General features: G+C 37.4%; 6 protein-coding genes and 1 long non-coding RNA gene across 13 annotated transcripts; 3 read left to right on the forward strand and 4 right to left on the reverse strand.

The window, feature by feature from the left end:
• Positions 1–45,004: 45,004 nt before the first annotated feature.
• LOC121304340 (methyl-CpG-binding domain protein 2-like) lies at positions 45,005–96,509 on the reverse strand. 2 transcript variants are annotated; one of them, XM_041235432.1, is made up of 8 exons: positions 96,420–96,509; positions 95,297–95,459; positions 77,463–77,622; positions 71,521–71,658; positions 59,165–59,255; positions 58,120–58,297; positions 50,987–51,128; positions 45,005–45,205 (listed from the first exon to the last, which is right to left on the reverse strand). In XM_041235432.1, the coding sequence occupies exons 2-7, from the start codon at positions 95,410–95,412 to the stop codon at positions 50,999–51,001; spliced, it is 813 nt and encodes a 270-aa protein (XP_041091366.1). In that variant the 5' UTR covers positions 95,413–95,459; positions 96,420–96,509; the 3' UTR covers positions 45,005–45,205; positions 50,987–50,998. The 2 variants fall into 2 exon arrangements, with proteins under 2 accessions (XP_041091366.1, XP_041091356.1); XM_041235422.1 differs by lacking the exon at positions 96,420–96,509 and adding an exon at positions 95,554–95,660.
• A 6,438-nt stretch (positions 96,510–102,947) lies between these two features.
• LOC121304351 (stAR-related lipid transfer protein 6-like) lies at positions 102,948–109,112 on the reverse strand. 4 transcript variants are annotated; one of them, XM_041235461.1, is made up of 7 exons: positions 109,012–109,112; positions 107,711–107,800; positions 107,414–107,460; positions 106,142–106,268; positions 105,293–105,410; positions 104,854–104,947; positions 102,948–104,425 (listed from the first exon to the last, which is right to left on the reverse strand). In XM_041235461.1, the coding sequence occupies exons 2-7, from the start codon at positions 107,798–107,800 to the stop codon at positions 104,281–104,283; spliced, it is 621 nt and encodes a 206-aa protein (XP_041091395.1). In that variant the 5' UTR covers positions 109,012–109,112; the 3' UTR covers positions 102,948–104,280. The 4 variants fall into 4 exon arrangements, with proteins under 4 accessions (XP_041091395.1, XP_041091378.1, XP_041091386.1 ...); XM_041235444.1 differs by having other exon boundaries at positions 107,414–107,463; XM_041235452.1 differs by lacking the exon at positions 109,012–109,112 and having other exon boundaries at positions 107,414–107,463; positions 107,711–108,952.
• c2h18orf54 (chromosome 2 C18orf54 homolog) lies at positions 107,706–118,594 on the forward strand. 2 transcript variants are annotated; one of them, XM_041235403.1, is made up of 9 exons: positions 107,706–107,791; positions 108,959–109,058; positions 110,374–110,683; positions 111,162–112,019; positions 112,413–112,563; positions 112,979–113,087; positions 114,816–114,965; positions 115,411–115,472; positions 117,833–118,594. In XM_041235403.1, exons 3-9 carry the CDS (start codon positions 110,416–110,418, stop codon positions 117,942–117,944), a joined length of 1,710 nt encoding a protein of 569 aa, XP_041091337.1. In that variant the 5' UTR covers positions 107,706–107,791; positions 108,959–109,058; positions 110,374–110,415; the 3' UTR covers positions 117,945–118,594. The 2 variants fall into 2 exon arrangements, with proteins under 2 accessions (XP_041091337.1, XP_041091345.1); XM_041235411.1 differs by lacking the exons at positions 107,706–107,791; positions 108,959–109,058 and adding an exon at positions 109,284–109,599.
• Positions 118,595–136,719: 18,125 nt separating this feature from the next.
• On the forward strand, positions 136,720–140,075 carry LOC121304390. The gene is made up of 3 exons (XR_005947946.1): positions 136,720–137,316; positions 137,998–138,111; positions 138,406–140,075. It is a non-coding gene; the product is annotated as an uncharacterized LOC121304390 (long non-coding RNA).
• A 90-nt stretch (positions 140,076–140,165) lies between these two features.
• LOC121304375 (WD repeat-containing protein 91-like) lies at positions 140,166–158,875 on the reverse strand. 2 transcript variants are annotated; one of them, XM_041235480.1, is made up of 16 exons: positions 158,739–158,875; positions 157,627–157,770; positions 156,703–156,882; positions 152,661–152,868; positions 152,166–152,248; positions 151,775–151,884; positions 146,248–146,425; positions 145,640–145,798; positions 145,127–145,299; positions 143,893–144,043; positions 143,693–143,787; positions 143,343–143,502; positions 142,420–142,528; positions 141,294–141,406; positions 140,985–141,182; positions 140,166–140,689 (listed from the first exon to the last, which is right to left on the reverse strand). In XM_041235480.1, the coding sequence occupies exons 1-16, from the start codon at positions 158,820–158,822 to the stop codon at positions 140,522–140,524; spliced, it is 2,313 nt and encodes a 770-aa protein (XP_041091414.1). In that variant the 5' UTR covers positions 158,823–158,875; the 3' UTR covers positions 140,166–140,521. The 2 variants fall into 2 exon arrangements, with proteins under 2 accessions (XP_041091414.1, XP_041091420.1); XM_041235486.1 differs by lacking the exon at positions 158,739–158,875 and adding an exon at positions 158,195–158,212.
• A 13,692-nt stretch (positions 158,876–172,567) lies between these two features.
• rab27b (RAB27B, member RAS oncogene family) lies at positions 172,568–239,414 on the forward strand. The gene is made up of 6 exons (XM_041235507.1): positions 172,568–172,657; positions 223,089–223,260; positions 229,786–229,871; positions 232,272–232,375; positions 233,148–233,271; positions 236,220–239,414. Exons 2-6 carry the CDS (start codon positions 223,108–223,110, stop codon positions 236,404–236,406), a joined length of 654 nt encoding a protein of 217 aa, XP_041091441.1. The 5' UTR covers positions 172,568–172,657; positions 223,089–223,107; the 3' UTR covers positions 236,407–239,414.
• Positions 239,415–243,282: 3,868 nt separating this feature from the next.
• LOC121304399 (coiled-coil domain-containing protein 68-like) lies at positions 243,283–261,245 on the reverse strand. The gene is made up of 11 exons (XM_041235520.1): positions 260,794–261,245; positions 259,469–259,600; positions 258,910–258,993; positions 256,384–256,533; positions 255,907–256,032; positions 255,294–255,410; positions 252,924–253,009; positions 249,639–249,744; positions 249,229–249,312; positions 244,395–244,471; positions 243,283–244,020 (listed from the first exon to the last, which is right to left on the reverse strand). Exons 1-11 carry the CDS (start codon positions 260,794–260,796, stop codon positions 243,921–243,923), a joined length of 1,065 nt encoding a protein of 354 aa, XP_041091454.1. The 5' UTR covers positions 260,797–261,245; the 3' UTR covers positions 243,283–243,920.
• Between the last annotated feature and the right edge of the window lie 4,252 nt (positions 261,246–265,497).

Genomic DNA, 265,497 nt, shown 5'->3' on the forward strand with positions numbered 1-265,497 from the left:
ACACATTTTAGTGGAGCCTTGTTCATAAAAGGAAACATGTAACATGAACATGAACCTTAATGTGGTACCAAGATATACAGGGTTTTAGTTTTATACGTCTCATAAACCATACAAGCAGTGGTTATAATGTATAGGTCGTTTGTGTAATGACTCAAACATCCGGCGCTGGAGCAATGAACCAACCAACACTCACACACACACACACACACACACACACACAATGACAAGTTTAATATTTTTAATAATTAGACGCCAATGCTGTAGATGGTAGATTAAGAAAAACTATGTGAATAGAGAAGGTTATATTCAGCGAATCGAAAATGCTTTTGAGCAGTTGAATGGAAGCCTTGACCTCTGCGTTTTCATAATGGATTCTTTAACTAAAATAAATTAAAATAAAAAGAATACTGGTAGTTGTATTTAGCCTTTACAGGGGTAATTTAACAGAGATTTGATTATTTGAGACTGCATATTGTGGCCTTTTACAGAATACCAGTGTGGTCTTAATATTAAATGTGACTTCACAATGCTGTAGCAAAATCAATTGTGAAGTGACCTGTTACTGAGGTGTTCTTAAAGTAAGGTTGTTCTGTTCTGCTAATACCTTTCCTATGAAGGGTTGTGCTTTTTTCTACAGTGCTTAATCATACATAATGTTTTCATTTATGTTTTTCTGTGCTTTACCATGTTTTCACTTTAACTATGCTTTACTGAATGCACCGATCGTAGTAATCAGTAATCAGTAATATTATTAACAAACCTGTAGCTCGGATGTCCCTGGACTCAGGAAGCTTCCTATGGGAGAGGTGAAGCAGCAAGCAGTGCAAGAGCAGAAGAGAATCGACAGCAGGGTACTACTCTGGGCAAGATTGGTCTTCTTCCAAGGTTGCTGTGGCTGCTTACTGTGTATGTAAGTTCCCTTTCAACAGTAGACAGACTGGAAGCAGTGATTAGTTCACACATTAGAAAATGGCTGAGTTCCATGATGCCTTAGCAGGGTGGCACTCTACAGTAAAGGGAAACTGCAGCTGCCAATCTCACCAAGAAATCAAGTGCTCTAAGGTTCGACTGGAAATGATACTGATTGAATCGAGTAATGAGTGTATAGGGGATAGCACCTGTAGTGATATCTGGTAGAAAGCTGTCAGCAAAGGACGTGGTGACTGCCCTTCGTATCGGTGACATAATGGGGCGAGTACAGCAGGGAAGAGGAGGTCTTGGTCTCAGGCCTCAAGATGGCACAAAGCAGCTCCTGCTAAATGGAGAAAGTTGGTAGTTGCTGAAGTGTAAAAGCAGGAGAGGATGAGGTGTGTCAAGGCAGTATCCCAGGCTAAGCAGGAAGAATGGAAGAGATGGGAGAATGTGGAACAGCACAAGATTGGATGGCGGGACCAGAGGAGGATCAGCTAGCTAATCAGGTCCTTATATAATGTTCTTCCCTCACTCTGCATGTCCTCTGTGTTCATCACCCGCTTCCCTGAAGCACATTCTTACAGGAAACTTAAGCAGGGGTAGCTTCATGGCATCATGAGCAGGTGCTGTGATACTTGGCATTAGCACTGTAAGAACGGAGCAATAAGATCACCAGCTCGCTGCAAATATCAGCAATAGCTGCACAGAAAGAACAACACTCCTTTGTCCAGGACAGCAACCAACAGGATAGGTTATTAGAACTAAGATTTGCTTGGGACAATTGGAGGCGGCTAGAAATTGGAGAATGCAGACAGATGTTTATTTTCCCAGGCGTGATTGCTACAACTACCCTTTGACCTGACATTGTCTTAGCACACCTTGTTCACCTGGTGGAGCTAACAGTGCCATAGGAGAATTCTGTAAATGAGGCATACGAGAGGACTGCTGAATTAGCCGCTGAGGTAGAACAACAGCAGTGGAGAGTCCAGATTTATCCAGTAGATTTGGTGGTTTGTCAGAAATTCATTGCACACTCCATTACCCAGCTTCTCAGAGATCTTGAATTCAGTGAATTCAATGTGGCTTATAGAGAAGGCTCTATCCGAGGAGGCAGAGAGAAGTTGCAACTTGCTCTGTTTGAAGAGAAAAGAGGTCGATTGGAGATTTCAAAAGAGAAGCAATGGTAGAAGTTAACATCAGTGAAAAGGAATGGATGGCTAAGGTAAGTAAACTGGGCTGGGTTGGGCGAGGGATATAGGGGAGCGGTGCTGGGATGCTAGCATCACTGTTGAGCCTTCCCGAGGTGTTGTGGACGGATCACCGGAGATGGGAGGTGCCCACCTGATGACCCTGCAAAGTGCTACACCCAGCCCATTCGAGGCACTAGGGAGGCTGCAAATAGCCTGATCCTTGGAGACATCATTACACTTCAGCCATCAACACCAGGCCAATAAGAAATCCACATTACCTGGTGGAGAAAAATCGCTAAAGTCTAATTTATTACAGCGATGCTATGTCTTGGCTGGTCACCACCGCTACTTCCTAATTTTAGTCCAATATTAGCATGAAGTAAATAACAGCTATTCTCATGTATTAAAAATCAAATTACCATTACCTGGCTGAGTTTCTGCATTCATGGTCATGTACTTTTTATCTTGCAAATTGCCAATGCATTCTTATCACAATACGACAAATTGCTTTTGCTCTGCACTTGATATTAGTGGTGTGCAGCTACCCAGGTAAAAAAAACATCTATTCTACAGTGCTTTCAGACACCCTCTTGAGCTACATTAAGCATGAGTAACATCCACTTATGGAGGACTGACTCCCTTATTTGTATGTTAATAAAGAAACTATCTGAATTACTAAAATAGGCATGCTATGTTGGGTTGTGATCCTTGAATATTAAAGGTCAGTTTATTAGAATATAGATTCATTTTGAAGATCAATAGTACCACTACTCTTTCACCTATCTTCCAACTCATTGCACATTGTTGAATTCAGATGGAAGAAACAGTGCTGATTCGTCTTTTAAGTTCAATGACACTATATCTCTATGTTCTACATTTTAATTTTTAATTATCTATGGTATGTGTATGTTTAAACATACACATTAAAAACTATTGTTTTTAAAGGCTTAAATAGTAAGTAAGATAATAGATGACAATGCATGTTGTAAAAAACACATGAAAGGTTAGACCAAACCAGCAGGTGGCACTGTGAACCTCAGGCTCTGCTTGAAACAACAAAAGAGCTTGACTTCCTGTTGTGGAGTGGTGGCCACAGAAATCTGGCAGTGTCCCGACAGAAACATTTCGTGGTACCTTTGTAAGGATGCAGAAATCAGAAAGGTAAGCTTTAAAAAAAATACTATATTTTGTATAGCTACTAAATTTGAATAGATATGCGTAAACATACCAATGTATTTCTAAACATGCACTGTACACATACTATATGTCTTGTAAGGCTTACAATATCTAATAAAAATTAGTAGGGCTTCTTTTTCATTTTTAATGGATAAAATCCAATAAAACACCATCGACACAAAAAATGAAATCGGTGGATAGTCAAAAAATACCAGAAAAACTGTGGAAATGGTTAACAATTCACACTGACTTTACTCTTTACCAATTAAAAAATAAAGCCTACTACAAAAATAATAATACATACATTTCCCAGTGCTGCTGGGCAATGTCCTGCTTTCCTGACATGTATGTATCATTGATTCATTCTGAATACTTTAAACCCACCCCAACTCTTGAGTGACAGCACATTCCCAATTCTATTGGAGACTCCACTTGCAAGATTTAAAACTGTATTACAATTAAGATACTGAGGATTTAAAACAGAATTGTGGCAAAATGTACAAAAATGCCTACACACAAAAACCCCAAAAGAATGTGCCACTGACCATAGGGATTTCGTGGTGGAAGACAGCAAAGGAAAGAAGGAAAAAAAAACTCACAAGCATTTTGGAAAGTATCGAAAACACTCATTTCATACAGTATATCAAAAATGAAAGCCCCCCCCCAAAAAAAAAACGATTTACAGAAAACCCGAAAATAGCTAAAAATAAGCACAGAAAAATACAATTAATAAAAACCGAAAAAACAGAAGCCCTATAAATGAGTTGTCCATCTCATCTTTGTAGGTAGCAAATAGGATGGCTGATATAAAACCCTCTAGGTCAATTGCAACGAACTGAATGCAGCATACTAGCCCCACGGTTAGTATGGAGCTATGTACTGAACTAGTACGCAAGTTAATACCAATTGCAACAAACTTGGCAGCTCAAGATAGTCCCCAGCTGCTTACTAAAAATGATCTGCAACCAACCCAAAATTACTGTGCTGTCCTCTGGAGAAATACAAGACTAAGTTAGTCTAACCCTTTCTATAGACTAACAATTTATAGTACCATATTAAGTGGAACAAATGTGAAAAAACCCAAAATGTATTGACAACTTTTATAACTGAACAATTCATAATCACAAATTCATACCGTGTACCTATATTTTACATATGAAAGACCTATTTACTTGCATATTATTTTTTTTTATATAAGGTATATCATTGCTGGCATTGCAATATACTCTTATAGCGTTGGAATGAGTTTCGTGACATTATAACAATATGGAAAACGATACTCCTACTCCTAAATTACTTCCACAGCGGAAAAATGATCTAGTGGCAAAATATTACAATTACGGTTCAAATTATTTATTACAAATATCGTGGAATAATTGAGAATATACTTAAAGCTGTACAGTAATTATGTATTGGAATGGAATTGCAATATTTAATATATGTGTAATATATTTTTAAGTGTTATATTTTTAATATATATATACTTGTGTCAAAGTATGCTTTTAGTAGCCAAAGCTACATATTAGTAGGCTGTAGCATGCATGGTGTAGGGGTCAGGACTGGTAGGTGAGAATATCGATACACTCGTAACGAAGGGGTAGTGGCTCTACAGAGGATCAGCGCTGTATGAGCTGTGCTGGAGGTGCCAGTTTCAATCTCTGCCTGTGCAATTTTTTTGAATAAATAAATATTGAATTCAATGTTTAGACTACATACAACACCAAACAATTTTGTCTGTGTTGCGGGGGGCGAGGTCTCATTTTGATAAAAAAAAATTAAAAATTAAAAAAAAAAAAAAAAACTGCAAGGGTCATTTCAGCCTATGTATTTGTAATAATTAAGACGTTTTGGTAATTTGTAATAAATAAGATATTTAGGTTTCGTTACAAAAAACCACACTTTTAAAATATCATTTGTAACAGTAGCTCAGATTTTGAGGTCCGGTCCTCTTCAGTTCCTGTTTGGAAGCACACCAAAAAAAAACATAATCCTTACTACCGTACTAGAGCTGGGGATCAGCTAGTCCCCAACTTTGTTCCACTTCTTTTTTCGTTGCAATTGGTATTAAGTTATTACGCAGCTGGGGATGATCCCGAGATAGTACCATACTAGCTGGTACGCAACTTAGTACGCAGCTCCATACTAACTCTGCAAGTTCGTTGCAATTGTTTTATGAACGTAAACAACAAACTGCCTGTATTACTCCAGATAGTAGTGATGAAGTGAGGAAAATAGCTCTGATGATGAAACACAGGTGCATAGAAACAGTGAACAGTCAGTTTCTTCTAACAATTTATTATTATTATTATTATTGGTGCTAATACTTTATTATTTGTTAGTATTTATTTCTTCTTCTTCTTCTTCTTCTTCTTCTTCTTCTTTCTTCTTCTTCTTCTTCTTCTTCTTCTTCTTCTTATTAGTGATTATTTACTACTATGACTACGACTACTACCAATAATAATAATAATAATAATAAATAATAATATAAATAATAATAATAATAATAATAAGTGGTAGTAGTACTTTTTATTATATGTGTATTTTGTCCAGCCTTAAAAGTAACGTCCACTTTATTTATTGAATTAGATTCTAGTATATGTGATGACAGTGAGAATGAAGACATCAGCCCTTCCTCACAGGTACATGACCCAGCAGACATAGCATGCACTCAGCCTCCTCGAAATGACAATGAACAACCTTTCACATCCACAGGTCTTACAGCAAGACAAAAAAATCAGCTGTAAATGATGTTGATTTGAAACGTGAGAAATGGCAAGTGAACAGGTCTGCTGAGGACTTTGAGGAAGCATATCCAGACACACGCCATAAATGTACAATGTATGTTTAAAAATACATGTTCATATTTTGATAATAAAAAAAAAAAACATTTACAAAATATGTGTCCAAATTCATGTTTGTGAGACCTAAATCAATAAACGTTAATGTAAAAAATGTTCTGTTGTATTTTTACATTAACACTTTTAATTATAATACATGATGCTATTGCAATTGGATTGGAATCAAGTTATTACTTTAATGTTGGAACCTTGCAATGTATGCATACATAAACATAACAGTAGAACAGTTATGAAACAAACTGTAAGCAGAGTTTTGTTTGCTTGGTATACCATAATATATTTTATAGTGAATAGCAAACAGGAAATTGTCACTGGGTGTCACGGCTGGTGAATATGATGGACAAGGAAACACTTTGAACGATTAATTGCTGTAGTGTCCCCCGATGGCACTTTGAAAGAGGTAATGGAGAACAGCAGTTACCAAAAAAATTCAATACAGCAGCAATGTAAAATGATAAGACAGATATAATGGTAAATTACTGTATCAGGACTAATATGCAGTATTTGTTTAAAATCCATTCATTTACCAGTGATGCTGATGCTGTGGCCTGTGCTGTGGCTCTGCACTGGATGTGTTAGAAGAAAACAAAGTTGCAAGTGCATCATGACATTTATATATGGAACAATAATACCCCCACTCCCCCTTCCATCAAGCAGATTGAAAATTAATGCTGTCTGTATGGATTTAAGAAGACAAAAAGAGTTTGACCATTTGGGAATTCTTACCAGAAAGGCTCAGCTGTTGTTCATTTTCCCCCCTTTTTTGGCCTAAGGGAATTCGGTTGGAAATGTCAGACACAAAGTACGAGAGAGAGAGAGAGAGAGAGAGAGAGAGAGAGAGAGAGAGAGAGAGAGAGAGAGAGAGAGAGAGAGAGAGAGAATAAATACTACACTGTCATGCAAAATAATAAAAGAACCAGCATGACAAAAAGGAATAGGAGCTTATCATACTGACATCTTACTTGAAGGAAAGAAATACATTTTCACTTTCTATACACAACCTGTTTCCCCTGTTTTTCTAATGTTTTTGCTATCCCTGTGTTTATCATTAAAAAGAACCTTATAGATGTTATGGCTGGGTGCTGGGCACAAGCTAGCAACCTGTGTAGTTCACAGCATTATTGATAAGTGATGCTGAAAATAGGGGGTTATTTGTTTTTTAATATTTGATCACAACAATCAATATCAGAAAAGGAAGCCACAATTCAAACATGGTTTATTCAGTTACCATGTTTTTGTAAATACAACCAGTCTTATGAATTTATGGAAACAGAATAGGATAGTTTTATCTCTGGAGTTCATTGTACCAGGCATGGTTGATTATAGTCCTGAGATGTGTGGAACAGTTTGATATTTGGAAATATAATTTAAAAAAAAAAGAATAGGTTGTCCAGCACATCAACACAGAGAATCCAATCGTTTTTTGATATGATTTATAATTCTCGCTATTTTGTGTGTGTGTGTGTGTGTGGCGTGGCGGGCCACCCACCGGTGGCCGGGTGGGGTGGGGGGGGTGGGGTGACCTGGAGAAGTTATAAGAGGTAGAGGCTTTAGGACCCTGGGGATTCGGAGAGGACACTCCATCTTGATAAAACTGAAGTTACCAGGAGGCCATCTTGTTAAAGGTCTCCTATGTGGGTTAATTTATTAGTTAATTAAAGATAATGAGAAAATGCTAATCAGCTGTGACTGATTGAGTTGATTAATAAAAAAAAGACCACATTTTGAGTGTTCTGGTGGTTGGGGGTTGGAGAGAGTTTGTGTGCGGACTGGGAACAAGGTATGGTGTTAAAGTTACACTTGTGCATAAGTGGTTGTGACTGGTAAGCGGCTTAGCCATCCAGTCTGGTAGTGAGGGATTGTGGCTAGTTTATTTAGCATTTCAGACTGGAGTTAGGTTTTGTTTATTTTGTTTGTGTGAAATTAAATAAATATACAGGCACTCTCCTGTTTAAAACCTACCATTGCTTTGGGAGTGCTGTGCTTTTACAAAAAAGACAAGTGAAGACGGTCCTGCATGTGGCAAACATCCCGCTTTGTCACTATATATATATATATATATATATATATATATATATATATATATATATATATATATATATATATATATATACACACACACACACACACTCCAGATATTTGCATTCACGTGGAATGCTTTAAACAATTCAATCCAAATCTTATATTCCTGGTTATCAATAGATGTGGCCTCTGAACAGGTTGGATGATGAAACCTTGCTCCCACTCTCCCACCTACTCCTTGCCCCAATAAAAGATGTAAGCGCAGTTTTTAAGCCCCAAGAATCTATAAAAAACACAAAATATAAAATAATTTTACTGAAGATGTGCAGATGTGCTGATACTCATATTTTCGGAGTAATTACCTTTAAGAAGTATTTGTCGGCAGGTATTAAATCAATTAAAGCACACCTATTTATGCATGTGTTGATCTGAAAACATGAAAAGCTACCATGTCCTCACCTTTAAAATTAAGTAGCAACTAATGGAAATGAACTTCCACAGTGAGTGTTTTAAAAGCCTTGGAAACTCACTAATAACGCAAATATTGCAAAAATAGTAAATGCAACTGGTTTGTTATGTAACTCAAGCTAATGCTGTGGAAACCGGGATGTGTATTTTTTTTTTTGTAATGTTTCGTCAGAGATGGCATCTTGCCCAGGACTACAATCCCACAATTCACTGCAGAGACAATGCATTTCTAAAGAAACTAAGTTAAAATGAAAAACAGAATTTCATATCAAAAGGATAAAATAAAGGTACGACAAATAATTTGATCATAACAATATTAAATAACTGTCAAATATTATGGATTGATTCTCAATAATTGTGTAAACAAAGGGAACCGAGAGGCTGCATTGTTTTGTGTGGAGTAATCAACACATTTTATTCTATTTAATTAACAAGAACAACTTCAAAATTCTTAAAGGTAATTAATTACACAGAAAATATGAGTTTCAGTACATCCCTAATCTTTATAGGTTTTCATTTTTACTCCATTGTTTTTGCTGATCCTACTGATCGCTAGAATTATTAAAGGTTAAACATCACTTCCATCAGTTTGGTGTCACAGAAATTCTTTAAAATTCCAGTACGAAGTAGCCCAGTCACATTTAATTCCAAAACATTGTTACAATTTATTTTATTTATTTATTTATTTATTTTTTATAGCTCAGTAGACCGGAAGCCTTAAAATGAAACAGCCTTCAAAAACGGTTTCTTCTGGAATTTTTCTGATGCATAAAATTGAAAAACCCTACTTGGCCCAAAAACAGATCAGTGCAACATGTTAAGTGGCTGGAAAATAATTTTCCTACCAAGTACGGCCTCCTGCTGGCCCTAACACAAGCTGTGTTATGGTAACCTAACACACCCGGTGGGAAGGCTGTAATGCACTGAAAAAAAGTAGAAATAGAGCATTTATTTTCTGCTATATGGGCCTGTCGGTAAGAGAAACTTTTTTTTTTTTTTTATGTAATATTTACACTTTATTTGAAGGTTACTTTTTCAGTTTATTACCTGTCAATGAACCAGTATCATAATTAAACCTTCATAGTGTTAGAAAATAAGAACATAAGAAAATGTACGAATGAGAAGCGGCGAGCTCATTGATCTCAGAACTTTGTTAAGTTGGGTCTTAAAATGATTTGTGTTTCTGCCTCAATAACATGACTACTGTAAGGTAGCCCATTCCGTACCCTCGACCCTCTATGTGAAGAAGTGCTGTGTGCTCTGGTCCTGGTTTCTGTACTGCACTTAAAGTAATGGTTTGGGTTAAATATATATCCAGTTCTTTCAGCCTTTCTTTGTAGCTCAGTCTATTATATCCTGGGGTTAGTCTAGTTGCTTTTCTTGGGAGTCTCTCCAGAGCCACAGTGTCTCTTCATGCTGTGATGACCAGCATTGGGCACAATATTCCTAGTGCCGTCTCACCATGCCGTGTAACACTTTACTTTTGTAAGCACTGAATTTCATTTGCCATGACTCATTATACATAATGTAGCCTTTTTTTGTGCTGTATTTTCTTATTTTTCCATATTGAAGACCCACCTCCTGTAGGGCTGCTTTCCTTTTTACAAATAACATTAAGCAATTAAGCAAAGCATCTAATATTTAGTGAAATGACAGATATTGTCTTCTGTCTACAGCATACAGTATGTTGTAGGCTATGACTATAATACCTATACAGAAATGACCAGATATGCTATACAAGATCGATAATAATAAATAATAATAATGATAATAATAATAATGTTCCAAATTATTTTATAAAATATAATCATTTAAAAAAGTACCAGTGCATTCATTATTAAAACTTAGAAAACGATTGAGTGCGAACAGCCAATCAACTTCCAGATCTAGCGGGCTTCTATTTTACATGGAACGTTGAAGTGCTTAATTGTGAATTAATTTTTAAATTAATCCACGCATAAATACCAGCTTTTTCCCTTAACTTTCTAATCTACAACTAATCTTATAATATAAAATGCTACATAAACATTGATTCTTTCTGACACTGGTCTAGAGACAAGGAAAATCATGTCTGTGACAGGACATCGTAATGAAGGCTCTGTTCGCAGCTACTGGACAGCAAATCAACAGGGAAGACACGATTGGTCCACAATTCTGTCATACACTGAATCCAGACAAAGCCCTGCCTCAAAACCAGCAAGTCAAACTGCCAGCCCTGTTTCAGTTCTTTCTGCACCATCCAATCCACTCCCTTCCTGCTTGAATGATGCCCCGCCTCCAACAACCCTACAGTTAATTTATCTGGCAATGTCATAATAATAATAAAAACAGTTTTCTCTACGTGTCTGTCATTTTTCTATTGTAATTATGTTAGGGACTATTTTCCTCAGCAGAAGGTTACCCGCCAAGATATCAAAAGTTCAAGGTAAATATAGGTTACAAAGCTTTTTTTTTTTTTTTAAGAGAAGATAAATAAATTGTTTTCTAATAGCAATAGAGCCTTTTCTATTAACTCCAGTCGCGGTCGTCTACCATACGGTAGAGCCCGCATTGACAGGCTCTCACTTAAGTGTAACATATTTATATCAGGTTATTTATTAAAAAAAAAATGTTGAGAGGTTTCTATGTTCTAACAAAGACTTTCAGCTTCCCTCTCATCCTGTAGTAGCTAGCTTCAGGAATGGTGAAATTAAACAAATGCCTTTAAGAAGTGCAGCTTTTGATTTATCCATTGAATAGGAAACAATGGTGGACAATCCAACTGATTTACATTTTTTATAGATTGCTCCACATTGTTCATCACCCTGAACTAGGAGTTAAATGGACTCTTCTGCTCCTCCTTTCGGATTGAAATCTAGACCTCGGCAACAGGTTCACTTAGTTAATTAGATTTACAGGAGCAGTCAGTGGAGCAAACACATTGAAAACCAGCATTTTAACGTACTAAATTATTATGTTTGCCCCTGCGAAGTCTGATGCATACATTATTAATTTAAAATTGTACTACTTCCTCACTCGTCTGTAAGTATCAGCTCTATGGCTTTAGGTTATAGTTTTTCAGCTGGGACTACACCATTTCTAGTGAATGATTAAGTCTGTACTTATGGCCTATGTCCTTTGATTTGATTTAAGGTGTCCTCTGAATCTGTCTTCCTCTAAATAAATCTTATTTATTGGTTCAATTTTTGTTTTACTATAAAAACTCTGTTATGGGACTATTATATAGCAGGAGTTCAAATAAAAATAATGGAGCATATGCAGATGGTCAAAATTGATTTGGTTTGCATTGAGATTAATATAATAATAACCAGATAGAATACCCACATCAAACAATAAAGAAAGACCTGCAGGAGCAATAGGGATTGGGAAGCAGTATTTGTTTCTGAAAAAATAAAATAAAGAAGTGATCATTTGGCAGTATTGTATATAATCATAACAGTGTGTTGACAAAAGGTAGAACCAGTAATACAAAGTTAACACTAACAGTACTTGAATAATGTATGTATTTATTTGCACTGGTGTTGCCAAGGCTTACATGAACTTTTTCACTCAACAAGGTTAACTTTTTTTCTGATGGTGATTTACTTTCAAACAGCATTCTGTTTTGGGCATTTCTGAACTCCTTGTGCAGGTGAAATAGCCATTCACTGAGCTGTGGTTACCAGGTGATCATGGAATGCACTGAGTGTCAGCTTACCATAGGGTGCTTGTGGCATGAGTATTTATTTTTTTATTTATTTTTTTTCCAACAAATTGCGTGTCGACATTTGCACTCACAATCTATGTTATGCTGTGAGCATTTTATTTTTTTATTTCATAACATCACATTTGTTATTTCATTTAAATGTACATGTTGTCTATAAGGTTAGCTACTGTAATTATTTACTTGGATTAAGCAAGACACCAGTTAATTATTTTTTGCACAACTTACAGCACACAATTTCCAGAAAAGTTTGGATTAGCCAGGGAATACTTCTTTAGTTTGTCAATTTTTTTATTTTTATTTTTTATTTTAAGGCAGAAGTAGTTGCTGTCTCAAAACACATTCCAGAAAATGTACTCAAAATGTACCATATACAGTATGTAAAAACAATTGCTGCATATTGTATTGTACACCAACTTTAAATGATGTGCATTATAAATAGGCTCTACTTTATGTGTTGATATTGTATTATATGTTGTTTTTAGACTTTTTGAGCCACTTGAATTTGCCCTGGGAACTCACAGGTTTTCATGTTGTCTTTGCATTCTAGTCAATAAAATCCTATTTCTACAACATATGGGGCATTTGACTTGACCTCCTGAACTCAGCTGTTGGCACAGACTGCCTAAAAGGGTAGATTAGTAATTTGCTTTGATGGTTGATCTCGCTACTCATGTTGCTGGAATGGAGCTACTGCACCTGTCTGTCAGATTTATTTATTTTTTCATGCAAATTTAGAGGGTTATCTGTCTGTCTATCAATTTGCCTACCAATTTAGCGGTCAATTCTTTACTTTATTGTAATATTTGATATGACTAGATATGTCAAAAATAAATCTTTATACTGTGCTTCAACTGGTGAGATTTTGAACATATTTCTAACTAAGAGGGTTGACAGTTTCTTTCAATGCAGTTGTAAAGTTGAGTAAATTGTGATAACAAAAAATAAAATAAATAAAAAAGAATGGGATCTGCACACTAATCATAAGTGTATGTATGCAGGTAATCCAGACATCATCTGTGCCATTGTCTTTCATAAACAACAATGTAAAAAGCTACATTGCTGCCAAATGTTTTTGTTAAATACGTTAGTAAAAATAATAAGAGGATAGAAAACAGGTCCTTTTCCATATTTGAAGTAAACAATCTTTGCGCTCTAAATTGGTTTACATCAGAGCTGGCTGAATAGAACTAGTAGTTTTTTTTTCCTACCACCCTGGACAAAAACTCATGCCAGTTAAGAGCACTGGCAGCCTTTTATTTAAGAGCAAGGGCAGCCTTTCAGTTAAGAGCACGGGCAGCCTTTCAGTTAAGAGCACAGGCAGCCTTTCAGTTAAGAGCACAGGCAGCCTTTCAGTTAAGAACATGGGCAGCCTTTCAGTTAAGAGCACAGGCAGCCTTTCAGTTAAGAACATGGGCAGCCTTTCAGTTAAGAGCACCGGCAGCCTTTCAGTTAAGAGCACAGGCAGTCTTTCAGTTAAGAGCACCGGCAGCCTTTCAGTTAAGAACACGGACAGCCTATGTGGTTCTACTGCGTGTAGACATATTTTATTTACAAAAAATACAAAAATACAACGTCTAGGCCTTCCACTTTTCTTTTGCATGAGTAAAACCTCTTAGTGAATGGGCAAGTACAGGCAGGCAGGAGCGTTCTGTGTGACTAGACAAGTTTGTTCTTTCAAAAGGGACATGGCTACAGAGACATCTCCTCAATCACAGAATTCCTTAGGACTGATGACTTCATGTTGACCCAGTAGAAAACTCATCACAGACTCATCACTCATTATATCTCTACAGTCCTACATTTCAATGCTAAAAAATCTTCACATAACCAAAAGAAAAAAATAACTGCAGGAATTCTTTCCAGTATGCATTAGATGTAGGATTGCATGACATATTGATGCACGTGTTTGTCATGAGTAGTTACTGTAGTGTCAGCAAGTGGGAGACAATTGATTCGCACACTGTAGGTCTGCAGCTCCTATTCATTGCTGTTGAGTAAAGCCAGAGTAATCCAGGGCATTGCATTGTGACTTGTATACCTGACTGATAAACCCTTCTCTTAGACATACAGTGATTAATATTGTGTGACATATTGGTTTTTTTTATTTTAACAAGTGTAGAGTATATAGGTAATGAATTGGATCCAGGGTCTCAGAATAAATCAGTGGTAAAGTACTCATTCTGGATGAACTTGTGTCCAATGCATTAATATGAATGACCAATATTACCATGGCCCAGACCCAATGTTGGTTTAGCTTTGGTATGGTTGGCTAACCATCAAGGTTGGGGAGCTGATGTTTTGGCAACATTCTGTCAACCAACCAATATTGTGTTGGCTGCTGATTTCCAAAGTGGGGCCAATCAAACTACTGACCTAAAGTCAACATTGGCACAAATAAAATTGCTATCTGGGGTGTCAATTAAAGTTGCCACGTGGTTGTTTTTTAATCAGCCTATTTTTTTATTATTTGATATGCTGTTTTTTAATATACCATGGGGGTGTTGGTACAGGGTGACCTTTTTTTTTTTTGCATCTCAGAGGTGGCAACTCTAGGGTCAATGCAACATGCCATATATACTCCTGCCAGAAGCATAAAGTAGAAGCCCTTGGGCGAACAGTAAAGAAACGCCTCCATGAATAAAATTAAGTCACTTGTAAGCTTTGATGTTAATTTATTTAAATCTTAATTTTTTATGCATTTACACATGATCACTACTATGAGGGCCATTTAATAATGCATGTTGCGTTATGAATACAATTTTTTTAGTATTTTGTTATAATTATTCAAAAAGCGGTTGCAGTTGAGATTCAGCATATTAAAACACAATGGGTACATTTGCAAAGCCTTTGCACTAGTGCAAGTAGGAAAAACAAAACTAAATGTTGTGTAGATCAAAACAGCAGCAAGAAGCAATGTAATCACATAAATCTATGGGTTTTTTTTTTTTTTGTTTGTTTGTTTTTTATAGAGGGTTATTTAATGCAAACTTTGCACTGAAGCAAAAGCATACAGTTCATCTGGCCATTTTAACAAAGGCCAGACAAGCACTGACAAAACGATAAAACATTAAAATTATACTACTTAGTATATATAACAAAGTGTCTATATGTTTGTCATTTGTCCAGCAGTCTTTGATATAAGTATATGTGTGTGATCTCAGTTTATTTCTATTGTTCAATTTCAAAATACAAGGATAAAGGTTTAATACAAAAAAAAAAAAAATCTTATTTTAAAACATTTTGATTACAGTATATGCTTTTATTACTTCTACGCAGAGCACCACAGGACACAGTTAGCTTTCTAATATTTGGTATATATATTCTGTTGAGTATGCTTTATCCTAGCGACATGGATTTACTCGTTTCATGAAATGTATGACTATATATTAAAATGTATCTTTGCTGGACCATCTTTATTTTAAGGACAAGACTTATTTTCTGTTGATCAAAAATCCATTCCTTTATGGGACTGTGTTAGGTGGAGCTCTTGTAATGACAGAAAATGGAAGAAAGTAGATGTTTGCCCAAACTTGATTACGGCTCTTGAATCAGGTTCAAAGGCTGAACCCCCAGGGAAACGTTATATTAGCAATTCTGTCACACTGTGGGTAGCTATCCTGCAGGGTTCTGCCGCTTCCACAACTGCAAACAACTCAGTAGTGCATAAATTGTTTAGCTCTGCTGTGAAAAAATCTTTATTGTAGGGAGAGTGACGGATATAACAAACAGGTTTGAATCATGTAAAACAATATCCTGTAAACTGCCATTGTGCAGACATAGTATATTTTTCTACTAATGTAGTGCCTTTGTACATTTAATACAATTTCCAGTTTGAACAATTTCAATGGTTTTATTGAAAAAAGTTTGAGTGGTAAAAACATGTCAGAGTGCAGCATCTATGACTCTCATATTGTAATGTAAAAACATGTTTAAAAAGTTACTGCATTCACCCTGGTGTCTCTTTGTTAATATAAAGTTCACCAAATTCTAACACTCAAAATAATCAGTTGTCTGAAATAGCATTTTCTCACACATAACAATAACACATTACAGTATCACTTATGTTTTAAAATGGTATGAGTTTACAGATAATTGCTCATCTTTTACCAGGAGTGTACTCATATTCTAATTATAGAACAGTTTAATTAACCCTTCTCCAAGTAATTTATGTTAACTGATAATTTTATGATTCACACTAATATCACTAGCAATACTTTTTGTTTTCTTAAGGATAACTGATTTAATTAACCAGAAAATAATTATTCTGAACCTTTACTTTGTCTTAATACCCCTTACAAAAAAGTCCTATGGAAATCCTGTAGACTTTGTGTAGGAATCCGTAGAGCATGTATGCATTCTGTAGGTGTCCTGTAGGTTTATTAATATCCCAGAGGTGCCCTTTCTGGCCAAGAAGCTTCCCCTGCTGTGGACGAAGTCAGCAGAGGCTTGGCTTCAAAGGTTGGGAAGTGAGCTTCACTTTACCCCCAAAAGAGGAATCCTGGCACCCTACAACTGTGCCACTAATGCAAAATAATGAAAACTGAAATAATGTAAATACATTTTTTTTTTTTTGATAGGGCAATTAAAGACCAATCTCACTGTTCAGTAAAGAGGAAAATAACCCTTTATTTTGGGAGGAAACCTTTGGTGGTGCCAACGGAGAGATGGCCCCCACTACAGGCATACTAACAAACTAAATTGGGCATAAGATATATCTTGATCAAAGATATATCAGGGAGGAGAACAAACACAGATTCTTATGGAAGAAATACATATTATGCTTAAATCAAGAAATCTTCAAATAAGATATTTTAAGACCGTGAAATGCTGTGAATGAGCTGACTGGAATACTGAAGAGTTGATTGCCTCCAGTCACAAAAATCCCAAATATGTACCACTCAAAACCTGGTCTGAGAAGCCCTGCTGATCCACCTCCCATTCTCTTCATGAAAGACCAGGCTAACCAGCTGGGCTCCAGCAATCTGAAGAATCATACCTGGAACTTGTTGGTCTATGATTCACTCACACCATGCTTTTACTGAGTCAGCCAGTTTGTTGAGACTTGACATGGACAAAAATAGAATTTAATCATTTCTATTAATACACTTTATATATTCCCTGGTACCCATGTTATTGTTAGTTTACAGTAAATACAGTTCACATAACGCTATCAAAGCAGTTTATTAATAATCTTTATTGCATTTGAGGAACATATACATATCAATTGTTTAGTTTTTTACAGAAATTGTATAATAATAATAATAATAATAATAATAATAAATAATAATAATAATTTAATATTATAATAAGATTTCGCTAAGTCACGGTTTTCCAAAGTGTTCACAAAAATTTTTACAAAAAAAAATACTAAATACTGTACTGAAAAAAAAAGAGTATACAAAATATAACTGTCTAGTTGCGCACGCTTGATGTGGTCTGTTACATAAGGGGTAAGCAACTGGGCAAAGTAGGCAGGACTAAGAAAATGAAGAGACCAGTAAATTAGCAAAAGCAGCAATTTATACATTATTTAATGTACATGTTTGTTAGATCAAAAACCAGGGTTGAGATGGTAGATTTTAACTAAACAATAGTTCCTTTAACCAGAAATAACAGGTGACAAAGATGTGCAGTGGGAAGAATGCCTTTTAATCATGGTAAAGAGCAGAACAATAAAAACATCCCTGTATTCTGAAGCTTTCCAATATCTTCTTTCACTGACTGAACGAGGGACATGAGTAAGATTTATTGGTGGCTTTATGGAGAATAACTGTTTATCTAACTGACTGCCAGTGTACCATGGAAACTGATGATAGTATCAAACCAAAGCCCAAGCAATTGCCTAGGCAACCATAATAAAACACAGTGTATATAATCTACTGCAAAACCATTTACAAAATTGGACTACAATAACATGGTCAGTAAAGATGGATCTTTTACCCCATTAGTATGTGTACCACATTGTGGCTATGAAGATTGCTGTGTATCTCTATACAGTTCGTCATGTGTACAGTTAGGTGGAACGATTTTACTGTATGGATATACCCTGGAAAAGATCCCTTTGGCAATGACCTCCCCTTGATTGTAGCACCAGCAACACCCATATTCTCCATTTAATTGTTTGATGTTTTTGTACAAGGCATCTTGCCACTATCACAAACACACAATGCTGAAGTCATGACATACATGTGTTTCATCATTCAAGCAAAACTGAATAGCAACAGTTTCCATTGTCTTACATTCATTCACAAAGGGCTCAAGAAAAGTTGCTAGGCCCAAACCACAAACCAGCTAAAAGCACTTGATGCTTTCTTTCCTTTGTTGGTAACTCATAAATTATAGCCTGAACAGGCCAGATGATGAACTTGGATGATTTAACAATGGGTACACCATCACTGTTGAATGTCAGTGATATATTTAAAGACTCTGGGTCATTTAATTCAGCAATTGATTTACAATATTCTCCATCAATCTTCTTCAATATTTTCATTATTTTCTTGCTTCCTCCTCCATTTATAGTTCAACATTTCAAAAAAATCAATATCTTTAAATTTTATTTTCAGTTTTCAATTGACAGATGAAAAAAGGCCCGTTCTTAATTAGTAAATCTTTGTCTTCATTTACAGTATTGAAATATTCACAAGGAGGTAAATCTTTTTTTTTTTTTCCCCCAAAATAGAATTTACAGTGTGAACAGTATAATGAATTTACTGTTTCGATCTGCAAAGTTGCATGCCTTTTCAAATAAGCATGTAGTGCATGGTACACTGTTGTAACTTAAGGGACTATGAAGATTAATTAATATTAACAAATCATCCAGTGCTGTATCAGTTATTTTATGTCTAGTTACATAAGCCAGAACAGTAGAATACTTTAGGTCTTCGTTATCCTACTTCCTGGATATATTGGTTCATCCCCTTATTCAAAGTCATTATTTTCTGCCTATAATGAAAGCTACAAATTTTTGATACAGTACACACACACACACACACACACAAGGATGTGTGGCTTTTAGACTGGCTGGTGCTTAGAACGACTGGAATTCTAAGACACTGATTACCAATTTATACTAGCCTGTCGGCCTGGAGCCATATACTTAACACTAAATTTGCGTCAACCTCACAATTCAACACTCCCCAACCCAACACCAGTATGGATAATTAACTTTTTTTTTTTACTTTAAGTGCAGGCTGCTTACCTAAGCAAGCAATGATTCTAACAAGTAAACTACAATCCACTTATCTATTTCAATGGCGATTCAAACAGCAACGTGAATTCCAGCCAGGGGAAGAAGCAGATACCACTCGTGTCTGCAGATTCATTCAAGGCTTGTGAATCTATGCATTTAACCACCTGAATATACTTGTATAACAGGTAAACAAGCTAGATGAAGCTTATATAGACAAACATCACAATTATTATACCATATTCTTACTTGATCATTCCAGTCCATATCAGTATTGTCTATAGATTCGTCTTCAGTAAAATTGCTGGCTGTTTCATCCATGTCAGCGTCTTCAGTGGAATTGATTGGGCCATCATCAAATGTCTATTAAAAATAATTTAAAACTTATTGAACACTAGCATTGTGGGTTGCTGATAGTGACAATTATCTAAAAGTTATTGTAAAAAAAAAAAAAGAAAAAATCGGATATAGAACAAAAGTATTTATCAATGTTGAAAGAGCATTCATAAAAACATACAAGGGTTTATTTCAAATTTAATCTGCTGGAGAATACTGGTCATATGTCAACTTTTCTAGAAGAAAAACTTTAATATAAACAGTTTCATAAAGCAGACTGACTTCACAACAAATACAATTATGCATTCAATGTTTATAACACTACAGGGTTGGGGTTCAATGTTTATAACACTAGAGGGTTGGGGTTCTTCCGATATGGAAACACATTTTATAAACCGTATATTTCAAAAACATACAGTTAACTTACTGATTTGTTGTTCATAAGCATACTATTCAAGATAAAGGAAAAGGAGGAAGTCAGTCTAAGTATGTAATTTCAGGAATAAATCACGTACTGTACAAATGGGATAATCACTCTCTTCATAATGTATTCTTCCTGAAACACAAGTATTTCCTAAAGAAATTAATAAAAATAAATCAGTACTTGTTCAAATGTTCCCTCTATGCACTGTGAGCAGGGAGAAGGTTACATTCCTCCCTGCTTTAGAAAAAAAATGTGGGTGGGTGGTCTTTTAAGGGTGGAGGAAGATGGCCATTAAATGGCTGGTGTCTTTAAAAGACATGGGGGAGGATGTGTGAACAGGGAGGGTTAAATTCTTCTCAGCTTTAGAAAAACATGTGCAAATGCACATTTGCTGTTTTGGTTAATTATTGTTAATTATCACCTGCACCTTACATAAACATATTTTCCTAATTACTCAATGGTTACGATACCTACTATATTACTTATGTTAACACAGGTATAGTATTTACATTTAAGTTACTTCTCTATTGTGAACTTTACAGCTCCACATGGCCATCTATAAGTTAAGGCTAATCCAAGGTGAGTGTACCCCAACATCTAGCACTGTGTGATAGAGGCACTACCGCACTCTACGGACAAGTCTGCAACTACGACAGTATTGCTACTATACAGTCTTTTGTAACTGTTCACTGTCGTTCTAGATTCTGACACCTGCAGCCTACTTTCTACCCTGCTCCCTGCTCTTGCCTACTTGAAATGTGAATAAGTTAAAGGTTTAAAAAAGTCATAGTACAGAAAAGAATGGTCTTTGATTTTCTGTAAGAAGGTTTTGTTTCACAGTAACAAACTAGAAGAAATTAGCTTATTTAAAATATACTTAGAAATTGCATAATCTCTACTGTCAGAAATGAGGCATATTTTGGAATACATTGCAACTCCTGAGGTTGAATACAACTAATGATTAAACGCAATTTCCAAAATTAGTGCATTAGAATAATTAATGCTAATTAGTACTAATCAGCTGAAAGACACAAAGCTAATTAGGGCATCATGTCTCAAATAAGAATTTAATTGAACAAAAAAAAATATGAAAGTGTTACTGCACAGGCTGTAGGGTTAACATCCATACATCTTACCTACCACTGCTGTGTTGTAGACATTTGTAGTTTGCACCCAATAAGAAAAATGTATTGGTTCCTGACTTGACTGAATCCTTCCAACATTTGCTTGAAGGGTGTGTTGTTTTATTCACCTATTATCGGACAGGATGGGACTAATTGCCAATAATTGGTATTGTCATCAGTGAATAAACCGGCAGCTCGCTGGCATGTATACAAATGTGCATGGACAGGTTTGTGAATATGTATCAAAGATAACCATCGATAGTAGAGCCCTGAAACCCGACCCAAACCTGACCATAAGTGTCGGGTTTGGGTCGGGTGTAGTTTTATTACAAACATGTTCGGGTCGGGTTATGTAGTGTTACCAATTGTCGTCAGATTTTACACAAAAAAGTGCCTTAGCTGCAAGTGCACAGCACTCTAGCTTCAGGACACTGAGAAAGTAGCAGTGCTTACAAAGGTACTATGAAATGTATCCTGTCAGGATAACCGAGGAAGTCAGCACCCTACGGTCACTTTTTTTTTTTTTTTTAGTAGAAAATGCTTATTCACTGCCAAACATGAACTATATTAGATGTGTAATGACTGCAGTATAGGATACTGACCTAAAGGTTAGAGTTTTGGTGTAAGGAGAGGATTATTCATTGTTTTATTAACAATAATATGATAGCCAATCATAGCGCGTGTCCTGACAGGAAAATTTCGTGATACCTTTGTAAGGACAGCAAGAAAGTACACTGCTGCAGAGGTGTCAATCACCAGCTTTAAATATATCAGTTTGTATGGCACTGAAATCCTACTGGTTAAGAGAAGCAATGTGCTACCTAGCAATAGCCAATCAGTTGCATTTTAAGACATGCAGTGCCCATCTACTGATCTCCACAGGAGAGAGTGATGAGAAAAGGACAGCAATTTGGACTGCATGTTGTTGACAGCAACGAGCACAAAAAGAATAAAAGTCGGGTGGATAATTAAACGTATCCTAACCTAATATACAGCTACTGAGCCAGAGATTGAACCACAAGCATGGGGTTCTAGTCAGCAGCACTCCTTCCATTCCTCATAAAGTATGCATTTGTACAAACCAGTTGTGTGTATTCTCAAAAGACCAACAGAGGATGTAGTATATCTAAAAGTGCAAATGCAAGGCATGTTTTACTGTTTCGAAGTAGTATGTCCATTAAAGATTAGAATGTGGGTGTTTATGACAGGATTTTGTCTGATTTTGTAGGCATAGTATATTTTTCTAATATTTAAGTACCTTTGATATATACATGTCATACATTTTCCAATTTGAACTATTTTAATGATGTCATTGATAAAAGTTGACAGGTAAAAATGTCAGGGCACAGCAAGGCATGGTTTACTGTTTTGAATTGATCTGTTATTAAATATTAAAATGTTCTGCTGGCTGGAAGTTTGTGACAACATTTTGATTATAATGCAGTTAGAGCTAAGCAGTCAACTCCTGAGTCATTAGAAATTATTGTTTTTTTCAGCTACACTGTTTCACCATGCAAGCTGTGCAAGTTTATAAATGTGTGTCTTTTTTTCTACTTATAGGCAGGGGTTCACATAAGTGGTACTCAGTTACGCATGCGCACCAGTAAAAAAAAAACAGACTTCAAACCTCCACATAAATCCAACTGCAACCATCACAGACCAAGTTTTTTTTTTCTTCCCTCTTGCATTAAATGTTATAAGGACTAAATAATGTCAGCATGGTAAACAAGTAAATAATTATTTTTTTCTTTACTACTTTAAACAGTGTTCTAAGTTTAAGCACTGTAGAAATACATTACTAAAACTGCATTTGATTTTGCTACACTCCCTGAATCTCAGGAATATATTTTATTTGACAACAGTAGAACATTGGTCACTTTGATAATTTTGAGTTGAAAACAAAAATAAATTAAAAAGAATAATCATAAAGCTTTAATCATACTTTGAGTTTCTTAATATGTATAAGAAAGTCGCTGTGTGATTAAATATTCTGCTTTTCTTCTAATCTCCACTCGTTCCCAGCACATGCCATCATTGTTTGAAAGCAATGCCAATGAATTCACCTGGCAAATTCAGTGCAAAACTAGGCACTAAAGTCTCAAATCGAAAATTGCCTACTGTCAAAAGGCAGATATATCATTGATATGACAGAATAACTTCATACCAGTCTTCATTTACCAAAATGAAAATAATTTATTATCGATGTGGGAAAAGCACATTAACAATATGCAGTATCAATATAGAAATATGTCTGTGTAAATTTCATGTTTTTATTCCATTATGAACCGACACAAAATACATAATACATGTTTTTTGTGTAAGAGAAAAAAATATTATCTGAAATCAAGTGAACTCAAGCACAATCTCGTAAATGCATAATTGTATTACAGACTTAATAAAAAAAAAAAAAATTAAAGTGAAACAATGTTTCTGTTTTGCAAAATAAATAAAAATACTACATTTATTATTTAAGAACACAGTATCTATACAGTTTGGCAGATTTTACCCGTATTTAAGTCAAAGCAGATACTATAGTCAAAGGTGAAAGCATCTTTAATTTCTTACTGACGGCGTGTTATTTTCAGGTATGCGTTAAAAAGTGGTATTTGGCACACTGCACTTGCTCACACTGCCTAAACAACTTCTGATAAGAAAGCAGGAGCGCACCCATTCAAATTTGGTATGTTATGCTGTTTTTGGTCTTTCACATCTTTGTTTTTTATTGAATTTAACCTATTTTCCAGTCTTTTACATTGTTTTTAATGTAATTTATCATATTCTACCACCATCAAGAAAATAGTATACAAATATTTATCATATGCAACGCATGGAATCGTGTGCATTTTTTTTTTACTTGTGCAACTTTGCGGTGGATTTCGTGATTTTTTTTCTTTAGAGAAATGGACTGTCTGTTTCCAGTTTGTTTGTCAAAAAAAAGTATAATTAATGGTAAACGTACCTCTCTTTGACAATAGGAAAACACCCATCAGATCACAAAATCTCTACCAAAATCTGAGAGTGCACTACTTGCTGGCATTACATGTTTACCACATTCTGATGATGTACCACTTTCTAACATTACACCGATTCTATAGTTCAGCTTTTATCAAAGTGAAAAAAAACTTGAAATTAAAGCTTATCTATGAAAGTCAGGTACATTCAAATAGTATTCCAATTCCAATTCCAAAAGAAAAGACGACTGTGAGAGTCAAGTTGAAAAAGGCATGCAAATAGAATTATCTAGATGGAAAAAATAAATCTAAATCATTTATTTTTGTATTTTTATTTCTTATTATTTCTGCATTTTTCCTGCTGGATATCAGACAACATCCATTAGTTAAACTGTTCCCCCACTACTACCACTAGTTTAATGAAAGTTAAGTTTGTTTCAAGGTCTCGGACCAGATGGGTTCGGACTCAAGGCTTGAGGACTCGACTACAAGTCTGGCTTCAAAGTTAAAATAAATGATGGCTTCTGTGCTCAAAAAAGTCGACCAGTTGGATTAGCCCAACTGCGCTGCTTTTAGCTCCTTGGAGAGAGGCCGCAAAGGACACTTCAGCATCACTCACTGTACATCATAGAAAAGCACGTCTCCAGTCTACAGCATGTTGATCTGTGGCAGATTATCAGCTTGCTGAAAGAAGAGAGATTATGTAAGAAGCTCTAAACTAAATATATGGCTGCCTCACAAAGAAACCAACTAGCTGTACTTCATATTTAAATAGACAGCAAAAAACTGAGACAGTCCCACACTGTCAAAATGGCATATAGAAAACTAGGGAATTATGAATGACAAATACAGTACAATATATTACATTAAAACTGTCATGTATCATTAGGCATTCAAAATCAATTTTAGTAATGGTAAGGTATGTATCCAATATAGAATGTGCACATAGGCCATGACTTCATGGTAAACTGTGTTAGAATGGAATAGAAAGCTGTACAGTACAGACTTCTTTCTTTTGTCAGAGCAATCCTGAATATATGAATTGCAGACTGGTATTGATTTCCTTTTCCCCCCAGTAAATGGTTTTGCAGGTGCTGCATCATTTCTGTCAGTATGGAACAGAACAATGGTACTATGATAAAGCATTGGATGTGGATGTAATGCTTAATTATTTATAAAAAGCCAGAATAATGAATTGCACTTTAAAATTAAGTAGTTTTAATTGCCTACACAGCATATTATGTTGCTGTATTCAAATGTCCAAGAAACAAATAATCCATTAGGCTTTGCCGTATCGTACGGTTTATACATAGCCTTCAATATAGTTGACGAGTGAAGTTTCTCACCTACTACTTACTAAACATAAGCACTTACGATAAAAGTGACAATATATTTTATACATGTAGTTTCCTAACCTTAGTATTCATGTGCATATGTGAAAATCTCATCCATAACTTTAAAACGCTCACTCAGAAGGTAAAGCTTTTAACAAAGGTACTAGCTGAAATGTTTGCTTATATGTGTTAACATAGCATGTCCAGACATGCTATCATTTAACACAGTAACTAGTACATACAATAGACACTAATGACCCATTTGTCAATTTATTAAACCAACTACTGTTAATGCATCCTTTCTACAGGTTTTCATGATACTTCAACATTGCCTATAGTGCTTTTAAAAACAAAGCTGATGTGATGGATTGTGCTTTTAAAAAAAACTACTGAAGGGGATGAAAAACAGATTAAATGCACTCTCACTGTATATGTCCATTAGGAGTGCAGTATCTCTAAATTACGCTGAATGTAGTTTATTTTTTCCAATAGATTCCATAAAAAAATAATAAAGATAAACATAGAAGTTCTGCTTGGATAATTCAGCTATCAGTACGTGCTGACAAACAATCAACAGACATTTCAATCTGTAGTTTTACATTATAAATGTAATTCGCAAACTACTGAACTTGCACTTTTGATGGGTGCAAAACTGAAAAAAAGAATATGAGAATACAATATCCAAGCCTAGCAAAGTAAACTCAATACTTGAGTTTCATATATAATGCCTTGCAAAAGCATTCAGACCCTCTCACAGTTTTCACATTTTGTTGCTTTAAAGCTTGCAGTCGTGACAGTTTGAAGTAGGAATTAATATGTGTTATATACACAACCTACTCCACACAATCAAAGCAAAAACAAAAATAGATAATTAATATGAAATAAAAATGGCAAAGTCATGATTGAATAGTATTCAAACCCTTTGCTGTGGCAAATCTAAATTAATTCAGGTGCACAAAATGACCTTAATGAGCCACATATTTAGTTGAATGGCCTCTGCCTGTGTGCAATATTAGTGGTTCTCATGATTTCAGATTAAAAACACCCGTCTGTGAGGTTCCTTGGTCAGGTAGTGAATTTTAAGCCTCATTTAAAGACTCAACCATGAAGACCAAGGAGCTTTCAAAGCAAGTCAGGGATAAAGTCATTGAAAAGCACAGATCGGGAGAAGGGTACAAAAAAAAAAGATTGAAGTCTCTGAATATCCCTGTGAGCTCAGACTACTCAATCATCAAGAAATGGAAGGTGCATTGTACCACCCAGACACTGCCTAGATCAGGCCGTCCCTCCAAACTTAGCAGCCGGGCAAGGAGGAAACTGGTGAGGGATGCCACTGTGAGGCCAATGACAAGAGCTACAGAGTTCAATGGCTGAGATGGGAGAAAATGTGAAAAATAAGCCATCTCAAAGCCTGCATCGAGTTTGCAACAAAGCTCCTGAGTGATCCTGCAAAAATGTGGCAAAAGGTATTGTGGTCAGAGGAGACCAAATTGGAACTTTTTGGTCTAAATGCCAAGCTTTACTTTTGGCACAGACCCAACACAGCACATCTCCCAGTCAACACCATCCCTACAGTCAAGCATGGTGGTGGCAGCATAATGCTATGGGGATGCTTCTCCTGAGCAGGGACTGGAAAGCTTGTTAGGATTTAAGGAAAAATGGATGGAGCAAAGTATAGGCAAATACTAGAGGAAAACCTGTTTTAGTCTGCTAAAGACTTAAAACTGGGGTGAAAATTCACCTTTCAGCAGGACAATGATCCAAAGAACAAGACCAAAGCTTCACTGGAGTGGCTTAAGAATAAGAAATTGAATGTCCTTGAGTGGCCCAGTCAAAGTCCTGACTTGAATTATATTGAGAATCTGTGGAAAGACTTGAAAACTGCTGTCCATAAGCGATCCCCAAGCAACTTGAGAGAGCTTGAGCAAATCTGCCAAGAAGAATGGGCACACATTGCACCAAGCTTGTGTGCAAAGTTGGTAGAGACTTACTCAAAAAGACTTGCGGCTGTAATTGCTGCCAAAGGTGCTTCCACCAAATATTGAGTTGATGGGTCTGAATACTTATGCAATCAACATATTTCAGTTTTTACGCTTTAGTTTTTGCTGACATTTACTGTAACTCATGTTACTCTTAGAAGTCTTCAGTTTGAGCATTCAGGTTTTGAATAAAATATGAAGTTTAAAAAAATGTGTCTTGCATCATTTTGTAATTTCACAAAATGGGACACCATAGGAAGAGTCTGAATACTTTTGCAAGGCACTGTATCCATACCGCATTTATTTAACCAGGAAATATACCCATTGAGACGGTCACCAAATTTTTCTACAGGCAATAATTTAGAAATTAGAAATACAACCAACACAATAAAACGTGTGGTTCAAGCTTGATCAGAAGCATAAAGAGATCAGAAAACAGAATTAATACGATATGTATTTTTAGATGTGATTATGAACTGAAATTAGGGGTGCACCGATAATCGGTAGCCTATCAGCATCGCACCGATATAAAGACGAAAAATCACAATCGGCTATCGGCAGTTTTTGTTATTTTAGCCGATAACATACATCAATATTCATGCTTAAATTTCTTCCAGCACAGAATTCAGGCACACTTACTAATGACACAAGAACACTGCGAGGCTCATTTTCCCAGTGCTTTGTAGCATGAGATCATCCTGCAGTAAATATGTCTCAAAAGAGCGGTGTTTGGGTGTTTTTTTTTATATCTGAAGACAACAATAGGATAGCTAAGTTGTGTGCAGCAGAACAGACTTGATGCTACATTAAATCCAACGTTGAACTGTGAACAGAATATTATTCTGATGATTTAAAAAAAAGTGTCTGAATCCTAAATAACATTGATGGTTTAAGTTATTATTATTATCCATCCATCCCATCCATCCATTATCAATAACCGCTTAATCCTTTACAGAGTCATGGTGAGCTGGAGCCTAACCCAGCAGACACAGGGCGCAAGGCAGGGCTACACTGTGGATGGGACGCCAGTCCATCACAGGGCATCACACAAGGGCAATTTAGAGTGACCAATCAACCTGGCCAGCATGTCTTTGGACTGTGGGAGGAAACCGGAGTACACATAGAAAACCCACGTGAACAGAACATAGAACACAGAACACAGAACACAGAACACAGAACACAGAATTATCTTTTGTAATTTTGGTTTATCTTTAATCTACATAGTTTGGCATTTTGAAGCAGGAATTGATCACTGTGCTGTTTTTGGTTAAGTAACAAATTCCAGTTTGACTGAATTTTTTAACCGGATATTTTGATGAGATCTTTTTGTTTTTGATTAAGTGAGCAGTTTAAGTTGTGCTGCATTTTTAAGCAGTGTTTGCTTAAAATAAAAATGTAATTAATGTTGTTGTAGATGACATTGCGTAGGCTACTTTTTTGTTCTACTACAGTATAGGTTGAAATTATAATATACAATGCTGTGACTATAAAAGTGGCTATAAAAGTTGCAGTACACTTTTTTATTAGTACAAATGCAACATGTTATTTTTGTGTGACTATGTTATAAAACAAATGTATAAATTGCTGTCAAGCTCATAATATAATACTATGGGTTTTTTTTGTATTCATTTTATGAAGTAAATGCAACAAGTAAACAATGCCTTTTCATTTTTGTCATAAATACCTCAAGTAAACGATATCTGTTCATTTAACATTTATTATTAGAAAATAGTTTAAATATAGGCCCTATACCTTGTTCTAGTAGTTTACAACAGCTTAGCTGCACTATCTATTATTATCAGTATCCTATTAGTGTCGGACGATATTGGTACATAATCATCGGCTATATCGGCCACTCCTAACTGAAATAAATTTGTTTTTTTTAAATTACAATTATAAATATGTAGCTAAGCACTTCTAAAAAATGAACTGATGATTGTGAAGAGAACATAACAGAACTATTAAGTCAACCCCTTACGTCAGTACTTGGTCTGTAAATACAAATACAGATCTTATTTTTGTCTGTAACAAATACTTACATTTATGAATTGATTAATTTGAATAACAAAACTACTATCTTAAATATGAGTACAAATATATATTTTTTCTTAAAATACTAACTTTCATAATTTTGATTATCACCCAGTTATGTTATATAACATTATAAAGACAAGCCCTCATTAGGTCATACAAATCAAATTTTGTTTACAAAATAATTATGAATTATGAAATTCAATGTTCAATTTTTATACTTATGACTCAGTTACATGATATTAACATTCAAATATTAACAATATTTTTGTTTATGATATTTTCATAATATCAATATCATAACTCTTATTCATATCCCTGCAAGCCCCCATTGTGTCTGGCATATTTACGCTGTATATCTAGGGTTTTTTTCATAACTGTGTCCTCGCCAACTACCATTAAAGAAAATACCCATTATAGCTCATAATATAATTAACCATAATAAACATAATAACCTCAATAAGAATTAAAAAAAAAAACTCATTAAGAACTAGTGATTTATCCATAGGTTCATGATGAAAAGTTTAACAATTAATATTATGTATGTTTAAATATTTCAAATCAATCATAAATGTGTATTTCTTCAAAGACACTGACAAAACCTGGAACGGATTCAAAACTTTTGGCTAACAATTGGGATTTTTGCTACGCAAGTGGAATTCTTCATTGACTGAGTTTAAACCTGAATTGTTGCAACCAGACCTTTTCAACCTCCTGTATTTCATCAATGGTAAATATACTTTTCATTCTGGAAAAAAAGTTGCCTAGGTTAGTTAAATGTAGAGATCTGTTTTGTGTAATACAATAATAAAATGTACATTGTCTGTGGTTTGTTTTGTTTGAAAGTGGACACTTTTGCAAGTATAAAATTTAAAGTTTTAATTATTAAAAATGTTGCCAGAACTGCAAGTTATTATTGGTATAGGAAGTTTCCAGTGGTTAATTAATATTGATCTATGGTAATGCATGCTTAAATAATAACTTGTGAGGATACTGGGCTGTGTATAACCCTCTAGACATATAGAACGTATTTATGCATGACAATACACATTTTCCTGTCACATTTAAAAAGAAAGGGCAATCCTGCAATTTTAAGTACTGTGAACATATTATCTAGAGAAGTTAAGTATGCTGATGATCTATATTCACAGACATTTGTAGTCTGAATGCTACATTGCATAATATAGTTTTCTTTTCCTGCTAGGGCCAGTCAATGGTATTCTTTTGATAATGAATACAATGGTGAGTGTCTTTTTTGAGAGATCAGATATTAATCTTGAGGTTTTGTGATGCAGTGTACTTACAATACATGGGATAATATTCACAAATGATTTATTAATCATTTTTAAGCCTCACGTTCATAATGCCAGATGAATGTTACTGTGATGTATGACACAGTTTTTCCCTTCCACAATGCAGTACATGACAATAACCGTGTTTTAAATGAAGCACAGAGATTATTTGGTTGACAGTAGTTCTGGTTTAAAAAATGAAACCCAGGGATATTGAGACCAGGATGAGGAGGCTTGTTTTTCAGCATCAAATAATGGCAACAGTAGAGCTAAAATACATTATAATAGAAGCAATCCTCACACACATACAGTATGTGTAACTGCAGTGCATTTCGTGTGGAAGACTCAGAGGTGTTTTGGTATTATTTTACCAACACTATTCGCAGCTCTTGCTTACATCTCCGTTCTCGACCTGTGACCTGCTATCTCTCTCTAGTTTTCTGCTACTTCCTGTGACGTACCCTGCTGCTCCTTAAAGAAACCCTATGCTACAGTATAGTTTTGTACAATTATAACAGCACTGTGTCAAAGTCTTAGATATAGCTCCAGCTGATTCAGAATGTTTGCAGAATGCTGTCCGCCACGTTACAGATGCCTCCACCTAGTTATGCCCGGCTCTAGGAAATAATAATAATAGTCAGAAGAATATCCCACGCAGGACAAAGATAATGAGTTAACCAAACAGAATTCTATTGGGTGACATAAGGCACTCAGATACAGATTAAACTAATCCATCCATCCATCCACCCATTATCATTCCGCTTCTCCTGGTGAGGGTCGCGGTACATCGTATAATTGTAACACAATATTACTTGCAATCCGGTACAAACAAATGGAATACCTTCACAGACTTATATATTTTACAGGTCTGTCCAGAATATCAATAGTAATAATAATAACAGGCAACAATAATGATCTTATAGATATACAAATATATACTTGAACTATAAATGTATTACATCTATAAACCACCTTACTGATGTAATCAGAAACAGGCGTGCACTGAGGGTAACATACGACAAGTTATTGTTGCAGGCCTGGATTGTGGCTGGCATGCGGTGTGCCTGGAAAATGCCCCTTCAGCTTATTTGTCCCTTTGAAAGCCTTATTATAAATACGGTAACAATCCTATCTAGGCTAACTAAAACGGTAATGAATATTTCCAAGAGTATAAACACAGTACTGACACCTTTGTGGTATATCCATGCCTCCCTCTGCTGAATGGCGTCTTCCTCAGTGATCTGGGCACTCCCTCTGCTGAATGGTGTCTCCCTCAATGATATGGGCACTCCCTCTGCTGAATGGTGTCTCCCTCAGTGATCTGGGCACTCCCTCTGCTGAATGGCGTCTCCCTCAGTGATCTGGGCACTCCCTCTGCTGAATGGCGTCTCCCTCAGTGATCTGGGCACTCCCTCTGCTGAATGGCGTCTCCCTCAGTGATCTGGGCACTCCCTCTGCTGAATGGCGTCTTCCTCAGTGATCTGGGCACTCCCTCTGCTGAATGGCGTCTCCCTCAGTGATCTGGGAACTCCCTCTGCTGAATGGCGTCTCCCTCAGTTACTCGGCACCAAACAGGATTTCAAGCAGCTATGTTCAGTGAGTATTACAGTCGTAGCTGCCTTTCATGTCAGTCTCTGATCAATCTTCACACACAGCAATGTACTTTGTAAAAACTGAGATATTTACTAATATATACAGCTGACGTGTATAAAATGGAATAGTAATGCACTTCTTAGCATACAAACTGTACTCTCTTTTGTTTCAAATATATCTGTACTCAGAGTAGATGCCTCATGCACGTTAACTAGATAACCCTGTCGCTAGTATTTATTAACCGGGAGACTAATACTTGCTTTTCTTATTTTTAATTCTAGCCGAATCCAAAATGTATCTGTCTCTGCTCACAGCTCAGTCTCATTCCACCACAGCACCTCTTTCTCCACGTGCAGCCAGCCCTACATTCTGTCTCCTTTGTCTTTTTATTGGTCCTCCAGCTGTCTGTTTTTTTTTCTGAGGTGATTGATCTGACGTGCCGGTATAAAATCCTAAATGTGTGCAGGTATATTTACAGGGTACATACATATATATATATATATATATATATATATATATATATATATATATATATATATATATATACAGTGCACTCCATTTATAAGAATCACTGCCGTCCCGGATGATTTGATTCTTAAAAGTGGACATACGATTACTGTGGTGAAGTGTTGGATAATCATTGTTAGTTTGAGAATGAAAGTTTTGTTCCCTGTAATGTAATGGGTTGACCACCAGATGTCATGAGTTCCCACATGTATGTAAAGGGACCACACAAAGTATTGTTTAGTTCATTTTGTTTGTTTGTGTTATTAGCGGTTAACCGAAGGTCGAGTAATTTATAAACAGTCACAGAAACCCAAGATGGAATTGTTTTCCTGTAACTCACTGAAGAGGCCCATCTATTATTTTTTATAATACATGGATATCCTTGTGATTCTAATATTAAAGAAGACAAGGTTCAACAGTACAGTTCAGTTTTTTTTAAAGGTAGTGTTTCAGTGCTGTACAAGCGTTCTATGTTGTTATCCATTTCTCCAGTTTCTCTGAGATATGAATGTACCAGCTTTATATCTTTCTCATTTTGTTGATCATTAATGAACATTTCTGTACTGTGGGTGTTGTTGAGGGATTGAAAACGAGACTTTTTGTATTTGAATTTAAAGTGATGGTCTCCAGGAGTTAAATGGGTCAAAGTTCAAGTATATTTTTCTCTAGAGGAATTATCACTTTTTGACATCACTACTGTGGTATTATGCCTTTTGTTTTAGAATGGCTCAGGATGCAAATATAGCCTTCATCCATGTGTGTGTAGACACACACACACACACACACACACACACACAGTAGCTTGCAAAAGTATTGACCCCCTTGGACTTTTCCACATTTTAATGTGTTTGAACATGGAACCAAAAGGATTTTTGCCACCAATCAACACAAAAAAGTCCATAATGTTAAAGTGAAAAATAAAATCTACAAATTGTTCTAAATTAATTACAAATAGAAAACAGAAAATAATTGATTGCATATGTATTCACCCCCTTGAGCCAATATTTGGTAGAGTCACCTTTGGCAGAAATTACAGCCATGAGTATTTTGATAAGTCTCTACCAGCTTTGCACATCTGGACACTGCAATTTTTGCCCATTCTTCTTTGCAAAATTGCTCAAGCTCCGTCAAGTTGGATGGGGATCTTTGGTGAACAGCAATTTTCAACTCTTTCCACATATTCTCAATTAGGTTGAGGTCCGGGCTTTGACTGGGCCATTCCAGGACATTGACCTTTTTACTCAGTTTTTGAGGATGGCCTGTTCTAGACAGATTCACAGTTGTGCCATATTCTCTCCATTTCTTAATAATGGACTTTACTGTGCTCCGGGGGATATTCAATGTCTTGGAAATGTTCTTATATCCTACCCCTGATTGGTGCTTTTGAAGAACCTTATTCCGGATTTGCTTTGAATGTTCCTTCGTCTTCATGATGTAGTTTGTGTTAGGAAATGTACTAACCAACTGTGGGATCTCCTAGAGACAGGTGTATTTAACCTGAAATCATGTGAAACACCTTAATTGCACACAGGTGGACTCCATTCAACTAATTGTGTGACTTCTAAAGACAACTGGTTGCACCAGAGCTTATTTTTTTACGGTGTGGCCCACCAAGTGATCAGTCTTAAATGGCCCTTACTGCCAGATTTTTCCGTTCAAACAAATTTTCATAACCAAGTAATTCAGCAAGATGTATTTACTTTGCGTTAGTGAATCAGCGAATCAAACAAATCAAATCAGTAAAAAGAATTGAACTGCACATCATTACTTTTCACGCCAGAAAAAGAGGTTTAAATAGTATGTTTCTTCACGTGTTGCTTACGTTGTTGTCTTACTCTCCCTCTCTCGTTTCTTCTGTTTGTCTGTTCTCTTTATTTCTCCCCTCGTAAAGTACATAAGACTCGGAGGCAGGTTGTTGGGTCAAAGGCACAATTATATTCTCCTCGGTTTTTAGAACACTACAGCGTCAACAGAGCCAATACTGTAGGCTAAACAAAGGACGTGCTAACACTCACAACATTAACATTTATATAAAATGGCGACTCTTACAACCCTGGAAGAGACGTACCCAACAATAATTACTGACAAAACTCACTAGTGGGCAGTTATACAACAAGTTATAACGAACTACTGAGCTTACAATAGTGCACCTATCATGGTTTAAAGACTGGTTTCCATACACACTAAGAAATAATCACTTGATGCGTGCACTAAAAATTAAAGCCCTTTAGTAAATATCATGTGACTACAGCTTATCTCATTATTCTGAGCTGGATATTCATTTAAATACATCAGCATGCATTACAATAAAAATCACATATTCATTCTGATTATCATAGTGTGAAGCACAAAATTTAGTGCGTGCCATAATATTCCAAGTGTCGCACGTGATAATGGTTGAAATTGAAATATTAAATACGGAACTCATGAACGTGCACACTAATTGCAATTATCGTGCACCATAAAGTTTAACACCCTTTTTGTAAATGAGGCTCCCAGTGTATATTATTATTTCATACACTGTATGACAGAAAGATATTAATAGCATTTGTTAATTATTAATAGTCTGGGACTATTATTGTTTGTTTAGTGTAAATACTAAGCATAGCATTAGTTTGGATTTAAGTTATTTGCATTGTTTACATTTATAATTAAGATTTGAATTAGCATATTTAATCAGCTTTGTGTTTTTCTTCAAAGCAGGCAATATTGCCTCCAGTTCTATTCATCACAAGCTGGGCTTAGTTCACTGCATTTCAGTCTAAAAACAGGAATTTCACAATTAAGCCTAATATTTATTAAAGCAGAAAAAATAGCATTGCCACATTCAAAATTGATCACTTATTATACTACAAATGTTCCTAAATATTAAAAATCTTACCTGAATATCAGTAAATGGTAAATTGCAGAATATTTAGTTTTTATGTCCACTGTTTAAAGACATTCTATTTTCACCATCAATGAATTTTATATATATATATATATATATATATATATATATATATATATATATATATATATATATATATATATATATATATATAGACGCACACAGTACCAGTCAAAAGTTTGAGTACACTTGCTGGAAACTAGGTTTTTTTTTCATAATTGACAATGTTTTACGTCGTATACATTTCTGTAAATACTTGAAAATGAAAACATATGTTACAATATACAAAACATAAGAGTATCAAAGCAATGCTCAAAAAAAAACAAACACGAGGCACTCGGTTAACAAGTTTCAGCAGGAAACCACCCAACATGTCTTCCCAGCACTTCTGCAGCAATTCCCAGAGATGTAGGGCACTTGTGGGTAGCTTTGCTTTGACTCTTCTGTGCAGTTCATCCCATACAACTTCTATGGTATTGAGGTCTAGAGACTTGGCAGGCCAGGTCATTAGATTGAGTTTTACTTCACGTTCCTTCTTCGCCAGATAGTTCTTGCACAACTTTGAGGTGTGTTTCAGGTCATTATCTTGCTGAAGAATGAAGGACTGCCAACTAGCCATAATCCTGATGGAATGGCATGCCACTGAAGTATTCTATGATAGCCATGCAGGTTGAGCTTGCCATGGACTTGGTAAAGATCACCAACTCTGTCACCAGCAAAGCAACCCTAGATCATGACACCGCCTCCTCCATGCTTGACAGTGGGAACCACACATGCAGAACGCATGCGCTCACCCTCTCTGTGTCTTACAAATACTCGGTGGTTAGACCCAAATATTTCAAATTTTGACTCGTCGGTCCATAAGACCGACTTCCACTCCTCAAATGTCCAGTTTCTGTGTTTTTTGGCCCAGGCAAGTCTCTTCCTCTTATTCTGCACTCTTAACAATGGTTGCTTTGCAGCAATTCTTCCAGTTAGGCCAGCTTCACGCAATCTCCTCTGAACCATTAATGTCTGTACTTCTAGTAGCATTTAGCTGAGCTTGTATTTCAGGGGCAGTTAATCGCTGGTTTCGCAGACTTGGGACTCGAATGAACTTGTTCTCCAATTCTGAGGTCACCCTTGGCCTGCCTGACCTTGTTCGGCATTCATGAGTGCCAGTTTCTTCAAATCGTTTGATGGTCTTGGCCACAGAAGTTACAGTCACTTGCAAAGTTCTTGCGATTTGTCTTAAAGATTGACCTTCATTTCTTAAAGTAATTACAAACTGTCTTTTTTCCTTGTTTAACTGAGCATATTTTGTCATTTTCTGCTCCCTTACATTCAGGAATGACAAATTTGTGCCTATGCTACCTATATTTATAGTAATCATGGACCCTCACCTGTTAACAATAATTGGTGACAAAAGGTTAATTAGGCAACATGCTAGTTAACTCAGAGAACATCTAACAAAGACACTTTTATACTTAGGCCAGTGTTCTAACATTGTGTTATACACATTTCATACTTTTAACTGACTTGGGCTTCAGACTAAAATCCCCTCACTTTGGGTGACCATTTCATTGAAATTGACAAGATTTACATTTCCTTTTAAAAATTCAATTTTTGAATGCAATTCACTTATGATTATCAGCTTATATAAGTACACATATCATATAATGAAATATTAAGTGTTTATAGACAGGTTTATACAGTTAAAACCATAGATAATCATGAAAAACCTGGTTTCAAGCAGGTGTACTCAAACTTTTGACTGGTACTAAATATATAACAGAAAGACAAAAATGTCTCCTTGTACTGGGCAGTGCAATCTTTACCAGAAATATTTCCCATATTTGATGTCATTTGCATTGAAATCATTTTAAAGAAACTGTGTGCTCAATCATGTACCAGACACAAACTAAACCGGCTGCCAAATTCCTAAATGTAGTTATGAAGAAGGCAAATGTTTACTGTATTTATTTTTAAGGCTAAAAAAATAAAACAAAATTGTATTTGCACAATTCTTTCAGAAATAAATATTTTCACTGAGAACTACATATTACACGGCAACAGTTAAAGTTCATGGAAATCGTGAAATCTGTGATAACCATGAAAATAATACAATTTTTTTTTTTTTTTTACATTATCTAATGTAAAAATTTTTGTCTAATTTCATTTCTCCCACCCCATCCCTTTTCTCCACATTGCAGCAGGTTTAATCTCCGTGGGGGTTATTCATTGTGAGCTCCTGACTGCCTTTTTTAGGCAAGAGCTGGCTGTGTTCAAGCCTCTGACACGAGAGACCAACAGACCAGCTTATTGCGGTACTTACATTTTACTATTGTAGCAAAGAAAATCAATAAAGTCATCCTCTCCCTGATTTAGTTTCCTGACTGAAATAATAAATTGAAGAATAGTGGCAGTTTATGCATACACAGACAGAGCATGTTCAGAACTCCAGCTGCACTCGTTTGAAATCCGTCCTTGCTTTATTTGCCCCATTAATACCTACAACACTTATTATGAAATGACAGGCAGAACGAGTTGTCTAGAGAGCTACAACTCACACACACAAGCTACTCAGCCTAGCACAGAGGTGTGCAAGGCTACCAACAAAGCCTCCAAAAGTCTCTTCCCATGAAATATCACATCTTCAGTACACGTAGATTCAAACCCCTTGGCTCACCAGCACAGCTGTCTCTCACCAAGAGAAGCAGCTACAGTATGTAAATTGGTGCACTCATGTGTTACAAAGCCCCAGTAAGTCATTCTTTTGTAATAATTAGTCATCCAGTCATATCTGAGAAGAAAGGAAATCCAGGGTGTATTGGTTCAGTGTCAGCTCCTGCTGTATCTCGTCTTCAGTTTCCACAAGCCTTTACTTTTGTTCAAGGGTGTGGAGGGGTGCCCCTGCCCATATGTGTATTTTGTGTGTTATGTTGCGTGTGATGTGTTAATGTTGGTGTATATGTATTGATGCACAGGATATAACAGGGCTGTGTAGCACGTGTGATTTTAAATATATAGTTGTATGTAGTTGTATTAACTAACTTGCTTGATTTTTTTGAGGATGCAACATCGATAATGGATAATTGCAAAGCATATGACATGGTTTATTTAGATTTCCAGAAAGCTTTTGACAAAGTCCCGCACAAAAGATTAATTCTCAAACTGAACACAGTTGGGATTCAAGGAAACACATGTACATGGATTAGGGAGTGGTTAACATGTAGACAACAGAAAGTACTGATTAGAGGAAAAACCTCAGAATGGAGTGTGGTAACCAGCAGTGTACCACAGGGATCAGTATTAGGTCCTCTGCTATTCCTAATCTACATTAATGATTTAGATTCTGGTATAGTAAGCAAACTTGTTAAATTTGCAGACGACACAAAAGTAGGAGGAGTGGCAAACACTGTTGCAGCAGCAAAGGTCATTCAAAATGATCTAGACAAGATTCAGAACTGGGCAGACACATGGCAAATGACATTTAATAGAGAAAAGTGTAAGGTACTGCACGCAGGAAATAAAAATGTACATTATAAATATCATATGGGAGATACTGAAATTGGAGAAGGAATCTATGAAAAAGACCTAGGAGTTTTTGTTGACTCAGAAATGTCTTCATCTAGACAATGTGGGGAAGCTATAAAAAAGGCTAACAAGATGCTCGGATACATTGTGAAAAGTGTTGAATTTAAATCAAGGGAAGTAATGTTAAAACTGTACAATGCACTAGTAAGACCTCATCTTGAATATTGTGTTCAGTTCTGGTCACCTCGCTATAAAAAAGATATTGCTGCTCTAGAAAGAGTGCAAAGAAGAGCGACCAGAATTATTCCGGGCTTAAAAGGCATGTCATATGCAGACAGGCTAAAAAAATTGAATCTGTTCAGTCTTGAACAAAGAAGACTACGTGGCGACCTAATTCAAGCATTCAAAATTCTAAAAGGTATTGACAGTATCGACCCAAGGGACTTTTTCAGCCTGAAAAAAGAAACAAGGACCAGGGGTCACAAATGGAGTTTAGAAAAAGGGGCATTCAGAACAGAAAATAGGAGACACTTTTTTACACAGAGAATTGTGAGGGTCTGGAATCAACTCCCCAGTAATGTTGTTGAAGCTGACACCCTGGGATCCTTCAAGAAGCTGCTTGATGAGATTTTGGGATCAATAAGCTACTAACAACCAAACGAGCAAGATGGGCCGAATGGCCTCCTCTCGTTTGTAAACTTTCTTATGATCTTATGATCTTATGAACAAGGATTGCACAATCACGTCACGTGCAGATAAAACGTGTATTACTATGTGAGCACAGGAAGTGTACAGATTAGTTCACGTGCTGTGATTCAAGTGAATAATTGATTAGAAATTGAATCCCGGCACAATTGTATACATAGACGCACAAAGCACTCACTCAGAGTTGTGTGTTTGGGAGTGGAGAATGGGTGAGAGAAGGAGAAAATAATTAAAAAACAAAAATAAAGCAAAACAAATGCTACTCACGCGGGAGGACTCATATGGTACTTTTGCAGTTTTGGGGTTCGTCTACCCTTTGTTTGTCTGTCTATTTGTTTTGGCCACCGCGCTGTTTGTTTTGTTCAGTATTTCGTGTTTTGTTCAACCTTTTTATTTTCTGTTTTGCAATAAACCAGTGCAACAACACAATTCACAGTTCACTGTTTCTGTTCCGGGTCTGACGTCACCACCAGCCAGCCTGACCACAAAGAGTTTTTATAGTATTCCTTTTATAAATGGCTTTTATATGCATAATTGAGGTTGTATCTTTATAAATGCATCTTTATTTGATGTTTTATTTTGTCCTTGAATTGAATGAAAACCAGCAGACACAGTAGTTTTGGGAATCACTGCATGTGACAAAGAGCGAGTGAGTCCGAGTCAACAATTTCCTTCCCAACCTGTGAGGGCACGGTATAACAGGAACAGTGTGCCCCGGACTGGATGGTTTGACAGTTCATCCCAGGGTCAGTCGGAAGTCGGCCATCCAAAAAGGGGGCAAAGTCACAATACTAGAAGTCAGCACCTTACTGTGGTAGGCGATGTGTCAGTCATGGATTGGAGGATACGTGATTGCACTCGCTACCAAAGGGGCGTGTGACTGAGGGTATATCAGGGGATGTGGCTGAGTGAGCTGTTCCTTTGTTGTGGTTATGGACAGACCTGTAAGTAACCTTGAGTGTTTCATGTTTTGTTGTTCTAACTTTCATTCTTTGTCATTCTTAGATGGCAAACACTAGCCAGGAGCTGTTGCTAAAGGCCAGCACCGAACACACTGCACTAATACATATACAAAGACTAACTTACTGTGTTGAAGTGAGGAGGTCCCCATTTAGGATTCCGGTATATTTCGTTTTGCGTCCCATTATTGCCTGCATATCTATCAAACTAAAGACTACTTCAGGTTGTTTTTTTGTTTTTTTTTCAGCCCACCCCAGTGTCATAGCATACTGTAGTAATTAATCTCAGCCAGCATGCGGGAAGTTATTTATTTTCATTTTTTCCTAAGATAAAACTTTCATCATGGTACTCTGACTAAGGTTTGATATTTTATGTAGCTATACCAATGTTAATCACAATAATAACATTAGGCAGTCGTTGTACACAAGAAAACACTTTAATTTGCATTAGTAGAAGCAAGCATAACTTGTACAGCAGTTTTATGTTTACAATAATTTGAATTAAACCTTACGTCATAAAAAACAAACTTGCGACATCATGTTGCTGGTTTGTTTATAGCCAGAGTTGTGGTATTTAATGATGCATTGACTTTCCTTGCGTATTACACAGGTCCACACAATTCATGATTGGTCAGTAGCACTGTCTTTGTACACTGTCTGCCTTCTGAAAGACAATTTCTCATGTACTAAGAGTGGGGAATGAGTTGACATTATTTAAAATATACTGCCAAAACCAAGGTTTATCAGTTTAAAAAAAAAATACAAACCAAGATTTTCTAAATAGGTCTTCTGGAGTCTTTTTTCAGTTCTTATTGGTTAAAACTAACCGATTGAAAGCCCTAGGTATAACGAATTCTTTAAAATCTCCCCTCCATCATTTTATTCATTCCTGTACAATTCTTTTACATAAAAAAATACCAAACTAATTCTGGCTTTAAAATTCCCAAACCACCCTTTTCCGTTGGCACAATATGCTCATTTTATATAGTCTTTAAAAAAAAAAAAAAAAAACTTCCCCAAAATTCATAAACTTCATAAATTCATCATTTCAGTTACTTGCAGAACTCAGCCTGGGTCTCATATGAAAAACTAGTCCCAATCCAATCATTAAAATATATTCCAAAATCGTCGCAAATGTCTATTAGTAAAAAAGCAATGGCTGACTTTCCAAATTCCTTTACCATGTTTGTGCTTGTTACTTAAGATTTTACAGCTGATCCCACAATGATCAGCAAAGAGAACATCACCTTAAAATCCACAGAATTATTGATATAAAAACAATCCATCCTATTAAAATAACCACCTCTCTCAAGAGAGAGACCAGGTGTTGATGCATTTAAAACCCTAAAACAACCTTTTAAAATTAGCTTTCCCTTTAAAAGTTTTTTTTTTTTTTTTCCTTTTACTGGTATGCTGTTTGGAGGAGCCCCCTTTGGAAGAAGCTCTTTTAAAAACACTGGGGGCCTGGGGGCAAAGTCTCTGTTGAATTGAGCTTCTTTGGTTTCAGTCTCTTTGGACTCAGCTGTGCCAGAATAGGAGGATATGCGACTAGTCATTCTTTTGACTTGGGGGGGGGGGGGGGGGGGGGGGGTTGGGGCAGCAGCTTCAGTCTACTTTGAACTTCAGATGAAAGAAACCTCATCTGAGGATGCAATCTTCCACCACCACCACCACATCACTCCAATTCCAAATATCCTGGGAGATATCTAGCTCTGTATTGTCAGATTTGGTGAAATTGACCAAATGATTAAAACTATTACTCACAGGAGACCCCACAGCATCCAAGGTTTCTTTTAGAATACCCATTAGTTTCTCACCAGAAGCAGATGTGAAAGGTTTAGACTGGCCCACTTGTTTTGCCATCGCCTTTGTCCTTTATTTCTTTCACTCATTTTGCGCACCTCTCCCATTGTACCATGCCATCTTTGTGTTTTGCAATAGCTGCTATTTTTTGGATGTGCCAGGCTTATCTAGCACATTGGTCTCAGCATCAGGTGTACCCTGGATCAAAATTCATTGTCAAAGCACTGACACAAACAGCTGGCACTGGGAGCTCAGTGGTCTGGATTCACAGTCTATTGACAAGTGACCAGTCTCACTACAGTTGTTTCATTTTAAAACTTCAGTCAGAAGGCCAAGTGTCGCAAAGAGCCACACTTGCAGCATTGCTTTGGTTATCCTGGATAAAAACAGGGACCCAGGTCAGGGGCCAATAACAAAGGCATTTGGGATGTGCTTAAAATTGTTCTTTTTCTGTTCTGTCTTCTGCTGCTTGAGTCTCTTCATTATCAGCCAGCTGACCATAACCCTTCTATATCTAGAAATGGGCTTTTCTAAAACTTCACTGTATCTTAGCTAAAATACAAAATAATTAACACCAACAGGTTCATTAAATATATTGGGATGCCTGAACAGATAAATCACCTCTCTTCAAAAGTAGGCAAAGGGGACCAATGTAGTAATTAACCACCCCTCGAAGAAAATAACACACTGTAACAGCTGGCTCACCACACAGGCTCGCTAGGGTTCTTTTCCCTTCCAAATCACGACCGACACACAGGATTCGAAAGAAACAGCGCTGACATACACTTTTAATTACAAAAATAAACAAAAACAAAACAAACACCTAGCTCCTTCGGAGCACTGACTAAACAGTCGTTGCAGGTCCCCGACAAGCTCACAGGCCGGCTGTTTACCTGCATCATACAAAAAATAACCACACAAACTTACAATAATTATACGACTGCTCGGAAACAGAGCACACCTTCTGCTTCCTTCTACTCAGCAGCCTCATGCAGACTGACTGCACCTATTAAATACCCTGCACCCCGGTTCTAATTTGCAATGACTCCCTGGTGCAGAGGAAAATTAACAATTAACACAATCAAATTAAAGATAAACATGTATACACACGTTTTTGGCAGGGAGGATATTAACCCCCTCCCTGCCGTGTTAAACATCCTCCCTCTTAAGTGCGTAGCACTGAGCGGCCATTCCAAGCCCCCCCCAAAACACAACCACCCCCCTGAAGTCCATACAGTCCCATCTTCTTCCCATCCTTCGGGTGGGCTTGAGGATGGGTTGGTCCCACCTGCGCTTCAGGGCAGGGACAGCTGCTCAGAAACAGAGCGCACCTTCTGCTTCCTTCTACTCAACAGCCTCGTGCAGACTGACGGCACCTCTTAAATACCCTGCACCCAGTTCTAATTAGCAATGACTCACTGGTGCAGGAGAAAATTAACAATTAACACAATCATATAATTAAAGAAAAATGTGCATATGCACATGTTTTTGGCAGGGAGGATATTAACCCCTTCCCTGCCATGTTACAATACATACACACTCTGCTCTCTGCAGACTGGCATGATATTCATTGTGATTGATTTCTAAAGTGGTCAACATTACACAAACCCGCTGATCTTATTCTACGAACCACAAGACATACATTTGTGAATATAATCATTTATTTACTTTACAGTGATGAAAGAATGTACAGGTATTCCTTTTTTATTTATAAAATCTTTTTAAATAAGTCATTTCCATTCTTTGTTTTTTTTTTAGAAATTATATAAATTCGAATACAAACCCTGACAACATAGCCCTTCCAGCCCAACTCCCCCCCCCCAATAAAACAAATAAAAAAATTAGAAATACAAATCCAGCCTGTTATAAATACAAATGTTTAAGTGTTAATAACAAATAATATTATTAGTTAATACAAATATATGTTTACAAATCACATATTATATATTAATATATATATATATATATATATATATATATATATTATATAGTAATATATATATATATATATATATATATACTTTTTTGTCTTGAGTCAAAATAAACATTGCTCTGAAATATATACATCAAAAATATGATGGTCAAAAAAGGCCTTGGTTCGAGCTATTTGTTATAAAGCTATTAAAATGTGCGTGGGTCCTTTTTGTTTCTTTAAGCATACACTGACGACGATCCAGACATGATGTCTTCAGTTTTAATTTGGGAACTTGCTTCTGATGCAAAAATAAAATATCTTTGGAATCCTGTGAAATCAAAGAACAGATGACAATTAACAGATGCCAAATATTGTACTGCACACATCAATTCCACATTGTTACATCTGAGCACTGAACTGAATTTGTATTTCTTGTCTCTAAAGCTTTAATTCCAGCCTCAATCCTTTCCTTTATAGGAAAAAAAAAAAAAACAACTTATCCAGCTTATCTCCAAAGTTAATTGAAAGTGTAGGCCACAGGCAATTTTGCTTTAAATATGTAGGTCTTCAAAAAAAAGCTTTAAAAAAAAGTGAAATCATTGCTGCTGGACCTTCATCATGAGATATCTGTGAAGAGAATATTTCCAAATAACTGTTTTCAAATAATTATTGACCCCCTTATTGACACCACTAAATACAATGGAGGCAGTCCATGTTGGACTGATGTTGTGGTTTATATTTGGAGTATCCAGATAGTTTCAGATCTGTTTTTTTTTTTTTTTTTTTTTTTTTACTGTATATGTACAAACAAATACTTCTGTATAATGCATAGTTTAAAGTGTTACATACATGTCTTGGAAAAGATCAATAAAAGCTTTGTAGGTAGCTTAATAAAGAAATCTGTCCCTCAGGGCAAGTCATTTGGCCTCCTAACTGCACCTGTAACCTCAAAACAAGCAGACCACCACTGGCATCATCAAAAAAGCATGAAAATATAAAACATATATTTTAAGTATACTGTAGTTTTTGGAGCATAACACGCACCTATTTGCATATTATTGAGGATGATTAAGAGGGAGGACATATTATTTACAATTGATTTCCCCCATAGATAATAGCATTAACACTAGGAAGATGTGGTTTACAGTACAGGGTTATTTTACATAAAACAATATATGCAATATGCCTAAAATATGTTTCACGGTATAAAATTTATATACATTGGTAAGTTAACTAAGTAAAATGCAGAATGTAGCAAAATGATGCAAGACGTATAAAATATATTTGATGGTCAATAAGTAGCAGTGAATTGTCATACTGACCATTTCTAGAATTAACGCTGTTAAAAACAACAAAACAAAAATGAAAAGCACATTGCTGTGCTGATGTTTACACGTAGATAACCCTGCTGCCTAGGCGATCAGTCAAGGAAATGTCATTAGACCAGTTAACCTGTTCTTAGTGTTCTGCGGTTTATCGATACCTACGGTATATCAGGATACAAAAATCCTACGATACCTAAATATCAAGTAAAAGAAAAAGTATTGCGGTTTTTCGAGGGTATGTTTTTTTTTCTTCTTTTTTTAGCTTTTAAAACCAATCTCTGTGTTTTAAAAACAATATGAACTAAGCTTACTCATTTCCACTTAAGGGAAGTGACCAATTAACTACCCTGCGCGTTCTGAGAAAATTAAAATTACTGCAGCTATCATGGCGAGCGCAGGAGAAAGAAGCTTGGTGTGGAACTACTTTGGATTTCAGCCAGATGACAACAGCAATCTGGTTGAAAGTGGATATCCAAAATGTCGAAAGTGTTTCAAAGATGTGAAAAACAAGGGAGGAAACACCACCAATTTATTGAAACATTTTTCAGATTGCCACCTGATCTTCTGCCAAAGTTTTTTTCTTTGCGTATGTTAGTAGCATTTTTAGTACTATCACAGCAGTTCTTATCCAGAAAGTTTTTTTTTTTGTCTTTTTTTATCCGCTGAACTATGTTATTAAATTATTTTGAAGTGGTGACTTTCAAAATATCTAACACTATAAAAATGTAAAATGAAATCACAGCATTTCAAATTAAGGAATACAACGTTTGTGTGTATTCCCTAATGCAATACATTACTGTGTTCATTTAAAAAAAAAAAAAAATTGTGTACATGAATCAATCAGGCTATTGTAGTTAAGCATTTATACTCCGTTTACTTGTTTTACTTTCTAAAAGATGTGAACAGTATAGCTTAATGGATGTATTATGCTGTATGTGACTAAGAACATAAGAAATGCTACAAACAAGAGGAGGTCCATTTGGCCCATGTTGCTCGTTTGGTTGTTTATTGATCCAAGCAAGAGCCTCATCAAGCCAGTTCATGAAGTACCCATGTGAATCAGCTTCCACAGCAGTGTTTCATTTTTTCATTCCTTGCTCACATTTTCAGGGCACTTCTAAGACAGCCCTGTATGTAAGTCATCTGGCCTAGTTGTAAAAAGTCTGCTTCAAGAAAAGTATTTGTGTTATTTTGTTATAAGAACTATGAGATTCCTTGTAACTGGAGTATTTGAAGCTGTCCAAAATGCCAGCTCTTTTTATATGTAAGAAATAAAGGAAGCTGTGCATTCTATACCAAGTGTTGCACTTACCAGTTTTATTTGAATTTTATATTCATAAATTTGAACAGTGGAACTGGTAATATTTAAACAGCAAGCGTTTCACCATGCTGTAGCATTGTTAACTGTGTTCTAGCCTCTTACGCACTTTGCACTTGCAAAAAAAGGAATTTGGGAGCCATTTAACATGTAATGGACATAAGATCCAAAGTATCGTGATAGTATCGAATACCATGATACTGTGTGGTATCGTATCGAGGCTCTCTAAATGAACACTACATTCTAACTTAATGGATTAGTTAGAAACTTGCTAGGACTTTCTCCCATATTAAAATCTGAATGCAACGCTGAACCTGGACCGTAATCATCTCCAATCTTTTTGTATTGTTACACTGTGCTATTGTATAGACTATAATAATGATGACAAGGAAATGTTCAGTTTTCATGCATATGCTTGGATTGTAATGACGGGCACACACGAGAAAGAGGCGTATAGTGGGAAACTATGGTCTCCAATTGAAGAACTATAGTTGCCAACAAGGGACTACAATGCCTGAAGCCACAGGTCCGCAGTCCATATTTGTTTTATGAATCAGTCAAGAAAGGCATGTTTTTGAAGTCCATAGCGCATAGTTGTGAAACTTTTTAAAATGTATTTACTTAGATCAGAGTTGGATTTTTTTGAATTATAAGAAGTCAGAAAACACTTAAAGCAAAGTTTCTATGACTATTTTAATGTTTTCAGCATCCTTGTTTTGTAGTATATTTTGTAATTAATTTTCTGTTGCCGGCCATTTTGCTTTGTTCTGTGAAGAGAGGAAGGGCGTTCAGCGTGATGATGTGACTTGAGGGAGTTTGTAAAAAAAAAAAAAAAAAAGCAATAGATGGATCTATTTTTACCCAGTCACATGCCAGAATTTCTAAGGACTGATTAATTACATATGGCAGAGTTGTACAAAATGTGTATGTTAACCCCAGGCTGAACAGGATGTGTTTGGTATAATTTTGGTCAACCACTAGAGGGAGTGTGTGGGAAATTAAAATAGGCTTCAGGTGAGGAAATTAAGCTCAAATCAATAGGTTCTTAAAGCCAGAAAAGGCTTTTTTTTTTTTTTTTTTTAATGTAAAACAATGCAGGGAAATAATTACTTTTGTAAAGCTTCAATTATTTATTTTACCAGTCTGAGAACAGCTATGCGATATGAAAAAATACTTTTTTAAAAAAATATGTTTATTCTAAATGTTAAATTCAACAAACTTTTGTTTTCAATTCTGCAACATAGTACCATAGAAATGTATTAGCTCTTAAAATATACTGATGGTATTTTACTTGGTTTCAAATGATAAGAAACTGGACAATATACACAATTTCTTTTTTTTTTTGTTAAGTTAAACCAGAAGTGGCATGTAATGTTATTTACTTAAACCTGTGCAAGGAGAGATGACAAAGGGAGGGAGACACTGGATTAAAATAATATCTAGCCTTACTGTTAATTTCAAATAGGATCTTACATAAGCTAAATACTTTGTACATTTTTCACTGAATAAAAAAATAAATAAATACAGTGCTCCATAATGTATTACAAGCTTTGAACTTGATCTGCCGTTTCTTGCATTAAGGTAGAGTTAGTAGCCTACTGTACTGTATGCTGCAGTGTAAAAAAACAATACCAGGTCACTAAGGCAGTGTGCATTATCCACAGAAGTGTGTAATACATAAACTCATCACAAGCGTGACAAAAACGTGTGTGGAATGCATAGAGTACTCGACACCAGTACATGTCTAGAACTGAAATCTACAGTAATATAAATGCAGCCATTAAACCATCATTTGCAAGCATTTTTTTTTTTTTTTTTAAAGCAAGTATCTTTAAAAATTGTTGTTTTCCAGAATTCCCTTAATTCAAACTGGAAAATAAATTCAAAATGAAACACACATATTACTGACAAAGTAGGTAGTTAAAGCATCCAAGACATTTATTTAAAAAGCTTAAAAAAGGCAGAATTGAAAAAGAAAATTGGATGAAAAATTTAGCAGTTCGCAACAAGCATACGTATGCCTGACGTCTGTTACGTATGTCTTAGAACAGATGGACAGGCTACACATTAACTTGTGGAAAGAAGTGTACTGACGAAATTAATTGTAATTTGATATGCAGTTCTTTGTATACATGCAAAAAAAATAAACCTACTATAACCCAGCAATCACATTTGCACCTTCAAGCAATAGTAACGATTTTGAATTAGTACTTAGGAAACAGAAATAAATGTGCTAAGAATTAATGAATTAAGGAATACATAAAAAAAAAAAAAAAGAAAAACCTTCATTAATCTTTATTAAAATCTAAATAATTGATCCTGAGCTTGTGCGTTTTGGGAAATGAAACAAGAAAAGAAAAAGTAGCATATATTTTTTTTTTTTTTTTTTTTAATTTCTGGCAGCAAATAAATGAGACATGAAGAAATCTGCTTTTAGAGATAGCGGAATCTGTGCCTTTGGGTAAAAGCAGTACCTATTCAAAGGCCTAAATCTGTCTCATTCTGCAGTCTAAACAGATCCTGTTTAAAAGGACATTTCTGCTGTTATTGCCTTGGTTAGCTTGACATGGGATTAAAATTACCTTGAGATATTGTATAGTTATTACAATAACTATAGATCAGTTCTAGTACCTGGTTTTTAAAATGGCTATTTACAACCAATGGATTTTAGCCATTCTATATTTCTTGGTTTCCAGAACATTACGCACAGGAAAGACACACAGAAAACTGGTCAGGAAGTCAGATGTTAGCCATTCTTCAGAACATTGGTTCTTTCTTGCCTTCCACGAATTCAAGCAATTATGCTGCCATGACTCAAACTTTCTTCCTCTTGCCTGGAGCCCTGTTCCTTGTGTGGGGAGCTTGCTTAGTGTGGTAAGCGCATATGGGAAGCATGCCCTTTGAAAGTCACGAGGTTGCTTTTGTGATTCTCACTTCCACCCTGTGATTAGTCAGTTTGTTTATTTTGGGCTGTGCCCGAGTCCACGTGGGGCGTTTCTCATTGGTTGTTCTCGTTCCTAGACAGCCCCTTGTTCTCAATTGGTCTGCGGTTTCGCTCAGTCGGCTGGATTTATGAGATGGACTGTTTTCTGTCTGAGGTGTCAAAGCACCCAAAACTGTCTGGCTTGCCTTGTGCAAGATACTACTGTCAACAAATGACTCATTCAGCGATGGGGGAAGATAAAATTTGTCCAGTAGTCAGTTTATGACTCTCTTTAAAAGCATTCTTTGTCAGCGGGGAAGTTTGTGACCAGTAACCAAGCAGACACAGAGAATGGCTTAGGACCCCCCTCTATATATTTCAATTCTGTTAATTTCATACACATAATGATATTATGACCCACTCTGATGCTACACTGCTAAGGTTTCACTTAACCACCTGTATATCCTGTCTAGGGAATATTCTTCAAGTAATTGTAAAGCTCTCTGTTATATTGCACAGCCATCTTGTATGTTACCACCTTACCTAATTCTATTCCTATGCTTTAACTTCTGTGCCCATCTCCACATCTGTCTCCCTCGTTGATTCCGCGGCCCGCGCCAACACATCTGCCATCAGTGCCTCCTCCAGCTTATTCCGCACATGGTGTACTCGTTCCTCCTGTTTCCTGAAACGCAGCGCAGGCAAATATTACATTCAAACGGTGATTAAAATGCATTATTTCTAACTGTTTAGAGGAATAGTTTTATTTCAAATGCTCACATTCCCCTGCTTTATGGGGGGCTGAGGACAATCTGGTAGGTTATAAAATACGTATGTTGGGGGATTGTGATTGTGCAATAAGACCAGACATGCACTTTGATTAGAATATACAAAAAGCTTTTGTCTATGCTATTTCTAACTCTAGGGTTCAATGGGCTTTACAACAAAAGATAGAAAAAAAGAAATAAATAAACTACTGAAAGAAATGTAACAATTAAGAGAGTTGTAGGAAAATTATTATGATGTGCACTTTACAATGAAGCTTTTGGAGTTGTTGGAGGCTTGACAATTATCCACAAAAGGGCCAGGGTTCAGATAACTATTAGAAGTTTGTCTTGCTGATAGGAGAATTCTCGGATCCAAAAACAGTTATTTTCTTTGTTATTTTTTATAAATAATTATTATTTAATTTATAAATTGTTATGCTTATTTTTTCATTTAAATTATGTTTCTGCTATGCAAATGTTAGATAGGATGTTCATAAATAAAACTTTTGAGTTGCATCTGATAGTTTGCGTTTCATTTTCATATCGAAACTGTTTAAAATGTACCTGTCAAAATGACTACTGCTGGCGGTTCTAGGTAGTAGCATAAACCTGGCAACTCTAGTGTTAATCTGTCAAACAGATTTGAAATGCTACTCATATTTCCAGAACATTGCTGCTTAATCCCACACAGTGTACCATGCCTCAAAATTGTAAATTCTACAAAAAATGACCAGCTATTAACATCTTAATTTCAGAAGTCCTACCTTTAAAAGTGCTTAAAACATCAAGTAACTTTTATCAATCATTTTATTAGATTTCCTTTTTATCCACACACAAATGTATGCCGTTGCACGTACACCTAATTAATGTGGACTAGACTATATATGCACTCAAATGCAATCAATCCACACATTTAATAAAACGTGAACTACTAAAAATGTAATTTAACCTTTATGATAAGTTTGTGTGCCTTGATTTATAATTTCATGAAATACAAAACTAGGAAATACATCTGAAAATTCCCTGTTTAAATTGTATCTGAAACACTGGTCGAATCATATTTCAGTTAGGAACATGCAGTAACTAACAAATCGCTTTGGCATTGAGCCCACATTTTACAGCAGCTGTACTGTCTTTTACTGTAAACATCCTTAAGCAACAGGATGTCAACACAATAATGAAATCATGCTGCAAAACTAGATGTAATTAATTAAGGCTTTAGCACTTTTATTAGTGGTTCATGAGTTTACCATGATTAGGCTCCAAGTGCCCTCTGGTGCTGAATACTTTTTTTTTTCTTATTGTATAATCACTACAGTACACACAAAGGAAGTTGTCAGGCACCTTCTTTGGCGATTTAAGATAAGTTTAGTATTTTATCATTATTTGGAAACAAAGTTGGCAGGCTATAATTTTTTTTTCAATTCCAACCCATTGTTTGTTTGCTTCTTGAATTCACATTAAATCAAATGTAATATTTGTATAATTTCCTGTTTTATTCAGTTTTACTGATCTTGAATGCACAGCATGTTTTTTTGCTTTTCTGTTTTGTTTCTTCTCAAGGCTTAAATAGGAGTGCCCGAGCCCAGGCATCAGTAGCACAAACCACAATAAATATCATTGCTGGCTTCATCAATCCAGCACACATAAACCATACAATGATTCACAAAGTCTTGAAGCTTCCCATAGGATACAAGTTTTACATATATGGCACAGAAAAACACTGAACTTCTGCAAGTGTTAATATTTTACAAAAAATAATTATGTTCTGAGCTTTGCATTCTGGTGTACAATTCAGTTTGTCATGATAAGACTACTAAAAAACGATAACATTAGATTCATATACAGCAGGGCTTGCAAAAATCGCTAGCCCAACGTTCCGTGACATCCAAAAAAATCTGTCAGACAACGTGTTTTTTTTGGCTGCTTGCCCGACGGGCAATCAGATCTTTTTTTAAACTCTATAACAAGACAACATTCTGTGCTTTAATCAAACAGTGGTTTCTCAATCGAGATTCCGCTCACAGATCATCCCGGTAAAACACGTTTAGAGGGATCAATGTTTTTCATTGGTAATGCTTCAGTGATTTCCGGAGTGACGTACATGTACATATGTAGTGACATCTAGTGACCAAATCCCGTGAGGATTGCCCTGTGTAACACCCCCGACAACTCAAGCAATCCTATCTAGTCAGCGTGCTGGTGGTATATGTCACATGACTGTATGCTCCAGTAAAACGAAGGCTAAAATGGACACTACGACAGCCAAAGTGTATCACTTTTTATTGAATGCTATGATTTTTTAAACAAAGTTACAGACTGGAATTACAAGCTACTGTACTCTGCTCACCAAGATTCATATTTTGTTATCTTGTTATTACCTTTATTAAATCGTTAACTTTATTTCCCAAACCAGGAAAAAAAAAATCAAATACGATAGTTATTATCACTGACTCAGATTTAGCACGTAGCATGTTGACATCGCTCTTTTTATTTATTTAATATGATTAATAAAATGTACTGGTAATTTTATTTTAAATGTATGGTGCTTGCTTGTAACTTACAGTACCGAGTGCAGCAACAGTCTCGGGTCAAAACCGTCAGCCGAGTGTAGATCTACTATTTACATCCTCGCTATAGGCCTTCATTATAAGATTAAGTACTGAAAAAAAAAAAAAAAAAAAAAAATCAAACTGCTGCTGATGTTGGCTCGTACAGCTCTTTTTTTTAAAATAAGGACCAAGACTTCAATAAACATTTACAACTGAAACTTTGTTGATACGCTTTTTTTTTTTTTTTTTGGGGGGGGGGGGGGGGGGGGGGGTTTGTACTGTGTTCTTCAATGAATAAAATCTAGCCAGAATATTGAATAAAGCATGCCACAAATAGGTACTGTACTTGTAATTCTACTTTTATTCACAATCTTATTGCTATTATTATAACTTATTATTATTATGGTAATAGTGACAAATACTGTGGTAATAAAGAAAAATCAAAGAATAAAACAGTACTAATATTATTAATAGTTTAGCTAATGTCTTTATCCAAGGTGACTTCCTTAACTCACTCCAGCAGCTTACATTGTTTGTTTTGGACTGTCCTTTTACTACAGCGAGCAAAAGGCTTTGGACCCAAACAGGGTTGTTATAGCGATGGTGTACTGTATTTAGTATTTGACCTATATGCTTAATAGATCACACTTGCACATTTTAATATATAATGCTTGCACATTTGTCATTTCATTTTTTTTATTTTTCACCTCCCATAGTGTTAAATATTTAACAGAGGGTATAAAGAAGTTTGGATCAGAATCCAATATCATCCCTTACAAAAAAGTAATATACTTGTGCCAAAATTGCCTGGTTTTAGTATACTGTTGGTACCATTATACTATTCTATATATTCTACTTGCAATATACAACTTTGTATGTTCTTTTTGTAAATAATGCAACGTAGTTCTCATATATTGCACATCTTACTTTTCTTTTGCATACCTGCATTGTTTCTTGCACTTCCAGATTGTGACGATTACTTTTAGAAAAGCAGGAGCAACTTCTGCTCTGGATCAAAAAGTTATAACGTTCTGCGGCTGCCCGCCAATGTGGATAACGACTGAAAAACTAGTAGAAACTAACTAAAAGAGTCTGGGAAAAACAAATGTAAGTCTGGAAAAACTATGGAATTTTGATGTTGAAAAGTGTATGAACCCTGAGATACTGTACCTATATTGAGTTATCACAAATCACATTCCATAGGTCAATTATGGGCAACTTGACTTTTTTTGGACAACCAAATGTCTACAATGGACTGCCTGAAGGACAAGTACCATTACCAAAATTCTGCAAGCCCTGTACAGTACGGCACAAGGTCTTGCAGTTGTAAGATTTGCACAAGCAAATTGTAGCATTTGTGGGTGTGAAATTGTTAGTTTTAAAATGATTTTAGGTTTGTTTATCAACCTTTAATTTAAACCGGAAATAAAGCTGGTTGCAGCTCTCAGCGAAAAACACATTGCTGCTGAGCCATCAGAAATTTAACACAGCTCTATGTATTTACTGTGCTTTCATTCATTTTTTTAAACATAATTCCACACAAGACAAACTTCATGACACCAACAGCATTCAATCATTGTCACGCCTTACTCTTTCACTAAAGCTGAAAACAGGGCCCACAGCGACTACTAGTATTTTTTAAAGGCCTAGTTAAGACCCAATTCTGCAATCTGACTTATTTTTTATATGTGTTTATATATATATATATATATATATATATATATATATATATATATATATATATATATATATACGTCTGTGTAGGTGTTAGACACGGTTTATATCTTTTCAAGTGTTAAACAACAAAATTCAAATTCACCTTTTGTTGCCTTATAGCCCGGAATTAAAATGTATTACAACAGTTTGTTTTTTCATTTATTTATTTACTTACCCCACAACTTCCAAGTAAAAAAAATATTCTAGAAATGGGTAGAAAATTAATTAAAAATAAAAACTGAAATAGCTTGGTTGTCCACCCCCCTTGTAACAGCAATCCCAAATTAGCTCAGGTGTAACCAGTCACCTTCAAAAATCACACACCAAGTTAAGTGGCCTACACCTCTGTTCAATTGTAGAGATTCACATGATTTCAGGATAAATTCAGCAGTTCCTGTAGGTTCCCTCTGCTGGGTAGTGCATTTCAAAGCAAAGTCTCAACCATGCACACCAAGGAGGTTTCAAAAGAACTCTGGGACAAAAAATTGTTGAAAGGAACAGATAAGGGGATGCGTATAAAAAAAAAAAAATCAAACGCCTTAAATATCCCTTGGAGCACAGTCAAGACAATTAAGAAGTGGAAGGTGCATCGCACCACCAAGACCCTGCTTAGATCAGGCCGTCCCTTCAAACTGGATTACCGAGCAAGGAGGAGACTGATCAGAGAGGCTACTAAGAGGCCAATGGCAACTTTGCAACAGCTACAGGCTTTTATAGCCAAGACTGGTCAAAGTGTGCATGTGACAACAATATCCCAAGCACTCCACAAATCTGGTCTGTACAGTAGGGTGGCAAGAAGGAAGCCATTACTCAAGAAAGCCCACCTTTAATCCCATTAGAAGTATGCAAAATATTCTGTAGCCATGGGGCAAAAAGTTGTGGTCTGACAAAACTAAATTTGAACTTTCTGGCCTAAATGCAAAGCGTTACGCTTGGTGCAAACCCAAAACAGCGCATCACCCAAAGAACACCATCCTTACTGTGAAGCATGGTGGTGACAGCATCATGGTATGGGGATGTTTCTTATCGGCAGGGACCAGGGCACTTGTAGGAGCAGAAGGGAAAATGAATGGAGCAAAGTACAGAAAAGTCCTTGAGGAAAACATGCTGCCCTCTGCAAGAAAGCTGAAACTGGTATAGAAGTTCACCTTTCACCATGACAATGACCCAAAGCACACAGCCAAAGCTACACTGGAGTGGCCAAGGAACAAAAAGGTAAATGTCCTTGAGTAGCCCAGTCAGAGCCCCAACCTAAATCCAAATCGAAAATTTGTGGCATGAGTTAAAGATTGCTGTCCATCAACCCTCCCAAGGTACTTTACAAAACTGTTCATGCTGTGTCAAGAAGAATGATCAAATATTAAATCTAGGTGTGCAAATTTGATAGAGACCTATCCTAACAGAAACACAGCTGTAATTGCTGCCAAAAGGTGCTTCCACCAAGTATTAACTCAGGGGGTGGAGACTTATCCAATTATGATCTTTCAGTTTTGTATTTTTATTATATAATTTTTTTCTCAATAATTTTTTTCCCCTTAACAGTGTGGAGTATGGTGTATAGTTAAAAGTGGAAAAAAAATCCTGATTTAAAAATGCATGAAACTTTGACACAGGCACTGATATAACAAAATGTGAAAAAAAGTTCAAAGGGGTGTAGACTTTCTATAGGCACTGTATATAGTGGTTTGCAGAAGTATTCCCCCCCTACCAATGTCACACTTTGCTGAATTAAGTATGTAATATACAAGAATTAAAGATAATGGTGGACAGAAATAAAATAACTAACTATGAAGTGGTCTAAAATAGTAAATGCAGTATTGTTCAATATAATTTGCATACAAATTGCCAATATATTTACTGTGGTTTCTTTCACCCATACTTGTTTCACACAAAGTAAGAATTTAAAATCTATATATGAACAGTGTATAAGAGCAGAGCCTACAAGATGCCCATACATTTTTTATCATTTTCCTCGATACAGTTGACCGCTGCGTATTTCAAAGTTGAATACTTCAAGAAATGGCAAGATGACAGATTTACACAGGTTCCAGTCTCCTCCATTGAGGCCAAAACTATTTTAGTCAGGTCAAGGATGTATGCCACTGACCTTTTTAAATTTTCACTCAAAAACAATGAGATGTTGTATGTTCCTGGTTGTGTGGCAGGTCTGTATAGAGCAAAAACACTGCTTTAAATCTACATGCAGTCTATGTTTTATTATGTATTTATTTTTATTGAGGGGGCTTGTCAGATTGAGGCATTTCTGTATCTATAAAGTAGTTTGGAAACTGTCTGGCTTCATGTACCATATAATGATCTCTCTTTTCGAAGCCCTGCATAAAGCTCCATATTTGAGACAGATACACTGGTGTTTTAAAAGAAACTATTAATAAATTAGCAAAAAGTATAATGTGCACCCTGTGTACTGTATAACGTGTATGACTGAGCAGCCTTGGGGTCCATCTCTTGCACTGTACAATGTGCACCTGTTGTTTAACTACTCTATCAAAAACAAAAGTGTAGTGTATAGAATACCAGTATACTGTGAAACTATGTAGACCATACAACCTGTAAATACCACACAACTTTTAAAATACAGTACACAATTCAAATGTTTAGTTGTCTTAACAGAGAGTCTTACCGAATGTCCTCATCTGTGACCATAAAGGCTTTGCAGAGGGGCTGGGTCACATTCAGCCATACAGCTGGGTTCTTTTCCACTGCTGCAGACAGCTGTCCCGTGATTGGTGCTGAACTTGTGTGCAAAGCGCTTGCAATAGCAGATAAAAGGGTCTCGTCTGTGTTACCTGGACCAACACCTGAAAACACAAAAACCAAATCTAAGACTAGCATAATTCACAACACCACCAACTGAATAACATGACCAAAATACACCTGTTTACCCTACACAACTATTTAGGCCATAAACTGCACAAATACCATATGTTAGCACAGACCTTGTTGATAGGGTTTCAATTGATGATTATTAAACACAATCCTGTAATTAGATTCTAGTATTTTTAGGTGCATAAAAACAACAGCAACATTATGATCTGAGGTAGAAAAGACTGTTTGACTCTATTTATTTTGGTTATATAATTTTAGGTGGTATTTGTTACAGTCACTTGGGGACTAAACAAAAATCGCATTAGGTCAAACTGAAATTTGCCACATACTGTAGAGCTGCCACATATCCCACAGGAAGCCCCATTTTCCATTATTCATCATTAGGTATGAAAGCGCCCTCAATGGACCACTGTGGAAGTTATGACAAGCACCTCATCTTGGGAAACATAAGTCTTGGTGAGGACTTCTGCAAGGCTTTCAGGTGCACCTTGATTGCTTATGAGCAATGGGTGCATTTTATAACCTTCAATGAACATGCACACATTTGTCTGAGATGAATTAAAATTAATACAACTACAACATATGCAGGGGTTGTGGGTTAAATGGATTTACACCAGCTAAGAAGAATTTAACTTGGACTACATCAGTATAGAAACAAAATAAATTCCCATAAATTGGTTTTAGATGTCTATAACAGACATCTCACTGCTAATGGTAAAGCTCAATGATAAGTAATACTCCAATGAAAAAATGCAGTCTGTCAATCTTCCCCATATTATAGTATAAACTATAAAAAGATCAAGTGTGATGTTTACTCTACTTCAGAGAAACAAGCCCACCTTGTAAACCTTTTGGAAGTTCCATGGTTCTTATTATCTGTTCAGTTACATCAGACGCAGTCAAACCTTGTAGTCTCTTCTCCCAGAAAAGCTGCAGTTAAAAGGAAACAAAAAAAAACCCATCAGGTTTCATAGTAACACAGCTGTACTTTACAGCATACATATATTACTGTGTGAAGGTAGCCAGTGATCACTTCGACAGACTCCTGGGGCAAAACCAATGTTTTGGCTGGGGGTCTGCGGGCCATCTAGATCCCCCGAAGCTTTGGGGTTGTACATGCTCTCAGATGCAATCCGAGCCATTCTGGACCACTTTCAGAAGAACATTTGAACTTGACTGTAGAAAAATAAATTAAAACTCGCCATTTTACCAGATGGATCTACCTAATAAAATCACATGAGGCTAGGTAACAAACAGTTTCTGAAATTTTACTCAAAGCTTTTACATGTATGCCCAATTCACATAAAACATACATTTTATAAAACCTCAGCTACAAAAACCACATACAATCTCTGTGCCCCGGTTTGCCACATCAGGTGTTAAACTGAAGAAATTAACAACAACATCAAGGAGGGATTGACTAGAGAAAGAAACTATTAATATTGCTTATGCCCAGGTAACATTATTTATACATGTAGGCTCTAAAGAAAATGTAACACATTTGAAAACTAGGATTTAGGATCATGTGCAGGGCTGTGTTGTGCGTTTTAAGTTTTCAACATGACTGAATTTACACAGCTTATCCTTTGCTTTAGCAGGGTAAATATAGCATTATTTTAATTAACAGTATTCAGTACTGTGGTTCTCACAGAACTTAAAACACCAAAAAGAAGTGTGGCAGCACACTGCACTCGTTTTAGAATGGTAACAGAATGCATAGATGCTCTTTAAAATGTTACATTGTTTAAACATGCATTTATTTGGAAATAAATGATTAGGTAAAGTTAGAAAATTTATAGATTTGTCTAATACATTTTAACCGTATGCAAATGTTGCTATTAGTACACCAAAACAAAAAAAAATAAAGTTATTTTCATGCATGAAAAGGGTCAAAACATACCTGCACACAGCTACTGGAGAGAAGAGATTGAGCAATCTTTTGGTCATTGCGAGCCAACCAGATTATTTTAGTTTATTTGTGATTATCTGTGTAAACATGTTATTTCACTATTTCATATTTCTACTTTTGACATTCACAGGAATGTGATGCTTATTTAACAATTCATGTTCACTGGTTTATATGTTATACATTTTTTGGTGGAAAGTAGGTGAAATATCAAACTTACTCAAGGTTGTAAGTATGTATCAAATCTGGTGAGATATCTGGATGGACGCTCTAAAAGCTGTTAAACTGCATTCTTACCCCTAGCTATTTTTGTAAAGCCCATGCAATAGTTTTTATTTATTTTTTCTTCAATGATTGGAAATAACAGTAGTCTAAAGTCCCTAGCTGCTACTTAAAACTATTTAAAAAATTTCAAAAAAAAAGATGTTGTACCGCTAATGTAACCATGAAACATTTACATAATGGATATCGGAAGCTGGCAACAGAACAATTAGGTTCATTGCCACAAAGATGGCTGCAGTGGGTGACATCAGACCAGAAACAGGAACCGACTCAGAACACAGGTTTTGGAATTGTGAAGGCGATGATGTGCAGTTTAATAATTAAACAGACTTAAAATAAAAGGTTTGTAACAAAAACAGCACACGGCACGTGAGGCCAAAATAAATAGACAAACTAAACGTGTAGACACTAACAAAACAACGGTGGACGAACGTTTCACAAAACAAGTACGGTGCTGGTGTTTCCAGCACTCGTAGCAATTGATATCTATAATTACGCTTCTCCTCTCTCTCTCTCCCCCCCCCCCCCCCCCCCCGTTCTCCACTCCTGAACACACAACCGAGTGAGTTTTTCCAAAAGTCGAAATACCCAGTTCCAATGACAGAGACCCGGTTCAGACCAGATTTCAAGAATCTCCTCAAAATGCACATCACTAGTTGTAACTGTGCAGTGCGGACTACAGGTCAAACCAATGTTCATGAGTGTTTTATTATGTTTTTTTCTTTTTTTTTATTAAAATGTCCGACTTCTGAATGACTCAGTTTTTTTGTATTCCATTTAAAACCATTTAAAAGGCGAAATTATAACAAAACATTGAATACTAGGCTGTAAACATGGAGCAAAAAAAGTACAGCAGCAAAATAGTCTGCCTTCCCTGTGCATTATGGGTTAGCCGTCTGTGGACTCCATCAAGTTACACTTCTTACGTCCCCCCCCCATTTTGAGATGTTATAGTAATAAAATAATGACTTGGATCGCATTACTGAGGAGTTTGGTGATAAAATGAGTGATCAGGAGAGGATTTATCAGTATGCATGTCTATAAAGAAGTGTGAAAAATACAGCGAACAATGGGTGGGGTTTGGCTGGAGATGCAATACTGATGTCCTTTTGCCATGCAGTGCCTTTTAAGTTTGTTTAACTCTGAAAAAAAAAAAGTAAAACAGCGTGTGTAAAATAAACAGTGCATGGGAAAATTAATTGGACTTAACAAGCGCTGAATACATTGACTGCAAAGGGTTAAGATATATCGAGATTATTTGCCTGGTTCTTTTGTGAACAAATGTACTGTTTTTGTTATTTTCTTGTGGAACCTTCTCTATGTCAGTTTGATTCCTCTGACATTTACCTGTACAGCATGACCTAAAAGCTTTTGAAACAAACAGTCAGCCAGGAGGCATATACCATTTGTTCCTTTAAAAGGGATTCCATAGCCATTAGCTGTGAAGTTATTCCAACTCTGCAGGTACCCTTATTCAACTGACTGTGAACATATTTTAGTAAAGAGTTGAGGCCTTAATTCATATTTCTCCTTCAGTGAGTTCTTGTTCTCCTGATCAATTGTGCCTTTTACTGACCCTCCAGGAAGCCTTATGTCTGACTTGTGGGGTACTGTATACAGTAGGTTAAAACATTAGTTATCAAAACTGACCCATGTATGAAATCTGAGAATTGGATTACAGCACAAGAGATGTGTGGGTCAATAAGGCCAGCCAATCGCATAGCTCTACCATGAATTACTAGGTTTAAATTATACAAGCAGGACAATATTCCACCAAAATGATTTTTTCAACAATAAAAAGGGAGAGAGCAATAACCCATTACTGATAGCCTGAAATCAAATCACATTTCTTCAATAGATGAACAGTGTTCTTAATGTTATGTAAATATACTGGTTTCTGTATAAAACTTACAAGTACTGTATGACTTCCAAATTGTTATGCTAAACTGACTTTTCTCTTCATTTGCACCCTGCCACTAAACTAATGACTTGTGTGTAAGATGCAGAAGCTAAGTAAGGCTTAGAAGAAAACTGCATGCCATTGAACAGAACACTTAACAAAAGGGCATATGAGGCATCAAAGATACTGAAAAAGGCTTCATATCCACAGTGTGCTAAACAAATCCTTTTTTTTTTTTTTTTTTTTTTAAATTAGTACTATAGAAAGGTCAAAGACATGCTGTATTCCTACTAAAATCTCACATTTGGAAGTGAAAGTAAACCATGCTCCCAAAGCATTATCAACATGTCTACATTGTTCCTCCAAGTTTTAAAAACAATAAAACCTAGTTTATTGTAGATGGATCAGTCTCCAACATTTGGTCCCAATAGTCACATTTGTTCAAGTTTATCTTTATTATGAAAAGTTATTTTATTAAGGTTTTTTTTTTTTTTTTTTTTTTTTTTTTTTTTTTTTTTTTAAACTATTTGGTCAGTTTTACACACACTAAAACATAAGTGCATTATTTTTACTTTAAGTATATCTAAGAATCTTGACAAAAACAGTGCATGTCATGAAAAAAACCTTGGTATTTGTGACATTTTACATGCAGTTATGTACCTTGAATTAAGAAACTCCTTTGTTATATACGCTTTCAATGTGTTATTTTACTGAAAATTAATACAATATGCTGTTGGTGTTAGGTTTTCTTTTTGCATGTTGGAGTTACTGAATCAAAATGCAAGTTTCACACATTGCATATAGTGTCAATAATTCTACTGCAAATAAAATAAATAAATAAAACCCCAAAACACACACCTACGTTTCAGTTCTTATTAGAGGATATTTATATCCAATATGAACTGCTCCCCGTTTGAGGTAATGTCAGGATATGACATGCCCGTAGAGCAGTGTGCGTTAAATTTCCATACTTTTCATCAATACCGTAATCCAGTGTTTTACAACAATTGCCAACATTTTATTTTACTTTTTTTATTGAGTCTTTATAACATTGGCTCAAAGTGGGAATATGCTGAACTCATATAGTTAATGTTTGAAATGCTGGGTCCACAAAAACAAAGATGGAGGGGAAAAAAGAACAATTACATTTGAAACGGAATAACAGTACTTTAAGTGTATTGTATTCATTAAAATTCAGTGTTATAAAAATGGCTTTTGGATTACGAAAGAACAATTACCTTTGACACCAAACCGGAACTGGAGTCTTTTGTAACGTCATGACAGGGTTTTCAGCTGAGAAAATTAAACATTTATATTATTAAACTCCATTGTTTATTTCACAATTTTCTTTGGTTTCTACTGTTAATAATACAGGCTTATTTTGTTGAGAAGCAGTTTCAGCTACTTGCTTTCTTCATACAGTATACATCTTGTTTCTTTCCATTCATATTCAAACAGCCTAAACCTTAAATTCCTGTGTGTTGTATACATCCAACATTACAACTATTATCACCTGTTTTTAAATATCTTAAAATATCTGAGACTGAAGCTAAATCAATCAATCAAGAATTATTAATTGACAGTTGTGGGTGTAACCAAGACACAAAAGCAGAGGATGTCTCTGTTGCACTGGGAGGTAACATTTTATTAAACTTTATTACTATTAAAAACATTGACATGGATAAAACGACAGCTGCTAAATAAATAAATATGCAGTCTATTTTTTAAAGTTACCTATTTTAGTAATCAACAAGAGTAATGATATGCAACTAAATTGAGGAATACTAACTTATTTATGAATAAGTCTCAAAAAATAATACAAGACAAAAGGATAACATCTGAGAGAAAATATTTTAACTATTGTTGATTATATATGGCTGTTCACTGCATTCTTCCCAAGTTCAGCCACTGTGCACTCCACTTCTTTAGAATGCAGATTTTGCTTACAATTCAGTTTGTTGACAGCTCCCAAAAGCAATTTTAGCATTAGGGTTAGTGGAGTGGTCCCAAAGTTTTGCATTCTACTGTGTATAAAATGTGTGATTTAAAGCAATATACAGTAGGTATAGTAAAGATGAGTGAAATAAAACATTTTGCAATAATTTTTTCTTTACAGGTTCTACTGAAAATTAAAATGAGAATACAAGCTTGCAAAATAAGACTCCCAGTGCACAGCAGTTTAATCCATTCATGTTTTACTATCAGTTTAATAAGACAAACCTAAGCTTGTAGTAATACCTGGAAACAGCTATGCAATAGGAGTCTTACCTCCATCCCTGCGACACGTAGGACTTTGGAAGCTATTTCATTAGCTAGAAGGATTTTGTCAAACAGTTCTTTTAACAAATGTTTGAAATGTAAATGTTTTTAAATTACTTTAAAAATGGTTTTCTGCTTTGTTGCATTAAAAAAAAAAAAAAAAAAAAAAAAAAAAAAAAGACAGGTTGGGAATTTCTGGTTCCGTTTGCCAACTGCAAATCTATAAAATTAAAGCTTATTCCTGGTTAATATGTACTATGTCCTGAAAGTACCCCTTTCAAGGTAAATATTAAGAGAATAATCTTTTGTGATGTCTTAGATCCAAATAAGAGTCAGTTCCAATTGCATTTCTGTGTAACACAAATGCCAAACTAGGTAAATAGACTGTTCCATGCATTACATGTTTGAGGATGTTAAACATAATTGACATTATATTTTGATAAACGTACATAAGCAATCCATAAGTCTTCAAAAAAGACATAATTAAGTGTAATAAAAAACACCCATGCTTTTTGGTGGCAATGTTTCATACAAATAGTGGATGGTTCCTGAATAAAACTTTTTATCTTAAGACTTGCTTGTTATTTAAACTCATACCTCATACATTCGATAAAAGACAAATGCAGTAATCTTTAAAATTTGATCTTGTGTTCCCACTGTTGATACCAAGTATTGGAGACTGACCTGACAGTTTAAATCACTCACATTTTTGTTAGCTCATTATTTATTGTACAACTATTCTTAAATAAGACATTGACACTAATGGGATCTTGGCAGGACTCATATAGGAGTTTAAGAATGCAGTGTTTAGAAACGAAAACAGACTTCAAATACGGTAAGTAAATCTTTTCAGAACATCCCAACATTAATTCAAATAATAATATCACAACATTGATTCAAATCCACATTTTCATTGTATTGAATTACAAGCACCATCTGACTAAACTGGTTTTCAGTTTTAAAAACCCTGGATGCTTTAACCTAGACAAACCACTTCCTTATTTCAGATACTCTATGGGCCCAGCTTGTATAGCTAATATATGGTGGCTTGTTCGTTTGTACAGCATAATGGAATTGGGAGGGAGAGTTATCACCATTTCTAGAATCTAGAATATTTGCTTAGCTTAAGATACTCACAGCCTGAGATTTCCTACTCTGTTTAGTGCAGGATCATTCGGCTTAGACAACCTCTGGGAATGTAATGTTTCTGAATTATAACAAGTCATCCTTTCGCTACATTTAACAGATTTCTCCTGGCATGCCTTTTTTTTATTTTTTAAACACATTCTATGTTGTGCATATTTACACTGTATATCTAGGGTTTATGTCACAACTGTGTCCTCGCCAATTACCATTAAAGAAAATACCCATTATAGCTCATAATGTAATTACTAACCATAATAAACACAATACCTCAATAAGAACTAGCGATTCTGGCTTAACTATCCCTAGATTCATGATGGTTAGAGATTAACAATTAATATTATGTATGTTTAAGTATTTCAAATCAATCATACATGTGTATTTGTTATAAGACAAAAAGAAACCTAACAATCCAAATTATTATTACATTTATTCATATTCTCAAAGGAAGAAGAATAAAGGATAGGCATCGTAGTTACATATGTATAAAGAAGAAACAAAATAAAACATTCAAAGAAAAGTAATGCATTATTAAATGTTCATAATTAATCCTTGATGTGCTGTCTGGTCATAGAGTTCTGCATTAGTGAAGCAGTCTTAACAGTTCATCATGCACTGTTTGGTTGAGTCACGCATTACATATACATGTGCCAGCTGCCACGTGGCTAAGTACACATGTACAATGTTCAGCATCTAGTTGAACAGACGCACATTATGTATTGTGACGATACCAATATCATGGCTTCAGTTCAGTTACTTGTAAACACACAATATAAGTTTGATACCTATTCTGTTGGTGCGATGTTTAAAACAAAGTCTTCTTAACACGGTCATCCTCTCTATAGAAGTTAGTTGCGCACCAGCACAGTATCCCTTAAGTCTGTAGGCAAAAGCTTTCGTCGTTCCGGAGAAAGCACATCTTCTCCGGGACAGCTTTGAAGATTACATCATTGTGTCTTCGTTGAAGAACTTCAGCGTTTGAGTTGAGAGCGATGAGATGTTTTGAAAAATATACTGGGCATACATACTGTACTGGTTCTGTATTAAATCAAAACATTTCATGGAGGACTGCTAAATAAAAATAAAATGGTGATCAACAATATCTCATTTCCAAGCTTTGTTTTAAAAGGTTTTTAAATGTTCAAGACTTTAATAATAACATCTTTTTTACAAAAAAAGGCTTGACAGTATTGTGAATCCACATACAAAACTTACATAAATTCTAGCCACAGAAAACTGAACACTGTTGCCTAGTTAAATGTTAAGCAATCCACTACATCTTATGAAATCACTTTTCACCATCAGAAGACTGATACCCAACAAGCTGCAGGCCAAAGCAAGATACAGAAATAAATGCAAACATACTGCAATTACCTTTACATCCCATTATCTGTACTAAGTACCTGTATCCCTAAAGGACTCGCATTAAACTCCATAAAAAAGATTAGCACTCAAATGCAGCAAGCAGCGAATAGATTATTAAAAACTGCTCACTGTTAAGTTTAAAATCGAAAGGTGTAGAGTAATTGACCCTCTGTTACATTTTGTGTTTTGAAAAAGGACACTATTAGGAAATGTATCACAGTAATATTATTTCACTGTTTCATGTGTGTGTGCATGGGAACCTCTGCTGGAAAAATACTGTAACTGCATGAGACCCTACAAAATATTGATCACTGAAACTTTACTGAAGAAAAATAAAAAAATCAACCTTTCAGCCAAAAGTCTAAACCAAGTTAAAGTTTTTTTTTTTTTTACCACAAGAAGAGCGCTATAAAAGTAACTATATTGATAACTCCAAATTCCCTGTGATGCAATTATGTGACTGTTTACATTACAATGGCGAACAATGGTGGAAGTACCAATCTACAGTGTATTGACATTTTATACACACATGCTCTCTGCAAACTACTCTGCTCCAAAAGTGACCTATTTATATTGTGAAGCAGAAAAACAACTAAATGCTAATGAATAAGCAATTCATCAGAATGCTTCTTCCATCTGAGTTTTACTGTACTTAAAGAAACTTCTCTCTAGCTCTTCAAAAGATCCAAGGGGCACAAATGTATGTATGCAAACAAATTTTTTAGCAGCGCTGAAAGTGAAAGATAAGTGAACAATGTACAGCTAATTGCAGTCATGCACGTCATGGCTGTCCATCTCAGTGAATGCAATAATTCCAGGACATCACTAACAGAAAACACAGTAGCATTTGTGTGCATCATCTGCAGGCATACAGCCCTTTCTTGTAAGTACTAATCAAACTTTAGTTCAAGTGCAGCATTGAACAGGATTTATTTTAAAATGTCCTGTTTAATCAAATTATGAAGTGTAGTATTTATTTAGAAGATGGCCTTATAGTGACCTGATCTTCAGCACGAGACACCTGCTAGTAATCTGTGGCAAACCAGTTTCTAGTCAGATAAAGCCCTGTAGTGTACAAATGATTCAGAATAGGTTACAACATGTTGTATTGACCTCAGTTTCAGTGTGGAGCAAAGAATGACACTTTTTTTTTTTTAAATTTATAGCTGGTCATGGGTACTGTAAAAACAGAAAAAAGCAAAACAAAATATATTAAAAAAAAAAAAAAAAACACAAGTAAAAGTGAAAAAATCTGTTAAATAAAATCATCAACCACAGCAAGAGATGGGACTACTGGGGATGTTATGGTAATGAGAGGTCAGATTAGAGATTTGATTTATTTCAGCATTGCACACGTCAACGAGCCCAGACCAAAAATAAAACGACTGATTTCAGGGTCACAGAATGTCCAAAAATCTTTGGGTCACAGACTCCAACCGTCAGGAAATTTGGAGGGGGTGCAGGGATTTATAAAAATGTTACATACTGTAATTAGAGTGGATAAGAATGGAACTGTCACGGCTATTTAATCCAACCCAATAATTATACAGTAAAACGCTTAGGAGCAACACTATCCCTACATTGAATTATCCACTCGGTAACAGCAACACAGCCGCCACATAAGAGCAGCATTTGTGACATCACATCGTCTGCTTTCTTGCATCTTTGTGTGGCAAAAACAGACAAAATGCCAAGAAAAAGTACTGATTATCCGAGACTGTCAAACTCCAAGTCGCAGTCAACTGAATACGAAGACGGCCAATGAAATAGCTGCCGTAAGCACGGGCATGAAGGAAAGGCCCATAATGTACATGATGCGTGCGTATAAAGTATTACAGTTAAGTGAGAGCACAAAAATGTAAGAGCAAGAGGTTGTGTTTATTGTCATAGTCGATTTCTGACTGTTCTTAAAACACTAAAATAAAACTTGACAGTTTTATAACGTTAAATGAATTAATACCACTTTGACACAATATTGTAGTACAGTCTACAAATGCAGAACAGAGCACATGTTTAAAATGTACAGTACGTATAGTACTGTAATACTGTAGCAATAACAAACATAAATCGCATTGCTACAATTATGCACGGTCTCAGTCTGGATGTTATTTTACAAATACACTAGAAAATAAGAATATGGCGTGTACTGTAGCTGTATTATCTATCAGAAAATGCAGGCTGCCTTTGGTCAGACGACACACCTCGTAACTGCAACAGCCGATAAGCTGAAACTGTACTTTTATAATTAACAAAGTTATAAGCTCAGCTTAATATTTCTATTTCACTTTGAATCTGATGAGAGAATCGATTCGCGGCGCAGAAAATAACTAACAAAAAACTCTGCAGTTAAAGTTGATACGTTTGAAACGTATCACTTTAAAACAAACAATTATCTTAAAACATCACTGACTGTGCCCCATTAGGACTTGCCATACAATTAGTACAGTTTGTTTTGTTTTAACATATACAGTACACATTACTCTGATTGCTAACAACCTTTCATTATAAGTTTGAAATGGAGCAGAGGGTTACAAAACGGAAGTCTAAAGATACATCATTATGCAGCAAATCGATAAACTAGCTGATTAACATTGTGGGAATTCTACATTTTAAATATTGTATTTATCATTAAGCACTTAAACGTTATTAATCAAACTGATTTATAGAATACAGTCAAGTTTAACACATTTAGTTAAATTTATACACCCACCAACCTGATAAGTTTTATGATTCTGGTGCAATGTCCCTTGATGCGTTGAAAACATACATGTGACTCGTAAAATGGAAAAATTATGTTTAACCTTTGTAGGATTAAACAGCTAAATTTAATTTTTTTGCAGTAATCACACTTTACCCTCTGATGAATTGGATGTGGCATTTTTATTATAAAAATGTATTTTACCAAAATAAACAGTTAAAACAAAGATACTCACAAATCTGCTGTAACTTCCGACACGGTACTATTAAATTGAGTTCACATGTGTCCAAGTACACAAAAAACACACACTGTTAATTCCCAAAACAAACAAAAAAAACACCTTCATATCTCTACAGAAACAAGCAAAAGGTTCAGTGCTTTACGTTATATTTATTTAAATACACCACTAAACTCATTTTAAAATTATTTCCTGTGGCTGTCTCACATCTCCATGGCAGAATCGAGCAAAGTTAAGCAAAGGAAACTTTTTCTTGACAGCTGTGTATTTTAGCATGTGCAGTTTTAAAGACACAACTTGAGTTGGGGGTGCAGCGGCAACGGCTGCTGATGTTGACATGAGAACATTCCTGTCAGTTCCAAAAATACAGCTAGAAGAGAATATTCAGTTCCCAACCAAATCCTTCGGCCCACATTGTGCGTGTGAGCACAACTACAGTATTCCTTCGAATTTAACATTTTTTGCTTCTCAAAAATAGCCTGTGTCTTAAATTTGAGTACAATAGTGATGCGTATTAAAAAACGGCAAACGTGACTGACTGCTGAGAAAAGACGAACCAAAACGTTACTGCCCGATCTTGAATCATCCATGACATCAGGCAGCCATTTTCAAAGAAGCTTCATTAGCTTCCTGAGGAATTCAAAGAGAAGCTTTTACAATGTGTTTCTGATAAACAGTACCAGCTTGGGCAGATCGGAAATGCGGATCAGAACTCTGTATTTTTCGACATGCCAAGCAATACCACAGTTGATAAACTGGGAGAAAAACAGGTGGGAGTAAATCACGACTGGAATTGAGAAGCAGCACATAACTGTGTGATATCAGACGGCTGCAAACTGCCTCCATACGTGTAACTGAGAATGTATTTTTGCAATTACATATTTGAGGTTTTTTATTTGGCCTGCGTCTTAAATTCATGGGAATATGGTATTCTGCAGCTCTGCCTGACTTCATTCTAAATCACAGTCTAGATTTAAAATAATTAAAGCCTGCAACACTTACGTGATTACAAGAAGTCACAATTATTTGCCACCTATGCTGTAAAAACGTACAGCATTATTCCCATAATTATAGTAGTAATTGATTTGTTCACTTCCTTGGGAGGCGCCACTGTAAGAGCTAGAACAGGTTGAGGATCAAAACCTCCTCCTCAACACGATGCTAGCTTCCAGATCTTTGGTTAACCTTTGTTTTTGACATAAAACATGCTTCTTATGTGGAAGTATGCACATTGGTGGATCTGTGTGTGACTGGTGAGGTGACCCTCAAGTTTCATCCATTTCTGTTCTGAAAATGGTGAAATGATGAAATTTGCAAAGGACAATGTGGGTATAAGGATACAAATTCATTTCAGGTCAGCCTTAGTTTCTTGGGGTCTGGTTCATCAGTTCATTGCACTCTTACCTGTCGTGGCTGCTCGATTGCTCGCTGAGGATCCGACTTTACTTTGTTACTAGGGTGGTTGGTGACTTTGGTAACTGGCTGCTTGAAAATGGAGGCAGTTTGCCTGATCGGCAGTGCAGTGTTCAGGTCGGGCTTGCCCTGGAAAGGAGGAAATTCTGTTTAATATTTTACAAAGGTTTAATCCAGTTCACTCTTATAAAAGCAGATAACCTGTCTTTCACTACAAATCATACTGGAGGCTATCTTCAGAGTCTTTTACTACAAAATATAAAAAGGCACCATTTTTTCTGAAAGAAGAAATACATCTGTTAATCTTGCCCAATTGGCGGCATGAATTATAATTTCAAATCGCTTTGAAAACTACAGACTTAACATTTCTATTAAGCCAAGCACAGCATTACTGTAAATGCTGCACCAAGGGATGCCACTTGCAAATTTAGCAAGATTCAATTGCTGTGCTTCCTAACCACACTTCTCATAGCCCTGCTCAGTGATAAAAAATCTCTCATTATTGCTGAAGTTCCTGATTGGGGTCAGATGTCAGGGCACTGATTATATCAAGTCAGTCAGATTAAATTTCTTACAAAGAAAGACCTGAACTTTCTTTGACCCTTTCACGATTGTGCTAATTCTATAGAAAGACAACTTTCAGAGCAAGACTCTGAATTCCTGATTAGTGTTCAAAACTTGCACTAACAGTTTATCTTTAATAACATCATGTAAAAAACATATTACTGCCACCTTTATAAATACAAAATGAATCACGATGAGCAGACCACCATGAACTACATCCACAGTATATACAATTCATGTACAATAATATGATTCTGGAATGAATAAGAATGTCCATTCCAAGTTGCACTGCAATGGGCTGTACCATGCCCTATGTATAACTACAAGTGCTACATGCATATGAACGTACAAAGAAAAGTGCGTTTAATGGGGGCAGCTAAGTGTTCTTATTTACCACAATAGGAGTCTGTCAGCTGGGTATCTTGTTCTGAAATGCTCCTTTCAATAGCAGCTCTGTTAAAACAAACCCCAATAGCCCTAGCTTTATGCAATACTTTAACTGCTCGTCAAAAATATACAAATATACTAAATTCTAATTGACTACAGTAAAACTGTTGCCTCTGGAATTGTTATATCCGCAATATAATACAGTGCAATGTTTCATTTGACTTGATTGATTGCTTGGTTGCCAAGGAACACTTAAAATCTACCTGTAAATGATTCTGTTAGCAGGCGAGACTGCCAGAAGGTAAAAGTGATTTAAAACCAGCTTTTTCTTAAAGAGAATACCACTCTTAATCCACACCCCTTAATGTGAAGACAACAGTTTCTGATTAGCAAACCAATATGATATGCATCAGCACACAGAGAAAACACACTTAACCCTTTGCAGTCCTGTCAGGCCAGGTCCAACATTACAATTTTCCCTTTCCAGTCCAATGTCGGACCGTGCCCACTATCGAAAAGACATCAAGCACAGGCCTGTAGTCTTTTTTTCTCTGGAAAAAGACGAGAAAACCTTTCAATGGCAGAGTGAGACCGATAGGAGTAAAGAGAAGCAAAAAATAAATAAATAAATGGGGCAGATCTGAGCAATACACATAGCCCCTGCAACAGAGATAACAAAGACATAAACCAAGGAGGAAGCTGCTTCTGCATCCAGCGCTCAAGAATATCACTGACATTTGCAGAGCGTTTTGAGATGTCATAGTAATAAAATAACTTGGATCACATTATTGAGGAGTTTGGTGATAACGAGAGTGATCAGGAGAGGATTCATCAATATGCACGACTATGAAGAGGTATGTGAAATACAGCAAACAAGGGGTGGGGCTGGAGATGAAATATGCAGTGCCTTTTAAACCTGTTTTACTGTGGTGGTGGTGGGGGGGGGGGGGGCCAACCCGTAGATTACAAATTGTCAACAGTGATGTCCCTTGTTTTCTTGTAGGAAGACAATAAACGTAGGAAGTTGTCTTCTGCACCACAATCGCTCAAGAATATCACTTGACATTGTTTTGCAGAGCGTTTTGGAGAGTTGTCATAGTAATAAAATAACTTGGATCACCATTTTTGAGGAGTTCCGGTGATGTCCTGATTCATCAATATGTCCAACGAACTATGACAAAGAGGTATGTGATACAGCAAACAAGGGTTGGAGATGCAGTTAACCTAAGTTGGACCCCCCTAACAGACTAGCTTATTAACCACGTCACATGTTGACAAAAAAATGGACATTTTAACGTGATATGCATGGTGGGGGGGTTAAGGTCTAATACAATTGACATTTACCAATACAGTTGTGGGGCGGGGGGGGGGGGGGGCAACCCGTAGATTACAAATAAAGCAATACAGGCTGCTCTTATCATTATCATTGTTTATTATTTACTACTGTTTCTCATCAGGCAATTGGATTTCAAAATAAACCACCGTTGCACCTGGATTATCGTTGTCTGTCTGATTATTGATGCAGTGTGCAGGTGCACTATTAACCACTTTGCCAATTCCACTGTTAACTGTAAATGGTACTGCAATGTACAGGATTTACTGCCTCTTACAAGTTTTAGTATACTGGTAGGACAAGATATAGAGATAACCATAAGCAAAGGGATATCTGTTAAAACAATAGGTAGTAAGTTGTTGAAACAATAAAATAAAAAGTTTATTAAAAACAGTTTTGTTTTTTTTTTTTTTTTTACACACATACAATCAAGCAGATGGGGAATACGATTAGAACTAGAACTTGAAAACTTTAAAAAATCTGATTACGGCTGCTGTAATAGACTTGCAGTAGCACATGATGGCATCTGGCTTTAAAATTCTAACGTAGTTCTTTGCCTCTTTTAATCGTGTTACTTTAAGTGTAATGTGGTTTGATAAGTGGTTGATCTTGGGTCATAGAGAGCCCCTTGGCAGTATCTCACAGCTTGATTTGTAAGGTATTAGACTTAATTATTTTATTAGGTCTTAAAAAGCATAGTCAAGAACGACAAGACATCCTTTCGAACTTTAATCCTGATTTCCACTGTGTCAGGCCAGAGGGGGTCCCACTGTGCCGAACAGTGTTGGTGTTAAAATTGCAAAGTAAAAACTTGTGGCCTGACAGAAGCAGTCGTGCACTCTAGCATGAAAGCCCCCCCCCACCCCCACTCACTTTCTGAATCCTGAAGCCCCCCCCCCCCCCCCCCCCCCCCCCCCCCCCCCCCCCCCCCCCCCCCGATAAAATGTATCAAACTTTCTGTTGCTTAAAAAATATTACCAATAATACACAATTGTCTGCCCTTAAGTTTTTGTTTTGTTTCACTAAAGGTAGTTACAAATTTACTGACAACCCTATTGCATCACAATAATTTGATCATAACCTAACCCTTTGTGGTCCAGTTATTCAGCACCTGTCAGGCACGTGAGATCTCATTTATTTTCACACAAGCTGTTTATTTTACACACACTGTTTAAAAGTACTTTTATTCACAGTAACAGGTTTAAAAAGGCATTGCATATCAAAAGGACACTCAGTACTACATCTCCAGCCCTGACCCACTCCTTGTTCGCTGATACTGATAAATCATCTCCAGATCACTCGATTTATCACCAAACTCCTCAATAATGCTACCCAAGTCATTATTTTATTACTATAACATCTCAAAAAGTTTTGCTCATGTCCACTATATAACCGCAAGGGGTTAAACGCAATTAGTGTTGTAAATCGAACCTGGACATTGACATTGTCATATTCCTGTTGTCACTAGCAGTTTTTTTTTAGAAAAACACATTTATTGCCATGCATTTTGTCTCACTTGACCAGGGTCAAAGCATGTCTACTCACATCCTGATGTTGGTCGCTACAACCCGGGTACGGCCCAGGTATGTAGTCTCACACTACGCAGGACTGTGACCCGAGTAGCCATATACTGGGTCAGGACCTTGGGAGTGCCAGTGTGAAAAGGGGCCTTACTCTAAGTAGCATTAAATGGCAACTCTTCAACCTCTTTTACAGCAACTATTCGACTGTCAAACTAGTACCGGAAACCAACTCGTGCTCATGAACGCGGTAAGAAAATAAAGTCATGCAGGGAGGACTATGAGCAAGCACATCTACTGCGGTGTAGACTGCAAAATAATGAGTCATAAGCATGAACCCACTGGCCATCTCCAGTCAAATTAGCACAGTAATCTGTTCTCTGCTGGGGTACAATACCAAAATGAGCATATCTAAACCTGCAAGCAAACAAAAAAAAAAACAGATGATTATCTACTGCCATCATGGACTACAATTTTGAAGAATCTCACTACAATTTAATTGTAGCAGGAGAGTTCTTGAATATAACTGACTTTGTTAGTTATCGTACATGCCCAGTTGAGCTCCTACTTAAATTTATAATCAGTTATGGACTGTATCACCCCTGCCAACACTAAACATCACGGTTTTTAACTGTTTAGGTTTCCAAGTGCCTAATTTTGTCTTTGCACACAACATATTAATTTACTGATTGGTTTGCAGCTTTAAAAGGCATTTGATCTCTGCTGCGTAAACATCTCCCTTAACTTATTCCGACATCTTTCAGAATTTCAGGAATTTAAGATACCGATACATTGCTGGAGACAGGGCTTGGCTGTCTGTCAGAGGATGGTTAAATAGCATGAAGCCTTGGCTCAAGAACATCACAGTATTAAAATAGATTCACTTTTTAGGACTAAGTAATACCGTGTAATATAGCAAACCACACAATTTGTCAAACTGCAAGGTATTTCACAATTCTTAAGGTAGCGCAAAGAACAAATCAACAAGCTCTTTGATGATGCAAATGAACACCTGTCTCTATAGCGGGGTACACTTTACATTTCAACAACTTCCGATAATATTACATTTGTAGGGCCTACAAAAGGAAGTAGACAGCAAATAAAACCACTTTCCATTATCGAGAAAATAGTAAGATGTCAGGAAGCTACCACAATCTGTTTACATAAAACCCTTTAATTCCATCTCATCATTCCACAAGCCACAAGGTGGAAGACGAATAGTAAACTGGAGTATTAGAAGTGTCTCCTTGACCTCTCATCTGACAGAAGAGCCTTGTGCTACAGCAGTCACCCCACTGTCTGACAGAATCAAGGGTACAGCTTCAAACCCACAGCTATTACTACTCCAAGGAGTGTAGCCGCCTCTCTTCAGGAAATAAGCAGACTAATTTGAAACCTACAGTAAGACACACCGCACCTAATAACAAACAAGCAACTTGCTGAAGACCTCTACTTCTTCTCATATGCTTTGTTAGTGAATTATGATAGATACATTGTTAGCCAATACTAGAATGTTTGGTTTTCTTTTTAAATAAAAAGGTGTTAACTTAACATGGTAGTAAATGCTTTTTGAAAGTAGCCCTCTTTGTATTTGCTAACAGACATGAACAATAAGCTAAAATAAAAAACACCCTATAAGCTTTAATTACTTCCTCCAGTTGTATGGATACAACATTAATATCACAGTATCTTCTCCAGTATACACTATAAGCCTTTCCAGGTACATGCAGTTTATGAATCTTTTTGTGCATAAATATCAATTCATTAGGTAAGGGGGTTTATCAATTGATACACCGCCAGGATAAATCACTGGCCTGTTTTTAGGGGCAATCCTGAAATGCACTCCAGGGTGATTTACCAGGGATGTAAATTGCTCAAATAAAACTCAGCTGTGTGGCTTACCCTGGAGAGATATAGGTTGTTCAGATAGAGCCTTTAGTTTAAATAAGAGTTCTAATAATTTAAAAACAAGAAAATAAGCTTACATAAATATATTTGATATAACAGATATGCACTCCAGTAGATGCAAATGGTTCCAAGAAGGAAGCGATAACCTAACAAGGGCATTAGCATGGGAACAGGGCAGTGGAATGCGTTCACTCCACTTGTTACTTGCACGCATACTATACCTTGGACTGACTAAGATGCTCGTTCCTTAGTCTCTGTTTGTTCTTCTGCAATTTACTCGGCATCATCTTTCCAGTGCGGAAATCAAAACAGCCAAGGTCAACAGTGTTCCCCAGGTATCGAGACAGCTGGGGCTTGCTCCTGAATTTCTTACCACTGGGACTGAAATAAAAACACAAAAGTTTGGTTAGCACCCAAAGAACTGGCCAGGGGCGGCTTTAACAGTAGAAAAACAGGATTTTCAAACTACCTAGAACCGCCACGCGGGTCACTTTGACTCATACATTTTTAAACTGCTTCGTTATGAAAATGAAAGACATACTATCGGATACAACTGAAAAGCTGTATTCATGAACATCATATCTAACATTTGCATCGCAGAAACACCGTATTTGAATGGAAAAATTAAACAAAATGCTTTATTTTTACAATGAGCGCATATATAGTACAACTACAAACAGTGAAAAAATATAATAAAATACACCACATTTCAAAAGAAACAGGTATGTACATATACCTGTGTACAGGTGTAAATGGGTATATGTACACACAAAACTATAAAACCAAAATCACTGTTTCTAATGCTACATAAAAATAAAATCTAACACTAGGAACGTATGCATCTGCCAGCTGACTGTGCCTGCATCCAAGAGCTGTGTTGTAAACAGACACAGTTCCATTGAACACTATTGTGTAAACATGTGTAAACTGGTACATACAAACCTACAAAACTGAAATATTTTTATTTTTCTTCTAAAAATAATATAAAATATGTTTCATATTAGGCACATAAGTTGTTATCCTACCTGTCATTTCAGTTTGCTGTATGCATCTTAGTGCAGCTTGCCATATTCCAATCAAAATGCTTACTTTCAAGATTAAATATTTCCTTCTGATATATTCCCAGTTGCATTTGTGGAACAAAATGAAGGACTGTTGTCTCCCAGGTACATTGCAAAATAAGCAACAAGGCTTTCATTGAGTTACCAAATCCACTATCATAGCAATCTCTGTCTCAGTCAGTCTACAAACAAAGGCGGGGGCGTGTGCTAGGAGGAGGAGGCGTGTCTTGTTTGTTGCATTTACAAAAATAGAATATCTTACGTTATATTAAAAGAAAAGACATGCATTGTAATGCATGGGTCACATTGACCCACGTGGCAATTCTAGGTAAAACTGGTTATAACTTTATAATTTTTGCGATTCTGGCTGGATATTCAATTCCTATATTTAGGAAAGGTAAAAAAAAAAAAAAAAATGGACACACATATGACTTACAACGGAAGAATAATTTACATTTTAAATGCAAATGGGTCACAATGACCCGCATGCTGGTTGTAGTGCTAAGATTGCTCTGTACTCTCTGTAGTTGGTCAGTATTGTAAAGCCTAGCCAGTGGCACAGACTCAGTCCTATTGAGACTCTCCAGAAGACACACACACAGACAGAAACTAGAAAATAGATTTCCTTTAACCCGAATGGTCAGTATGAGGTCCCTAATCTCTGGTAAAGGACCTTGATTTATCATTTAAATAATGTTTAATCTCTGTTCCAAACCAATCCGCCAGAAAATATATAAATACCGTATTCATGTATGTATTTTATCTTTTCCCGTTTGAAAGAAAATCTGTTCTAGTACACACCCTCTATCAATGTAGACGAAGGGCTCTATGTACTACTAATAGTGCAAATTCGTAGCCTTCTAGGTAGAATTGTTGTGTGCGATGTAAACAGCTCTTTTTCGTGAACTACTGTTATATCAACGAAAGTTTACGAACAGTATAAAAATTACTGAAAATCAAGATTTAGAACTTCCTTCTGGCAAAGATAAATGAGTTGTATAGTGAACAGGTGAAAGTAGTACACAAATACAATCGGATCGAGCTATGGCTTCTGCAGATTCCCACCTTGATGCAACTATGGAACCGGCCAAAAAGCAAAGGTAAACAAACTTACCACAAAGACGACATTAGGCCTACCTGTTAGTGAAATGGAAATAAATCAGGAAATACTATTTAACAGCTCGCAGGGCCAAAAAAACTAAGAAACGAAACACTGAAAGAAGTAACTAGCAATTAATTCACAGAGAGCAGTGCCGGCACTAGGATTTACTGTGAAGTAAACCCACCCCCCACCCCCAAAAAAAGAAAAGAAACAAAAACGTGGAGTGCTGCTGCGGCACAACCTGAAGAAAACCTTTCTAAAATAAATACATCAGCAGCAAAATCTGAATCTTCAACAAAACATATTCTAACAAGACAGTAATCAATCATGTATACCCGGTGGGTAGCGCGAAGGATGAAATAGAAATGGTGGAAATGACAAATGACTGCTTCCTAACACAATTTGTGAAGGCACCCACTAGAGGGGAGGCATGCCTTGATTTAGTCTTTTCAAATAACGAAGATAGAATAACTAAAACAGAGGTCAGAGAACCACTGGCAAACTCAGACCACAACATGGTCTCATTTGAAGTGTTTTTTAAATCCTCAAAAGTAAAGACTAAAGCTAAGGTTTACAATTTTAGAAAAGCAAACTATGAAGGTATGAAACAGAGACTAACAGAAGTAGATTGGAGTAAAATAGAGAAAACACCCACAGAAGAAGGATGGTTGTTCTTGAAAAAATGTAGTACTAGAGGCACAAAACAATTATATCCCTAAAGTAGACAAATCTAAATGTAAAACTAAATTGCCAAAATGGTTTAATAGATCAATTAAAAAAAATATTCAGCGAAAAAAGGCACTTTACAGAGCATTAAAAAAGGACCAAAAAGAAAGTACACAGAAAGAGTACACAGAACTGCAAATGCAAGTCAAAAAGGAAGTTAGAAAGGCCAAGAGAGAAATAGAAATGAACATTGCTAAGGGAGCTAAAACCAATTCCAAAATGTTTTTCCAATATTACAACAGCAAGAGAACATTCAAAGAGGAGATTAAATGTTTAAGAGATACAAATGGCAAAATCGTAGAGGAAGAAAAAAAAAATAGCAAATATATTAAATGATTACTTTTCACAAGTTTTTACAAAGGAAGATACTGACAACATGCCCCACATGTCATCCAGTTCCTATCCAGTTTTAAATAACTTTAGCATAACTGAGGCAGAAGTGTTAAAGGGACTAGGAGCTCTTAAAATAAACAAATCCCCTGGGCCGGATGAGATCCTCCCAGTAGTACTCAAAGAAATGAAAGAAGTAATTTACAAACCGCTAACCAAGATCATGCAGCAGTCTCTTGACACAGGGGTGGTACCGACAGACTGGAAAATTGCAAACGTAATACCGATCCACAAAAAGGGAAACAAAACTGAACCAGGTAACTACAGACCAGTAAGCCTGACTTCTATTATATGCAAACTTATGGAAACTATAATAAGATCCAAAATGGAAAATTACCTATATGGTAACAGAGTACTGGGAGACAGTCAACATGGTTTTAGGAAAGGGAGATCGTGTCTAACTAACTTGCTTGATTTTTTTGAGGATGCAACATCGATAATGGATAATTGCAAAGCATATGACATGGTTTATTTAGATTTCCAGAAAGCTTTTGACAAAGTCCCGCACAAAAGATTAATTCTCAAACTGAACGCAGTTGGGATTCAAGGAAACGCATGTACATGGATTAGGGAGTGGTTAACATGTAGAAAACAGAAAGTACTGATTAGAGGAAAAACCTCAGAATGGAGTGTGGTAACCAGCGGTGTACCACAGGGATCAGTATTAGGTCCTCTGCTATTCCTAATCTACATTAATGATTTAGATTCTGGTATAGTAAGCAAACTTGTTAAATTTGCAGACGACACAAAAGTAGGAGGAGTGGCAAACACTGTTGCAGCAGCAAAGGTCATTCAAAATGATCTAGACAAGATTCAGAACTGGGCAGACACATGGCAAATGACATTTAATAGAGAAAAGTGTAAGGTACTGCACGCAGGAAATAAAAATGTACATTATAAATATCATATGGGAGATACTGAAATTGGAGAAGGAATCTATGAATAAGACCTAGGAGTTTTTGTTGACTCAGAAATGTCTTCATCTAGGCAATGTGGGGAAGCTATAAAAAAGGCTAACAAGATGCTCGGATACATTGTGAAAAGTGTTGAATTTAAATCAAGGGAAGTAATGTTAAAACTGTACAATGCACTTGTAAGACCTCATCTTGAATATTGTGTTCAGTTCTGGTCACCTCGCTATAAAAAAGATATTGCTGCTCTAGAAAGAGTGCAAAGAAGAGCGACCAGAATTATTCCGGGCTTAAAAGGCATGTCATATGCAGACAGGCTAAAAGAATTGAATCTGTTCAGTCTTGAACAAAGAAGACTACGTGGCGACCTAATTCAAGCATTCAAAATTCTAAAAGGTATTGACAGTGTGGACCCAAGGGACTTTTTCAGCCTGAAAAAAGAAACAAGGACCAGGGGTCACAAATGGAGTTTAGAAAAAGGGGCATTCAGAACAGAAAATAGGAGACACTTTTTTACACAGAGAATTGTGAGGGTCTGGAATCAACTCCCCAGTAATGTTGTTGAAGCTGACACCCTGGGATCCTTCAAGAAGCTGCTTGATGAGATTTTGGGATCAATAAGCTACTAACAACCAAACGAGCAAGATGGGCCGAATGGCCTCCTCTCGTTTGTAAACTTTCTTATGTTCTTATGTTCTTAAGTAAAAATGTTTAGTCAAAATCTATGCTATAATACGGTATAACAAAAACAAGATGCACTGTACCTGTACTTGCCAAGTCCAGAATATAATAATTAAAAAAACAACATGATTGCGGAATCAAGCCGATATCAGTAGGAGACCACTAACAGCATAACACAAAACAACGGCTTAACATTGCCCAAGTCTTTTGCAGTCAAAATCTAAATTAAAGTTAATGCAGCACAGTAAAACTAAAAGATGCAATGCTTGTTTGTTTTTTGCGACATTCTGTGTTCTGGGGTCTTGCATTTCAGCTGATGAGCATTTAACTCGCTTTTTTTTTTTTTTTTTTTTTTTTTTTTTTTTTTTACAATACGAAATACTTGTGTTGCAGGCATACATTGCACGGTGGTCTCGTTTAACATTATTCAAAATACTTTTTTTCGTTTTTTTCTTCTTTTAAGATGCCATTTTCATTGCTCATGTACTCCCTTAGCCCACCTCCCTGTCAGATATCACTGTGGTGACAATTCTAGTGGCTGATCCCTTTTAACTGCCTCTTCTCAAAAACACTGTAGCAAGTTTTGCGCATTTGTCCACTTTTTTTTTTTTTTTTTTTTTTTTAAATGAACAAGTATTCGAAACTTGATAAAATTTTTCAAGTAGTAATTTTATTTAGAATATTGTACTATTTGGACTCACCCCTAACTTATTTATCTATCTATCTTAAATCTCACATCATACTGAGTTCTTTTTCATTTCTTAAAAGGCGGTAAATAAGTGCAATGTATTTTTGTCATTACTAACGAATTCGAACATCTGATTTTTGTATCCGAATACATGTCAAAAAATATTTGTTTGAATATTCGGATAATTGTACCAGCTACTATTTCGGTACCACTAGCTTCCAACTCTAGCATCAACCGTGAATCAAACTTAGAAGCCAGCTTTCTCATTTTGACTTGCCTTGCCTTAATAAAAGCTCAGTTCACATCTATTGGACAGCAGATACTAAACAAAAAAAGACAACTGGTCCAAATGTGTTTTATGATCCACCAAAGAGCCTATCGATACTTGAAGCGATGAAAGCAACCCGTCCTGAACCCGCAACTGCCGAATCAGCCAATCACTGGAGCTCAGCATCTTTTAACAACAACAAACCGAGGCAAGGTTATTACGTTTTTTTGTTTCCTCTTTAATTGTGTACGTCATCCTTTATGAACATTTACAGGACTATTTTACTAACACTTCTCATTGTATGTGTGTGTGTGTGTGTGTGTTTTAAAATATTTTAAGGTGCTCGATTTTAAAGTAACTAAAAGCTTGTAAATGTTTAAACAGGAAGTTTCACATACGAGCAGCTAGTCGAATCTACAGCAGTGAGAGGCATGCTCAAAATAACAGGCACAAAAAGTCGTAACAGTAAAAAATGAGAATACATCTCGAGGAAGTGCAAAACTTCAATGTTATAATGAGAGTCGTACGTGCCTATGAAAGTATTTTGAAACGAACAGTCATAACTAAACTAGTGCATTAGGGATGAAACTAAGTTACCGGAGTGCAAATGACCTTAGTACATCACGGGTAGGTCTAGGAAGTCACAAAAACCTACGAAAAGGCAACATATGAAAGAAAAATCAATAGAGCCCGAAGTCTGATTCCTCACTGTCCTATATGTTCAATTTATTATAGCAAAAAAGAAACGAAAAACAGAATGTTTGCCGTCAGCAGCAATAATCATAATTGAATAACAAGTTGTAGAAAATCAGACAACTGGATGCAAACTGCTTACTTTCAACTTTATTTCAGCATATCATAATAACACAGGTGCATGGTTCCCTCTTCTCAAACAAAGCCAGAAGGCGCTGAATAAACTTTATGAAGAAGTTCCTGAACACACAGCACAATCAGTATTAACACATGTAGGCTACTGGGTATTTTAATTATTAAAAAACTTGAATGTGCCGAAGTCCGAATTGAAAAAGAAAGTTACAGGTACTTTCATTCCTTTACATTTAAAAGGTAGATAAAAAAAAAAAAAAAAAACAGTTCACAAACCATGTTTACTTTTGTGTACTAGGTACCTGAACTGAAGAACAGCTAGCTCCATGTGAGTACAATATTTTTTTTATTTAGTATTATGTTGTTATTTGGGATATTGGAAATACCAACAACATCACATTGTCCACCACTGGGATACAGAATACACATATGGAATTCTGAACAAACCACTACACTCATGCAATATTGAGGGAACTTATTCAATTTCTTTCTTTTAAAAGGAATGATATTTACTATTTCAAGACTATCTTAAAATTATGGATTTCTGCAAAACATTTCAAGCTTTCTTGCTGACTGCTTGCAAAGTATAAACAATTGTGCTTGAAAGATGTTAGCAGCTGCTGATAGAATTAAATGGCTCAGAAGTTTAATGGCTTTTTTTGCTATCTATTAAGCTGTACTATAGTAATAGTGCCAAATGTAAGGGTCTACTGGTTGCTTGTCAGTTATTGGCAGAATTAATGGTAGTTCTGACGCAAGGCTTAACTAGCGCAGGGCGAGTGGGGCAGACATCCCGGGCGCAAATCTGTAAGATTACTGAAATGCATTGCCACTCGAGTAATAATTTTATTTAGCAGTTCAATGTTTTCTCTTGTCAGCGCCCCCTAGCACAGTCTGAAGATAGCATGTGCCTCTGCACTACAAAAGGGAATGGATCACTACCTTAGCAACGGTCTTAACAACCACTAACCTGATTCTACAAAAAACATGCAATGCGAGAAACTTAATACAGAGCAAAAACTAAAAATAAATAAATTACCAAAAAGCCTCCAAAGAAGCCATCTGGAGACAAATTCAGAATGGAAAAAAAAGAGAGAGGAAGAGAAGAGAAAGCACTCTAGCTTTCTCAACAGTGGCAAAATTTGCTGACAAAAGTCGCTGACTCAGGTGGAAGTTTGACAAGAATGTCTCTCTAAAGTCCCTTTCACACTGACACTCCTACTCGGGTCGCAATCCTGCATACCTGGGTCGTACTTGGGTTAACCCCGGTAGCAGCAACCCACCTGTGGGCTGACGCAATTTGACCCGGGTTAAGCACGGCCAAATGCATGACAGTCGTTCGTAGGCACACCAGGACACACCAGGATTGCAGCAGGGACGAGGAAACTTTCGCTCCAATCAACATTTGGGCCGACGGTTCAATCCAGAGAAGCTTGGATGGAAGCGTTCGTAATAAGCTGCTTCCGGGGCACTGATACACTGATTGTTTATTAAAAGCAGTGACCTGACCCGGGTAGAGCATGCCAGTGTGAAAGGGGCTTAACTTTACACACTTCAACACTTTAATCAGCTCAATAAACTTTGACGCTGTAATAGACAAGTTTGCAAGTGTTAAGGCTAGGAGAGTTCCTATGTAAATGATTACTACAGTAGGAGTTAAGGACAGGTCTGTAAAAACATTGAGTCAAGCAGACTAAATGTTTTCCACGTCACAAGATCTGTTTTCTTCAGCTCTGAAATGCGTGGTGTTCTCGGAATCCGACATGAGTCATACACTACTAATTTTACTTTTGTATTTGCCTTATATTGGATAACTACAGGTCCCAGAGGAAATTGTGGGGGACCCAGAAAAGTAAAAATGTAAATGTTATGGTACAGAAGTCTTTTTTTTTTCCTTACTTTATTAAAGTTTTGAAGCGCCACAAACATAAGAATGCATTTCAATTGTTTTAATTAAATCTCCTTTAGTAATTTATACCTTAGTGTTCAAAATATGCAAACGTGCCTTTATTTCATCAGAAACAATAGTGTATTCTTATTTTAGAAAAGCTATATAAAAGGTGCAGTGGGGCTGACAGCGTCAGATAGAAAGACGAGCATCACAGGGATGCAGACACCTGCAAGCCCGAGTCCTGACAAATCACACGTGTGTTAAGGACACTAGTATTTTCTCCCCCTCAGTGTTTGACGACATCACTTAAATTGGGGGGGGAATTCCCAAAAACCATGTCACATTTACCTTTGAATAAATCACCTAATTTGTCATTGTCCTTGCGGTATATTCATTTTCAAAGATGAACTAAACAAATCAGTTAGTGAAGCCTGATCATATATCAAAAGTGAATTTACCCATTGTTTTCACATTTAAATTAGGAATAGTGTTATGCACGAAGGAGATTACATGTTAATTTTCCAGATCAACAGATTTTCACCTATGAAAAGACAGTTTTGGTTGCAGTACATATTGTGCTACTACATGAATTGCTTTCACTGGTAGCCAGTTAAGCTGCCAAACTCAGTGATGCTCATGATGGAAGAGCCTAGACTGTCAGCTGGAGGATCCCAAATAAATATTTGTCCTTAAATCACTGCCAAATAAAAAGTGCCTGGAGACCAAACCGGGTTCTACAACAGCATTTTTCATACCCAAGACCAAATGCTAGTTTAAGAATTATTAGGTGTATGGATTGTGCATTTTTTGACATTGCAGGTTTGGATAATTTTCTCTGCAGATCTTCTCATTTCAGTTTTATTCTTAATAGCCTGCTGTACTTGAATTAATTCTGAGGTTTCACCAACAAGGATTTCCACTGTGCTTCCAGTGTTAACAATCAGTGCGTTTACATGAACAAAAGAGTGCTGGTATTTTTAAGAATACATAGTTTACAATACATCGAATACAATCTCATGTAACCATGCTAACTGTCAAATAGTTTTATACTATGCCACCTTGCCATCTGATTTATGCTTTATAGAAAATAGCCTGCTAAAATAAAATGTTCTAACAACAAGTGACATTTTATTTACAGTATGTCCTGCCAATGGAAACAAACAAGATTAAGAATTTAAATTGTTTTCAACTCTGTCCAAGCAGTGATTAAAGCGGGTCATTCTTGTTCTCTGCAGGGTTTTCAATTAGTTTTAAAGGTATGTGGCACTTACAAGATAGTAGGAGGCACCCATCTCACTGAGGTGGATAGCACTGAGGGGAGCAGCAGAGTGTGGGAAGGGGGTGTCTCCAGAACATTTAAATGGGGCATTCTGGTGCATTTTTGCTTGGTTTAAGCATGTGCTAAACTAGCAGTGGTCTGCTTGCAGTGTCTGACAAAGTACTCCATTAGAGCAACACAGACACTATTTACTGCTCATAGCAAGGCAGAAGAAAATGTGACTTTTGGAGCGAGGCCCCCACAATACGACTGGCTGAAAAAAAGAACTGGTATTCGTTTTTAAATCAAAACACTAACAGTTTTACACTACACAAAGAAGAGAAATAAAAAAAATAAATATATAATAAAAAAAAAAAAAAAAAAAAAAAAAAAAAAAAAAAAAAAAATCGCTGAAACAGTGCGGTTCAGATCCTGTCTCTGACTCATCATCCAAAGGGAGGCCAAGCATCTGTGCAGCAACACTAACATCTACTTGGGTTTCAGTGAGAGTCCGAGTGCTCCGAGTACACTGCTCAAGTTGAACTAGCTTTTTCCACTGATGCGGCTACAGAACTGTTATACAAAACTGTTACACTAAAAAAAACAGAGAAAACAGATTTTTTTGGTGCCAAATGCAATCTAGGTGAAATGCATTATCAAAAGAATTATATTTTGCGAGATTTATATAATATTTTTAGAAATTATTACACTATTAATAAGACAGGTTTCATTGTCTTTTACAATTTGTAGTGATATAGCTACTATCCATGTAAGATGTATGTAACAGATAGATAAATGTTAAACATATTGCAACACCAAAACATATTGTAAAAATCAATGCTACACATTTGAATACTATTTAATTCACCCACACAAATACATTGTTTGAGAAGAAATTCTATTGAAATTTAAGGATCAATGATAATTAAAAAAAACAGTAAGACTTGTGATCCTTATCAGCATATTCATTTGCGCGATTCAGTGTTTCAAACAGATTTTGCATTTACTGTAGCTCCCGTTAAAAACATCCGTTCAAAGTACAGCGAGATGGCAACATTTGTCTCCTTTCTGGGGACCTTTGATGTCACTCACCAGGCACTGTACTAACCCAGAACAATAACTTCTGACAAGATGTAATATCAATCTGTATCACAACGTCTGAGAGCTCTACAAAGCAGAGTGCCGAGGTACTTTCTGAGCTGTTGTTTGATGTTCTACAGCTAGTATTTAAGAGGGAGTCCCTTTGTACTGTAGGTGCACCTTCTCAATAATAAATGATGTCCATCCAGTGACAATGCAAGTTAATGTAATAAACACTATCACCTATTCAAATTGATGACAACTTAGCTAACTCCTAAATCATCAAAATTCAGCCTGCATTCAACCATGCTGTAAAAGTGTAAGGATGCTAACAAAAAAGCCCCTTCACTACTGCAGTGGCACTACTTCAACCATGATTTTTGTTCAGATTACTCACTGCTCAGTACACTGGTACTGTAGACAGCAGGCTAGATTTCAAACTGGGTGGTGACTTTCTTCTTCCTAGGGCACAAAGATATGGAAATTCAGGAGTATAGCTTTTGATATTGATATTTTAGTAGGGATTGCTGCGATTGTGTCTGCAGGGAACAGCACTGTGCCACAAAAGCCGAGAACCTCATTTACAGCCAAACTGTGATTACTAGCAATTACTTTTTATTGGCATGGTGTAGACAAAGCAGCCTTAGTCTATTGTATTAACAAGAACTGCTACTACAAGAATCAGAACTGTCACTAATGTAACAGGAAAACTGAATTCACATGGTTTGCATTTCAGAGTTTAAAACCGTTAGCACTGATCACTACAAAAAAGGGAGAGTGGGTAGTCCAATTCATCCAGCATATGCCTGCTCAGGTCCACCACATCTTATACAATGACAAGCCAACTGACACATTCTGTCGTGTAGGGTAGGGTTGGAAATTACCACCTGCACACTCTGCTGGCCAGTACTGCACAGTAGCTGGAAAAGTTAATTTGCAAGCACTATAGTGTGATCAACAAGTTACAGGAAGAAATGCAAGTTCCGTTTCTCACTTGAGACATTTCAACTGCCTACAACAAAAAACAAAATTGCATGCCTTACCCTTGTCTGGCGACTGATCCTGTTATTACTGGTTTATTTATTTATGTAGGCTCATGGTTATTTCTCATTGTTAAGACGTGAACAATAGTGACGACTAGTTTCTGAACAAATTAGTGCTGTGTTCGAAGGGCTGAAGGTTCATTCACGAGCCAGGAATTCAAAGGCAGTTTTAACCCTTCGAAGGTTTGCCCAGTTCATTCACGAACTGTGCTTTTTTTTTTTCTCTCCTCTTTTGACAATGATAAAACTGAATCTTTTGATTTGTATAATGAATATTACATACACAAACATTGTTGTATTAAAATCCACTACCAAATTGTTATATGTAGCAACTCTATATGGCGCCATTGCCGTGTATGGAGTAGGGTATAGTATCTAAAGCACTAGGGGTACCTATAGCGGTTGTAGTTCTTCAGTAAAATATGTACTGAATTCTTTCGAAAACTGAGCACCGCCTGCCCCTCCCCCTCCAGCTTGTGTTATCCAGAGGCAATTTTTTTTTCCCCCATTCACCATCGACAGCAAAGCGTTGTATACGAACATACGCTGTATTGAAAGAAATGTCTCAAAACCCCTTTGCTGTTTGGGATTGTTTTGTAAATGCCCAGACAACCAAAAAAAAGTTGAATGCAAACAACCGTTAATGTATCATGGAGGCACAACCAATTTCAAAATAGCTTGGAATACACCATATGTCACAATCCTGTGAAATCCAGTCCAATCACTTCAAGTCAAGCAGATTTTATTTCTGCTCAATTCTACTGAATTCGTGCCCTATCTGAATTCTGACATTTGCTGCAGGGACACCATAAGGAAGGAAATACAGTTCCATTACAGATTTTATCACAAACAGTAGTCTCTACATATAGGAACACATCGTAAGAGGGCACTTCGCCTATGGGAACACCATTATTGGCACCCCATTACAATTTTCCCCCACTGTAAATGCTCAGGCTAAAAGGAACAAGAACTTTGCTTAAAAGAACAGCTTCTTGGCACCATTAGTGATTCGTTCACAGCGGATACAGTACTGTTTTGTAACCTGATAACTCATCATCACCAAACAAATTAAAATTGTTTCAGTCCGTTCAAAAGCGACTTATCATCATGGGAGTGTCTTGAGACACACTGACTGGTTTATTAAAATCTTTCCAGAACCGCCATCATATCATGGACTCGTTTTGCATTCTGAGTTCCACGAGTGCACCTCATCGCTAAAAAATGGCATGTAAACAAACGGTGAAATGCACTTCTGTTTCTCTTGCTACAAAAAGTTGGAAATTGTATGAGCTCCTGAAAACAAACCTGAAAATCAGACCCAAGCAGCCGAGCAATTTGGTGTTTCCCGTTCTGGCGAGTTGCTTTGCCATTCTGTTAAATAACGTGCATGTCTTGTACATTGCTGCTGCATTTACGGGTGCTGTGTTAATTTAATTTGATAGTTTATTAACGTTAGTTTGTCTGTTACTTTATTATTATAGTTTAACAACATACACTCTTGCCTGTTGCTTTTCTTTTACTTATTCAGTTCATTTCATATGTTGCACGTGCCTCATGACTCTGTCTTAAGCCGGGCTTACACTGCACGATTTTTGCAATCGGGAGACGCAGCGGCACTCAAACTTACCGATTGAGCTACCATTTCTCACTGTAGATCGGGTATTGCAAGCTACACACACTACACGAGATATCTTGTCGCGGACTGCGCCTATTTTCATTGCAGAATCGTAGACATCATTCGGGAGAATCGTGGACTCAAGCGAACAGGCGATCGCGGTTGTCTGTGCATTGTTTTGAACAGAAAAAAAGAAGAAAACGCAGGATCCATTTGGACGCATAATCGGCTTAATAGACAGGGCCAGTATGGACTGATGATGCAACTCGAGTTGAGGTGCATCCAAAATAATAAAATCTAATCTATTAAAAAAGCGCAACACTCACTTGTAGTACAAAATATTTATTAGATTAAAAGATCGGCGTGGGAAATTGGCCATCAAGCGATCTTTGTCAGAATACCAAATTCTAATGAATAATTTGAAGGCTTTTAAACGAATAAATATTTTGTACTACAAGCGAGTGTTGCGCTTTTGAACAGACTAGAATACAACTTTAGTAGTAGGCCACTACAAGTTTGTTATAGGTTTAAATATGCAACAATGTAATCTAAATTCTATTTCTCACACACACAGATGCAACCCCTGCCCCCTCGTAATAAATTAGCAATACAAGCATACAGTAGGGGTTTGAAAGGGATATCGAATATGTGTGACTGTAGCAATTGATTGCCAAGAGAGCACACAATATCTCTTTCGGCGTTAACAAGCTAAAACAGTTATTTACATACCAGGTACCTGAGGTTCCAAAACAATATCCCTCCACCTTTGTTCCTTCAACGAGCGGTCATGATAGGAAATGTTACTAATGTCAAAGAGACACAGGTGTTCCTGTCATATATCCACCATCCTTTCCTCAATTTCAAGGCTACAACCTTTCTCTTCGTCTCTATTGTTGTTAGCTTGTCCTATTGGCTGCTGGCAGCATTCGTCTAGAAATCGGCCCGTAGCCCCTTACACACTTTACGAATTGCTTTGTTGGGGACTAAAGTTTTCTGATATGTTAGAAATTTGTCGGGATGTCGCAAGAGCGTCGGGAGACTGCAGAAGCCATTAACGGGGCATCGTAGATCCTCTCACACTTACCGACCAGATTTTAAGAAATTAGTCTCCGACTCCTCAGCAGTCAGCAAAAATCATGCAGTGTAAGCACGGCATTAGAGAACACGTCAGCTATAAAAACACTTTGCTTGCTTCCCGAGGGGTGTTCTCTTAGCCAGAGAATACTATAGTCACAGTGTACAGGTATCAAGCGCAGTGTGATTAAATAAGATCACAATAAAAACACAGAACAGCTACAATTTGCTAGGCAAAATGAGTCATATTTCTTTTTTACTTTGTCCTTTTCCAGTGGTAAAAGCTGCATATTTTAAATGGTGTCCTCTTTGACCAAGCTGAACATTAATTTTTAAATTGAGTCTATTCGTATTTGTTTCAATAAACAATTATAAAAAAATTTTAAAAAAAAATTAAAATCATGCTTTAGGCCATTTTTTTACATAAATTATTATTACTATTAATGGACCCAACTCATTTTCAGTCAAATATTCTAGACAAGTCATACAAATAAGGACATTTCATATGGAACTGAAATTTAGTGTGTCCTGCGTTTATAGTAAGACAGCAGATTGCTGCTATGCGGGTGTGAACTCTCTACAGCAAGGATGAAAAGGAGTGGGTCTGACGAAACTTGTGGGTTTGGCAGGGGGAGGGGAGGGTGTAGTTAGCATCAGCGTGGGAACAATTAACCCTGCACCAAGCAGCCACAGTGAAATCCACTTCCTCCAAGCACCAGTGCAATACGTTATAGTGCATTACACTATGTAACACAATTTTTGTTCCTGGGTAGTAAGTGTTATTTCCTAATTGCTTCTGCCTCAAAAGTATAGAACATGGCTATTATTCCCCACAAACTTTGCTTTTGTGACCAGGACAGTGATACTTCAAAATATCACTATTTCCAATGGGAAAACGGGCAAATGCGCGTCTTTCCGTTCACAAAGTCAGAAAAAGACAACATATGAATCCAAATTAACATGTATTTATACTAAAGTAATACAAAAATGACTACAAAAGATTTAGAAGTGAGTAGTTTTTTGAGATTTACGATTATACTGTATTTACAGTATAATCGTAAATCTTGAAAAACTACTCACTTCTAAATATTATTTGTTTGTCACAGGATGAAACGTCTGCTGTTTTGAGTTGGCTCAAGCAGTCAGACTGAATAAGCACCCTAAAAACAAACTTTACCATGCTGTATTAAACTGCATTTCTTCTACTGCATGCAAAATCTTTAATTTACAAGAAACAACTCAAGTTGCAGCATATGATCACAACAGCAACTCTGAGTATGCTGGGTTTAAATTGAGGTATGGAGCCTTCCCCCTCCCCTTTCTGGGGCATCTGGGTTTTGCAGGAGACGTGGACAGCAGAGCTTCATTTGAATAGAGCCGTTAGAAAATCAACATTCCAATGGCCAGTGTGGGTGTCAATTTGGTTCTCTGAATTATCTTCGAGCAATTGCATGGGGGCGGATAATGCGAGTCAGAACTTGAATCATAACTTCGAAATCCCAGCACCCGTTTAGATAAGTTCTGATTCGACAAAGCAATAATAATCAAAATGGAAGCCCTGACCATTTCTACAAATTAACCTAGTTCTCACAGTGAAGAACAGCCCCTTGGGGAACCTGTTTACAGGAAAGTGTTGCTTTAGATTGACATACATGTTACAGACGGGTAATCCAGTTCTTTGCTTGATTTCTGGGGGGAGCGTCCTGGGCTTAAAATATACAAATGGACCTTCAGTCCTCTTTGTGGATCAAGTCTTCAGTTGGGTGGACTCTATAAAACCAGGTTCTCTCAAAGATAAGAAATCAGACTTACGCAATATCCCCATGAAACCAGTTATCTGTGAGACAGTATCACAGAGGTTCTTTTTTTTAACACATTTTATTTGTATTCAAATTTTGATTAATGCAGCACTTGTGAAATGTGTAGTAAACATGGAACAAGGACCTACAACCGCCCTTACTTTACATACACACCGCCTAGTAGAGTCAAACTATATGTGCTTGAAAATTATCCTGATTTCCTTTTGTCTAACTATCTATAGGGTTAGTTCTATACCTGTCGAACAGTGTGGCACCAAAATAAATGCTTTGTTGATTCGTAACTGTAAATCACTGAAAGAGTGGCGCATGTAAGATTAAAAAGAGACTTCTGTGACAAATGTAATGACTACTGTAGGAGTCTACAATTGGGAAAGATTTTAGTATTTGTACTGTAGTTGAACATAGCCCTGCTCTGAAAGGGCCATCACTTCAGGGTCAAAGGGGCAAATCAGTCTCAATACCTCTTGCTGCCATTAAAAGTGACACAAAAGAGGAGCATAATCCACTTAAAACATGAGAGATCATTTTACATAGGCTACTCCACGGATAACAAATGTAAGTAATAGACAGAGTAATAAAACTGAATAACTACAGAGACAAATCCACCAAGCCACGGTCCTGCCATTTACTTACCTCTTCCGTTCTATTCAAAGATATATTTTTTTTTAATTAACTATTTGTTGCTATCCTAAAATCTGCTACTGCATGGTTTGTTAAAATGCCATCAGATCCATCAGCTGTGGCAACAAAATTGTAAACTTTGCCACTTTAGATTTCTAAAAGCTCAAAAAGCTTATCACATTCTAATCAAATTGCAAAATAAGTAATGCTTTCTGAACTCTATGTGACTTAACTACAGCTACTGTAGTTGAACAAATGTGAAAGAGACCTTACTGATTTAAATGTTAAACAAAACTCTCCAGTCACACTGATATGCCCAAGCCAGCACTTTCACACACTGTCAAATATAGTAATGAGAGCTAAAACACGGAGGTCAAGCTGTAGTGCATCTACAGACAGAACAAGGCATGAGATTTAAAAACAAAACATGTAGACACAACAAATAATCTGTTTTCTTGCAGGCGCATTACATGCATAAGGATAACAACCAGTCACTTTAGGGATTCGCACATTAACTAAGGACAGTTCTTCAGTATGTTTTTTTTTTTTTTTTTTAATGATCCAGGTACAATAGGGTGACTTGCATGTGAACTGAACATAGAGGGTTAAACCAACACCTCTGATTAAGAGGTTTGGTGTGCAGCCAGACGTGTTGCAGCCACTGATACTAAGCCAACTGATTACATGCCTACATGAAAGGCCAAGAGACAGACTAACAGACAGACAGACAGACAGACAGACTGCACTAACTTATACAGCTTAATGACCATTAGAGAGAATATCGTTCAAAACACTGTACTGTGTAGCATCGAGTGTTACTAACACGTATAATTATCTAAGAATTAGTTATAGATAACACATAATATACACTGTACTGCAACGTGTTTGCGACACTGACTGACACTGGAGAACTAATGATTAACATAACTTTACTTGAACCGCGGAGTCAACGGGATGCCTAAAGTTGACACGCACTACATGCCACTTTTTGGCAGATTTACCTGTAATAGTAGACATCGCTCTTGCCAGCACTGAGCCCCGACTTCCGGATCACTTCTTCTTTTTTCCAGCCCGTGGGCAGAGCCGGGCAGTCCATCCTCTTCCTCTCCATGATCATTTAACACACTTTATAGGGTACTGCTCAAGCTGAAAGAATATTTAAATCTATAGAAAAAAAGAAAATAAACAAATAACAGATATCCAACTTCTGAAATGTTGACCCTCGCCAGTGAGGCCGGAGTTTGTATGTCTCGTTTACCCTGGGTCTGAACTCAGTAGTACACAGTTCAGCAATACCTCCAACACCGTGCAGCTGCTGTGGCAGAGACAGCGGCGTGACGCTCCGAAATTTCTGCACTTCCCAGTGACACACCGCGCCTGGCAACCACAGAGACCAAGGGAAACTCTCCACCCCGCCTAACAACAACTAGTTCCAAAGGAGGGCTTCAACCCACACTCCTGTTTTAATTATTTGAACCTGACATGACTCTTATTATTTAAATGCGAATTACCTTGCTCCCACAGGATGTTTTAATTGTCAAGAAGTTAAAAAAAAACGAAAGTTTCTAACGCTGGTTCTTTTTTTAATGTATCCTTGCGCATAGTCTATATTGAAGGCCGACTGTTTCAGATCACCGAGTTCACTAGTTAATATTAGAATGTGTGTCTGGACTCCTATATATTTGGTATGTTCAATTACCAAGCAAGTACTAGAAAACTATACTGAACTGAGTACACAATTTCCACCTTGTGCGGTTGCTTAAAGCTTGCCCCAAAGATAAAATATGCGTGCGCCATTAATAAATATGTCAAATTAGTGCAGAAACTAATACATCGTGATGAAGAATATATATGACTGTGAACAGATAACAATTAAATAGTATGTCAATTCAGAAAATATATTACTTCAATTTATATGTGTGTAGTAATTTGTTTCAAGTGTTAGCGTGTGTTTTAATAACTTTTTTAAATTGTTCAAACTTGCCTATTAGTTGTCCTCTATTACAAGTGTCGACGTTTGCAGCTTAGTTATTAATAAATTAATTCTGTAACAGACAAGGCCATCAACCATTTAGCCTTCCAGACCAGACATTATATTCCAAACTCAAAATAAATAGTACCTACCTGTGCTAACTATTCGCAGTCCAGTGCCACAAATGTCCATACAGTACAGCGTGTGACTATTTCTCGTTCTAGATTGTACATTTGTAAATTAAACAATGGTTTGTTTATGATTCTAATGAAATGCACTATTTGTTTAGACGATGTCTTTAGGGTCACGGAAGATACGCAGTTAAATAAAAAATCAAGTGTTTGCCCTTTAAGAACAGAACCTTTGGACGGGGCTAATTTGTGGTCGTCCACCGGTATATGCTCGCCTGATGGTTTGTTGTGTTTTTTTGAGAGGCATGCTTGTTTTTGGAATCCGACTGTCTGGGTGTGCGTTGTCAAATGTGTGGACTGTGCAGCGCCTGTCCAGCCATGGACTACAGCAATGATGATGAGACTCAGTTATGGATGAAGATGAGGATGATACTGTATGGAGATATAGTAGCTTTGATGTAGTAGAGGATATTAGGCCTGGTAAAGTTTTTTTTTCTTTCATCTACATGCAGCAGCGAGGTCACATCAGGTTCTGGTAGGTAAATTTAGGATTTGGACATTCTGTTTTGCAATTTCAAGTGGCCTTCCCTCATGTTACTGCGCTTGAGGAGTGCTGTGTCTTTAAAGCGAGCGTGGGTATTTTAGGATACCCGCCACCCAGCTGACAACTAGTGAAGGGCTTTGCAAGAATCTATTTTAATTACTTTAAACGTGTTAAGAACCGGTTGCAACAATGGTTTGCTGTGCTATTGGTCTGAGTTGTACTTGAATAAAACGCATCTATGTTATTTGCGTTACGTGCCATACAAAATAATGAAACAAAAATGTGGATGAATTGTCTATAATATATTGGCAAATAAACGCGCTGTGAGGTTAGCATAACCTTACTGTGCATTTTTCAGGCATCCAAAATATTACAACTTTTACTTCTATGCTCAAGTGGAAATGATCCGTAACCCGGAATTAGGAGACAAACCTCTAGGTAACTTTTGATGCTGACTGTTGAAAGGTGATTATATTTCTCATATTAATCATTGCATCTCAACAAGTGACAAGGTACAGATTTCTCAATCTTGGAACTCCTTCCAGTAATTCAATATGAGAATCAAAATTGCAGGGATATCTGCTGAAGATCACTAAAGATGCACTAATAACTGTTTCCGTTATGTACATATGAAGGGAAATTTGAAATGTAACTGTAGTGTGTTTAACACATAGACTTAACAGATTAAGTCATAGTTAAGGAATCCACACAGGTTGTATTTAACACTTGTATAAATGATATGTTTTATGAGTGCACTGACTACTGTTACCATCTCGATTCATGCTGGATGCTGATTCCTGTATCTCCATTTAGGCTGGTAACTTCATATTTCCACTGTTATGGAAACGTCCTGGACAAAATCTAAATGCAAGGTTAAGGTTACAGATACAAAGGGACAGGGACAGTACAATTTGAGATACTGTCTTAATTTTTGGTACACAGTTGTATTCTTTGATGTTTTACTTCATTTCCATTACCATTGTTCTCTAGTAAAATTGGTCGTAGTTGTTGCACTGTTGTAGTCTACAATGCACATAATAAAGTTCCATTACAGGTGATGTCCATTGAAGATTAACCTTTCAGTGCCACATTGTTTTTAAGCTTTGGAGATATATATATATATATATATATATATATATATATATATATATATATATATATATATATATATATATATATATATATATATATCAATTGTACAATCTCAAGTTTACTAAGCATTCAATCTGATATGACATGTCGTTAGATTATGCTACCAGGGATGCTATGTTTGTGGTTCATTCGTAGTTTTTGGGTTAATGGAAAAATTGTACTACTTTTTGCAATTAATACTGTAACACAAGAACATTTTGCAAGCAAGAAATGTTTGCTAATTTTGCATTTATTACAAATCCGCAAAGTTAATGTGCCGTACGTTAAAAGAAAAAGAAGCAAAAAAATCCTGTTTTACAGTATATAAAAGCAAGATGAAAATGTTATAGCCAGTAAGTGTACCAGCGATAGATTTATTTTCTGTCAAGCTTTCCTCATGAATGCATGCTTTGTCCTAGTGTTTACCTGCAAGTGCAGACTATTATTTTATAAGTACAGTAAATAGAACTGTTGTGATTGCGCTTCTCGTCTCCCAAAAATAATTGACAGTTAGTCATATCACAGGCGCCAGTGCTTGTCCAGATTACTGTAGCATAAATTTTCTCACACCAGGCTTCGGACTTGGGTGGGAGTGTTTTATTTTCTATTAGAATGTGTGCTGTATACCTTGTGGCTTTGCAGACATAGGCCTGTAGTGTAACATTTTATCAGTCAGTCTGTCACTATCTGCTACAATCTTGCATCATTGCAGTATTTGATCCTGCCCAGGTGCTTTTACTACTGAGATGCTAAATGTAAAACTAGAGCTGTTGTATATTTTTGTAAGCAGATTTTCAATCTGATTCAAAGTTTATGTCAGGTAAGATCATATCATATTTCCTCCATGTTGGGTGCACACATCCTAACATAAAAAAGTATGATTTTTCAATAAATCCTTAAAGTAAATAATGAAATAACATGCAACCCACTACTTGCAAAAAGACTGTGGCAATTGCATGATAAAGTGACTGGAACCATGAAAAAGTTTCATATTTCAAGAATATATCCAGCTCTGTTTTTACATAAGTGTGCATCTTATACATGTAGTGTGTTTTTTTTTGTTTTGTTTTTTGGGTTTGGACTTTCTTTACTGCCATTTAAAGTTATAGTGTTATAAAAAATAATAAAAAAAACAACATTTTTAGTAGTCTGGATTCCATATTTCGGGTATCTGTAGGGTTAATTTAATAGTTTCATATTTGTATGGAACATATTAACTCTATGGGTGTGTCCTACCTAGTTACTAATAACATTTTCTAAAAACTGTAAAAATTCAATAATGAGGTTTTTAGCACAATGTCACATTCATAATGTTTAGGTTTTTGTACAACTTTTTTTTTTTTCAAACTTTCTCTACAAAGCTAACTTAAGATTTATATTATGCAATTTGACTTTTTATTTCTAGAGTATGCTCAAATTAGCTTTATGAATGTGACAATTTCCAGGTGATAAAGACTTAATTCTTTGAGAGATCACTTTCCTAATTGATACACAACTGTACTCTGTCATTCCCTAAGCCAAGTTCAAATTCGATTGTGGGTATTGTACAAGAAAAACTAACCCTTTTGTGGTAGTATTTTTCCATTCCTGTTAGAACTTGTATGAATCTGTAAATCTACTGCTAATCTCAAAAATTTTCAATGTCTTGGAAACTCCTCAGGCAAACTCTTAACTACATCCTTCACTTTGACTTGTGACCAAAGATGGCTGCCATATTGTTAAGACAGTCTGATATCACCGTCTTACTGAAAAAAAAAAAAACTTTCGAGCGGCAATTGCAATTTGTTTGCCTATAGAGCTATTACATGGCTGAAGAATTCAGGGAATAGTTCTTCTTAACAGGTTTATTGTAAAACATTTGCATGTCTACTAATCTATCGTAACAGCAAATGGTCTTGTATTGCATGGTATCAATAAAACGTTAGCCTGGTAGGCCACCAGAAGAAGGTATCATTTTACATATTTAATCATCTTTTAACTATTAAGTGTTTCCAGACCAGAGTCAGTGAAACAGACAATTTGGGCGCTGAGTTTGCCTCCTGGAGTTTATTGACCGGCCTGCACCACAAATAACATGCTTCGGTGTCACTGTGTGCTAAGCAGTGCAGGAAATGAATCATACAATGAGTCAAAGGGCCTCCCACTACACCACAGTATCTCCTTATACAGGAAATTAAGAGACTATGACGACACTGTCTACCTTTTGACTCATTACTTTGCATTATACACTGTAGCCTACATTACAGTGTTTAATTTGCTGTTCTGTTCTAATATGAGGAAGATTAGAAATGTGTCTTGGGTTATTGTTACACTACACAGAGAGCTACTAAATAACGTTTCCTTTTATAAATTCCTAGGTATATTGATTGACGTCCATCCTACTTTTAATTACCTCATTGATACATTGGCTTTAAAGTTGGACCTAAGTTAGTTTTTAGAAACAGGAAGGTTTTTTTTTTTTTTTTTAAACTGTCTAGCAGCATTACTATTTTTACCTGTTTTAGATTAGGGTGAGTATATTTACCAGTTTGCTTGTAAGCAGTCTCTTCATAAATTAAATGTATTGTATAATTCATTTGGCAGATTTGTTCCCGAGTGTTCCACTTTGACACAATGTTGTACGTAAAACTAGGCTGGCTCTCACTTATGAACTGTAGGCTTTTTCATTGGTATTGTTTTGTAGTTAAGATGTTTAAAGGCTTGGTACCGCCCCTATTTGAGTGCTCTGGTAGATAGCATTGGCATTGGTTTATGTTCCTAGGAGTCTGTTAATTTAGTTGTTCCAAGGGTTCAAACACATTTAGGAAAATTATCTTTTGCACTCAACTCTGTCCACATTAATAAACAGATATCTTGATTATTCTGTACTTTGATCTATGTATGCTGCTTATTAAGTATGAACCACACATGTTGTTATTATGTTGTTTGTACTTTTGCATTTTAACTTTTATTGTTTTCCAGGACTCCCTTGTAAATGAGGCCTTGGTCTCACTGGGTAAAACTCCAGTTTAAATAAAGAAATAAAAATTATAAATGGTCATTGCAACACATACTTTACATGCATTGTTTATGGTATGGAGCATTAAAACACATTTACTAGATATGAAAATTGTATTTTGATATTGATATCGATAACACTAAAGTATTCCAAAACCCAGAAAAATATAATAATACAATTGCAATATCAAATATATAGACGTTAACAGATATTTACATATGAAAAACAATAACTTAGTTTAACTTTGTGGTGCTTTGCTCACAATGTCCATGGAGATATTGTTATATTGTTTTAATATTCCATCATCAGCCACCTCAAAACCAAAATATTTCTAAATTTCACTGCACACAGACTTTCTAGCCAATCCGGAAGTAACTGAATCTTCAGCTGCAAATGCTGACTCACGACACTTGAAACGTATTAAGTACTGTGTCATGCCGAATGTTGCATTATTTTGAGATGTGTTTTGATATTTTAAAAGTACATCTCATTTGTAATACCAAAAGTAACTTGTAACTATGCGGCCAGAAAACATGGAGTGAACAAGTAGATGGCGGTGATAGATGCAAAACAGAAGTGCCCCCAGCTGATAGGGCCTGACCCACTAAAGGGAAATATCCTATAACATTACAGTAAACCTTTTACAATAGGGAGAATTCAATCTTTTAACCCATAATCCAGTTGGAAGGAATATTCACCCTCCAGTATCCAGGGCTGAATAGTTTTTACTCATTAGGGTGCATGGTCTCATATGAAGTGGTACATTGATTGCCTGTCTAAGAACATAAGAAAGTTTACAAACGAAAGGAGGCCATTCGGCCCATCTTGCTCGTTTGGTTGTTAGTAGCTTATTGATCCCAGAATCTCATCAAGCAACTTCTTGAAGGATCCCAGGGTGTCAGCTTCAACAACATTACTGGGGAGTTGATTCCAGACCCTCACAATTCTCTGTGTAAAAAAGTGCCTCCTATTTTCTGTTCTGAATGCCCCTTTGTCTAATCTCCATTTGTGACCCCTGGTCCTTGTTTCTTTTTTCAGGCTGAAAAAGTCCCTTGGGTCGACACTGTCAATACCTTTTAGAATTTTGAATGCTTGAATTAGGTCGCCACGTAGTCTTCTTTGTTCAAGACTGAACAGATTCAATTCTTTTAGCCTGTCTGCATATGACATGCCTTTTAAGCCCGGAATAATTCTGGTCACTCTTCTTTGCACTCTTTCTAGAGCAGCAATATCCTTTTTGTAGCGAGGTGACCAGAACTGCACACAATATTCAAGATGAAGTCTTACTAGTGCATTGTACAGTTTTAACATTACTTCCCTTGATTTAAATTCAACACTTTTCACAATGTATCCGAGCATCTTGTTAGCCTTTTTTATAGCTTCCCCACATTGTCTAGATGAAGACATTTCTGAGTCAACAAAAACTCCTAGGTCTTTTTCATAGATTCCTTCTCCGATTTCAGTATCTCCCGTATGATATTTATAATGTACATTTTTATTTCCTGCGTGCAGTACCTCGCACTTTTCTCTATTAAATGTCATTTGCCATGTGTCTGCCCAGTTCTGAATCTTGTCTAGATCATTTTGAATGACCTTTGCTGCTGCAACAGTGTTTGCCACTCCTCCTACTTTTGTGTCGTCTGCAAATTTAACAAGTTTGCTTACTATACCAGAATCTAAATCATTAATGTAGATTAGGAATAGCAGAGGACCTAATACTGATCCCTGTGGTACACCTCTGGTTACCACACTCCATTCTGAGGTTTTTCCTCTAATCAGTACTTTCTGTTTTCTACATGTTAACCACTCCCTAATCCATGTACATGGGTTTCCTTGAATCCCAACTGCGTTCATTTTGAGAATTAATCTTTTGTGCAGGACTTTGTCAAAAGCTTTCTGGAAATCTAGTAGTGCTTACAAGCAGAAAAAAAAGATTTTCCAGAAGACAGCCTCAAAAGGTGACATTTCACACTTTCTGCGGCATTATCCACAGTGTCCAAGTTTAATCTCTTCCACAGCTGAAGCGGAGAGTTCAAACTCCTAGTCAGTTGAATGCAGACAAGATGCACAAATCCAACAAAATAATATTGACTACTCCAGCACACAGGTCGCTGGTAGCAGTGGAGAACACACTGAGCCACACAGTTCATCCAGCATGGAAACAGACCCAAAGGACCTTCAGACTGTAAATCCAGCAGACCAGGTTACCTCCCACTTGGACCCAAATGTGTTTTCAGAACTGCCTGCAGAGCTTCAGCAGGAACTGTTAAACAAGTGGAAACAACAGGAAACTGTTTCTAAAATCCATGTCAATAAACATATTGGTAAAGCAAGAGCAGCCAAGGAAATTAAACAGACTTTAGCCAAAAGTACTCAGTCTAACAATTTATTGAAATATTTCATGCCAAGCTGAATTCGTTGAATAATCAGCATTGTGCATGTGTGTACATACATATTTTATAAACTTCTTTGTAATAAAATTTGTATTTCATGTAAAAACATTAATGCATCTTTACCATTTAAAAAAAAAATGTATTCAGCAAAACTCAAAGTAGAGTGACTATTAAATGCTTTCAAAGTAGTTGTTATATTATCAAAAGTGAGATGATAAAAGCCTTTAGTTGTGTTAATGTGTTTTTGTTTGTTGTCTGTTCTGTGTTTGCAAAATAAACGTGCGCATTTGCGTTTAAAGTGTATTCAATACACTGTCTGACTGCAACCTGCTTGTAAATGTAAGCGGGAGCAGTATGGTTTATTTTATTTATGTAAAAGAAGCCATACGTTGGCAGAAATACTGCATTTATTTATTTAATAAAATAAAATGTATATAATAATTAAAAAGTGCACTGATATAATTGCTTATATTAGTGCACCTAACAGCAGCATTCGTGTAAACTGATTGACCCCCTGGTCTGGGCAACATCGCTTTATCAAGGTCATTTGGCCCCTGAAACAATCCCGTGGCTCTTAGTTTTGGAACCCCTGTTGTGTAGACGCTCAGTTATGTCTCCTCTGGCAACATACGTTTTGTTGGGAAACAGTAATTGGTTTATTAATTCTGAGTCCATTTTTTTTGCAGTTTTTTTAAGTTACAGAAGCCAGAAGGCCACATTTATTATTCCCTCTGGCATGTGAAACTGGTGGCTATGGAATGACTGTGATTTGTTCCTCCACCCAATGTTTTTTTTTTTTTTTTTTTTTTCCCAGTACTAGCACATTGCTTTTATTCCTGTTCGTGTGTCATTGATTAAGTTGACAATGTTGTTCGGTATGGCAGACTCCACTACAGATCGCGGTAGCATGCCTCCAAGGTCAGGCTGGATAAACACCACTAGTTTAGAATGCCCTGGAGCCCTGTAAGTTCAGACAAATATGCATTAGAAAAACTGATCAAATGCGATAAGTTGTCTATCCATTATAATCAAATGAGCAGAATACTGATTAAAAAAATCCCAATGAAGTTCATAATAAAATATGAAATACTTTCATAACTTGACATAAAAAGGGACTTTGACATGATCACATAGATTTCAGTTTGGTTTCGGTAGGTTGAATGAATGCCAGGAGGTTCAATTTCTGGTCCAAGTTTCTCTGGATCTTCACAATGCTCATGCTGGTGATGGCATGGAAACAGGCACAGCCAGCAGAATGCAATCCCATAGTGTTTCACGAGCCTACAGAAATTCTGAAGGTGTTAAATTAGTTTGACTCTGCCTTACAAAACATAACTAACTGCCTCCTTGTTTTAACAGAGAAAAGCCTTTAGTAACCAGAATATTTACTCTCGCAACGGGGAGCAGATGTATCCACAGGGGTTGTTGTGTCCACGTACATGAGATGGAGATGGAAGACATTTCAGGTAATCCACACTCACAGCTAGAATCAAAAGTGCAAATTAGCAGTTAACACCAGGCCTTGTACAAGGGTCTATAGGTAGGAATTTTGCCTACAAGTGGTAGTGTTTTTCCTTTTTTAAAGAAAAATCATACTAAAGGCAATTTGGAGAAAAAGCTTTGAGAGTTTCAATCCTGGGTCAGGTGACACCCTAATGTGATGGCGGAACAATTGAAGTGAAAATACAATCTGATAAACTAAGCAAAACCAACATGTGCTAATGAGAGAATTGTTTTTAAAAATGTTTTACTTGAGATTGATTTTGCTAATAATAGATTGCTAGACTGAAATGTTGGTTTATTCTTTCATTTCCAAAAATATACATACAGTTGGTCGTTACAATGCCCCCTTCATATCTTTTAATATTGATGAGGTCAACAAAATCCCTTGAGGAAATTAGTCCCAGTCCATAACTGTGGGTAACAGTGTGAGATATCACAGTGTCCTGTCGGAAGAACAAATATATTAGTCATTTAATTCTGTCAGTGTCAGCAAGCTTGCTGCAGCTGCACTGTTGAAAATATTTTATTTTTTATATTAGAATATTTAAAATAATAATTTAGCATTTGAAAAAAAAAAAAGACACTTTCTGTACTTTGCTAAATTAGTTAAGTGCAATGTCTGGTAGACACCTATAAAATATGTGTTTTATTTTTAAAACTCCTACAAATGAGCTTTATTTACAATGCTTTAATTGATTAGTTATTTAAAAACAGTTTTCTATGTCTGAGATGATTAATCAAAACAGCTGTTGTTGGCATCTCTGACTCTTTCAACATTGTAGACCTGTAAGTCTAGGAAAGGCAACTTCCCTCAAAACTGCAATCTGCTGTCCTAGTATTGGAAAGATACCTCGCCACTTAAAACAGCACATGAAATGTGTCTAAATGGCAATGATTATGTACACATATATCATCTCATAATGCACTGTACATTTTAAAAGGCAATTTTAAAAAAAAAAAAAAAAAAAAAAAAAACCTAGGTTTTTAAAAAATGTATAATCTGGTGACAAATGTTAATCTGAAAGTAAACTGAAACAATCACTGTATTATTCTGACAGAAGAGGGCAGTACTGTTCACAAAGCATTTTACAAATTCAAAAAGTGAAGAGTATATGGGGAACAGACTTTAACCAAGATGCTAAGATAAGGGTAACCTAATAACTGATTTCTTTACCTGATCAATCCTCTCTAAGAATGTGTAGGACTTCACAGCTGTGTCCCATTTGTTCCTGTATTCAGGCAAGTACATGAAGGGAATGATTTTCTCAGGAGTATCTTCTATTATACCCTCTCCACGATATCTGAACAGAGGACAAAACAGACACAAAATTAATGAATTGTTTGAAACTCCCCCTCAAAGCAGTAATGTTCTTATGGAAATGATATTTAAAATGTTTTAATAAATTATAATAAATTAATTGATGAAGAAAATCCACTAAACACAGGAAAAATGTCAGCGTCAGTAAAAGACCTATTATGCCAAACTGGCCAGAATTTTACTAATGTATAGCGTTTTATTGTTATTATTTATCAATACAGATAATGCATGTGTGCTTCATTTTCTATTTCTGTGTGTGCTTGTGTGTACTGTAACAAAGGGCTGACGCCTGAGCTTTCTTATATATGTGTCTGCAAATCGTGAACAGGACCGATTGCACAACCCCGCAGACCTGTCATTGGCCTCAGGATGGCTGCTGTGATACACTTCCTTATGCAGAGATACTTGACTCTTGTTGAGGACAGACAGAAAAACATTCAGAGGAGAAGGGCAAGACGGAGAAGACCCTGCGTATTCAAATCCAGGGTCACTTTGTTTGGGATGCCGGAGGATGCGATTGTAATGCATTATCGTCTCACTCCACAGCTCATCTTAGACCCAATAGCTGAATTTCACCTTTTCATCACCTGACTGACTGTTCTCCTGGTAACACCGACAGCACTGACTTCCTCCACTATAGAGGACCATATGGTGTCTTTGGTAGCATAACTGATGTTGGCTGAGGCTTTTCCAAATAACTCAATTTCATGCTGAGTGATCTCAGCCATAAGGACTCTCAGCTCCTCCTCAGAAAACTTAGATTTTCTTTTCCATGCGCCAAGAGGACTTTACAGCCTTTCCTGTGACTTTTTTTTTTGTTTGGTTTGATTTTCGTGCTCCACAAATCTCATACAGTGCTTGCTGCTCTCTGTACTAACTCACCTTACCTCTGGGCTGAAAGTGCAGCCGCTAAATACCCCGATGTACAGGCGGTGCTCATTGTGACCCCCATTATCACGATTGCAGCTCATTATTTGTGCACATTGAGTAATTTGCATTGGTCTTATTACATAGGCCGCAGTGTAAGATAATTGCCTAGATGCTAGGGAATTTGGATTTTGCACTACACCTATCTACATCAGGCCCATAATGTCATGTCATATTATATATCGTAATAAGAAAACTTACAGGTTTCCTGCATATTCGTTGGATGGCTTCCAGGACACAGTGACATTCTTCTAAACGACAGGAGAAAATATTAGGGTGCTATTTTGAAGCAAGTACCAAGAGAAGGGTAGATTTTCTAAGATGAACACAGTTTCATGTAGCAGTTGTTCAATTTTGGTTTTGAGCATTTTCTTGATAGTTTTAAAGCATTAAACTGTGTCTATTTCTTTCTGAAGATCCATTTTTGAAGTTGCTTCAAAATAGGACCTTGTTATTCTGATGATACTAATTCTATTGAAGGTACTGTCTGGTTCTTACTGAATTCTTGGCCAATTTCCACCCTGAATCATCTTGGTTATATGACCAAATCTTCTGGACAACTTCATCTGCTATTTGGAGGTAATCCATCTTTTACAAAAAAACAAAATAATAATCAGAAGTGCTTTCTCTTGCAAAACTACTACTCTGTTATAAATCCCACGAAACAACAGACACCAATTCCACAATTAAAAAAGTATCTAGTTATAGTGTTTTTCATTGCATATTAACATAAATGTAAAAGGGATTATTAATGTTGTGTGCAACACATGACACAGTGGAAACTTTCATCAGTGCACTACAATCTGAGCCATCTAAAAAAACTGAAAATAGTAACCCCTAATCCACAGCAATCATGGAAGACCTGAAAGAGGCAATAATGCTAATGAAAACAGCAGAATTACTTAAAACGGTTGTGAAACCCAGAGGGGCTGAGTGCGAACCAGATACCTTACAGTCCTCAATTGTTTATGCCACTTAAATATAATCTATCTTGTTTTCGCCACGGCTACAGGAGTCGGCATTTTTGACAAATAAGTGCTTCATCTAACATGGCATGGTCCTTTTCGTTTTACAATTATTGCAAACACTAAATTGGTAGCCTGTGGTACATGTTAGTATTATAGTAATATGTATATTTTTAACCATAATACAGTGTACCCACATTTGAAAATGAGCAAAATGAACTCCATATTACAATAACTTGTCAGATTAGTACTTAATGTTACATGACTCTCTTTAAACGTATTTGCCTATTTTAAACACATCAATCAGCAACTACAGGCCGTTGGATATTAGTAGAAACTTGAAATGTCCAGTTTTACTGTTTTGATATTTCCTACAGCTATAACTGTTTTAACTTCCACATGCAGCACAATGACTGTATACAATGTTAACACTGAACATACCCTGTGATATTTTGCCTCGACAGTTTAAAATTGATTTTAATAGTATTTTATGGTTGTACACAAACCCATGTTCCAATATCTGCGATTTAAGTGTCACGTGACAGATGTCACTAACCATAAGTAATCAGTCATATAGTGGATTGTGGCAAAAAAAAAAAAAATAGCATGACCCTGTTTACTGAAAACATACAAAGGTGAAAGCAGTCACATTTTGACAATTCATGTCATGTCATTAGCTCACAATCACTGGCCCAAATAATGATCTCAACACGTCATAAAGGGCCTGATTTAATTCTAAACTTAACTTTATTTTTAATTGTTTTGTAAATCGGTGTCACAGGTCTGACAGTCTCCAGTAGCAGTCACAAAGAATAGAAAAAAAGCTAAACAGACCCGTATTGATTTCTGGAGACCCGAAATACCGACTACTGTACTTGCAGGTAAACCTTCATGCACTGTTGGCACAAGTGTACCGGAGAACAGTGAACTGTTGGGAATGTAATGGCCAAACAATTATGTACACTAAGTTGATTACAGAACAATTCACTTCTTCAATCAGTTGTTCATTTTTTAAGTAAGTTGTAAAATACTACCTTCTTAGACAGTGTGTGTGTATACTTTATATTTTTTAATTACCCACAAACCATAGTGGAGTCAAATACTGTATATGAAAATAATATCTATGGGGTAGTTAGATTCTCGAAAACTCCGGATAAGGTTCCGATGTTCCAACGGTTTGTTATCTGTTATTGACTATTTTTGCCTGAGCTCGTCAGGGGCAGCAGGGGTGGGCGCTTCTTTCGCTTCACGTTTGAACTGGTTTCCAGAGGACATGTAAGCAGTTAGAGAGGGTGTTTATACTGGGCAGGCCTCGTTGATTTGTTTTTGAACGGCATTGTTTTGTTGCAAGCGAGCGATTGCTGGTTTTGTTGATGTCCCAACCACTATGACAACATAACGTATTTTTTTCAAGATAAAAAGTTAAGTGGTACAATTAAATCAGTCATATATAAAATTAGCGACCAGTACATGCTTTCTCATCTGACTTCTCTGTTTAGTTTATGGTTAAAAATCATGTTTGAGCTCAAGATTCACGTGAATGTCAAGCGTTTCGATTTGAGACAGCAAATACATGTGTAATATTAATAATAGATTATGGCTGTAAATTAGTATTATTTGTTACGGTTTTGTATGTAAATCGTGGAAAGTAACCACTTTATCATAAAGGGTTACATAAGTAATGCACTCAACGTTAAAGTTTGATTTGAAAATAACGATAACTTGTTTTTCTTTGGATTTAACATTCCCTCTAAAATAAACTATGAAATTATGTTTGTAAACACATTAAAAATGCGTGTTTAAAGTTCTGTTAGATATTTGAATGATATGTTTGATTTAGTGTGCCCGATTCACAGTGATGTTGTATGATTGCTTTTATTAATAAAATGCTGTTCGATTTGTTGTTAACTCAATCCTGAACCTTTTCGCGATTAGGGCCCAGTATTGTACAAGTGCCCTGCATCTGCTGGTCAAAATTCTTGTCAGTGTTTTTGTTTAAGTTTGTGTGTCACTGAGACTGACTTACCCAGTGTTCAGTATCTTACCACATTAATTAATAAAAATAAATTAATTAATACAACCATTGTCATGTCTTTAGCTATTAATTTAAGTGGTTACATTTTCATATTAACATCGTACAGGCTGTGCCATATGTATGTGAACTGCTGGAATAACCCAGATTAATTTGTTTTTCAGGTTATAACTATGTGAGTGTTATTTGTGGACACCATTGACAATATGAGTAAAGCTGTGATCCACTCCCCAGAATCTACAGTCACTTCTCTGCTGGCCAGTTCTGGGCACCTGAAAAGCTCTGTTTACACTGACTCTAGTCATTCCTCTATCAAGTATAATGATAGGCATTATGAGTCCGCTTCAGAAGCCCTGGATGCCTACATTGAAGACTTTGAGAAAAGCCTTGGATCTTCATGGAAGAGCACTGGAAGGCTGCACCTTAAGAGAAACACAGTCAGCCACCCCAGAGCACAGTTTAAGAACAGAGACGGTAATCTTGCACACAAAATATTTATTTACAGGTTTAGTGGATTGTCAATTTCTGCCACCCAATGTAAATGTGCCACTCATGTTATTTAACTAGACTCAATGGCAGAGTTTTAATTCAAACTCTATCGCTACATACTTCTTTTTAAGCCAGAGAGTTAGATAAATATTGTTCAGAGAAACCCATGTCAGCATTCCTGATTTTGAAAACTTGGTAATGTATGTTGATATTAAAAAATATATTAGCATTTGTGCATATTTATGTGAACAACTTCTTCACTGAGCAAAACTGAACATTACATTTAAGTTGAATTACAAAAGCAGAGAAGACTTACATTTGATAGACTAGCTGGTAGAAGTGAGTAAATTTACACAAATCCACTCCCTGAGTTTTGTAAGCCAGATGCCATGTGTGTCTTTGTAAGATCTGGAAAACTGCAATTACATGTTTTAAGCTGAATTATATGTGTGCTTTTTTTCAGTTCTTAAGGAAAGCCTTTCTGAGAGGGAGTTGGATTTTCTAAACTTGCCGGTAGGAAGATCTATTGCCAATGACCCAGATCTTGTTAGCCTCATCACTGATGATCTCCTCGTCTTGCCACCAGATGGGTCATTGCCCATCACCCGGACCTCAGCCCTCTTGACTATGTCAAAACGTGATACTCAGCTCTCCGTTGATTGTAGTCCACATTCAAAATCCTACAGTAGGTCCTACAACGATCCTGCTTCTAGTCACGTTTACATAGCATCCAAGGCTTCTGCTCCCCAAGAGCTGGACTTGCATGTACAGGGAAGGAGGAAGAGTGGAAGAAACACATCACTTGAGAACATTTTTGGATCACATTCCAGCCACCAGTCTCATAAAGCTGAGTGCAGCCAACCCTTACAGCATATTCTTTCAACTCCCCTGCCTTCTCAGAACTGCAAGCAGAAAAAATCTGAGCCGAATACAAGCTCTGCCAAAAACTATCCCAGGTGGCTGACCTGCCAGAAGTCAGAAATAGATTTTTCAGGGATAACCAGCTTGCCTGATGTGAAATACCCTGGCTGGCTACAGGACTGTGATCTAGCATCCAACATCAGTCACACGCTAGCATCAAAACCCAAAACAGAGGGTTACTCATTGGGACAGGAGCTGAGATCTGAGCCTACAATTGTGTCCTGCTTTGATGACCTAGAGGCATCTTATTGTGATCTTCAGAAGGAGAATCTGGCCAACCTACTGAGACTCAATGATAATGTGTACCGCAGCACCATGATTACAAAAAGGAAGCAGCAAACCAAGCGACTTGCTACTGTTGAAGTGGACAAGAAAAACAATTACAAGGAGTCTTTTAGAGGCAAGACGGGGCTACTTGCCACGCTAAATCTGTGTTATTGAATTTGAATTGAAGTTGAATCCTTCTGTACTACTACTTCTATTTTTCACACCATACAGTTATAATTTTATAAGGCTGCAGGTTTCTTAGAAATATATGTTCACTATGCCTAAAGTTCAATCAAGATTATCAATGGCAACAATGCGTCAGCTTACCCCCCTTTTTATAGCTCTATAAAAATGTTAAAACAGATTTTTAGATCAAGCTAAAATGTAAGCAATGTTTATCATGCCACTATCACTGAAATGAGTTTGGTCGAAATTAGAGGTTGTTAAGTGGGGACCATTTGTTAATATGGCATGGAATCATCCACTGATTTACTGTCTTGTGTTTATGCTTTTTTTTTTTTTTAAGATGATAAGATTGAATTACTGATTCTTAAAGCAGAGAAGGCTCTTTCGTCCCCAACTCTTGGGCTGGGTCGCAGTGTAAGAGAGTATGGGAGTCCTCAGACTGAAGAGGTGCTGGAGGCTGACCGGTCCTGGGACAATCCACCAGTAACTTTGTGAGAGCACCTTTCATTGTCAAAGCATCTTAGTTTAGAAAGCAAACAACAGGGGAGAGGGGGGAGGGGGGGTCAATAAATGGATGCTCATGCTTAACTACTCCATTTAATCATGTTTTGTAAGTCAGTTGTTTTTAAGCACTGATTTTATTGGCTGGCAGAACCTTTTAGAATTGACTGTATATAATATCTGTAAAGGGTCCTGGGCAGCAAGGCAAATCATAACAAATCATAAGTCTGCCCCCTGAGAGACAAAACTGTATTAATGCATGTTTTACACTCATGTACATATCATATCATATCTGGAACATTAAAGTAATGTACAATTGCTGTTTTACTAACCTTTTTCCATTTTAATCAAGTGTAGAGAGCTTCCTTTAGCCACTCCAGTCATTGATTTGTTTTCCCTCTGCAGTAAACCCCCGGTGCCAGTAGGTGGTGCTGAATTGCTGGAACCTGATGGAGCCGCAAGAGACAAGCTGATTGATGATTATTTGACTGACTGCATAAAGACTAACAAAGAGGTTTGCAAGAAAGTTATCATCAGAATCTTACCAATACCAAAACATAATAAGCAACACATTTTCCAATCAGTAGTTTGTTGTCAAAATTCATAGATAAGGATCAGTGGTGTATAGCGACTCCAAATGTACGAATATAGTTATAGCTTGAAGACACAGTGTACGCCTGAATGTATTTGTATTATTATTTTCTACATGGGTATGAAGCACTGGTGCGCACGTTTAATAATAAATAAAAGGATTAAACAGAAAACAAAACACTTCAAAAGTAAACGGCACGGTGGGCAAAACAGACATGGAACAAACGGCTAGCAATTGTTTTCAGTGTTATTCTCTTTATCTCACGCCTAATGTCTGTTGTTCCGGCTCTGAACACAGTACCCTGTTCAGCCAAAGCTGTGGGTTTTTATACATGTGACCATCTCCAGATGAGTAATAAATGAATCAACCTGGAGACGGTCACATTCTGCTCGAGATTCGAATGGATGCGGAATTTAACCACATCCATGCTGTAAAATAATTAAGAATGAAACAACATGCATTTACACACTATACAATACATTTTAAATAATAATAATTAAACAAAATAATACAAATAAACACAGGCGTCGTGTAGCCCGTCACACTTGCCCATAATCATCTTCTACCTTTTTGCCAGTGTTTCTTTACAGCTAAAAGGCTGTAATCCAGATGTAGACCACATCCCAAAACAATGGCACTGGGATGTTTGCAGGTACTTATGCAAGAGGTGCCAAGGATTGTATTGGCATGGAGAATGAACTGGCCCTTTCAGGGCATGCGTGACCCATGCTAACTGGGCTCACATTGCTGCTGCTTGTGCTTCCCTCCACGGCATAAATAGATACTTCACTCAGAAGCTATTTTAATCTTGCTCTTTTTTTTTTTTTTTACAAAAACAAAATAGCAACCGTTGCTTCATAATTCAAATACAAAAAGTATTTATATCATCTAGATTTTTACCTGTTCTGTCCTGTACAGAATTTGAAAGTACTGTGGAACCCAGCAGCCTAGCTAAGCAAATTTAAGATTCTCATCTCCAGCCCTATGCTTGCTTTTGAGTACTGTTCTATAATATTTAGACCCACTTTTTTAGTTTTAAAATAATTCATGTCTTGAAAGCCTCGTTTAGCAATGTGAATACTTACTGTGATAGACTGATGCCTATTTTCACATTAAACAGAAAACATTTTATGCAATAGGAAGTAGTTACCTGTTGTCTATTTCATAATGCAATTGCATAGCATTTAGGTTGTGTTCCTCTTTGGGTGATCCCATATTATGGGTTGGGATGAGTAATTAACTTGGGTAGTCAGCATTAACAACAAAATATTGTATGGGTCTTGTTTCTAAGTAAAGCAGTAGTAATCCCCTACCGATATTCAAGTTCAAAGATCACTACAATCTTCTCCCTGCTATAGGAAATTGAATCACAAAAGTTATTAGACAAATTTATAATTAGGAGATTACAGGAGGGAGCATAAAGATACACTGTGCTGCTCCTATTATTTTGCTCCTAGCGATGTTGAGAAATGGATTCCCCATGATAATCTAGATAATGATAATCTAATAATTTAGATTTATGATAATCTAAAAACCATCAAGATGTTGAAAAATATATTGCCGCAATGCAGATACTTGAAGGTGTTCTGTTACATCTAATTTTGTATCTGCAAGAACAATTCTAATTGGTAATCTGTATATCTTTTGAAGACTGTGACACGTGCATCTGGATATTCCTCCAGTAAGCACCATGGGCCTGTAGAAGCACTGAAGCAAATGCTGTTTAGTTTGCAGTCTGTAGAGCAGCACTTCAACCAAGAGCAAACAGGTCAGCATGAGGAAATAACAGCTATAAAACAGGTATGAAATTCCTCAGCACTGTAGAACATTTTCAGCTTGGTTCTCAAAGCAATTTACTCCAAATCATCATTTACTCCAAATCATCAACGTTTTTTTCAGTAAGAACACACCCAATAAATGTACCAAAGTAGATTTGAATAGTATTATTTATTTTGGAATTGGTGTTTTTTCCTTTCAGAAAAAAAAAAAAAAATGTTAAATGCAATTTGGAGTAAAAACCTTAGAGAATCTCACCCTTTCAGTTTGTCCTTATGAATATTCCAGACAAAACTGTTAGACTAACTTGGTACCCCATTTTACTGTCGGTGAAAAAGTTCTGAACTAAGGGTGCCCTGTTGATATCACGTTTTTATACAACTGTTGCCTTAAATATAACCTGGCCACTATTTTTAAATGTTTTAGTTCTTAAAGAAACCACTTTTATGCAGTATTTCTGTTTATACAGTTAGGATCTGAAATGCCGTTGGTGGATTATGAAACAGCCCCAGGCGGCCAGTCTTTACAAAGGTAAGTATCAGCAAAATAATCAGTAAAAACTAAAATGTAATGCTTGTGGTTTGGTGACTCCACCGGCAATCAAGTTGTATATCTCTGTGATGAAGGGTCAGCTTATTTCCTGCCAAGGCAGTTAAAAATGTACAGTGTTGGTCTGCCTTTCTGTTGTTGCCTTTATTTGTTTGGACACGCTTATTTTAGTTGTTGATCGGAATTGCCTCCCATTACTCATTTAAAATTGATGCTGTGTAGAAAGCACAAATCTCTTTTAAATTAAACAAGTTGACATCATACAGTATGATTAGATAGTCGGCTCCCAAGTCGACCCTGTTGAATCTAAACATTTTGTAAAAGGTCATGAAGATTTGTGTTTGTGTCACTGTTTTACACATACATTTTAATGCATACTCTCCACAGTATCTTTTCTGCTCTATTACTACAGACCAGGTATGGTCATAGCTACGATCCCAGTGACCCCATGCCATTTCACCAGCACTTCCATTCACATAATAGCATAGCCTCAACACAATAACTATGCATGTGGCACATTTAGCAACAGCAATTCGTTTTTTTTTTTTTGGTCAACTAGAAATGACAATTAAAATACAGCCTAACATTTCCTGACAGGCAAGGCAAGCAGTCTGAGAACTTTCTTTGACCTGGTGTAGTACCAGATGTCATGTCTGAAACTGCAATTGGTAGACCTATATAATGAATGAAAGTACACAACAGGTAATTAGGATATATGGAAATATTTTGTTATCTACAAGCACTTGAAGAGTGAACACTACGTCAGATTTCATATATGCATATATACAGTGGTTTGCAGAAGTATTCACCCCCTATCAATAATGTCACATTTTGTTGAAATACAAATAACGTATGCAGTTTTTCAAACAAACTTTTTTTTTTTTTTTTATTCAAAGCTGTAGTGGTTAAACTGAACACTGTGTTATATGAGGAGGAGGTTAAATGGCAGCAAAACTTGCAAAGAAAATGTACAAAATGAAATTTACTGGTTGCATAAGTATTCAGCCCCTTAAGTCAGTACTTGGTAGAAGCACCTTTTGCAGCAATAACTGCTATGAGTCTTTTTGGACAGGTCTCTACTAGCTTTGCACAGTAGGATGGTGAAATTTTTGTCCATTCTTCACGGTACATTTTGCAACAGTTCTTATAAGTTTATTGGGGATCATCGATGGACTACGATATTCAAGTCTCGCCATAAATTTTCAGTTGGATTCAAGTCAGGACTTTGACTGCCACTCAAGAACATTTATTCTCTTCTTGTTCCACACTCCAGTGTGGCTTTGGCTTTGTGCCTCAGGTCGTTGTCCTGGCTGACTCAAACAGGTTTTCCTCAAGGGTTCGCCTGTTTTTGCACCATCCAGTCTCCCCTCTATCCTGACAAGCTTCTCAGTCCCTGCATAATAGAAGAAATCCGCATAACATGATGCTGCAACCACCATGCTTGACAGTTGGGATGGCATTGACTCGTGATGTGCCGTGTTGGGCTTGTGCCAGACGGAACACTTGGAATTTAGACAGAAAAGTTGCATTTTTGTCTCGTCTGACCACAAAACCTTTTTCAACATGTCTGCCGTAACGTCTACATGCTTTTTTGTAAACTCCATATGTGCTTTAAGATGAGATTTTTTGAGTAATGGCTTCTTTCTTGCCACCCGACCATACAGGCGAGCTTTGTGTAGGGACCGGCTTCATGTTGATGTGTGAACACTGACTCCCATTCAAACACAAAATCAGATCTCTCAAGGTTATTGTTGGCTTCAGAGTGACATTCCAAACCAGCTTCCTGCTTGCCCAGCTGCTCAGTTTGGGAGGGCGACCTGATCTGGGCAGTGTCTGGGTGGTATGATGCATCTTCTACTTCTTAATGATGGACTTCACTGTGCTGAGAGGGATGTTCCGCGCCTTTCAAATTTTGTTGTAAGTATCTTTGACTACACACAGGCTGAAACCATTTAACTACTTTTGTGACCTTTCAAACAAATCATTTGCACATGAGCTGATTTAGGGCTGCAATAGCAAAGGGGTTGAATACTTATGCAACTGAGATTTAATCTGTTTTTTCTCTGTAAATTCTTATTTATATTCTATATGCATTTTTTAACTTTATCAAAGTGGAATAGTTTGTGTAGATTTTACATGTAAAGTCTAATTTGAAAGCGTCGTGGAGTACGCTCAGGTGCCAACAAAATGTGATAACTTTGCAGGAGGGTGAATACTTCTCCAAACCACTGTATATAATGTGTGTTACGGGTGAAACCCGGTGGTCTGGCTAGACTCGCCAGACAACCGGGTTTCGCCCTTATGTGTATAATATATATGTATAAAAACATTTTTGATTGCAGGGCAATGCATCATTTAGGGCGACTGAAGAACCTTGTTGATGATATGAAGGAGAAGAAAGAGCAAGACAACGGGACCCAGAAAGAAAACTATTTGGATAATAAAGGAAAATAAATTTAGGCAACATAGTTAACCAAACACGGCACTTTATTAAGTTGCTTCCAGAAACATTTCATAGCCATCTAAAAAATATTATTGTCCTCACTGTGATCACTGTACCAGATTTTATAAAAACAGTCACTCACTCGTTTTTTTATTTTCTGTTGACTGATTGTATGATATAAAATTTAACATTTTTAAAATTTTCCCTAACATTTACTATATGATTGATATGTGTTTTAAATTACCTGACGCTACCCGGATCTCAATTTATTCATTTGAGAATTTAAAGAAAAATAGAAAATATGATAACACAGTTGTAAGCGCAAGCCGGTGTCATAAAGACAGTGTTGAAACAAGCTTTTGCATTAGCCTTTTCTTAACAGACAGGATATAATTTTACAGAAAACAGTAACACACAGCGAGCGGCAAGTACACCTCAATAAGAATAACTGCAGCGACTATTTTTCTCCGAAAATAAATCGAAAAGAAAACAACATACTATCCTGTTGGTTTATGTCAGTGATAACTGGGTTCCATTAATAACCATGTGCCTTCCAATACGGAATGCTTTATTTACAGTTATTGCACAGATATAGTTTCTTACCAAAAAGATACAATAATAAACAAATAAATAAAAAACAAATAAAATAATGTGGCACTGTGGCAAAGTGCCCGCCCCTGTGTGTATTTTGTGTTACATGTTGTGTATTAATGTTGGTGTATAGTCATTAGTACACAGGATATAAATGGGTCTGTGTAACACGAGTGTTTAAAATGTATATTTGTATTTAGGCACGAGGATGGCACAGCACTTTACATGCAAGTAAAACGTAATAATATGTGAGCACAGGGAATTGCACTTTATTAATTCACGTGCAGGTGTACCACAGCTCCAATTGAATGATTGATTACACAGTGTAACAAATTTTTTTTTTTTTTTTTGTTCCTGGACAGTAAGTGTTATTTCCTAATTGCTTATGCCTCAAAAGTATAGAAAATGGCTATTATTCCCCACAAACTTTGCTTTTGTGACCAGGACAGTGATATTTCAAAATATCACTATTTCCAATGGGAAAACGGGCAAATGTGTGCCTTTTCGTTCACATAAAGTCAGAAAAAAACAACATATGAATCTAAATTAACATGTATTTACACTAAAGTAATACAAATATGACTACAAAATATTTAGTATAATAGTAAATCTCGAAAAACTACTCGCTTCTAAATCTTTTGTAGTCATTTTTGTATTACTCTAGTATAAATACATGTTAATTTGGATTCATATGTTGTTTTTTTCTGACTTTATGTGAACGAAAAGACACACATTTGCCCGTTTTTCCCATTGGAATTAGTTATATTTCGAAATATCACTGTCCTGGTCACAAAAGCAAAGTTTGTGGGGAATAATAGCCATTTTCTATACTTTTGAGGCATAAGCAATTCGGAAATAACACTTACTACCAAGGAACAAAAATTGTGTTACATAGTGTTAGCAATCGTGTCTCGGTACAGCTGCATAAAAGCTGCATGTTTTCACTCCCACTCGGGTTTGTGTGTTCAGTGAGTGGAGAACAGGATTGGAGACGGAGGTAATAGTAATAAGAACAATAACGTAAAGTAAAATATCAGCTCACTGTGTTTAGTGTTAGTCTGTTTTGTTCATCTCTTTGTTTTGGCAACTGTGCCGTGTCCTGTGTGTTTTAGTTTGTCTTACAACCGTTTATTTTCTGGCTGTCTCTTCATTATTAAATGCTGAGCGAGACCATTTGCTCAGCTCCACCAAACTCCACCTCTCTTTTTATTTATTTCCTGTTTCTGGTCTGACGTCACCCACTCCGCCCGTCTTTGTGACAGGCACACATTAAGTAAGTGCTTCCTTCTTTGAATGAAATATTTCCTTGGCAGAGTTTGCAGATTCTTTTTTCTCCTGCTTGGTAAAGAAATTCCACCCAATGCTTTGCTTGGATGCCACTGTTATGTATTCACAAGACGGAATTAAGAGATCAGGAATGACACTTCCAAACAGGCACATGGCTCTTGCGACTGCCATCAAAACTCAGCTGGCTCAGTTTACAATAGGTATTGCGACAGTCCATAGCGTAATAGTGATGTTGTACCACTGCATTAGTTTAAACTAATGTTAGCCATGTTAACAACAACAACAACATTCTCCAAAAATGAGTGGCATTTCACCTATGTCCTTTAATATATTTGGGTTTGAAACATCACATAACTGGTACACCACCAACTTTCTGAGTGAAGACAGCAGTCCATCTGAAAAAAATAAAATAAGTGCACTAGCAAGAGTAGAACCATAACAGTAGATGAGGAACAGCTAAATGAAATGGAAGAAAACAAAGCTCGGGGGAAAAAAAAAAAAAAATTACAGCATGGGCTGGTTAATGTACTTAAAATGTTTTTTAAAAGTGCAATTTATTTTTAATAAGCGAACAATGAATTAAATTAAATTTGGGACTATATTACACTGCAGATGTATACACAATAACATTTTCTGGTTAATTTAAATGTGTTTGAATTATTTTAATTATTTTTCTTCCCACAAATGACAGTTAACAGTGTAATAAGCAGTATAAACCACTTCAGGCCTTTCAGTTCACTTCTGCGGTGGGTCTGTAGCACGAGTGATTTAAAATGTATAGTTATATTTAGGAACGGATTGCACAAACACTTAACGTACATTTAAAGTATGTAATATATGTGAGCGTTGGTTTTGCAAAAATTAGTTTACGTGCTGAGATTCAAGTGAATAATTAATTAGTAATTGAACCTCGGCACAGCTGTATAGATGCACATTCCTTTTCAATTCGAACGACAACCATTACCGAATGGGAAAAGCCTCTCTGACCGTCAATCTCTGAGCAAATATACAAAAGCTGTCCTATCACGGCCCTGCTGTGAGGAGGAAGTCCCACCCACCTCCTGCTGAAGGGGGACGTCCTCACAATAACACATTGCCATTTTTTCTCTCATCTCTCCGAGACAGGTTGTACATTTCTTTTACATACCGAATTTGGCTAATTTGTTGGATTTATCCGCAAATTAAAGACTAATTCACGGTAAAAGTCACGCTCAAGCGTGTCTAAGAGTGCCCTTGCTTTACTCTAGCGTCAGTTTTCTGGCTAGTGCTGGTTTCAACCCCTCTGAAGAGATTAGCTAGCGGCCATTGCTTTTTTCACTACACAAGGCCTTGTGTAGTTGTTACACCGTGAGAGAGCTGTTGTGGTGCTGTAAGGAGACCCCACCGCATCGTACTCTACGCCGATTTAATCGGCCACAGCAACCAAAAAATAAAAAAAAACAGCTCCGGCCTAGCACCCCTCTCAATCCTCTGGCTTTCCTAGCACGGCTGCACTTGCCCTAGACGACTACATCGATTGAATCGGCTACATAAACCGTGGTCGATGCCGGGGTTTCCCGCCTATCACGAGGTTGAGAAAAGAGCGCCTACACAGTCCCGATTGACTTGCCACACGGTCCTGACCGTGCCTACCATTGGCACCGACCTTGGAACAGCTCCACTCGGCACCAATTGTCTCGGCATCGACAGCGCTTTTCTCGGCGCCACTTCCGGCGCTGATTGATTCGGCACCTGGGAATAGCTTCTAGGCCATCTGCAGCCTGGCTCCGACCACGTTACATGTTGGCGTCGAACTTGACTCCGATCGACTCGGCGCTGCCCACTCGACACCGACCGCGCACATCTCGACGCCGATCTCAGCACCGACTGATTGTTTAAAAAAAAAAAAAAAAAGGTATCTGCAGGCTGCTCATTGAGCACAGCAGTTAAAAAAAAAAAACGGCAAACATGTCAGTGCAGTCAACTGGGTCTTCAGCTAGCTTCCACCAGTGTGACCAGTGCTGAGCTAAGCTGCCCAGGCAGGACAAACATCGATCCTGCGCCAGGTGCCTAATGCCAGAACACGCGACCAAGGCACTGGCAGGTGAGCTGGACTGCTCTCCATGTCGGAAGTTCTCGAGGACAACTAAGCGACGGAGAGCAGCCCTATCCCCAACAGAGTCTCTCTCCTCCAGCCAGGGGAGAATGAGATCAGTGGTCCAAGAGCCTCCGTAGAGGTCATCCAGGACACCCCCTGCTACAGTGACGAGGGAGCTGTCACGCTCATCTAGGTCACCCTCCCCTACCGCACCACCGGTACAGAGGAACAGACGCCTCACAAGGGAGGCGAGATGGTCACCGCCGAGTTGGTCCCACTCGAGGGGACACTCACCAGGGGACAAGCGGTCGCCGCGCAGGCACCGCTCCCCTTCCCCAAGGGACAGATGGTCGCAGCTCAGACACCGCTCCTCTTCTCCACGCAAACGCAGACGTACACCGTCACAGTCGCCTCAAAGGCGCCCAAGCTCGGCCAGGCAGTTCTTCGTGGAGCTGGCAGAGACTGTAAGGGCACAGCAGACCATGTTGGAGACCCTATTGAAATCTTAGGACAGGCTGCCCCCTACCACCGGGCAGCTCCAGCCCCCACAGTCTCATTCCCCATCCCCTCAGCCTAGACCCCTAGCCCAGGCAAGCTATCCTTGTCCGCGTCTAGATCGAATTTCTCGGACCCAGCCGCTTCCACCGGGCAGGCCATATTGGAAGGCTCCGTAATGCCCTTGCTACACATGTTGCAGAGGGAAGAGTTCCGGGCCCTAGTGCAGCATGCAGCTGCAGCCACGGACGTTCCCTGGCCGGCAGAACAAGAGGGAAAGGGGAACTGCTTCCGCCAACCGAAAGGGCACCTACAGCATGCCCTCCCCCTATGCCAGGACTTCCTGGAACTGGTGCGCTCCTCCTGTACCAACCCAGGGCCTGCACCCTCAGCCTCCAGAACAGCAGAGTCTCTGCTTCTTACTGCAGGAGCCCAAGAAGCGGGCCTAGGCATATTCCCCACTATCGGGGACACAGTCACAGTTTTGGTGCAAGGTTCCACCTTCGCCAAGGAGGATAAAGACCCAACTTGTCCGTCCAAGCCTTGCAGAATGACAGATGCGATGCTCCAAAAAGCTTACGCATCGGCAGTGCTGTCGGCCCGAGCAGCAAATGCCATGGCCATACTGGTGCAATACCATAATCAGTTGGCAGAGAGACTGCAGGTGAGGGCTACAACACTGGGGAGCTCCAGGCGGTGGCCAAGGCGATGACCGTCCTAAGAGGGGAGTTTGGTCAGGCATCAGGGAGGTCGTTGGCATTTGTGGCTGACACAAGCCAAGGTCATGGAGACCGAGAAGGTGGCGCTACTGGATGCCCCCATTACACCGGGGCAGACTTTTGGGGCGACCATTGATGTAAGCGTTGAGAGGTCCCACAAGGTCACGGAGGTCGCTTCCAAGTTTTTGCGCCTTCCGGCTTACCGTCAGCACCCAAGGTGGCATGGGCAGCCTGCCGGGGTCAAAGGGTCTGAACATCGCCCTCCACCCCAGAATAGACAAGCTGCAGAGGCAGGCCCAGTGGCAGGGGACCACCGCAGGCAAGGGGTAACCGGTTCTCCGGCTGGAGACCGAGGCCAGGGCCTAAGAAAGACCCACCCCCTCCCAAGCCCAAGGGAGATTCCCCAGAGGGGCCCCGGCTGCCACCAAACCCCCCCCCCCCCCCCCACAACCGGACTAACCAACGGCAATGACCCATGGCAAGGCTGCACTCCTGGGTGCTATCGACAATGAGACACGGATACGCTTTACAATTCCACATAGGTCTGCCAGCCTTCAAGAGTGTGCTCCTCACCACCGTCAAACCAGCAAGGACGATACTCCTTCAACAGGAGATTGTCAATCTTCGAAGGAAGAATGCTGTACGCTTGGCAAGTCCAAGCGATGCCCTTAGCGGCTTTTACTCCAGGTACTTCATGGTGCCCAAAAGGGATGGTGGTTTCTGACCAATTATGGACCTCAGGGTCCTCAACTTGCTCCTCAAGCAGAGGAAGTTCAACATGTTGACAGCACAACGTATCCTCCAGTCCGTCCAACCAGGCAACTGGTTCACATCGATCGACCTGCAAGACACCTACATTCACGTCTCTATTCATAAGAACATAAGAAAGTTTACAAACGAGAGGAGGCCATTCGCCACACTGCTGGTTATCACACTCCATTCTGAGGTTTTTCCTCTAATCAGTACTTTCTGTTTTCTACATGTTAACCACTCCCTAATCCATGTACATGTGTTTCCTTGAATCCCAACTGCGTTCAGTTTGAGAATTAATCTTTTGTGCGGGACTTTGTCAAAAGCTTTCTGGAAATCTAAATAAACCATGTCATATGCTTTGCAATTATCCATTATCGATGTTGCATCCTCAAAAAAATCAAGCAAGTTAGTTAGACACGATCTCCCTTTCCTAAAACCATGTTGACTGTCTCCCAGGACCCTGTTACCATATAGGTAATTTTCCATATTGGATCTTATTATAGTTTCCATAAGTTTGCATATAATAGAAGTCAGGCTTACTGGTCTGTAGTTACCTGGTTCAGTTTTGTTTCCCTTTTTGTGGATCGCTATTACGTTTGCAATTTTCCAGTCTGTCGGTACCACCCCTGTGTCAAGAGACTGCTGCATGATCTTGGTTAGCGGTTTGTAAATTACTTCTTTCATTTCTTTGAGTACTACTGGGAGGATCTCATCCGGCCCAGGGGATTTGTTTATTTTAAGAGCTCCTAGTCCCTTTAACACTTCTGCCTCAGTTATGCTAAAGTTATTTAAAACTGGATAGGAACTGGATGACATGTGGAGCATGTTGTCAGTATCTTCCTTTGTAAAAACTTGTGAAAAGTAATCATTTAATATATTTGCTATTTTTTTTTTCTTCATCTACAATTTTGCCATTTGTATCTCTTAAACATTTAATCTCCTCTTTGAATGTTCTCTTGCTGTTGTAATATTGGAAAAACATTTTGGAATTGGTTTTAGCTCCCTTAGCAATGTTCATTTCTATTTCTCTCTTGGCCTTTCTAACTTCCTTTTTGACTTGCGTTTGCAGTTCTGTGTACTCTTCTGCGTACTTTCTTTTGGTCCTTTTTTAATACTCTGTAAAGTGCCTTTTTTCGCTGAATATTTTTTTTAATTGATCTATTAAACCATTTTGGCAATTTAGTTTTACATTTAGATTTGTCTACTTTAGGGATGTAATTGTTTTGCGCCTCTAGTACTACTTTTTGAAGAACAACCATCCTTCTTCTGTGGGCGTTTTCTCTATTTTACTCCAATCTACTTCTGTTAGTCACTGTTTCATACCTTCAAATTTTGCTTTTCTAAAATTGTAAACCTTAGCTTTAGTCATTACTTTTGGGGTTTTAAAAAACACTTCAAATGAGACCATGTTGTGGTCTGAGTTTGCCAGTGGTTCTCTGACCTCTGTTTTAGTTATTCTATCTTCGTTATTTGAAAAGACTAAATCAAGGCATGCCTCCCCTCTAGTCAGTGCCTTGACAAATTGTGTTAGGAAGCAGTCATTTGTCATTTCCACCATTTCAATTTCATCCTTCATGCTACCCACTGGGTTTTCCCATTTTATTTGGGGGAAGTTGAAATCCCCCATTAGTATGGTATTAGTATAGTATAGTATATATTAGTACTTCTCCTTTGCTACACACATTTCTAATGTCATTGTATAACAGATTATTGTGCTCACCGTCTGAATCTGGCGGTCTATAGCATGCTCCTATTATTATGCCTTTTGAATTTTTGTCTGTTATTCTGACCCATATTGATTCGGTTTTATTTTCTTTGTCCAGGTTTAACACCTGGGCTTCAAGACTGTTTCTTATGTATAGCGCTACCCCTCCTCCTCTTCTGTCCTGCCTGTCTTTCCTATACAGTGTATACCCACAAATATTATATTCGTCCCCATCACTCTCAGACAACCACGTTTCTCTCACATCATAGTTACCTGTTAGTGCAGTAGCTTCAAGTTCTAGAATTTTGTTTCTGATACTTCTAGCATTTAGATAAATACATTTAATGGTTGTCTTACCTGAGTTGTTGTTCTTGTTTTGATGCGGTCTCCCTTCTGTTTTTTTGTTGATTTCTCCCCCCTTCCTTTCTAGTTTAAATGCTTCTGAACCTGCTCGAGGATCTTTTCTCCAAGTAGACTGGTTCCCTTGTTATTTAAGTGCAGTCCATCCCGTCTATACAGATAGTCCTCATTGTAGAATGTGGTCCAATGATCAAGATAGGTGAAGCCTTCCCGTGTGCACCACATCTTCAGCCATGCGTTTTGATTAATTATTTCCAGCTGTCCATATGGTCCTTTGCAAGGTGCCGGTAGTATACCAGAAAATACCACAGTTTTGGTTTTCTCTTTAATTTCCTTCCTAGCTCTCTGAATTTGTTTTGCAGGGATTTTGGTCTGTCTCTTCCAATGTTGTTTGTACCGATGTGGACGACTACTACCGGGTCGTCTCCTGTTTGTTCTAGGAGCCTGTCCAAGTTCTCAGTGATGTGCTTGACCGAGGCTCCCGGAAGCCAGCACACTGTTGTAGTAAGGGGGTCCAAACTGCGAATTGAACTTGCTGTGTTTCTCAATATGGAGTCCCCAACAATCTTGACCTCCCTTCTTTTTGCTGTCTGGTCACCACTGTCAATGGGGTCCTGGATGTTGTTCCTTTCATTCTCTTGTTGTTGGCTCTGCTCATCAAAATTCTGAAGTGACTCAAATTTGTTGGTTGTTTTGATTTCTGGTGGTTGTGTTTGACGAAGTTTCTTTTTTTCCCTGCTTCTGCCTACCTGAACCCAGCTGTTCTGACCTTCTATCTCCCTGGTGGCTTTCAGTCTGTTAGGGGTGATGCAGACTTCCATGAATTGTGGGTGTGCCAGTTCCTCAAGATCCTGTTGCTGTCTCACTTCTTCCAGCTCCATTTCTAGCATACTTACTACTTTTGATTACTGGCTTGAAGACCATGTTGAGGGTTTTTTTTTTTTTAAATTTAGTTTCTTCTGCAGCTGTCAGCCTGCTTTCAAACTGCTTCTAAACTGCTCTGTACTTTTCCACACCTGTACTTCTCCCACTCGCTGTCGCTGGGAAGACTGCCTCGTTTAACTGTGTCATTCTGCTGTGCTGTTGGCTCCTCCCCTCGCCCGTGTCTCAGAACAGCGCTGAATTTGAATCAGCTGCTCCGAGTTTCAGCTTGTTTGTTATCAGAAAAACACACGTGGCTGTTTGACTTTGAGCTGCTGCTGTGTTTCCCCAATGTCCTTTGTTTTCTGATTAAAGCAATTCAAGATGCAATTTCTCCTTACTGCTTCTAAACTGCTCTGTACTTTTCCACGCCAGTACTTCTCCCACTCACTGTCGCTTCCACTCGCTGTCGCTGGGAAGACTGCCTCGTTTAACTACGTTGTTCTGCTGTGCTGTTGGCTCCTCCCCTCGCCCGTGTCTCAGAACAGCACTGAATTTGAATCAGCTGCTCCGAGTTTCAGCTTGTTTGTTATCAGAAAAACACACGTGGCTTTTTGACTTTGAGCTGCTGCTGTGTTTCCCCAATGTCCTCTGTTTTCTGATTAAAGTAATTCAAGATGCAATTTCTCCTTACTGCTTCTAAACTGCTCTGTACTTTTCCACGCCTGTACTTCTCCCACTCACTGTCGCTTCCCTCTCCCACTCACTGTCATTTCCCGCGATTCGTCCCGCGCACAGAAAATATCTGCGCTTCGCCTTTCAAGGCAACGCGTACGAATTCTGCGTGCTTCCTTTTCGCCTCTTGCTGGCGCCCCACATTTTTTCAAAGTGCAAGTATGCAGCACTGGCCCCACTCAGGCTGCGGGGTATTCGGATCCTAAACTATCTGGACGATTGGTTGATTTGCATGCAGTCAAAAGCACGCATAGAGGTGCACACAAAACAGGTCATAGATCATGTAACGAAGTTAGGGCTCTCAATACATCAACAAAAGAGCAACTTCTTACCGTCTCAGTCCACAGTGTTCCTGGGGATCAAACTAAACTCTGTGAGCATGCTTGCTTCACTGTTGGAAGACAGGATTCGGTCATTGGAGACCACACGCTCCCTATTCAGAGAGGACGCTCTCCTACAGGTCAAACTATATCAAAGGTTGTTGGGGCTGATGGCAGCCGCCTCGAGAATCCTTCCACTAGGGTGAATACGCGCAAAGTGCACCCGGTCCGAGATTGGTACCGGCTGGTGCGAGTGTCCAGACAATGCCGGAAGACACTGGAGTGGTGGCTCCGTCCCGGCAATCTGTGCCTTGGATCTCCCCTCGGATCCCCTCGCAGAAGGGAAGTGATCACTACAGACACCTCCAGTCTGGGCTGGGGAGCAGTCTGGAACGGGAGAGGAATAAGAGGTCAGTGGAAGGGACATTGGCAGCAAGCGCACATAAACGTGCAAGAGCTGCAAGCAGTGAGTCTGGCGTTATTACATTTTCACCAGCAATTAGCACACAAACATGTGCTGGTCTGGACAGACAACACCACAGTGGTAGCCTACATAAATCACCAAGGCAGCCTGTGCTCACCTGGCCTTCACCACGCAGCGCACAGACTCCTGTCCTGGACCCACAGAAACTTGCGTTCCATCAGGGCAGTTCACCTCCCCGGCATGGACAACAGGGCAGCAGACCTCCTGTCCAGAGGAGCTCCTGACAGCTCGGAGTAGAGGCTGCATCCTCAAGTGGTGTAAGAGATTTGGGAGAGGTTTCGGCCGGCACGAGTCGACCTCTTTGCCACAGCTGAGTCCACTCATTGCCCCCTATGGTTCTCCATGGAGAGAGACTAGGGTCCCCTGAGAGTAGATGAGCTAGGGTGGAGAGAGCACAGGTTCTGCTGGTTGCACCCAGATGCCTGAGACGCCCCTGATTTGCTCTCCTCTCTGACATGTTGTCGGATCAGCCATGGCTGCTCCTGCTGCGCAAGGACCTTCTGAGCCAAGCGGAGGGGCTATTATGGCACCCGAACCCAGCCCAGCTTGGTCTGGCCGTTGAACGGAACCATCTATTCAGACGAGGTTTGCCAGATAAAGTAGTAGAAACATTACAGTCTGCCAGGGCGCCGAGCACTAGAGCCCAGTGCTCATATAAATGGAAAGTTTTCCAAGACTGGTGCCTTGCCGAAGGTCACGATCCGGTGACTTGCCCGATTGAGACGATATTAACCTTCTTACAACACCTGTTTGACGCAGGAAAATCAGTGTCCACATTGAAGGTATACCTGGCAGCAATATCAGTGTGCCATGACAAAATGGACTCGGTGTCCCCCCGGGGGCATATTTCCTGGCATTGCAATTTCTTAAAGGGGCTCGGAGGCTTCATCCTCCCATGAAAAGTATGGTCCCCAATTGGGATCTAGAACTGGTACTGTGGGCCCTTATAGGTCCCCCATTTGAGCCCATGATGTCAGCAGAACTACGCCCTGTTTCATTGAAAGTGGCTTTTTTAATAGCCATTATGTCTACCAGAAGAGTAAGTGAGCTTCATGCGTTGTCCATCGATGACACATGTATGGCTTTCACTGGAAATGACTCATGGGTAACATTAAGAAATCCATCCTTTTTGCCAAAGGTGGTGTCCTCATTCCATATTAACCAATCAGTGGTTTTAGAAACTTTCAGACCTCCCCTGCACGGTCAGAGAAGGACCGTAGACAACACACGCTATGCCCAGTTCAGGTTCTGCGCTGTTATTTGGATAGGACGGCATCCTGGAGACAGTCCAACCCCAGCTGTTTGTCTGCTACAGGTCCTGCTCTAGAGGTCAGGCCCTATCGAAGCAACGTCTAGTGCACTGGGTGAAAGATGCGATACACTTGGTGTATGAACAGACGGACTCCCCGTTACCGGGGGACATTATGGCCCATTCTACCAGGGGCCAGGCAACTTCGTGGGCTTTCCTTCATGGTGCCTCCTTAGATTGAGTTATGCAATGCTGCTACATGGACAGGTAATCAGACATTTGTGTGTTTTTACCGCCTTGATGTGACAATCCGAACAAGACCCTCTCTGAGCTCTAGAGTTTTGCAGGCAACATGCCCTTAGGCATCAAGTGGGCTCTGTTGCAATCGCCGTGACAGCTTTGGTACAGCTTTCCTATTCGGTAATGTTGTGTGTGCACGGTGCTTGTGTGCTTTTGTCTGTTCGTCCTTGGGAAATGGTTAGATTCAACATACAAGGAGCCCATGTTGTTTACTGTGATACCAAAACATAAGTGCTGTGTTTGTTTGTCTGTCGAAGTAAAACTGTTATTTCTGGACTACTAACACGATCCAGAGCTGCTGCTATTCAGTCAGCATCAAACCCAGACACCAGCACTTTCCCTTTGTTCCCTTTGTATGGAGCTGACATCACTGCCCTGTGACTTTCTAGTGCATTGCTGCAGCCAACACTAAAATAAAATAAAATAAAAACCTCTTCAGCAAGTAGATATTTAATTTGCTTTGTGATATTGTGCAGTGCCTGCGTATATGATAACAGTATGATATTAATGCTTTGTTTTTATTTGTATATTTTTGTTAGTGATGTGCAGTACAAAATAAAAGTATTTCTAAGTGCCTATGTATATTACAGCTAAGGCATGCACAGTTAGACTGTAAAAAATAGTGAGCCAACTCCAGGACCGCGATATATCCGAATCTGCAGTATAGCGAGGGGCAATGTAACAAGGTGTGGGTGTATATTGTTGATAGTTTCTGTTGAATGTATTGGTGGTATACTGTTGATGAAATAATATGAAATTATGGTCAAATTTGGATTTGTCAATTGCATTATGCTGAATCAATTATATATTAAATCACTTTAATTTATGTGGCAGATTGTTGCTGAACATACAGTGGCTCTCAAAAGTACTCACCCTTGGACTTTTCCACATTTTATTGTGTGACAACATGGAATCAAAATGGATTTAATTAGGAGTTTTTGTCACTGATCAACACAACAAAAAGTCCATAATGTCAAAGTGAAAATAATTGATTGCATAAGTATTCATCCCTTTGAGTCAATATCTGGTATTGGCACCTTTGGCAGCAATTACAGCCATGAGTCCATTTGGATAAGTCTCTACCAGCTTTGCACATCTGGACACTACAATTGTTGCCTATTCTTTGCAAAATTGCTCAAGCTCCGTCAAGTTGGATGGGGACCTTTGTTGAACAGCAATTTTCAACACTTTCCAGATATTCTTAATTGGATTGAGGTCCGGGCTTTGACTGGGCCACTCCAGGACATTGACCTTTTTGCTTTTAAGACACCCCATTGTGGCTTTGGCTGTATGTTTGGGGTCATTGTCCTGCTGGAAGATGAATCTTCTCCCAAGTCCCAGGTCTCTTGCAGACTTCAGCAGCTTTTCCTCCAAGATTTCTTTGTACTTGGCTGCATATATTTTGCCCTCTGTCTTCACAAGCTTTCTAGGCCCTGATGCAGAGAAGGATCCATGGCATGATGCTGCCACCACCATGCTTCACGGTAGGGATGGTGTTATCAGGATGATGTGCGCTGTTAGGCTTGCGCCAAACATAGCGCTTAGCATTGAGGCCAAAAAGATCTATTTTGGTCTCATTAGGCCTTAGAATCTTCTGCTTGGTCTCAGAGTCTCCCACATACCTTCTGCCAAACTCTAGCAGCATTGATTTTGAGTTTTTTTCAACAATGGCTTTCTTTTTGCCACTCTCCCATAAAGGCCAGTTTTGTGAAGTACCCGGGCTATTGTTGCCATATGCACAGATCAGCTGTGGAACTCCTTTAGAGTTGCCATATGCTTCTTGGTGGCCTCCCTGACTAGTGCCCTTCTCGCTCAGATACTCAGTTTTTGAGGACAGCCTGTTCTAGACAGATTCGCAGTTGTGCCATATTCTCTCAATTTCTTAATAATGGACTTTACTGTGCTCTGGGGGATATTTATTTGGAAATGTTCTTATATCCTACCCCTGATTGGTGCTTTTGAATAACCTTATTCCGGATTTGCTTTGAATGTTCCTTCGCCTTCATGATGTAGTTTTTGTTAAGAAATGTACTAACCAACTGTGGGACCTCCCAGAGACAGGTGTATTTAACCTGAAATCATGTGAAACACCTTAATTGCACACAGGTGGACTCCATTCAGCTAATTATGTGACTTCTAAAGACAACTGGTTGCAACCAGAGCTTGTTTAGTTGTGTCATAGCAAAGGGGATGAATACTTATGCAATCAATTATTTTCTGTTTTATATTTGTAATTAATTTAGAACAATTTGTAGATTTTTTTTTTCACTTTGACATTATGGACTTTTTTGTGTTGATCAGTGGCAAAAACTCCTCATTAAATCCATTTTGATTCCATGTAACACAATAAAATGTGGAAAAGTCCAAGGGGGGTGAATACTTTTGAGAGCCACTGTATGTAGCACCTTGGAGGGGCACTCGTTCTTTCTGATCAGAGTGGGATCAGCCAGGCAGAATACTTACCAGAAGGAAAATATAAACTAGACCACACTACTATGTCAGGCAATGAACACTGTTTTTTAAATACAGGTGCTAAACTATACTTAACAAACAGGGTAGATCTAGAATACACAGTCACAGCAGGCAGTTTGCACTGCCTGTTAATTAAAACAATAACAAAACACAGAATTACAATTTAAAACTAAAGGGCAGTGCTTCTCAATATCTGAGCTAAACCATTTGCGTCCAAGCGTCCATTTGCCTGCTGTTCCAACGCTTCAATAAAAATAGCAGTTTTGGCTGCTATAAACTGTATCCTGTACCGTCTGCATTTCTTCCTGCTGCAGACCAGATACACTGCCACTACAATATATAACAGATTGTTAAGTATCTGGAATGTGAAGTGAATGCATTGATTGCTAGATTACTATAACTAGTAATCAGATAAGGTGTTAAATGGAAATTAGTCATGCTTTCAATATGCTCTGATAAAGACAACATGTCGAAACATGTCAGCATGCCTGTTTTTACCTTGTTTTAATGAATAAAGTATGAATAATTTACACACATAATTTTTGGGATGAAGACTTTTATTTAGCGGGACTGTCTTTTCTCTTTGGCGGTGGCAATATCTAAGAAATGTTTCCTGGGTTGAAGAATCTTGTGTCTGATTAAATGGACTGAAACATCTCTGTAGTGCTGGCATCTGTATTTTCTACTATATATATATATATATATATATATATATATATATATATATATATATATATATATATAGAGAGAGAGAGAGAGAGATAGATAGATAGATAGATAGATGCACAAAAAAACACAACACTCAGGTCTAATGGATTTAATCAAATATTTTAAACAGTTACAAAGTTAGTATCGGGTATGACTACCCTGAGCATTAACGAAATCCTGGCAGCATTGAAGCATAGTCCTTATCAGCCTCTGGATAGACTGCTATGGGATGTTCCGCCACTCTTACTGTGCAGCTGCAGCCAGATTGCGAAGGTTGGCTGGTCGCTGTTGCCCCACCAGTTGGCTTTAACAATGCAACAGTCAACATAATGGTCCTTGGCCGGTGTGGTGACTCTCTGCCTTCCAGGACATGGCCTGTCTCTCACAAAGACGGTTTCCTGGTTTCTTTGGACTAGTCTGCTGATTGTTGAAGCAGAACATCTCATTCTCTGGGCAACTTCTCTCACAGACACGTCGCCTTCAGTCATGCCCATAGCAACCAGGCGATCTTCATTACTCATGCGGGGCATTGTCATATCTTTCACTGTTCTTGTGTTAATTAAAATCATATCTTTTTGAATGACTATTTATACAGATTCTTAATCAACTCATTTTGGCAATTTTTAACTCAACTCAAATATAGGGTAGGCTACTATTTACATTTAGCCTATCCAGATGGCAATACATAGCCTCAGTATAGGCTGAACAATTTTGCTATTCCCTTAATGAGTGTGTGTTATAAAGTAAAAAAAGAAGTGATATCTGAAACAAAAACACATTGGAAAGGTTGCCCCAATTGTTTGTACTTGACTTGGTTTGTGTTTTTCATGCGTTTGAGCCAGGTTTATTGTGCTTGAAAAACACAAGCCAAGTTAGTAGAAACAATTGGGGCAACCTTGGCCCCCACCGTTTTGACAGTTGTGCCTATTTGCTTTGTTTGCTTTGTGCCGGGCAAGGCTGACCTAGTTGTTTCTTGAAACGTGGCTTGTGTTTTTTATATCTCTACTTTAAATGGCTGGGCACTTTTGATAACTTGGTGTTTTTTCAGCTATAATACACAGTCAGCACTGTATAGTGTTGCATTTTTGTCAGGTGAAACTGGAGCAGATGCTGTATAACTGCACAAATAAAGACAGAATGATATGAGCATGTAAGGGAAAAAAAAGAAAAAACCTGGGTTGTGAAGGATAACCAAATAAATTGTAACACTGAAGAGTCTTTGTATCAGAAGACTGGTGACTGGAGTCGGTAATCTCGTGTGACGGGTAAGTGCACTGATTTGTTACAATCAACCTCAGTTAACTCGACCCGTGGATAACTCGACACCTTCGCTTAATTCAACAGACAGTCTTGGTCTCGGAGTTTCTCCATATAAAATATATACAGCCTGCTTCTTTAATTCTCTCTGCTTTACTCATAACTCGACACTTATTACTGGTACTGAAGGGATAAAAACTATTAAAAAGACTAGTGAATAACTCGACACTGTCGTTTCACATGACTGGCCTCTGACTGTCAAATACAAGTACCTTAATGACGTGGATAAATCCAAGGTATTAACTCTGTAGTGTTGCTCTTGTGGCATTACATTATAGCTATGAAATGAAATCAACACTGGTTATACACAACACTCCACAAATATGAATACAATTATAATTATATTTTCCCAATTAACTATTTCAACACCAAGTAACTTTGGAATGAGACAACCCCATCATAACTAATTTAATAGCATCAGTGTCTTATATGGGAAAAAAAAAATCATACGCATGTTTTACAGGGGCATACACAACTCTGATTGATTAACTGATCTCCTGTGAGTGGAGTTCATCTTTCCTGGTTGTCTTTAGGGTCTGCAGTGTTGAAAGAGTTAAACACTAAGATTATTGTAAAGAAACGGTGAGATACTATTTGCCAGACAAGTGCAAGGGCACAATTTTCCAAGAGGAATGAAATCATTTTAACAGTAAAATATCTGAAGATTGTAATGTAATTAGTCCTTACTGCAACTCATTTATTTTTTGCTAGTTTTATACTATTACAATTGTTTTATTCATCAGAACATTCGGCTTAGCTTCCAAACAGGGCTCAATGTGTTATTTTTACTTTCTCGAGCTATTTCCCTGGTCTGTTACAGATCATGTATAATGCAGACTTTATAGCTGGCAGAGTCCAGTAGGTTTTTTCTCCATAATTTGTATGAAATGAAAAAGCTTATTTTCCATTCATTTACTGACAGGTTTACAATTGTGTACTTTTTAAAACTGAATGGTAGTCAGTTTACTGACAGGTAGCAACCCTTTCAAATCTTGTGCTTTCCAGCTTTTTCAATTAGAAAGTGGAGCCGTCCAGTGGGCAAGATACCGAAAAAAATCCTAACCACTATGACTCCAGGGAGGAGCAGGAATTCAGGGACAATATAAACACCCAAGAAGCTAAAATGACTGCATCTACTTTAGTAATGAAACCAAATGGGTGCAGAGTTCCTCACTGACACAATGAGCACGGATACCTTGTAACGGTAAAACCAGCAGTAATTTATCGATTAACTAGGGTTTTTATTTTTGTTTTTTTTGTAAAACATTACAAACTGTAGCTGTTAAACGTTTAACACAGTCAAATTGCTGAAGTAATAAGGCTGTTTATCCTACTTCATAACTACTCTCCATCCTTACAAGTAGGGATTCCATCTGGCTAGACTCTAGTGCGTCAGAAAGGAAGACTGCCTCTTTGTGCTCTTCTTTTCCACACACAAGGAGCTTGTAACACTGGAAGACGACGATGTATTTTACTCCACACCGCGAGATATTGCAGCAAGGTCACTAAAAGTAAGAAAAGCAATAGACCTTTAAATTATTATTATGCAGTATTTAACAGCAATGTCTTTTTTGAAGGCGGGATACAGGATAACACTGTAAGACTACTCCATAGGTTCATTTACATATTGTAGCGATCTCGGTTCTCGCAGGCAGGCACATTACACAGGGCGAGGCAATCCACACACAGGTGGAGGGTGGGCACGAACCCGGGACCTCTCGCACTAAAGCATAGCGCCGATACCGCTGTACAAAAGAGCCGGCTCCTCTGCAAGGAGTATATATCGGGCTTTTGTCTTTGTATGTGATTACGTCACCTACCAGCCCTGCTGCTGCCTTCCCCCGTGCACGCTACAAGATTTATAATCAGTATATCTATATGCAGTTGATAGTATATTTTTTCCACTCTCTTTTCTTTGTTAGTCCTGGGTCTGTCATACAAAGAGTGCAAGAGAAAGCACGCTCTCAACTTGACTAGAAGTAGCCACTTATAAACATATTGTGTCATTAAATCTAAATAAAACTGTTGTGGTTTAAACGTTTCGAATGCTTTGTCATTGACATTCTCAGACCTACAATTATAGTGAAATTACAAGTGCAGCTGCTGCTAATAGGTTCCAATGGGGACTTGACTTCTAATTCATTATACGGGTTTCAAATGTGCAGCTTTGAAAGAAACACATATTTTATCAAACAAGTACTTTCATTTTAAAACATGATTTCTGACTAAAGGTTGAAGAAATCTATTTTGAAAGCTATGCTTTTAGACTGACATGGACTTACTGGGTGAAACTGTCCCCACCTCTTCATTGTCTAATAACAGTAGCATGCTGAGAGGAAATGGTCCAGGAAGTGCAAACAGATAGATGGAGAATAAGGCATAGAAACTTAGAGCTGCCTAAACTGAAGTAGTGCCATATATCATGTTTTAGAATAACTCAATTAAGACCTATTTAGCTAATAGCACTGCAAAACAGGTAAGATTAACAAATTATTTTGTTAACTGTGATACTTTTAAACTCTTGAATTAGATATTGCACCCCCAGAGCTAGACTGCCCTGGTCATATGATATCCCTACTTATGGAGAGTGCCAGTCTGGCTGGGGGGATGCAATGTTATTTCATTCTGCCCAGTTCTACAATTTAAATTTGATGTCAGATATTTATTATTAAATTACATTTAAAAATATCCTTAAGTAACAATGTATCCCTGAGTCCCAAAAATAAATGGAATTGTTAATTCCCTGTGTGACATAGCTCCTCTGCTGTTATCTAGCATTTAAAGAAAACACATTTCCAAGCAATCACATGACTTTTTCCCCCCTCCTTGTCTATTACAGCCTCCAAGCAATACAAGTATCCAGGAGGTGTCATGCAGTGGGCTCGCTATAGCACAAATTCACAAGCCTCTCTGGGAATGAAAAAAAACATTTAGCCAGTCTCTGCACAAGGTAAGGTTTGTTTTCCTCTTATTCACAATGCCCTAGTATACCGTTGTAAAGCATATCAAAGTGTATTCACACATCAAATCGTGATTTTGCTAAACATTGCTGTACATTTTACAGGGGTTGTGCTGCATGATTGAATTAGCAATGTAACAGTGTAGATCTTAAGTCTTTGCGAAAATTAATAATCAGATATTGTTGACTTTTGCTGTATAAATCTTCACTCACCTGAAAGACTATGTCAACTTCACTCCGTGGCCAAAACCTTGTAGGTATATTTTCAAAGGATTTACTCCTTTTTTACTGTTGTTTATTTCTGTAACATTAAGATCATATTTTCACCTTTCAATTAAAAACTGTGTATGTGTATTAACAATAAATACAGGTTTTGAAGTCAAAAAAGTCAGGCAAGATGCCTGTCAAAGCATATGGAAAATCCAAGTAGCATGTTTATTATTAAACAGCATTTGTTTGCTCTCAAGCAAATCGGACAAGTGAAGCCATCTGTGTTTAGTACATTGTATCTTAGTTTATCTTGTGTTGTAATTAAGTGGCTTTACTTTGAAGTCAAAGAAGCCAGTGCAGTATAGGACAGTTTGGCAGACTTATCAGGTACATTTTATAAATACAGTTTTGTGAATAAGGCTCATTGTCTTGGATACAGAAAAGCTGTGTGTTGTTTTTCAGCATGAGGACACTCTCACCATTGCTACAATGCAGATTATCAGCAACGGGATGCGAAAGCCACACTATTATTTCAATGCCAATGAAATGGGATATGTACTTCACGGATGTGGAAAGGTAGTGATGTAATTCACCTCGAGTATGTGTTGTGGTAATACACTTTGGCCTACCAAAACATTTGGTGCTTGTTCTGGGGAGAGGGGTGACTGCTCACTGGTAGAGCATCTCATTCAATGACCCCTGGATTGTTAAAGAAGACAACAGTCAAGAGCAGTTTCATGAATATCAGTTTTATTTGTATTATAAACAACAATGCTGAAATAAATCACGAGTTAAAGCACTGTGTGTAGGGCTCTATGTAAAACAACTATTTCTGTTTTAACCAATTTTTATTTTTTTTTACATGTGTAGATTGGGGTGATAAGCAAGTCGTCAGTAGTGACTGACTTTGACATCAACACTGGAGATGTTTTCTTCTTTCCTCACGGAGCCCAGCATTAAATTAAAAGCACATGTGATGAGGACCTCTTTCATGTAATTGCCTACAGTACCGGCAACAAGGTGAGAACACATCCAGCTATACTGCTGAAATCAATTATACAAAATTCAACTACTTATTTCCATTTTATTGTAATGCCAGACGCGTTCTAATCTATATTACAAAGAGAACCAAGTGATGCTCACATACTTTTCCACATCTTGTAGTCACTTAAAAAGGAAAATTATGAGGTAATAAGGCTTCCGTGTCATTACTGGAATGGAAATGGAAACTAATGTGTGGCACGCAATTACTCCACACTAGCTAAATAATTCACCATCGCCACATGTGAACCCATGTGATTGTCATTGTCACGTTTTCAAAATGCGACAATCGCACGTTATATAGGTATTGTGAATAGGGTTTTAGTCTTACACAAGGAGAATATGTTGTTACAATTGCAAAGAGGATTTTAAAACTAATAAGAAATGCTGAAGTGGTGAAATAATAAATAACTTTGTCCTTTTTTGACAGCTGCAAACCATGGGTATGGATATTTATTTCCAATCCACAGCAGACTTTATATTAGCCCAGCTTTTCCGGAAGCACCAAGACGAATTTAAGAAAATTCCAACCTTCAAGATCCCTCAAGATATTAACATGTCATAAAAGAATATACAGGACTATTGAATAGCATGTGCATTAAAGATGTGTTTATAGTATTTGATCTTAAGCAAACCAGACAATATAGCTGGAATGCAGTAAAATGTATAGCAGTAACTGTATTGACTGTATACAAATCAAAATTTCATGCATCTTGGAGCCCATCCAGAAGTGCTCCTCTATAGCAGTTCTAAGACCTTGTTCTAAGTAGATAGTTAATTACTTAACTGAATATCTACGGTAGGTTCAAGAACATTGTTGAATCATGGTCCTAGACTGGACAGGAATAAAAGAGCACCATGTTATGTGTTGGCTACACACCACGTATAGGAATTTCTTTCTCGTGTACTGTAGCACATTAGCAATACAATTGTTGTTGTAGGTAAAACCTAGTTGTATGTGGCCCTACACCTTATATCACCAAATATTAAAATGCTAAAATACTTAAACTTTAAAGAACTATCTTCTAATTTTCATTAGCTTGGCTGCCTTAGTGTATGGTATATTGAACAAGACTTCTATGATGTGTATTGTATTTTTAAACATAAAAAATAAAATGCTTGTTTCTTTTTTGTATAAATACGATCACACTTTGGATTTAGGAAATGCAGTCGTTATGAAGTATTTTGGAATAACATCAGTGACTTGAGAAATAAAAGACTGTGCTTAACAATAGCTTGTAATGACCACACACTTCAGAAAGATAATGCAATACAATTTGCAATAAAATTCTATTATGAACCATAAAACTGAATTCTGAATTCTTCTGCATTACCCGAGCCACCTAGAAGAGCCTCAGCAGTATTTTTTTGCATGTGCTAACATAGGATTTCATAACACTGCTATAATGCTTTGCATCTAGTTAGAACAAGGCTAGTACGACCCTGTCCAGAGCTTTTCTTCAACCAACTTATGGCAATTGTTAAACTGAGCTTCTGAAAATCTCCCAAATTACTTAATAATTTAATTATTGTTATTTACTCTTCAATGGACTGGCCTTTAAGTGATGTAGTGGCTAAAATAATGCGTTTGAATAACACTGTTCTTCATTAACAACAAGAAAGACTATTTAAACAGTCTTTAAATAACTTTACTGGAATCCAGTATAGCACACAATTTATTTGTTCAATACAAAAAGGCTGCATTCATACTGTTCCTGGCAGAGGAAGACAAAACATTAAGTACATCATTAAGACCGTACACAACTAAGTTATTTTTTCTAACCTCATATTAAGACTAATTATCTGCCAAGAGGTTTGGGATGTCATGGTACAATCAGCTGTCAAGTTTGTAGAGTCAAAACAATTAGTAAAAGGCTCCTCAATCATTGAAGCAGTGGGCTCCACATTTGGCTTTCTTCTGACAACTCTGGCCTGGCCCTGCTCCCTAATAGGGTTTCTGTGCCAGCAGAGTGCTCAGTTTTATCTTCCCGTCCATGGAGGCTGTAAGGCATGTCCCACAATCCATAGCAGTGCACCAATCTACCGTGACAACCGGGGCTTTGTGTCCCCCCAGAGGCAGGACACTCTCCAGGCCCTTCTCCCCCTCATGAAGCTGCAGACAAATGGAGACACACACCCAGGAATTAAAAGGGGGAAATAAGGAAACAGACCACTTGGTTGAGGAGATAAGTACATCAATAATAAACTAAAGTAAATATGACAATTCCGTACTTGAGGCAAATCATAAATCAAACTAAACACATTGAAATTTCCATGAAGTGATCCATAACCTCTGGTAAAACCCTCTGTTAAGTCTTAATACCTAAATATTCTTTATTATTGAAAGATAAATTACTCACCAGTATTTAACTTCCCAAAATATGTTTCCCCTAAAGCCTCCCTCTTACCCTGTATATAAGCCCTCCATTGGAGGAGCAGGTGAGCACATAGTTCCCCTCGGAGTCGAAGGCGAACAGCCGACCCCGTGGCACCTGGACCTGCTTGTATCCACTGTACCCGGACAGGATGAACGGGCCAGTAGCGTCCGAGGGCAGTGAATACTCTGACTGTTTTACTCCGCTGCGGTGGATATTCCACTCTATGAACTGGAAAGAAGACGACACACTGATAGTTACACAGGCAAGGGGTCATTTATAGGTGGATTTGGGACCAAGAACAAGACATTTACTTAAATCCTTATATGGTGGTAGCTTTACCTTCCCATCTTCACCAATGCTGAAGACAGTGTTCTCGTCATAGCTGAACTCAACTGAATACACCTCTCCGTCGTGAGCCTGCCAGCTCATAGCGCTCTCATACCGCTGCATGTCTGCGAGAGAACAGAGGGGTACCAAATCAGGGGTTCAGTATCCTTCCATCCATCAGCAATTCCGCTAGGCAAAACTGGTGCCTGACACAGTGGCTAGTCACTAAATGTTTTACCAGTCATAACTTAAAACATCATTGTCATTCGTATGACATCTGTCAATTCTTAAAGCAATACACATACACGTAGTTAAGGAGAATAAATAGGCCTATGTGAAAAAGAAAAAAAATAAACGCAGAAAATGAAAGAAAATAACTTAGAACAATTTACTTTACACAATAGTACTTAGTATAACTGAAAACTATATGTATAATATGAATATGAATTAAAGCATTTTGTACTGAAAAGATAGGACGATCTGCAAACTTACATAAAACCAGACTGACATATCTAGCCTAAAGAGAACACACACAAAAAATAAACTGCACTTTATGCTTTAATTTCAACTAACATACGAGGCACACTCAATCTTCTCATGGATGAAAACAAAATAAACAAATCCTCCCCTCCAGGAGGAACGAAAGTAGGGGGTGTGGATTGAATCGGCCTATCGGTGACTTGCTTTGTTAACAAGCATGCACGCAAAGGCAGCAACTGCAGAATCGCTCACTCATTCACTGGCGAGCGTAGTCTTTATGGGGTGCAGTCTAGGGGCACAATCATTTGTTTATAGCTGCTCGTCACTTTTGCTGCCAGTCAAACTGACGGACGGCTTCAGTCTGCCCGTCAACTAGCTTTTGAAACTATCTCTGACTAGTATTTATCAGTTAACAGACAAGCTGATCCATCCCTAACACTTACAAGTCTGCAGAAACTAAGCCAAGACCTCTATGTGACATCAAGTTTTGAGAAAGATCTGAAACTAGGACTCCAGATCTGAAATACCAGCATATCAGTGTTAATGTGGCAACTGACTAGCCTAAGGTCCTTTATGATTTGTTTTAATTCAGATGCGATTTGTACCCACAGTATCTCCAGGCACAACCTGGTATCTGCTAACATTCTTTCTGTCTCACCAAAAAGCCGGATGATGCCGTCAGCAGCTCCAGTGACCAGCAGGTTCCCATTGTGGTTGAAAGCAGTGCAGTTTATAGCAATTGGACCAGGTTCCAAAGAGAACTGGAGCTGATGAGAAAGATTGCATAGGTATAGTTTGAGAAAACTGGAAAGTGGAACAAGCTGGAAAAACACACTTTTAAATTCATTGTCACCTTATGTGGACACTAAAACTACATGGTGAATTGTTGGTAAAAATCTCACTTCCTGTACTGTTCCATTTGTCAGCTCTCGGTACCAGACAGAATTACAGTGGGAGACTGAAATCCTCAGTGTAACTGTAGCAAGTTTCTCCAAAGGTTTCCGAACTGTGTCCATGACGGTAGTAAGGGTGGCAATGTATTATCAATGAGGACAAGCCACTCATTTCATATGATAAAAACTGATTGGGGTTACTTTCAATCACTGCCAAAGTGATCTAGTTGCAACTAGGGGTGATGTAATATGATGATAAAAAGATAATCCTGATATAAATTCTAACGATTATTCTATCGTAAATAGTTTTAATTATCGCAGTAATTTATTTATTTATATTTCTGATTTTGCCCACCTTGAGAAAGACGCATCAACCTGAACGCAGAAAAAACTATAATAGGAAGATCCAGTAGATGGCGATAATTAACCTTCCACTAGGTTTTATATAGCCACAAAACTCAACAAGAGCAGGGCACAAAAACTAACATGGCGGATAGCGAGAACGACAGAAACAAACTCTTTCCTCCTAACCCCCCCCCCCCATATAAAAATATCAGGCTGTATCGCAATTATCGTGATAATACCCCACAGAATTATCAACTGAGAAAATGTTCATATCGCGGCATCCCTAGTTGCAGCATATTAGGATTCCACTCAATGTCACACAGGGTCCTTGACTTTGAAGTACCTGCTGTTTGACAGTCTTGGTATCCCACAGTAGCAGTTGTCCAGGGACAGCACTTGATCCCCGGACCCCGCTCTCGCTCAGGGTCCCAGAACGTGGACTATGGGCAGCAGCAGAGCAAACAAAAGAGGTTCCACTGGGGCTGCATGCCAGGGACAGTATCCTGAAAAACATTATTTAATTTCAACACACAAAACATCACGTAGCCAAAGGAAGATTATGCAAGCCCATTTGTGAAACTGAGTCAAACTGTAGAAAACTCCAGTTCACCTGGAAGTAAAGTAACCTGCAGAGATGTTTAACCCTGTTGTGACCTTGACATTAGTTGAGGCCAAGAAGCCTGAATTCCGTACCTTGGGTGCATTTCATCGATCATCATCTCGTACAGATTCTTCTTAGCCTCCGTGTCATACAGCCGCACCATGCCTACCCCACTCCCCAGCAACAACTGAAACAAACACAATAACTGATATTACTTACTTATTCATTTCTATCATTTTCACTATGACAATAGCTGAACGTATACTTTTAATAACTTGCATAATGTACATACCAGCCTGTCTGGTTTAGTTGCCCACTCCAAAGAGAGAAGTGGGGATTTCGACATAATTGTTGCCTTGGTCTGCATGAGAGGGTTAAATGACCAGACCTTAATGACTCCATCCACATCCAGACTAGCAACTCTTCTACCAGAGCAGTCCACCCTGAACCAACACACATAGATAAAATAGTTTGAGTGCTAGAAAAGCATAAATCACACACATAACGCCAAAGAGTAACATAATATCATAAATAGGATATGATGTTGTTTCATTTAATTTGACCTTGAGGCTCTATACCACTCTAGCATGATAGGGGGTTTGCTTTGTTTAAAACAGGTTCAGTTTGGGGGCTCCTGAGTGGCGCATCTGACATAGGCGTTCCATGTAGAGTGCAGGATGTGCCCTATAGCCTGGAGGTCGTCAGTTCGAGTCCAGGCTATTCCACTGCCGACCACGGATGGGAGTTCCCAAGGGGTCGCGCACAATTGGCCAAGCGCCACCCTGGGGGGAGGGCCTATGTTGGCCAGGGTGTCCTCAGCTCATCGCCTATCGCTCATCGCGCACCAGTGGCCCGTGGTCTGGCCGGGCGCCTGCGGGGTTGCCTGCAAGCTGCCCAGAGCTGCATTGTCCTCCGACGCTGTAGCTCTGGGTTGGTTGTATGGCGGGCCTGCAGAGTGAAAAAAAGAGGACAGCTGTACGTTCATCTTCACCGCTCCCGCGTCAGCCCAGAGGTGGTAGTGGTGAGCTGAGCTTGAAATACAATTGGATATATCAAATTGGGAGAAAAACAGAGTAAAATCAATTGGCGACTACTAAATAAAAAAATAAATAAATTAAAGAAAGAAAAAAATCGTTGTGGTCTGTGACACCCAATTCAATTTCTGAATAAATCAACTTTAGAAAAGAAATAACAAGATTTAATTAGCGTACAGGGTGAGAGATTGACATCAATGACTGCTTTTTAATAAAATGTACATTACCTATTTAAGAAATACGTTTACCAGACTGCTGAATAATACCAAAATGGCTTGTGAGTAAAAACAAACACATTACCTCAGTTTGTTGTAGCTTGTCAGTTATTACTAAGCAGGTTATTTTAATTGTAGGCAGGCAATGGGGCTGCTCACGTTACTGCGGGCCAAATTAGGCAGCCTATTAAGTAGGTGGTTTATAGGCCATAATGGATTCGCTGTATATCATATACCTGACAGTTCTCTAAAGAACCACGGCCACACACAAACCCACCTGCAGTGCATGATAGAGGAGTGATGCTCCGAGTACTCCTCCTGACTCAGTTTAATAAAGGGCTGCTCTATAGCCCCAGATAGACCCCCTCCCTCCACACAGGTTCGGGTTTGTTTAGTGGGCGAGTCTACCTGGTCAACACTTCCTTCTGGGTGGGTCTCTGTCTCCATGCTCTGTGGGCATAGATGTTAATTCCGTGTTGGTAATTCCTACACCTTTAACACTCCTGAATGCCAAGCAGTTTTTATTTCAATAAACAGCACTAGGATTGTAATATACTAAGGACACTGTGTATTTCAAGTTAAGAGCAGTTGAAAAACAACTTGTCTCATTTAATTTCTAAAAGTGTTACTGTATGTTGTAACGGAATGCCACCTAGCGGTAGATGAATTAATAGTACCGACATTAGCATTAGGCATGTCCTTACCTAGCTTGGTTTTTTAAGATGTTTGTCTTTGAACTGAATAGTTGGCGGTTCACCGCTAATTGATGATAATGTGTTGAGGAATTTACCTGGGCAGAGGGTTTGGCGAGCAGCTCCTTTCTTTGCTTCTCATGGTCCTGGTGTCTTCTCTGTCGTGGGTGAGCAGACCCTGAGTCACTCACTCCTGGGCTACTGAATAGAGCCTTAGAGTCCTTGGAGGAATTCTGGGGATCTTTCAGCTTCATACTCTGAAACAGCACGATCAAAGTGAAGTCGAATAGGAAATGAACAAAATGATGAAGATCTCACATTCAGACACGTCAAGCAGTATCTGTATTAAATAGCACTGCACCGTGTGGAAAATCACAGTTAAATATAAACCCATCAACCATATATTTTTACTTAGTGAATTTGAACATCTATGTGATGTTAGGATCTCTTGGGATGAAACACACCATTTACAAGAGAAAGGGCAGGGACAGGGCAAAGAAAATGGATAAAGCAAGAAAAGAAAACTTCAGCATAGCATCTGTTTAGACGCTTAATAGACTGCTTGCATGCACATTGGAGTAAGTATTCCTTGATTTGTTTGATGATTTGTTTTTTTAGTGGGGTGTAGGAGTAGATGAGAAGGTGAGTAATAGATGGGAAGCAAGAAAATGGCCAACAATTGCCACTGCAGAATGAATAGACTAACATGATTGGCTGCAACATCTCTCCTCTCCATTGTCGCGCGGGCCTGTGTTGGCGAGGACCCAGCCCCCTGGGGAGTCTTAGCCGGTACACGCTTGCCCTGTGAGAGCAATGAGGACAGGAAGGAGCCACTTTGTGGCTGGGTAGTCAAGTTGGCACTGCGTTGACTAGATATCAAATCCCTGCAGAGGGGAAAAAAATGATCCAGTGTTTTGCAAGAAGAACTAGACACAGACACACATCACTGAACTACAAACCAAATATAGTGTAACCCGGTTAATGTCCCCTCGGTTAATATCCCAACCCGCTTATTATCACATTTAAAAAAAAAAAAAAAACACTTGCCAGTCACCATAGGTTTCTACGTTAAATTAACTATTTTAATATCACTAGGAACCCTGCTTATTATCCCTTTTTGAGTCTATCAAAGCTGTGCAAATGAGGTGTACCGTTTTAAATAAATTATTTAACCAATTATACTATCCCTAGATTCATAAACATTGTGTAAACCTTATCAAAAGCAGTACTGGAAGGGTGTTACTTTAGAAGTCACACCTTCAAAATGTCGGTTAAACTTACTTTGGCTACATAACTAGCCTGATGTAGGCCTACTGTACGTAGCTAGCTACAAGCAAAAATTTCGACTAGAAAAAAGAAAAGATCCTCCAGACACTCAGAAACAGGAAATTATACGTCTCTGTGAAGGAACGCAAAAGATTTCACATCAAAACATTGCAAAAAATGTGGAATTGATCGGTCCACTGTTAGTAAACTACCGAAATCAGGATGTTTTACAGCAGTCTAATTCAACCAGAAAGAGGCACCATCTCAGTATTGCAGGCAATGTAGATGCAGCTCACTTAGGTGGTTCCATTCAGCCATTGCCACAAATCTGCCAATAAGCAGGGACATCCTTAAAGCTAAGGCTACTAAATTTGTGGCAGATCTGAATATCACTGGATTCAATGCATGTAATGGCTGCCTTGACTGCTGGAAAAAATGCAACAATGTTGTGTTCATGAGGGCACACATGGAGAAAAATCCCTTTGACAAGACCTGGATGGAAAATAAACTCCCTGTTCTGCTCTATCGCTACAAACCAGAGGATGTGTACTGTGCGGATGAGACGGGACTTTACTATCAGGCTCTGCCTAATGGTTCTCATGTTTTCAAGAACACAGCGCACTTTGGAGGGAAAACTGCAAAGGATCAGGTCACATTTACGGTGTGTTGCAGTATGGCTGGAGAAAAGAGGCCTCTACTGCTCACTGGAAAATCTAAACAGCCCTGTTGCCTTCGGGGTGTTCAGCATCTACCCATTCGGTATGAATCTAGCGCTAATGCATGGATGACGTCTCATCTGTTTGAGCAGTGGTTGAAACAATGGGACAAGTCGCTCAGAGTGCAACAGCGCCATGTACTGCTCATCGTGGATTACTGCCCAGCTCATCCTCCCCTCAAACTCAGCAACATCGAACTTGCTTTCTTACCTCCAAATGTAACTTTGATGATACAGCCATGCGACCAGGGCATCATCCGAACACTGAAGGCACACTACCGACGGCAGATGGTTCTGAAAATCCTTGCTATACTGGATGATGGGAACAGCGTGTCAGCAAACGAACAGGCAAAGAAAATGGATCTTTTCTCAACAATGTTGCTGATTAAGGAGGCTTGGGACTGTGAAAAACTAAACCATCCGCAACTGTTTTCATGCAGATGGCTTCTGCAGAGAGGATGCCTAAACTTTGTCAGACAGAGAACAAACGGAAGAACCGGTGGAGGGACTGGGGCTGACAGACAAAGGATTCAGTGCTTTCATAAAAGTGGACGAGCCACTGCTGGATGAACACATCGTTGAGATCCAGCAAGCTGCAGATTCTGAGCGAGATGAAGAGGGCGAATCACTTTTGGCGACCGTATCTCCCGGTGAAGCTCATCAGTCAGACGACTTTGTGAAACTTTTTGGCACAGAATGAATTTGACAATTGGTCTGTATTCAACCAGATGAAAAAACACCTGGATAAACTATCTGCTCGACGTCTACTTAACACCCACCAGGCAACATAGCATGACTTTTTAAAATAAGGACAATACGTTTTTCAACCGATGTTCTCTTTTCACAATGAAAAAATTTAAGGTAGGATCTGTTGTACTGTTTTATATGGTAAAGTACACTATGTTGCAGCGTTACCAAGCCAACCATGCACATTGGTTTTAAACTTGTTTAACGTTAGTATTGGATAATCACTTTCACTAGCAACAGCTAGGTAAGTAATTGAAAGAAACAGTAACTAATGTTAACGTTAAATATAGTAACTGTAGCTGGCTTTGTTGTTCCTGATTTTATTAGATTGTACACACAGCATAGTTTGCGTTGTAGCTACAGTAATTATGTTACATTACAGCAATAAACTTAAGCTTATGATGCGGTAAGTGTTTTAGTGGATTGGTTTCCCCCTGCATTGATATAATGTCAGCTAGCTAATTAAAGTATGCAATTGTTCACGTTTGTTTGAGCTATCAAGACAAATAACACTATGTAACACAATTTTTGTTCCTGGGTAGTAAGTGTTATTTCCTAATTGCTTATGCCTCAAAAGTATAGAAAATGGCTATTATTCCCCACAAACTTTGCTTTTGTGACCAGATCAGTGATATTTTGAAATTTACCTATTTCCAATTAGAAAACGGGCAAATTTGTGTCTTTTCGATCACATAAAGTCAGAAAAAAACAACATATGAATCAAAATTAACATGTATTTATACTAAAGTAATACAAAAATGACTACAAAAGATTTAGAAGTGAGTAGTTTTTTGAGATTTACGATTATACTGTAAATCACTTTCACGAGTCAGCCCCCAAATGTAGTCTCCCATCATGTTCTCGTTATATTGTCCTTGGTAGCGGCGTTCAAAGTCCATTATATCCTAGTGGAAGCGCTCGCCTTGCTCCTCCGAGTACGCTCCCATGTTCTCCTTGAATTTATCAAGATGAGCATCAAGGATATGGACTTTGAGGGACATCCTACAGCCCATTGTGCCGTAGTTCTTCACCAGAGTCTCAACCAGCTCCACATAGTTTTCAGCCGTGTGATGCCCAGGAAGCCCCGAACCACTGTGACAAAGCTGTTCCAAGCCGCTTTCTCCTTACTAGTGAGCTTCTTGGGGAATTCATTGCACTCCAGGATCTTCTTTATCTTTGGTCCGACAAAGACACCGGCTTTGACCTTTGCCTCAGACAGCTTAGGGAAGAAGTCTTGAAGGTACTTGAAGGCTGCCGACTCCTTATCTAGAGCTCTGACAAATTGTTTCATAAGGCCCAATTTGATGTGCAGCAGTGGCATCAGCACCTTCCGGGGGTCCACCAGTGGCTCTCATTTGACGTTGTTCCTCCCCACAGAGAACTCGGTCCGCTGTGGCCAGTCCCGCCTGTGGTAGTGCGCCTTGGTGTCCCTGCTGTCCCAAAGGCAAAGATAGCAGGGAAACTTGGTAAAACCGCCTTGGAGACCCAACAGGAATGCCACCATTTTGAAGTCTCCTATGACCTCCCAGCCATACTCATCATACTTCAAGGCATCCAGCAAGGTCCTGATGCTGTTGTAATCCTCTTTGAGGTGCACTGAGTGAGCCAGGGGAAGAGACAGGTACTTGCTACCATTATGGAGCAGCACGGTTTTGAGGCTCCTGGATGAGCTGTCAATGAAGAGGCGCCACTCATTCTGGTTACAGGCGATTCCGATTGCCTCGAACAGACTGGTCACATTGTGGCAGAAGCAGAGCCCATCTTAGTGGGTGAAGAAGCTGGAAAAAGGTTGGTGACGCTTCCTCTGATCTGCGACTTGCACACTTTCATCCAACAAGTTCCACTGCTTGAGCCTAGATGTCAAAAGCTCGGCATTGGACTTGGTGAGACCAAGATCTCTAATCAAGTCGTTGAGGTCTTTTTGGTTGGTAGTATGGGTTTCTCTCCTCAGCTCCACAACGTCTTCCTCGCTCTCTGACTTGCTGCTCTCTTCTAAAGACAGATGCTCTCTCTCCGGAGGAGTGGGTATGGGAAGCTCATGGCAGTGTGGCACCGGGGCGATGGATGAAGGAAGGTCCGGATACGTGATAGCAGGTGCATTCTTGCCAGTCCGACGTTTGGAAGGGTCCACCATGCAGAAGTAGCAGTTGCTTGAGTGGTCAGTGGGTTCCCGACAAATTCTTGGGATAGCGAACTTCATGGCTCTCTTTTCCCCTCTGTACCATCCTACAAAAAGTACATTTATTTCACCCATGACTAATGTGTAAGAGATTCTCGCAACATTTTTCATATATATTTTCTCAATAACATTGAAAATTGTAAAACATGTTAAAATAAAAAACTTTTACAATTTAAAAAATTTTAACAAATTTGATAACATAAAATTCCGAGCAACAATTGTCCATCTTACCTTCCATAGTTTTTTTGCAGTGCTCGCAGGTGAAATGAGGTGCCCAGGGTTTGTCTTGATCCCCGACAGGCATGCTGAAATATGCCTTGTAGGCCTCACACATCTTAGCAGATGCTTCCACGGAGTACTTTTTCGCTCTTGTCTTGATAAATTGGCCGCAGACATAGCAAAATGCGTCTGCCGGATGCTTGCAGCCTCTTAGAAAAATGCAGATATGTATCCACTTACACAGCTGGAACTAAACTGAACTGGTGGCCCTAAGGTCCCTGTATTTATACTACTACTTATATTACTGGAAAGTTCTAGAAGTTATTCCAAGTTTACTCAGCACTGAATCTATCTGGAATGTTCTGGAAAATAGGTAAATTTCAAAATATCACTGTCCTGGTCACAAAAGCAAAGTTTGTGGGAAATAATAGCCATTTTCTATACTTTTGAGGCATAAGCAATTAGGAAATAATTTATAAAAACTTACTACCCAGGAACCAAAAAAAAAAAAAAAATGTTACACAGTGTAATTAATTTCTGCTATTATTTAATTAAAGTAAACATTCTTTAGAAAAACCTACTTGATGTTACAATACTGTAACATTAGTACAATATTACAATAAAAGATGTACAGATATGGATTACATTCAGTTTTCTTTGTTTATCTGTACCCTGTTTATATCCCAACCTGCACAATATCCCCAAATAACTCATGTATGGTAATGTGGATATTAAGCGGGTTACACTGTTCATAAGTTAGTAACATACATCCCTTCAGTGACAGTAAAGTCAATATTCATTTTTTTTTAGTTTGCACACACAGGCAGCAGGACAGGTTCTTTAAGAACCAGCCTTCTCACATAGTCTTTCAGGCCTTAGATCTAATTTGTAGTGCACATTTATTTATCTTTAAGCTAAGGTAAACCAAGTGCCAAATAGCCCAGAATTCTGACACCACGGGTACCATGCACCACATACAGAGTTACAACTAACAGGCATCCCTGTCCCATAGGTGCCCCATCAGCTCAACTAGGCTGATCTGTCCCCCATTTGTTAGTCCTCTAGTTCCATGACCACGATTCCCTCTCATTCAACCCCAGTCCTCACAGCTCGGTGTCTCCTAGACGGTCCATGTTCTGTACGTAGGGTGGCAGTTTGTGGTGAACCATCTCCTCTTCCTTCGTCAGGCAGGGGTGCTCTGCCTGCAGCGCAAACACCTGCAGTGGGAGCAACACATGCACATGGTCACTGAGAGGAGGACAGCCAGGGATCCACACACTGCTACAAGATAGGACAAAATGCTCCTCACTGACAGCTGGCCACTCATGTGGTAAATGTTTATACACATTTCAAGTATCTTCTGACTTTGAATGTTAAAAGGATACTTATATCACGACAAATATTTTCAATAGACACAAAGATGCTACAGAAAGGATGTGTTTATATTGTGATGCCTGCTCCATATACAACACAGTCAACCCCACCTTTTCAGTCTTACCGTTTGACGCAGTAGTTCATTCTCTTCCAATATGGCAGCACTGCGCTGCACTTCTGCGTCAAAGCTCAACAGCACTGGTAGAGGTAGGCTGGTTAAGAAAGAAGAGCAGCATTCCTGTGGGAAGGGGCAGCTTTGCATGTGTTGAGAAAACACATTTTTCTCTGTGAGATGTACTACTCAATCAGTAAACAATATGTCATTTTGTATTTTTATACTGTTTTATTTCCAGTGACACAAAGACCTTCTTTATAGCTGATAAATACCTACTTTAATTGTTTAAAAAAATTCAAAGCAGTTTTAAAATATAGTTGCACAAACAGCAAAGTGTTACAAAATGGTATGTTCACAAAAACAGCACTAGGCATTATAAAATATGTTATAATAATTATTATTATTTATTATTTGACTATTTTTACTATGTGAATTAGTAGTTGTTCTACCCCTAGTGTACACATCACTGGCAAAAAGAAGACAGCGACGGCCTGGAAAGGATATGCATACACTGGAAGAGGACGCTCAGGAAGTTGTGCAGTGAGACGAGGAAGGTGTCCGCCCACTGCCGAGAGAAATAGGGTGCAAAGATGGAGTTCAGCTCGGGGGAAGGGATGAAGGGCAGAACGAACCAATCCCGCCACTCCGTCTGGCCCTGCAGCTCTTGTGCCTGCTTCTGGAAGAACTCCTGGGTCTTCTCACTGCGGGCTGTCTGCAAGAGGAAAATCGTTTTTCATTTTTCATGCATACTAAGAAAATTGGTTTTAAAAGAACAGCATCAAACGGTGTGGTCTAATGCATTGTGCTAAGAAATGGGGGGTAAACTGGACTAAGCAAACAGCTTAAAAATTGAGATTTGTTTGCCACTACTGTTCTTTGTTTATTATTTTTGTATACTTTGCTTCTCCAATGTTATGAGAAGAACTAACTGTTTTTGTTTTGTGGAGTATTTAATTTGGTGCCGAAGCTTCTTATTTAACAGATCTGATGCAAATTATTACATGCTGGTTAAACAGCAGAACCTACATAGCTATTTTGGGAAAACACTGCTGAATGCAATACAGATTAGGGACCTTATTACTGGCATTATGCAGATACAGGGCTTATTAAGATATGTTGTCAATACAGTACTATGGTAGAGGCACTAAAAGTGGTTTCATGGAACATCAAGGGAGTAAATCACCCTATTAAAAGGCACAGAATTCTTATGTACTTAAAACAAAAGAAGGTACATTTTGTCATGTTACAAGAAACTCACTTAAAGAAGAATCTGACAAATTAAGGAGAGACTGGGTGGGTCAAGTCTTTTTTAGCTCATATTCTTAAACAAAAGTGGGGTTATTATTCTGATCCACAAAAACTATAATGCACAAATACATAAACAGCTCTTGGATGAGGAGGGAAGATGGGTGGCTTTAGGTTTGGAAATTTCTGGTAGAAAATAGACTTTAATGAATACCTATGCCCCTAATTCAGACTCACCCGATTTACTTCATGACATATGTGCAGCCGTTAGACAGCTTGGTAATGACCATGTAATAATTGGTGGAGATGTTAATCAAGTCAGAGATACGGTCCTGGATAAATCTAATAGTACTGAACAAACTATAACAAAAAAAAAACATTTCAGAAGAACTGGGTTATGTTGATATATGGCGTTTACTTCACCCACGAGAGAGGGATTACACCTTTTTTTCTAGCCTGCACTGTTCCCCAAATTAATTACATCACATATCTTCTCCAGCTCAGCTTTCCTCCTTGTCTTCTAGATAGATATAACAAAGGTGTTAGTAAGTTCCTATAGGCTGGAAAAAAATCTTCTTTTAATAAAACAAATCTGTTTGCATCCCACACGGACTGTGTCCTTGGACTCCCAAATGTAGATTGGTATCACAGTGCCTTCTCGCTTTCTCAGCTACCTAAAACACATTTTGCAACTGAGCAAGCACCTATGTGGGCTATTATAGAAAGAGAACTTACAGATCCTTTCCCAGTTCAGGCCTTTATTACTCAAACATGCAGACCAGTTCCATATAAGAACCTGGTATTGGCTTTTGCCAGGGAAATCTGGAGAGTGACTCACCAAATTACTAAATCAAATCCCTGTCTAACAAAAAAGACATCTATATGGTAAAACAAAATGCTACTTATTGATATGAAGCCATTCAGCTGGGGGTCTTGGGTAAAAGCAGGAATAATCTTTATGGAAGATATGTTTGAAGGTGAAATGTTGATACCGTTTAAACAAATAATGACCAAATACAGTATTTCAAAGACTGACTTTTGGAAATAGCTCCAATTAAGAAGTTGTATCCTTGCCGTGATTAGATGACGTCCTGTAACTTCGATAACAGGTAGTCTGGAGCTGTTTCAGAGTTCCTGGCAATCGACAGGAGGGGCACCTAAGTTAGAGAATCTCAGGATGTAATGGGAAAGGGACTTTGGAGCAGATATTTCAGACAGCAGCTTGCAGGAGGTGGTTGGGTCATGGCATACGTCCTCCAGAGAAATCCAGTCATGTTTAATAAATTACAAAATAATCCATAGGTGCTACTGTACCAACAGTGTAATGGTTAAATTAAAACAGAGGACCACTGACTTATGCTGGCGATGCAATAAACAGAGGGGAACACTGTTACACATGCTATATGAGTGTGAAATGACACACCCTCTATGGTCCAAAATAATAACTCCTTCGAGTAAAGTATGTGGGATGCTGCTAAATCAGAACCCAGCATTCTGTACTTTAAGGATTATGCCTGAGGAGATAGATCTAAACCATCAACAGTCTACCTGGTGCCGACTTGCACTTACAACGGGTTGTAGAGTGGTACTTAGGCACTGGAAGTCAACATCACCCATTCCGTTTAGGGAGTGGGCAGACTTTTTGTTTTGTTTTGTCTTGTTGTTATCTTTCTGTACGATTTACCTTTGTTGGTGTCTTTATATTCTGTAAAATCCAAAAGAAAATAAAAAATAATTCACAAAAAAGAAAAGTTAAAAAAAAAAAAAAAAAAAAAAAAGCATCTCAGCTAATGCCAACTACTACTCAAGCGACAAGAGTCCACAGCCGGTCCCAGGATATCACTGGAGTAGTAGTTGTAGTTGGTATTAGCTGAGATGCTTCTTTATTTTTACTTCTCATTTGCTTTGTGCCACTCTTACAAAAAACAGAGTGTAACAAGTAAGTGGGTGGCTTCAATTTGCTTAGTGACCTTTTTAATGTTTGCAATCATGGTTCTTACAACAATTGCTGAAATATGTTTTCCTTCTCATATATATATATATATATATACTATATATATATATATATATATATATATATTTTCCAGGCGCTCCTGTTCTGTCTTAGATACCTGTATATGCAGCATAAGCTAAATCATTCAGAGTGTCTTAAGAAAATAAGCACTATCAAGTGATTTGACACTGCTGTGCACTAGATGGCGGTGGAGCTTACACATATATGCAATCAATTACAACTGAAAAAGGCTTACTGTAATTAAAACACAAAAACATTGGCATGTTTTACTGCAAACTGGGCTTTTTAAAAAATGTGATTATTGTACCATGTTTACTGTGTTGTAAATCAAGGTGGACCTCTCATATTTAAATTTAACTTTGACAGTTTGTGGTTTCTTTTGTTGATACAGTACATTTTTATGATTTTATGACATTTTTTTTATCAAATTAGTGAAATAATAAACACATATTGACCTGTGTCACCTGTTCACACAGCTGGCTGGCTTGTTTTGCCAGCCCAAATAATCTCCATAAATCGACACAGAATTATATCAATTTGAAGACTTGATCATGTTTATTAGATTAACGAAGACATAACATCACTAGCTTTAAGACCTCAAAGGTCTCTTCTTCATATGTAAGCAGAAATTTATTTTATTGATAATGTTTGCAAATCAAAGTATTGTCAGATTTCTGGAACAATACAAATCTGAAAGTATACAAAACATTCAATTCCTATGGCAACTGAATGGGATGCTGAAAAGTGACATAAAAGCAGTAGTGGTGACACAAAGTAACTTTAGTAGCAATAAAGTATAGAATGTGATTTTGGCACTGTGGCAGGGCTGAACTGCCATGCATGTAAACTTTGTCTGTGTGTTTCTTGTTTATAATTAGTTTTATTTATTTTTAATTTCAGTTTGGCAGGGATGGGGTTAAAATCCCATCCCTGTGAAAATACATGTGCAGAATGTGGCCAGGTGATAATTGACCGCTTGTCAACTAGCCCTGGCCACATGGTATAAAAGAGGCGCCTGTTGCTTTGTTCTGTGAGTTTGAGACCAGCACCTGCACCACACAGTTTAACTGTAATATTTAAAACATGGACATGATGAACTCAATGACTGGAAAAAAATATTATCTGCTTGTTTCACAGATACCAAAAAAATAATAACCTTGCACTATTTTACCAAAGATAATAGTAGATGATCCAAGATTGGTGTTAATCTGTGTTTGTGAAACCAGCCACATAAGTACTATTTTTACCCTCAAAACAGTTGTGTGTCAGTAATCAGAGGTCCTGTACCTGCACAGTGTACACCAGGTAGTACCGGTAGAGGCTGGTTCTCAGCTTGTTCACAGTAGGCCGGTAGACGTCCTCTAGACGACTGAAAAGACGCCTGTCAAGATATCCCCAGTAATCCCGGAGCCCGGACAGGTCATAGCTCTGAATGAATTGCTGCAACTGCTCAATAATCTTGTCCACCTTTATTGAGAACACAGAAATAGCAGACAGACAAAAACACGTTAAAAAAAAGTCAGTGAAGATGGACCCTCTAAAACAAAAAAATGATACACTGTACTATTTAATTAACTGTTTAGCAGAGAAAGGTGAGCCAAGGATAACTAATTAAATCTATTTAGAGTCGTGCTGAACAATACATTAAAATGGGCATGGATATAGGTATAAGTATATTATATTAGTTTACTCGCTAGCTGTTTCAATGGAGTTATCTGCAATTATTTTTCTTATTTTCTCCCCAATTTGAAAAGCCCAATTATTGTTTATTTCAACCTGGCTCACCACTGCCACCCCCGTGCTGACTCGGGAGGGACGAAAACAGAAACGTGAGCCGTCCGCTTCTTTTCACTCTGCAGGCCCACCATGCAGTCACCTCAGAGCTACAGTATCAGAGGACCACGCAGCTCTGGGCAACTTACAAATAGGCCTGTAGGCGCCCAGCCGGTCCACAGGGGTTGCTGGTACACGGTCAGCCGAGGACACCCTGGCCGACCTAAGCCCTTCCCACCCATGCGGTGCTCGGCCAATTGTGCACCGCCCCCTGGGAACTCCCATCTACGTTCGGCAGTGGAATAGCCTGGATTGCCTTTACTGGATGCGCCACTCAGGAGCCCCCCTAGGTCTGCAGCATTTAAAGTTGTAAAATAGCTTTGACATCTTTAAGTCATGCAATGTCCCCTGACAACATCTGAGTCAGTGTCAACCTACCCTGAAGCCCTTCTCCTTGTCCGCCTTGATCTCCACATCCAGGTGCCTGAGGGAGCTTGTGAAGCCTCTGAAAATCAGGTACTCCCTGACAAGTTCATCTGTCCTCTCCACTGCAGATCCCATGGTCTCCTCAAACTCAGAGAACTGAAAAAGAATACAGAGCAGCTAGCATACACATTCTCTGTAAATATTACCAAATGTAAATATTTGTTACAGACAGCTTTGGAAATATTTACATGTTGTTGTCACAGTTATCAGTAACTTGCTGGAAAGAACACACAACTATTTGTGTTCATAAATATGCAAAGGCCCGTCCCGGTCTCAGACTGCAGGCCCTGGGCTACATCGAAACAGTGGCCTAAATCCAGGCTGGCTCATGAGCTGCTTTTTCTTTTTTGGACCGTTCATATATGAGAAAAGGTGGCCCTGAAGCGACCCGGGGCCAACTTAAATCGCAAGTGTGAATTTGGCCTGTGTGTCATACGCAAGGAAAATACATGCATTCATTTGATGTTTTCTCCACCACCTACACAATTTGATCAATAGAATCAAGAATCAAATGATTTACCTTCTTGTATTTATTGAAATTTGTTTTTACAGCACAAATCAATTGAGATATGGTATCTTGTTCCAAGAGATCAAGTGACCTGTCAAATTTACAAATATTAATATATTCTTCTATGACGCAGAAAGATGTACATTTTGAATTCACTGTTTTTTTTTTTTTTTATTAAAAAAAAAAAAAAACATGGAATCTAAAACATTTCAAGAAATGGTGTAATTGTAGGCAAACACAATGACCTTATTATCCTCGTTTTAACACGTTTCCGTACTGTACTGTGTAAACAATACCACCCCACGACAATGACCGAACAAGCAAGTAATGTTCTAGTAAAAGGTTATATTTTAACGTTTGCTTCACTAAATAAATATTACAATAGTAAAAAAAAAAAAAAAACAATACGCAGAAAAAAAATATAATTAAATTATATAATCTATGCCATATACCAGCTGTAAAATGCAAAATACACTTTTCCGCAAGTAGGTTTGCAGCAACATTAACTATTGCATTTTCAGCAATCTACCCAAAAGCTAGAAATCATATTACTTACGATATTTGTTTTGTAAAGATAATTTCCTCTGACATTAACTTCCTGTTTTCCCTCTGTGTTTTGTGTGTCATGTGATCGGGTCATGAAAAAAAATTCATGTGATGAACGTGAACCCCACTCAGCACGCTAACTTCAAGCATCCTCGCAGTGTGTTGCTATCAGTGAGTCGACAGCTTTCACTGTCAACATCTCAGAGCGAGGCCGGCTTCAGTAGTCTTAAAAAAACACTGCTGCCAAATTTGCTAATAACATTTTAAATTACGACTGTATGACGTTATTTTCTTTGTTGAAAAGTAGACATTTCAACAATATAATGTTCAATATTTTCTTATCAATAACATTATTTAAAAGCACGGGGCTGGGACTATATTTGTGAAACAAGAATAACTGAAATGTGTGTACAGCAGTTCAACATCCATCTGTAGTCACTGCGCCTGTTCTACATATTTGAAGAATCAAGTGCTGTATGATGTTTTGTTTTTTTTAACAACACTATGCTTGATTAGTGTCGTGCATACCTCATTGAACTTTCATGGGCTTTCTAACCGACGCCTCAGTGTAGTGAAAAAAAATAGGGTACAGATAAGCTGGCTGACTGCATGAGCTTGCTTTAATCAATGTGCTTCTCTACTGAATTATATATATATATATATATATATATATATATATATATATATATATATATATATATATATATATATATATATATAAAATAAATTATTATTTTTAAATTTTGATATGTATGAATGAATTTATTTTTTAAAAGATGAACTCTTATAAATTACTTTTAAATGCATACCTTTCGTTCCTGTTTACAACTTTGTTTACATGTGAGAAATAACATTTGGGGTATAGGAAATGTTAGTATATGTGTGCTGTGAATGAAGTTTGTTAAGACAAAACAAATAAAAACATCACCAATCTTTCAATAACTCCGCTGGACTTTTCTCGGTTTATCATCACACATGTTTAATACAACAACAATAAACACGCTCCCAATACATCATTATATTGGTATCTAGGTCTGAAAAATAAGTATGTCTCTGCCTGTGTTAATGCGACAAAGCAGTGTTAATAAATCAATATGTAACTGTTAATAGAATCCTGTACAAGAGATATATCGATATTATTAACGAACCCATTACATCTAAAGATTGTTTTTTTAGTTTTTTTCTGTATCTGTTTACTGCTGTACAGCCAAATCCTCTTTATGTATATTTGTGTTTATTTGTTTGCAATTGAAGGTATTTTTTGGGGTCACATTGGGATGACAATAATATTAATAATAATGATTCACTGTGCATTCTTTATAGGACAGGTAATGTTACTGTAATTTTAAGGCAACAAATCTACATTGCAAATTTCACTACAATGTTATAAAAAGTTATAGTTTAATTTAAAATACAGAAAAAGCCTGAAGGCACAACCAAGTATTTCTTCCTTCCAGTCTATTTTGTGTCCAACTTGTGACAGAGTGCATAGTCCTATACACTCTGCTTCGATTTGTACTAGTCCCTGCACCCCACCTGAGTAGAAATATCTTTTTTCTATTGGGTTGTGATAGTTAAATAGACCAATTCAAATAAAATAGACAAATACAGTAATAAATAACATCTGGTCGCTCAGTATCTTAAAGTGGATTTCTCAATTTAATATCAGACTAATATTAATGCCTCTGTGTCTATTCCAGAATGGACTGCTGTAATTTAAGTACATAGAGCAACTGAACAATTCTGACCAATCTTACCTATATGTGCTATCATCACTTCATAGATCTCACATTTTCTATAGCTGTTCGTAGCTGAACAAAAGAAAATTGCAAACTTGTGTACTTTTTTCAATGCTGCACTTCTGATCATGAAGGAATCCTTACGTCATGTGTAAACTTTTATACGTTCAACGACGAACCTCTAAATTTTGTGATTTATAACATATATATATATATATATATATATATATATATATATATATATATATATATATATATGTTACAAAATCTACAAGATCTCGAACTCCAAGAAGCCTCGTGGTTTGGCTTGCCTTCAGTGTTGCTTTTCTTATTACTGGCATGTTTTCAATGTTGACAGTGTTTGTTCATGCAACCTTCTGAACAGTGAACAAAAAGCTTGCCATTGAAATATGTGTAAGGAGTGGTTGTTACATCTTTCATAACAGCTTCAAAAAACATTACCAGTAAAAAATCGGATTTACCATACTGTGTGTGTCTTTCGTATAGGGAAATATATCTTACAAAATGCTGGCAATACATATTATGGGAGGTTTACTGGAATTATTCTGTTTGCACGATGTAAGTTAACGTAATTTTAACTTTAACCTTTAGAGAGGAAGCCAGATTGCCTGAGCAAACCAATTACAGACTGATTTTCAGGCAACACGATCCTCCAACTCCTCTGATACCTCTACTAAACATTCCCCTTATATCTTGGCACACAATATGTTGTACTTTTTTTTTTTCCTTCATAAGATAAAATCAATGTAATCTTCTTTTTTGACTTTCAAATTCCAAATCTGGATATACAGGAGTGTCACAAAGCTTCCACTGAGAATTCACAACAACCTGTCTCAGAAAGGAAGCAGCACTTAATAAATAAAATAAAAAATAAAAAAAGGTCCTTTAAAATGAAGAAATACCAAATGCTATAACTAGAGGAGGCACCTAGTATCTTTGAAGACAACAGTCCCCCTCGCTGATATAAAATACTTTTCTTTTTTTCCCCTTCAGAAGAACGTACTCTTAATGCATCACCGTTCGCCAGCACTCAGCAGGTTAACCAGTGGACCATTTCTGACATGTTGATGATGTTTTGTTTGTTTTTTTTGTTTTTTTTAATCCTGTTCTTGAGTCTGTGTTTGTACAAACTATTACTTGTGCTTAAGTCTGAGTGAGGTTATTAGGCAGCACATTTCCCACCCCGAATTGATGTCTTGATCATTAAAATATTTTGCATATTGTTATAGAGGATATTATTATCTGTTTCGGGATACCAACATATTTAGTAAATAAGGGGTCTGAGTGTGAAAAATGGGCAATAAAATCTCCAATCCAGTCTGTAAATTATTTGTTGTTATAGATAATATGTATTGAAAACAACACACAAAAGGGTAGATGTAAGGATACGCACAAAGTGATTTGTGGTTGCAAAATCCCCATAATGCGGCAGTAAATCGTGTTCTAGCAGCCGTAAAGTCTGTTCAACTGGCGTTCTGCACGCACTATCAAGTTTGCACTTTGCCATCATTAAGCCAATAAAATTACATTGAAATGCATTTAAATGAAGAAAAGAGCATGGAATTGGGCAGGATCTGTATACTAAGCGGGTGCAAACATTATACTGTGGTGTAAGGATTTTGCCTTGCACTTAGGCAATTGCTGACCCTCTAAAAACTTTACACCTCTTCATACAAGGTGCAAACCATTGTAGAAATGAGCAACTAAGAGCTGTATAAAAGCACACATCTGCAGAGACCTGTCATTGGCTTCGGGATGGCTGCTGTGGTTCACTTCCTGATGCAGCAACACTTGGCTCTTGTTGAGGAGAGGCAGGAACACGTTTGGAGGAGAAGGGCAAGATGAAGAAGACCCGGCATATTCAATCCCACTTTGTTTGGGATGCTGGAGAATGCGGTACTAAAGCGTTATTGTCTCACTCCACAGGTCATCCTAGAACTAATAGCTGAATTGAGGGATGAGCTAGACCCCAGGGTTAATTTGTGGACTGTTATCCCTGCACATGTGAAAGTGCTTTGTTCTCTGCACTGTAGCCACAGTTGGACTGTCTGGAGGGATAGCCCAATCAACCTTTTCCAGAGTGCTATCATAATTGCGGATCATTATTTGTGCATAATTTGTATTGTTCTTAAGCTTACAATGGACGCAGTGCAAAATAATTGCCTGGCTACAAAGCAATTTTAATTTGTACTGCGCCTATACGTCTGCCCCAAATAGTCTTATCAATTGCTGTTTAAACAGCATTATTATGCATGCTGTATATTAAAATCTAATCACATATTACTATTGTTAATATTGCATATATGATGGGGTTTAAAGAACTATTATCAGTGTGGTTGTTTTATTTATATGACATGGCAATTTATGTATTTAGAAAGGTCTTCCCTTTTCAATGGAAAATTGTATTTGTAAACAGATTTGCAAACAACATTTTATGATATGTAAGAACAGAAGAAACGTTTGGGAAAGAGAAAAAAACATTCTACCCATCAAGTCTCATCCCTTGTTAGCACACCATTCTCATCTACTGGCAGGGAAATCATTTCAGCAGTGTTTTAGATCCTACTACTTTGTCTGGTAGGCTACATTTTTAACTGTAAAAAAGTGTTTCCTACCTTGTTCTGAACTTACTTTTACTCAGTTCCCAATTTATGCCCTGTTGTTCTTCTCCCTGTGCTAAATTTGAACTTGTGTCTTGAGTTAACTTTATTTTTTTTTTCTAGGATGAAGTGATCTCATTATTTTAACCTGTCCTCATAGCTCATGTCATTATGTCCTGGGATCAGCCTAGTTGCCCTTCTCTGTACCTGCTTGAGTGCAATGATGTATTTTTTGTAGCAGTGACCTAAACTGCACACAATATTCTAGGTGGGGTCTAACTAGAGCATTGTATAACCTTAGCATAACCGTTCTGGACTTGTTTTCCACACGTTTTACCTTTTTAATTGACTGTGAGCAGGGCAGCGTCGCTGGCCGAGGCTGTTCCAATCAGGAAGGGAGACTCAGATACAGAAGTTGCAGTTTAAAGCGCTAATGCGCACTTTTAATAATAATAAATAATAAAAAACACGGGAACAAACACGGTGGCCAAAACAAAGTTAAACAGAAACAATATAAACACTTTGCATACACATGGTTTCAGGCTGAGCCACCACTTCCGATGAAAACACGGCACTATAATCTCCCCTAAACACCAATAATACACCAATACATTAATACAGAATTTCTCTGTGTCTCACCTAATACTCTAATACCAACACCAACTCTACCCAACACCATTAACACCCTGTATACCCTTACACAAGTTTCCCATGGTATTTCTGCACTTTTACCATGCTTTTTCCATGCTGATACCATGTATTAACCATCATTTACCCTAGTTTCCCATGTTTATTGATATGCTTTACCATATCGCATTATTCTTTATACTGCTTTCCTATGCTTTACATTGCTTTCACAATGCTTCATTATGCTTTGCTATGGTTTTACTATAGTAAACTTTTAAGGGCATACCCTGTGATTGGAGCCTAATTAATCATCACTTATTCAATTTACGGCTCCAGCCACATTCCATCGTGTTTCTACAGGGAGGAATTTAACCCAACATTCTCCACAAACACACCCATGTCCCAGCAGGGTTTTCACTCTGTCCCATTGCCTCACCACGTTGGTTGGTGATGACTCCACTAACCTTGAGATCCTGTTCAAAGTCCTCGTCCCATATTTCCATCCTGTTCATTGTATACTTGAATCATGTATTTTTACTCCCAATATACATTCAAATGTATTTGCCACAGGTTTGCCCAGTTACAGAGAGGGTCCAAATCCATTTGAATTAGCTGGACTGTAGTGACAAAGTTACAGATTGTACGGCAGAACATGCACTGTGCATTCTTCACTACTTCCCCAAGTTTGATATCATCTGCAAATTTAACTTGCATTGTGTATCTTGGTCCAAGTCATTTATATAAATGAGGAACAGTAAGGGTCCAAGTAGGGACTCTCGTGATAGCTCTGTATTTATTTATTTTTTACATTTTTACTATGTTGTCTCACTTATAAAATTAAGACAAAAAACTGTGCATAATAATACTGGTTGACATTCTACTAATCCTATAAAGCCAAATCTGCAATACAATATAAAACATGCTGTTGGATTATACTAATGCTATCGGATATAATACATGTTTCAAATTAAAACCACTAAATTGTGCATAATGAGGCTTAGCCTTTAAGATGAACAGGGATTTCAAGATACCTAAAGAGGAACTGCACTGTTAATCCCTACATTATCAGTTAAAACACAAGAGATAAATCCTAAACTCCATTTAAAATATATCAGAATTCTAAGATCTATTGATTTGAGAGTGAAAAACACGTCAAATATTAAAATATGCAGCAAATATATTTTATCTTCCAGATATTGTTAGAATGTATGTTGTTGACCGTACAGTACAGTCTATGAAGTGTAGTGCCTATATGAGAAAGACTCTGGAATACAGTATATTCACATTTTCTCAATTAAATATTATAGTTTCCCAACTTTTTGGTGGGCTTAACATACCTTTCTAAAGGGAATGTGAAGGAAAACCAGTACGAGTGGATGGCCTGACAAATCTTCAGGCTTAGGCACTTGTGTGTTGTTAGCAACTATATAAAATGTTTACTATAAAAAAAAAATTGTGTATTATTTTCTAGTGGCATTTAGCTTAAAAATCATATTAAATAATAATTGCGGGGTGTAAGACTTTCCAAAGTGGGACAGTTAATTGATCTCAGGTTCACACACAACATATTGCCTGCTTGGTTAGACTAATTGCCTTGATAAACCACAAAAAATATGAAATAGCCTTGCCAGTCTTCTTGTGAAGAAAAAATACTTACGGGACTTCAAACTGATCCCCCCTCCAAGGTCTTTCATACAAAGTGCTACATTACAAGTCAGCACCTTAAGCTGCTATTTTTTTATGCAGATCAGAAGCTCTTAGCAATTCCCTATCTCAGTACAAGTTGAAATAGAAATGTGAATAAGTCAATGAGACAGAAATTCTGCAGAGAGAATTAAAATGTCAACAGAAATCTTGGAACAAACATGAAGGTGATTTTAATAGTCTAAACAGAGATGATACAGTGCTAAAGTCCCTCGCCTTCGATGAAAGAGGTTTATGGGCTAGATTCTCAAAGCACAGAAAGGAAAAATACACACAATAAAGTTAAGAAACCAGAAATAAACAACCCAGGTATTTATTTAGAGGCTTAAATACATAGTTGCTTCCCATTCAAAAGTGTGCTAATACAAAGTATTAAGCTTTAAGAATATGGACCTATGTTTATCTCAGCTTTTTTTGCATAACAAACAAAAGTCAAGTAGACAAATGTTTTTTGATAATTAATTTATCAATATTTTACTTGGGGTATATGAGCAAATTAGAGTATATATAACCATATAAATACACTGATGAAGGCATTAGTCATAAAGTTTGTCTACTTGACTAGCTTCTTATACATTTTTTAAAATATGGCACTTTAATTACACCTGAGAATTCAATGTTAACGAAGTAATAAAACTCAACAAATATTGTGTGGGTTTTTCTTTCATTATTTGAGAAGTTGATAAACACTTCTCATCCATGCCTCAAATTTGATGATCATATCTGTACACTTACGGTATGGAAACCAAACTTGTCTAAAATTCTGGACTGATAAGACAAGTACTATAGCGTCAAATGAACATTCAAGTCTAATTTGTAAAAGAAAGGAGTAGAAATGGCTGCTTTCTGTGGAATATGATTGAAGAGAAATGTCTTTGTCATAACTAATAAAACGCTGCTAGAGAAAGCTTGCCATTAACTTCCAACTAGATAAAACCTTCCAGGTCCTTGTGCTCTTCAAGTTAAGATCATAGTACCATATAGGTAAGATGACCATATCACTCCGTGTTCAGAGGGACAGTTTGGAACACTTCAGGCTTTTCAACTAACAACCCAAGGCATTCTGGTAAGCGTAGTCCTGTTTTTCTTAAAGGCAAGAGATAAGTGAATGGTACCTGAGAGAGGTAAAACATACCAGAATGTCTTGGGTTGTGATTTGAAAAGCCTGGATTGATCCAAACTGTCCCGATGAACATGGAGCCATATGGTCACTTTACATATAAGGATTTCAAGAACTCTAAACAGGAACTGCTCTGTTAACCCCTACATTATCAGATAAAACACACAGGAGAAATCCTAAACTCCATTTAAAATAAATTAGAATTCTGAGATCTATTCATCTGAGAGCAATTGGTGAACCCAGAAAAAAAAAAAAAAAAAAAAAACACACACACACACATGTAAAATATTAAAATATGCATCAAATATATTTTATCTTCCAGATATTGTTAGAATGTATGTTGTTGACCATACAGTACAGTATATGAATTGTACTGCCTCTATGAGAAAGATTCTGGAATACAGTATATTCACATTTTGTCAATTAAATATTATAGTTTCCTAACTTTTTGGTGGGCTTAACATACCTTTCTAAAGGGAATGTGAAGCGGAAAACCAGGATGAGTGGATGGCCTGACAAATCTTCAGGCTTAGGCACTTGTGTGCTGTTAGCATCTATACAAAATGTCTGCTATAAAAACCTCAGTGTATTATTTTCCAGTGGCATTTAAAATTTTAAAAAGTATTAAATATTAATAATGTAGTATAAGACTTTCCAGGGTGGGACAGTTAACTGACCTCAGATTCACAAACATTCAGCTTTCCTGCCAGGGTCAATTATATTGTTGCATTGCTGCTTTATTAGGCATATTGCCTTGATAAACCACGAAAAATATGAAATAGCAGATCAATTGATCTGAGAGTATAAGATCTGATAATTCTGAGAATGTATTTGTAAAATTACGGTATTGCTTAATTGAAACTATACAAGAAATAAATAAAACAACAACATTTATATTACTGTTATTATGTTGGTTTACTTTTAAATACTGTGGGCCAGAAAATGTTGAGAAATCCGTTGAGTGTCTTGCTTATATTCACAAGTTTAAAAGTTCAAAACAGTTGCAGGAAAATGGCTACTATCTCAGTGTTGCAAGAATGAATGCATTTAAATGGATAAACAGGAATACATTCTTTTCAACAACTATGCATGCTACCTTCAGGATTATATTACTGCAAGTTCTCACAAGTGTGGCAAATTGTGTATAACTAGTTATGCACACAGTAACATTAACAGTTTTAGTTTTCACAATAAAATGCTTTATGTTCAATTCTGGTTTAAACCCATTGGTCCAGATATCTTTATATATCTACAATCAAAACATCGCAGGCATGCCTTCCGTTGCCTCAGAGAAAGTATTTGCAAATCAGTTAAGTGAAAGACTTGCAGCAAAATTGTCTCCAATATTTGTGTGTGTGTTTTTTTAAAGTAATAATCCCATTAATAAAAGGATCAAGTGCAACATGTGGCCAGTCAAAGTGGTTGTGTCACTAATATTGTAATAGGTGCTATTATTTTACATAGAATTTCAAAGTGTCTCTTATATGGTGTTTTGGCTCTGCAGATGTTTGATATGATGTTTCCGATAGTTTGTCTTTCATTTTAAAGCTGATGTTGTTTAAAATGTAATGACTGCCAGCGGTAGTTTTGGGTATGAATATAATCGCGACGGTTCTTGTGTTAAATGCTGAAATACAAAGTAAAGGGTTTGCCTCAAAAAAGAGTGCTTTGGAAGTCCACTCTAATGTCATTTTAAATGTTCATAAATCACACATCAACCTTTAAAGCTGAAGTCTATTGTGAAAAAAAAAAAAATAATTGGATTGTAGCTTAACATGAAAGCGTAATCAATCGCACTCGGAGTCTGAATTGTCAGATCCAAAACGAAAAATGCTTACAATTTATTCAATCAATGCACAGAGCAAATACTGTACTGCATGGCTTATTCTACTCACTTTAAACACATTATCTGCACACGGTTATTTTTTTTTATTTTTTTTGCTCATTGTTATTATAAATGGTGAAAAATTGGCATTTGGTGAAAGGTAGGGCTGGGACTATAGTTCAAAATGGGCTTTGACTCGGCAGAATCTGGTATATATATATATATATATATATATATATATATATATATATATATATATATATATATATATATATATATATATATATATATATATAGTAACACAGCAGGGGAGGGGGTTAATATCCTCCCTGCCAAAAACGTGTATTTGTTTTATTGTTTAATTATCCCCTGCACCTGGCTATCATTGTTAGTTAGAGCCAGGTGCAGGATATTTAAGGAAAGCAGCCAGTCTGCTCAAGGTTGTTGTGTGAAGGAGTCTGATTGAATGTGTGTGCAATTGTATAAGAAAGAAAGGTATTGTTTGATGCCTTTTTGTTATTTGTTAAAAACTGTGTGCTTTTGTTTTGTTTGGTGTTTGTTTTAGCAGGTAAACAGCTTAGCTGTGCTGTTTTATAGTTAGGTTCCTGTTCCTGTATTTAGTTAGTGCTTGTTTATTTTGTTTATTACAAATAGCACGTGAGCGTGAACATGCAAGTCCTGTATCTGATTTTAAAGGGGTGAAGAAACTGCAGAGCGTGAAGCCCGGTTTACTATATGAAACCTACTTTTCAACTTTTTTGTCTTTATTATAATACTGGGGCTGATCTTTATGGGCTAATTTGGATTAGAAATTAGCCATACCACTATACAAATTTCTGGCACTGAAACAAAATAATATCAGAGCAGCTATGGATAAAGTGACAGGACCTGTGTTTGATAATTTCATGGTTTCTATATAATCCCCCCCCCCCCCTTTTTATTTTTTTGTTTTTTTGTTTGCAATGAAGTTTTCCATATCTACAAAAAAAATAAGCTATTAACCTGTGTCATTTCAGGTCATTTCACACCTCATTTTAATACAGCATATGTTAAAATATCAATAACATAAAAAAGCATATGCTATTGGTAACCCTTTTTAATTTTATTACGAATAAGCAGATGCTCTAATCACACATTGTGTTGTGAGGTATATGTTGTCATGGAAACATACAGTAGAGGGCTTCATTGCATCTACATCTTGCCCTTGTGGACCTTCTTGGCTTTAAAGGGAAACAAAACATGATTGTTCAATGGGTTATTTCTTAAATCTCTTTTTCAAGTATGGGAAAGTGTTTTCCATGCATTGTAAAAATGAGTGTACATTTGCAAGAGTAATTGTATCTAGGCACACAAAGAAACCTTTCAGATAAGGGCTTAAAAAGGCCAAACCGGTCCTTGTTGCTCTGATCAAGGTGTGATGCCTTGGTTAATTTAAAACCTACTTTTCAACTTCTTTGAAACCCTCAAGAAGCAGACCATTTGTATGTTCAATAAATACAAGAGATGTGTGAGACAGGGGGAGAGTGAGACGCTGCAGACCGGCAGCTGGAAACTCCTCATCCTGATTTGGTTTCATTTTGATAAGGCGTTTAATCATTTTCTCATTGGATACAAAGATATGTACATATGATCTTGGTAAGTATAATATTATTTATTTTGTTTATTTTCTTACTGTGTTTCCCATTACGTGGCAGGGCTGGTAGGGTTTCTGCATTAATACTCCAAAATTGACACTAATCACTACAACACCTACAAATCATATTTATTAGTTAATCTGCCACTATAATATGACACTCTCAGAAAGATAGATATACCAGTAATCTATACATGATGTAACTGAAAGAAAATGTATGTCTCGCTAGCTATGTAGGTAGAACATGATACATTATACTAAGTCTACAGCAGAAGATTAGTGGCAGGCTCCATATCTTAAGATTAATGATAAGTATGAACATCATGTATGATTTTGCTTGGCACTCATAGATGCCAACAGCTGCCTGGATGTAACATAAATTATTATGGCTCCTAGATCTTGTCAATGCAGATTTCGTCTGAGGTGTGAACCCTCTGACAATGGAGAAACCAATTATGTTGAAACTAATTGGACGTTATTGTACAAGCGTGGGGCAAGAAGTTTCCACAAGTTTCCATGGAAGCATACATTTAAATCAGCGTACACAGGTTCCTATCATTTTTCATATACTGTGAGTCATTCTATGGTATTAATAATGAGGTATGTTGTATAGGGTGGGGCTTCCACTGCTTAGACCTGACAATTTCCATTATAAGCTATGAGGTCAGTTAAAATAAATAAATAAATAAATACATAGTTTGAATTACTTTGCCCTTTTCACCCAAGCTAGACTCTTCAGTGGATTCTTGTAGACGTCTCCCCCTGCTGTTGTTCTAGAGAACAATTTTGTGAGAGAAATATCTCCATGGCTGAGTTAATCAGTTTCTATCTCTGAAAAGAAGTGACGCTACAGCCTTTGACCTGAGAGGTAAATGTACTGATGAGCACAAACACAGCCCATGACTTAATAAATGCAGTTAGGCTTGTATTCTAGCATAGCTTCTGGTGATCAGAAATACTGACAAATAAATTCTAGCAGACTAACACAAATCCATTAATAACTGACCATCTGATTCATGCAGTATAGACCTACTGTCCAACAAAATCTGGGATTATTCATGAATTATGTTACTATTTTACTCTTGTTACATACACACTTTTGAAAACAAAGAATGTATCGAAAGTCACCTGACATGAGGAGTGCACCAAAGCTTTCTGTGTGATGGAGCTTCTTCATCCAAGCATGTTGTTTCTAAATACAAGCACTCTGCCTTCATCACATGCTGTTAATCAGTCATAAAATACTGCCCAGAGGAATGTGTGGCCCCCAATCAAGGCCTCTCTAAGTGGATCCCATGGTTTTTCAGTGAAATACTAAATCTCTCACCTGGGGAAAAATGGTTAATGCATTTGTAATGCGTTCTGCATTGCTGTTAGGTCGGCCAGGATGTCCTCGACTCACTGCGCACCAGTGACCCCTGTAGTCTGGCCGGGCGCCTACGGGCTGTAGCTCTAAGGTGGCTGCAGGGGGAGTCTGCTTCGGAGGACAGCGTGTGTTTGTCTTCACCATTCCATAGTCAGCACAGGGGTGGTAGCAGTGAGCTGAGCCTAAAAATAATTGGATATGCCAATTAAAATAATAAAATAATTGCTATTACTACATTAAAAAAAAAGCCTATTGTTTCAATAAAGCAGTACATTTTGTATTGGGTGAATATGTGGAATGCAATTTCTAATTACAATATGCAGTTGATTCCATTAACCAATGATTACTTATTTAGCAGCCTTCGCTCTAAGTAAAGTGACAGATTTAAGTATTTTGACACCACTAACTGTGTAGCACCATTAGACATTGAAGTAAATCATAATTTTTGGATTCTGTCAATTCTCCACTGTTGCTATCACCAACGTAATTTCACAGCAGTTTTAAACCCAAACAAATTGGATGGAAGAAGGACACCTTATTTGCCTGTGAATTAATATTTTCAGGATATTGTGTTTAAAGGGATGTTGCTGTACCATCTCATAAATAAAGTGTAATATTATGTTGGAAAGCATTTCAAATTTCATTTATATATATATATATATATATATATATATATATATATATATATATATATATATATATATATATATATATATATATATATATTCCATTTAGGCATACTGATTATGAATTGCCTGTTGAATTTATACATGTTTGATAGGGTATCCGTTTGAAATCTACCTGTCAAGACTGGACATAGTTACCAAATAAAATAACTATGCACACATAAAAATACCATATCTAAAATTCATACCTCTAGAAACTGCACGTCACCTGTTGCTTGTTCAACAAACATAGATGGTATTGGTAGGCGTTAGGACCCGGCGTAATTTTGTTCTGCCTCCAGCAACAGCAAGCATCTCGGCGTCTTGCAGTGTGCAGACCTGAGCGAAGTACTACACAAGGAAGAAAGCATCATGCAGAGGAAACGGAGTGTGTGAGGTATCTCTGATATAAATATATTAATACTAACTAACAAAATGTGATTAGCAAGGTGAGGGAATACATTCCAGACCATACTATAACCGAAAGAGCTTATTTTCTGTCGTGCTGGTAGAAGTTATTTTGCATTTGTTTTCCCTAGGCTGTTCAAAATTCTCCAGCACAGCAACACAGTGAGAATGGGCTAGACAGACACCTGCAAGAAAGCATTCTCAGCCTCTGTTTTTGTTGAGTAAGTGAACGGCATGCATGTTTTTTTTTTTAAATTTGTTTTTATATTATTATTTGATCATTTATTTCAGTTTATACCGTTGTTTCCATTACATGTTTTTCTGTATGCTTGCATATTAATATATTTGAATGGTTTGAGTCTCAATTCCAGCAGTGTACGGTCTATTACCAACTTCCTGTTTATGCACCGTTATTACTCGTTTTATCAAAATTTGAGTCTGTAATAAATATACAATGGCAAGACTTCATTTCATGCATAGTCCAGGGGTCTAACAAAGGGGTAGCCAACTGTCCATATTTCTTACCATATTTAAGTAAATATATGTAGTATTTTGTATGGTTAAGTTTTCTTTCGTATTTATTGTGCATCCTAATGCATTTCCAAAATAAATAAATAAAAGATTATATATGTGTTGGCTGGACTTGTAACGATGAAATATACAAAAATCATTCAAATTCCACACATTTAATTTTCGTTCGGTATTTATTGAGCAGTGAAAGGGTTGTATTGTACTATGCATCATCTCATAGACATGGAATCGAACATTTTAACAATTAATAAGCATTCCGTTTTGTATTTTATTATTAGTATCCCCTCCCCGTGCAAAATGAAGTGTTTAATTGAATGTCATGTAAAAATGAACAGCTGTATCAAATTATAAATTGGAATTCAAGAAAAAGGCAACTGTTGAAGGCTTCAGTTCTCCAACTTGATATGGATTGCTTTTAAAAAAAAGATTTGTTAGTATCCAGGGTAAAAACTGTTTAAGATGCTGTGGTGTGGTGTAGAAACATAAGTTTGTCACTTTTAGTTGCCAAGTGCTAATGTAGTGTAGTATGTGTTATATATCAAATCATGTGGTTAAGCAGCTTGTGCTAAAATTGGTTTTCTGTGAGTGAAGCAGTATGCTGAAGGTTTGCAATTAATGAAGGGATTTGTGTGGATATATAATATAATTAATGTGTAATTGTATAATTAATATGGTAATTTCTGACGGTGGTTCTGCAGAATTGGTACAAAACTGTTTTGGGTTTTTTTTGTGTGTGTTTTTTTTTTAATTGATTTGTTTCCCACCCACTGCAGCAGGTTCAGTAATGAGTCATGCTTTGCATTGAGCCTGGATCTACTAATTATTCCTTTTTCAGGATATAGCTCAAGCTTCATAGTAGGCTTTTGCTGCATGTAGTAGCATTTTTTGGAAATGTAGACAATGCAATTATATTTGTTACTTTTGTTTTAATAATTGAAGTACTATCATTTTCATGTAATGCTCTTTCTCTGTATTGGAGGGAACTGGTGTGAGCTTTTGTATTAGCATGAACAGGGCGCAGTGGCGAGCAATAGCAGGTGCAGCTGCACGTTGCCCGCACAATCAGAGGGCCCCGGAGCGGTTCCAAAGTCTTTGTTTATTTTTTAACAGTGATAATATCCTTTGCATTTATATTTACAGATGTGCGATGCCAGTGATTCAGATTGTATCCTCCCTCGTTTCAGCAGGTATCGCTATTGTCTTAATTATCCTAACTTTTTTCCCCCGGAGGCTGGTACGAGGCACGTCTTCATGGAAGGTTTTGGGGTGCTATTCAGCACAGACATTTGCAGTTATATTCTGTGTGCACGATTCATCATGTAGTTTAGATGGAAGCTGTTGAGTGGTGCTAAGGGCAACAAAGTAAACTACAGTAAATCAACATGCCTATATCTCTGATTTTTAAAATAATAATAATAATAATAATAATAATAATAATAATAATAATAATAATAATAAACGGTTCCTATGTGAGACAATTTCTGCAAATGTCTGTGCAGAATTGTGAATTCTGTAATCTCTGTGATCGCAGAAATGGGGAATCCTGGTAGGGTTAGTGATTAAACCTGTTTGTTTATGATTAAAAAATAGTGTAGTGTTGGATGTAAAGATGTACACAAAATAAAATAAAGTAGGCGAGTAGAAAACGTTCTTATTAGGTACTGCTATACATGCTAACATTCTGACAATTAAATATAGTTCAATATTGAACACTTGATTTGGTGTGTTTGTTTATAAATAAGGGTTAAATTAACGTTTGGGGAGGGGGGCCCACAATAAGGTCCTGCACCGTGGCCCATCTTCCTCTTCCTCCACCACTGCCAGGATGTGGGGGAGAAGTTGTATAGTAATGGTTCAGGGGTCAATCTGTATTCTTTGAATGGTAACACAAGTTTGGTCCTTTTTTTTCATTTGCTAATAGAGTAAAATATCTTGTATGCCTGGAAGTTTTATTTAATACTGCCGTAGAAAAGACCTCTCTGCATTTCACTTGTCTCTTAAGCCTAGGACTAAATGATGGTGGAGAAGCACAATGAGCTAACAAAATGTTTCCAGTAAATCTTACGCAGGGCCGTAGCCAGCCATGAAAAACGACCAAGGCACTTCGTCTGTGCACACAACAAGGGATGAAATGCATTTTAGTTTGCGGCAAAGCAACGTGTAAGTTACTAAATAAATAATTATTAGTATAATTTACTATGACCTTGTTGCCTAATATGTATTACCAATATTTTGTAGGTTTCCTACTGTATTATATAAAAGACAAACTCATTATGGTAAACATACTACTACTGTCAGTATGTGCTTCCCTGTTTAGATATTTGTCCATCCTAGCCTTTTCCACATCTGCATCAGTTAAGCATCCCGATAGGGAGTGCTTGTATGTTGTTGCACATCCCGATAGGGAGAGCTTGTATTGCACATCCCGATAGGGAGAGCTTGCATGTTGTTGCACACTGTCTGTACTACTGTGGCTTTGTTCGATTTAAAGGGATACTCAGTTACCGCCTTTCAAATAAATCTCAACTGTAATGATACTCTATTGCAGCTCCTGACAAGTCATATCGAAAAACAACAAAACAAAACACATTATAAATGAAATGTCAAACCAGACAAGTCCTAAAATGTCAATTTTTTACTTCAATCAAGGGTAACACTCAGCATTTTGTATTGTCCTAAGATTCTGAAAACAAATGATAGCGGGGTCATTCCACGCCAACTCAGCCAGAAAAGGGGCTGTGGCAGAGCAAAGCTCTGCCCTTTTTAAATTGGCAGGGATGGGGTTAATTTCCCCTACCTGCCTGGGTTTATTATGTTCAGGTGGCTAGGGTTGATTAGTTGAGTAGATGATTAGTTTAATTAACGATCAATCAGCGCCCAGCCACCTGACATAAAAGGAGGCCTTTGCTTCCCTCATTTGAGGAGGAGGGAGCTGAGGAAGCAGGTTGGTGTTTGTGGGGTTTTTGTATTTGTGAATCCAGTGAAGGCATTGCCCAGCCTGGAAACCTTAATTTTGTAAGTTTGGCAAGTTTTGTTTTTGTATTGCTTTATTTGTGTTTAAATCCTTTTATTTTGCCATTGTGCACTTTTATTTTGTGTTATTTATAATAAAATTAGTATTTTTTTTGAACTGTAGACTGTCTCTGGGCCTCTGTCCACTCGCCAGCCTGCAACATTTGGTGTCAGAGTGGGATAGCGCCACCTAGAGGCTCAGAGCAGTATTTATTTATTTATTGGAATTTTTACAAAAAAAAAGGGAAAGAAGAGCAGACAGCGGCAAAGGCAGGAAAAGCAGCAGCAGCAGCAGCTGAAGAAATGTAAGCTGCTGGAGGACCTGGCCAGCTTCTTCCCCTGGTGTTCCTGTTGCCGGAAGGAGGACCATCATTGGCGGTCCTGCCCAGATGTGCCACCGGCAAACTGGTGTGGCCGGTGTGAGGAGGACGGCCACAACTGGGCAGGATGCCCCTACAACCAGGCCCAGGAAGAGGTGCAGTATTCACCCCGGGCATCAGGGGCCACCCCACTACCTCCAGCACCACCACCTTCACCACCGTCCCAGGAGATCTGGGACTTGTTGATGCACACTGAGGCAGACCTCGTCCACGATCTTCCCATAGTGATCAACACGCTGTGGCGTCGAGGTGGGAACAGTGGGAGGAACAACACCACCCGGCGTCCTTCCCAGAGGTTGCCCTCATGGTGGTTAATTACCTGGCGATAGACATGGGAGATGCCCCAGTCGCTCCGATAAAGAGGGTGGAGATGCCTTCCCCAGAGCCAGAGAGGGGGGAGGAGCCGCTGCTCCCAGAGCCAGAGAGGGAGGAGCTATGGCCCAAGGATGCCTGCTTTACACCGCTCAGGGATGACGCATCCTCATCGCCTGGGGTTGCCTGCTGCTCCGCATTGCTTGGGACTGCTGGCGTCTCCTTTTTGTTTTCTAGGGTTCCCGAGGGTCCGCTGCTGCCTTCTCCACCAGAGGTAGCCGGGTCGCTGTACTACCTTGGAGATCCGGGGCCCCCTCAACCAAAGAAGGCTTGGGGGCTCCGACATCAACCCCGCCCAACACCACCCACCATAACAGCCCACCCAAGGGACATAATTGGACTCTTGGGGGGGGGGGGGTGGGGGGGTGGGGGGAAGGGGGGAGTTGGCTGATTGCGGCCGGTGTACATTGTGCATGGGGTGGGGGGGTTGGAGGAAGGGGGGAGTTAACCGATTGCGGCTGGTGTACGTTGTGCATGGGGGGAGGCTTTTTAAATTGGCAAGAATGGGGTTAATTTCCCCTACCTGCCTGGGTTTATTATGTTCAGGTGGCTGGGGTTGATTAGGTTAATTAACGATCAATCAGCGCCCAGCCACCTGACATAAGGAGGCCTCTGCTTCTCATTTGAGGAGGAGGGAGCTGAGGAAGCAGGTTGGTGTTTGTGGTTTTTTGTATTTGTGAATCCAGTGAAGGCATTGCCCAGCCTGGAAACCTTAGTTTTGCACGTTTTGTTTTTGTATTGCTTTATTTGTGTTTAAATCCCTTTATTTTGCCATTGTGCACTTTTATTTTGTGTTATTTATAATAAAATTAGTATTCTGGGCCTCTATCCACTCGCCAGCCTGCCACAGGGGCATTTGGTTGCTTGTCTCAGATTTTGCTAGAAAATTCCACCTGGGGTTTTTCGGGCCTGCTGAGTTCAGAAATGCTAATGTTGTTTTTTTATTTTTATTTTAATTTACTTTTAATTTCCTTTTGAGCTGTGACCTGGGAAAGGTCAACCTAAAATTAAAGTTACCCTGACCAGAAAAATCAGCCTGGGCTCAACTTAGATGATATTATCATGTGTAGCACCTTGTTTGACTCTTAATGAATAGGGCTTTTGAGAAAAAAATACCAGGAGTACCAAAGTCACTTTTGGCGAGTTCCCAGATGAGGGTTAGGTGACAAGTTTTATTCGAACTTCAGCCTAGCCCTTTACCCAACAGGAGATGTGTTTCCTAAAATGTTAGTATTGCTGTAAGAACCTTAGGGACCAATATTATAAATTTAGTGGAACACTTTTGGTTTCAATTCCCCCCACTGGTCATTAACCTCTCTCTGAAATTAGAATTTTTGGTATTTCTACCAAGTTTAGGGCTGAAATAACTCACGTAGGGGGGGCTCCAAAAAATTACCCAAAGATATTTTTGGATCGATATTGATGATCTATAAGAATCAAGCAAAACATTTTGGTATCTGCAGATTTTTGCAGTTGAATTTGTCGTGCATTCGAGCTTTGCTTATGGTCAGTTTGAGGCTGAAGTACCACATAGTCCTAACTGAACTGGAGTTATTCTTCAATATTGCATTGTCAGGTGTTAGATCTAGAGTAAAAAGTGACAGGGTCTGCTTCCATTGGCCCAAAAACCCCCAGGTGAATTTTTCTAGCAAGTCAGTCGGACAATGGCTCTGCTTGAGCTAGTATGGAATGACCCAGAGGCAAACACTTAAGGTTTCACATTATAAATCCCGTATCATAAATCAGCCAATCACAGTGAAATATTTGCCAAACTTCCAGTACACCTAGTGTACAGATGTCACCCCATGCAAAGAACACCACACCTAATTCCAATGTTCAAAAAGTTATGTTTTACAAAAATAAATGTATTTTTGTTTTAAAGCCTTACCTTTTACAACATTAATTTGTGTTATTTATAATAAGCTAATACGTTGTGTGTAAGGGTGTCTCCTTGCCAAACTGCTCGAAATGACTTCTCTTCTACAATAAGAGACACCCTACGCACAACGTATTAACTTACAGTAGCTTACACTTGGATTCAGCCATTGTATTTCACCAGAAGGGCTTTTTTTGCTAAGAACCAAATACTTGCTGTTTTGTTTTGCTGCTGGTATTTGTTGCATGACAGCATTACTAATCTTTCACAGTCATTTATCGCTAGTAAAGCGGAATGCTGTATTCAGAGTTCTATTTCTACATACACTTCTGATCCATTTATTCTGTACCTAAAATGCATGAACCCCAGTACTGCATTGTTAGAAGGAAAACCTTTATAATGCAGACCTGGAATATAGAACCATAGTCTCAGCTCCCATTATCCCCATAAAGCCTCTTTGCTTGCATATTTGTTATAAAGAAGAACACAAACATCCCAGTCCCTAATGGAGTTTCCTCCTTCTTGTTTGCTCTCCTTTTTGGCAGCTACAGGTTCAGACCCAGTACACTGGACAAAATATGTTTCTTATTAGTTTTCACCTTGGTTTTAAAATTTTAAAGTCTAAGGAGTCCAACCCCATCACTATGAAACACTCAACAGTGGTACATTTTGAAATGCTAAAAGAAACAATTTTAACGACACATGTTTTAACTGTTTAGCTCTTTAAAAATCAAATACATTAAGAATGACTGTTAGACAAAACATTTGTCATTTACTTTATTTATAAAGATTTAAGTTGTGTAATATATAGCTGGTCCTCTAAACTTTTGGTGCAGTCAGGAAATTATAAATTGTAAACTTGTATTTTCTCTAGATTCCTCATTATTGCACATCATGAAAATATCAGTCTTTGTTCATACTGGTGACCAAACTATAAAGTAGACATTTTCATGTTATTTATGTTAAATTTGAGAAGACAGTTTCTGTCTGTACAGGTAGCTATAGGCAGCTGTCCTACATTTTGTTAATTTGCAGTACTAGATTGATCTGGTCATAAAATATGTGCCTGCAGCAGACCAGTAGGCAGTTAGGAATTATTTTTTGTTTGTTTTCATAAGGATCAAGAATCACGCTGACCAGAGCGTCTAATCCATCCATTCAGTTTTAACTGCAGTGAGACATTAGTTCTGGAGGAAACCCATGGAAAGCATCACACACTTGTGTAAATGTTTTTATTAAGGCTTGTTTGCCTGCTGTGGCATACATGCTAGTAAAAGGTCACTGAACCCCACCGGTTGCCAGAGCAGATCAGTGCAAAACTGGCAAATGTACCTGGCATGGACCCTGCAACATGATCACATATTCGTTCATGTGCAGTATAATCCTCAGCGTATGCACAATAATAAACTACAGTGCCTGCAACAAGTAGTTCACATAATCTGGCTGTTTAAAGAGTCACCCAAGAATGACAGGGGTTTTAATGATAGGATGCTACTGATAGAAGGATTGGTCTTGCTTGAAAATAGTATTCTTCAGGTTGAGAGATTTACTGTTTGTATCCTCCAACCATATTTAAAGTGTTCAGTTTCCAAATATTTGCTTTAACAGCAAGGTTCTCTAACTGTTGTATTTATTGGCTGTTTCAAGTGCTAAGTTATTTTCTCCACCCTGATTGGTTCACCAGAGTCACTGCATCAGTGTTTTCTGTGCAGTCATGCAGAACTTGTAGAATTTACTCGCCTTGCATGTCACATGATACAGATCCAATGCTCAAACACAACATCATGACATGCTGTACAGAGACAGAAACTTTGTCGACAGTAAGAGGCAGGAGCTGCAATATTACAACAAAAAAGAGACAGACACTTTACAAAGGACCTGTAGGAGGATTTGCATTTTTAAACAGAGCCTTTACGAAATATACGCTAAGGCAACTGCCCTATTCTTTGTTTTGTTTTTGTTTCTAAAACAGAGTTCACAGACTGAGATGTAAAATAATTTTATTTTTCATTCTTAAAACTTAAGCTGTAAATGTGCAAGTGTTGCTAAAAATGGGCATTGCAAGACAGAACCCAGGACAGTTTAATGTTGTTTCAGGGATGGAAATAAGACTCCCAGTGCATAGCAGTTTTATCCATTCCTGCTTTTACTATGAGCTTAATCGGACATACCCTAGCTTGTTACCTATTCTTTACAGTGGGGCTACTCGAGCTCATAGTAAAATGAAATGGTTGAAACTGCAGTGCAATAGGATTCTTATTTTCATCCCTGTTATTTTCATGTTTGGTGCTTGGTGATTGGATAGCTATTTGATTTTGGCTTAGACTTTACAGTCCCTTAACAGTATGATTTAAGATATAGTTCATGTTACCCTTAAGTAGCATAGTGTAATTGAGTTCACTGTGAACTGTATTGTGCCCCTTTTGGGCACTTCCTAAAAGTTGTATTGGAGACACACGATTTATACTTAACCTTAAGTGATGCTATGAAAAGCCAAAGATTTGAATTAACAACCATTGGTATACCTGAACTATAAGCTTTTTCTCATGAAGTCCTGTGAGCAAATTCATCAATTGCTCTCAGTTAGACAAAGTTACATATTCATTCCCACAAAATTTCTCAGGACTGGCATTTTTGACCTGGCAGGGTTTTTTTATTTTTTAAATTCATATTTTATTTCAAATTTCCCAGTAATGTATATTATAGCCACTGCCAATACTGTGAAATTCATAACAGCAATAAAAACAATAGATTGTTTGCTATGTTTTTTTTTTTTAATTCCCCAAATAAATAAATTCAGCAGTACATAAATGCCATCAACCATCGTCTAGCATTTAATTGACTTGGAGGATGGATGCATGCTGATAAACTAATGGCAGATTTTAAATAATTGATGCTGCTGTAAAAACACAGAAATGCCAAAAATTCTCCTGTTGTACTACTATCTCCATGCTCTTTCATGGGCCAGTTAATTTATGGTGCTAATTCAAACTAAGCAGCTTGTCTAGCAGTGGTTTTGTTGCCCCATTTGTGGCCAGGAAGTGCCTCTGGGGAATGAGCTAAAGCAGTTTATGGTGATGATTGCAGCAGCTCTATTACAATGCTAGAAGAGGCAGAAGTGCTGCATTGTTCACTGGAACCTAAGCCAAGCTTGTATTCCTTAAACCTGTCTTGATCCAAGAATCTTTCTGCAATACAGGGGTGTGAGTTTGACTTGCTGAGGGATGTGTTGATGAGAACGTATAAAGATTCTGGAGGTGGGAGTTGCAAAGGGGAGGTGTTTGTGACAACAGTGAGAACAGTTGACCCTATACAGTGTTGCCAGGTATGCTGTTTTCCGCTGTATGCGGAATTGGGCTACTTTAAAAACATAGCCACTGGAAATCTTAAGGAGTCGCGGGTTGATAATGTAATTAGATTGGTGGTATAACTAAAAGATTAAACTGTTTTCATGTTTGCAATATTGTTTGGGATACAGTACCAGCATTAGTATTTCAATAAAGGGATCATGCTGTAATCCGGTTGCTGGTCTGGTATGAATGTTGATTTGTTGACAGTGACGTGTGAATGGCTGTACTGGGGCTTTTAGTTTTTATCAAATTTATACCAGGTATCTTTTCTTACGAAAGTTTTTTTGATTTTTTTTTTTTTTTTTTTTTTTTAATAATAAGCTTGCTTTCAGTTAAAACAAATAATTGGGCTATTTTTTTGGGCTATTGTTGAAGTGATTTTGTGCTTTAAACTGCAGAAATCTGGCAGCCCTGAACATATAGTACTTGGAGACATCGCACACTGGTTATGCACCATGCTGGTCCAGGATCAAATACTGGATTCCAGAAGCACCCATAAGGGACACAAAATCTGCTCCAGCATTGATATAGGAAATATATATTAATAGAAGTAAAATATGTGTTCATATCCTACAATAATATATGTTACAGTATATGCTTACCGATGCTTCACTAGGCTTTCACTGTTCTTGATTACACTTTGCTATGTGTTTACTTACTTTTATAAGGGCAGGTCAAACGGTGCTCTTTTTTGTTCTAACTAGTTCCTAAAAAAGGATTTAAAAATTTTAAATGTGTATTTTGGTCTGAGGTACATGGAATTAATTCCACAGTGTACATCGAAAACCAGATTGAAACCTGAAACCCAACCCAAATACCCTTAATTCAGAAATTTAGCATAAGGAATCTTTTCAGGACAGGATAGTAAACATGGATGTAAAATAAAATCTACCCTAGTTAGTATAAAGTACGCTGTGAATGTGTCAAGTGGTTATTGTAGCAGGGAGGACGCAGGACAACAGAAAGTGTGGTTAACTTTTATTTTCTCCAAACAGCATAGTCAAGAACAGGCCTTTTCAATGAACTTTTTACCAATATAAATGTCAGATAAAACACAAGGCTACCCCTGGTTGCTATCCTCCAGCCTCTCTATTACTCCCTCGCCTGAGCTTTTCTACCTTCATATGGGTAGCACCTCTCCTCGACTCAGTCATTACCGTAAGAACTGCAAGTATAATAACAATTATGACCATCCAGTATTGATCCTTTACCCAGAATTGTAATGACTCGACTCGGAATTAAGTCGCAATTTTCTTGACTCGACTCGAGTCATTGTCATCAAATGACTCAGCTTGATTCGAGTCCCTGGAAGCAAACACTTGACTCCCTGCTCAAAAGACGTGACTCGACTCGTCACGCAAAAACATCTACATCTGATTCGAGTCTTTGTCTTTATGATAAAATCAATAACAAACTTATTTAATTTTCAATACATGCAGCCCCTAACTAACACATGCAGTCATCTTGTCATTTTGCACATAAACAGGTTCCTACCATGGTTCTTAAGACCGTTGCTAAGGAAATAGAAAACACCTTTCTAGCCTATAGCACCGTTCTGTGATCATAACGTCACAAGCAGCAGGGAGCCTGGGAAGCAAAGACAGATTTCTGATCACTGATCACAGAAAATCCTAATGAAAATAGAGATTTTAAAGTTTTGTAACAGAAACGAAAACAACTACAACATGGAGAGTAAAAGTACATGCAGTGGTGGAGTTCGCTTTTAATAATTATACAGTTGACCGGGAGAGAAACAAGCAGGCTGCATCCTGCCAGCACTGTAAAATGACAATATGAATAAACCAAATTCAAATCACAGCACCGGTAACTGCCACTTGTCGTGGCCAGATTTGACGGTGATTAAATATTACTATCCAAAAATCTTGCCGATTTTTGACCCCTTAGACTAATTAATTTTTGTGACAGGTGTTACGTTGTTAGCTCTAAATCCCATAATAAGGTATTATATTATATAATATATATATTATATATATATATATATATATATATATATATATATATATATATATATATATATATATATATATATATATATATACACACACACACACAAATACAATAACATATATAATAACATTTCTAATAAGTACTATTTTGCCTGGTGAAAGTTTGAAAATGTATGGTTGTGTTTATTTATGGACACCTTCTCTCTCAAAGGAGTTCGTGCTTTGCTATTTTTTTAATTTCCCTTTAAATCCAATTCTGAATAAAACATTGTTTACAGTACACATTTGTTAAGCTAATGCAAACTAATAAAAACTACAAACATTTGGAAGTTTGCCTAAACTAATATTAGGGAACCCAAGGTCAGTGCTAATCAGCGTCTGTGAAACTAGAGGTTTATGTTTAAAGTCTTAGTTAAAGGCTTAAAACGTTTTTCTTTTGTTTTTTTTTTTCCTTTCTGGTCACGTCTTATACTTTAACATATACATAAAACTTTAACTTGAAGTTTCATGTATATGTATATTAAAGTATAAGACGTGACCAGAGAGAAAGATTAATTTGTTTTTGTACTTTTTTTCAGTCCAGTATTATGTTTTGTTACACCATTAGGACTCCCAACAGACTCCTTTTTATTATGTTCTGTGCTTTTGTGAAGCAGTGTCTGCCACTTAAAAATGTCTAGTTGACATTTAATAGAAAAAGACTCCATAGCTCAGCTTACACTAAGAGGAGAGATATGAAGTACAGATTACCATGTTGCCTGTGAATTATATAAAACTGAATAATATAAAATTGTCTCAATTTCTTTATTTTTCTATTTGTCTCATGTTAAAACCCTTTTAGTAATAGCTCAACATGAAATGCCACCAATTTTTTTTCATTTGGTTAATGTATCTGAAACAAAACAAGGGGGTGTCAGTGTTGAGAAGTGAGAAAATATTTAGATATGTTCTTTGTTTTGTTGTATCATTCATTACTAAACATCCAACCCAATTGAGCACATACAAAGGGGTCTTTATACAGTGGCAAAATGTGCTTATAAATAGATCAATGAATCAAATTCACTAAAATGGAAAGACTAAAACAAAGCAGAAACCATGGACTTTTAATGGTGAACGTAAGTGGGGCGAGTATGACCACATTATTGTGCACCCTAATTTTTGGTATTTAACTTTTTTTTTTTTATGTATAGATTGCTAATCTCCTGTAAAACTAATCAGATTAAATCAAGATATCTTGAACAATCAGAACTATTGACTCAAGCAAGATTGGTGACTCGACTGGATTTTGTCATGTTAAAGACTCAACTCGAGTCCCAATTTTACATATAAGGAATCCCCCCCCCACACACACATGATAGTGTGCGCCCCCACACCCTTAATCAGGACCAGTCTTAACACGCCTGCCCCTTTCACATTGAAGACACCACTGCAAGAGCAGCTTTTAGGTCTGCAGTATGAACTTACTCCTAAAACAAACGGTAAGTGCCATTTTATTACTTTTATTACTGTGCACCCATCCTCTAAAATAATAAGTCGCTCCCACCATACATATAGAAACAATTTAAACCGGCAGTAAGTTAAATATGTAGTTCTGTTTGTGCCCCGGATTTATACACTTTTTAGTCCAGTTGGCGTTTTATAAATACAGCAGCATCTTAACTATGCATAGATCACAACTGACTAGTGATGGGGAAATATGTTTCTCCGTCACATCTGCTTTGAATAATCAATCAATCTTTATTTTATATCGAGCCTTTTCATAGTGGACCACCATCACAAAGCTCTGTACAAGATGCGGTAACAAGAAGAAAATCCATAATACTTTAAATAGAGAAATGCAGAATACATGATATACAGTAAAAAAAACAATGCATAATACATTAAATACAGTGGAAAGTGCATAATATGATATAGTAGCACAGTACATGCAGTAGTAGCAGCTAATAGCAGATATCAGGCTTAAAGAGCATGGAAAGCAAACGAGAACAAGTGGGTCTTGAGAGTTGATTTAAAGCGAGTGACGGTGGGAGCATCACCCACCAAAGCTGGAGAAAGTTCCAAAGAGTCAGAGCCATGAAGCTAAATGAGCATTCTCCAAGTGTGGTGCACTTTTGCTTGGGGATAACCAGCAGGCCAGAGTCGGAGGACCTCAGCTTGCAGGCAGGGACATAGCATAATAAAGTGATTTGGTAAAGACAAAAAAGTCAAACTAAATGGCCAAAGGTGGTGGTGCAGAGACAAACTCAAGTCCAGTACGGTGTTTTGAAACAAAAAGGTGATTTTATTTTACAATTACAAGACTGACAAAGTGAGGGCAAATGGTGGTGCGCTAATCCAAACAAACAAAATTATAACCAATTGTGTCCCGAAATAATCCAGTGCTGTGTGAATGATTCCAGACCCCCATGCTTCTCTGCACTCCGTCTGTCTCCCTCATTGTACCAGTTCTCTCCAGTTTCTCGCCCAAAAACTGAGAGCGGTGAGACAGCATTCACCCTTTTGTACGCAGAACTCGCCCCTGCATGCCTCCGAACACCAATCGATCTAGCTGTCCAGTGTTCCTAATACTGGCTGAATGGAGTAGTGGAAACCTTCCCTCACCAATGTGGAGACCGTCGTCCAGCTCATCCTGGTAAGAGAAGCTCTCGGCTCAGCACCCCCTGCTGTCGGAAGGCCGAATTCAGACTTGCTACCCAACCCGAGCCCGACGGGACCCGACAATGTCGGGTTCAGGTCAGGTCAGGTGTAGTTTGTAAATTGTGGTTTGGGCTCGGGTAGGTTTTTTGAGAAATTACACCTAATATCGTCTCACAAATCCACTTATTTGTTTTGTGCAGCCTGTCAAATGCTGCGTTGCCGGCCTTTACAAAGTAACCACTGGATATAATTTAATTTCCAACACAACTAACAACCAATAATCATCTCGGCTGATAAACTGATAATTTGTGCAGCCTGTCAACAAATGCTGCGTGGGCGATCTTAATGGGATACAGTTCAGTTGCAAAACACCAACATCACCATTTAACATGTCAGTCTTATACAAATGCACACAATCCCACCCCCCCCCCCCCCCCCCAAAAAAAAACATCAAGTGCAACGCCTAATTCATAGCTTTCATCAGTCAACAATTAATGCCTTTTTTAGCTAATCACACTCTCAATCTCATCAAGCAGCTTCTTGAAGGCTCCCAGGGTGTCAGCTTCAACAACATTACGGGGGAGTTGGTTTCAGACCCTCACAATTCTCTGTGTAAAAAAGTGCCTCCTATTTTCTGATCTGAATGCCCCTTTATCTAATCTCCACTTAGGACCTCAGGTCCTTGTTTCTTTTCAGGTCAAAGTCCCTTGGGTTGAAATTGTCAATACCCGGCTGATGGAGTAAAATAAAAATAGCAGTGGAACATTCACTTGCTGGAAAGAATATGTCTAAATCCACTGTGGAAAAATTTAATAAAAAATTAAAATAACAGTCCATGTGGCTTTGCAAAATAGAGGAAATTCATGCCTGCAGCGGCACTGAAAAATGATGTATTCGTCCTGTAGCTGTTTTTAAAAAAAAAAATATAGTAGTCGGCAATTGTTTTTCAATTTTTTTCTTCCAATTTGGAATAGCCAATTATTTTTAGGCTCAGCTCACTGCTACCACCCCCGCGCTGACTCGGGAGCAGCGAAGACAAACACGCTGTCCTCCGAACCGTGTTCCGTCAGCCGACAGTTTCTTTTCATACTGCAGACCCACCATGGAGCCACCTCAGAGCTACAGCATCAGGGGACGACGTAGCTCTGGGCAGCTTACAGGCAAGCCCACAGGCACCTGGCCAGAAACTACAGGGTTTGCTGGTGCGCAGTGAGCCGAGGACACCCTGGCCGACCTAGGGCTCAGGAATGTACAGTGCCTGTAGGAAGTATTCACCCACCTTGGACATTTTCACAGTTTATTGCGTTACCATCTCAAATCTTGATGCATTTAAATGGGATTGTTTTTCCTTTGATTTACACAACCTACTCAACCCTTTCAATGTGTGAAAAAATGAATCAAAAATAAAAACCTGAAAAGTCTTCATTAGATAAGTATTCACCCCCTTTGCTATGACACTCCTAAATAAACTCAGGTGAAACCAATTGCCTTCAGAATGCACACAAAGTTAAATGGAGTCCATCTGTGTGCAATAAAAGTGGTTGTGCAATAAAAGTGGTTCACATGATTTCAGATTTATACACCTGTTTCTGTAAGGTCCCACTGTTGGATAGTGCATTCAAAGCAAAGATACCATGAAGACCAAGGAGCTTTCAAAATAACTGCGGGCCGGGAATGGGGGTGGGGCTGGACAGGGAAAGAAACGGATATCCTTGCAAATCCCTGCTGGCGAGCCAGGATAAGCCATGCACATGTTTACGCTTTTTGGAAGTAGTTGTCAGGCTAATATTCTATGTCTATGACTGCCAGTAGGTAGATGCAGAGTCTGTGTAATAGGTTGACGTACTCCCTAGCATGTACGCCATTCCACTGAGGAAACTAGATTTTTGCCGTAATGTTATTGTTTCTGTCTGACTGAGAAACCTGTTTTTACCTTTCAAAACAATAAGAATGGCCTACGATTATGTGGATATAATTAGTGCTGTTTTTATTCTTCTTTCAAAAATAGCATAAAGATTAGGTTTTCAAAACATTTTTTTAAATTCACGACACTTTTTTTTTTTACTACTGCATAGTAGTAGTTTCTGCATGTGAGTTGTATTGTATTATTTATAGTTAAAATATAGATTATAAATAAAAAAAAAGCTATACTAATAATGTGTATCATCTCCCTTTTTAAATATTCTAATACTTTACTGTGATCATGTGATTGTGGAGTTTTGCTTTTGTTGTCGTTCGGATGTATATGGTTGTTGCACCATTAAAAGATCACAACGTGTGCTTGCAAGAATAAGTGGAAAACCTGTGTGTCACTGTTGTTCCATAATTAAGGAATATACAACATAAATGGTTTTTTTTCCCACTTATCTAAAGTAAAACTGGACATGTATTGTGTCCCACAGTTTATATTTTAAAACCTACATATAGGTTTTAAAACCTATATTTTAAAATCTATCTATGGGAACTGAAGTGATGCAAAATGATTATTGTAAAATTGTGTAACTTTTGATTTTTTTCTAAAGACCTTGAAATAAAAGATTATCTCAAAAGTGTTTGGAATACACGTCAATGTTCTTTGTCGGAACGCTGTATTTATTTAACCCAGCTTCTTATTGCTACATTCCCGATAGCCGCTCGCCACAACTCCACAAGCGAAACGTTTTCCCTTGTGGCTCAACTGTTTTTCCCGAGGTTCGCCCACAGTGGTGAAAGCTTTGAAAAATGTACATGTTTAAGAATTCAACGTGTGCTGGTAGATGAGTCAGTACAGACTGTTTGTTTTAGTTTGATTTCATTTTGCCAAATGAAAGCTCTTTAGCTTGATCACTTAACATATACATGCCACAAACAGGAGGACAGAGGCTCTAATAGAAACAATCAGTGGATGGCGCTGCTTGTAAAAAAACAAACAAAGTAAAACAAAAAACTCCACAGGGCATCCGACGGGGAAAAGCTATTTTATAAAACAAATTGTACAGACCAATTACCAGAATCATGTTCTAAAAGATGCAGCCCAAAACCAGTCACCCATGCACACAACTAAAATATGACCATAGTCATAGTTATTTTAGAATCGGTGCAATATTTTTCTGTCAGTAGTTACAGGTGAAAGAACATAGTAAAAAATAAAGTTTTTTTAAACACAGTAGTGTCTGTACAATCCTACTAATATTATTCATCACATCAGTACAATCTTGTGTAAGTAGAGCTGGGGTTGGTCAGGGAGGCATTAATATTAACATACACTAGCACTGTCTACTGGCACAATTTTGCTTTACCGTTCTGTAGTGGTCAAATTAATGTAAAAGATTATGCAGTACATGAATATCTCTGCAAACCTATTCAAAATTTAGGAAATCTAATGTTTTTCATGTGGGACTATGTTTTTGGGAATCGGGCATAGTACAAATTAAATATACTGTTTATGTGTATTGTAAATGGTAGGGTCTGGCATTATATGGCAAATAGCTACGTGTTTTCAGATAAAATACACGTCTCTTTGCCTTGCTGAAACAGTATGTTCATAACTTGCTCATAGTATTGTTAAGTGGCTAAAGTTTTTCCAATGTGGCTAAAAAATGTTAAGTTACTTTAGCCACAGTGGCTGACTAAATTAAAGTTTTAGAGGGAACATAGTTCTGGTATAATGGTAAAGATCTGCAGTGGTGTTGGTTGTTACAGAGCTGTGTATCAGGGGCGCATCCAGGATCTAGTCTCATCCATCAACAAGGGGGGGAAGGTGCTAATAAAGTTCAGTGAAGTTCAATTTTTTTGTCTCCGTGTCGCATACATTACACGCAACAAACTAAAGAACATGCTGTCACAACCAACCCATTGAAGAGTACTGAGAGCTGAATCAAGTATTTTAAGCAAACCAGTTTCTCACATAAAGGAATAATCAACAATGTTTCACGGGATTATTATTATTTTTTGTCCGTTATGCAAACTGAAAGCACAGTGTAGTGGCCTGATTACCGCGTCATTTTTCCAGGTAGCAACGTAACTGCCCGTTATGCTCAACAGCGCTAGTGAGACCCCTGATCACCCAGGTAACACCATCCCTACTGGGAAGCATGGCGGTGGCAGCATCATGCTATGGGGATGCTTTTCATCGGCAGGGACTGGGAAGCTTGTCAGGGTAGGGGGCAAAATGGATGGAGCTAATTACAGGCAAATCCTTGAGGAAAACCTGCTTCAGTCTGCAAAAGACCTAAGACAGGGACAGAGATTCACCTTTCAGCAAGACAATGACCCCAAGCACACAGCTAAAGCAACACTGGAGTGGGTTAAAAACAAGTGAATGTCCTAGAGTGGCCCAGTCAAAGCCCAGACTTGAATCCGATTGAGAATCTGTGGCAAGACTTGAAGATTGCTCTCCACCAACGATTCCCATCCAACTTCACAAAGCTTGAGCAATTCTGCCAAGAAGAATGGGCGAATATTGCACGATTCAGATGTGCAAACCTGGTAGAGACTTGCCCCAAAAGACTCACAAGGTGGTTCTACCAAGTATTGACAGGGGGGGGGCGGCATACTTTTCTAATCAAGACATTTCAGTTTTTTTTAAAATTTTTCATTAACTATTATTCACAATAAAACATCTCTTGCCTCTTCAAAGTGTTGAGTAAGGTTTGTAAATCAATGGGAAAAAAATCCCATTTAATGCATCAAGATTTCAGGTTGTAACACAACAAACTGAAAACATCCAAAGGGGGTGAATACTTCCTATAGGCACTGTATAATGTATATGTTTACTAAATGTAAATTTAGTCTCAATCGAAATCTTTGTTTCTACTTCTCTGTCTTTCTATATAAAGTGTCTTTCTATAAAGTCTGTCTTTTCTTGAAATTGCTTCCCTGCTGCTGCACTTCCATGTGCTGCTAGGTTCCACTATAGGTTATGTTCCTGTTGTGTGAATATATGCAGCATAGATTAGTGTAACAGTCGGGAACCAAATTATAGCTGTTATGCCTGAGAGCTTCTTGGCAGGCTTTCAGGAGAGAAAGTATGAATTATAAACACAACCATGCCACAAAGATGGTCTAAAGTTAGTGATATGAAAAAAATGAAATGCAACAGACTGAATAAAAAGCACTGTACATAGCAGGCAGCACGCCCACTTTTGGGACTGAAGGCCCTGTGTTCAGATCCTGCAAGGGAAAGCCTGCAGTACATCGTAAAACACCAGTACGCCATGTTTGTTAGAGGTGCAGAGTGCGATACGTGAACCAAAGCTCTACCTACTACTGGCATGTTTTGTTTTATCTACCATAAATGATATTTTGGAAGATACTGGATATTAGTTTATATCAAAGTCAGCAGATCCAGTCCTCCGCAACCTTCATTGAATGCTTCCATTTTCACTCATGTATGTTCTTGTTGACTAATCATTCCCAAAAATGTCCTGAATTAAACCTAAAAGCTTTAACATCTTGTCTGGCATCAACAAACCACACGATGTGATGGGGAGAGATCCTGCAAGCTGAGGCTGACAATTGTGGATAATTGTGCAGAATCATTCTTTGGATGCCTGCAGGAGTCCAAGCTGCATGCTGAACTCAGTTATCTTGTGACAGAAACTGGAGGGCCAGTAAATTAAGCTGCCTTCTTTGTGACATGAAATCTGGAATACAGCTTAAATAAATGTGGGGTTGAATTTAGAAGTACTGTATTTTTAATAACGATCCTTCTAAAAGTGATGTTTTGATTGTATAAGTAATCCTCAGGGCGGGAGGCTTCAGTCAGCTTGTGGCAAAGTGGTAACAGTGTGCAGGTGCAGGTGATAATCAGACAGAACGATAATCCAGGTGCAATGCGGTTTAATTGTTTGTAATCCAATTGCCTGATGGCGTAACAACAGTACATAATAAACAATGTTAACAGGCAAGACAGTGGCATGTATTGCTCTGTTTAAATCCACGGTTGGTTCCCGAATAATAAACAGTCTCGTTCTTATTTACCCACTTGTAACACACACAAACAAGTCCACAGTGCGTGCTGTGGTGCTCGTTGTGAATATACAGTCCTTGGTGAAACAAAGTGCAGTGATGTTGGTCCAGGTTTAGTTCTGTCCTTTGGCGACAGCTCTGGATCATGTTGGCAGTCTAAATAACAATAAACAGTAATTAATAACGACAAAACAAACATGATTATCACAGCAGAGTTCTCCTTTTAGTTACCAGTTTTTAACCATTCACAAAGGAACAGATCACATCACCATGTCCCCTTAAATGCCTTTAATCATGACCCCTTGGTTAACTAGTGCACCCGCTCCTCTAGTCAATGATTTAGTGTACCGTAGCTTCATCCCCTTTCTAGATGGACGATTTCCACCTTACCCTGGGAATGAAATCCAGTCCAGGGTACTCTGTTACCTTTACACAGCAATCTTGCCAGTCGGGAGATCTAACACCAAGAATTATTTGATTTCTGTCACACAGCTGAAAAGATTGGAGCAATGACCTTCTGTAACCCACATGATGTGTATCAGTGTTTATTAAAGCTTTTAAGAAAACCAAATAATTAATTATAATCTGAACCAGATTTTTTTCTATTGAATTCTGAAAGCTGTTGTAAAATGCAGAACTCATTATTACAGTGAAACACGTTTATGTTGTAGGGGCTATTCAGAAGTTTTGTTAAAATGCATTATTTTATTTATTTTTTTGTCTTGGGTCACCTAACACCTACAGTATCTGTTCAAAAGGCATGCACCACTTTTGACACATGCATTACAGGTTAACTTGCTGTTAAGGGCTTTTCATGAAAAGAAAAAAATGGTATTCAAGTAGGCGGGAAGTTTCTGTTGTAGTTGTGAAACTGTTTATTTGTTGTGATGAGAATGCATTTTTGCCTTATTAGAGATTTGCATCTATTGATACAGTATATTTTTTCATTCTGTCATATAATGAAAGCTGAAGCTTTAGCAGCCAAAAATGTGAGCTACAAAATATTGCTAAAGTATAAGATCTTAAAGACCCCCTCTGCTTTGGGCTCTTGGTGAAACCGAAGACTTGTACAGCAGAAATTAGGTGTGACAGGAGGCCAGTCTAACACTCAGAACCATTGGTAGATGCTCATGACAACCTTGTTTGGTTACATTCCCCAAATGTAGTGTTCACTGACCCTTGAAACCTTGCTACTATGTCACTCTTCAAGAGAGTAATTCACAGGTTTACTTAGACAGCACACTAAGAGGATTGTTATGTGCCTTTTTAATTAAACTGTATTTTAAAAAGAAAAAGGAAACTATAGGTTTTGTGGAAGGGAAAAATAGAAAAAAATCCACTTGCTGTAATTTCAGACATACTTTAATAAAAGATTGCAGAGAATGCAGTGAAAATGTTCGGTAACATGCTGGAAAATCTGAGGTTAACAGGTATACATGAGCTCAAAAATGTATTAAAACAACATTTATTTATAGAGCTTAATTTATTAAACCAACACTTATTTGTAGAGCTCAAAATGACGTTAGCTTGACAAGGTAATAACTGTTTATCTCGAGTTAGTCTTTGTCACCTGGCTGGCTACTGCTTTTGAGGCATTTCTGGAACAAATGTACTGTTTTGGGAGGATAAAAAAGGATGAAATAGAGAGAAAAACATCAACAGGACTATATTAACTCTCCCCAACTCCCCAGTCCAATCAGTCAGCCTAATTCAGAAAAGATAACATGAACCCAAAGAACATCAACTGTCCAGTAAATCAATGGGTCAGTCCCTTAAGCAACAGTATATCTGTAAATTCATTCTCATGATAATAAGCAGGAATACGGGCAGGTCAATAGACTGGCAGATAGAAGTTCACAGGCTAAAAGCCTGCTAAGAGGATCTGCTGTTTACACAGAAAACAAAGCAAGATGCAGGCAAAATCATTTGGGTGGGTGCAGAGTCTTTTTTTAATGAAATTGTCACGAGAGTGACGCAGCAGTAGATAACAGATGATTGTGAGTTTATTACACTGTTGGCAATCTATCTTTGGAAGCAAAGGATTGTAAGGACATCCTGGTTAATTAAGAAAGAAACTGAAAGCTGTTGTTGCTAAGTAACTGTTTGTGTTTGCACTGCACGTGATGATTATTTTTTGTGTGTCAGATGCCTTTATACATGATGAATTACTCTGATTGAAAATGGGTGATGGCTACATCCTGTAATTTACATTTTGGTTCAGTACTGATGGGTCACATTGTAAACCGCAGATGTCCAAAGAGATTACATAAGTGATCTGCTCAATTAGGCCGCAGAGATTGCTACCCAGTAATCGGGACCAAGAATTAAGGCAGGCACCATTTATTAGCGAAAGCTAAGATAACAGGAGTGTTTTTAGACAAGTGGAATAGAAGAACACAGCTCACATGATCTTTGCAATATGCCTCATACAGTATGTGTTTTTTTTCTAGTGCATTCTGTTTCTGATTTGGAGTAGTGTGAACGAATATCTATACAGTCGATTTTTTACAAAGAAAAGATATAGATTGATGTTGTATCTTCAGACAGTGACTCTGGGGGATTAGTAAAGCATTAAGGCATGACAGGGGGTGGGTTAACATGATATAAGCGCACATTTAAAGCGTTATAAGGCAAGACGCGAAACAGATTTATAAAGTTGGATATGCTGTATTGCACGCCGTCTTTATTCCTCCTCGTGGAAGCGACATCAAATTTCCAGAAGAGTCTGTTCAACTCATTTTTAGAAACTAAATTAAACGTAAGTCTACCTTTTTCTTGGAGAGTTTTGTAGGATAGTCACAGCCCATAGAAGCCTTTTATTGTGTGTTTTTTTTTTTTGATCAATTTCGAGTTGATTCAGTTCTGGTTTGGTTATTTCACTGTGCTGTTTTTCTTTTAAAAAAATGGATTACTGTTTTTTTGTCTGGATCTGGAAATTAAGCTTCATACCATTCTTCAACAGTTTTTCAATTAAAGATTACAATTAGATTCTGGGTCTGACATTTTTAGTGGTTACTTATAGATATTAAATGTCATAATTTGGACAGGTAAGTGGTGGAGGAATTTGAACTAAAAGTGATATGTCTGTTGAAAGGTTGTGTGGGATTAACCTATGGCTGATAGAATGCAGTTAACCAATCAGAGAGCAGGATTTTTCCAAGCAGGTTTATAATGAGGAATTAGAATTATGTTTTTTATTTTTTTTTTTCCACTTTTTTTTTATAACGTTGTGGTGCTAACTGTGGTATACTGTACACACAGAAATATGCCCTTTTAACTTTGAACAACTACAGTGTTTGCACTGATGCACATTATTCTGTTAATCTGTCAATAAATGGAAACATTTTGCCAATCCACTAATGAGTACATAGGGATGGAACTCAGATCCTTGTTGCATAGCAGTGTCTGGGCTATAAAAGTAGCCACATTGTATAGGTACTGTAACAAGGCTAGGTTTGTTAAATTCCAAGTAAAACCATTTGTAGATCTGTGACCAGTCTTCATATGTACTACAGAAATAAATCTAGGATTCAAGCTTGGATTAGTCAATCCTGGATTTGATTGAGTCTTGACCTTGATGTGCGCAATCCACCCATAGTAAAACCAGGAATGGATCAAACTGCTATGCAATGGGAGTCTTATTTCTATCCCTGATTTTATTTTGGATCTGACTCTTTACCTATTAGTGTGCATACCTATTGAGATTAGGGTTAAACCGATATTGTGAACCACACTGTGCAATCGCAGCTTCTCGACAAGTATGGAACAGAGTGGACTGTGGGAACAGTACTGACACAAAGAGAAACCAAGATTGGAAAAAAAAAAAAAAAAAAGATTTAGCTTCACACACACATTTAGGCAAGATATAGGCTATATGTGGTGCATTTGAGAAGCATTCAAGATCCCCATGAACACACCCCAGCGCTGTGTCTGGCTCTATCTGGGAGACTAGGTAACTAATCACTGCTAATAACTAGTGGCCTCGTTATTATGTCTGATAATGGTTTAGCTGGAAAACTGACTTTTTTGATTATTGGACTCAATAAAGGAAACTTAAATTTAAATGTAAATTAAATTCTGCTTAAATCTCTGTTGTGTGCAGTCCTTCAGACAGGAATACATACATAGTTTAGTTCCTTTGCAAGACTTTTCTATGGCATTTTGTGGAACTCCTGCATCTATTGAGGATTGTTCATCAGATTTGGAGGTGTAATTTTGTGACATTAGATATTAATACAAAAAATAGGAATGAAAGGCAGGCAAAACAGGACAAAACGGTTCTGTTTTGGCAGACCTTTTTGCACCCCCTGTAGTCAACAATAGGATCAAATTAAATTCTACAAACAAATGTGGATGTTAATATATGTATGCCTTAATTTAAATCTTTATATCGAGAGAGAGAGAGAGAGAGAGAGAGAGAGAGAGAGAGAGAGAGAGAGAGAGAGAGAGATGCTTCAGTGAGTTACAGGAGAGTAATTTCACTGAGGATTTTTGTGACGTCATAAATTATGAGAGCGAAGGTTACAGAAACCTGAGACAGAATTGTTTTCCTGTAACTCACTGAAGAGGCCCATCTATTATTTTTTATAATGCATGGACACCTTTGTGATGGTAATATTAAACAAGACTAGGTTCAGCTGTATAGTTCTGATTTAATTTTCTTTTTTAATAGTGTTTCAGTGCTGTACAGACGTTCTATGTCGTTATCCATTTTCCAGTTTCTCTGAAATACAAATGTACCAGCTTTACATCTTTTTTTTTTTTAAACATATTCTCATTTTGTTGATCATTAATTAACATTTCTGTACTGTGGGTGTTGTCGAGTGATTGAAAACGAGACATTTTGTGTTTCAGTTGAAAGTAATGGTCTCGGAGTCGAATGGGTCAAAGTTCAAGTGTATTTTCCTCTAGAGGAATCACTTTTTGATAATATTGTAACTTGTGAGGTCTCTGAAGTGCAGGAACATTTGGAGTAGGAGGGGCTGTGTATCACATTGGTCGAACAGCCTATGGGCAACTGGCACGGACCACAGGAGCTGCTGGTGATTGGCCGTGGAGTGGGACGAGGCGGGACTAACTGGGGCTAAAAACCAGTGACGGGGAGTTTTTGTTGTTATTGTTGTGAAGTGGAGAGACAGAGTAAACAGAGACAGAATAGTCCCACCCAGAGATTCCTTTAAAAAAGGTATTAGTTTTAGCGGGGTGGGTCGTGGCCCACAGCGAGCTGTTAATTGTTAGTTAAAAATATTGAGTTGATTTGGATTCAAAACTCCAGTTTGTGATTCTTGAATGTTGGTTTCAGATTTGGTGCGCTTTGAAACAATTCACGTCAGATTGATTTTTAATGAAAGTTAAGCATTAATTTGGGATTTGTATGTTTTTTTGTATTGCGTTTTAATTCTATAAACAATTGCCAAAATAGTGCATGAAATGAACAGGTACATGTAATTTTACTTTTATTAACTGTCTCATCTCATTAACTTACACAGTTTACCATTCATTTTGAATGTCCTTTCGCTATAACAAACTCCTCGATATAACATCATATAATATCAGGCTTGGACCCCAACAGTAATAGCAATCCTAAATTAGCTCAGGTGTAACCAATCGCCTTCAAAATCACACACCAAGATAAGTAGCCTCCATCTGTGTTAAATTGTAGTGATTTAAATGATTTCAGGATAAATTCAACAATTCCTGTAGGTTCCCTCTTTTAAAGCAAAGACTCAACCATGAGCACCAAGGCACTTTCAAAAGAACTCCGGGAAAAGTTGTTGAAAGGCACAGATCAGGGGATGGTTGTAAAACAATATCAAAAGCCTTTTATATCCCTTGGAACACGGTCAAGATGATTTAAGAAGTGGAAGGTGTATAGCACCACTAATGGCAACTTCGCAAGAGCTACAGGCTTTTATTGCCAAGACTGGTCAAAGTGTGCATGTGACAACAATATCCCAAGCACTCCACAAATCTGGCCTGTATGGTAGGGTGGCAAGAAGGAAGCCATTACTCAAGAAAGCCCACCTTGAATCCCATTTGAAGTATGCAAAAAAACGCTCTGGAGATTCTGTAGCCATGGTGGTCTGATGAAACTAAAATTGAACTTTTTAGCCTAAATGCAAAGCGTTTGACGCAAACCCAGCACAGTGCATCGCCCAAAGAACACCATCCCTACTATGAAGCATGGTGGTGGCAGCATCATGTTATGGGGATGTTTCTCATCGGCAGGGACTGGGGCACTTGTCAGGATAGAAGGGAAAATAAATGGAGCAAAGTACACAGAAGTCCTTGAGGAAAACCTGCTGCCCTCTGCAAAAAAGCTGAAACTGGGACGGAAGTTCACCTTTGTGTCATGACTTGAAGATTGCTGTCCATCAACGCTTCTCAAGGAACTTGACAGAGCTTGAACAGTTTTGTAAAGAAGAATGGTCAAATATTGCCAAATCTAGGTGTGCAAAGTTGGTAGTGACCTATCCCAACAGACTCACAGCTGTAATTGCTGCCAAAGGTGCTTCCACCAAGTATTAACTCAGGGGGGTGAAGACTTATCCAATTATGATCTTTCAGTTTTGTATTTTTTATATATATATATATATATATATATATATATATATATATATATATATATATATATTCGCACTAAAATGTTTTTCCCCTTAACAGTGTGGAGTATGGTGTGTAGAATAGTGGAAAAAATCCTCATTTAAATGCATGAAACTCTGAGGCACTGACACAACAAAATGTGAAAAAAGTTAAAGGGGGTGTAGACTTTCTATAGGCACTGTATATGGTTGTTGCACCAATAAAAGACTTACAGTTGATCACACATGTGCTTGCCAGAATAAGTTGAAAACCCGTTTGTCACTGTTGTTCCGTAGTTAAAGAATATACAACATGAACATTTTTTCCACTTATCGCAAGTAAATCTGTACATGTACTGTGTCCCACAGTTTATATTTTAAAACCTACATATATATGAAAATCTATCTATGAGAAAGTGATTACTCTAAATTTGTGGAACTTTTGATTTTTTTCTAAAGACCTTGAAATAGAAAAAAAGATTGAATATCTCAAAACTCTTTGGAATGCACATTATTCTATATCTATACATTATTCTATATCTGAGCAATTTAACCCCACTTGTTATGGTACAATAATAAAGATTTGCAACAGTTACAGAGCTGTGTATCAGGGGCTCACCCAGGATCTAGTCTCGTCTGTCAACGGGGGAATGTGCTAATAAAGTTCAGTGAAGTTCAAAATCGTCTCCGTGTCGCATACATTACACACACCAAACTAAAGAACATGCTGTCACAACCAACCCATTGAAGAGTATTGAGAGCTGAAACAAGTATTTTAAGCAAACCAATTTCTCACATAAAGGAATAATCAACAGTGTTTCACAGGATTATTATTATTTTTTGGCCATTACGCAAACTGAAAACACAGTGTAGCGGCCTAATTACCGCGTCATTTTTCCAGGTAGCAACATAATGGCCTGTTATGCTTAACAGCGCTGACGAGAACCCTGAACTATGGCCAAAAGCTTTGCATCACCCTATAAAATGAACTCATTTTGTTTAATAGTCGAATGAAACCTGCTGAATAATGTTACGTTAACACAGGGGTCTCCAACCCTGATCATGGTGAGCTGCAGGGTGTTCTGATTTTCGTTTCAGCCAAGCTCTTGGTTACTTAAGTGAACCAAATTATTGACTCAATTAGTCAAGATTAACATGAGTTCCAGATCTTTAGACGTTGATAATGTAAAGACACCTATACACCTGCATGATTGGGCTCTCCAGGACCAGGTTTGGAGACCCCTGCGTTAACATATTGAATTACATACCGCATTGACAAGTTATCGGAGAATGAAATGAAAGGTTATTTCTGTGTTTGAGCAAAGTATTTTGCACAAATTGTGAAATGGAAAATATCAAACAAGCAAAGAACGAAACACAAAAGAAGAGACGGCTTCTTCGGTCTTTGAGTAAAGGGATATAAACAGTCGGAATGAATTTCAGTTGTCCGATAGTTCATTCTTAACTTTGGATGAAATACCCAAAGAAGACAAACTTTCTCATCGTACAGCAGCAGCAGCTGATTCTGGGCTATGCACGCCTTTGTTTCTTGCAAGTGCACAAAGTTTTGTCAATCAAAGCAGTGCCTCTGTGTGGGTAAGGACATTCAGTACAATTCTAAATGCCATAGCAACAAGCCTTGCAAAAACAAAAATACAGTGATTTGTAGGTTTCTAAATCTAAGTTGTGATTTTCTTTTTTTTTTTTTATTATCTCTCGTTATGGTTTCTTTGTATGTATCTAATTTGATTTAACTAATTGTACCTCTGTTATTATCTAAAAAAATCTAAACAGTGTTTTAAAATGTGACCCAGTAGCCCAGTGGAACTCTCAATATGGTTAATTTTGAAAATGTTAATTTACTAAAGTTGTCATCATCTAAAATAAAAACATTTTAAGAAGGTTTTTTTTGTTGTCAAAAGGCAGTCTCCGTCTTTATTCCACACGCCACTGTCTGTTGCTGATTGGGGTGTGCAAAGCCTGTTTACTAAAAAGCGGTAGTTTACCCTTTCGTATGATTTATGAGAATATTAAACATTTAATACGCATATTTTTCTTTCTTTTTTTTCTTTTTTTTTGTGACTCAAACCTAAAATTCTAGATGATGCAAAACCTTTGGCCACAGCTGTATTATTGGTTTACTGAGGTATAATGCCTCCCTCATTTCTCATTCGTACATGTTGGAAAAGAAAGGCATCAACTTTGTCCACAATTAGATCTCTATTCTAGCAAACAGTACCAAAGACATTTATGTACTTTTTTGTCTGAATTTTAGTTTGCGTATTGTGTTAAGGACTAAGTAGGGTGATGGATTATTTGCTCTCCTTTCACCTCAAATGATCTGAGGGGGAAATAAAAGAAAGGCCTGCATTTAGATTGGTTTGTAGACAGAAACAATCGGTATTTGCTGTCCCTGCCTTGTAGATAAATTGTGATAACGTCAGTATCTTTAACACCCTTGTGTAAATATGTGGCAGGGCATAGCCCTGCTTGTAAATAATGTTTTGTTTGTATGTTGGTGGTGGTGGTTGGCAGGGATGGGGTTAATTCTTATCCCTGCCAAAAACATGTGAGAATGTGGCTGGGGCCTTTATTGAATAATTGATGATTAATTAGACTCTAGCCACAAGAGAGATAAGGGGAGAAAAATATTTTCTTTGTGAGAGTGTGTTGGGGAAAGGAGGAGGTGAGTCTTGTTTGGTGCTGTGAAAGTGTGTTTGTGGTTTGTGAAGGCAAATGCCCAGCCGGACATAAGTGTTGTTTTGTTTGGTATTTTGAGACTTGTTTTTGTTTAACTGTTTAATTTTGCTTAATAAATGTGTGCCCCAGTGCTTAAACCCACAACTACGAGTATCAATAACCCTCAGCCATCCTGTCTGGTGTTGCCACCTGGCCCCATAATTCAGGAACACTGGAACAAGACAGGATTTTCAAGTTGCTCTTAAAGTGAATGAAGTAAACATGTGAATTGAGCAATAAACAGTTGCTTAATTTATACTGCTTCTTAATTATCCGAATCATTGTGAGAATGCAAATCGTACAAAATAAAAGAAAGCATCTTGAATAAACATGTGTAGGCTTGTCCAAGATACTTTATTTTGTAAAATTAGTATTTCAGTTCTCAATATTTATAAATTTCCTATTTATATCCTGTTAATTAGTAATATATAGTCCTAATTTACACTGACTCTCCCAATTAAATAATAACACTGATCAGGTGTTCACGCTGTCTGGTGTCAGGAATAGTGAACACTGGTCAGTATTAATGATTTGAGCGGGAGATGGCGATATACTATTAGACACTATAAAGAATCTTTCAAATATATATATTTTTAAAACTATTAATAAAATAAATAAATATTGATTATGGTACGTATTTTATTTGTTAAAAGTTATTATTGTATTGTCATGCTGCCCCGAGATAATTAATCAACAGAATCAATTTAACAAAGGTTTAGGGCTTAATTCATGTGTTGATTTCCTTCGGTTTTAAATGCAACTTCAAAATCCTGTTCTGTCTCGCAATGTTCTGGAATTATGGGGCCAGGTGGCAACCCTAATCCTGTCACACACCCTTTCATGGGTCTCCCATTTTGGGAACAACATGTTCAGCATATTTCCTTAATGTTTGTTCTACATGTTTCATAGTAGCTGACTCACATCCTGTTACCTCATCTCAGCATATAAGTTTTTCTCATTTAAAATTTGATGTTGCCATAGTAATACTAAAACCGTCAACACTGAATACTGCAATGCAACGACAACATGTGCTAACTTAAATTGTGCACTGTGTCAAAGCACCAAGAGAGACCAGGGCTACGTTAGTTTACAGTGCTGTAACCCAGGTGACTCATCCTTTCAGTAATATGCTCTGAATACTTACCTATGGCATTCATTCTTTGTCCTTTTTAATGTATTGTTAAACTATAGCTACAGTGACATACAAAATAGAATACCATTTTTCATAACGACATACATTTATTTAGACAATTGCAGACAGCTTAACCCCACTGACCTGGTCAAAATGGTAAAGACTAATACCTCTACCCTAAACTTGTAAATTCCCATAAACCTGTGCCTGTGTTATACATTTCTAATGAAGTTAGACTGCTGAAAGTCAGGATTCACAAGCTGTTTCATTATTTACTCTACTACAGCTTAGCACTTAGCAACGCACCCAGATATTTCGATCATGCCTAAACCAAAATGCTGCATCAGTGCCAGTTCTGAGCCGTCGTAACTTGTCTGTGTGAAAGGGGTACTTGAGCTTCTTAATTGTATTTATTTATATTTAAATGTGCCTCTCTGCACTGGGCAGTTAGTCCTTCCGTCTGCCCCCCACTGTTTAACAAAGTTAGGCGCCTATGATTGAGACACAAAATTCTTGGACTATTGCTTCTGACATGGATTAAAACACTGAATTGTTATACTGCTTTTAGAATGAAACACTCACCTTAAAGGTTTGATCTGTAACATTTCAAAATCTGTATTTAACTAGCCTCTTGTGATCATCTGGTAAAATAGTTGTAAGTGAAGTAATAGATGAATTAATTTTTTTACAAAGTCAAGTTCAAATTTGCTTCTGAAAGTGGTCCAAGATGGCTCAGAATGAATCTGAGAACTTGTACAACCCAAGTTGCCACTGAACACATGTAAACATACAATAAAATCTAATTCCTGAGGAAGAGTTGCCCAGAGACAGATAGAGCTACTCGTTGAAAAGCTGTATTGTTCTGTTGACCTTTAAAATACAGGGACCATTTTCTTTTAGTGCACTCTCTTATTTGTAGACGTGGACACCAGCTGTTAGGACTACAACTTTGTATTGCGTTTTATCATAACAAGCAATACAAAGTTACTATGTCTTTAATGTAGGCGTTTGATTTTTTCTTTTGTTTTAATGATCACTTTTGAGTCAAAAAAATCTTTAAAGCCCTGCATGATTCCATCTTCTGCTTAGGCTAGATGTTTAAACGTGTATTCTCAATTCCCATTTATCAGTTAATCTAATAACTGTTCTGCCTTATTGGATAACTGTCTTCAATTCTGGAGGTTCTTTGCCTGAAAAACTGTTCTCTTTCACCACAGTGCAGGGGACATTTTAAGTGGTGTTGCACACACTCAGTGTTGTTGGCTGGCAGTGCCCTTCTCACAGTGCACAGCACAGGCATACGTTGTTCTGCTGTGTAGTGAAACACCAGCTGACAACAGCTTTGCTTAGCACGAGAGGGATTTGCCTGAGGTGAGTTTTCAGAACAGCCACATTTTAGTTAGCTCTGCTCTGCAATAGACACGCCTTTATTTCATGCAAAAAAAAAGAAAGACCTCCCTCAGATTGCCTGTCTGTATCCAGGGGTGGAGCTTACACTTTGTCTTGAAGTTGTTCACCTACGCTTACTGCAGATAAGCAGCTGTTTGTAAAGGAAAAAAACTCTTGGTAAGAACAAAACCTGTTTTTCTTAACTTACCATTATATATATATATATATATCTATATAATATATATTATATATATCTTATTATATATTTTTTTTTCTTTTTAGGTTTTTCTGTTTCATTTGGTTCTTTTTAGGTTTTCTGTTTCATTGTTAGAAGTTCCACTTTGCTGTCAAAAGGGGGTTGTATAATTTACCTTGCTTTTAAAGATCTGATGTGATCAAAGAAAATATTTTGATTAGTCTGGTGTGTGTACACACCCAGTCCTGCAAGTTGGTAACTGCTAGCTAGATGCAAAACAGGAGAACATGTTTAGAAGCATTGCAGAAGATTATTTTGTGGTAACCTACACATTGTTTAATGGATATTCTACTGTTATTCTACTATATTCAATGTGGAGAACTTGTATTAGTTCTTGTAAGTAGTTATTGCTCTGCTGCATACTACCTAAATGAATGAAATAAAAAATAATAATAATAGAAAATGCAAATGGTTATTAATACTTTGTCCGACAACAACATGGTGCCTTAAAATGCTATAAATAGCCCATAATTGTTTTTGTGTTATGTTGTTAATTTACATTGCAAATTGTATCAGTTTGGAGTTATTTATTTATTTATTTATTACTAGCTATGCTCTATGCAATTTTGTTTTGCATAAGTTATGTGCGTTTTTTTTTTTTTTTTAATACAGTGCTCTAGAGGCAGACTAGTATTATGAAGCCTCATTAAAAGTACTTTAGTAAGACTTAATTGAACTGTGCCTTTTATTGTAGAAATGTTTTGCAAATGCTAGATTTTATACAAGCTTATTGTTTATTGGACTAATTCATTAGAATGACATATTGTCTAGAAGTGTAAACATATATAGTTGTAAGCAAATCCCAGCAGTTCATTATAAAAAGTGCTGTGTTGAGTAAAGCAATAGAAAGGGACCTGTGTAAACTGTAGTGCTATAATAGGTTGCTCAACCCATGACAAGTTACTGAACAAAAGCTGAGTTTCAAGCGAAGGCTAAATAGCCTAAAATGGGCCTGCTTCTTGCTTAGGAAACACTTGTTGTTTATAGTCATCATGCAAAGCTACTGATATAATTTCACTATGCTCGGAGGTACAATAGCCCTTAATGGATCCCGTGGGCTTTACAAAGAAATGACCATGTGGTTTACTTGAGTCTTATTAATTATTAACACAACAGGGCATTCTGTGCTGCTGCCTCCAGGAAGTTCTTGCCAGCGAGATGCTGTATCTCTGTGCATAGTCTAATACAAATATTCTGGCATAGTGTGTTTGGGGTGTGAATTCATTGCATGATTTGAAGCTATTCATTATTGGCAAAAGGACACATATTCTGAAGCTTTACCAGTCATGTTATTACCTGTCTGCTTTAAAAGTCACTTTAATGCATTGACTAAACAGTCTCTTCTCCTTTACACACTAAACATATGCACACTTATAATATGTGAGAACATAGTATAAGAGTGTGTGCTCATTCTCAACCACTGGAAGTGCTTTATCAGCTTCGTATGCTTCAACACTACACCATATACAATATGTATATTTACATTTGACATAATTGTCAACGCATGAATAATAGGGGTGTGCACTGTGGTATTGATATAAGGGGATTGTTTTAACAGGATCACTGCTAGTATTCATTCTGATTCAGTTCCTTATCATATAAAAAGTGTGCTGTAGTTCTTTAAAAAATTGTAGTGGTATTTTTTGATACAGTAGTGCAGATAAATTACTGTTTTTTCAGACAACGTCGTCCATAGATGTGCTTTTTTTATTCTTAACTAAAATATGTAAACCTTTTATGCACCATTAAAACTATACATGTTCAATTAGTACCCAGTACAACCCCCTGCCAATTTTCAGCTTCTAGTATCTCTTAAACCATGTGGGATGCTAATTACATATTTTCAGTGTTACTTCTTGTAAAAAAAAAAACCTTTTCATGTAATATTAAAAAAGCTGCCAAGTAATGGTAATATCGTGTGCACAGCTTCATTTTTTGGATAGATATATATATATATATATATATATATATATATATATATATATATATATTGTAACCTCTGAACATATCAGTCATATAGATCTTTTTGCACCATGTTTACAACCAAGGTACATAATGTCTTAATGTGCCCAAATTATAAAGAATACAAAAAAATGATACAAAATGTACTGTATGGGTGTCATTACTCTGTGAATAGATCTCCTGGTGCTGTCAAGACTACAATGAATGACTCCTCAGTTTACTTTTTTTAATTATTATTTTTAGGAGGCTTTTTTTGTTTTGTACTAAGCCATCATCTCTTATGGTGATGGGATAGTACTGCGTGGTAATGAGTTTTTAACTGGAAACATTTTACACAATGTATTGTAATTCAGATTATTATTATGGCAGTATTGTTCTATTCATTATGTCAGTCCAAGTATTTTATTTATTTATGCATGTATTGTTTTTAAGAATGTCTTGGGGGTTTGCCAATCAATAGAGCAGCATGTGTAAAAGTGTGACTTGTGTTGACATTTTCAGTTCTGTTAATTAACATGCCCTCGCAATAAATACAATTCTGACCATCACTGAGTAGTTCCAACATTCCATGCGTTGCTAGTGCTATAATTTTTGTTTTGCCATTTAAACAATAGCCTTTATAATTAAAGCATTTTACAGTGAAACCCAATAATCTTTTTGTGAAACTGTCACAGACTTATACACCCTTTCACGGTGCACAACTATAATCATTGTAAAAAGCCCCAGCATGGCTTTGCAGAAAATAACAAAAACCCAGTAGTTTTACTGTATAACCACAAGCATGGGTAATATACAATCATTTTGTATTGAGGATTGCATGACCAAACCACTTGTGTTGCTTCCACTAACACATTTTAGTGCAGTCCTGTAAATGTTAGTCACAAATGACCACTGTGGCTCAGGGCCCTCTAGCAGCACTGCACTGGCCTTTGGAGTATAGCAATTGGCCACCTATAGTAAATGTAGTTTCAAGACTATGTTAACACCCTCTTTACTAACTTTGCATTCCTGTGCAGGGGGGCTTCTGTGAGTTTGTCACATCTCCACAGCCACCCCTACTACTGCTAAAATCTCAAACCATGTAAGCTGCCAACTCCAGATTTTCAGTGTTGTGGGCAAAACTCTAATAGCACCCTGTGAATGTCATGTGCTTTTTTGGTTTCTGGTTGATAAAGATCCAACGCTTTGAAATATTGCCTTCATGCTCAATACTTGGGTGTATACTCGGATTCTCTAAGTCGGGTTTGGTCGTGGGTGTTTTTCCAAGACAAATTAACCCCTTTAAAGAGTTTATTTGCAAAGCTGCTGCTGTCAGTGTCAAAGTCTTGTTTCTATGTAAGTGTTATCCAGTAAAAACTAACCTTCCCACTGCTGCATTGCTTTAAACTATACAACAATGATACAGGCCTCATGCTTTGCCATAGGGTCTTTTATAGTTGGTAGAAAGTTATATTCCATGATTCTCTTAATAAAGTTCCATTACACTTGGTGTCAGTGATCATTAACCATTTCATTGCCAAATTGTTTTCAACCTGTGGATATATTAACGATACAATCTTTTTCACATTTTATTTCTACTTCATGTTTACAAACCATTCGATCCGATACGACATGCCAGATTAGATTATGCTATCAGGATGTTTTGTTGTTGCTCACGAAAACTCACATTTGTCGTTCTTTTTAGTCTAACAAAGCTTACACAATTCGTTCTTTTTCCCCTCCCACTTCCACTTTTGCCGCTGTATCTGTCTTCACTAGTTGTGCTAATTGTAATAACCAGTTAACTGTTGTATTCATTAATTCTTGCTTGTTTACCATTTAAAAAACGAGTTTGTTTGCTGTTTGGTTAAATTTACTTCCTATTTTTCCAGCTTCATGTAATATTGATCAGGCACACAGTTTCACAGCATCCTTAACCTTTACACCTAGGAGATACAGATGTAGGGCACCCTCCTGCTGTGTGACTGAAAACACTCCGGCAGAAAGTTCTCCATGGTGAAGTGATACATACAGTCAAGGCCTCACATTTTTATTTTGCATTGGTTCGTCCATCATGTAATGTACAACTGAAACAGCAGTATTTGTGTTTAAACAATTAAGCAGTGCCATGCCTGCTAGAACATAAAAATAAAGCAATTAAACATTACCTTTTTTTTCCCACTAGTAGTTAGAGACAACAAATTAATCGACAATCATAAACCAAACTAGCTGTGTGGTAACCAAGTAAAGGGGTAATGTGGTGCACTGCCACTAGGTCAGGATCCCTTCTAAAAAGGTGCTGCTGCATTTGTACAATGTATTGCAGTATGTTGATACAGTCTCTTGGTAATACTGTAATGCTGCAGTAAAATTAAGTAATACTATGAAAGGAATCCCATTATTACTGTATACTGTGCACATTCCAATAGTTACTGCATAAAAAGTCATTGGGAGATGTAAAGCCTGCTGTCCTTTTTAAATCTATACCAGTGATAAGCTCTCCAGGCTAGCTGAACACACATTCAGACATTATTGTGACCTTTCGTGCAGAAAACATTTCATAATGTTAGCAAGGAAGAATAGGCCAGCACTTGACGACACTGCTGTGATGTGCGTGTGCTGTATCAATACAATCTTGAGATTCTACATGTCTGGTGCCATACATACCAGTATATTAATAACTACCGGTATACTAAACTTGTCAAAAAGTGAGTATTTCAATCACTTAGCTCTACAGTCCAAACTGAGCATGTCTGTAATTGATAACGCTTCACATGCTTGTATTTAACATTGACTACTGAAAAATTGAAATGGACTGAATGAGTTGACCAGCCTACATCATTAGGACTGTCATAGGCAAGAAAAAAAAAGCCCTTGCTGTATAGTAAAATAAGTGCTGGCCCCTTCAGTGCAAATGTGATCAGTCAAACAGACTGTCAGGTATGTGGATCATTCCACACCAACTCAACCAGAAAAGGGACATTACGTTGCCTGCCCATCTCAGATTTTCCGAGAAAAATTCACCTGGGGGTTTTCAGACACGCTGAGCTCAGAAATGATAGCAATTATTTTTTCAAAAATTTCCCCTTCGACCTTTGACCTATCAAAGGTCAACCTAAAGTGAGAAAGGGACCACAACCAGAAAAATCACCCTGAGTGCAATTTAAATGCTACCATTATGTGTAGCACCTTGTTCTACTCTTATTGAAAAAAAAAACTAGGCGCACCCTACTCACTTCTGGCAAATTGCCAGACAGGAGGTAACTGACCAGTTTTATTCGAATTTCAACCTAACCCTTTACCTTGTAGGGGATGTGGGTCCTAAAATGTAAGTATTGATGTAACAACTTTAGGGACCAGGCTTCCATATTCTGTGAAAAACTTTTAGTTTCAAGTCCCACCACGGGTCATTAAACCCCCTTGAAATTAGAATTTTTGCTGTTTGTACCAAGTTTAGGCCATAATAACTTGCATGGGGGACTCCAAAAAAATCAAGAAGTGTTCAGGAAGATCTGGAGTCGTGCATCAGAAATGAGAAAGTTTATGCCCACATTTCTGTCGGTTTGAAGCAAATGGACATAAACTGCAGGTATGGTACACAAAATTCAACCAAATGTCTCATCCTTGACCTTTATTATATTAATATAGACAAAAACTATTTGAAAAATAAAACAATTCAAAACTTTATTTACAAAAATATAGTAAAACATACAGCTGTGCCATACATACAACTGCAGGTCTCGTTGCGCTCGCACAACTTCTTTTTACCAAACAAAAAACAACTCTAGAAACAACAACTATCATTAAACTGGATATCGTTGGCATATCATATTTTTAAAACCTTGTTTCTTCCCCTTCAACAGAACTAAGTGAACTTTATTAAGTCGATTTTATAATCAGTAAAATGTGTGGATTATAAAGAAATTAGGGGTGTGTGACAGAGAAAGAATGAATCTTGGTTATAAATCTCCCTCCCTGTGAGGTCGCTGTGTAAAAGGAACTGAGTGCCCTTGACTGGATGGCCTGACAATTCATTTCCAGGGTTAGGTGGAAGTCTGTCATCTAGAAATGGGGGGAAGCAATGTGATAGCCGTGGATTGGTGAAGAAACAGTTGAACTCGTAAACCAAGGAGGCGTGAATGATGTTACATAAGGGGATGTAGCGAGGTGATCTGTTCTTTGTTATGGTTAAGCTGAACCGGAAGGAGTATTGTGAATTACTGCGAGTGCTTTGTTTGTTTTGTCGTGTCTAAAAATCTACTTATTTGTTATTATTAGAGGGCTAACACGATCCAGAGCCGTCGCTACAGGCCAACACAAAACCCGGACAACACTGTACACGAATAAATTGTATTTCACCACGAACACTATAGCACTCACTATGAACTTGTGAATGTGTATGTATTCTACTGTGTTTATTCATTTAAAATTGTGTCTTATTATTTTGGGACTGCAACCCATTGTTTTGGAGCAGTGCAATATACATTGCTGTTTATGGCCTGGGATTATTCTCTGTGGTCGCCAGACCAGGATTTACAAAATAAAATCTGTTTGGATCATGAACTTTGTTTGTCTTCTGTTTCCTAATCACATCACCACTACACCTGCGCACTGCAAACCACTTTGCCTCAGGGTGTTAATCGTTTTAGAGTTTAAACATTGGTGTCAGATGTTTTCAATTTTGCTTAAACGTTTAAACTTTGTCAATCTGCAGGTCAAATCTTAAGAACAAGGGGTTGTTTGCAAATAACGGCTACTCAGAGTTTTTGTTATGTGGCATTATTGTCACTGGAAAGTCGCCACCCAGTGTGCAGCACGCTTTTGCTCACGTGACTAGCAATGTCATCTTCTGGAGCTGAAAATAAATAAAGACCTGTCTGGGCATATTGCGTTAAGGGAGACCAAAAAGTAAAATGTAGTTACAGCGGCAGTACGGGAACAATGTTAAAGCACATGAAAATAAAGTATCCTGTACATACGATGTCTGCTTCTACTACTGATGATGGATCTAGCATGGAGGAGGTGGGGTCCAGACAAACAACAATGCAAGCGTATGGCTAGTAATGCTAGGAAATACAATAAAACTTGGGCTGAAAACATAACACAGTTGATAATTGAGATGATCACAACTGACATGCAACCAATTTCAATTGTGGATGATACTGATTCAACAAGTGAATGTCTTTTGTTGAGCCAGATTACAGAAAGCCATGTTGATGTTTTTTTTTTTTTTTTTTTTTTGGTTTTGTTTGCACCCTATACCGAGGAAGATGCCGGTTTAGTTTGCAGCTGCTATTCTGGCACTGAGACTCGCAGTGTTTTAATATGTTGTGTTTTTTTTTTTTTTAAAGAGAGAAGATTGCTTCCATTTTATGTATTTTTTGGTCGTCCTTTTTCCTACTGCTGTCAGTCAGACAAATACAAACTATTGCTGTTAGTAAATTACTTTATTTCTATTTTATTTTTTTATTTTTTTTATTGGAATAAAATATTGTTCCTGCGAGTCTTTCTTTGAATTAATGTGATACCATGCTGGAATAAAGTCAGTTTTGTTTGAACATAACTAGTTGTTGTCTCTTTTATATACAGTAAGTAGGATATATTTGGGATTTTAGCAGTATTTGATAATCTGCATAAAATGTCTGTAATAATGCAGTTAATGCTTGCGGTCTTATCAAAACAGACCATTATCGTACACCCGATGCTATTATTGTTTCATATGTCTTCATTGTTTTTATACATTTATTTTTATATATATAGGGCTTCATCTAGTAATTTTATATAATTTAATTATTTATTTATTTTCTGTCAAACAACTTAATGGACTTTTAAATAGGCCAAGCCTTCATTTTTCATTTACAAGCAGGACGTACAAACAACATCTCAACTTGTTAATAAGCAACTAATCTTTATTCAAGCTATAATGAAAAATAAAGTATTTTGCTGGACACATTATTACAATTGTTGCGAGTAACTAGTTACATTAATAAAAATGAGTCGCTTCTGCATTTAAATGAAAAAGTAACACTTACGATAAGCCCATTTTAGTTGTGTCACAGAAAAAAGCGTAAATTAAATCAATTTCACTATTAACGCGTTTCTCAGTTGTGATTGATATACACGAATGGCTTAACAGGTAACAATTGCATTTTTTAAGGAGAGTAGAAAGGCTAAGGTAAAAAACAAAAAATCAGAAGATCTATTTATGGATATGTATGTGGTAATTTTATAGAAAGCTGTTTATTTAAAAATAAGGAATAGCACTTAATGTTTTTATCTCAAATTCTAGCTACTGCTTTGTGCAATGGCAGATATGTGTTTTGAAGGGAGTTTCCTCATCAGTTGAATTGCTTGTACTGCATGTTAACATGTACTCATTATTGTTAATATTAAAGAGAATTCCATGGCATAAATACAACATTTTTGCCTGCATGTGTGTTCAAGTTGTCTCTCCACGCTGTGGGGTAGATGTAAGGATAAATGCAAAGTGAACCCCCATAAAGCCATAAATCATGTTTAGCAGCCATAAAGTGTGATTTTTATCGGTCAATAAAAATGCGGCGCATGTAAAGAATGGTGTTCACCTGGCGTTCAGCACCCACTCTCAAATTTGCATTTTGCCATCGTTAATCAATTCAAATTATACTGAAATGCATTCAATGAAGAAAAGAGCATGCTACTGTTCAGGCGCAAACATAATGTGATGTAAGGATTTTTCCTTGCACTTAGGCAATTGCTGACCCTCCCAAAAAACTTTACATCTCTTACAAGGTCCAAACCATTGTAAAATCAAGTAATTAGAGCTGTATAAAAGCACACACCTGCAGAGGCCTGTCATTGGCTTCAGGATGGCTGCTGTGGTACACTTCCTGATGCGGCGACACTTGCCTCTTATTGAAGAAAGACAGGAACACGTTCGGAGGAGAGGGGCACGATGAAGAAGACCCTGCATATTCAATCCCAGGGTCATTTTGTTTGGCATGTGGTGCTAAAGCGTTATCGTCTCACTCCACAGGTCATCCTAGACCTAATAGCTGATTTGAGGGATGAGCTAGATCCCAGCATCAATCTAGGAACCGCTATCCCTGCACATGTGAAAGTGCTGTGTTCTCTGCACTACTTAGCCTCTGGTTCCTTTCAGACCACAGTTGGAATGTCTGGCGAAAAAGCCCAATCCACCTTTTCCAGAGTGCTAGGCAAATTTCTGGATGTCATACGGTAATTCCGTAAAGACCCACTGTTGGAAGGTCTGTTCTTCTCCAACGCCCAATGTTTGAGCCCCTTGGGCAATTTCCACTGAAAGGCAGGTCAATACAAGACCTAAAGGTACTTAATAGAACCGACTTTTCGTCGCATTGGCTGAGGTTTTTTTCCAAACAAAGTAACTGTGATCGTATTGCTGATGACCTGGCCGAAAAAGGACTTCCTTCTCAAAATTCTTTTTTTTTCTGTTTCTGTGCGACAAGTGTGACTTTGCTGTTCACCTCTCTTCGATATATATATATATATATATATATATATATATATATATATATATATATATATATATATATATATATATATTTATTTCGTATTTTCGTGCTCCACAAATGTCTTACAGTGCCAACTGCTCTCTGTACTACAAACTCCGTCACCGCTGGGCTGTAAGTGCGGCTGCTAAATAGAGTGATATGCTCATTGAGACCCTCATTATCATAATTGCGGATCATTATTTAAGCTTACATAGGGCGCAGTGCAAAATAATTGCCTGGCCGCAACGCAGTTAGAGTTGTGCATCTGCAATTATTTGCACTGCGCTTATACTTACATCTAGTCCTGTGTGCCTATTGTGAGTCTGACAATCCATTAATTTCCTTATCTTGTTATGTAGTTTGTGGCATTATTGATTGCATGGAAAATCATGAAAGGGAGAGTAACAGGGAAATTAGATTGTGCCTTGTTATTCACTAAAGGTAATTACACGTTGATGTAATTATCATGTACTCAGCCAGTTAGTCTTAATTACTTTTATCAGTATGGACTAAATGAAAACTACTGTAGGTGAATTATTTGTGCTAGAGATAAATCACTTTACATAATAATTGTTGTTTTTACTCAAAGGGGCTTTAAAGATTTTTCTATAGCAAAAAGCATTTTGGTTAATTGTACATACAGTAAGTCTTATTTGAATGAATGGGGAAAGTATTGTATGTAAAAGATTAGATTTTAAATAAAATATGTGGTGGGTGGGTTGTGGGGGGCGAGTTCAGGGGTCTTAGAACTGGCACGCTTTTTCTTTGTGAATGAAACATGCAACAATAAAGTGCTCCGAACAATCTCCCAGCAGGCTAAAGGTTAATAGAGGAGTACCCCAGCCAATTTAGCTTAACAAGTGTATCATATCTTTGACATGGCATTGAAAAAACTTCTAGACGAAACGCCATTGAGTTTCTTTTAGTATGAATTGAACATAATTGAATGTTTAATAGTTGAGTGATACCTATCTGAGTAAAAGTACCTTAAGCCTTGTATGAACTGTGGGTCATTACAGCTAAATTACAGGAAATCCTGCTTCATATTGTTTAAGTCAGTGCCCTAACATTTTTGGTTTCACCCAATGGAATGCTTGTAAGAATTCTGTTCAACAGGTACACCTTGTGGAGTATCTTGTGACAGTCAGTCTGGGTTCTGAGCAGGATTTCTGAAGGGTTGGGTTACAGTTTTTCTGCAGAGTAGTGGTTAATAACATGTAAACACGCAAAACTTGACAAGTGATTTATGAGTGAAATTACTTTTTGATTTATTCTAATACATGCAAATAACACCACTGGCTGTATGAATTGTATTAGTGTACATGCTCCAGATAATTTAGGGTGGTTGTAATTGCTCCATGGAATTTTCCAGTGGTGTTGAAGTGGTTTTCTTATTTCAGGTTATTTTGACAAACAAAGTAATGAACAAATCACACAGTTTTTGTTTCAAACATAACCTGACAGTCACACAACAGCCTAGCAATATCACACAGGCCAGAGTTGAAGTAGAAAATGTAAAAAGGAGGCTACAGTACATAAATATGAACACTATGTTCAGGGAGTCTTCACAACATGAATGAGAGTATTGGCCGATCTGCTTTGACGTCAGGCTGCTATATTGAAAAAAAGTTTCTCAACAGCAAGCTACTACATAAGTGGTGTTTATGGAAACATGGTAAAGTATGACTTTTTAAAAAAATAGCTTTGAATGTACCATACAATGAAAAGAAGAACATATCAAAATAAACTAGACTTTAGATACATAATATGCAGCACGCACAAGTGAGGAACACACACTTCCTGCATTGGCTTATACTCTTGTCATGTGAAAGATTGAGACAGTCTCATTTGCATGGCACTGTACTGACTTGCCACTTTATAGGAATTTAGTTTTGCTTGATACAGTTCCTCTTCCTTCAGTATTTATTATTCATATTACAAAAGTGCAGGCATGGCAGTCAGCCAATCAGGGGCCCTTGTTGGAATGTAAACAGTGTACACAGGATTAGGCTGAAGCTGAAAAGATAATTCTCGACAGAAGAGAGCTAGATTGCCAGTAAGATATCAACGGCTAGCCATAGACCAGCCTGTGTCATACGCAAGAGAAGGTACTGTAACTGTCGTTGGTGTGTATGGAGCTTCATTTCATATGTGTTTTATACTAGTGAATGTTATATTTTAGTTTATACTAGATGAAGCCAGATAAAAGAAAATGTTTGGTGTTTGAGGGGAAGATGCTGACAACTGCATCGAGAGGTAGGAATTGTTATTGCACAGTGTTTACATTTTTTTAATGAATGGCAGAAGTGCTGCAATGATCTAGAGGAGAGTGTCCTGAGGTACATTAAGTGTAACATTTTATTAATCATCTTTAAAAGAAAAATAGGGTGTACACAATTAAATAATTCTCTCACCTACATATCACTTAATGTTTGTTGGTTTCCAGTTCTTGTGGTGTTCCCATTTTTACATCCTTGAAACTTTTTTTTCTTTATAAATGGAGCTCGTCATGGTTATAGCAATATTTTCTTTATCAAAGACAACTGAAACATGTTTCTAGTTTGTTTCCGCACCAGGGCATTTTGCATCATAAGTGTGAGACTTTAATAACTAAATTAGTCCCGGTCTCTTACCCTTAACCTTACATTGATTATACAAAAAGCTCTTGTGAGGAAATACCTATACATTCGGGCTTTAGTAGGAAACATTTTGCTATGAACCATCCTGAGCTGAAACGTAAAAAATACTTAAGGATTTGGGCTGTTGGCAGTGTGTGTGTGTGTGTGTGTGTGTGTGTGTGTGTGTGTGTGTGTGTGTCTATATATATATATATATATATATATATATATATATATATATATATATATATATATATATATATATATATAAATTAATTAACATGTTCATTCTACTATACTGTACATGTAAGATGTAGCATTTGTATAGTTGTATTATGTGTAAAATAATTAATAAATGCAGTATATTACCTGACAATCAAACAGATTGTATCATAACATAGCTGGTGGAATATGTTTCCTTTCATTACTGTGTTTAAGCAGAGGCACCCTTCTTAAACTTTACCATAGAAAAAAAAACTTGAAAAGGTGTTATAATTAAGCATTAAGACACAACAGGGTGTGTGATTAACATGAGAGACTCACACCCCAAAAGCATTCTGACACTTCCTATTTGAGTTTCCTATTTATATGTATATATTTAATTATGTTAAAAAGGATGAGTTGTGTGTCTGCAGTGAGAGTACCATTGAGTTATACATAGAAACTTTTTTTTTTTTCTTCAGAGGACACACACACAATATAAAAATGAATTTGAATGAAGTTTTGTATTCGGCACCCAAGACATTATAGGGAATGGGACTTTATCCCTCATGTTAATTCTAGTCTAATGAATTTCTTTGCACTGCTATAAGTACTACACCAATACCGACCTGGTGTTAAATACTCCGAAACGACCAGCTACCATCTCGGTATAGAGGTCACTGGTCTGGTACCAGAGTCTACCACCTCTCCCATAATCCCCCCCAGTTAACCTGGATTTCCTCAATGAAATAATATCCTACTGGGACCATTCGGCAACAGCTCCTACTGTTTCCCATCAGTTGAGGCATCCAGAGACAATGCTCAGGCCAAACCACAGACGAAGCAGTGGCCCTAGGAATTTGCTGCCACAGGCCCAGGGCCCCTTCTAAGGGAGCCATCTGGACTATTGGTGTCAGTGCACTACAGATATCTGGGTGCTTACCACCGTTCAGACGGGCTGTTTGCTTCAGTTCAAGCACGGTCCCCATCCCTTTCGGAGCGTGACTACAACATCAGTTACAGACCCACAGGATGCCACTCAGGAGGTGGCAGCTCTGCTACAAAAACTGGATATTCGCATGATATACCCCCTCGAAGAAAGGGTTCTACTCCAGGTACTACCTGGTGCCAAAGCGGGATTGTGGCCACAGACCGATCCTCGACATCAGACAGGTCAGCCTGTAGCTGAGCCGAAGGAGGTTCAAAATGTTGACAATGCAACAGCTACTGCAGTCAATCAGGCCAGATGACTGCTTTAACACAGTGGAACTCGGACTCCTTGATTTGAATTAGTCATTAGGGATGGCACATTTTTACAGCTGTTATTCTCATATATAAAAAAAACTACACTACCCAGAAGCCCAGCGATGACGCTTGTATAAAATGTTTTTGTATATTTATTTGGATCCTTGTATAATGAGAAAACAGGTGGTTTTGTGGACATTACGCTGATGACCTGTCTGTCTCTGTTGCGGCGTTGCTGTGTGAGGTAGAGTTGTTTAAAAAAGCAACTGCTGTTTTGTGAGGGTTCTATTCTGTGGAATAATTTTGGAGTTTTAACTTTAAAAAAACGATTGTCAATTTGCAATTCCCAAGAATGGAAAATCAGGAGCCCTATGTTATACACCTTCCCACTGCTCACCCTGTTCCCGCTGTGTCTGGAGAAAAGCAGGCAGGACCGGGCCAGGGCGCTCTTGGTAGCCCCATATTGGCCCAGGAGGATCTGGTTTTCAACCTTGATGCAGCTCCTGAGCGGCCAGCAGTGGGGACTGTCGACATGCCGTGACCTGCTCAGTCAGGAACGGGGAACCTCATGGCATCCTGAGCCATCGAGCCTGCAGCGCTAGGTCTGAACCATGAGCAGTTGCATTTGAGCCATCCGGGACTTTCCAACAGGGTTATTGACACCCTGCAGAATGCCAGAGCAGCATCCACACATACCCAGTATGGGTACAAGTGGGGCACTTTCTAGACATGGTGTCTGCCTCATTGGTGCGGCCCCACAACTTGCCCCATGGCAGTAATACTGCATTTTTTTGTAGGACCTATTTAATAAGGGGAAATCCTCTCCATATTAAAGGTTTATCTGGCAGCTATTTCAGCTTGTCATGTCAAGATTGACAGCCTCTCCAGGAGCTTACTTCCAGGCAGGGCAATTTTTGAAAGGGACTCTGCGCCTTTGGCCGCCCGTGAAGGACATTGTCCCTCACTGGAACATATTGAGCGCTCCATATGCTCTGCCTAGTTCGGGCCCTGGCATACTATGCTGAGATTTTGATCCATGCGTTTGTAACCTCTGTGCTTGACTATTGTAACCTATTTTCGAGCCTTCCATCTAAAGCAATTGATAGATTACAAATAGTTCAGAACACAGCTGCCAGAATCTTGACTGGTATGAAAAAGTACCACCAAATTACACCAGTTCTGGCTAAACTTCATTGGCTTCCCATCAAATATCGAATCTCTTTTAAATTACTTTTCCTGAGATTATCGTTCACTCAATGGTACTGGTTCTGCTTACCTTAGTAAATTACGTTGTCGTTATCAGCCAGTTCGCACTCTTAGATCCTCCTAGGCTGGCCTGCTGGTTTTTTCTGATTTGAAAAGGTTTGGTCTCGGGGTTGTTCCTTTAGTCACTTGGCTCCTGTACTATGGAATGACCTCCCCATTGACATCAGGAACTGCAAGTCAGTTGATCAGTTTAAAACAGGTCTTAAGACTATCTATTCGGCCTCACATTTGTTAAGGCCCTTGAAGAGCATCTCTCGTTGTCCTCTGCTATCTGTTTGCTTCCCTGAAATAGAAATGTAAACATTAACCTTCAAGGTCTCTGCGCCCATGATTGCAGCAGGCTTGAAGGAAAAATGCCACAGAGATCTGTGAGCGCAGTTCTTTTGATCCCTCAGGGGTGGGATCACGACTCCCTCACAGGCTCAAAGGAGCAGCTTTGGTATACAGTTTTCATGATTTGGGCCTTTAGGAGGTAAATGCCCATTAGGTAATGGTTGCATTTCTATTTCAGGGAACCAGGGTTGATAATAACCTAGCGTTACACTAGATTTAGAATGGTCTCTGCTCACAGTTGTATTTTGTGTTTTAGCATAACAACGTCTCAAATATTTTATACTCTGATATTTTTTGTATTGGTCCTGATGTGGATCATGCACAAGAAAGATTGAAAGTTATTGGTAGAAGGTTTGTTTTCAGTTGTAGTTTCTCCACCACAGCACTGGCAACAAAAGGTAAAGAGTATTATGATGCCATTCTTTTTAAAATAACAACTTTGTAGGAACAATTCAACATTTGATAATTTAATATCTGGGTTGATTAGTGCTCTTACTAACAATATTTAAATTGACATGTTCTAAAGATTGAGGATTTACTATGAACACACATTCACGCGCAGACACAAGGAATGGTTAATCAATAGTAGTATTTTATTAAGTACATAAATAATAAACAGAAATCAGAAAAGTTAGAAAGTAAATCTCTTGGTCTCTAAGCACAAAACATAATACAAAAACCTTTCACTGCACTCATGCTTGACTAGCAGGCAATTGAAATATGACACCGCCTGTCTCCTGACACAACAATAGCAGCCAGCAGCAAGCAGGCTGTGATGTAGCTAGTCCCTCGCTCACACACACACCCACATCCCAACACAGAGTACACCTGAGAAAATGCAGACAATCTTAAGAATATATCACATTAAGCTTAGTAATGTTGTATAGATTAAGTATATGGCAAGTTTACTTTTAAAGAAGTTCTTCATGCAACATTATGAGGTAGATTACTTATAGATACTTCATCAAGTTTCACAAAGTTATTTCACACAAAAGTGTGCAGACAAAATAATTAACAGTTCCATTCTATGTGAATGTGTTACAATTAATTAATTTCGTTCCATGAAAGGAAAATGCAACTGGAATTATACTCAACAGTTCCTTGAAGCTTAGACTTTTGGTCTGCCGGCTTGGAAATTCAATCTGTTGAAGTGTCCAGTACAAAACTCAACTCTCTGCAACAAAGTCTTCAGTCCCACGTTGGATCCAACTTGGCAACAAAGCTTTCAATTCTCAATAGAATCAACAAACAGCTGCAACAAAGTCTCCAGTCCTCGGTATAGGATCCCCAACAGCACCTGTCTGCACTGTCCTCTTTGTTGAATCTTTTAGCTACACAGGTAGCAGGGCACAGTTTCTTTTGGATACTGTGGTTTTAGGTATACAGCAGACCCAGACTGGTTTGTCTGATAATAGTCGCTGTAAGTTTTATGGCAGTCCTGCAGCCGGGCCTCAGTCTCGTTGCTTATGGTCGTTGACTAGCTGACAGCTTGCTGTTTCTTCATCTTGGGTCTGTTTCAGGTCCTGTCTTGATTCCATTTTTAGGCAGAGTCTCCCGGAGGTGCAGCTTGGCTTAGCAGAGTGACAGCACCTTGTTTAGCATTCAATGTGGAGCGCAAAATGATCAATTCCGCTTTGATTTTTATAGTCTCTTCACTCTGCTGAGTAGCCACTTTCATGAGATCATTTGTATATCTTGCCTTTTTAACTCACAAATCTTTGAGATGTGTCCTTTGTCTGCTTGCTTTCGTCCAGCAGCTTGTTGCAATTGGGACTTGTTGACATCTGTGCTTTGTCTTCCTTACACCAAACCGTTTGTGTTTGCAGTTTTGCAGTCTCTCCACTGTCCTTTCAGCCTCACCCAGTCCAGATGCCACCCTCCTAGCCCTGGTCATCTTCAGTTTAGTATTCCTGCCAGGAACCAAGGGGACTTTTTTCTTAAGACACAGCAGTTTCATTAATTAGTCCAGTTATATCATAAATACACATTCCTGTATTATCATATTAGGGGTATGTCCTACAACTTTCTCAGTGGCATTGCAGAGCATTCACACACTGAGAATTAATTAAACAAAACACTAATATAATATTTTTTAGATTTAAATCATTGCTGGAAAGCATAAAGAACACTCCAGGAGTGTGATTAACATAAGAGAATCGCACCCCTACAGTGTGGCAGGGCGAGTGAGCTGCTAATGTAGTAGTTATTCTGTGTCTCACAGCACCATTTGCAAAACCAACTATGCTAATGTTAAACAAAGCATGAAGTCCAAAGCTAAACATCAACTTCAGGAGCTCCGTGAGGGTGTTTCAAACAAAGAAGAATAATTCTGCTTTTGTTTTACTAGTTTTGGTGATTTTAGTTCCAATTTGAATGACTCATAAGAGGGGAAAATGCAATTTATAAGATTAAATAAATAGCAACCAACTCAGAAGTGTGAAGTATCTCAATGCTAACCCATAGCTCCATCTCATCTGTAAAGGGAAACAGACATGGACTACACCCTTCTAATTCCCCACCCGCTGGTTTATGTGCATCATTCTTTCCAGGTGCTTGCCACAGGTTGCCTTTTGTGTAATGTCAATTCGAATAGATTACCATTCATACTGAACCAAAATAAAATATACTTCCCTTTTAACTCTTTTTTGGAATGTAAACCAACATGGAAGTAAAGGTTTTGTTCAGCCTTACACTAGGTTCTACAAGTCAACATTTCAGTAGGCAGATTTGTTGCTGCTGTATTTAAACAGTCTTTGACAGTACTAGCAGTGCTGCAGATGTACCTACAGTATTTGCATGTAAAGACTATCTATAGTCATGTATTTCTAGCCGTATCCTCTTTGCTTTCTTCACATCATCAGAAATCAAGTATTCAATCAACTTTCTATGCTTGTGTGCCCATTATAGTGGAGAGGCTAAGCTAAAAATTAACACAGCACCTTCAGAATGTTCTTGGAAAAAGACGACGCCTCTAAAAGGAATTTTTATCACCAGTCTTAGCTTGACTGTATTTACCTTGCATAGCAAGTTACCCATCCTCTATTTAATGCATATGTTGGCTCAGTCATTCTGAACCAGGGCTTGAAGAAAGTCAGACTGAGCATTGCAGCTCTTCTTTATACTCCAATAGCCATACAGTACTGAAGACCCTTTTATGGCTGCAACGACTTGTCGTTGCTTTTATGATTTTTAATTCCCAGGTTTTTTTGGGGGGGGGGGGGGGGGTTCAGCCATGTCTGCCTCTCCCAGCTGCACGTTTTCAATAAAATGTAGTTTCCCTGACAGATTTCACTTGGGAGTGGATTACAGTGATACATGCCTTAAATACCTAATGCCCAGGGAGTTTGTTTTGTGTTTGTCGTGCAGGTTCTGCACAGTCCTCAATATGACTGATGGGGACTATGATTATCTGATCAAGCTCCTAGCCCTGGGAGACTCTGGAGTTGGGAAGACCACCTTCCTCTACAGATACACGGATAACAAGTTTAACCCCAAATTCATCACCACAGTGGGAATCGACTTCAGGGAAAAGAGAGTGGTGAGTAGTCCTGCTTCTCAATTGCAATGTTTTAAGTCTTTTCTTTTATAGTCCAATAACAATGTACTTTTTAGAGGCTGTAGTGCTTCAGTAAAATGTGTACTAAATACCTAGTGTACAAGACAGTGTAAGAGGAGTGCTATGGTAGAGTTTGAAACATACAAAATATATGCTAAAACTAATTTTAATTTCAAAAACTGAGCACTGTCAGCACCCCCACTCCAACGTGGGTTACCCAGAGGCAAACCACCTACATTCGCCATCTTGCCTGCAAAGCATTGATGTAAGCTGTATTGAAAGAAATGAAAGAAACCCATCTGCTGTTTGGGATTTTTTGTTAAATGTCCATACCACCAAAAAAAAGTTGAATGTAAACTGTGCAAGCGACTGATGTATTATGAAGGCACAGCCAATCTCCGGGGTCACTTGACAAGCATAAATTCATAATAATATTATTATTAGTAGTAGTCGTAGTCATAGTGACTGATAACCTGCTTGGAACAGTGAGTGATAAGGTAAGTTTTTTTTTTTGTCTGCTTCAGTTGGTGCTGCTGCAATGCAAGCTTACTTTTGTATATCGCAAGCAGCATTAATTATGTGTAAATAAACAATGTGTTGTTTTTTTATTTAAATTATAAAAACATTATCGCTGTTCAATATAATGTATGTTTAAACTCAATGTGAATGTTTTATTCTATTTATATGGATTACCTGTAAAATAGGATTTTTAATTAAATATAAAAGTTGCTATAGTGACATCACCAGTAAATTATGCAAATTAGTGCCATCGAAGGTTCAGACCTTCCTTTGGTAATGTGTTCCGAACCTTCAAAGGTCAAAATGTACCCTTCGTTGCAGCCCTAAATGTTACTGATTTTTAGTTCTGTTTTTCAGTTAGTTTAGCATTTATTTTAACTAACTTTCCAGTGTACATTTTTGATGAGTTCCCTTAATTAAATGTATATCTTATGTTTTTCTTTTTGTATTCATCTGTATTAAATACAATGAGCATTTCAATTCCACAAAATACATGTTTGTTAATTATTTGTTTAACCAGTTCTAGTCCAGCTAGCATTTTGTTTAAGACGTTATTGAGCTTCAATTATGCTTTTTACTTAGGGCTTATGCCAAATTTCCCTTTTGGCAAAGACAGTTGAAGCAAAAGATGTGATCTCTGAAATCTGTCACTTTGTGGAGTGTTGATATTCCAAGCAAATGAAACCAGGCATGTTGCCAGTTATGAACCATGCATCACTTACCTGTACAACTGACGAATAATAATCGGTGTTAAACGCCAGTAGCCGGTAACTGGTTTGTCAAGTTCTCTTCTGTTATCTCTAAAATTCTCATGTATTAGTGCCGTAGCAGCTGTACCTAAGACACACCTGTTACTCTTGTATAAGGTTGCCACGTTTTCACATTTTTTGTAAACATGTAAATGACACCTATTAAACAATGAACATAGGGGTGCTGAAAGCCATTGAACAAAACTGTAACCCCTGTATAAGATAATAGCCATGCATTTGTTTTTTGTTATTTTAAACATGTTAATAAAACAAAGCCAGCATCAACATGTGTTTATCTATTTAAGTAAAGCAATCTTCAAAAAAACACATTCATTGCTAAAATGTTTACAACATACTAGAGCAACCAAATCAAACAATACAGACACCTTTATATTGTACATACAGATATGTCAGACACAGTGTATGTACCCCAATAATAAGCAATTATGTGTGACCCTAGATCACTATGAATTGCGTGATCCAAAAATACACACTTAAAAAAAAAAAAAATGTTGTTATACTGACACCAAAAACAGAACAAAAGTAAACAGAAGGCCAGATACAAGTAGCCTATTAAATATCTAAGATTAAGGCATCAGATCTGTCATTTCCCCAGGAATGCTAAACTTTTTGTTAAAGAAAAAACAATAAGTGCTCATTAAATTTGAACCGTATTTCCATGGAATCACATGTATTAAACTACCATCAGTTTATCTGTACAAATTGCTTCTCTACAAAAGCCCTATATTCAGTACCCTGTATAACAAGACACAGGGGGTCCCCAAAGCCTGTTTCCATGACAGTTTCTTCTTGCTACAGCAGGTCTGTCATGGAGCAATTATGTTTCTATTAATTTGATTAAGACGTGAAGCATGGTGGAACTGGAAACACTCAGAACATTGTGTACCATAGGGATGTTATACAAGCAAGGAAGCTATTTTTCTCGTTCACAGTAGGGCTTAAAAGAGGACATCCTTTAAAAAAAAAAAAAAAAAAAAAAAAAAACTCTTTTACCAATAGTAAAGAAATATGTCCATTATATAAATTCAGTTTTAACAAGTACATACCCATGTATTACATAGTATTGTAATTTTGTTATACAACTCTTTTTTCCAAGCATGTTATAATCAAACAGCATCAAAATATTTATATAATAAAGAAAACACTAGTTTCTTGTAACATTTTGAGAATCAGTTTTGGTAACAAGGCTGTCCAATTGTGTTTTTTTTTTTTTTAATAGGATGTATCTTTATATGTAAATAATTGAAGACTTTGGATGGTGCCTGCATTGAACTAGTAAATAACTGCAAATGTTTGGGAGTATGGTTTGATAGGAATTTGAATTTTACAACGCACATTGGTATGTGCTCAAAAAACTAAGTGCAATTGGGTTATTTTTATAGACATTAATCCTGTTTTTCAGAAACTAGAAAACAACTGATTTTGAGTACATTCTTAAGAAGACTGGATCCTTTGTTCCATTCTGCATTGAGGTTTATAACCAACCTGGGTTATTCTGGTCATCACTGATTTATATAGATTGGCTGGTCTGACTTTATCTTGTAAGACTGAAACAATACTACTGTACATAATTTAAGGCTATCCTTGGCAAAACCCGAAATTATCTTAATAAATTGCTAAGCAAGTCGTTTGTATAATCTTATATTACAGACTGTTCTAAATTTAACAGTTCCTAGGGTCTGCATGGAATTCTGGAAAAAGACATTTCGTTTTCTGGCTCCATGGTTTTTGAATAAACTTCAGAAATAATGGAAACTTACTGTCCTGATACCCTTAAAGGAGTTCAAACAACAGCATTGACATCTATATAGCACAGACATGTTTTTTTTTGGCCAGTGATCCTAAATTGTTAATTTGATTAACCTTATTTGTATTGGTTGTGCTCATTAAATGTGACTAATCAGCTTGTCAGAATTTTGGAAAAAGTTCAGTATATGATTACCCTAATAAAATATAATATATAGCGTAATCTAGCTTTATCCATTGCATAAAATGTGTTTGTTTTGACCTGACAACAGTGTGTCACTGCATATACTTTATAATTACCTATATTATTATTATTATTATTTTTTTTTTTTATTTTTTTTTTAACTAAATTCACCTTTCATAAGGATCTTTGACAAAATTACTGTGTCCCTCTTCTGCAAAATGAGTGATGCTCTTCTTAATGTTACATTATCAGTTCTTAAATAGCATCTGGAACATTGAAATCAAACTAATAGATTTTAAGAGTGAAACTGTGACATGTTTTTGTGACAGCAGTACGTGATAGGGACTTGGAGCTGTCACTTTCTACTGTACAAATTAACTAGGCATTTACATTTCTTCGGTATATGGTTTTTGCTGGATATGAAAGTCTGTTATGACGATTTATAAGGTGCAGGAGCTTGATATACGTTATATTCCGGCTGGATTTCTACTGTTCATACTCTTCATTGTGAAATGCGTCATATTCGCATTCAGTGCTAGCACGTTTGCAGAGCTCCGCAAGTCTAGCTCCATTAAGATAATGAGCTTTGAGGTGCTATGCCAGGAAGGTAGTCAAGTTAAATAAAGGATGTATTATCTTGCATTATTCAGTGTTTCAGTGTTTTTTATGTATTCAAATATGATTCCTGAGTATTGATATTTGCTGGCTTCCTTTTTGTATGCTTGGAAGCAATGAATACACTTGCTGTTTTGGTAAATTGTATAATATTCCTTCTACAATGCATTTCATAACCCACAGTGCATACCAGTGCAACAACATGTAAGGACCCTTTTAGTTTAATTTGGGTAATAAAGTATATTTTATGACAGAATGTTACATATTGGCTGCCTTACAGGGGAATGATAACATCTTATTGGAATACATAAAACTACTCAAATTGCAAGATAAATATCAAAGTAAATATAAAAAGTGACCCAAGTAAAAGATCTTGCAAATCATAAGTTAAAACTTGAACTACATCTCTTTTGCAAGAGGAGTGGAAACGATAATAAAACAAATGGTAAATGAAATTAAAATGGTAATTAAAACACTTGTAAGTACAATCAACTCCTATATGAATTTAAAGAGCACAGCAACAGCATTACATTTATTTGGAATTGTTATTATCAGGGGTCAATGCCTGATAGACATGCTTAGCAATGTGACAACTTCTTGTACATTGAAATTACTGAGCATGCCGAGGCTTACTGACAGTATCTTCTGGACATAAAACACAAAAACTGTGGGATGTAATTAAAGCAACAGTAACTTTTATTTTAAGGCATTTGAGTAAATCTATAAAGGCAAGGTTTTATTCCATTCAGAATGTTGTAATGTATACAAACTAAAAGGAAAACAATACACTACACTGGATGCATCACTCCATGTCCTCAAGATAAACCTTCAGAATTCACTTTTGCATTGCAAAGTAGCTCATATTATTAGTATAACATTAGACAAGGATAGTGATTGTCCCTTTTGTTGGTTAGTAAAGTAAACCTCTATGAACATATAGTTCATATTTAAGCAGCTGGGTGCATATGAATGCATTTCCTATTGCACACTACCAAGTAAGGTTGTGTTTAGGAATTTGTGTAATCCATGTTTTGAGTAACATTTAAAAAATAAATAAAGGTAGGATGTAAACCTTTTTGTTCGTGTTGTAAACTGTTTGAAAAGGTACTGCTTTTTTTTTTTTTTTTTTTTTTTTTTTTTGTAAATGGAGAAATGACTTAGCCATCCAATGTTTAGTTAAGGGATCTGCAAAAGTTTAAATAGTGGTCCAAAAGGAGTTAGGTTTTGTTCATAGCCCAAATGGTATTGGCAGGGAGAGAGACTCGGACGCAGAAAGGTGCAAGGTTAAAATTGCCAATGTGCAGTTTTAATAAACAAAAATAACACGGTCAAAACATTTAATAAAACACACTTGCCATAATAAACGGCATAAGGGCCAAAACAAAAGTGTTCACGAAATGTAAACAAGCCGACAGTGTGGAACACGCAACACAGACCTCCACCTCTGTCGCCAACATTAATACCACTAACACTCATGAACACCTATTTTATATACCTCTGACATGAGCCTAATTAATCATGTATTCAATTGTCAGCTCCAGCCACATTCCCATGAGTTTTGCCAACCCAACATTCCCCACAGAAACACTAGGCAGGGCTTCCACACTGCCACAGGCCACATACCATCTTTGTTTACAACACTGCATCAATGACAGCTCAGTTCCAGTTTTTATATTAATAAGGACTACATGACGTAAGACTGTAAAACTTTGGCCAACCACATTTAGAAAAGAAAATAAAAGGCTCAGAATGTGTATCCTTGTCTAAACTCCTACATAATCTGAAGTTGGCAAATACCATATGAATATATTTTTTGGAAGCAGTTAAGTTGTTACAACTTGATGAAATTAATTACCCTTATAAATATTACCATGGTAAATATGCACAACGCTTCTCTTGTTCATAATGCTTTTCCCATGCTTATACTGTGCTTTACTATGGTTGCCATGATTCTCTGTGATTGACCTTGTTTGTTTGTGTTTTGCTGTGCTTCTGCCGATTTAGACTAGTTGTCTAAGGGAATAAGGGAAAGCACCTTACTACAGAGTACAGCTATGGCCTAAAATTCTAGGTGTATGTATGTATGTGTATGTGTGTGTGTATATATATATATATATATATATATATATATTATATATATATTATATATATATATATATATATATATACTGTGTATGTGTGTGTTCATAATGTAGATATTCTAACATCATGTAATCAAAGAAACTACAAAATTATATCACAAAAGTCTACCAAAACCCATAATAGTAGTACAGTATTTTTTTGAGTATATGGGAAAACTATAAAGCAATATGTAATTCAATATGTTAACATAACATCGTTCGGCAGGTTTACTTTGACTTTATGAAGCAAAATGTTCTAATTCTATAGGGTAATTTAAAAAAAAGCTTATAGCCATAGCTGTATATCGCAGTATTTCAGTAATTGCACTCTGAATGATTGGAAACAAGCAACTCACACTTTAATAAAAGCAGAAACCACTGCTTGGAGCAAACTACGTCAAATAATAATAAAAACACTCTGACATCCATTGTGAGGTACGGTAGAAGGCTAAGAAATTAGATTGAAAACACACACACATATACATTATATATTGCAGGAAAATTTGATTGGATTTTAAGAAGTTTGAAAACCTTCTTTACTGTATTTGTACAGATATACAGTAATTCAGGACCAAATGGCACTGCCGGGAAAAATTTTAAAGTTCACCTACAGCTCTGGGACACTGCCGGACAAGAAAGGTAAGGTTTTATGAATATATCGCTTGCATAGGAAAAAAAAAAAAACAGTTTACCATAAAGTAAAAATAACATTTAAATGGCCACAACATGTGCATCTCTGACACAACTTAATAATATTGTATTGTAAAAATCCAGTAGCCCAGTAACCTTAACAGCTTGTATACACTGTACATTATCAGTTAGTCAGGATATACAGATATTTTTAACAAAGACAATACAATAGAAAACTGCATTTAGTAAGCAGCAATGCACATTTGTACCAGTTCAGCTTGTTTTGTACTCCACAGAATGGACTCCTTAGCATAATATAATAAAGTGCTTTTAATCAGAAGCAGCCAGTTGGACTTTTTTTTCTTTTTTTTTTACAACATAATGACAAACACATAATAGAATGTAGAATATATAAGAACTTAAAGGGCACATAAGGACCTTTTAATTTACATGTTCCTATGTACAACTGTTTATGTAAGGTACACATATTTGTGTTAATTTTTACATTTTTAAATTTTTTTTTTTTTTTTACATTTTGACCACTTTTTTAACTTTTAAATTGCATTCCCTGCATGGCTTCCCATATACCTGCATGGACAGCTCAGAACTACATTTCCCATCATCCTCCTCACACATGCAGCTGAGATGGATTTACCAGTGAGCAGGAGGGTGATGGGAAATGTGGTTCTGAGAGGCCCATGGAGTTAAATGGGAAAAACAGTTTTAGCAACACATTGGAACATGTAACACAATAAAATAAAAAGGTGTTCATGTGCCTGTCACAAAGACGGCTGCAGTGGGTGGCGTCAGACCAGAAACAGGAACCAACACAAAATAAAAGTTTTTACTTTTCTCCTCTCCACACCCTTTCTCTGCTCACCGAACACACAACCCCGAGTGAGTGAAAACATGCTGCTTTTATGCAGCTGTACTGAGACTCGATTGCTAATCAATCATTCAATTGGAGTCTCGGTATAACTGCATGGGAATTGCACGTGCAATTCCCCCGTGCTCACATATTGCGTTTAACCTGCACGTGAAGTGCTGTGCAATCCTCGTGCCTAAATACAAATATACATTTTAAATCGCTTGTGTTCATAACCCATATTATCCTGTGTACCAACTACAATACACCAAAATTAACACACTACACGCAACATACACTTTGCCACAGTGCCCTTTAAGGAAATGTATGAAAGAAAGGGGACCATTTGGCCCATCAATGCTTGGTTCCTAGTAGCTGATTGATTCCAAAACTTTGTTGCTTGGTAACGGACATCTAAACTGTAAATTATGACTTTGTAATGTCAGAACAATGGGTTATGAATGTATTGTGTTTTACAATCTGCATCAGAAAAAAAAAAAAAAAAAAAACAGGTGTTGTTTGTTATTGTCTAGCAGATCTTATCACACCATTTTAAGCTGTTATTTCATTTAAGTAGCAAGGCAGCTGAGAAGATATTAATGGTGTTTGCAATTTGTAAAATAGCGTTGATTTAAGGAGGTATAAATAACACAGCTGTTCCTGCAGAATTGTCTTTAATTTTGGAATGTAATAATTTAACAGTGGTAGCAACCTTCGCAGCAGAAGCTGCTGTGTGGAAACAAGCAGCTAACTTTAGGTTCTATGGAAATTTGCTACAAACTTACAAACGATTCACCTCTTTGGTGGATGTTTTGGTTAGGTAGAGAGAACCCACTAAACTATGCTTTGAAACATTAATTTAATAAGGGCTATTTTTAGGCTTCAGTTTATCCAGAAGTGCTATTTAAGTTTTTATTTTTATTTGTTCTTGTGTAGAAGTAGCTTAGCTGATTTGAGTGAAATATTATTATTATTATTATTATTATTATTATTGCTTTATGTTTTCAGAGAATTGACTGGGCGGTTACTTTTTAAATAACTTAAAGACATTCATCATAATGCAAGAGATAGGTCATGAGGCACCGTTCTGTAAAGGAACTGTGTGACAGGGACCATGTGAAAGACATCAATCAGTAGACACTTACCCAGATGTAAAAAGCAGGTATTGAACAGGCCGTGTCAATCACCTGAAGTGTGTCGTGCAGTAAGGATTCTTATCAAGTTATGAGGCTGTGTCCACTTTAGCAGGGGCACACCATTTTGAATGAAGTCGCTACTCCATATAGAAATTAAAGTACAAGGCACTGAATTCTGAGCCTTCAGTGAATTAATTTGATTTAGTGTACTCCTTTGTGCCTGCAGGGCCAGCACAGGTACATCTCTTACACATTTGTTATTTTATGAACCATAAACATTTTGATTGGCTATTTTATGTGGAGGGTCTAAGAGGATAAGACAAACCTCTCCTCCTGAATTAGCAGACCAAACCTGCTGACTGTTAAATGAATCTGTTTTTTTTTGCTGTTTGTCATTGCTGTTTACAGGTTCCGAAGCCTCACCACGGCCTTCTTCCGAGATGCCATGGGCTTTTTATTAATGTTCGACCTCACAAGCCAGCAAAGCTTCTTAAACGTCAGAAACTGGATGAGTAAGTATCAAATGGAATGCTGTAAAGCTAAAGTGATGGGCTTCTTCCCTCACTCGCTGGCCGCTTGAGAGATTTCTGTTAATGAACAAACAATAGCTGTTGGGGTTCTTCCTTTTAATGGTGAAATGCATTTTATGAAGGTTACTAGAAGGCATCCTATTGATTGAAACTTTTAAAATGCTGTTTTCATATTCGTGTTAATTCATGTAACTGTTTGTACTGCATTTGCCAACATCTGTGTTCCTGCATCATGGCTTGTCTGGATTTGAAAATATTAAATCGTAGATATGCCAGATAGTGTCAGCATTAAATAATCAGTAAATCATATTTAGAAGATGTTCCTAGGTATTGATTAGGAAGCAAAAACCCTGCCAACATTGAAGCAGGCAGGAAACAAGCAACATATCCACACTATACTTGCGTTGCTGAGAGGTGTGTTTGCTGAGGAAGGAGAACAAAAACAGAGGTACAACGTGAACATTACTTCAAATACTCAATCATAAATTCTAATATGAAATGTATAAAAATCTTGGGGTATTAGGCAATTTTGTTTAGCGCTTGAGTTTATTGATAAACCGATACCTGGGCCTGGTATTGCACCTTAGATTTTATCAATCACAAGTCCGTGGTTAGCCAAGGGTTAATGCAAGGTAAAAGCATGTTAGGCCTATAGTTTCTATTCACTTTTACACATGACGTGAATATCAGATAAACAAATAGCTTTACACTCTTCTTTTAAGGTAAATTGTGTTTGTTTCTCCTTCTTTTCTAGGCCAACTCCAAGCTAATGCATATTGCGAGAATCCAGATATAGTATTAATTGGGAACAAAGCAGACTTGTCTGATCAGCGAGAGGTTCAGGAAAAGCAAGCAAAAGAGCTGGCAGATAAATATGGGTGAGTGCTGTACCTTATATCATTGACAACCCTTGTTTCATGTACCCCTGACCAGTGCTTTGTTTGTTTTAACCAGGAATTAAGTATTTGTTTTAAACATGCATTGACATGCGCGTTAGCACGTGAAATCGGCCACTGAGTCTTTGAACAGCGTGTGGGACAGTGATGGCCTAGGGCCTGTGTTCATAATGAGACTGCCATGCAAATAAAATAAATAAATAAATAAATAGAAATGGGTGAAACTAAAACCCGAGTCATTGGGAGTACTTGAAGACCAGAGAAGAAAAACTCTTCGAGCCAATCATACTGTTCTAAACAACATCTCGAGTTTTAGAGAGATCACAGATCATAATATTGTAGCGTGTGCATTAGGAGTGGTGTTGGTCTTCAGAACTAATGCCTGGTTGTCCTGACTAGCTGAATTCTAACACAGGTCAGGAACTATAGCCTGGCTGAATCCCTCCAGCACTGACACATTTAATTTAAAAATATGTCTTAATTTCCTTATTTGTGTGTGATGTTTTTTCCTTTTGGTGTGTCTCCATAAAAGGCATTGTAAAAGCATGGTAAATTACTAAATATGGTTAACCACAGTAAATCAGGACAAAAGCATAATAACCTGCTTAAGCATTGTGCAAATGTACTTGTATAAGTGGTAATGCATCGTAAAAGGCCTTGCTTCGTGATGATTATGGGCGACGTGGTGTAATAGTGTTAAAGAACCCCCTGCAGATTTTACAAGCAACACATCACTTTACCTTTGCTCTGTCTCGTGTTGTCCATATCTCAGCAGTTTATTTTTTCAACATATTCCTGATAGCTTTTTTTTTTTAACTTTCACTTGATAACGTACGCCAGGAGAGGGAGGTTCTTTCTTCTAAGCATCACGTTGTATCCAGTTCAAGTTTCCCTTTGAAACAATGCTGGTTGTCTGATTTTAAACGAGTGCTGTATTGCAGGAAGTAAAAACCAGCATTGTTGCTGGGGGGAGGGGGAGCGTGATCTGGATACGCTGCAGTCCTTAGAATCAGAGATTATCCCGGGGATATTGGTGTGATCAATGCAGATCTGGGGAGAAAAAATTGTTCTGATGTTTGGTGGTGGTGTGTTTTTGTTTTGTTTTTTTTCCTTCCATTTTTCTTTTTTTTTATATACATAAAATGGGGGGGAGGGGGGGGAACTAAAAAAAGAAGGCAATTTCATTAAGGCGGGTTGTTTTTACATTACTACCCTACTGGTGGTTGAAGACGGCTGTCAAGCCAAGTTGCTGTTTCGGTGGTCCAAAATAACTACTGTGAATTAAACAGAGTGGGTGCCGTGCTATAGTTCACATTGCAGAAAATGGCGAAAATAATCTGTTTCACTTGTGGAGTGAGAGAACGACTGGGGGGCAGAGTGTTGATCACGGAAATTGTTGACAAAGCCTGTAGACCCCCACTCTCCTGGAACAATCCATAAGCTCAACTGTGAGCACCATCTCTGCCTTTATTATAAATGCTTTCCTGTTAAATATAGTGACAGTACGCTTGCATCTTATACAATAATAACTAAGTCTGCTTTTTTAAAAATAAATAAATGTAGTCTGCATGCGTACTTGTGTACTAGTTATGTGAACCCCTGATTATGGATCAAGAGGATACGAGGCGTTGGAAAGCCAAATTCTCTGCAGAAAACATGTATAATACATACATACTCGTCACGGTAACTACAGCCTGTCTGCATGTTCTTTGTGACCAGATTATGTTGGAGACAAACATGGTGATCCAGCAAATTATAAAATACACCCCATGTTTAAACAAGCATCTTTTGAAAAAGGAAGTTGCCAGACATTCGATTCCCATAGAAGACAGAGTGAAAATTCAAGTGGTTATTTTAAACTTTATGAACAGAACATTAAGATTTTTTTTTTTTTCTAAGTTGTACACAGACCCTTTAAGTTAAAAAAAAAAACAACAACAACAATTAAACATATATGACAAGTAACTAGTGTTTTTTGTTTTAATTAGCACTATTTTCTTACTACATTTTCCCATTGTAACAAAAAATGATGCAGAAAATGTCAACTTTATGATTAAAATAAACATGTACAATATTAAAAGCTTATTGTTGCAAATAGGCTCAAATTCCATTCTCACCATTCTCTCCATTCCCCCACCTTGCCACAGCCCGCACTGAAAGTATTTTGGGTGGCTAAAAAAACAGGGAAAATGAAGGTGCCACAACAATAGAAATTAACAAGAACAATTAACAAGAAGTGTACATAGTTGGGTTTTTTTACCTTGCTGTACACCATTTATTTCAGCCCTTGTGCACAAGTAAGAAAAAATAGATTGCACTTGAAACTAAATATATATTTTACCTCAACTTTATTTGACTGGATACTTGCACCAAGTTTCACAGACCCTATTTTACTGCCCTGAAAAACAAAACATTTACCTAATTCTGCTTGGCAGGTGTTGTTTTGTTCACTCTCAAGTATTGGCATCTCATTTTTTTTTTACTTCTCCTCACTTTCATCTTTGTAGAATATCATTTATTTTCTCCTGCAAACAATAGTAAATGTTGAGAAATCTATTGCCCAGTTGATTTATGAATGTCAAAAGAGTCGGCGATATGTTTATAAAATATACCAATGCGATAAGGACAACACAGGACACATCAAATGTAATGTGTTTCTTGGAAACGTTGCAGGGTGTTCTATATTGTAATGTGATGCTTTTCATTTATTATTGCTTTTTTTTTATGTAAGCTTAAGGAAACACTAAGGACTGTCATCCCCGAATTAATTGAAAATAAGAAGAAATTGTAACAAACATGTACTAGCTATAATACCTTCACACTTTATTAGCAATACCATCTTAAGTGATGTTTGACAATAAGTCAAATTCTCATATTGAGTTGCATTTCCAAATGACCTCCTCCTGTGTTTTTTTTTTCCTCTACTACAGGATACCATATTTTGAGACTAGTGCGGCTACTGGATCAGACGTTGATAAAGCAGTAATCACGCTCTTGGATTTAATAATGAAGCGCATGGAGCAGTGTGTGCAGAAGACAGCACCCGAGTCTGCCAACGGAGGGGGCTCAGGAAAGCTAGAGGCTGTGCAGCCCCAGGAGAAGAAGTGTGCCTGTTAGACTGCAAGCTAAACAGTCCCCCTTTAAAGAAAATCCCAACAATGGACAAAAAAGAGAAAAGTTATGTTATTTAAGCATGGAAGATGTTTGGTAGGTAGCTGTAAGATAGACTTGTCAGGCCACATTTGGCTATACCATAAAGATTTGCTTGAGCATCCAATTCTCAATACTGTATTATATAAAGTAGATATTGAACATAACACTGTCCTGGCAATATAATGAGCACCATCTTTGTGGATGTTATTAGTGGCAAGTTTGGCCAGTCTGTGACATGGCCTCCAGATATCAAAGATTCATAATCCAGAGTCTCAGAGTCTGAAGTGTTCGGCCATGCTTGCTTTTCTTTTTCATTCGAATATGTTTGATTGAGTCTATTAAATCTCCATCCAGGACCAGACTTGTACTAATACAGTTTTAATTATATTGAGATGTGGTAACTGGGCAAAGGTTACATGTTGTACGTGAGGCAGTCATAGTTGAATTGTATTATTTCTTTACCGACTGGCATGGGTGCATACACGATAACAATGTCTCTATTAAAAAATTTAAAATTTAAAAAAATATATAATTTTAAAGAGCGCAGTGGTCTGCTTCCTCTCCTGATTTAAATCCTGATCAGGCTGACCAGTGTCTACTTTCAAGATGATTCCATCTTATTTCTGGCAGGACAGTGTACTATATACTATACTCTAAACACAAATGTAAGATGCTTCAGTAAATCTGCTCTTTATATACTGTACAGTTGTGAAGGTAAAATCTCTGGTATTAAATAGTAAAATAATGGAAACTCTTATTCATTCATATTTAAGATTGTTTAATTAAATGCTGTATTCATATTCATTAATTATCACCTGGATAGCTGTTGCTATATTTGTGCCAAACCTGTTTTTCCCTTTTCAGTACTCACATGAGCCTGGTGCGTTTGACAAGACTGCCTTAGATGATCATAGGACAAAGGTGGTGGTTGAGATTTTTTTTTACCCTGAAGTGTAAATTATTCTCATTTGTTCCAAAAGATTAAAAAAAAAGAGAACATGTTAAGGGTAATAAAAATTAACACATGCCAGGTTAAAATTAAAGGCTTTTCAACTAACACACTATTTAAATAAACCATACCTATTGTGCACTTCCATTCGTTATAAACTGGAAGTATCACGTGTATTGTTATTTTAAATCGTGCCACTGGTTCTACACTGATAAATAAATACCTGTTTGCAAGCCTTGCTTTCGGGTTATCTTGCACTTCCTTTGGTCAGTTCACTTGGAGAGTGAAATTATCCCACCCCCTAGAACGCCTTATTTCCTGTCACTAACCAACTAATGGTAAAATGAGCTAGAAAGTGAAACAGTAACATACTTCCTGAAAAAAAGACAAGCAAACATTATTTAACCTAGTGTAACACCAGGTCTTTACAGTAAGAGAAAGAGTTTAGAGTGTGAAATGATTTTGTTGGACATAACCATCAGGTTTCTTACGGTTTGTCATTTTTCATTTTATAACTCGAAAGGGTGTTCACCTTAAACAATGAGAGTACTTTGCTCTTGAAGTAAAAAACTTTGACATTTTTTCACTACACATCAATTCCCATCATGGTTGCACGTAATTTTTTTGTTTATAATTGAACCTCTCTTGAGACTCTGGCCAAACTTTTCATGCCATGTTTTACTGCTTTATTTGGGCATTTCTTGTTATCCTATTATGTGATAATGCGAAAGAAATGTGAATGCCACCAAGATACCAAGCTAGTCACCTCTGCTTGTACATAATAGTTATACTGTAATATTGATCATGAACATTTTCCGACTGGAACATGACACAGGTTCACTGGACTTAACAACTACAGTGGGTAATTAAATGGTAACAGCATTACTTTGCTTAAAACATACCAACATGGGTGTGTAAATCATTACCAAATCAGACTTTAGTTTATTTAAACAATCGTTTTGAGATAGTGGAAGACATCAAAAAAAATTAATGCATATCATTGAAAGAGACACGTATTCATTTTAAAATGCCTGACCTAAGTTAAGGATAAACAAATGTTTCAACAAAACTGCCACCTTCAGTGTTTTGTCGACCTGCTTGTGTACAATGATACTGCACTGTGTTGAGTAGGTAGATACAGCTCTCTTACGTTCACCCAACAACTGAACCACACACTTCTACATTTTTTTATTAAGATAACTAGAATATCAACCTAGAAGAAACTGGAGTGACTAGTGAAAAATTGTACAATCCCTTTGTTTTTATGTCAGCGTTTGGACTTAATAGCCTTTATCAAAAGTTTACATTGTCTGGAGGGTTAACTTTTTCTCTGTAATGGTGCCTGTGATGCTATGTGACCAATAATAATATCTTGTGAAACCTTATTTGTAAAAGTTGTGAATTACTGAATATTTTTAATGCATCGAAATATTAAGTGAAACAAAAAGATATATGTATGTAACCATATTGCAGATTTGAATTAATTTAATTGTTTAAAAAAACAACACTTTGGGGAATTTGGAATGTTCTATGTATTTGAAAACAAAAAATAATAATCAATGTGTTATGCTTTTAAATATCAATATGCCTGAAATTACCTGAAGCATACACAGAGTTGTACCAAGCATATTTGAATGCACCCTTAGCATGGACCACAAAATGTACGTGAGTGGCTTGGTAAGTGTTCTCTATGTTTACCAATGTGTCTCATCACATCTTTAGTGTAGTCCTGCTGTCTTCTGCTGTTTCATTGCCTAAAATGACCACGAGACATGGAACTTATATAGCTAATGATGGTTAAATATCATTTTTCTCAATTCATTTTAAACTAATGTGGTGTTTTGGGTTTTTTTTTTTTTAAACTTGTGTGTTTTCAGTTATTATTACTGCAGGGTTAAAAAAAAAAAAAAAAAAAAAAACCTTTCAATAAAAATAATGCATTATGTAACTGTGCACAAGCGGTATTGGAAAACCTTTTGAAAAATGTGCTAGTGCATTAATAAAAGTATTTATAAAAATGTGAGTTTAGCAAATTGCTGTCTGTTTGATAATTTTAATAACAAATATAGCTTGTTTTTAAAGATCTTTTGCATAAAAGGCCAAAACCTTTAGAAAAAAAAGAATTTTCGAAAATGAGGGAGTATTAGTATAAATGAGTAAGACTGTTCATATATTAGCAGCACTGAAGTACTGATTTGAACGATTAATAAACTATTAAACCATAGAGCCATTTGCCTAGTATTACAACATACCAAATCCCAGCATTTACTATACTATTATAAGAGAGGAGAGAGCGGGGGAGGACCATCAGTTAAAACTGTTGGAGGCTTTGTAGTCTTCTTTCCCACACTGGGGCCTATTTTTAAAACCTTTTTCCATTACTAGTTGGCTGTTTTCTAGGAAAGGGCGTGTGGAACACTGGCAGAGCTTCAGTAGGTTAGCCAATCGTATGAGAAACATTACCTGACTCCAGGGCTTTGATAAAGACTTCAAGAGCGCACTGCTGCCTCTTTGAGACGGTACGGATCTGTTTGAATCGTTAGCTTGCTAAAACTAAGTGTTTTCTATTTTTGCAACTTTGAAGTGTTTCCAAACCTTGATGCTGTGGTGTGACTCGGAGCATATGGCATTTATTCCTCTCTTAGTCACTGTGATTTCTGATGCTTCTACAAAAATAACACACTCAGTGTGTTCCACATATTTATATATAGATATTAGCTGTCTGATCTGTAATCTTTTGCTATTATCCTTGTCGTTAACAATGACATAAAGAAATAGATTATCAGTCACTTTAGGATGAATGGAGTATGGACCTTTTTTGTACCCTTTAAGAATGTATGCTGTAAATGGGAGTTTTTGCAATAGAAATATTATTTTAAAACTACCAGAAGCCTTTTCCTTTTAAAATGTAAAGGATAATGCCTACCTGCTTTTATAGATTACCTAAATAGTATGACACAAAACCAACAGTGTAGCATTGAATCCTACAGGGAAACTGTTTGGCAGCTAAGTTCATGCTGTATTAAATGAAATGTATGAAGGGGGATGTCATAATGGGTGCTTGAAAAGCAAAACTAGGTTTCAAAATTACCTTTAATATTAGATTGCTTGATAATGAAATGTTCATGGTTACTTTATACGGATCCCCTCTGATTTTGTCTGATGGAAGGGATACAGCAATGCAGTCTCCCTAGATTTTCCCCAGTACTATGAATAAAAAGCAGTTATATTTGTATTTATTCATTTGAAGACCTCCAGATACATTTTTTTAACCATTTTTTATACAACATGAAAATAGTTTTTAGTTATTTACTATATTTTCAATCCTCTGTCTCCTTAATATTGTCACTATACAGTATGTGTTCTCACTGTGCCTCATATAGGACCTAGGCATTAAATCTGCAGGAAAAACAAGATTCACCCACCTGTGTGCAAAAAAGTGTTTTAAAGTATTGATTATCACGCCTTTAGTTGTCTGAAAATTTGCTAGTGGGCTGTCGTAGGCAAAATATAATAGCATCTCTGGCTTGAGTCACAAAATAGGAAAAACTTTGCAATGGGAGTGGGTGAAATATGGAAGGACCAGGGCAGACCTGCCAGATTGGTCTCACTTCTACCACTCCTGTATCCTGTACGCACATACAATGTTTGGCAAAATGCATGGAAGTTGCCTTATTACATTTTTCAAGGCTATTCAAGCTCCTTTGTTCATTTAGTGGTAAACTTAATTGTGAACCAATAAAATCCTTTCAAAATGTTGATGCTACTGCAATGAATTGCAAAAAAAAAAAAAAAAAAAAAAAACACAAAAAAACCCATTCCTTTCTCTAAATGGCTGGCTTTGTTACAAGCATGTTCTGTTTCATTTGATTTTTATCAAATTCATTGTGGTTACTATTTGTATCAATGTGTCTTTTTTTGGCTGATGGTATATATATTTTATCTATTTGTTTTGTCATTATTGAGGTGTGGTGCCATTGCTTATCTTGTACCAAAGTATGTGTGATGAATGCAGAAAGATGGTGTTAGTACTGTGTATAGTAATGTGAAGTGTTTTTGGTTTCGTAAAACATTGTTTTCTGTCTACAGTATACAGTCTTTCCAATAAATTGCATTTTCATTATAATAGTTGTATTTGGAAATATATGGAATTGTGTAGTTAAACTGAAATTGGCAGCTTAAACACATGACATTTGGGATTGCTCTATAAAATCACGATATGATTATCTGTTTGTGGAGCTCTATGGTATATATGTGTAAGTAAGGCATCCGACTGGGGTAAAATAGGGCACAAATGCTCCCATCCCATTTACAGTATGTCCCAGATCTTGTTGGAGTGTAGTGTGCGATGAACACAATTGTTTCAATATTGTTTCTTAGAAACTAACCTATATTCATTTTTTTTATGTCAGGTTTTCTGTTCACCTCCCAATTTTGTTTTTTCATTAACACCTTTTAATAAGTCTGTGGGACTCATGGCAAATTCTATATATTGTACAATACTACAGATGTATAACTGGGTTGGAAAAGTAATATAAAAAGACACACACCTGCTACTGTATAACTACACCATAGTTATGGCTTTGAAGTTATGTGAGTGCTGTGCTGGTTTGGTACAGTAGATGGATGCTTTTGTACAGTACTTTGATTCGCTGTGTGGCGCACATCTATACACACAGAGAGTGAATCCAATGCAGTTTGGACTGTCTAGAATCAAGGAGAAAATATCATCTTAGCTGTAAGAACATACTCCCTGTGTTCATTTTACACATTTAAAGCTTTAGCATCTGAATCAACAGCACTGCCTGAAACATTAAATCAACAGTTCTGTGCTCAGCACCTTTGTTTAATGTACATTTTAATTTCTGCATTGGATCACATGTCAACTTACACGTTTGTCTTGATTTTCCTAGCATCAGCTCAACATACATACTGTATGGGGATATTTAAAATACAAATAAACTTCAGCATCCTGGTTTTTGCAGTAGGTTGCATTTACTGGTGTAATTATTATACCGACTGGGCCAAGTGTCACACAATATAAGGATTTGTTACTAAAGCAGCACATTCTCACATTTTCATTCTTGTACTATGAATGTACAGGTAGTGGACAAAAAAATTTGGAAACACCTGGGTAAATGAGGGATACCAAGTATATTGAAAGCAAGGGCTTCCACACAAATGTGGCTCATGTGTTAATTAAGCAAATAACATCCCAGCATGCTTAGGGTCATGTATAAAAATTCTGGACAGGCCTGATTGCCCATAATTACGGCTAGCATGGCTGCAAGAGGAGACCTTGTGACTTTGAAAGGGGTGATTGTTGGGGCACGCTTGGTAGGAGCTTCAGTGACCAAGACAGCTGAACTTGCCGATGTTTCACGAGCAACGGTGTCTAAGATGATGTCGACATGGAACTCCGAGAGAAAGACAACATCAGCAAAGGGCAACAGTGGGCGGAAGAGCATACTGCAGGATCGTGGAGTGCAAGTCAAAACAGATGAGCAACTGCAGATTAATTGACTGCAAATTTCAACCTGGGGCGCGAGCAGCCTGTTTCATCAAAAACCGTCCGTCGAGAACTTCACAGAGTGGGATACCATAGTCGGGTTGCAGTGCACAAACCGTTCATCACACCTGGCAGTGCATGTTTGTGAGTCCAGTGGTGCAAAGAGCACAGGCAATGGACTATCGAGCATTGGAGAAATGCGATATGGTCTGATGAATCATCCTTCACCATGTTCTCGACAAATGGACGAGTGCATGTGTGGCGCCAACCTAAAGGACTCTACAGCCCTGAGTGCTTGGTTCCAACAGTGAAGGGTTCTGGTGGTTCTGTAATGTTGTGGGGCGCATTTTCTTGGTATGATTTGGGTGCACTCATTCCCTTAGAAGGCAAGGTCAATGCAAATTGCTACTTAATGGTACTGAGTGATCATCTTCACCCCCTGTTGCAGCATTTCTTTCTTGCCGGGGGTGGGTGTGTGTCTTCCATGATGACAATGCCCCATCCACAGAGCACGTGTGGTCGCCCAATGGTTTGATGAGCATGACACTGATATTATCCAGATGTCATGGCCTTTTCAGACACCAGATCTGAACCCAATCGAGCATTTATGGAATATTCTGGAACAACGCCTCAGACAGTGTTTTTCACCTCCATCAACCAGGTGTGAGTTGATTGACTTTCTAGTGGAATAATGGAGCCACATCCCTCCTGCAGAGGCTGGTAGATGTATGTCACGGCGCATACAGGCCGTACTGGCTGCACATGGTGGCCCAATGCCCTATTAAGTGACTTGACATTGGTGTTTCCATTTTTTTGTCCTACCTGTATTTCTCCAATATTGAACAGGATTAGAGAGCTCTTAAAGGGCAGTTCTTATGACTGGACTGAAGAATTGTGTTTTCTCTCCCGGAAATCAGCCCAGATGTTCCGATGATATATTTCTCTTTCTTCCACTTTGTAAATGAAAAGTCAACCAGCTGGAGATGACTATTCCTTTAACGAGCAGCTACTGTCTTTGTATTAGCAGGCAGTGCCACTGGACTGAAGTCCATATGAAGTTCCGGTGTGTGAGACAGTTGTGAGCCTCAGCAGGGGAAACTTCCTTTTCAGTGGAAGTGAGCTGAAATAAACATTATAATGATATGTATATACCCTTATATAGAGGAGCAAGACATAAACAGAAAGCCAAGACTTTGGTAGACAGATGCTGGCAGGTGCTACTGTATTCAAGATTTGGAGGCAGTAATCAACAAGGACTGGTCAAGTATCTCTCCAGAACAATTTAAATACCTTGCAGACTTGTAACATTGAATCGGTACTGAACAGGCTGCCCGTGGTAGGTATTGCTATTTGTTCAAATTTGTTGTATGTGTTCTGCATCCATAAAACAAATACAAAAAAACACACAATACAGTATCGACAAGTAGTTTCATTTTGTGGCAGAGATCGAGTAAATACTGCTGTATTTTAACAACTTGAAAAAAAAGAACTTACCTAACTGATACTGTAGTTGAAACTACCTCAGGGTGCTGGCTGGACCAGAAATCTACCTTGTACTTCAGTTCTTTATTCTGGAAAATAAAACATTCATGTCGTCAAACTGTTGTGTATCTTCATTTTTTTTTTTTTTTTTTTTTTGTAGAATTCTTGCTTTTGCTTATTATCGAGTCTTGGGATTATGTCATAATCCCAGCCAGCAAGAAGCCCCGTGTGTGGCCTATTATAGATGATTAGGGTTCTGTGTGAGTACTGGGACTGAACAGCGTTGGGTCTGCTTTGTCTCTTCCCTTGAGCTTCTCTTTTTATTTTGAAGTATGTTTGTAAGTATCCAATATTATCTTGCCAAAAATGCTTAGTTTCTACAAAAAAGAATGAAACAGAATTGGCAATAGATATTAATGAGGCTTTTCTGAAGGAGGCCTATGGACAAATGGCTTCTTTTTATTTTTATTTTTTTAAAATTTTAAAATAACTCTGCATTGTACTTGTATTACTTTTGACAGCCACAGAAGCAAAGCTAGGTCATGTCACCCTGCTTACTAGACAAGGGACGTGCTAGATTGTACAAGGTAGTTTTGACAGGAGGGGAAAAAAACACTGAAAAAAAAACACTGAAGCGATCACCTGATCCACTAGGCATCATTTGGATTTCCGAATAGCCACAATCTACAGGGATGACAGCACAGAGGTCAGCGGAGTTATGCGCAGTATGGAAGGACAGGTGTTCATTCAATTTCTTATTCATTCACTGGAGCTCCCAATCTTTACTGGAAGATTAAGTCAGTCTAAGGATACAGGTGCTCATAGCTGTAAGTATGAACATGCTCACAATAACAAACGTCCTTAACACAGTAATGAATCGGTGATGGCTCACTATACTGTACATAAAGCACATTTTACCTGAGATATTTTTTTGCTGCATTAGAGACTGTCTGGGCTGGCTCACTATCCCAAAGGCAAACTTAAACTGGACCCCCAAATTGCTTTGGTGCAGAATGTGTAATCAATCTGAAAAATAATCAATGTGAGGAGCTGGCACTAACAGCGCTAGATAATGTAGTGCAGTTTCCTGTGATTTCTCATTATGTTACAGGTCAAAGTCTTGCCCTGCCTTTTGTTGAAAGCAATATAATTTTCATTCATCTGCCTTTGCTGCTCCCCCAGTTTTATAATATGCTATGGTTGTGATGAAGAAAGGCCCTACATTTAAACTCTAAGCCTAAACAATAAATACAGTGGCTCTCAAAAGTATTCACCCCCCTTGGACTTTTCCACATTTTATTGTGTTACAACATGGAATCAAAATGGATTTAATGAGGTGTTTTTGCCATGATCAACACAAAAAAAGTCCATAACGTCAAAGTGAAAAATAAAATCTACAAATTGTTCTAAATGAATTACAAATATAAAACAGAAAATAATTGATTCACCCCCTTTGCTATGACACACCTAAATAAGCTCTGATGTAACCAGTTTGTCTTTAGAAGTCATATAATTAGTTGAATGGAGTGCTATTAAGGTGTTTCACATGATTTCAGGTTAAATACACCTGTCTCTGGGAGGTCCCACAGTTAGTTAGTACATTTCCTAACAAAAACTACATCATGAAGATGAAGGAACATTCAAAGCAAATCTGGAATAATGATCTTCAAAAGCACCAATCAGTGGTAGGATATAAGAACATTTCCAAGGCATTGAATATCCCCCGGAGAACAGGCCGTCCTCAAAAACTGAGAGAACAGGCCGGAGAACAGGCCGTCCTCAAAAACTGGCCGTCCTCAAAAACTGAGTATCCGGGTTAGAAGGGCACTAGTCAGGGAGGCAACCAAGAGACCTATGGCAACTCTAAAGGAGTTACAGTCTTTCACAGCTGAGCAGGGAGACACTGTGCATATGGCAACAATAGCCTGGGTGCTTCATAAAACTGGCCTTTATGGGAGAGTGGCAAAAAGAAAGCCATTGTTGAAAAAAACTCACATCAAATCTGGGCTAGAGTTAGAGGGCAAAATGGATGCAGAAAAGTACAGAGAAATCCTGGAGGAAAACCTGCTGAAGTCTGCAAGAGACCTGGGACTTGGGAGAAGACATGCAGCCAAAGCCACACTGGAGTGGCTTAAAAACAAAAAGGTCAATGTCCTGGAGTGGCCCAGTCAAAGCCCGGACCTCAGTCCAATTGAGAATAGGTGGAAAGAGTTGAAAATTTCTGTTCACCAAAGGTCCCCATCCAACTTGACAGAGCTTGAGCAATTTTGCAAAGAAGAATGGGCAAAAATTTCAGTGTCCAGATGTGCAAAGCTGGTAGATGTTGTAACACAATAAATGTGGAAAAGTCCAAGGGGGGTGAATACTTTTGAGAGCCACTGTATATCACTGATTGTTCTTTATAGTATAATGGAGGCTAAAACAATCAGTCTTTGTAATTTCATTTCAATATGGAAAAACCATCTACTTTTAATAAAAACAAGAAATATGTAGATATGCTGTTCTTCTATGAAAGGAGTTTTATTCTACCTTTAATATATGCCGTGAAAGAAATTCCAGCTATGGTCAGTACTGTTGTATGCTGGTCAGAGCTGGTCATTTGCTGGTTTTCAGTTGACCTGGATGAACTATTTATGCAGGTTCAAGAAAAATCCTTATTGTACATAAATCTACGTTAGAAAACGATTCAGTACCATTAGCCTTAGTGGGCTTCTATCAGACAGTAGATGCCTGCTGGAACGTCACAGCATTAACTGTGAATCAAACTGCAAATCAATCTACGCAAGAACCGGCTTTTTCATTTTGATTAGCCATAACGAAAGCTCAGTTCACATCTAATACTAATTTTTTCTAATTATGTACAGGCGCAGACAGTTACATGCTTCCAGTGCTGCAGACAGGAAGTAGCTGTGGCCACCCCCCCCCCCACAAAGACGAGGCCGCCAAACCATGAATGGAGAATAATAAAAAGACGAGGCCGCCAAACCATGAATGGAGAATAATAAATAATTAATGCACTCTACAGTGGCACTCTGACGCCTCCCCCCCCCCAAATATTGAATTTAATGAAATTCAGCAGCTGAGACATGGCCCATCACCCAGACTGCTGTGTTGCCAAAACAATGTTCTTCAATAGATGTTGGAAACAATTGTCTCTTTTTCTGGCTATAGTGTAGCTTAATTATTGTGTAATGGTTTTCAATTAATTCATATATTTTTTAAATTAGTTGTGTAACATTTTTTACACTGTTAATGTAAAGGTCGCAATACTTTTGTCATGCTCAAATATTTGAAATTGAAAGTGATTTTTAAAAAACCAAAAAAATTATAAAGATTGTTTGATAAACGAACGGAAACTGTGTATTTTGCTTTCTGTTTTACTAAAACTTGGTTAAAGTTTACCAAATGCTTGTCCTTAATCTGTTACCTTGACTTCATGGTATAATAAAGCGCAGGGCGCCAATACTTTTGTCTGAGACTGTAGGTGATTCTTTATGAATATTTTCTGGACTATTTTCCTGAAACTTTTCTCAGCAGAAGGGTACCTGACAGATCATTACAAGTTCACGGTAAAACTAGTTTTTAAAGCGTTTTTATTTTATTTTATTTTTAAAAATAAAATAATGAGAAAATCGTTTTCTAATATTCATATTGTCCTTTCACCATGTCGTAGTTGACCTTGATTTTCATTAGCGCCATCGGCTTGGGGCACATAACTCCAGTTACAGTCAACTACCACAGCACAGCAGAGCCTTCATTGATGGGCACTATCACTTACGTATATACCTTAAACCTTGTCCTGGATCTTATGTTCTGATCGGGTACCAAGTAATCCAACAATTCCCAACACTTAGGTGATCAACAGTAGTTTGTGGAATTTTCAGCAGGGTGGGTTTGGAGGAATTCTAGCAAAAACGCTGGCCTCAACTGTATTCTGTTGGAATCTGAATTGAATCATGACAGGGCTGTGGGAAATACAGCCCCTACTGGAACCTGTTGGTACTTCTGTACAATGTAAATTTTTACTTTCATCTGCTGTAGAGAGGAAGTGTTGTACATAAATTGGCCACATTTCAGTATTCCTGTATTAACAAAGCCCCTTAAAAATAGCAAGTTTTCCGTGTCATAGCTGTCTGGAGTTTGTCACAGATACCAAGACAGATTGAATGATCTCTCAAAAGGGATTAAAGAAGGCAGAACTGTTGTTATTTACAGAACCAACTCATAATCCATGAAGTAGAGCGCCATAAAAAAAATCAAGAAAATGAAGCAGAGTTGGCTAACAATATACATTTAGTAAGAAAAAATGCAAGTAAAGTGTAAAAAACGTAAGTAAACTTGCTTTTTTGACTCAAGGTTGATGTTTTTAGATCAGTAACTTGGTAAACATTTTAGATCCACTGCTAAACCTGGAACATATTTCAAAAGAATTACTTTCAGAAGCATCAACAGTTAAGTATTTTTGGAAAACAAGAAATGTGCAATTCATCTTAAATTGAAGTTCAGTCAATATGGGCCAGATACATGCCCTTCTACCTTCTCTAACTTCATTTGCAGCACATTATTTGAGGACAACAGTTTACATTTAAACTGAGGTTAAAGGAATTTAGGTGGCACAAATCATCACTGTAGACATTGCAGGTTTTAAATCCACCTCAGGTCACAACTAAAATGGATTTGGTGGTCTGGACTCCTAGCTCCTAGTCAGCATTAGCACAATCACAGAATGTTGACACAATTGACTTTCACTTTCTAGAGAGATGAGAAAGCAGAAGCTCAGTTTACACACTTCTAGAAATGTTTGTATTTCCCCCAGTGCTGATATTATTCAGGTTTTCATTCTCACCTGTGCTTCTGCCAAGAGAAGTCTTTCATGCAGGCTCCATATAACTTTGTCTTGACCGGACAGCTCTCTGTTTAACTGCTCAATCTGTCATAAACAAAGGAGAAGATAAAAAAAAAACCCATGTAGTTTAGTCTTCTGTGCATTCATCACAACCAGGCATCTTGTTAACTGTCATGTTTGTTTAAATTCCTAAACAGTATTTGTTTACCCTTCTTCAAATTAGACATATTAAAATAAATTAAATGACAGTCTTTTTCAATGTCTTCTTTAGTTTCCCCTTGTTGACAACCTGTTTGCTACGAAGCCCTGTTGGGACCACAATCCTGTAGTCGTTGCGAATGTTATGAGCAAGCTAGATAATTACCCAGAAAGAAAACTGAAAAAAAAAAAACAAAAAAAAAAACACCTACTTGCTGTATGGAACTCCGTAGTTTTCTGTTCTGGCTGAGAACCATGTCATCAAGATGGGAAATTTTCTCCCGAAGAGCAGCTGCTTCCATTTGGCAAGTCCTTAAGCTGAAATTTGAACGTGATGCAAAACATAATAAGTTTTACAGTACCCTGCAGCATAACCTAGCCAGGTGGCTTATGTTATAATATTGCAATTATTTATGACTTGCATTTGATTTCTTTGTTATGTTCTACTTAAAGGGGATGTCTGAATTTGACACTCAAGCCATGGACCCTATATTTGCCTCCTTCTCGTTATTCTTTACATGATTTACGTATTCTGTGTAAATCTCTATTGTTTCTGCTTAGAACATTATTTGCCATGCTTACTAACTATTTCAGCAAAAACTGCTTTTAGACAAGACTCGCATCGGATCTTTTGAGGTAAGGTGGGGAAGCACATCAGTGTTGCATAGGATTCTGTGTACAATGCTTCAGCCCGTTGGATTTTTGCAGTGGCCCCGTAATGTCTTGAGTCCATCGGTTTTCCAGTGTTAAAGGTGTTGTGTAAAATAGCTGGCCTTTATTATTATTATTATTATTATTATTATTATTATTATTATTATTATTATTATTAATAAACAAGGGAGGGATGCTCAGGAAATGTTATGCCATAGATTGGGCATTAATTCAACAACAAAACAGGGAGGATCACATCTTCAGTTTGGGTTTTGAAAAACAACAGAATAGATGAGAGGATGGATCACTGTCTCTTTGAAGATGAAGGAACTACATTTTTTGAATGAATTGAAGGAACTACATTTTTAGAACTTCTCTAATTCCTCAAAATCAGAACCCCGCCAGACACAAGGCAAGTGGAATTGCCAAAACATATATAGGCTTCATGGCACAGTGAAACAATAACAGTGATATGCTCCTCCACCTCATTTCAGTTAATCAGCTTACTATGATCTAATCAAAAACAACTATATTTGGTAAGATTCTCAAAGCTTTTTCAGAAAAACACAGCAAATAAAGTTACCACACCAGAAACAAACAACAACATTTCATTTGAGGGGCTTGTAAGAAGTCAAAGTTGTTTGAAAAATTGCAATTTGTTGTTTTTCCCACTAAGGAAAAATTGTGCTCACAAGGATTTGTAAATAGCTTTCAGAACTGCTTTTTATAAAGAACACACAGTAGATAAATGCATTGTAAATATACATTAGGAAAATTAAGATGCTAGAAATGATCCCATTAACCAAACACAAGGTAACAGCATTTTATTAGCCACATGTGTTTAGTGTGCAAAACATACACTGTAAGGGAGCAGTCACAGGAACCAGCTCTTATATGTGCTTGTGTTCAGTCCATCGAACAGTCAGCCTATTAATTGAAAATCATAATAACAGCAACACCCCCTGCTGCCCTGTTTATACAATGCATTGGTATCCATGCATGCTTCGCATTTTGCTAAACTGGGGTTATATAAAATAGAGACTGCAGACAATTGGCTTTATCTATTCCACACAAGTTATTTTTTGTGTGGAGGGAACAGGTGACAAAACTCAGCTAGACAGCTTGTCTCCATTAGAATGAAATAATCTTCCTGATCAGATCAAAGCTCCCCTGACATCCAAGATCTTTAACCAGAGACACTGAAATTGCAAAATGGACTTGATGTTCCTTCTCTTCATCTTAAACCTAAACAAGGTGATTGGAAATTATTCAGTCAAAAGTTGAATCTGTAATTAGTGGCAGCCTGTAAGGTTTGAGATGCTAGTTACAATTATGTGATGATAAAGTAGGGGACAGTTTCCAGGTGAAATAACCAGAAGCAAGGTCTGCAGGCCGAGATTTCTTAATCCCTGTCTAGTACCATATACCATGCTTTGTTAGAACAACAGAGCTAGCAACCTCTCAGAACATTTGAAAAACTCTTAGGTAAAGAAAAATATTGAAATGGCATTTTAGTCGCATGTCCATCACCAATGTGCCTAAAATATGAATTTGCAGTTAAAACATGATAAATGTTAAAATCATGTGTAATTGTAGTTACTATAGGTAGAGATGTTCTGGACACTATTTTTTTTTTTTTAATGTTAATAGATTTCAATAAGCTGCTGTATAGTAAATGTCCAGGAGATGGAGATGATGTATAGGATAACATGGGGTAAATCTTTCAAATGTTCAAAATAATATTTTTCGCTCGCCAGAAGAATAATAGGAAACCTAAAAACTATTTGCACTTGTCTTATCTCATATCAGTGATCTATCAATGGAATCAAAAATGGACTGTGTGGCGTTGTTACCTGTGAAATGGAGTAAATAGTTTGTATGCAAGAGCTATGAATGGATCAGCTGTAACATCGGGATCACATGGACAATATGCATCACAAACTTAGCAGCACTCCAAAGGTAATTCAAAAGGGCCAGTCCCCTCAGATCATGCAACACTTATAAGGCCCTATTCACAAAGCTGCAAATTATAAACAAGTTTGCTCCAACTTTTATTTTTCTGGGACTACCAAAATACAATGATAAGCCACTCACCTTTTGGAGAATTTACAGGTTCATTAAACACCACTGAGCTTTTTAATTATACAACAGGTCTTGACACTTTCAGTTTGAGTTGTTTGTGACCATTTGAGCTGAATTGCAGCATTGAGTATCAAAGCTCCTGCAACCCATTGCACAATTAACAAGTTACCTGATGCATCAATAAACAACCTGACTCGTTTAAAAAATAAATAGTTACACTAAAAGGTGAGTGATTCATTACAGTAGCTTGTGAGCCCGTGAAAAATAACTGTTGACAAGAGCAAGCTTGATAAAACTGTTGTAGACTGTATTTAAATTATCAAAAAAAGTCTAGAACAATTTAATTAACATTACACTATATTTTATTCATAACACCACTTTGAATAAAAAAAACATTCTTCAAGCTTTGGTGAATATGGTCACCACTGTTCTAGTCCTAGGCTTGGATGTGCAGGCTACAAGAAGCAACTTATTGTCAAAAGTTGTTGCCCTGGGGGTTGAAAAAGGGACTGACAGTGTCAAAAGAGCCGCAGGCTGAGATCTTTATTGCTCATTGGAGGTCACCTTTTCAACCCAAGAGCAATAGTTATCTGCTATAAGCTGAAAACTGCAGTCAATATATGTTAAATTATTCAATTTAGATAAATATGTGATTTTGTATATTGTGCGGTGGCTATTAACCTCTCAATAATAGACAGTTTTTTGGGCATATCACAAACTATTTTTGGTCATATGACCCAGCATACTGCTATATATTATTATACCTTTTAATATCATCTGGATGGTTATGTGACATTGACAGAATCTCTTTTTCAATGAATTCTTTTCTCTCCATCAGCACTTTCTTTTCCTGTAAGACAATACGATATATAATATTACAAAGCAGCTAGTAAACCACTGACAGAATAGAATTTCTATTTTTCAAAACAAGTGAATGACAGAGGCAACTTGAATCAACAAACACCTGTCTTAAGCAGCCATGCATTTTTAGTTCCTTTGGTTCATGCTTCACTGTATTTGCATAATGTGAAGGCTTGGCTTTTGACATCTAAACTGAAGTGAACCTCCCAATTAGCTCATCTGTAGGACTGATGTGTTTTGCAGAATGTCTTAAAGTGTAAACTTTTAACATTTAATTTGCTCTACCTTTTAATTGCTCGTTAAGTAGTGCTGATTCCCTTTCAAGTACGAAATGTAACCTTTACCAAATGGGTATTTGCCTCCTAAAGACCCCTGAACTGAATACTTTATACCAAAGCTGCTCTTTGAGTCTGTGACGCAGACATAACCCCACCCCTTAGGGATCAAAAGTACTACAGTCACAGATCTCAGGACCATTTTTCCTTTAAGACTGACCTGATCACAGAGCCTTGTGCAGATAAGTACATTGTTGCTTGTGTCTGTATATACCAAACCAGTACCGACCCAGAGTAAAGTACACTGAACCGGTACCGTCCCAGTACCCAACTTACCTGGTACCATCCCATTACCGACACAGTACAAACCCATGCCAACTTGATGCAGAGGTCACCGAAACGGAACTGCTCGAGTCTTGACCCGCCTGGTCAGTATATAAGTATACTGAGGCAACAGCTGAACAACCTTGTACTGTACGTTGCATCGCTTGCTCCTTGCATCATGCCCAGGTTCCATCCTTGTAAGACATGAAAGGCCAATCTGTGAGACATGGAAGACTAAAGAGGTGCTGGTTGATCGCAGCTTCTGTAAATTTTGTGCCCCTTACTCCAAGCGAACACTTTAGAAGAGGTTATCCCGCAGCTCTAAGGAACATTCTATGTCCCTTCTGCTCAATGCTCTTCCCCATCTCCGTCTAAGAGAGGTGGCTAAGTCCTCACCCTATGAGTCGGCACCAAGGGAGAGCAGACAACAGAAAGAGCAGGCTTGGCCCATTTTCTGCCAGCTGAGGCTTCCATTGCTGCCTTGGTCCAGGTGCCTAATTTGGCGCAGCTATCCAAGGACACCACCTGCCCAACCAACCAGTATCGGGTTTCAGAGGTAATCCTCAAAAAGCCTGCACTGGTGGTTGCTTGCAGCCAGCTTTGGCTTTCCCAAACACAGGTGCTTGATGGGGACAAAGCACCGCTGTTAGATGCCCTGGTCACTCCAGGGCATACGTTTGGTCCCGCGGTATGCTACAATGCCCTCAATGGTAACGCACAGGGCAGCCACTTGGCTTAGCCTCGTAGCATTCCAGTTGTTCTGTAATCATGCCCTTATATGGGTATACTCATCCATTCAGTAATGGTTATATTTCGTACTTGAAAGGGAACATTAGGTTATTTTGATAAGCCTAGTTCCTTGAAACAGAAATGTAACCATTAACCTTCAAGGTCGATGCGTCCATTATTCACAGCAGGGTTGAAGGAAAAATGATGCTGAGATCTCTGATCGCAGTACTTTTGGAGCTTCAGGCTCAAAGAGCAGCTTTGGTATAAAGTATTCAGTTCAGGGGTCTTTAGGAGGTAAATACCCATTTGGTAATGGTTACATTTCTATTTCAAGGAACCAGGCTTATGAAAATAACTGAATGTTATCTGCCAATGTACTCCCCATTAACATGTCTAAATCTTTATTCTCAGAAACACTAGATATTCTAAAATAAAACCCAGTGCATCACGGATAAAATATACAACAAACAGTATGCACAGGGTGTGTACTTGCATATGAACTATTAAGCAAAAGAGCAGGAGCACCATGATGTACTGTAATGCAAAGCACCTGAGCCATGTATAATGCACATTATTAAGAAGACTTTATATGCTACCTATTGAATATCCAACTCATTATGGGTCTGAAATATTAGTTATCTTTACTAATATAATATAATCTTGTTGTTGATTCTTGTGTATGTATATCATTTACCAAGCCAGCCATTACATCTTGGCGAGTTTTAAAAACTAACGAAATTCCATCCCTCAAGGCAGATAGTTGGTATGTGAGGCAGTTGTCATTAGAGTTTGTAAGGCAACAGGAAAAAGTGAAGCACACCCAATGTATGTTCTTCCCAGCCACAGCTTGTGTGAGTTTCTAATGTAAACTATTGTACTATACAATGATGCCCTAATGTGAATGGTGTCTAAGCCCCAAATGGATGATGAGAATTATAAATGTACATTTTCCATTCTTTCTATCCGCTTTTCCAGTTCTGAGAGACTGGTTTGCTTTTTTTCAAGGGTTGATGCCATCTCCATGCGTTTCCTTAAATTCTGCGCCTGTTCCTCAGTGTAAGCCTGCAGATGAGATACAAAATTCAATAATGCAAGGCATGGCCCCAGAGAGAAGGGGCAGAGAAAAAAGTTTTCTACCACAAAACAAATGAATTCACAGTATAGATATTAAGAACTTTGAGAAGGTAAATAGATCTACGACAATTTCTTTTTTTTGTGCTTAGAAAACAAAAGCTTTGAACACTACAAGAGCAATAGACCAGAATAAAAATGTAGGTATGTATGTTATTTACTGTAAAAGGGAAAACAGTCATGCTTGTTTTTTTTATCAGAATTTATTTTTCTGTGTGGCACTGTTTTGTCTGCTACAGATTTTGTACCTGCTTCTTAAGAGGGTGCATGATTCCAACATCACCCACATTTGTGATGCTCAGTTGATGACAGACTAGATAAAGGCAATTACCTGTTTTGAACAGCTCCAGGTCACTTTTATTGATACATCCTCAGATAGCAATTGAATTCCTCAAATGTGGTAAAGATGCATGCATTCCGAGCCTACCTGGAGTATCTGTTTGTCTTCCAAGTGTTTCCTCCTAGCTTCCTCCAGTCGAGTTTGGTACATGTCAAACAGTTTTCTTGATGCATTTCTCAGGGCCCCAGCCCCAGCCTCTCGTGATGCTTCGAGCTCCAAATGAAAACAGAACCACAGTCACTACTTTTAACAAAGGAACAAGTAAAGTAGCAATGACAGTTGTTTGAGGGGCAGTGTGGATGTGAAACAAAAGAGAATTATATGTCAAAGTGGCGGATTAAAATGCTGAGAGTAAAGTGTTTGGAGCATACGGTCTTCAAAGGAGAAAACGTAACATAAGCAATCTGTTGTTTGTTTCTGAGCTGTATTACTGTACATTATCATGGCTTTGAAAATATGTCTCGCTGTGTCATGTTCTAATGTAAAGCACAGGAGCCTAAACTATGTGACATGACCATCTGCAATACATAAGGCCTCGGGAGCAGCTAATTCAAGCAGCCATACCCTGATTTCTAGCTCCTGGTTCTCCAACTTGATGTGATAGAGCTGACGGTCCTTTTCTTTGATATCTTCTAAGATCTGATGATATCTGGAGTAGAAGCTGGTGGCTCTTGTCTCAGAGTCACTTGAATTCCATGGGGTTTGATTCCGTACCTAACATTTAAGGGAAATGTGTGATGTGCTTGGAACACCAGTAAAGCTTGAGGTTCATAAATCAATAATCAGGTTAGCACAAAAGATGATACTATTGATTATACAAATCACAGATTGCCTCAGACAATCAGTATCAGTTTTTAGGGAAATGCAGTAAAATGGGTAATAATTTGTTTAATTTAAAAAGCACGCTGGTATAAGTCTCAAATATCACAGTCATCTTACCTAATGTATTCTGCCCATAGATTTAAGAGAAACTGTACATCAGTAAGAAATACAACATAACTTTTTTTTTTTTTTGCATCCACCAGGGGCAGACTGTTGTGGGGGCGTTAATGGTTACACTCTGAGGTACCAGCAGAACTGAGAGACGAGACACGTTTGAGAGCTCTTCGTTTGAAAAAGTAAATCAGGGTGACAGAAATGATATACAAGGTGATTCTAAACAGGCTTAGAAAATGGATCAGAGATTTCCTTTAGCTTGATTTGTCAATACTAAATAAGAATGCATTTAAGATAACTGTGCACAAGTAAGATTGCTTCCTTAACCAAATGCAATAGAAATACAATTGAAATCTGCATTGTACATCACTATATGATTTTAAGACATTAGGTTATTGATTAATTATTAATTAATCTAATTATGAATTATTAATTATTGATTACTTTCCAGTTAAGTAGGCATTCTCATCACAAATATGAATTGAGACGTAGTGTAAAGTAAATGTTCCATCAAGCATTAACTGATAGGACATTTTCCCCTGCTGTAATTGCAGGATGATTGTAGTACAAGATGACTTAGCATTAACTGAAATACAAATAATGACTAATCCCCATGCATAGATCTGAATGTTTGAGTTGAGTTGGCATGGTTGTTTCTTTGCCATTCAAAAGCTTAATCACTTTTTTCATAGCATCAGTCTGAGCCAGACAGCAGAGTTAGCTGTAAGACTTTAAAATAGGAGTAAATGTAATTATGTATGAAAGCACTATTTCTTCAGTTGAATTTATATTATGTTACTGTGAACAACAATTTATAATGAATTGTCACTTATTTTAAATTATAACCAGATGGTAGGGTGATAAGTGAGGACCACAGGAATTCTGTCATCTGTATGTAGTTTACTATTACTATATAAATCATCCTTTATGTTTATATTTGAAATGCGGAATTTAGCTTCAGTGATGATCTGTTCCGGAAAACCACAATTCTTACAAATCTTCACAAGACTTCACAAGATGCCATCAGTATTTTTGAGATGCATACGGCATAGGTTGCTGTTAATATCTGTTTTCAACTGATCCCATAAAAAGGCAGGCATATGATTTCTAGATTCCAAGCTGACATCCTTTACTTGAGTGTACACAAATCCATTAAAAGAAAAACAATTCAAAGTTCAGCCAGTCTCAGAAGGATATCTGTTGAGGGCACTTTCACTGTCTCTTCATGAAGGAAGTGTTTAAATGCAATTAATCCTTCACTGATGGGGATAACGGTGCAGATGCTTTAAATGTCAATTGTGCATTGTAAAAAAGAATAGGATTATCATATGAGGGCAGTGATTGAATGAGGGGTTTGCCTGTCTGTGCAGGCTTGACGAGGCCTGTGGGGACAGGCCTGAAAGATATTGTGATACTTTTATGTTAGTGGTAAATGGCTTAGCCATCCGGTTTATAGCTAGGACATTACATTTAGTTTTGTTTGATTATTTTGTGTTTTGTGTGTTGTGTTTTCTCCTATCTCTCCACTTCAACCCCAATCAACAAACACACAAACTGTGACCTTTTTATTCTCCAACTTGATCAGTTGAAGCTGATCAACATTTACCCATTAATTATTCAATTAACTGATTGTTACCTTTGCTATGATGAAGTGTATGTGGCTAACACAAGGGTCCTAAAGCCTCCAGATTAATGTTCAGCACATACACATCATTACCATATATATATATATATATAAGATATAAGATATAAGATTATTCATACAGGTCACTGTAGCGACTTTCTTATAATAGCTATTCCTAATTTTCCTAATTTGGGTACCATTTGTCTTAGGTGAGCTTCCATTATTCACACAGATGGATGTCCTTCAATTTGACAAGAAATGTGTTAGGAACTGACTTTATAATTACCCTATATATTCTCCCTTAGTCTCCAACTTACTTTAGATAGTTCATGTGTAATAAACGCACTCATTAGAAAGTACCGTCTGTCATCTTTCCTATAGCATTGATCTCAGCATGACAGATAGCCTCTTCATAGCTGTAAGGACATAACAGCAACACCCTGCTGAAAACTTGAAAAACCCTGGAGGATTAACATTGCTCTGCATAGATTAATACAGCAGAATGGATACACTGTCGGAGTATACATTACCTCATCTCCTGATGTCTGTCTTCTATAACCATCACAGTCATCTCCAAATACCTGCGTTCGTACTTTCTCCAGTTTAGAGCGTATCTTAAATGCAAGGATTTTTTTTTTTTAATTACATGTATTTATATATTTTTCAGACATCTCTTCAAAAAACTACAATTTGAAATGTTTTATTTTAACCCTCTAACACAATGCTAAAACAGTGTTATATTTGAAATGCATGTATTTGAGGGAATACTGCCAGGCTTGTCTCCTAAACAGTGCCATGGAATCTTTAAAGAGTAGGTTGCTAGATCATCCAGTGTCTTTATAGAAATAAAGGCCATCTAGAGATCCGCCTCTTTAGGTATAGTTTTATTTTGTATCAATGGCAATACACAGCTGAGCATAAGAGGGTGCAGATGTTTACTTCTATAAAGTCACTTCAGCTGATCTTGCTTACATTATATATGTCTATGGCAGGCAACGAGGACTAAAAAGCAGCTCTGGAACACTTAGTCAAAGCAACTCAATGGAGACTTATCAAAAAATGAAAGTATTTTTCCTTAAGTTACCTCACCTTTTTAATGTACTCAATTTCCTCTCTGTACTGTGAGGCACTGGAGCCATAAAACATTACAGAGCGCTCCTCCTCAGGATCTTCTCTTGTCACTACTTCATAGCCAGTTTTTGTCAGTGTGGTCACAGCAGTCTGTGTGCAGTGCAGGAGCACATTGAATGCATTCATTAAAACAGATGAACTGAGGACCACGAGTACCAAATTATATAACATGTTCATAGTTTGTCAGTTGTATAAACCAATACACACTGTAGGGAGGTACTGCATTAGGACTTTTTTTTTCAAATTCTGTGCATTGTTGATAATGCTATGGTCTGCTAAAAGTTTTCTGCAGGGTAGTACAATAATTATAATGGTATCCAAATTATTCATATTTTTCATACACTTGGGTCACAGCCAGTTTAATATAATTGTTTTTGCTAATGTTCTCACTTAGACTGTGACATTGTGGAACTGCACAATTCAAGTCAATTTCTGGCCTATGCGTGTACTATGCAGTATGTCTACAAAAAATATTGCTTTCCTTTTTTTTTGAAGGAATGTTTTTATACTACAATATTATCTCATTAAAGCAACATTTTCTGATTGCTGTGTTATATAGAAGCAGATAGAATAACAAGTTATAAAGAGATAAATTCAAGTACAATGTATTAAAATAAAACAAATTTATTTAACGACAACATAAAGCACTTACATGGTTTTAGGTTATTTGCATTTGGAAAGAGAATTTATCTGGCTAAAAGAAAACTATATGGAAACACACACAACCCAACAGTACTACAAAAATAGAGTGAGAAAAAGGTGAGACTTATTTTTCTTTTTCCATGGAAACTGCCCTATTGAGAAAATGTTCTCATTTACTGAATAACTACGTTGATCCGTCTAAATTACAAATGTAAAACATTAAGACATGCTAGGGTGTAGAGCGAATTCTCCTTGTGAAGTAACTATGCAGTAAAAACAGTGAAATCATATTTTGTATAACAGGGTGTAGCCGAGAGGGTAATGCTGGGGACTGACTGTAACCCAGGTGATTCTGTTGCTGTCAGTCTACCACTGTAACTGTAACCTAATTCCTCCGCTGCACCCTTACTATTTGAATACTTACATTTAAATGGCAAAATACCTGGAACTTATATCTGTATTTTAATAGAGGCAACTGTAAAGGACCTGCCTGAATTCTGAACAGTATATGGAACATGAAAGTGTCCACCTAGTATCCATATTGACGCTTTTTACCATACTGTACAATTCATTCAACTTCAATGTATTTAAGAAGGGTTATATTCATAATAGTAAAAAAGAGCGTGAAAAACTCCACTTACCATTGTTGTAAAGGGCTGTGCTTTTGAAAAAAAAAAGGTTTCCCTTTAAGGCCACCGCCAGAGTGGGTCTTCACATCTTTGTAATCCAGTTATAAGAAAGGAGTTAAAATGCTAAAAGCTCAGACAAAGGCCACACAGCAGTCACTGACAAGGCATGCAGCACTTTGGCACTCCAAAGCCCCTCTCGGCTTTCACTTCCTACTTGTTCAGAATCCAGAGCTCATGTTACTTTATGGAGATGACTGGCAGGGAAGGCAGTTTCTACTGTATTTCTTGTATATCCGTTCACAGAGAGTTTTGAAGACTACATTTATTTGCCATTTGGTTTACATTTTCAACACAAAAGCCCCCACACTTATTGCAAATGAGTAATTATACCTTAGGTGTGGCTGTAAATACCAGTACCTGTTTCTAGGTTAATCATTACTTCATGCAGCCTAGCAACCAGTTGGGGATTCTACAACATCATATGTTATCTTTCTAATTTTAATTTTTTTTTAAATTTTGCATAAAAGGGTAACAATAAAGTATACAGTATTATATTAGGAAGTTGATTACAAATTACAGCATAAAGTAACAGTATAAGGCACAATGGACTTTTTATGTCTAACAAATGAATAGTATACGTCTTTTGCTAGGCATCTTTATGCTGATAACAATAGCCTTGTATTCGTTTACGGAACTGAGTTGTCTCACTTGTTTATGTTGCTGCAATGGAGGCATATTTTTTTTTCTGTCAGGTGTCTCAAAAGACAGTCTGGTTAATAAGGCTCACTGTTCAAGAATAAAGAAGTATAGAACTAGGGTAAATATTTGGGGAAAGGGTGTGGAATTAAAGTATTTATTTTCAGAAACAGACTTGAAAATGGTTTTGGAGTTTTATGAGACAAGCCAGAGGAAGGGATGAAAGGCAGATCTGTGATGGAAGAAGAAGAAGGTTCCATTACTACACCTTTTGATGGGTCTTGATCACAGTGACTACATTCCAGCTTATATTTGGGGTCTTATTTAGGGCACTCTTCAATGGGGACACAGAGTTACTTGTGTGGTCATCTGACATCGTAGAGTATATGAATTCATTTTTGTTTTGTTGGGGCAGACCTTAAATTATAGTACAGTGTCGAGATGTTTGGTTCTAGGATCAAGTCAACAGGTGTTTTTCTCCTTTAAAAACAGGACTTAACTGAAGACTCAGCGTACACGCTTTGTGCAGTTAAATGAGAATTCTCTGAATGTCATTGTTAGAACACTATCTCTGCCTAATACTATTAGGTATGCAGAGGAATACAAATTATGATTGGTCTGCACAATTGTTGTACATGTTAGACTCCAGGTCCATACCTTCCAAAGTCTATCATCATAAATTGCTGGGTTGTATGATTGGTTGACTATTAATATCAAGGTCAGAATGCTAAAAGTGTTAAATTAAATGTTATATTGACTGTTTATTATACAGCTTTGATATTTACCTTTATGTGCACTCTGCTTCTTCAGAAACCAGAACTTTCTCATTCGATTATATCCCCTGAAGGCTGTTTTACCTGACATTTTCACCATGGGCTCCTAGTTTGAAAATGTAATAAGGGTTTACCTTTGGCTCAGACCTCTGACCTCAAATATGATTCATGCAATCCAGGTAGTATCAGATAAATTTTTAGAAAAAGCATATAAAACAAAACATGACACAGTATTTTGTTAACAGAATTAGGTCATTGTGTGATCTAAACATTAATTTGATGGATAGGGCTAATAAGAAAAAAATTACAAGAAGTGACATCTCCATTTGATTTGTGTCAAATGATTAATGGACCTACCAGATTAACAAAAACTTCAAAACCGCAACTTGAGCTAATATTTTGTAATAAACCCATTTGTATTGTATGTACTTATGATTTTTATCACTAGTTTATCTGATCATAATCTAACTTCGGTAGTTAGAAAACTGACCATAAATCGTTTTCATAGCTACTTAAATGAAAGCAATGAAAATATATTATACCAAGGAAAAATCTCTCTATCTTTGAGAATGAAATGAAACAGATTTTTTGGCATGGAGTGTTGGAAAGTGCAGGTTTAGATACTGGATTTAAGGCTCTTCTATGAGAATTACAGGGTGTTATTGATAGTTTCTCAGTGCCAGCTAAAGTCAAACCAAGATCAGGAAATTGCTTAACTTGGTTAAATGAATTTTTATGGGATCTTATGAAGAAAAATCTTTATTAAAAAGTGGAAGAGATATAGTGACTGATAGCTTAATGTTAGCCAAAACATTTAATGATTTTTTCACTGATTCAGTGGAGGAGTTGGCTTTGCATTTCAAAGTAGATAAAACATAAAATGTTTAACTGATTTCTAAGGGGAAGCACATTTTTGTTCTAAGAAAGGTGTTTGAAGTTGAGGTGAAAAAAATCTTGAGTTCTTTAGATGGATCAAGGTCTAGAGACTTGTATGGTGTAGATGCTGTTTTTGTAAAGACATATAGGGATGTACTGGCTAGACCCTTGACTTAGTTGATTAATCTTTTCATTTTGAAAGGTATGTTTCCTGAAGATTAGAAACCTGCTATAATCATTCCAATATATAAATCCGGGGACTCTCAACAGGTGATGAATTATAAACTGGTTAGTATCCTTCCACCATTATCTAAAGTCTTATAAAAGGTACTAGCTGGCCAGTTGATAGATCATTTGGAGTCTGGGAATTTTTTGTTAGTTTGGATTTAGACCCAAGTACTCTACTGAATCTGCAAATTGCTTTCTCCTAGAGAAGATAAAAACACAGTTGGATAAAGGAGGTCTGGTTGGCGCTGTGTGTTTGGGCTTAAATAAGACATTTGACACAGTTAACCACAATGTTCTTCTCTCTAAATTATACAGATCCAGTTTTTTTCAGAACTAGCATTGAGATGGGTTGAATCCTATTTAAAGGACAGGACTCAATGTGCTTTAATTAACAATGTTAAATGGCCTTTTAGAAAATCTCGTTGCTGGAATCTCACAGGGGCTGGTGTTGGGACCCTTTTTAGTCTGTATATTAATGACCTCCCTGAGGTGTGCCCAGGGTTAGGGTTTGCACATGTATGCTGATGACACAGTTATTTATGTATCTTCAAAACCCACCACTGAGGTAGCTTCTAAATTGACAGAGCATATGAAGAATGTATCCAACTGACTTAATTGTTCATGATTGACCCTAAATGTAAAAAAACAGTTAGTATGTGTTTATCCATAAGGCAATTAAGGACTGATAATTTCGAAGTCCAAATTGATGGGGAAGTTACATTTTTAGGAATTATTATTGAGTCACATTTGAAATTTGATAGGCACATTAAAAAGCTTACTAGGACAGTTAAAATGAACTTAGCAAATGTGGACATATTAGGGATAATTTAAAAACCAAAGCTGCTAAAATATTCATGCACACTATAATCTTTGCACATATATGATATTGTATTACCTCTTGGTCTGAAGAAAGTGAATCAGTAATTAAACCAATAAGTTCTCTTTATAAGCAAGCTCTAAAAATCTTGGATAAAAAAAATCTGTGAGATACATCACTGTAACATTTTGAATAAGTACCAATTAATGAGTTTTGATAATGATGTCAACTTTTCTTTGAGAAAATGGTCTTTAAAACTTTGCATGGATTATGTACACCACCCTTAATGGAATTCATGAAAAAGCTCTCCAGAGATACTAATAGGTTCACAAGGGAAGCTATATGTGGAAATTGTAAAGTGGAAAGGCATAGGACAGCATTTAAAGCTCTCTCTATAAGAGGTACTTTATCCTGGAACTCACTTCCTTCAGAAATTAAGGTTTTTCTAAGATTTTCAAATATTCTGTAATAAAATTAAGACTTGGTTGAAACATAATTAATGATGCAATCATTAATTTATTCAGGATGTATTTGAATTTGAATGTGTATATTGGATATTTCTATGATATAAATTATAGTGTAACTTGATTACCTTAAAACTTCAAACAATTGTTGGTTCTCAAATAATCACTGTCTCTAATAAGCACCGGGTCTGCTGGCAAATATTGTAAATAAACGCTGGCTCTCTATTAAACGCTAGATCTCTGCCTTTGAAGCTGAGGAAGATGGGGATGAGCATAACAAACTGCTAATAAGTGACAGCGATGAAAGTGACTCTCAGGATTAATAAATAATAATAAAAGAAAATGTAATTTAAGGACACCTACATGTAACTCATATTTGTTTAATGCAGTTATTACATTATTAAAAGTTTTGATAATTTTAAGCGTGCTGAAAGTAGGACAGATACAAAAATTATTGTATGATTGTTATGAACTTTTAATAGGTAATTTATTACTTTAATGTTGTATGTATTGTTTTTTTTTAATCACATATTCAATAGGAAGTAATTGTTATAGTTTAGAGTAGAAGTAATATGGAGATTTATTATAGTTGCCATCAATGTCTGCCCGGAGACTGTCAATGGAAATGAGCCTACTGGCTAAATTGAAAATGCAATGCAGCTTGTGTCATGTAAGTGACACATATGTTGTAATTGTATGTGTCCCTGATAAATACAATGAATACAAAATTTATAGATGCACAAATAAGTAATTGTAGGAACACCTTGATAATAGATAATTTACAATAATACATGATGTTACTACGTCTTTTCTTATCCCTTGTACTCCACTCAGGCCCCTTACTTACTAAAGAGATAACACT

Source organism: Polyodon spathula, chromosome 2 (assembly GCF_017654505.1).
Source record: "Polyodon spathula isolate WHYD16114869_AA chromosome 2, ASM1765450v1, whole genome shotgun sequence".
NCBI lineage: Eukaryota > Metazoa > Chordata > Actinopteri > Acipenseriformes > Polyodontidae > Polyodon > Polyodon spathula.

Coding starts and splice junctions, on each gene's coding strand:
- LOC121304340 (XM_041235432.1), bottom strand. CDS start 95,412: ATGATCATGGAGAGGAAGAGGATGGACTGCCCGGCTCTGCCCACGGGC. Junction 59,256..71,520: donor CAATCGAGCAGCCACGACAG/GTAAGAGTGCAA, acceptor TTTTAACTGCAG/CTTTTCTGGGAGAAGAGACT. Junction 58,298..59,164: donor ACTTCCAAAAGGTTTACAAG/GTGGGCTTGTTT, acceptor TTGTGTTTTCAG/GTGTTGGTCCAGGTAACACA.
- rab27b (XM_041235507.1), top strand. CDS start 223,108: ATGACTGATGGGGACTATGATTATCTGATCAAGCTCCTAGCCCTGGGA. Junction 223,261..229,785: donor ACTTCAGGGAAAAGAGAGTG/GTGAGTAGTCCT, acceptor GTATTTGTACAG/ATATACAGTAATTCAGGACC. Junction 229,872..232,271: donor GACACTGCCGGACAAGAAAG/GTAAGGTTTTAT, acceptor TGCTGTTTACAG/GTTCCGAAGCCTCACCACGG.
- c2h18orf54 (XM_041235403.1), top strand. CDS start 110,416: ATGAGTAAAGCTGTGATCCACTCCCCAGAATCTACAGTCACTTCTCTG. Junction 112,020..112,412: donor TTACAAGGAGTCTTTTAGAG/GCAAGACGGGGC, acceptor TTTTTTTTTAAG/ATGATAAGATTGAATTACTG. Junction 114,966..115,410: donor AAATAACAGCTATAAAACAG/GTATGAAATTCC, acceptor CTGTTTATACAG/TTAGGATCTGAAATGCCGTT.
- LOC121304375 (XM_041235480.1), bottom strand. CDS start 158,822: ATGACCCGATCACATGACACACAAAACACAGAGGGAAAACAGGAAGTT. Junction 143,788..143,892: donor CAACTAAACCAGACAGGCTG/GTATGTACATTA, acceptor TGTTTGTTTCAG/TTGTTGCTGGGGAGTGGGGT. Junction 141,183..141,293: donor GCATTGGTGAAGATGGGAAG/GTAAAGCTACCA, acceptor TCTTCTTTCCAG/TTCATAGAGTGGAATATCCA.
- LOC121304351 (XM_041235444.1), bottom strand. CDS start 107,800: ATGGATTACCTCCAAATAGCAGATGAAGTTGTCCAGAAGATTTGGTCA. Junction 107,464..107,710: donor GGAAATTGGCCAAGAATTCA/GTAAGAACCAGA, acceptor CCTGTCGTTTAG/AAGAATGTCACTGTGTCCTG. Junction 104,948..105,292: donor GGGCATTGTAACGACCAACT/GTATGTATATTT, acceptor TTTTGATTCTAG/CTGTGAGTGTGGATTACCTG.
- LOC121304399 (XM_041235520.1), bottom strand. Junction 256,534..258,909: donor GACAGACATCAGGAGATGAG/GTAATGTATACT, acceptor CTTAAATGTTAG/GTACGGAATCAAACCCCATG. Junction 244,472..249,228: donor TTCTCTTGGCAGAAGCACAG/GTGAGAATGAAA, acceptor TTTATTTTCCAG/AATAAAGAACTGAAGTACAA.